The sequence below is a fragment of the Schistocerca piceifrons genome, chromosome 8 (genome assembly GCF_021461385.2).
Source record: "Schistocerca piceifrons isolate TAMUIC-IGC-003096 chromosome 8, iqSchPice1.1, whole genome shotgun sequence".
NCBI classification, from domain to species: domain Eukaryota; kingdom Metazoa; phylum Arthropoda; class Insecta; order Orthoptera; family Acrididae; genus Schistocerca; species Schistocerca piceifrons.
This window is the reverse complement of record NC_060145.1, coordinates 316,875,620-317,141,232: the sequence shown is the minus strand read 5'-3', so window position 1 is coordinate 317,141,232 and position 265,613 is coordinate 316,875,620. Positions and strand designations below refer to the sequence as shown.

The 265,613-nt window shown below is 43.5% G+C and overlaps 1 protein-coding gene and 1 pseudogene across 1 annotated transcript; both read right to left on the bottom strand.

Moving 5' to 3' along the window:
• Positions 1 to 27,754: 27,754 nt before the first annotated feature.
• On the bottom strand, positions 27,755 to 27,872 carry LOC124712599 (annotated as a pseudogene).
• A 48,063-nt stretch (positions 27,873 to 75,935) lies between these two features.
• LOC124712314 (phospholipase A2 hemilipin-like) lies at positions 75,936 to 231,381 on the bottom strand. Its single transcript, XM_047242607.1, has 6 exons — positions 231,261 to 231,381; positions 213,910 to 213,973; positions 201,656 to 201,789; positions 114,635 to 114,794; positions 102,169 to 102,315; positions 75,936 to 76,032 (listed from the first exon to the last, which is right to left on the bottom strand). Exons 1-6 carry the CDS (start codon positions 231,379 to 231,381, stop codon positions 75,936 to 75,938), a joined length of 723 nt encoding a protein of 240 aa, XP_047098563.1.
• Positions 231,382 to 265,613: the final 34,232 nt, after the last annotated feature.

Here is a 265,613-nt window from a genome sequence, read left to right as displayed (position 1 = left end):
TTCTAGCACTGAAGATGGTCACTCAGTGACAGAAAATCGATTTTGCAATAGTAAAAAATATACGACCAATGCTGTCTCTTTTTTCAAGTATACCTGTTATCTAGTCGTAGTGCACAAGACAACATGGAGTCGCCAATCAACTGTAAACTTACGACCATAAAGGTAACATCTAAAATAATTAATTCCAAAAAGAAGGGCAAGCAATTCCTTTTCTGTAGTACTGTAATTAGTTTCTGCTTTATTCAGTTGACGAGAGGCATACCCAACGGGTTTTTCCTCACCATCTTGCACTTGGCTTAGGACACATCCTACAGCAAAATCAGATGCATCACAAGATAAAATAAAAGGTTGAGCGAAGTCTGGGTAAACAAGTAGAGGTGAACTAGTTAAAATAGTTTTCACTGTTTGAAAGGCAGTCGAACATTCATCTATCCACACAAAAGGAGTATCCCTTTTCAACAATTTAGTAAGAGGTTTGGTAATAGTAGCATAATCTTTAACAAAATGGCGGTAATAATTTGCAAGGCCAAGGAAGGATTGTAATTCCTTTAAATTTGTTGGAATGGGAAAAGTGTCTACTGCTTCAGTTAATCGTGGATCTGGCTTGACTCCGCTGGAACTGATGACATGACCTAAATACTGCACTTGTGATTGAGCAAAAGAACATTTTTCTAATTTTAAGCTTAAATTAGCATTTTGCAATTGCAACAGTACGCTGTGTAGATGTTCAGCATGTTCAGCTTGTGTCTGTATGTGTGGATGGATATGTGCGTGTGTGCGAGTGTATACCTGTCCTTTTTTCCCCCTAAGGTAAGTCTTTCCGCTCCCGGGATTGGAATGACTCCTTACCCTCTCCCTTAAAACCCACTTCCTTTCGTCTTCCCCTCTCCTTCCCTCTTTCCTGATGAGGCAACAGTTTGTTGCGAAAGCTTGAATTTTGTGTGTATGTTTGTGTTTGTTTGTGTGTCTATCGACCTGCCAGCGCTTTCGTTCGGTAAGTCACCTCATCTTTGTTTTTATATATAATTTTTCCCACGTGGAATGTTTCCTTCTATTATATAATTATATCATCAAGAACACAAGGCACATAGTAGGTTTCAACCCATGTAATAGCAGATCTGCAAATCGCTGAAAGGTTGCTGGCGTGTTGCGAAGCCCAAAAGGCATCCTTAAGAATTCATATAAGCCACCAGGAACTACAAAAGCTGTCTTAGCTTGATCTTGAGGAGCAATTGGAATTTGATGATACCCACTGCACATGTGTAATGTTGTAAAGTACCGGCAGTTGCCCAGACGATCAAGTGTTTCATGGATCCGGAGGAATGGATAATGATCTGGGGTAGTAACCTTGTTTACAGCTCGCATGTCTACACAGGGGCAATAGGGTTTTTCTCCGTCTATAGATTTCTTTGGAACGACTACAATCGGGCTAGACGATGCAATAGAAGAGGGTTGTATTATTCCTGCTTCTAGTTGCTGTTGTCTAGTTTCCTCTACCGCTGACTGAAAAGGGTAGGGAATTCAGTACCCTTTCTGAGCTATTGGCCTAGCATTTCCAGTTGGAATCTCATGTTGGATTAGATCTGTTGCTGGTAAATATTTCCTGTCATCAAACAACCATGAATACTCATTCAATACTTCATTTATTAGCTTTTGTTCATGCGATGGCAGGTGACTAAGCTTAGCTTTAAACTTATCTGTCAGGTGTGACGTGATTGTCAAAAGGTGTTGAGAGATGGCAGCAGTCTTTTTCTTTTTCAGAGAAGGGGTTTTCATTGGCAGCTCATCTTCTGTGATAACTTGTAAGCTGGCTAATAATGTACCACGCGGTATGAAAGCTTGCTTGTGACTAAAATTGTCTAAACACATGGGTACGCAGTTTTCTTTCTGTACTTGCTGCACTTTGCACAGGCTATGTTTTACATGGACCAGCATCTGGTCAAGAGTTTCATTTTGGCAGAGTGGATCTACCAAGAAATGAAGCTCTTCAGATTCACGTATCCCGACAGGCACCCAAAGGATCTTTCCTGTGCCTTCTGGTATCTCCACAGGATTATTGGCTTTTAGCATCGTTATGGGAGACTTTGAAACTAGGGAAACGGATCCCTTTTTCCCAGCTTCGCTCGCCTACAAAGTGCAGTCACGTCCAAAACAGTGCACGTTGTCGCCGAATTGGACAGTATTTAACCTATAGTCAGTAACCCCCTGGAAATGAAGCAGAAAGTTACTTCCCAGGATGATGTCGTAATCCATGCACCTGTTCTGTACAACCTCCATCGTAAAGGCATATTCTGTGGAGTCCAACATGAACTCAACGCAACAGCTGCCATCAGGTTTCACTATGCTGGGACCAATACCACTGATATGGTACCGTGGCAGTTGCAATGTTCTTTTATCTCTCTTCGATAAAAATGCCAAGCTGATCTGTGCGCCTGGCATATTGGTTTGTGGTCTCTAACACCATCGACAACCATGCTTGCCACCTGCGTGATTCCCTTATAAGCTAGTGGGGTCACTATTTTTAACGGGGGCTGGGAGGGGTGGCACTTCCTGCCCCACGGCCGTTTCCCAAATTCTGTGGTTGGTTTGCATTTCGCCTGGAATTTGCAGGCAGTTGTGGCCTACTATTTGGACAATGTACGCTTTGGTGACCCATGTTCCTGCACCGATGACAATATGGCATGCGACATTGCTCTGCCACATGTCCTTGTCTATTACAATGCCCACACTTAGTGTCGTTCGAAAAGACACGTCGGGGCTCGCATTGCCGCGAGGAGACAGCCACAAATCGGCTCACCTCCTCTCTCAAGAGTGCTAATCGCATGGCTTCGTGTAACATGCAGGGGGAAGCTACCTTGATTTCACCCCCTATTTGAGGGTTTATGCCATGAATAAACACGTCTATCACATGACATTCTGATTCTTCCAACAGAATCTCATTATGAGCAGAATTGGCACTTAGTGCATATGTGTGGCATGCGACGCTTCTAATCTTGTCCACGAATGCTTCTAAATTCTCACCTGTTTTTTGCGTAAGGGTGGAAAGCAAGTTGCGATAGTGACTAGTACCACATTTGTCTGTATACCTTTCAATCAACCCTGTTGCAAGGGACTGGAAGGTAGGGGCATTTTTCAAGCTCTCGACCAACTGCATGTAGTTCCGCGCTTCGCTGGTACATTTCATTTTCATCACGTTTAAGAGAAATTCATCTGGCCAACTACAAAGCTTTCAATGTCCTGGATATTCTTGACAAGCATTTGAATATTCTCGTGTGGATATTCTCGTGTGGCTTTCCAGCGAACACCGGAATAAACGCTACTGCTGGAAAGTTCTGCACCAAAGTAGAGGTGGCTACTGCCACAGGTGATTCTGTACCAGTGAGTGGTGGAGTCACCTGCTTTGGCTGTTCCTTCATTAGCACTTGCTTAGCAACATTAGATTGCGGATAAGCCATTTGAAGATCATCTATCTGTTACTTAAGCTCCGTGTTAGCTAAAATTAATTGGTTTATCTGGGTCTGCAGCACCGAGAGGGAATCTTTAACCTCTTCAGCTGCTCCTGCCTCCAATTGCTGCCTGGTGGTCGGCATGTTACAATAGTGTGGGCATCTACACCACCGTAGTTTCGCTAGCGACTTACATTATTTGGTGGCGTGCAGACGATGGACGGCGGCAGTGTCGACGAGCGGTGGCAGGCGTGTTGATCACGCGCTTGGGCAGCAGGTGGCGGGCGACTGCATGGACAGCTGCGACCGCAGGGCGGCGTGAGGGCTGCACCCCGGACCCTGGTGCAGGCGGTGACCCATGGCAGCTACGGACAGCGGCGGTGGCGGTGAGCATGACTGCATCGTGGACCCTCCTCGGCACGCGTCTGGCAGCAAACTGCATCGCGCTTGTGGCATGCTAGTGCGCTGCCATGCTCATTTGGCAACACAGGCGACTGGCTGGCACACGCATTGAGTGTTGCAGCCTCCCCACGTTCGGTATAGTTTCCTTTACTTGCTCAGCCTCGCCCCCTTTGTCGTACTCATACTCAACCGATGAGTTTAATTTACAACTGTAAGGTCGGTCGTATCCCGCTTCTGACACCACTTGTTCATCAGGATAGATATCAAGAGCAGAAAATTGTGGGCGTTGCAATAATTAAAAGTAATTATGCTGGAATGGACCCTATTTACTCATGTAAAGATGGTACATGAGTGCCTACGTAGGGCTTAGCAGCCCCAAGAGAGGTTGCCATCTGTTCATCAGGAGGTTTGAGGAGAGAGGCAGAGGCTAGAGGAGCGACTACTCAGGGCTGAGGTCTGATGCTAAGAGAGCGTGGAGCTGTTTCCAAGCCACCCTCACCGCTCCCGGCCGCGTCCCCATGTGATCACATGACTAGTTTTTGATTGGAGGGTTGACTCCGCCAACACACCTTGCTAGTGGCGTACCCTCGTCAGCGAAACCAACCCGTGGGACTAGAGATTGACTGAGGAGCACATGGCAGGAATGTGCTGACCACGGTCTTCCAGCCAGCACCTTCCACCACAGTATGCCCAAGCCAGCTACGCCGTACATTATGAATGGAAAAAATTATTTAATAAAATTTTATCAGCAGTGATCCCTCTTGGGGGGTCTCTTCCCTGCACAACTGTGAAAACATGGACATTAATGAAAACTGATGAGAAGGAACTTGGCTTATTTGAAAATAAGATACTGAGACAAATTCTTGGGCCAATGGAAGAAATTTGTGTACAGAGAAGGAGATTCAACTATGAATATACATAATCTATGTAATGAACCAGCTACTTTAAGATTAAAAGGATGGAATGAGCAGGCCATGTACTCGGAGCTAATGACAGAATTATTAAAAAAGGTTTTACACAGTGCATGGAGGAACCAGAGAGTTGGAAGACCAAAGTTGTGGCAGAAGGAAGGTGTCAGAGTGGACATTAGGAAAACTGGAATTCAGAACTGATCAAGTTTGTCAATAAACAGGAAAGAGTGGAATAATCATCTACATCTAAGAGCTTCCACACCACTATGATGATGATGATAAGGAGGATATCGCTAAGGACTGTGTGATTTAAGCCTCCCCCTGAACCAGAGGTGTGAAAGAACAAAAAAGCTTGAATTTTTACTGAAAAACATGTTGAGTATCATACTAGACTTACCAGCTAAAATTTGCTGAGTCTGTATGAACAAAGCAGCAAAATAAGTGGGACTATTTTGGAATGGCATGTGACATCCATGTGCTTTTATGGAACTAAAAGACTTTCTGAATGGAAGTTTGGAAGTACACAGTCATGTAGTATTGATAGTAATCAGCAGCAGTTCTGGACGCAAATAAGATAAATCCTAAACTTATGAGAAATTGTACAAAATACAGTAATGTAACATGTATAGTCACAGAAAGACAAACAACAGAGTTAAATATGGTAATGTGGAGTATACATACTGGAAGGAATAACGGTAAGGACTCACCCAATAGTTGGGGCACAGAATAGCCAATGTGCACATAAAGAAGATTGAGCTTTATTAGTTTTCAGATGAATCTTTCTCGAGAGCTATAGAGTATACATATACTGTCATGGTTCTACTATTCCAGTTGACTACAGTGAAAGTCCTATTTTATGTTTTAGTTTGGTCCAGACTTAAAAAATGCAAAATTGAGGAAAAATGTTAAAACACTCCCCAAAGTATGAGCAAAACACATGTAATTGGCATATATGATTAAAAATCAGTCCTTTCCGATACTTTGTATAAAATCTGTCTAAGTGAAGGAAATTAAATGTGTGATACAATGTTTATACAATAATTTGTGGCAATAAATTTCATCAGTTCTTAAAAAATCACAAATGTGTAACAGCAAGTAAAAACTCATAAAAAATTGAAATTGGTATCTGGTTACAATGGTATCAAGCTGTTTTCTGACATGCTATGACTACAAATCATATGTCAAACCACATATTTTCGAGAAATCATCCTTTGTGCTCACCAGTAAAAAAGCAAAAATTGCTGAAAATATTGAATTAAACCATAAGCATAAATGCAGACATCTGCTTAATGACATACTTTGTCACCATTGCTGTTACTGTATAACACTTTTCTTATGAGCTGCACTTCATACGCTCACCACTGTTAAAATATTATTTTAGTCTTGATAAGGGAAACAGAAACATGAAAAAATGAGTTTACTTCCCCAGTTGACATTACAAGTTTTTTAGGAGTCATCACAGTAAATTTCTGTACTCTGTGTAAAACATAATTCAAAAGAAAGCTCAGGTGCTACAATTTCGCTTCATGCACTCTATCACTGCTGCCAATCTTTATGATCCACAGTGTGTGGTGCGAAGTATATATGTGAGTAGTGTATTAAGTTGTTGCAACTGTATCATGTCAGATTTGAACACGAAAGTCTTTAAAACGTGCTATCGCAAAACCCTTGTTCTATTTCCATGTGACATCTCTGTCTTAGCACATTATCTGCATGAAAAGTACATTTTCAACACTTCACAAAATGCTTTCATCCCTACCTGCACTCCAATTACTGAAGGGCCACTCCTCCTCTCCACAGCTCCGGTAGGTGAGCTCATTTTATGTGCGTCAGTGTGGTGTGGTGTCGCCAGCCAATAAGAGTTCATGTGCTGGAAATGGGTGATGTTTCCTTGGTAATGACCGAGCATGTTCTTCAAGACTCAGTATCTGAATTTAAAATATTGGCAATTGATGTTGTTACTGAATACGGTACATCAGAAATACATGCAAAAAGATGAGACTGAGTTACAAGTGGCACAATAAAGGTGGTGGCCGGGCCCTTTTATCATGTATTGGCTCAGTCCGGAACACATCATGTTGACCGTCTTGTTTTTCCATTACCACTGTAACCTAGCAGTAATCGCATCATTATTGTGCAGTGAAGCTAAATGTTGCAAGTTGTGCTGGCAACTCCTATCATGGATTACATCAGCGTTTCCTCTCTCACATCTCCCCTCTCCACAATGGCCTAAAATATTCCCTTAATTCTGCCACCACCTATGGTGTGAACCACCGTCTTTTGAGACACTTATAATTTGTTCAGTCACATCAAATGTCAATAGGAAGAAAATGGGACATTGAGTAAGAACTTAAAATCGAGATAAACCTTACTAGGAAGAAATGTAAAATCTGGGAATTTCTAGCATTGATCTTATGCGTTTTTCACAAGGGCTACAAACTTAGAGTGTACAATCATGAAAATGTAAAATCAGAGAATTTAAAATTACAGTTTCAGTGTACAAAGTGCCAGCAGTGGAGCTCAACTGACTTGAAAGGTTGTGATACAAGGGGTGTTACTTGTAAGTAATATGCAGGGACCAATCGACATGGGGCAGTGGTTAGCAAACTTGACTTGCTTTCAAGAGAATGATGGTTCACATCTGCATCCAACCATCCAGATTTATACTTTTGTCATTTCCCTAAATCACTGAAGGTGAAATATGGCCAATGGTTTCTTTGAAATCAAATAGCCATTTGCCTTCCTCCTCCTTGAAAAAATCCAAGCTGATGGTCCATCTCTAATGACCTCTATGCTGACAGGACATTGAAACCTTTCCTTCCTTTCTTCCTTCCTTATTTACTTCAGACAGGAAATTTAGTCTTTAAGTGGAGGAAATACAGGCTTAGAATTACTTCTGACTGACAAGGCGTGGATTAAAATGAGTTTAGAGTATAATGTCTCATCACATCAGTTTCTTTAGAGGAAAGTGTGATAAAAATGATGAAAGAGACCAGTTATGGCCTGACTGAGAATGATACTATCTAGCCAGGGGAACTGTAAAATGTGGAGGCTGAGTGTTGCTCAGGGATTTGAGCTTTGCTCCTCAATGGAGCATTTGTACTATGTTTCAAAGGCAATGACACACTATGCCAATGTGATCTTATTCCATGGAAATACTGACAGCATAAGCAGTGAAATCTGCCAGTATAAGCTGCCCCTCTTGGTGGTTAGGAAATTCATGTATTTCTGATCAAAAGATCTTATTATCCATTGTTTGTATTGGGTGGAAACCATGCTGATAAAACGCTCTAGGAAAACTGCAGAAAATACACCAACAATATAAATACAGTCGTATGTATCACAATGAAAAAGTATAAAATCACAAGAACATAGAGTGGCTGACGAGCATTTAACTTTCAGGAGGCAGATGCACACAGATTCTTCTGTATGGGTCCATTGTTCCAGCTGAGGAATGTGTATTCTGTAGTTAAATCAGAGTGACATTATCAATCTTGTTTATATGCCTAGGTTGATTCAGCACCTCAGCACCTTATGCGGTAAGTAGTTATATTCCTGAAAAGACATCTTCAGTTTAAACAGGCATTTAAGCATAGTAAATAGTGATTTTCTAATTTGCAAAAAGTTATCTTTATGTGTGTTGCTTCAGCTCAGATAACTGACTGGCTCTTGATACAAGGTACTCAGAGGTAACCACTGTCTTTGAAAGTAGATTGATCAGGTTGTACTACACAAAAACATGATATTGGTAGCCCAAGCTACTCCAAGCTGCTTGGGTAATCTCAGATATGATTATATTAGGAGGTATCACAATCAAAGTAATATCTTCTCTTTCTAGAGATTCTTGGAGCTACATTTCCACTGAAATAAGTATGGAATTTTGTTGAGTGAGGTAGTACACATTTGTGATGCTCAGCTAATAGTCAATACAAGTAATGTTTAAATTCAAGTAGAATCTACCAGGAGTATAATTTCACAGACAATAATTCAAACTTAACATCAAAATAGGGGGCTATGAAGTAGATGAACTGAAGAAATTTTGATACCTTGGCAGCAAAATAATACATGGCAGACATAGCAAGGAAACTACAAAAAGCAAACTAGCACAGGGGCATTCCTGGTGAAAAGACGTCTACTATTTTCAAAAATTGGGTTTAATTTGAGGAAGAAATTTCTGAGAAATGTATACTTGTAGATTTATGGCACAGCATTGTATTAAAGTGAATCATGGGCTGGAGGAAAACTGGAAAAGAAGAGAATTGAAGCATTTAATATGTGTTGTAGAAAGATATTGAAAATTACGTGAGCTGGTAAGATAAGAAATGAGAATGTGTTGCAAAGAACAGACAATGAGTGGAACATATGGAAAACAATGACAGGAAGAAAGGACAGGATGATCAGATACATATTGGGACATCGTGGAATAATTTACATGGTATTTGATTGAAGGATGTGGAAAGACAGAGATTGTAATTTACCAGATAAATATGTGGAGTGCAAATGCCAGTTTTGGCACAGGACAGGAATTTGCGGTGAGTCACATCAGTCCACTCAGAAAACTGAAGAGACAAAAAAGTATTGTGACACATTTTACAGAATGTGCTTCATCCTTGTGTGGTGATGTATAAATTATAGAATTTCATTACAGGTTTCTTTTGGTCCACTTTCTATCAGCATGATCAATCTGTGTGTGTGTGTTTTTTTTCTGATGAACACACATCATAATTCATATTCATATTTGACACCAGATATAAATGCAACATTTGTAATTTGTGAAATCTCATTTTGGCCATGTGAAATTTATTACTACTGTGTACATACAGTTAATACTTTTAAAGAGAAAAGTTCATAGGTTGACAAATTTTTCTCATTACTGATGATTATGCCATGTTTTTCTAGTTTTTTACAAACAATAATGTAATTAAGTTGCAGTTAATGTATGAAGGTGATATATTTTTTTATTTATAAAGGCTGTCTCTGGTTGCATGGTGAAGAAGGAATGGAAATAGAAGATTAGGAGGCACAAAAAATTGGTGCATGCAAATGGTAACTTATGTACCTTGAAAAACACTGAAGAAACCATCAGATCTGACACCTGCTTTTCATGTGCATATCCATGTCAACAGTATCATGCCCTCACTACTTGAAGTATTGATTTAGTTCTTAACATGGACAGTGGACTACACTCTGTCATTTAGAAGCTGTAGAAGATCCATCCTGCTCTAAGAGTCCAATGATTAAAATTCTTTCTGTTTTCATTCATTTACACATCCTATTCTGTAAGTCCCAACATGAAGGAGAGTCTTGAGGAATGTGGAACAAGTCAAGATACACAACCAAAGGCAGAAGAAGCCACTGTTGGCTGCTTCCGTAAACTATACTAATAACAAATTAAGATTAATAATAACTCGATCACATTGAAAATTATGGGATCACTTCTAGATTGCTACATTGTAAATGTGTGTTTTGAGAACACTAGAAATCTGTGGATGGAGTAATATGAGAAAGACAACACACACACACACACACACACACACACACACATACACACACACACAAATGCAGACTTCCATGGACACATGTATGTGATACACATCAGTCAGTCATAGAGGAGTGGTCACCTTTACTTTTTTTTGTGTGTTATGAGAACAATGCTTCTGCGAAATATTTATGTAGCAATTTTACACAGTATTTGTACTGGACACATAAGGTAAAATAATTTGCTTGTAGAGTACACATTTCTGTCTAGAGCTCAGCATGAAGTTTTAATTTCTGGTGCAAAAATATTTAATAGATAGCTTTTACTCATTGAGTCCACATGGACACTTTGCAAAAACTAAAGTGTGCCAAAAAGTCCAAATGCCCAGAAATTTGACAGACAACATCAATCTGTTGTAAGATATGCCCTTACATATGTTGCCAAGGTTGTTTTGACTACATAGCTGCAGTTTTCCTGGGATGCCCTTATGCATTCTCCACACAGTCCCAATCTCTCCCCATGCAGTTTCCATATTTTTGGAGCCCTGAAGAAAGACACTCATGACTGTATGTTTGCTTCAGGTGAAGAGATGCATGAGCACAATAATGACTCTGTAGGCAATCACAAACATTTTTCCATGAAGGTATTGGCTGTCTTGCCTCACAGTGAGGGAAACATATCAACAGTCCTGACAGTCACTTTTGAGATAATAAACAGTTTACTTACTCTTTTCCACCTGTCTTGTTTTAATTTGACTGCTTCTTATATAAACATCTGTGAGTATGCTACGCTCTCACCATAGATGCTCGTACTCCATGACAACAGATGACAGCATTAAAGTTAGAGAAATGAGAAGTGAACACAGAAGCACTGGCTGATGGGGATGGTCAATCAGCAAATTTGCAGATGTCCTCCAAGTTCTCCATGCAAGTCTCTGAGATAAACTTTAATCCTTGGAGCTGCATGGCATGGCCATCTGATAGGGGCAACTGTCACCTTGGCTTAAACATGGAACCTCCACTGGTCATGTCGAATGTTCTGGTGACACATTTGTATCAGGTCTTCCAATCAGCACAGGTGAGCTAGCCTTTTTGGCGTGAGAATGCTAAGCAAAGGCATATGAGCTGGGAGTCCCCATTCCCTCAAAGGAAAAATAACAATAATTCACTCTACAGCTTCCAAGGGCCATACAGGCGACAAACGTTAATACTGTTTACACCATTAAAAGGCAAAGGGCTTGCTCTGTTCCGAACATCTAAAGAAGACAAGCACACTTCCTATAGTTCTGTGGTGTATTAGGAAAGGCATGAAACACAAATGGTCACCTGACCCCACATTGGGGGGGGGGGGGGGGGGGGAGTCAGAAGAAAGAAAATAGCCCATAGAACCTCATCTTTTTCTGAAAAGGACGTTCCATTTGGCATCAGAATATGAGAATGGTTTGGTAAGTCTGCTAAAGAAGCAAGAAAAAATGATTATTTTGTAAACAGCTCAAGTTACTTCTCAACACAATTCCTTTGAGGCATATGCAGTTGTTCGAGCGATCTTTCAGCTTTCCATCCCATCAGAAAAATAGGTTCTGTCTAACTTTGCAAAATACTCGTTGACTGCAACAATCACTTCCTCATTTGATGAAAATTTCTTCCAACAAGCCGAAGTTTCAGGTTAGGAAATGGGAAGAAGTCATTTAGCGCTATGTAGCCTATGGTACACATGATGAATGAGGAACGATTTCAAAGCCCAATTCATGCAGTGTCGCCATTGTGACGCTGATATGTGGGATGGTGCATTATCTTGATGAAAGGACACTTTTCTGCATACCAACCATGGTATTTTTTCAGCCAACTCAAGTTCCAAACAATCTAACAATGAAGTGTCATAGAGTCTAGTTCTACACTTTTCCAACTAACCAGCTGACAAAATGGTCTTTTCTGTCTTCATTGCACTTTCATCAGCCTTTGTCCTTTGTTTTGACTGCCGTTTTGGCTCTGGTGTTTAATGATGGCTCCAGATTTCATCAACAGTCACAGATCAGCACAAAACATCTTGCAGATTGCGATTAAACATCGCCACACGTTGTGATGAAATATTGCGATGCATGCCCTTTTGGTTAACTGTTAGAGATCATGGCACCCACCTTGCACACAGATTTTTCCTAGCCAATTCTCCATGCAGGATCTTATGCAGTCCTTTAATTGAGATACTTAGGGGAGAGTGGGGCACTCTGAACCACGGGGCACAATATATCAGGTAGCATAATTTCAGTATAAAGTGGTAAATTATTTTTTCCTCTGTGCATGTGTTGTCAGTACTGTACTACCGACTGCCATTTGTTTCCTGCAGGATATAGTTCCTGCCATTAGTGTTATATTGGCGATATGTTAGTTTTGCGATAGTGAAGTAATTTTTGGAGACATAGATAGACTGAATTTTGTTCAATCCTTTGTTACCAAATTTTAGAGAAAGTAAGTCGTTATAACAATATCAATACTGTATTTTAATTATATGGATCTTCAAATATTAACAATGTTAATACATAACCTCACATGAGCTTTGTTTGAAACATGTACTGTTGGGGCACATTGAACCAAGTTCTCCCGGGGCACAATGAGCCATGGTTCATTGGCTTTGTCCTCTTACGAATGATGAAGTTTAATTGGAACTGATATACTGGAGAAAGATTTGTTGCAAACCACGAAACATCCCAATGAAAAGGTCAACCAGAAGCTTTATGAGCAGGAATCAGATGACGACATTAGTGAGGTGCATTATGAAGAGACCGATGCCAACGTGGATGTGTCTGGTGAATCTGAGTACAACTTTGAAGACTTCACACATTACCAGAAACAGATGATTTCGTTTTGACCAAAACACCGGTTTACTATGTGGGGAAGATTTTGAAACTGAAGGATGATGCAGGAGACTATCAGGTATCATTTTTGAGAAAAAGGGAAAAACTGGAAGGGAAGTTTTATTTTCCTTAGGTATAGGATGAAGCTTTTGTTCCGGCTAGTAACATACTTTAAGTGCTCCCACGACCTGCTAATGATGGTGTGACAAAAATCATATTTCAAATTTGGAATCAGCTTCGAGTCCATTGATGTTTGGTAATTCCAAAATAAGTTACATGCTTGTGTGCCTACAGATTTAATTATATGATTCACATGTGGAATATATGTAAACATTATGTTTAAAGTACATTTACACTTACTTTGTATGCTAAATAGGTTTTTTCAGTGAACGTGTTTAAAGTGGTTCACTGTACCCCACATGTGGGGCACAATGAACCATTTACCAAATTTTCTTCAAAGGCGTGCAGCTAAAAAACAATTAATGACAATGTAATCATATATAGCCATTTGACACTTGAATGATTAAACTGTAACATCTGTAAATCACAACTCTGTAATAAAATTATTGGATGAGTAACACGGAGAAATATTTTTTATTGTTCAATGTGCCCCACTCTCCCCTACAGTCTCAGAAATCTCAAGAATTTGTATTCGGCAGTCTTGCATTACCATGCCATGGATTTTGTCAATGGTTTCCTTTGTTGTGACCTCAACTGGATGGCTGGAGCGAGCTTCGTCTTTGGTGCTTGACCAACAACGTTTACATTCATTAATACAAAAGTAAATGGACTTCAACGATGGTGCAGAGCCCACATGAACTTCACCCAATTCCGTTTTGGTATGTGCAGCAGTCCAACCCTTCAAATGAAAATGTTTAATAACAGCAGAAAACATGGTTTTCTCCATTTTCAGTTGCAGCCGTCATGGTGACCAATTCAGACAATTGTCAACAATGAACAGTAAAACATACATTGCTGAAGTTATTTATACGATCCTTGGAGTAAAGGAGCTCACCAACCATCAAGACCCAACGAAAATGTTCCATTCTTTCATGTAAATTTACCAGACTTATCAAACCACCCGTGACGGTCGACTGCCGACCATTATCATGTAGACTTTGTACTTCATATCCTGCCTCCTCTCGTCCTTCACAGCCCCTCCGTACAATCTACACATGTATTGCATTGCTGTCTGTAATTAATTACGGTAAATCTTTAATTGTTTGACTATAGTGTTCGTTCCTTAAAATTTTCTTTTCAAAATTTCTTCGAGTAGCAGTGATCGCTGCAGGTTGTAAGTTGCTCTGTCGCTTAACGACTTTATAAACTGTTCATTGGCTCAATAAGACTTTTGACATGTTGTTTGCTGTAGTCAGGGCTCGTTTAAAGGGCCCTGTAAACGATCAAACGTGTCTGCTAGATTCGCTCTTTTCAAAAAAATGGTTCAAATGGCTCTGAGCTCTATGGGACCTAACTGCTGAGGTCATCAGTCCCCTAGGACTTAGAACTACGTAAACCTAACTAACCTAAGGACAACACACACATCCATGCCCGAGGCAGGATTCGAACCTGCGACCGCAGCGGTCGCGCGGCTCCAGACTGTAGTGCCTAGAACCGCTCGGCCACTCCGACCGGCTCGCTCTTTCCTATCCTAGAGTTTGTCAAACAAGCCTGTATGTGCACCAACAAAGTTCTCCAGTTTACCCTCAATTTTGAAACAGATGCTGTTTGTGTCGCGAAGAATTTTGACGCTAGTGTAAATGGTTGTCAATGCACACAAAGCGTTTCTTGTATTGACCTTTAGACTGTGTGTAAAGAAGAAAAAGAAAACAGGACGTTGGCCCAGGGACTGGTTAAAACTGAGAAAGAAATACGTCCATGAAAGTATTCTAAAGGACAAACTTTTCCAAGGTGTCAATCCGTTTTATATCGGGTTGGAAATAGCTGGTGATGAACCTGCAAAGAATGATGTTGTACAGAGTGAGGTTAAATATGTTACATTTGTAGTTCGCAACAGAGTGTATATGACTTTCTGTAGATTGGGTCTGTTGTACACTACTGGTAGCATTTTCATAGTCTCTTCTTGTGTATCCCAATGCGGTACGCAGGTTGTTCGCCATCCTGAAATGTCCAAAACGTAATAGAGCCTAGCCAATGACTGCCATCTAAAATGTAAACAATAATCATACTGATATTTGCAATGCCACCTTTCTCTTTCTTTGTCCAACTTGCGACAAGCCTATATTTTTTGCTACCCTGACTTGGAGAACTCACTGGACGTGAGGCCATTTTCTAGGATGGCCTACGGCTGTGTGTCTGAGAAGGACTGTGTGATTACTATTGAGGCTCTAATAATTGTACCACAGAGGTCTGTATCTACCCTGCCTAAAATCGTAGTAACGATGGGCACATCTTACACCATTTGGCATAAATACAAATTCTCTGTATGCTTCTCTAAATTGCTCTATCAATTCTTCCAAATTAGGTTTATAAAACCAAAGCTCCTCCAACACAATAACAGCAGCAGAATAATTAATTTTATTTCCATAAAATGTTAATGCCAATTCGTCGATTCGTTGCTGCGTAGTAGGAACAAGGAAGGCGAGGCGAAGATCGTCTGGATAGTTCCTGATATGGTCCCAGTTGCCATAAAAAAATTCCAACGCAGACATTAGCTGTAAATAATAAACTTTATTTAGAACGTAACTGTACCTTTCCTTTTACAGAAAGTCATATACACTCTGTTGCGAACTACAAATGTAACATATTTAACCTCACTCTGTACAACATCATTCTTTGCAGGTTCATCACCAGCTATTTCCAACCCGATATAAAACGGATTGACACCTTGGAAAAGTTTGTTCTTACATTTACAAAGATTTTCTAAATCAGGCCATCCTTTTGCTTTACTGATATCAGCACTTGTCTCTGGTTTGCAATACGTAATAAATTTAAAACGATTACGTCTACTATATTTCCTCCAAGGAACACCGGCTGATTTATCAGGCCTTAAACTAAATGGACCTAACTTATTACTACATGCCAAACGAACTTTCTCCAATGCACCCGGATCTTCAAATATTTTTTTGTTTGCTCTGTCATCTAGTGTTAATCGCTCTACCCTAACATTAATTCTATAGACATACGTTACAATCTTGTTAATAATTACAGAGTCATATTTATTTGCAAAGAACTTAAATTCATCAGTAATGTCATAGTGTTTCAAAGTACTAAAATTATGTGCATTTTAGTCGTATTTCTCAGTAGCTCCCATTTTTCCGTTTCAAAACGAACACCATCTGACTGGGTATAATCTGTATGCCACTTGCACATTCGACCGAAATATGGCCTAGTCTGAATGGTCCGACGGCGTATCCAACGCCTCGGTTGTGCACGGCGAAACCGGGTCATCATCTTCCTCCGACGAAATGGATATACACTCCTGGAAATGGAAAAAACAACACATTGACACCGGTGTGTCAGACCCACCATACTTGCTCCGGACACTGCGAGAGGGCTGTACAAGCAATGATCACACGCACGGCACAGCAGACACACCAGGAACCGCCGTGTTGGCCGTCGAATGGCGCTAGCTGCGCAGCATTTGTGCACCGCTGCCGTCAGTGTCAGCCAGTTTGCCGTGGCATACGGAGCTCCATCGCAGTCTTTAACACTGGTAGCATGCCGCGACAGCGTGGACGTGAACCGTATGTGCAGTTGACGGACTTTGAGCGAGGGCGTATAGTGGGCATGCGGGAGGCCGGGTGGACGTACCGCCGAATTGCTCAACACGTGGGGCGTGAGGTCTCCACAGTACATCGATGTTGTCGCCAGTGGTTGGCGGAAGGTGCACGTGCCCGTCGACCAGGGACCGGACCGCAGCGACACACGGATGCACGCCAAGACCGTAGGATCCTACGCAGTGCCGTAGGGGACCACACCGCCACTTCCCAGCAAATTAGGGACACTGTTGCTCCTGAGGTATCGGCGAGGACCATTCGCAACCGTCTCCATGAAGCTGGGCTACGGTCCCGCACACCGTTAGGCCGTCTTCCGCTCACGCCCCAACATCGTGCAGCCCGCCTCCAGTGGTGTCGCGACAGGCGTGAATGGAGGGACGAATGGAGACGTGTCGTCTTCAACGATGAGAGTCGCTTCTGCCTTGGTGCCAATGATGGTCGTATGCGTGTTTGGCGCCGTGCAGGTGAGCGCCACAATCAGGACTGCATACGACCGAGGCACACAGGATCAACACCCGGCATCATGGTGTGGGGAGCGATCTCCTACACTGGCCGTACACCACTGGTGATCGTCGAGGGGACACTGAATAGTGCACGGTACATTCAAACCGTCATCGAACCCATCGTTCTACCATTCCTAGACCGGCAAGGGAACTTGCTGTTCCAACAGGACAATGCACGTCCGCATATATCCCGTGCCACCCAACGTGCTCTAGAAGGTGTAAGTCAACTACCCTGGCCAGCAAGATCTCCGGATCTGTCCCCCATTGAGCATGTTTGGGACTGGATGAAGCGTCGTCTCACGTGGTCTGCACGTCCAGCACGAACACTGGTCCAACTGAGGCGCCAGGTGGAAATGGCATGGCAAGCCGTTCCACAGGACTACATCCAGCATCTCTACGATCGTCTCCATGGGAGAATAGCAGCCTGCATTGCTGCGAAAGGTGGATATACACTGTACTAGTGCCGACATTGTGCATGCTCTGTTGCCTGTGTCTATGTGCCTGTGGTTCTGTCAGTGTGATCATGTGATGTATCTGACCCCAGGAATGTGTCAATAAAGTTTCCCCTTCCTGGGACAATGAATTCACGGTGTTCTTATTTCAATTTCCAGGAGTGTAACTTCCTGCTCGACCTCCACGTCCGACGTGTCCGACGCCATTTCCTCCTTAACATTTAAACAATGAATTATATGGCAGTCGGCATGTATAACTTTAAGGCGTGATATCAAAGCCTCATCGCCAATATTAAAGTCATTAGACACAAATATGACAAGTCCGGTATGCTTTATAACCATTCCCGGTTTATTCTTTACATTCACCGTAACAGGTCGTCCTTCTACAATACGTTTCAAAATAGACGCATATGGACGCCACCGAAGCCAATCAAATTCCTCGAATACTACTACATTATGTAAACGAGGATCATATCCACCAAAACCAAATTCCGAACAAAACGGAAGATATACATGTTGCTTACGCGATACAGTAACTTTCTCCGAATGAAGAACCGAGTTACTTAGCCGGCCGCTGTGACCGAACGGTTCTAGGCGCTTCAGTCCGGAACTGCGCTGCTGCTACGATCGCAGGTTCGAATCCTGCCTCGGACATGGATGTGTATGATGTTCTTAGGTTAGTTAGGTTTATGTAGTTGTAAGTCTAGGGGACTGATGACCTCAGATGTTTAGTCCCATAGTGCTTAGAGCTATTTTTGAACCGAGTTACTTCCCCCTCACATTAAAAATGAAGAAGTAGTATGCGAAAATTTGTTCTCTTGTACTTGGTCCTCTAATGACAGTTCAGGGAAATACTATAACGTCGGGATACCTCGTCCATGGAAACCGGACAGATTCGATTTTTTTCATTTGATTACTCTCCCACTTGTATGTTGTGTGTAGAATATTGATTTTCTTCTCCTCCCGCGTAATACGAGGGTTGGAACTTTAATAGTGGTAACTATTTATTTACAGCTCGTACAAGATAGATACGTTTTTAAAAGTTTTACTGACCTTCAGAGTAGTCACCAGCATTGTGTATAACCCGTTGCCAGCGATGTGGAAGTCGTAGGATACTCTTGGCAGTGCCAGTTGTGTTGACAGTTCGAGCGGCGCGGTCTAATGCCCGACAAATTTGTTGCAGTTCTGAAACGAATGCCGTGTGGTGTTTCCTTCAGTTTAGAAATCGAGTTGAACTCACGAGGGCTTAATCCAGGGGAGTGCAGTAGGTGGTATAGCACTTAACAGCCCCATCATTCAAAAAAATCTGTAACAGCTTGAACTGTACGTGCTTGAGCACTGTCCTGAAAAATGATGGTCAGGTCCTGCAGAAAGTGTCATCACTTCTGTTCAAAAATTTTCAAATGTGTGTGAAATCTTATGGGACTTAACTGCTAAGGTCATCAGTCCTTAAGCTTACACACGACTTAACCTAAAATATCCGAAGGACAAACACACACACCCATGCCCGAGGGAGGACTCGAACCTCCACCAGGACCAGCCGCACAGTCCATGACTGCAGCGCCTTAGACCGCTCGGATCACTTCTGTCTCTAAGCTGGTCGTAGGTTGTGTTCCAAAAATGAACAGCTTAGAGACAGAAGTGATGACACTTTCTGCAGGACCTGACCACCATTTTGCAGGACAATGCACAAGCACGTACAGTGCAAGCTGTTACTGATTTGTTTGACTGATGTGGTTGCTAAGTGCTATACCATCTACTAGCACTCCCCTGACTTAAACCGCCGTGAGTTCAACTCGATTTCTAAACTGAAGGAAACAGTTCACGGCTTCGCTTCAGAACTGCTGCAAATTCGTCGGGTAATAGACCGCACCGCTCCAACTGGTAACACAACTGGCACTGCCAAGAGTATCCTACGACTTCCACATCGCTGGCAACGGGTTATACACAATGCTGGTGACTACTTTGAAGGTCAGTAAAACTTTGAGACGGGTATCTATTTTGTACGAGCTGTAAATAAATAGTTGCCACTATTAAAGTTCCAGGCCTCGTATTATCAGTTTGCCTTGAAGTACTGTCTCTTGTAACTTCAAATTCTTGAGTAACCGCTTTTGTTTTCTTTCTACTGCATTATAAATTTTCACATTTTTCTTTTGTTGCATTAAATTAAGAAACAGATTTCAAACCCTTTTAGTGTTCAGCAATATAAAATTAAGAACCGTAGCGCTTTAAACAATATCAAATTAAAATTTCACCAGTATGGAATTTAATGCCTTTGTAATAAATACAAATTATCCAAAAATGTTTGCTTAACACAATAAAAATACCATACTTGTTGTTACCAATCCATAAATCGAAAATCCAGGTTACATGGACATGAAAACCACAAATTAAAAAAAAATATATACTTTATATTTCATCCTTTTGATAAATCACATGAGACGTTTTCGGACCTTCTTTTCACTCTATATAAATCGCACTAATGGTCCTTGTTACTGCCTGTGTTTAAATCCTCCCCCTCGCTGTGATCCCAGTTAATCATGAGACTGAGGGAATGGCACACGGATACAACTCTAATTAAAAGAGATCAGTATTAAACAATAAGATACGTTCTGTAGTATGTAGAAACATGTAGCCGAGAACAATCTTCATTGACAACATAAACTACTGGCATACAGCGATAATAATCAGTGTAGCAGGGGCCAACATACATAGTAATGTCTTTAGTTTGAAGTGCAGGACAGAGTTCAATTCATGTGAGAATCCTAACTTATTACAGAGAGAGATGAACCCATGAGGTAGAGTCGGAGATGACAGATGGGCGACGGTTGGGATGACGGCTTATGACATGGAGGAGTGTGTTTTCTCACTGCAAGAGCGCGACATGGTCGTGCTCGCCGACTGCAAACAGTGGCGCTTACACGCGATCGGCATCCGTAAGGGGAAGCAAACGTTAGACTCAAGGTGATAAGTGCTGAGGATATATCGTGTGCACGTCAGACTCGTTTTGCTGCAGCCATAGGTCCGAAGAGAAGCTAACAAACAGACTGGGCCGGCTGCTCTTTGAAGTTTTAAGACGTCTGAACGTCCGCACAATGTTGTGCTTCCGACCTCAAAATATAAGAGTAGGCTACCGACTCCTGGAAGCAGCAGTTGTCAAGGATTTCCCGTTCGGACTGCGGGAACAGACACGTCATTCCACCATTGAAGTTTCCCCTTCTGCCTTGACCCTAACCGTTGCAGTACAGTTGCCTTTATAGCACTGCAAATTCTCTAGGGAGAAGAAGATGAATTTAAAGTTTTGTCTGAATTTAATGGTTGCCGAAATCTTGGTCAGACAATGAAATCTGAAAATGACCGCAGCTGAATTTAGATTCCAGCATTCTGCTCTTCCCTAAGTCATTAATCCTTGCTGCAGTTTCTCTTCTCTCTAAATTTTTAATCAGCTGCAAACTACGTTTAATGTTTTCAGAGCTTCGAAGCAAAATGGATAACGTGATAATAAAATCATGACTCTACACATACGTAAAACCTGCAAATGACTTAAGTGTGCGGCTTAGGGTGCATCGCACTGCTCCAGTTTTAGGGATCTTCCCTGTTATATTCGCATGTGCTTCGCAAGAATAATGTTTCAGTTGCTGTGTGGGCGCTGTGATTAATCTAATTTATGATCCCCATGGAAGGGACACGTATGGGATTCTAGTATATTCTTAGAGTCATCATTTCAAACCAGTTCTTGCGAATAGTGAATAAGTTGTTAAAAATGTGGTCGGAACCTACAGTGATACGTATTCATGTTTAATTGATCGGGATTTCTTTCCTTGTTAACGACCTGTCTCAATGCACACGTGGGTTGAAAACGTTCTTGTCGACAAAAGACTAATTTTAGGAGAAATTGCAGAGTTCCTGCGACATAAACTGTCCAGACGGCAAGGAAAGTAACGAGTAATTAAGGACTGACCATCGTACTTCTCTATGATAAAGGTTAACAGGCGTTAGCATCCTCCCCACTTTCCACCAAAACCAGATCTGAATTATTTTATTCAAGTTTTTCTTTTCATGTGGATCTGAAATGTTTATATAAAGGTGTTGGTGAGTCTACGGCAATACAATACTAACGAGACACACAGGTTAAAAATAATTACAACGTGCAACCTAATAAAAATAAGAGCGTGTTCTGGATGTTTCATCGTCTGTATTACTGCAAATTACACACACCTGTTCATAATTATACTGTGACTGCCGAACATGCGAAGGGGTCTAGTTACATAAACGCTAATCAAACCAGCAATTCAGTGAAATACCCTGGTTTAGTTTTGTTAGCCAACTGTACCTCGTGTTAACGTTCCACATCAGGTCGTTATTCCAGCAGAAGCCAAATCATTACCCGATTGACGTGTTCTTGCTGAATCAGATGCGCAATACACGCAGATTCCGCCGTGGTGCACGCAACAATGGAAGACAGTTGACGGTCGGTAAGTTCATTTCCGAGGAAACGATATTTGTCAGTTGGTTCATGATGGCCAGCCTCCACTGGAAGAAGTACGCTAAGGTAAGCCTCATTTCCATTGCAACTCAGAATATGTGCGTCTGTACATTGAGTTATGCGAGTACGACATTTGATACTGTAACGAATGACATGACAACGTATTTCGAGTAGTTGTCTAGCAATAGCTCGGCATTTAACAGATGGCATGTTTTTTGCTTAATATCCAACGATATGACACGTTTTCCAGAGACATACAGCGATTCACTGCCTTTATTTATTTTTTTTCATTTGGCACTAGTAACTTGGGACGGTTGTTGCTCTGCTTTTACAGGTGATTGTGGCACCTAAAACGAAGACGTTGATGTTCTGAATGTACGCCTCATGAAGCGAAGTGCAAAACATCGTTAACAATTTAATGAGAGGTAAGAATTTTCATTTAATTCTATGTTGATTTAGATGGATGTGAACACTCACGAAGACCGATAGTGTCTTAAAATAGCTGCACTCGGTATGAGTTACCAACATATATAGGGTGGTGTTATGTGAGTAGTTGTATCGTCAAGTGGCTAAAGTCGTGTAAAGAAATATGAGTGAACATGAATGTATGTATGTAGATACATAAATTACATGCCCACATCCTATCCCTTTATTTTTCTTTATGTCTATTACCTCTCTATAAACGTTCTCAGCGTTTACTTATAGTATTTCTAACTATTCTTGATTCAGTTAATGTGTTTTTTTTAATTTTCTGCAGTAACCATGTTTGGTAAGATATGAGTTTTATTGATTCACATTACAGTGGTCTGTATGCAAATATGACAGTTGCTGGGATGCTAGTTCCAAATCCACTATCTTCGTACATATGCAGGTAATCAGCTTGAACGTGTGAGTACAGCCTTTAAAATTCAATCATCAATATCTTTGTTGTCGCCTGAATAATGTTCTGCTATTCCATGTGCATGCACATTGGAAATAGTATTACAGGAGAATATTTCTAGACATGAAAATAATTTTACTGTTGTACAAACGTAATTGAAGTTAGTTTATGGATAAATTATTGTATTGAATCTGAATATTGTTTTATTGTTTCGTAGACAGGAGGTGGACTGGAAAAGTGGTCCTCTGCACTGCTGGCACACTCTTACTCCAGTGATGAGCTGGAGGCATTTCTCACCTCAGTTCACTGCTCACCATCCCTGGGATGGTGACTGCCAGGTTTGCCACAATATTACTGTAAGTAGCCACAGCTCCATAAGAGTACAACTTTTATGCTAAACTGAATTGCAATGGTGTAAAGTAACTGAAAACTGTGGAACGTTATTTAATATTTCGTGCTTCATGAAGATTTTAGAATTTTTAGTATCACTGTAAATGTTGTTATTGTGGTCTTCAGTCCTGAGACTGGTTTGATGTAGCTCTCCATGCTACTGTATCTTGTGCAAGCTTCTTCATCTCCCAGTGCTTACTGCAACCTACATCCTTCTGAATCTGCTTAGTGTATTCATCTCTTGGTCTCCCTCTACGATTTTTACCCTCCACACTGCCCTCCAATGCTAAATTTATGATCCCTTGATGCCTCAAAACATGTCCTACCAACCGGTCCCTTCTTCTTGTCAAGTTGTGCCACAAACTCCTCTTCTCCCCAATTCTATTCAATACCTCCTCATTAGTTATGTGGTCTACCCATCTAATCTTCAGCATTCTTCTGTAGCACCACATTTCAAAAGCTTCTATTCTCTTCTTGGCCAAACTATTTATCGTCCATGTTTCACTTCCATACATGGCTACACTCCATACAAATTTTTTTAGAAACGACTTCCTGACACTTAAATCTATACTAGATATTAACAAATTTCTCTTCTTCAGAAACGCTTTCCTTGCCAGTAAACTTAAGTTGTGATATATTCATAGACGTATTTGAATAGCGAAAGCGAATGAAGCCATTACGTTGTTTCTGGAGGGATATTATCTCTACACCAGGTAGGCGATTTTAAAGGATGGAGAATATTGAATATTTAGAATATGGACTAAGAAGACATGTTCGTAATTGTGGTGTATCTCAACACTTTTTTTCTTCGTCTCCATTCTCAGAATAGTACTAAACCACTATTCCTTCATTTCTAAGATAACGGATTATATATGTTGTTTAAAGTGAGCTGAACGATTGAAGTAGAAATGATGCAGGGTATTAAGTTGTGTAGTGACATCAGGTCGCTACAAAGCTGCCTTATTGTTGGTGATATATCTGTCAAAGGGCTAATTGCCATTAGGTACGTGTCACAAGACACTGTAATTATGTGAGACTCATATGGCAGAGGATATTGGCACTGTTGTAGAATTGATCTAGTTAATTATATCATGAGTACCTGCAATTCTAACAGCAATAAATTGTCATATCTCTGTGTACATTTTATTCTTGAGTGTGGGAAATATACTGTGTGTGAGATATACACTCCTGGAAATGGAAAAAAGAACACATTGACACCGGTGTGTCAGACCCACCATACTTGCTCCGGACACTGCGAGAGGGCTGTACAAGCAATGATCACACGCACGGCACAGCGGACACACCAGGAACCGCGGTGTTGGCCGTCGAATGGCGCTAGCTGCGCAGCATTTGTGCACCGCCGCCGTCAGTGTCAGCCAGTTTGCCGTGGCATACGGAGCTCCATCGCAGTCTTTAACACTGGTAGCATGCCGCGACAGCGTGGACGTGAACCGTATGTGCAGTTGACGGACTTTGAGCGAGGGCGTATAGTGGGCATGCGGGAGGCCGGGTGGACGTACCGCCGAATTGCTCAACACGTGGGGCGTGAGGTCTCCACAGTACATCGATGTTGTCGCCAGTGGTCGGCGGAAGGTGCACGTGCCCGTCGACCTGGGACCGGACCGCAGCGACGCACGGATGCACGCCAAGACCGTAGGATCCTACGCAGTGCCGTAGGGGACCGCACCGCCACTTCCCAGCAAATTAGGGACACTGTTGCTCCTGGGGTATCGGCGAGGACCATTCGCAACCGTCCCCATGAAGCTGGGCTACGGTCCCGCACACCGTTAGGCCGTCTTCCGCTCACGACCCAACATCGTGCAGCCCGCCTCCAGTGGTGTCGCGACAGGCGTGAATGGAGGGACGAATAGAGACGTGTCGTCTTCAGCGATGAGAGTCGCTTCTGCCTTGGTGCCAATGATGGTCGTATGCGTGTTTGGCGCCGTGCAGGTGAGCGCCACAATCAGGACTGCATACGACCGAGGCACACAGGGCCAACACCCAGCATCATGGTGTGGGGAGCGATCTCCTACACTGGCCGTACACCACTGGTGATCGTCGAGGGGACACTGAATAGTGCACGGTACATCCAAACCGTCATCGAACCCATCGTTCTACCATTCCTAGACCGGCAAGGGAACTTGCTGTTCCAACAGGACAATGCACGTCCGCATGTATCCCGTGCCACCCAACGTGTTCTAGAAGGTGTAAGTCAACTACCCTGGCCAGCAAGATCTCCGGATCTGTCCCCCATTGAGCATGTTTGGGACTGGATGAAGCGTCGTCTCACGCGGTCTGCACGTCCAGCACGAACACTGGTCCAACTGAGGCGCCAGGTGGAAATGGCATGGCAAGCCATTCCACAGGACTACATCCAGCATCTCTACGATCGTCTCCATGGGAGAATAGCAGCCTGCATTGCTGCGAAAGGTGGATATACACTGTACTAGTGCCGACATTGTGCATGCTCTGTTGCCTGTGTCTATGTGCCTGTGGTTCTGTCAGTGTGATCATGTGATGTATCTGACCCCAGGAATGTGTCAATAAAGTTTCCCCTTCCTGGGACAATGAATTCACGGTGTTCTTATTTCAGTTTCCAGGAGTGTACATTGTAATAAAAAGTAAGTGAGAATGATATATAGTAGCATGTCCATGAGTAGTGGGACAAAGGGGGCATCAACCCACTCTGCATCATTGCCAGATTTATTCAAGATGTCGGATCCAATATGGCGGCTATAGATATGGCAATGTTGCAGTGACAGATTCAAATTTTGGTGGGAAAATAGATCAACTGGGCTATCTCCACTAACCTAATTTCACCTGCCCTTCCCTCCCACTCCCCATTCCCTCTTCTCCACTCCCCTCGCCCATCTAGTAATTTGTGGGAAAATTACTGTCTATAGCACAATGCTTGGAAAGTAATGATATTTTGTGAATGTATGAACAAGATGATTACTTACTTACTCCTTGGTGTTACAGTCCATATAGAGTCTTGGCCTCCTGGACAATCTCTGCCCACTCTTCTCTACTGGCTGCCTTGCCTTCTCAGTCTTCTAAATTCTGTTCTTCTCAAGTCCTCCCCCACATTGTCTAGCCATCTGGTCCTTGGTCTGCCCCTTATGCAGCGTCCACCTGATTTTTCTTTAAAAATTCACTTGATTGTGCTGCCCTCCATCATTCTTTCTACATGTCCCAACCAACGTAGTCTATTGCTCTTAATTTCTGTTATGATAGTTGGTTTGTTGTACAACTTTCTGATCTTATTATTTCTGATTCACCAAAACCCCCTATCATTCACTGGCCCAAAGATTTTTGTAAGTATCTTTCTTTCCAATCTCTGCAACAATTCCTCATCACTTTGCATCATTGTCCAAGTCTTTGAACCATACATCACCACAGGTCTCACTACTGTATGACACTGTCTCAGCTTCAGATCCCTACTAAGGCTTCCTGCTTCAAATACTTTAATCAATGCAAAGTAGGTCATGTTACCAAGTGTAATCCTTGTATGTATTTCTTCTCTCATATTATTATTCTCAGTTACCAGTGACCCAAGATATTTAAAGCTCTCACAATGTTGATATCCTTTCCGATCAAAAGTTGTGCTTCTTTCTCCTTCACTGTACCTTTTCCTAGATGTTAATATATAATTGTCTTTGAGTGATTAATTGACAGCCCCATCTCCACTCCATATCTTTCTAATTTTTCAATCTTTCTTCCAGGTCCTGTTTCCTCCTGGCTCATAAAATCAATATCATCTGCATATGTAAGAACCTGCATCACTCTATTAAACGGTGTTCCCCCAGGCATCACCCTCTCCAAGGTGACATTAAACAGAATAGTGGAGAGACAATGACCCTGTCGCAATCCTTGGTTATCTTCAAATGCCTTTGATGAAGTGCCCTCAACCTTTTTTTTACATACTGTTTTTCTCAGAGTCATTTGAACCAGTCTTATTAGTTTGTTGGTACCCTGCATCTTGCATTACCTTTTGATACTACCATAACTCTGCCTGAACAGGCCATTAGGGCCCAACGATATCGACCGGCTGCCGTGTCATCCTTAGCCCAGCGGCATCACTGGATGCAGATATGGAGGGGCACGAGGTCAGCACACCGCTCTCCCGGCCGTATGCCAGTTTACGAGACCAGTTCCGCTACTTGACAGTCAAGTAGCTACTGAGTTTGCCTGACAACGGCTGAGTGGACCCCTCTTGCCAACAGCGCTCGGCAGTCCGGATGGTCACCCATCCAAGTGCTAGCCTAGCCCGACAGCGCTTGACTTCAGTGATCTGACGGGAACCGGTGTTACCACTGCAGCAAGGCCATTGGCATACTATCATAAACTCGTTTTAAATCAATGAGCAGCTGCAAGGATCTGTCTGAATGTAAAAATCTCATCTTTAGTGAGTCAGTTTTGAACGACACTGGTCAGCTTTGTCATGTTAATTACATATAGGACAGAGTATACCTATATTCCATTGTTCCCACATATTTTCTTTCTGCCATATTTCCGCTATAATCTCATGCAAAACCCTTCTTAGTTTTTCTCCACCATATTTTATCATTTCTACTGTAATATTGTCTTCTCCTAGAGCTTTATTGTTTTTAAGAGTCTTGATATTAGCGTTAACGTCTTCCAGCGTAGGTTCCTCAACAGTTTCTTGGTTCTCTTCTTCTCTGTTTACTTCCTGCTCCACCTCTTCTGTCATATCAGCATCTACTTCACCTTCGTTTCCCGATTCTTGTTCAATAGTTCACTGAAATACTCCACCCATCTGTCTAAAATCTGATTTTTTCCTCCAGTCAGATTTCCCTCCCTATTTTTGCAGAAAACTGCTCTGAGTTGGAATCCTTTCTTGATATCTTTCACCTGCATATAGAATTTCCTTGTTTTCTGAGGAATCTTTCTCTCTTCCAATTCATCAATCCATCGTTTTTCAAATTCTCTCTTTTTCGTCCTACTTTCCTTATCTGCTTCCTTTCTCTTCTCCTGGTATTCTTTTACAGTACTTATTTTTCTCCCCAGCAGCATTCTTTTTTTTTTGCCTCACTCCTTTCTTCTCTATTCCTCTTACAATCTTCATCAAACCAGACCTGGGTTCTCAATTGCTCCTTTCCACCCAGTACAGTTTCAGCTGTCTCCTGTATCATACCTTTGACCGTTTCCAATCTTTCTTCAGTACCCTCTCCTGCCCGATCTTTGGCTTCATTAAGTCTATTTGTCAAAATAGTTTTATACTGTTGTACTGTAATTTCATCATTTCATAACTTAGTATCATCGAATCTTGACACAATAGTTTTATTGGTCTGTCTGTAATCGGCTACCCTCTGCCTGTATTTGATCCTTATCAAATAGTGATCACTATCTCCATCTGCACCGGCAACTATCCACTTCTAATATATCTGAAGCATGTTGTCTATCTATGAATACTTGATCAATCTGATTTTTTATGATCTCATCTGGAGAGCACCATGTAACTTTGCTTATATCCTTCCTTTGCATCCATGTGCTTTCGGTAATCATGTTATTGCCCATGGCAAAATCAATTAGTCTGGTACACTGTCATTAGAAGCCTCATGCAGACTCTCCTTACCAGCTGCTTGCCTATATTCAATTTCTCGTGCTACTAGAGCGCTGAAGTCCCCCACAACCAGCTCATCATCACGCTTTGCCACCTTTGCTATTTCCTGTTCCAGTTGCTCATAGAATATACCTTTTTCCACCGGCTCTGCATTTTCTGTTGGAGCATACATACACATGAAGGATATATTGAAGAAGCGGGCTTTCATTCATAATACAAATTTATGAACAAGACAAATACGCTTAAGCAAATAACGAAGATGCACCAGGATGGGGCTAAGTTACACTTCAGAACTCATGCTGATAAATGCGTATGCTGTAACTGTAGCTCACTGGATAAAAGTCCAATCAGTCTTCTGAAGCGCAAGAGGCACGCTGCCTGCCCCAGAGTCTCTGCACCTGCTAGAAGAGGGCCCACGCCAGGCTCACAGCACCGGGCATGCCGCAGCCGCAGGGTCAGCCATGCTGAGCAAGTCTGATCGCGTTGGAAATACAGCCTTCGTCCTTCCCAACTCCGGCGCACGGACACACTTTGTCGTTGAACATGAACTGTTTCAGGAGTTATTACATCTAGTGTTGAAGCAACGTGCGGAATACTGTCACATACATAGCTTGAAGATATCACAGGAACTAAGTGTACCACTGTAGAAAAAGAGAGAGCTTTGCAGATGACGCAAGAATATTTAAATAATTTGCGACGTAACTATATGTTTTATTCCGAGGAATACCACCGCCGCACTTGAACACGGACTCTAAATAAAAGATCGCGGCACGCTTGTGAACATTTCGCGTGCTTGTCTTTGAGTACGAGCTCCTTCAGGAGTTGCAAAATACGGTTTGAGCACAAAGTCTTGCCCAGATTATAACAATTTATTACAGAATAACCGTTTGACACAATAATTTACATTTGATGCCTTCACATAGGTTAGTGTTACTAGTTTTTTTAAGACTACTTACGTCAGTAAACCTCAACGTATGCTCCCTTCGTATCTCGGAGAACGTCGAGGCGGTATTCCAGTTCCCGCCAGGTGTTTCGTAACATGTGTTCTGTCACAGTATCCACAGCAGCTTGTATCCTAGCCTTCAGTTCGTCGACGTCAGCAGCTGGTGTGACGAAGACTCTGTCCTTGATATAGCCCCAGGAAAAAAAGTCAAGGGGCATAATGTCCGGAGAACGGGGTGGCCAGGGTGTTGGACCGTTCCTTTCAATCCACCGATCCGGATATTACTCCCGTCTCCAGACATTACGCCCCTTGTCTTTTTTTCTGGGACTATAACAAGGACAGAGTCTTAAAAAAAAACCAGTAACACTAACCTATGTAACGTCATCAAATGTAACTTATTATGCCAAACGGTTATTCTGTAATAAATTGTTGTAATCAGGGCAAGACTTTGTGCTCATCCTGTATAATTGAATATGTCTCTAAATAAACTTTCAAAAAGATCGCTCCACAGTAGTTTGCTGTAATTTTGTGATGTATACCGCCACACTTAAACACAGACTCTAAAAAGATCTCGGCACATCTGAGACGCCTTCCATCTTCATCCCTGAGGCACTTCAAATGCTTTTGTGGGAAACAGATCCCAAAACCGAAATCAACTGAAATATTTGATTTTACATGCCAAAACGATGATATTTGAAAGTCGAAATCAATAGCTCTGTAACTCTACTTTTCGAGTTTTAGCTGGTTGTTTGAAGGCACTGCCAGAGAGAGGAAAATTTTTGAAGGCACGCTGCCTTCATACCTGAAGCATCCACGACACATGCACAGACACACAGACATACAGGAAACAGAGCAAACGCACTGCAACTATAAAATATGTGGTTGGATGCGTTCTAGTACTGTGCTGTACTATATCGTCTGACCAGAAAAATAGTGCATTTGCGCTAGGTGCTGACGAATATACTACATTTACAAGCAATTTTAGAACACATGGCGAGAAGTGATGCTGTGATGGTATGCACAGAAGTGACATAAAATCGATAAAATTACGAAAATTGACGGAAAATACGTATAAACTGGGGAAAAAATACGCCGAGATGCGGGGAAATTGAGGGAATATTTACATATTTTCTGCTTGGTGCAGGACAAATCTTCTATATGGGAATGAGTGTGCAAGCGTAAGAAGAATACGAGAAATAGTTGACATGGAAGCACTGGGAACCACGGAAATAGTCATTTTTTCTTCGACAGCGATAAGATAGATGGCTGAAATAGAACGTTTGACTTGGATGATCACCAAATGTAGAATTATAAATTTGTATATATGTCAGATGACAAGCTCAGGTGTGATACCTAAGTTACCAGCAGTCATCTTATAGATTTTTTTTTATAAAGTGTCCTTAGGTAAAGAGCATTGTATTTCCAGCTGTGGGGCTGCATTATACGACTACAGAATGGATCACGTGTTTGGCCTTGTGCAGAACTTTTTAGGTGTTTTAAACCCTAACAAACAGTATTTACAATGTATTCTCTGTATTCTCCACCAGTCACAACCTTACGGTATCAGCTAACAAATACGTAACAAAAAGTTGCTGTGTGCTTTTTTTAACAACATTCTACTGTATGTCTTTTGAGGTAATAGTGATACATGCGAGTTGACTGCTGTCTTTTATGCTTTCCTGGGAAAGAGAACCACCTGCCTCTAAACTGACTTTCAACTGCATTAAAGGATGACAGAAAGTGGATGGACTGATTGGTTGAGATTAGGTCGTAACGAGGTATGATTTTAATGGTAGACTGATAATGCATTCTAGAGTGAGGAAGATGTTGCTGCAAGTCATTTATCACGGATTTAACCTTTTTTCCATTGTTCTATCGTGTGTATCAATTGTGTGATATAACCTGCGTTCGACTGGTATACAATTGCTTGTTCTGTGTGTGAATTAGAGCACTATCAACCTGCGAATGTTAACGGCAAAACTCTCAGTTATCAGAGGACTTCCGCCTCACGTGAAATGACGAAACATTTCCATCCGGTTTTGGCACCATACTCTAGATGAACGAAGATTTATGCGACATTCTCCATTCCACTGCCGCATCTCGGGCGTAAAATCGAGTCTTCAGTTTCATAACTACGGTAATTCGAAGTTAGTGGCAGGTGTTTGTGAGAAACAGCAAACCCTGTGTATGCATCTGCTTGACAGAAGTCCTGTTTACAGAGTGAATGGCAGTAGGGTGTGTAGTTTCACATGTTAAACACCGCTGCTATGCATTTGTCTGTTTCCTTGTAAGAGGCATTCTCCATTGCTGATGATCATTTTATAGGACTGATGCAAGCAAAGTACCTCATTTCTGAACCGTAACTGGATGTGAACAGGATGCGCCATACACCTCCGGAAAGCGATATTGTGCATGTATGACAAAGACGCTATATGTTTTTTCTTTACTGTAGAAGGAAGTAGCTTTATCTTCTTCAAGTTTGTCACTGTAGTGGGTGGAAAGACTTTAAGAGTGGATGTATGTCATATGTTGGACATTTATGTCCTGCATCAGAGTGCATATGTTTGTGTTCTATTATCATTTCTCTCTTACCAGTACCTTCTTGGTACTGACCCCAGAAACTAGAGCAGTACTTTAGAATTGATAGCACAGTTTGATTTACGTATAACGCTTCAAACTCTATCTGTCTGGAGCTCCATGATGTATAAACCACACGTATCTTCTTCATACCATTGTTATATGAGCACAACGCGCTCATATCTACTATTCACCGACTAGAGGTGCTAACCTTCTTGACATGCGCGCTCCTGGAGAGATCTGTTGCACTTGGATCGGTGCTGTGAGTAAGACTGGTGTGGAACAGTCTTCACTGATCAGCACTTAAGGACTCAGCTTGCTCTGCTCCTTCACGTGGCATGGAATATAGTGGTCTACTTCTGGTCAGCTGCAAATTAAATCGCTGACAGTGTTGCAGGAAAGGTCGGTCAAAGACAGTGCGACGGGATGTTTCAGCCTCTGATGTTATCCTAAGAAAGCGAGAATGCTCTGTGACTCCCATCCACACAGGGAAAGATGGGCAACCATGATCGCAAATTACGCACTATGATCGAAGCGCTAGAAATATGTAGATCGGTAAAGGATGCTGTTTGTTATACTTTGGTATGTATATATAGATATATATATATATATATACACTCCTGGAAATGGAAAAAAGAACACATTGACACCGGTGTGTCAGACCCACCATACTTGCTCCGGACACTGCGAGAGGGCTGTACAAGCAATGATCACACGCACGGCACAGCGGACACACCAGGAACCGCGGTGTTGGCCGTCGAATGGCGCTAGCTGCGCAGCATTTGTGCACCGCCACCGTCAGTGTCAGCCAGTTTGCCGTGGCATACGGAGCTCCATCGCAGTCTTTAACACTGGTAGCATGCCGCGACAGCGTGGACGTGAACCGTATGTGCAGTTGACGGACTTTGAGCGAGGGCGTATAGTGGGCATGCGGGAGGCCGGGTGGACGTACCGCCGAATTGCTCAACACGTGGGGCGTGAGGTCTCCACAGTACATCGATGTTGTCGCCAGTGGTCGGCGGAAGGTGCACGTGCCCGTCGACCTGGGACCGGACCGCAGCGACGCACGGATGCACGCCAAGACCTTAGGATCCTACGCAGTGCCATAGGGGACCGCACCGCCACTTCCCAGCAAATTAGGGACACTGTTGCTCCTGTGGTATCGGCGAGGACCATTCGCAACCGTCTCCATGAAGCTGGGCTACGGTCCCACACACCGTTAGGCCGTCTTCCGCTCACGCCCCAACATCGTGCAGCCCGCCTCCAGTGGTGTCGTGACAGGCGTGAATGGAGGGACGAATGGAGACGTGTCGTCTTCAGCGATGAGAGTCGCTTCTGCCTTGGTGCCAATGATGGTCGTATGCGTGTTCGGCGCCGTGCAGGTGAGCGCCACAATCAGGACTGCATACGACTGAGGCACACAGGGCCAACACCCGGCATCATGGTGTGGGGAGCGATCTCCTACACTGGCCGTACACCACTGGTGATCGTCGAGGGGACACTGAATAGTGCACGGTACATCCAAACCGTCATCGAACCCATCGTTCTACCATTCCTAGACCGGCAAGGGAACTTGCTGTTCCAACAGGACAATGCACGTCCGCATGTATCCCGTGCCACCCAACGTGCTCTAGAAGGTGTAAGTCAACTATCCTGGCCAGCAAGATCTCCGGATCTGTCCCCCATTGAGCATGTTTGGGACTGGATGAAGCGTCGTCTCACGCGGTCTGCACGTCCAGCATGAACGCTGGTCCAACTGGGGCGCCAGGTGGAAATGGCATGGCAAGCCGTTCCACAGGACTACATCCAGCATCTCTACGATCGTCTCCATGGGAGAATAGCAGCCTGCATTGCTGCGAAAGGTGGATATACACTGTACTAGTGCCGACATTGTGCATGCTCTGTTGCCTGTGTCTATGTGCCTGTGGTTCTGTCAGTGTGATCATGTGATGTATCTGACCCCAGGAATGTGTCAATAAAGTTTCCCCTTCCTGGGACAATGAATTCACGGTGTTCTTATTTCAATTTCCAGGAGTGTATATATATATATATATATATATATATATATGTTCAAGAATTAACAATGAATGGACGTGTTGAACTACGTTTCCAACCTAGTATATGGTACTCACGAAGTATTGGAGGGGTGGTTTAGCGATGATACAGAAATTTGAAAGCATGCTCCCATGTCGTTGGTCAGCTTTGAAATTACTGAAAAAAACTAGTAAAATTCCTAAAATTGATTGGACTATCAAGTGTGATGTTTATTGCAGTATGTTGATTGTGTCTTTTCCATCCCATCCATCCACTGGTATGCTGTTGATTACCACATAATGGCAGGCCGCTGTGGCTGAGTGGTTCTAGGCGCTTCAGTTTGGAACCGTGCGACCTTTACGGTCGCAAATTCGAATCCTGCCTAGGGCATGGATGTGTGTGATGTCCTTAGGTTAGTTAGGTTTAAGTAGTTCTAAGTTCTAGGGGACTGATGACCTCAGATGGTAAGTCCCATAGTGCTCAGAGCCATTTGAACCATTTGAATCACATAATGATTGACTGACATCACTTGCTTGAGATGGGGAGAGGGTCTAGAGTCTTGGTGGGGGGGACATCTTCCAGGGGTGGCCCGTACGGAAACAGTGGCCGCATACATAACTGTGATATGAGGAATCAGTTGAAACAGAACAGTGAGACGTCTGTTACACTGTCACTGTAAAAGATGAGTTTAAATGTAGAGGTCATCACTTACCTTCAGACAGCTGTTTGCAAATGTTCAAATGTGAAATCTTATAGGACTTAACTGCTAAAGTCATCAGTCCCTAAGCTTACACACTATTTAACCTAAATTATCCTAAGGACAAACACACACACCCATGCCCAAGGGAGGACTCGAACCTCCGCCGGGACCAGCCGCACAGTCCTTGACTGCAGCGCTGAGACCGCTCGGCTAATCCCGCGCGGCAGCTGTTTGCAAATGCTCCACAATGGCGCCAAATTCTTCCAGTGTCCATATGTTGTGATGTCTTGTGCATTTTTTTTTTTGTAATGAGAAACACAGCCTTGCCTTTTGATTGAAATAATCATCCTGTGTGTGTTGTGAGAGCAGCAACTTAATTTACGCTGTGTAGTGTCAGGTTTTCTGTGAGAGACAATGGGTCGAAATGTGTTAATGTCAGTTTAGAACCTGACATAGACCTCGAAGTCTTCTCAGAAGAAACAAAACATATGGCGGAGTACAAAACTGTAGTCATACACTGCTTGAATGTGTTAAAGCCGAAAAATCAATGTTCGTACAAAACACAGGGATCCTCTCTTGTGACTGATAGTCTGTGGGATATAGTCCTTCTGCAGTACAGGTGATGAAACTTTACACTGGTCTGTGCAAGTGACTTCGATCATTGAGTGGATCAATACCTGTATATTTAATGGACCACTGCATATGCTTGATGCTAACACACAGATGGTGTTCGTTATCAATCTATATATTGGAAGAGAGAGATGTGTAAAATTTTATCGAGTCCTCTACTGGGTGATGTTAGTGGAGTTTTTATAGTTTGGTACAAAATAACAGTGATGGAGACAATGTTTGGGTGACAGATGTGAATGCACCCTGAGGAACACAGATCTTCTTCAGAGTGCAGTACCTGTATGTAGTTTGGAAACACATCACACTGCAATAGCAAAATCTTCATCCTTCTCCCCGCTCCCATAACTGCTCATACTGTCATTTATACTATCTCGTCTTGCATGAGAATCCTTCATTTGGCGTTGGTCGTACACATTATACACTCCTGGAAATGGAAAAAAGAACACATTGACACCGGTGTGTCAGACCCACCATACTTGCTCCGGACACTGCGAGAGGGCTGTACAAGCAATGATCACACGCACGGCACAGCGGACACACCAGGAACCGCGGTGTTGGCCGTCGAATGGCGCTAGGTGCGCAGCATTTGTGCACCGCCGCCGTCAGTGTCAGCCAGTTTGCCGTGGCATACGGAGCTCCATCGCAGTCTTTAACACTGGTAGCATGCCGCGACAGCGTGGACGTGAACCGTATGTGCAGTTGACGGACTTTGAGCGAGGGCGTATAGTGGGCATGCGGGAGGCCGGGTGGACGTACCGCCGAATTGCTCAACACGTGGGGCGTGAGGTCTCCACAGTACATCGATGTTGTCGCCAGTGGTCGGCGGAAGGTGCACGTGCCCGTCGACCTGAGACCGGACCGCAGCGACGCACGGATGCACGCCAAGACCGTAGGATCCTACGCAGTGCCGTAGGGGACCGCACCGCCACTTCCCAGCAAATTAGGGACACTGTTGCTCCTGGGGTATCGGCGAGGACCATTCGCAACCGTCTCCATGAAGCTGGGCTACGGTCCCGCACACCGTTAGGCCGTCTTCCGCTCACGCCCCAACATCGTGCACCCCGCCTTCAGTGGTGTCGCGACAGGCGTGAATGGAGGGACGAATGGAGACGTGTCGTCTTCAGCGATGAGAGTCGCTTCTGCCTTGGTGCCAATGATGGTCGTATGCGTGTTTGGCGCCGTGCAGGTGAGCGCCACAATCAGGACTGCATACGACCGAGGCACACAGGGCCAACACCCGGCATCATGGTGTGGGGAGCGATCTCCTACACTGGCCGTACACCACTGGTGATCGTCGAGGGGACACTGAATAGTGCACGGTACATCCAAACCGTCATCGAACCCATCGTTCTACCATTCCTAGACCGGCAAGGGAACTTGCTGTTCCAACAGGACAATGCACGTCCGCATGTATCCCGTGCCACCCAACGTGCTCTAGAAGGTGTAAGTCAACTACCCCGGCCAGCAAGATCTCCGGATCTGTCCCCCATTGAGCATGTTTGGGACTGGATGAAGCGTCGTCTCACGCGGTCTGCACGTCCAGCACGAACGCTGGTCCAACTGAGGCGCCAGGTGGAAATGGCATGGCAAGCCGTTCCACAGGACTACATCCAGCATCTCTACGATCGTCTCCATGGGAGAATAGCAGCCTGCATTGCTGCGAAAGGTGGATATACACTGTACTAGTGCCGACATTGTGCATGCTCTGTTGCCTGTGTCTATGTGCCTGTGGTTCTGTCAGTGTGATCATGTGATGTATCTGACCCCAGGAATGTGTCAATAAAGTTTCCCCTTCCTGGGACAATGAATTCACGGTGTTCTTATTTCAATTTCCAGGAGTGTATAAGACTGGCGGAGCCACGACAATATGATCCCATTTCCATCGAGTGGTCAAAACAGGATCGTGTCACATTCTCAGCTCACCCTGTTTCTGCATGGATCGCATAAGGTGGTAGTCACAGCACTCTCTGATTTCTACTCAGTCCCGACAAACTGAGACGATAACATGGACAAAGCTGCAGGGAGGGCGTGGCAGAGAGTGAGGAAGAGTTACAAGGTGCAGGGTCCTTAGCAGATGGGTTCGAAAAATGTGACTCTCGAGATATGAGAGTGCCACGAATATTGATTCACTAGAGCTCTGTAATCATCAAAAGATATCACCATAGGATCCAGCGCAGGTCTGTGGCTGAATGGAAAGACTTGATTCCAAATCAAAGACAACATTTCTACCATAAATCATAACACTTTAGATCTGAAAAGCCAATATATTGGTCATAGGTTTTTGTATATTTCTTTTGACCTCAATCTGCTGTGGACATTTTAAGTGATTGGCTCAAATGGTTCAAATGGCTCTGAGCACTATGGGACTTAACATTTATGGTCATCAGTCCCCTAGAACTTAGAACTACTTAAACCTAACTAATCTAAGGACATCACATAACACCCAGTCATCACGAGGCAGATTTTAAGTGATTCACCACATAGCTCACCACATACTTTATGTGATCATTCTCAATCAACTATCATCCTCTCTCGCCTATAACCCAGTGGATATAACGCAGAACCTCTGAGATGGCATCGAGATAGAATGCGTTAAAAATACTGTTTGTCGGCGTGAGAAATACCTAGCGGTGGCAGGAGGGAATTGCAAGTATCGGCTTAATAGCATGTTCCTTAGCCGAACAACTTTCTAAATTGGCTGATTTTATTAAGAGCTTACACCGGCCGGCGATGTGGAACCGCGCTTTCGGTCTGTTAATACACACCCCTGCCATCACCATCTGTATTCAATGTCGTGATATTTATGTGGAGGACCACTTCATTTGGAAGCAATACCATACCTCGATTTATAAAGCTTGTATAGTCTTCAACATTTATACCGTTAATAATAGTTGTGCGCGCCTGTAGAACCAAGACAGCTTTTTATGCAGGGCGACAGTAACATAGTGGTTGCAATCGTGTTTTTAATAGCTTATCGCTTATAAGACGATTACGTGTCTCTTCCTAAGACATACTGGTACCACTTGCAAAAAAAACTGTTGAGACATTACCATACATCTCGGACCTTCGCTCAGTGTTGTTTGGTATCATAAGCATTCGGTTATTGGCGAACTATGCTTAGGATGGGATACGAGATAGATTCACTGTGATCAGCAGGCTTATAAAGTATGTGTTGGGATGTAAAGTTACTATGGCAATTGTTCCTACATCTGCAAAGAAAATGGCTTTGTCCTATCAGAATGAAGATATGAATTTGTCATGGAAAACTGTGATTTCATGGTATCAACAGCTATAACGGGACTGAAAGACTTTTTATGTCCATTTATAGGAATGGTACAAATTTTTATATTTTCAGAGCCACAGACGTCAAGAGAGAACATTTCCTATACTTCACTTGTTGTTGAATGACATCAGATTGAGGTTGAAATCGTAATATTTAATTGTAAGTACAGTGATAAATATGTGGTTGGCTTCCTAGGAGGATTCTGCCTCATATGCAGGAGCGCGTTTGGCGAGAACAATTAGCCTACCAGTGAAAAAAGATAAGTGACGGAGAAAGTTTGTACGTGTGGTCAATTATGGTGTTGGGATTTGAACTTGTGATAGATTTTTGTTATGGATGTAAGGAAAATGGCTTTCTTGCCGAGAAAATCGGACATCTTGAATAAATAATAAATGATAATAATAAATAGAAGTACAGTTTTCGAGACATTATCGTGTTGGAATTTGAATTTCGCGCAATTCTTTTTTAAAAAATAGGAACCCCCATTTTTTAATTACATATTCGTGTAGTACGTAAAGAAATATGAATGTTTCAGTTGGACCACTTTTTTCGCTTTGTGATAGATGGCGCTGTAATAGTCACAAACGTATAAGTACGTGGTATCACGTAACATTCCGCCAGTGCGGACGGTATTTTCTTCGTGATACATTACCCGGGGTAAAATGGACTGTTTACCAATTGGAGAAAAGGTCGATACCGTGTTGATGTATGGTATTGTGATCAAAATGCGCAACGGGCTTGTGCTGCGTATGCTGCTCGGTATCCTGGACGACATCATCCAAGTGTCCGGAACGTTCGCCGGATAGTTACGTTATTTAAGGAAACAGGAAGTGTTCAGCCACATGTGAAACGTCAACCACGACCTGCAACAAATGATGATGCCCAAGTAGGTGTTTTAGCTGCTGTCGCGGCTAATCAGAAGACTATGTCCGTCGCGTGTATGGAGGGTGTGTGACGTAAGCGGGGCGGTGGCGCAGCGATTGTACAGTTATTACACGCGCGCGAGAGCGAGTCAATTAGCGAGCGTTCTAGTGTGGTCCAAACGTGCTGTTATATAGTCATGGCGGATTCTACTGTCGAGCAAACTTTGCTGCCAAAAGTGTCTCGCTCGCACAGGGACACGTGGTGGACGGTGAGCGGTTGGCATCGACAGGTTTGAACGTGCCCAGGAAAACAACTTTGGCGCCAAAAGTGTGGCAGGAAACAGTCGACCGTTGTGTGATTCAGCTCCGAGGCAAACAATTTTGGCGGTAAACGTGCGGAGGCGACGAATACACATGGTGAGCGGACAAGAGACCGCTGTGACGTCAAACTCGGCAAGTTCCAGCGTGTCCAGCGAAAACATGTTTCCGACGTGGGAGCGATCGCTGGGCTCGCCCCCAGCGCGAGTGGCCGGCCGCCTCACTTGATAGGCGTCGGCAGTGTCTCCGCGCGCTGGCCCGGGGGTGGCGAGGATTTGGACTAATTCAGTTGGAGCGCGGACGTCGTGGTGACTGCACTGCGATATCAAATATGTGTGTGCTGACTGTGTTGGAGAACAAGTGATGACCGCACTCCTTGAAATAAAGTCTTCAGTCCTTTCCCCCTGCCAAATCAAAGGATATGACTTACGTTACTATAAGAGCAGTTTATTATTTGAAGCGATTATGATAGGCTACCAGTGAAAAAAGATAAGTGATGGAGAAAGTTTCGTACGTGTGATCAGTTATGGTGTTGGGAATTGAACTTGTGATAGATTTTTGTTATGGATGTAAGGAAAATGGCTTTCTTGCTGAGAAAATCGGACATCTTGAATAAATAATAAATGATAATAATAAATCGAAGTACAGTTTTCGAGACATTATCGTGTTGGAATTTGAATTTGGCGCAATTTTCTAGTGGAGGTAGGCATATAATAATAAATAATAATAATAAATGATAATGAATTATAATAAATGACAATGAATGATAATGAATGTTAATAAATGATAATGAATAATAATGAATAATAATAAACAAATGTAAGGTTTTGCAGCCATTATCGTGCTGGAATTTGATTTTGGAGGTAATTTTCTAGTGGAGGCAGGTCAATAATAATAAATAATAATAAATGATAATAAATAATAATAAATGATAATAAATAACAATAAATGATAATGAATGTTAATGAATGATAATCAATAATAATAATAAAGGTAAGTACGGTTTTTGCATGCATTATCCTGTTGGAATTCAAACTTCCCGCCATTTTTTCTTCTGGAGGCTTAGGTTAGTGGACATAGCACAATGGGCCTATTTTCCCGCCAAAATTCCCGCCATTTTTTCTTGAGGTTAGATTAGTGGACGTAGCACAATTGGCCTATGCTCCCGCCAAAAGCCGCCATCTTGGATGATGTCATGCTATGTTGCCAAGTCTACATGCCGCCATCTTGGATGACGTCATCGCGGCCATCTTGAATAAATTTGGCAACAGTGTAGTTTTTCTTGGCACGAACCTTATCCCATTGCACACTAGTAGCAGACAAATTGAGGGAGAATCGGGAATCTCAAAAACGTCGGTGTTGAGAATGCTACATCAATATCAGTTGCACCCTTACCATATTTCTAAGCATCAGGGATTGCATGGAGACGACTTTGGACGTCGTGTGCCGTTCTGCCACTGGGCACAAGAGAAATTACGGAACGATGACATATTTTTTGCACACGTTCTATTTAGCGATGATGCGTCATTCACCAACAGCAGTAACGTAAACCGGCATAATATGCACTATTGGGCAACGGAAAATCCACGATGGCTGCGACAAGTGGAACATCAATGACCTTGGCAGGTTAATGTATGGTGCGGCGTTATGGGAGGAAGGGTAATTGGCCCCCATTTTATTGATGACAATCTAAATGGTGTAATGTATGCTGATTTCCTACGAAATGTTCTACCGATGTTATTACAAGATGTTTCAAGGAATGACAGAATGGCGATGTACTTCCAACATGATGGATAACAGGCACATAGCTCGCGTGCGGTATAAGCGGTATTGAATAGCATATTTCATGACAGGCGGACTGGTCGTCGAAGCACCATATCATGGCCCGCACGTTCACCGGATCTGACGTCCTCGGATTTCTTTCTGTGGGGAAAGTTGAAGTATATTTGCTATCGTGATCCACCGACATCGCCTGACAACAAGCATCAATGCATGTGCGAACATTACTGAAGGTGAACTACTCGCTGTTGAGAGGAATGTCGTTACATGTATTGCCAAATGCATTGAGATTGACGGACATCGTTTTGAGCATTTATTACATTAATGTGGTATTAACAGGTAATCATGCTGTAACAGCATGCGTTCTGAGAAATAAGTTCACAAAGGTACATTTATCACATTGGAACAACCGAAATAAAATGTTCAAACGTACGTACGTTCTGTATTTTAATTTAAAAAACCTACCTGTTGCCAACTGTTCGTCTAAAATTGTGAGTCATATGTTTGTGACTATTACAGCGCCATCTATCACAAAGCGAAAAAAGTGATCCAACTAAAACATTCATATTTCTTTAAGTACTACACGAATATGTAATAAAAATGGGAGTCCCTATTAAAAAAAACGCAGTTGATATCCGTTTGCCCTATGGCAGCGCCATCTAGCGAGCCAACCATAGCGCCATCTGGTTTTCCCCTTCAAGCTAGACAAGTTTCGTCTTTGTAGTTTTTTCGTTTGACGCTTATTTCGCCCGGTCACAATCAGTGGACCTCCCTGTATATTCTTCCAAATGTCTATTTTTCACCCGTGCTACGCAGATGTTTATTCTGCTGGGTTACTTTGTTTTGGTCATACCTTGTTTCTTTGTTGTCAGTATAACGAAACTTGGTCATCTTAACCTTGATAGTGAAGAATGTTAAAGAAGACAAATATAGAACTTTTACCATTATGGATGAGGAAGACGGCGACTTTTCCCCTGTTAGTAGTTGTTGTGGCAGTATTTCCGTGGTAGAATGCGGCAATTCATTCATAATTCTCTCAAATGCCTCCACGTAATTTACCCACTCGTTTTCTAGAGCTGTATGCTTTAAAGAGCCCATTGAGTTTTTTCATAACTCTTTCACTCATATTTGATTGATGCTGGTTTTTAGATATGTGTATAGGTTTTATGTCAAGTTCTCTCAAGATATTTTTCCAATACTATGATATAAATTGTGGTTCATTGTCACAGATGATCCTGTCTGGCTTACCATTCTTCATTATGCAGTCATTCTTGATTTTATTTGAGACCAACTTCCCTGTAGCCTTTGTTAGTGCATATAGTTTTACATGCTTCGAGAACACGTCCAGTGCAATGAACGGGGATTTTTGCTCTCTTTGCGAGGTTGACACGACCCATAGAGGTCAATACATACCTTTTACAGTTTTTTTTTTTTTTTGGGATAGTGCTATGCCCCGATCGGGGCACTCATTTTCATCTTTCCCGTTGACGTATGTCAACGCCTGTAAGCAGCTAAGGGTGTTCATTTCATTGTAATTTCATTCTAACGAGCTGCATGGTCACCGATGGTATCTGTTCTTTCGGTCATCTCCGAAAGAACAGATACCATCTTAGTATATACTTTAGTTTTCTGACATTCATCACTTGATTTTAGAATTTCCTCTACCCTTTTTTGGCAAGCTTTGAAATAGCAATTTCCTTACTTTTGTCCGCACATTTCTTGGCACTAAAAAAAAATGTTCAAATGTGTGTGAAATCTTATGGGACTTATCTGCTAAGGTCATCAGTCGCTAAGCTTACACACTACTTAACCTAAATTATCCTAAGGACAAACACACACACCCATGCCCGAGGGAGGACTCGAACGTCCGCCGTGATCAGCCGCACAGTCCACGACTGCAGCGCCTTAGACCGCTCGGCTTGGCACTAAAATGAGCATATTTTATGTTCTGGCCAATAGACCCTCCGCTGCTGTTTTTCTAGGTTTGTTCTACGATACAACACACCTTTTCGTATGACACAGTGCTTCGTCACCTTGTCATTCGCTTTCCTATGCCAATCAGCTTTTATCATTTTAATGGCAGCATCCCTATTCTGTTCCTTTCTCGTATTTTTAATATGTTCTTTATTTTTTGTGTTTTACTTTTGTTAGGTATAACATGAAGACTTCTTTCTGTTCCGAATCATTAAAATCGGCTTTATCCATACCCACAGGCAATCAAGATAATGCACCAGCCACTGTATTGCTTTCATGTGGCAATTATTCTATTGTGAAACCATACTCCTGAAGCGCTAAAGTCCATCTCGTTAATCTGTTATGACTTAGCCTACAATCCATCCGGAATGATAGTGCCTTGTGGTCTGTAAGCACTTTTACTTTCCTCCCGATGACATAGTATTTGAATTTCTTAAACACCGACACTACTGCTTGCGTTTCCGTTTCTGTTACTGAATATCTTCTCTCCCATCTGTTTAGGCCTCGACTGGCAAAAGCAATAGATTTTATTTCCAATGTATCTCCGTTTTCTATGAATTGACAAAGGTGAGCTCCCAACCTGTGTTCTGAGCTGTCAGTAAAAATGTAAAATGGCACATTTCAGTCTGGATGTGACAAGGCATTACTATTACATAATTCATCTTTTATTTTTTTAAATTCTAGTACGCACTCCTGCGTGAAGATCCATGTGACGTTCTCCTTCATTAATTGAAGACATGTTGTCTGCCGCGGTCGGTGTCATTTCAGACTTTATTGGCAATTTCTGGTTATGTGGACATGTACGAGGATAATCCCAAAAGTAAGGTCTCCTATTTTCTTATAAGTCAGAACTCTGTTTGTGTGGCAGTTGGTCGCTGAAGAGTGTTTCACGCGCTGTGTGTAAACATGCGCACGCCGCGCGGAGGCGCTGTCTCTTGGCTCGGCAGCCGTTGAGTATGGAGCTCCCGTTGAATGTTACCAAGTGCGAATTGCGCGCAGTTATTTGGTTTTTGAACGCAAGGGGCACTGCTCCGATTGAAATCCATGTCCAATTGACGGAAGTGTATGGTGAGTCGTGCATGGATGTCAAAAATGTTCGTACGTGGTGTAGAGAGTTTGCAGCTGGTCGGACCAAAATTCACGACGAACAAAGGGAGACCGTCAATTTCTGAGGAGACAGCGTTGAAGGTTGAGCAAAGCACGCGTGAAGATCGGCGGATCACCCTCGGATGATCTCTGACAGGTACTATGAGACTCTCAAGAAACTCAAACGGGCAATTCAGAATCGGAGGAGAGGATTGTTGAGCAAGGGTGTACACATTCTCCATGACAACGCTCGCCCACACATCGCTCGGCAAACCGTTGCTCTCCTGCAGCAGTTTCAGTGGAACATAATCGCTCACTCACCCTATAGTCCTGACCTGGCACCCAGTGACTATCACCTGTTCCCTGGATTGAAAGAACATTTGGCCGGAAAAGTGATTCAGCTCCGACGACGAGGAGAAAGAAGAGGTTCACAACTTTCTGAACAGCATGGCGGTGGGCTGGTATGATATGGGCATACAAAAACTGCCACAGCGTCTACAAAAATGCATCAACAGAAATGGTGATTATGTCGAAAAATAGCTAAATGTCCAAGCTGTAAACTTATGTAAAGAATTGTAGAAATAAACAGGTCTATGTACTTATAAAAAAATAGGAGACCTCACTTTTGGGATTACCCTCGTAGCTGAGAACAGTGTAATAGTAATTATAGAAATATGCAGTTCATTATCATCAGAATGTAAATTATTTATGACTCCAAAGTGGAATGTAATTGTGCAGTTTCTCGTCTTCTGTTAATAAGTAGAGTGTGACATATTGTATAAACTAATTGGAAATTTAATTATTTATAAAAAAAAATTATTCCTCGCTAAGAGTTTATTACAGCCTCAAGATAACGAATTCACGACCTACGTGCTGTTTTCTGCGCAGGGGACAACAACTGTAGAAGGCTGCAGGTTGGTGAACGTTTATTAGAACTTAGCATTCCACTCAGGGCGGTGGAAGCATATAGGCACCTCGCGTGTACTGCAATCTTAGTACAAATAAAATCTGTGTCAAGTCATCTGTGGTAACACAGAGGAGGCTTGAAGAAGAGAAATTTTCCAGGGAAGGGGTTTATCATACGCACATATCTCTCTCTCTCTCTCTCTCTCTCTCTCTCTCTCTCTCTCTCTCTGTGTGTGTGTGTGTGTGTGTGTGTGTGTGTGTGTGTGTGTGTGTGTGTGTGTCTCTTTCTCTCTCCCTCTCTCCTACCCCTTCAACTCGGGGTGATGTGAATGAGTAAATGTGTAGAGTTATAGCGTTATTCTTCTACTGTTGCATGTTATATTATTCTGGAAGCTGATGTTTCACTTATGGATTGCGGATATTTGTCTCTGTCTGGATTTGTGCACCTTCTGCTTAAGGTATTCATTCGTTTGCCTACGGGCGGCGTTGGGGCGCAGCAGCCAATGTCGTGACGTAAGAGCAAATGTAGAGAGACATCATCACCAACTGCAGCTCCAAGGAATTCTCCAGACAGAAGATTCCTTGAACCCTAGTAAACAATATTGTGGAAGAGATCATTGGGCTTGGATATAAATTTTTAAGTAGTCTGAAATCTGTAGATTAGATGTGCCCAACCTTTTAGTTGACCTGGGCCACACTGGCCGCACATAATATGCTTAACATTACTCACAGCTGCTGAGATAAAAAGCGCCATGGACCAATGAGAGAACAGCGTAGTGTAGCAGGAGTTTCAGGTTGTAAATATTCAGTTTATCATAACTTTACACATACGAAATTGTATGGAATTTTTTTTTCCACAGTATTGTGATACATGCTTCTTGGGGTACATTGATCCTTGCTTTCGGCCGCGGATTGGATACCCCTGGTAAAATAAAATAACCACAGTCTTTACTTGCACAGCAAACACACAACATTAAATACAATTTATTTTCATTTCACAGGTACATAGTGAGGAGAACAGTGCACAAGAATACAGCGAGGTTTCCCATTCTGTCCCAACCTTTCGCTATTAGATACCAGTCTAGTATTACTTTTCCATTAAAAGTACCACTCGTACTAAAATACCATTGGAAATACTCTCACATATGAGAGACAAGCAAACATGTATGCATATTTATATGTATCACAGATAGAATTCTCTTAAGACTAATGCATAGGTTATAGGATATCTCGGTGTGCTGAGGAACAGCATTACACAATTTTTTTAATATCTAGAAAGCCATACACATAATAGAGAGGTTCTCCAGGGAAAATATGGGAGGCCATTAATATGCTACCAAGGTAAGCACCACTAGTTTCTGAGGAACATTTTTTGTCACTTAGGCCTGGCACTGCCACGAATTAGCCTTCAACATCGGGTGCTGAAGATCGGTGACTGATCCGTGCAAGACGGTGGTCACGAAGGAGGGAAGAGCGGAATAACTTCCTCGCCTTCCGTGACCACAGAAAACAGCAAAAACATAGAATGAGAAAAAGTTTCTTCTTCACCTCTTTCCGTTATCCCCTACAATCTATCGTCCGTATTACGCTCATAAATAATTTCCAGGTCTGCACATTATTCCCCTCATGCCTTCGTATCTGAGTACAGTATAATAAATAATATAATACATATTATATAATAAATGTATAATAAATAATGTATAATCACAAACAATATAAATTCCAAGACTGTCTCCGCTGTTGGATAGCTTCCATTTAGGTATCTAGTGCACATTCGTGTTCAATTTGACAACAGAAAACATGCTATCAACAAATGTGATAATAATTTTACAATTATTTGTAGAGATTTCTTTACATCCAACATAACTTAAAAATCAAAGATAATCGAGAAAATAACTTACATTTTAAGTTAAATTTGCTGTGTATTCTACATGAAAGCTTAGAAAATTCAAAATACCCAACAACTTCTTGTTAAAACATAAATTTCAAAGATTGGGTCTGGTGAATGCAAACTTCATGTTGATTAAAGTTGGTCATATGCAACCGTAGTAAAATCTGATACGTGTCTGGATTATTTAGATCTTCTCATGACAAATGAATGTAGTAGCAAAAGGAAAATGACACCTGTATTTTAAATCAAACGATGGAAAAAACACAAAAAGATCAGGAGTGCTAACACTATTTGTAGCTAACACGTTGCATGGTTTTGGTTAACAATTACTTATTTTTGCTACTGAATTAAGTAGGAAATATGTAACTCTGAAGTTTATGAATAACTTAAAAATGATAGTAAATTTCGCTTGGAAACCGAGAAACGAACTTTGGAGAAACACACAAGGAAAATCTCTGCTGCAAACTGTACAAATGAAGCTGTTGACCTGCGAAGACCAATCACTTACGTGGCTCGCCTCTGTTTCCTATACTAAAACTAAGCTTGAGTATACATATTTCTCAAACAGCTACATACTATTTACACACGCAGCTGGAAATGTATCGTGCATCTTCACATGACACCGTGGCAACTACAGCAGACCAAAGCCTTACCCTGGTCTCTGATTACGAAACAAAACGACCTCTAAGCTGCGACTACTCTCGACGCTGTCATATTCGACGGAAATTTGTTTAGTGTATAGGTAGCGCATCTATGGGCACTGCTCCATGTTAAGTGTATACACAAATCCGAACTTCTCCACAGTAGACTCTAGCGAAGTGAAACACCACACAAGCGATCAGATTTTACCGAGAACGCTGATGTCTCAGAGAAATGCAGACACTGCAGTGGTTTTACAGAAGCGACAGGGGCAAACAGCATCTTAGTATGAGTGTCGATAATCAAGTTAGTACACAGTGGACGAAGTACTGAAGAACAACGCTTGATACTGGTACAATAATGAATGGAGTCACTTTTTTCACTGCTGTATTTTGTATTATCTTCACCAAGTCACGCGTAATAAAAACTATTTGTAAAATAACAAAAGTAATAAAGATAAACATTGAAAATGGGAGTATTAGGTTGGTACTAACTAGAAATCTAGTAAACACTGAGTCTATTATAAAGCTCAGTACCCACTCGTACACGCACTGCTCGATTTTGGTCTCTGAGACCTGTTTGCGACGCATGTCCATAGACGAATTCCATTTTCGTATTCCACTAGACCAAACTTTGCAGCTCTATGGCTACCCGCTTGAACAGGAAATGAGTTGCAACACTGAAATAAGACACCAGTTTCTCTCTCGCTCCCGAAAGCATCCTTCGTGCATTCGACTTTTTTGACGGTTTTGAATTCATTATTTTCAACTGAAAACGAAAAAATGATATAAATTATTGAAGATTCATTCAGGAGTTCGACTCTGCAACGTGATGTGTTGTGGTTATAAAAACAGCATTAAAGGAAAGTCACACTCGAATCACTGGATACGAAGCACGGTTGACACTGACAGATACTGAGAAAAAAATAGCTCTGGATGCTGACCGATTCCTGGAGACGCCCTATGTTCACAGAATAATAATGAAGCATGCTAAATGCTAGTGAACACTGATTAAATGTATGAACGGAGGTAATGGCAGTGGAAAGATGCCAATTGGATTTTAAACCCCAATACAGCAAAGACTGCTTCGTGAAGCAATCTCCAGTGGCCATCAGCATGCTGTAACTTGGAAAGTGTAAACTTCTGCATGACTCGTCTGAAGACAAGCCTTAAACGGCTCGAAATGTAGTTCATCACAATAAAGAACTATTTCATAAGTGGCTGATTGTAGCTATCTGTAGTTAGATTTATTTTCATCTTCATTTACGGGATTCAACAACATCCCTAGTAATGGCTTAACTTAAAAATTTTATTTAACTGGGAACAAACGGAAATAGCTGGCGAGATTGATTTGCGAATGATGATTTCCGCTTCCTGCTACAAGCTAAAGAACAGAAGGACATGTGGACCACATATTTCGATTGTCAGGCCACAGTTTCTGTTTATTTAAATACAGAGAATAGATCAGCGGTCTCAAGTTCCCAGGAAACGAAGTGTGCCTGTCAGCGGAAGTGAAGCTGTGATGGTGTCCCTTAATGTTATATCTTGAGTCGCGATCCGTCCCCTCTCCATCGGAAGAGAGACTTCAGAACGAGTGGCTGTCAGGCGGGTGAAATTCCAAATACATTTGGGAGCACATTCTAGTTGACATTGTATCCGCGTACTACATACTTATGAGAACAGCTCGTGCGTCCACCAGTATATGCGTTTTCGCCTTCTTTCAATCAAAATTAGTACCGAGAAATGCACTCATTACGCACGCAACGACAGCCATCCTGAAGAAACAAATGTGAGTGGGGACACTCGACTTCGATCGTGTCAGTACACTTTCTATAGATAGTGTCTATCAAGAAACAAACCGGATACTGCGTTTGCCAGTGTGTACTGTTCTTAGCGCTTGCAGGATACAAACTTGCGGCACCACATATAATTTGAGAGCAGAAAAAGATCTTTGGTGCTTGTCGAGAATGGCGTATGAAGCCTAAGGTAAATGTTTTGTTTGTTAGGGTGTTTGATTTCGGATGCCAAACCTAGCCGTCAGTTCCAAATTCATGCCAACTATTTCGTCGGCTAACACAATCGTTGCGAGCAACAATCGCTGCTAGACTATGAAGTATTGTGGCGATGCGACGATGCTAAGGCCCGAGTTCGACTTCCGGCGCCTGTTGCACTCTTGTTTACAAACGCCCGCGTCGGCATTCCTAATACCGAAATCCTCTCGGCATTCTGAATTCTCATAAGCGAGACAGCTGGCGAGAGCTTAGCAACTTGAAGATTCCCGAGTTTCATTTAAATGGAAACCAGCGCTGCTGGTCATTTCGTGACGAATAAAAGTAGAATCGTTAACTCAGATGGTACACTTATAAATTATACGTCTGAAAAATGTCATAAATCTTATTTTATCCCCTCTCCTACACCGGTTTTAAGGCGGTAGTTCTCTACAAGAAGGAGAAATGCAAAAATGTACACATTTGGAACAAAATGAAATGTTGTATAACATTTCTGATACTTCTTCCCACTTAAATCTAGAATAAAACTAAAGCGTTCGACTTTTCCAGCCATCACATCCGTCAGGAACAACTGACTATTGCAACTGCTACTGTGAAAGTCTCAGATCATAGATAATATAATATCGCATCAACGTCTTATTTTTATCCTAACTGTAATATTTTATTACAATGATGAAATCTTGCATAGCATTTGACCGCACCGAAAGATGTGAGAAAGCAAGTAATGTTTCGTTCCACAAGTAAATCTGTTTTACGAATACAAAAAAGAACTGCAAATACCTTTTTAAAAGTTAGGTCTAAATCGCGATGGATGACTAAGATTCTCAGTGAGTAGAATGACAATATCTAATTGACTGCAATAGTTTTCTGTTTAAGCAACGTTTATTGATACATTATACTTTTTATCTTGATGTTACTTCGGTTGATGTATTAGATTAAGCATTTGTCGTAAACAGAAACGCTTATTTCGTGTAAAAACCGGAGGTTGTGGATAGAAATGGATGTCATATTTCATGAAAGCACTATTGCTGGAGAATCGTTAGCAAAATATTCTTCTTACCAGACTGATATTTCATCTTCTGCTCCTGTGGAAGCAGCGAACTGAATTACTCAAAGCACAACCTAAACAGGAGTTCATCGGAGAACTATAATTCTATCGTTTCAATAAGAAACCTGGCCAGATTTAAAAACTATCACTATCGCATTAATATTGATAATTTCGGACAAATTAGGTTAGCGGCACTGCTACATGTGTATACTACTGCAAAGTTGGTTTAATTGCTAAAGTCACGGTTGGTTGCACTTATAACCGATGGCTCAAATTCACCTAGTGTTCAACAACAGACTCAGTTGTTTGTTGGTTTCACGCGTTAACACAACTGAGATAGGGACGTAAGCGGTCTCACAACACATTGACCTACTGGGATTCTGTAATCAAAAGAGCTTGTTGTCCGACAGTAATAGTTAAAGTTAGCGGCTATTTTCTTCGTTGTACATGGAAACGAGGTCTCAAAGTTGAGAAACAGCAGAAAATTTGTGGAACTATTTACGTTACAATGGAAGTGGCGGCGCTACTGAAAAAAATCTAGGAGTTGGGGTCGACTATTACTAACCATCAATGTTTAGACGTCGATACTGAAATCGAAATCAGCCAAACTAAGTCCAACACACTAGGCAGTGTACATTGGCATTGTTGGCGCCATTTTGTGTTTTCTATACTGTTCTGACTTTTGTTTCGAGTGTCGTTAATCCCACGTATCAGTCTACTTTCGTGTACAAAAGCAGAAAGTATGCTAAACTCGGTCTGTCTTCTAGCTGTCGAATGCCTTCGACTTGTATCGATAAGACACACCATGCCAGCCACCGTCGTAAGTGTCTTCAAGGAGTGAGCCAATAACGAGACAGGCAGTTGTTCTTGACGGAGGCAATGAATGAAAGTTATCGACAAAAATTCTAGTTTTTTACCCTTTATTGATGCAGGACGAACATTGAGAAAAATATACGAGGATGCAGTCGCAAGAACAAAATAGGCTTCTTTTTCTGACAGTAGATAGCTACTCCTCCTCTCAAAATTACAGGTTTCGTGCAATGTCACCCTTCTTCAGATCTGTTAAGCAATAAAACAAATGACGAGTTTTCATCCTATGTTTAAGAAATTTAAAACATTTTATAATCTAATTACAATAGAAAAGTCGTGTAACATACCATATGTCGTAGTTACATAGTAATCTGCATAACAAAAATAATTGCTTTGTGTATAAGATTAAATGTACAGAATGTGTTAAATGTTATATAGGCCACACGAGGCGAAACATTAAGATCCGGCAAACTAATCAAAGAGCGTTTGCAGCACATGTGAAAAGTAGCAAACATGGACTTAACTCTATAGATGGCCAAACTGAGATATTACACAGAGCTCCAAAAATTTCTTCATCTCAGTATGCTGAATGAACTTTAGATTTATGCCCTCCCCCCGCCCTCCCCCGACAGAAACTGCTAAACGTACAAAGTGATTTTGCGCATTAACGTGGCTCTGCTTTCGGCACTGCTCTTACGAAGCGCCCTCTACGGTCGTCCAAAGAGAAGATACATTTTTAAAAGTTTCTTCAAATTTATTTAAGTTCTCTCGATGGTAAAAATAAGTTTGTAAAATCAAGGAAATCTGATTAAGGTATTGCGTATGATGTCTTGGAATGTTTTATGTATTAATATTTTCAGTGTGGTATTTTAACCCGTGTACAGGACGTTCTTTAGTGCTTCAAGCGTTATACACCAACATTTTTTAAAACTTTTGATATAGACTTTTTTTAAAGTCTGTGCTTTATGTGTAATGTTTAGGAACACTTCTTTGAATTGAATTATTTCAATATTATATTTTAAATTCGTTAGTACGAACAGAGGGTATTCTTTAACGGCGCAATCGTTTGCACTATTCAAATTTCTTTTAATATCTGAACATAAAGCGTCAGCATGCGAGATTGGTTTTAGTATATGGCAGTCAATTGAGAGTTCCATTACGACTGGTTACTCCGTAACAGCGACATATAGTATGTTATGCACCTGTTGTACTGTGATTACATTACAAATTTCTTTAAGCTGTGTAAACATAGGATTAGAAGCCAATTGTAGTTTATTTTGTGGTTTAACCGATCTGATGATGGACGACATTGTATGAAACCGGTAATTTTGAAATAAAATACAGCGGCCCACAAATAGAAAAATAGGCCTATTTTGAATAAGTAAGGATCGTGGATTACTCCCTTGAGGAATATGTCCAATTTCGGTAAGCTAGAGACTTCGTTACTGTGAAATAAAATGCTACAATTCTTGCACGATGGTTCCATAATATTCTCTCAGCCGACCGAAAAAGTGCATGAAATTTGTCTGAAACGAGTTTTTTCCTGTGAGTATAGCAAAGCTGTGTTCAAGAGGTGCTGAACACACGAGCGCATAAGAATATATAAGCACAGTGGCAGAATAAGTTTGAAAGTCACCCAACAACACACTGCGCACACCAGTAATAAATTGGGAGCCGACGCTCCAGCTTTATTTGAGCAAATGCAAGAAAGCGGGTGCCCAACAACAGTAACTAGTACGTTTGATAGTGTCAGGTCGGTGCAACGCCTTATATGCAAAACAACTGTGATTGAGCGTGCGTACTGAAATGGAATAATTCGATCAAACGTACGGGTAACTGATAAGGACGGGAGGTGGATGAGTATTTTGCAGAAATACTGCACGCCATGAATATGGAAGACCCAGTTCGAAGGTTTTAATACTTGATTCTCGAGAATGAAAGCTTGTCAAGGAAGGTTGCCTCGTATGATAAGGCACATTCAAGTGCACAAAAAGTGTGTGTATGTCACTACACAGTTTTATTGCTCCCTTCCTCTATAAAGGAACCGTCACTGGTGGCTTGTATCTTCTTATGCTCCAACTGTTTATCTTTCGTGCCATCCTAGATCTGTTTCAAGATGAGTGATTGTACCTACACGGTGGTGTTCCAGCTCACGAGTTTTTAGAGAGAATGTGAACGAACTTCTACATATATCGTCGTGTAATCGAAGAGATGCTGTTGAGCGCTCAGTACAGCCGTAGAGAGGTTGATCGATAATGTTTACCGACAAAGGGCAGTTACGCTGAAGGCACTACGAAAAACCACCTAATCGTGGCGTGCTGCCGTCGTAACGTGCATACTAGGAGACATAGTTTTCTCAGTAGTTCAGGGCCATAGCCACTGTTTGATTGTTATAATGACGTAATTGTAACTGATTCCATTCTGTTCCAAAGTTATTGACTATGAAAGAAAGAGTATACTACTTTGGATCTCATATTTCTTGTCAAGTAGGAGACCATAACAGAGGCAAGATGTAGGTCACGGGGTTCCCAAAAGGACGAGATTCCACATTGTGAGGATCGCAGATTTGGCCAAGTTACGAGACTACAGAAAAAAGAAGCTTCTGAGACAAATATACTCATTTTATAGGCCTAGTACCACCTCTGTTCGTAAAATACAAGTCTACAACACACATTATAGAAACGGATGGGGCAGGAGGAGGAGTGAAGATCAAGATTAACGAGATCTGGACAACGGGAAAAGATACGAATGACAACATACGAGTGAAAATGACGTAATCGTCTGCCAGCAGACATCTGAAGATGGTTGGATACAAATTCAAAAAGATGTATTGAAAATTGTGACCTATGAAGCTGCGTTTTGGCAGTGCTTGAAACTCTCCAGTCCCAGGGGGGGAGAGCAATGCAGGAATATCTTCAAGGCAAAATGTGCAACTCGTTGAGAAAAGCTGGTGGTGTGGCTAAGTAGGTAATGAGGAAACATACACGCATTTGTACTCTTAAGGAACGGAAACAAAGGGGAGAGCAGTAGTTTTCCGCCGTTGAAGCTCTCGCAGCACCTCGGCAGGGGCAGGACAGAAAATGAGGATGAAATATTCAGATGAATTGCACGATAAGCAAGCATAGCATAACGAATTAGTAGTTGTGAACTGCTGCCCTTATATCGCTTTGGATTATAGTATTTCTCATCAGTCTAACAGGATAAGCATAGGAAGAAGGGTTTGTCTTTTTACGAAATTGTTGGTATTAAAGTGACTTTTGTTTTGTAGATACAGCCAAGAAATGCGTAGCAGCTGCTGAGGTTTATTCCTACAGGTTGTGCCAAAGCAGACTAGATGATCGCTTCTGCAGATCGACCAGCGGGAGTCCTGGGTGCTCAGTGGCGCTTCGGGGTTCCTCTAGGAGAAGCGATGTTGGCCGGTGAGGTGCTGCAAGAACTGTGTGAAGGCGTAGGCGTGGGACCTGGAGAGTGGGGCAGTGGCCTTCACCACCCCCGCCTCCGGAGACTCGGGGGCGGTGCCGAAGGGCGGTACCGGGCCAGGGCCAGGTCCACTCCTCTTCTACGGCCTGTAGTGCTCCGTCGGCTGGAAGACCCACTGCATGCAGTTGCCCCTACAACAGGAAAACGGCAGTTGCATTAGTGGACACAACCTGCGCGTTACTCTGTCAAGGTCCATGTACATGACTGTTGTGCGGTCCAGTCACTTTAATGCGATCACCACATCTGTTCGACGTTAATGTACAATAACCACTCATAGGCGACAGGTGGTAGCACTAGCAGTGGAGGGCATATAAAACTTGACAGGGTACACGAATAACAGTGCAGTCGTTGTTGTAATGCTGGAACGGAAGTATTCATCTGACATCCAAAATGGCATGATGATTAGCTTTGCGTCCAAGAGTGGAAGCATTTCCGAAACGGCTAGTTTATAAATTATTAGGAAACTAAAGTGATTAAAATATACCGTGCCTAAGCCGTGCTCACTCCCAATTCTGCGTTTTCGTGAACTTTCCTGTCTATCTGTGTTTGGTTTCCCGCCCTTGTTGCGGTTACGCCGTGGTTCTTCTTCCTTCTACGTGTGGCAGCAGCGATGTGTATGGATATTTGCACCTTGTACCATCTTTGGTATTGCGCATGTAGTTTCTGGCTAGGGGGTCTGCAGGCGCCGGTCGGTGTGGCCGAGCGGTTCTAGGCGCTTCAGTCTGGAACCGCGCGACCGCTACGGTCGCAGGTTCGAATCCTGCCTCGGGCATGGAAGTGTGTGATGTCCTTAGGTTAGTTAGGTTTAAGTAGTTCTAAGTTCTAGGGGACTGATGACCTCAGATGTTAAGTCCCATAGTGCTCAGAGCCATTTGAACCATTTTTTTTTTATCTGCAGGCAGTCGGTCGGTTGCAGCAGACCAGGGAAGATATCTCCGCGCGGTGCAGTCGGCTGGGTCCGCTGGCGGTCCCTGCGCAGTGTCAGAGCGTGTGCTGAGCTGTCCGATCGGTACGATCTTCGTGGTTCACCGACCCAGGACGACAAAGTTGAGTAGTGGTTTCAAGTATCCAAGCCACCTCCATTCATGTTGTGTGGTTAGTTTCGGTGGCTCGCTGGGGAGGTTTTCCTGTGGGCAACACCGAGTGTTTGTATTGCTGAAAATTAGCCGCCATGCAGTGGAATTAACTACACTCCTGGAAATGGAAAAAAGAACACATTGACACCGGTGTGTCAGACCCACCATACTTGCTCCGGACACTGCGAGAGGGCTGTACAAGCAATGATCACACGCACGGCACAGCGGACACACCAGGAACCGCGGTGTTGGCCGTCGAATGGCGCTAGCTGCGCAGCATTTGTGCACCGCCGCCGTCAGTGTCAGCCAGTTTGCCGTGGCATACGGAGCTCCATCGCAGTCTTTAACACTGGTAGCATGCCGCGACAGCGTGGACGTGAACCGTATGTGCAGTTGACGGACTTTGAGCGAGGGCGTATAGTGGGCATGCGGGAGGCCGGGTGGACGTACCGCCGAATTGCTCAACACGTGGGGCGTGAGGTCTCCACAGTACATCGATGTTGTCGCCAGTGGTCGGCGGAAGGTGCACGTGCCCGTCGACCTGGGACCGGACCGCAGCGACGCACGGATGCACGCCAAGACCGTAGGATCCTACGCAGTGCCGTAGGGGACCGCACCGCCACTTCCCAGCAAATTAGGGACACTGTTGCTCCTGGGGTATCGGCGAGGACCATTCGCAACCGTCTCCATGAAGCTGGGCTACGGTCCCGCACACCGTTAGGCCGTCTTCCGCTCACGCCCCAACATCGCGCAGCCCGCCTCCAGTGGTGTCGCGACGGGCGTGAATGGAGGGACGAATGGAGACGTGTCGTCTTCAGCGATGAGATTCGCTTCTGCCTTGGTGCCAATGATGGTCGTATGCGTGTTTGGCGCCGTGCAGGTGAGCGCCACAATCAGGACTGCATACGACCGAGGCACACAGGGCCAACACCCGGCATCATGGTGTGGGGAGCGATCTCCTACACTGGCCGTACACCACTGGTGATCGTCGAGGGGACACTGAATAGTGCACGGTACATCCAAACCGTCATCGAACCCATCGTTCTACCATTCCTAGACCGGCAAGGGAACTTGCTGTTCCAACAGGACAATGCACGTCCGCATGTATCCCGTGCCACCCAACGTGCTCTAGAAGGTGTAAGTCAACTACCCTGGCCAGCAAGATCTCCGGATCTGTCCCCCATTGAGCATGTTTGGGACTGGATGAAGCGTCGTCTCACGCGGTCTGCACGTCCAGCACGAACGCTGGTCCAACTGAGGCGCCAGGTGGAAATGGCATGGCAAGCCATTCCACAGGACTACATCCAGCATCTCTACGATCGTCTCCATGGGAGAATAGCAGCCTGCATTGCTGCGAAAGGTGGATATACACTGTACTAGTGCCGACATTGTGCATGCTCTGTTGCCTGTGTTTATGTGCCTGTGGTTCTGTCAGTGTGATCATGTGATGTATCTGACCCCAGGAATGTGTCAATAAAGTTTCCCCTTCCTGGGACAATGAATTCACGGTGTTCTTATTTCAATTTCCAGGAGTGTATATTGGTTGGCTACAATGCAAGTGCACCAGCGGAATTTTTTGCCTTGTGGCCTTGTGTTCCGGTTACCTGCCCTGGCCACTAACGTAATTTCAGGCAGTGTCCTTTCCTCACCTGTTGACGCTGTCCAACACGGTGTGTAGTTTTGGCAGCTTAATACATATACATATTTGATTGTGGATAATCATACCCGTAACATTTTGTATTTGCATTCTCATGGTGACAAGCAAGTCATTTGTCGGTCGGTCCGTGGCTGTCCCTTGGTTGGGTTCCGACGGATCAAGTGTAGTTGGGCTCACCACCTGTCTCACCTAAGTGAACGAGGGCAGACCTACCCCCTGGAGGCTTCTGAGTGCGGTTGTTTTTACTGTCTTTCTCACCGGTGTTTAATTGACTGTTTATAATCTATCATAACCAATGGTAAAAGAACAATTCTTGATTTTACTTTATTTTATGCAAGTAAGTTTGAATTCCGGCAAGTGGACATTTGCTGAAAGATTTTTGCCGTTGTGTTGTCTTTTCTTTTATTCCGGTTTCGGGTACTTAAAACTTAAGGCTTATGGTTATATTTTTTTAAATTTTGGAAATTGTGGGCCTTCAGCCTTGGAACCTTATTCTTAAAATTATCTTTCAAGCTTAAACATTGCGGCCTCTGTCTTTGCAAGGTTATGGTAATTTATTTTAAAATCTTGAAAATTTTATTGTGGGCCTTCAGCTGTTTGTATTGCATCTTGTTTATGTTTATCTATCCACCCTTGCCTTGAGGTTTTCAGCCTAGCTGTGATATATACATATATATTAATTATTTTATTTGTAATTGTAACTGCATGTTTTCAGTCACTTGAAATTTACCATGTTGATTTTTAAGATTTCTTGTTTGGAGGCCTTCAGCCGTGAAAGATTTGGAGTTTGAAACTCGTAGTTGAAGTTCGGCTATGTGTCGCTTTGGTTGTAAATGTGTTTTTAAATTACAATTTTAAGGTGAAATTGACTCCAACCTTATTTGGCCCTTTCCACAATTCTAATCACCTGTTCTGCCCAGCGGGTTTAGCGGACGTCTCAGTGCATGTCAAAACGGCGCTGTCCAAAACAGGAGCCAAGGCAGCAGTAATGTACGACGAGCCATAGACGGCATGGGTGGGCGACAGCTGCGGAGATGTGTGGCGGCAAACAGACGTGCGACTGTTGAGCAACTGACGATCCGGATGAAACAAGTGGCTACCAACAGTGTCTCCTCAATCACCGCTGAGCGAACACTGCTGGCTATGGACCTCTGCAGCAGGTATCTGTTTCATGCACCCATGTTGATGGTGATCATCAGTGACGAAGGTGGAATTTGCACGCCAATGCCGCAACTGGATGTCCACTGAGTGGCGATAAGTGGTCTTTTCAAATGAATTACATTTTATGTTCTATCAGACAGATGGCCGTTGGCGAGTACGGCCATGCAACAGTCGTTAGAAGTGTCCAGGCTGGAGCAGAGAGCGTTATAGTCTGGGTGATCTCGTCACAAGGCACAAAGAACCAACACAAGTACGCATCTATCCTTGGGGACCGCGTCTACCCCTACATGCACTTTGTTTTCGCCTTGGCGCGTCTACGTCTACGTGATTACTCTGCTATTCACAATAAAGTGCCTGGCAGAGGGTTCAATGAACCACCTTCATGCTGTCTCTCTACCGTTCCACTCTCGAACGGCAAGCGGGAAAAACGAGCACTTAAATTTTTCAGTGCGAGCCCTGATTTCTCTCATTTTATCGTGATGATTATTTCTCCCTATGTAGGTGGGTGCCAACAGGAAGTTTTCGCAATCGGAGGAGAAAAATGGTGATTGAAATTTCACGAGAAGATCCCGTCGCAATGAAAAACGCCTTTGTTTTAATGATTGCCACTCCAATTCACGTATCAAGACTGTGACACTATCTTCCGTATTTCGCGATAATACAAAACGAGCTGCCCTTCTTTGTACTTTTTCGATTTCATCCGTCAGTCCCACCAGATGCGGATCCCACATCGCACAGCAGTACTCCAGAATAGGGCGGACAAGCGTAATGTAAGCAGTCTCTTTGGTAGACCTGTTGCACCTCCTAAGTGTTCTGCCAATCAATCGCAGTCTTTGGTTTGCTCTCCCCACAATATTATCTATATGATCGTTCCAATTTAGGTTATTTGTTATTGTAATCCCTAAGTATTTAGTTGAATTTACAGCCCTCAGATTTGTGTGACTTATCGCGTAATCGAAATTTAGATGATTTCTTTTAGTACTCATGTGAATAACTTCGCACTTTTTTTTATTCAGGGTCAATTGCCACTTTTCGCACCATACAGATATCTTATCTAAATCATTTTGCAAATCGTTTTGATCATCTGATGACTTTACAAGACGGTAAATGACAGCATTATCTGCAAACAATCTAAGACGGCTACTCAGATTGTCTCCTATGTCGTTAATATTGATCAGAAACAATAGAGGGCCTACAACACTTGCTTGGGGAACGCCGGATATCACTTCTGTTTTACTCGATGGCTTTCCATCTATTACTACAAACTGTGACCTTTGTGACAGGAAATCACGAATCCAGTCGCACAACTGAGGCGATACTCCCTAGGCACGTAGTTTGATTAGAAGACGCTTATGAGGAACGGTGTCAAAAGCGTTCTGGAAATCTAATGCACCATGGCATCTACCAGCGGAATAATTCAGCATGTCACACAGCCAGCAGTCTAAGAGCGTGGTTCTAAAGGCATAAGGATGCGTTTACCGTGCTCCCCTGGTTACAAACTCCCCGATTTTAAATCCAATCACGAATCTATGGGACCAGTTCGATCGGGCTGTTTACGTCATGGATCCTCAACCGAGACACCTAGCACTGGAGTCGGCATGGCTCCACATCCATGTCAGAACTTCCAGAACCTCACTGTCTCTCTTCCTGCACGTCGGCCCTGCAAAAGGTGTACCGCAAGTCTCTAGAGGAACGGAAGGTTCCAAATGATTGGAAAAGAGCACAGGTAGTCCCAGTCTTCAAGAAGGGTCGTCGAGCAGATGCGCAAAACTATAGACCTATATCTCTGACGTCGATCTGTTGTAGAATTTTAGAACATGTTTTTTGCTCGAGTATCATGTCGTTTTTGGAAACCCAGAATCTACTATGTAGGAATCAACATGGATTCCGGAAACAGCGATCGTGTGAGATCCAACTCGCTTTATTTGTTCATGAGACCCAGAAAATATTAGATACAGGCTCCCAGGTAGATGCTATTTTTCTTCACTTTCGGAAGGCGTTCGATACAGTTCCGCACTGTCGCCTGATAAACAAAGTAAGAGCCTACGGAATATCAGAACAGCTGTGTGGCTGGGTTGAAGAGTTTTTAGCAAACAGAACACAGCATGTTGTTATCAATGGAGAGACGTCTACAGACGTTAAAGTAACCTCTGGCGTGCCACAGGGGAGTGTTATGGGACCATTGATTTTCACAATATATATAAATGACCTAGTAGATAGTGTCGGAAGTTCCATGCGGCTTTTCGCGGATGATGCTGTAGTATACAGAGAAGTTGCAGCATTAGAAAATTGTAGCGAAATGCAGGAAGATCTGCAGCGGATAGGCACTTGGTGCAGGGAGTGGCAACTGACCCTTAACGTAGACAAATGTAATGTATTGCGAATACATAGAAAGAAGGATCCTTTATTGTATGATTATATGATAGCGGAACAAACACTGGTAGCAGTTCCTTCTGTAAAATATCTGGGAGTATGCGTGCGGAACGATTTGAAGTGGAATGATCATATAAAATTAATTGTTGGTAAGGCGGGTACCAGGTTGAGATTGGGAGAGTGCTTAGAAAATGTAGTCCATCAACAAAGGAGGTGGCCTACAAAACACTCGTTCGACCTATACTTGAGTATTGGTCATCAGTGTGGGATCCGTACCAGATCGAGTTGACGGAGGAGATAGAGAAGATCCAAAGAAGAGCGGCGCGTTTCGTCACAGGGTTATTTGGTAACCGTGATAGCGTTACGGAGATGTTTAATAAACTCAAGTGGCAGACTCTGCAAGAGAGGCGCTCGGCATCGCGGTGTAGCTTGCTCGCCAGGTTTCGAGAGGGTGCGTTTCTGGATGAGGTATCGAATATATTGCTTCCCCCTACTTATACCTCCCGAGGAGATCACGAATGTAAAATTAGAGAGATTAGAGCGCGCACGGAGGCCTTCAGACAGTCGTTCTTCCCGCGAACCATACGCGACTGGAACAGGAGAGGGAGGTAATGACAGTGCCCTCCGCCACACACCGTTGGGTGGCTTGCGGAGTATAAATTTAGATGTAGATGTAAATGTAGAATCAGGCTTTTGAAGTTGGTTACATAAGGTGCCTGGATCGTGTAGCAGAACACTGATGACATGCGCTCCTCCACTCTGGGAATATGCAACAACAACACATCTGCGACGCATGTAGGTCATTCAGAGCAACGTTTTACGAATCATAAGTAAGGCTCCGCAATACACACACACACACACACACACACACATACACACACACACCGTGGACATTCATAATGAATTTTGCCTCGAGACTATCCTAGGGGTACTTAACAAAAGAATAAACGTGCGAGTGAATGGGTAAAATACTTTGGTTCTGGATTATTTAGAGTCTGCAAAAAATACGTCTGTGGGTGGCGATGAGCCGAGAAGTCCTTGCGGAGATTTTTATTTAAATATCAGTTTTTTCTGCGGACATTTAGTCTACATTTGTATAATACGAGGGTTGTCCAGAAAGTAAGTTCCGATCGGTCGCTAAACGGAAACCACGATGAAAATCAGAAACATTTTATTTGAAAAAGTTAGTTATACCTTCCTGGTGCTTCTCTACATTGCGCCGCTCCGACTCCGACATTTGTCGGAGCGTTATACCAAATTTCCAGCACCATCGTCACAGAAGGCAGCCGCCTGTGCTTTCCAATAATTCTCTACGCTGGTCTGTAGCGCATAGCGCCCAAGTGTTGTCTTCGTATCCAGCGTTTCATGTGAACAGAGATGATACTCAGGACGAGCCAATTAGGACTGTGTTGTGGGTGATCGAACACTTCCCATCGAAAAGGCTGCAGGAACGTCTTCACTGCCCCTGCAGAGTGCAGCTGAGAATTGCCATGAAGAAGGAAGTGCGTGGCAGTTGTGTTAGGTGGGCTGCATTCATTAAGGCGGAGCTTCTCAGCGGTCCCTCCTACGTGGTGGGAGACATTGTTATTCTAGGCACCTTCACTCTCTCACAGTGCGCTCGCAACTGAAAAGAGCGTCTTGAAGCGATCGACGGTCATACTAGAGACACTACCCATCACATATTTGCAAAGCTTCATCGGGTTTTCACTGTGGTGTCCATTTCGCGACCGATCGGAACTTACTTTCTGGACAACCCTCTATAAACTTTTTATAATATTTTTAGAGATTATTCCATGGTATAATAGATAAAAAGTTGTGTTTCTGCATTGGGATATTAGCAACAATCGTAGAATAATAATATAATAATAATTATTATTTTTATTATCTAAGCAATAACACTAATAAAATTATAGTAAAAATGTCATATGTTAGTAATACTAGAAACAGAGAAGTAGGTATGTATTGAATGGAGAACTGAGCGTAATGAATTCGCCATCGTGCGGAGTCAAAGTGGCAAAAATTACTAATGCCTGTAAGAGCTTGTTACTGCTAACATAAATATTCAAAATTGTGAACAGGTATAACAAAATGGAACTCATTGAGAATAGGAGAACTGTCAGTTTTGCAGGAAAATGTATACCGCCTCGTGACGATTTCTTATATTTAGGAACCGATGTCTTGTTTGGATGCTGTTAGGCACAATATCACACAGTGATAAGGGATTAATCCGATTGACAGAGAGGTGGTGGTGGACGGGAAATGCGGAGGGGGAAGACGTTATGGCTCATCGCTCTCACCTCGTTTCCCGAATAGCCATTCTAGTACTTATTCGTTTTGTACTTTAGCTACAGCTGTAATTTTCGGTATCATTCTACAACATTACATTTCACATGCTTCAAGCACCTTTTTTGCGGTATCTTCACGTTCCTCGTTTCAGTTTCACAAAATACACGATGTGCCATTTCAGTACCTGACAGTAGTGTATCTTCTTCCCCTCACCCAAAAAATGTCTTCGCCCGCGTCAGTCTGCTTTTGAAATTTTATTTTTGTCTTCATGTGAGGAATTGCTACATATAATTATTCAAACTTCTTTTACAGTATTTTCTCCAATTCTGATGTTTTGTAGGCTTCTGTTGTCCTTTTTAATACTCTGTATATCACTTACGCCTTTTATTTAGTTATATTGAAACGTCACAGGTTTACGCTTCATTTAACAGACTGATTAATTTCTACATGTTTAATAATTCATTTTACGCCGAGAGCGTCCTTTCGATGTTTCGTCTAGCTAATTAACCTCTGGATTCAAGAATGCTTCCGTATATATTTTTTCTTCTGTTGGTGTCACACCTCCTCTCTCATCCTTTGATCCCGTGATGTATGTGGATGGATAACGTAATTATGCATGGAATATATAATAATCTGGGTTAGTCAAAGATGGTAGCAGTAGGGTAGTTTAGCACCAACATAACAACGTGAACAGATTCGGCAGAGAGTTCGTGATTACAAAGATAGTGGGGATGAGCAGGGCAGAGTTTGTGAGGTTGGTTCTCACTGAGGTCCTACCCCCACCATCTGTTTTTTTGAACGGTTGGCGGTTGGTCCTGGAACGCGCCATGTTAGGACTCTCTAGGGCTGCCGATTGAACGAGACGGACGCAGGGGTGCGGCGCTCGTCATGGATGGTGAGAAAAGTTATTCATAATGTAGGTTTTTTGGGGAAACATTCATTATGAAACATGTTCGGGTGTGAATTAATACCGAGAAACGTTCGGCGATATTTTATTTGTAGAAATTTTTCAGATTAATGTGTTTCAACTAGCGGATTTGGGCGCGAGGTGATGGAGGGCATGAACCGACGGTTCTTGTTCTTAGGTCAGTAGCGGATAGGCTCATTAATGTTTCATTTGTTGCATAGTTTAGTTCAGGATACAAAAAATATAAGTTTTTCATGATTCAGTGGTTTATTTTACTCGTTTCTTTGTTGTCGAACTTGGCCACGTGTTGCCAGCATTCATATCGGTAGTCACTGGATTTGCCTTTCGATAATCATAGCATGAATAATGTGGAGTCATGAAGCCTGGGATGGTTTGCTCACGTTGCATTGCGGTTGCATAATACGCGGTTTCAACATGAACTTATCCGCATGGTACTGCATGTGTAGTAACCCAAGTAATGTTTGAGAGAGTGAAGGGTAATATCCTTCCCTACTCCGCGCGTTAAATAGGTGTGACAATAACTAAATGGTGTTAAGAGGCCACCATTCAATACCATTCATTTTTACCCATTTTAATCAGTAATAGATGTAACTGGTGACGAAGTGTTGTCTATGTTTCTGGTATGACGAGATGCAAGAGATTGTGAGTGCTTCATGAAGGTTTTGTCACTGAGAGTGGTCGTTTTCTTAAATATAATAGATTTCATGTATGTTTTGTCACAGAGGGTAATAGTTTTCTTAAATATTATCGAAATAAATCAGAATGAAAATTGAAATTCTCTCTTAGCGTTATTCAGTATCCTTCAACCATACCACTGAGATAATGACTATATTCTATGAATTCATAGTATCAAAAAAAAAAAAAAAAAGAAAGTCTTACAGTCCCTAATGTGTACGTATTGTTCCATGGCCATTCACCGATGTTGCGTTATCCGTTGCTTCATTTTTAAATTAGGATACTATCTTTTCTAGCGGGTTTGGTTACCCATATCTCAATTTATCGGGCCTAATTGAAAGAATTAGACACATAGCGGTAGAAATGGGAACCATGGAGCACTGCGTCCGCTTATATTAAAGGGAGATACTTCGTACATGAAAAATAATCAGCATAACAAACAAGGGGTAGACTTTCAATATTTCATACGCGTACTCCGCTATGTAGGCTGTTCATTGCATTTTACAGCTTTTATGAGTCGTATTTTTCGGAAGAGGCCTCCACTGTCTACGATTTTACGAGTACAGTTTTAAAATTCTCTTTAATTTTCTCCAATGTATACAAGTAACAGAAAAAGCAGCGACGCTGGTAGACTGTGGATGATTATCACATACTTTTTGAACAAACTTTTCTTTTATGATCTATTTTTATTCAACACACTTGTTTTTGTGCAGGATTTTGAGCATCTTCTTCCATCTGAAATCTTCTAACATTCCTTTGTCTACATAACTAATATGAATGCATATTAAACCATTAACGTGTAAAAAGAATGGCTTCGCTGGTATTAGAATGTATGAAATTGCCGAAAAATATTCTAAGTGCCACTCTATCGAGTGGTCTCACATCTATTCACCGGTTATATTTTTGTTAACTGAGAGTTTAAACAATACGAAGTATGTGAATATGCTTTCATCACGTACTGTATTAAAAGGTCGTAGTCATCATTTGTTTCAGAGTTTAGATCAGTGCATACATAGTAAAAGGAAGTATGGGAAATACAGCTTTCTACCGTGTATAATGTGTTTTCACTGACGCCCTCATATGTTTCCCTGTTATGCTTGTAGTGCGTCAGGTGGGAAAAGTTGGTGCAGACGAAGCCTTGTCTGTATGAAAAGAGAGAGAAGACTGAATAATTGTATGCAATTATGGGGTACGGGGAGGCAATGCACTGATGGTTCACGGTAAGGAGGGCGAGCCATATGAAAGGTTTGTGGTTAGAAAGTAACGCAAACTGTGGGCTGGTATTCTTAGGTGAAATTCTAACTTTTTATAGAAAGGTTGGCAAAGAAACGCAAGAAAGGAGTGTCCTAATGTGTAAAAGCGTGTGGGTGCGAAGAAAGGCTGCCCAGAGGATTTCATGGTCCGGGATTGGAAGTCAACTAGAATTACACTGCAAGAGGATATTCTAGAACAGCTGGTATACAATGGTATATTTCGTAGTGATATCGGGACTGTAGATAAGGAATGGAAGTACGACATGTTATTAACAGCATGCCATGTATGAAAAGAGGTTGAATAATAATTTGGTTTTAGGTCGAAGTTACATGTTGACGTGGAAGTGGGCGTGGTTCCCATCTTAGTGTTACCCTTTGTCGCCGTTCCATGCCTACTAAAGTAGCTGCAGTTTTTATTCTTTTTTTCGTGGTGAGGCATAGTAGACCCTTTCGACGTATTCACAACGGCTCTGGACACTGACGTCAGTATCCAGTGGCGAACAGAACTGATCGTGTTGAAGGTGACTGGAAAGAGGAGATAGAGGTGAGGCCTACGGCGTCCTAGGATTTGGAGGGGCTACTCTCCAAGAAAAAAAAAGACACACCACAAAGGAACTATCCGAATGGGAGGGAAATCTATGAATTTGATGCACATACAAATAAATGATTACAATTTCTGGACATTGAGATGAATCATTCAAGAGAAATAGCTTCACAAATGGGGCAAGTTAATAATGCGTTGATCCAAATCTGGTCTTTAAGGAAGCAGTTATTTTGCTTGGCATTGATTCGTGGGGTTTTTGGATAATATCCTGAGGAAAGTCGTAACAAATTCTGTCCAACTGGCGCCTTAGATCGTCAAAATACCGAGATGTTTGGAGGGCTCTGCTTATAATGTTCCAAACGTTCTCAGTCGGGAAGAGATCCGGCGACCTGCTTGGCCAAGGTAGGTTTTGGCAAGCACCAAAAATAAGCAGTAGAAACTGCCGTCGTCTGTCTGTGGACATTACTTGCTGAAATGTAAGCCCAGGATGGCTTACCAAGAAGGGCAACTAAACTGGTTGTAGAATATCGTCGACCTACCGCTGTGCTGCAAGGTTGCCGGAAATGGGATCCCAGATCATCACTTCTGCTTGTCGGGCCTTATGGCTGGCAATAGTAAATTTGATACCTCACCATCGTCCGGGGCATCTTCAGACAGGTCTTCGACCTGGAATCTTATGGAGTGGTGTAGATTTATCTTGAACGATGAGTTTCGCTTCGAACTGAGCCCCAATGACCAGCGGAAACGTGTCTGGAGACGCCCCAAACAGCGGCGGGATACCAACCTGACTGTATCCCGCCATACGATCCGAGAACAAGGAATTAAAATCTGGAGTCTCGTTTCTTTTCATAGCAAGACTCCTCTGGTTGTCTTCCGTGGCACCCTGACAATACAATAACACGTCGACAATAATCTACACCTCATTTGGTTGCCCTTCATAGCAAGCTGTCAAGTCTTACATTTAACAACCCACCTGCACACTTCGAGAATTTCTACTGCTTGCTTCGTGTTTGCCGAACACTACTTTGGCCAGCAAGGTCGCCGGATCTTTCCCCAGCTGAGAAAATCTGAAACATTACGGGCAGGGCATCCAGTCACCTCGGGATTTTGACGATATAACACACCAATTGGACAGAATCTGGCACTGTATTCCTCAGGATGACATCCAAAAACTTAGTCTGTCAAAGACAAGCCGAATAAATGCTTGTTTAAAGAGCAGAGGTTATTGCTTCCTCAATTTGTAAAAACTCTTTCTCTTGAATAAATCATCCCATTTTTGTGAAATTGTAATCATTAGTTTGTCTGTACATGTAAATCACAACTACCTATTTGGACCCCATTCGGATAATTCTTTTCGTGGTGAGCTGTCTATCTTCCCCCCCCCCCCCCCCCGCCCCCTACGGTGTATTTACACAACTGGCCATTAAAATTGTTACACCAAGAAAAGAAATGCAGATGATAAACGGGTATTCATTGAACAAATATATTATACTAGAACTGACATGTGATTACATTTTCACGCAATTTGAGTGCATAGATCCTGAGAAATCAGTACCCAGAACAACCACCTCCGGCCGTAATAACGGCCTTGATACGCTTGGGCATTGAGTCAAACAGAGCTTGGACGGCGTGTACAGGTACAGCTGAGCATGTAGCTTCAACACGATACCATAGGTTCACCAAGAGTACTGACTGGCGTATTGTGGCGAGCCAGCTGCTCGGCCACCATTGACTAGACGTTTTCAATTGGTGGGAGAATTGGAGAATGTGCTGGCTAGGGCAGCAGTCGAACATTTTCTGTATCCAGAAAGACCCGTAAAGGACCTGCAACATGCGGTCGTGCATTATCCTGCTGAAATGTAGGGTTTCGCAGGGATCCAATGAAGGGTAGAGCCACGGGTCGTAACACATCTGAAATGTAACGTCCACTGTTCAAAGTGCCGTCAGTGCGAACAAGAGGTGACCGAGACGTGTAACCAATGGCACCTCATACCATCGCGCCGGGTGATATGCCAGTATGGCGATGACGAATACACGCTTCCAATGTGCGTTCATCGCGATGTCGCCAAACAAGGATGCGACCATCATGATGCCGTAAACAGAACCTGGAAGGTCCCGAGTTCGAGTCTCGGTCCGGCACACAGTGTTAATCTGCCAGGAAGTTTCATATCAGCGCACGCTCCGCTGCAGAGTGAAAATCTCATTCTAGAACCCGGATTCATCCGAAAAAATGACGTTTTGCCATTCGTCCCCCAGGTTCGTCGTTGAGTACACCATCGCAGGCGTTGCTGTCTGTGATGCACCGTCAAGCCTAACCGCAGCCATGGTCTCCGAGCCGATAGTCCATGCTGCTGCAAACGTCGTCGATCTGTTCGTCCAGATGGTTGTTGTCTTGCAAACGTCCCCATCTGTTGACTCAGGGATCGAGACGTGGCTGCACGATCCGTTACAGCCATGCGGATAAAACGCCTGTCATCTCGACTGCTAATGATACGAGGCCGTTGGGGTCCAGCACGGCCTTCCGTATTACCCTCCTGAAATCACCGATTCCATAATCTGCGAACAGTCATTGGATCTCGACCAACGCGAGCAGCAATGTCGCGATACGATAAACCACAATTGCGATAGGCTACAATCCGACCTGTATCAAAGTCGGAAACGTGATGGTACGCATTTCTCCTCCTTACACGAGGCATCACAACAACGTTTCACCAGGCAAGGCCGGTCAACTGCTGTTTGTGTATGAGAAATCGGTTGGAAACTTTCCTCATGTCCGCAAGTTGTAGGTGTCGGCACCGGCGCCAACCTTGTGTGAATGCTCTGAAAAGCCAATCATTTGCATATCACAGCATCTTCTTCCTGTCGGTTAAATTTCGCGTCTGTAGCACGTCATCTTCGTGGTGCAGCAATTTTAATGGCCAGTAGTGTATTGTGAGCGCGAACCTTGTGGTGGCAACTTCACTGGAAGACAGCCTTCCCTCTAGCAACGCTAGCTGTGCGGGTCAGCCCACACGCCAGGCGGAGCGATATCGCTAGGAATTGGAGCGGCCTACAACAGAGGTCGTCAGCCTCACAGTAGTTACGTTGGACGTCAGCAGTCACATGGAAAAAGCAGCGCACAGTTTGATATCACAGCGCAAATGAACGCAACTTAACGACGAGTTGCAGATCCATCGGGCACAGCAGTTGAATCGCAGGTGGCCTGCTGTGGAGTATCGGCGTGTCCGCTGAAGAAATCGCCACGCTCACCAACGAAGCGTGATGCCAGATCAATACCCCATCGACAACTCAAGACATCGTGATAGAGCAGCATCTATAGCAAAAAGGAGATTTTTGCCTATTTGGACTTAGCTTCTGAACAGAATACTGATACTGGTTAGGATTGGTTGCACAATTATCGGATAAAAGTTAAATTTTTGTACTTAACGAAAGAAATTTTCGACTGCTGCTATAATGGGACATTGAAATAACTCAGTGGTGACAGTTCAAAATTTGTACCGGACCAGGATTCGAAAGTGTTTTGTGTAACTGAATAAATCAGTGTTTTTGACACATACGCGGTGGTCAGAAACAATATGAAAGGTTTTTAAACGTTTTGCGGTTTAAGTGCTGAGAAATAATCTTTAAGAAAAAAATTCGATACGTTGCACCGTTTCCAAGTTAATTAGCGCTAAATGTAGCCAATCAGACGGTTGCGCGAGCGAATTCAAGCGGCCTGTCAGAGACTGTGTCGCCAAATGCGTTCTTCGTTTGGTTTCCTGAAACTGAAAAAGACGACGATGCAAAAATCAGACATGGGTCGGTAGTAAGGATCAAGCTCGAGCCAAAGACTGGGCAGTCCCCTGCCCTCTCATCTACACTGTGACAACAGACACTAAGTATATCTGGCGAGCCACTTGAGTTTGCGCGCACAACGTCCTAATTGGTTAACTTCAATGCTAATTAACCCATAAACAGCGCAACGTATCGATTTTTTTTTCTTAACAATAATTTTTTAGCACAGCCTACCCTGCAATACCCTTACAAGCTTTGCGGACTTTTTCTGTTGATCTGTAGAGCTATAGATACGTAGTTATTCATTAACTGTAATATTTATATGCATTCATGCCTGATACTGTGTGTGGGGAGCAGAGTCCTTGTTGACACTGACTTATCAGCAGCACCCTGCAGGCTAGTGTCAACGTTACAGTAGCCACCTTGACTGGTGACGAAGTGAAGTTGCAACACTAGTTCAGTGGAATGCAAGAGCTGAAATGAAGTGACATGTGGCTAGGGCCTCCCGTCGGATAGACCTGTCGCCTGGTGCAATCCTTTAGAGTTAAAGCCACTTCGACGACTTGCATGTCAATGGGTATGAGATGATGATGATAAATACAATACAATACCCAGTCCCTGAGGGGAGGAAAATCTCCAACACAGCCGGGAATCGTTCGCGGACCACATAACCTGCCTGATTGGATGTGAGGAAGATGTAGGAAATGTGGAAGATGATGTGTAGCAGAAAGTAGAGTAACAACTTGCTTGATACCAAATTTGCTAACGATACAGTCGCGGAGCAAGTGAAGGAATTTTCACATCTAGGAAGCACGATTACACCATTACGCTCGGAGGATGGGAGGTATATGAAGCAGAGTGGGACAGACGAAGAGAATTTTCCTCAATGCAAAATCTCTAGTGGTACCAAAGAATAGATAGCGAAGTGAGGGAGAAATTTCTGAAAGTGTTTGGAGCACAGCCTTACGTGGAAGTGAAACGTGGAATGTTAGATATCCAGAATAAGTAGAGACTGGAAGCATTTGAAATGCAGTATAAACAAATAATGTTAAATATTAAGTAAACAGACGAAGTACAGAATAAGGAAGTAAAAGAAGTACTAATGAGAATAGATGAGGAAAGAATGCGGAAGGCGCTTAGCAGAAGAATGTACAAGTTGCTGGGATATATGGTACAACAAATCGAAGTAGCTAACTTGGTATTGTAAGGAAGAATTTAGGGGCAAAATAGTAGGGGCATACGTGGGCTTGAAAAATGAAAGTAGTTTGCTGCTACACACATTTCGTGCCACGTGTTTGGGCGCATATCAAAAGACTCTTGTCAGCCTAAAAATGTGTAGTTTTCTAGCAATCTCCAGGGGTAATATTTCGTTGAGTGGGAACTGCGAGTGTATGTTCTCAAATCGCATGACCTTTGATTTGAGCCAGACAGCATGAAAGTCTTGGCGGTTGAATCAGTTCACGAGGCCTGGTCGCCATCAGGCAAAGACGCACACTATCCTTCTGACGACTACAGCGGCGACGTGCTGATCTGTTTAGTATAGATGCTTTCTTTTGTGATAATGAAATGGGTACGTTGAGCTGACTTCATTCTGGATGACGGCAAGATGGTTGCTCGCTGGCATGCTTGGACTGCATTTACGTGACTGTACGTTACGTGAGTTTTGAGATTACAGTTCCGCGTTCTGACCCTAGACGAGCCAATAGTATCCTACCGACCGCCGTGTCAATCTCAGCCAATGGCGTCACTAGATGCAGTGTGGAGGAGCACATGGTCAGCACACCTCTGTCCCGGTATCTGTCGGGTTTCTTGGCCTTGGAGCCGCTACTATGCGGTTAAACAGCTCCTCAATTGATCTCACGAGGCTGAATGCACTCTGTTACAGTGCTTCCGCCAAGGAAAAATTCCTGGCAGTAGCGGAAATCGAACCCGGGTGTCAAGCATGGCAGTCAAACAGATGGACTCATATTCACTCTCTCCTGTCTTCGTTAAAATTTGCTTCCATGTTTTCCATTACTTAAGATGTGTTCACTTAAGAACTTGTTTCTTGAATGTAGTACATTCATTTTAATTGCATTTCAAGCCGGGAAGAAACGAACAGTCCTCAGTAGTGATTGAATTTCATTGAAACAAAACTTTCACCAATAGAGATACGTTCGTGCCGCTGTTGGACTTTGAAGACACGTGCTAGCGGTGACGACGACTTCGCGTTAAATATCACACAATTTCAGATCTATTTGATTTATTAGGTGCTATATAAAAAACAGAGAAAAAGGATTTACATGACATGAATTATATCTGTGAGGTATAATTCTTACACTTGTACAGTTAGTAGCGACATGGGGTGTATTGTGTGGACTACAGTTTCAGTTTAATCTTGGTTTACCTAATGTTGAACCACCGCCTAGTTATTCCCCTGCGCTCTGCAGAAGTTCTCACCAAACGTGCAAGCTTGACAACAAAATTAAGGCTTATTGCATTCATTCAACTATGGGTTAAATTTCATATCAAGGGTGTAAGGGGTTCACCACCCTGCTGGAGCACATGTAATCTCGATGTATTCCTCACTTGCTAGAACGACAATTCAAGGCGCTGCCTGAGACACAAAATATCTTTGCCCCTGTCAAAAAGAGAGCTGCAGTAGAGTCGCAGGTCACAGCAGTCTCTGCCGCAGTTGCAGTCGCTCGCTGCTACAGGGCAGTTGTACTCCGTCGCTGGTACACCGCAGTTTACAGTTAGTAGTTGTTAAATTGCGAAATTTTATTATATGGAAATGAATAATAATTGTGATCAGCCGCAGAGCTAAATGATACCATGGAATGAGATGATGATGAACAAATGAATAATTGTTAATATAATGAAAAATCAACAGTGTAATTAAGTCAACCATCTATTGTAAGGTAAATTTTATTATTTTTATTGGCATGCGCGTAGTTAAGTCACTTGTCTGTTAATATGAATTTGTTTAAATCGTTTCTTTTGTGATTCGTCAGCACCAGTTGACCCAGATTTGTAATACATTCAATTTTCCCATGTACTTGATTGTAGATCTTTATCAATAATGTAAAAAATTTTCAAAACATAATTGTTTTTACTGGTCAACTATAAAAGTATAACTTCCCCGTAAGCCATTTCCAGTCCCGAGCCAGTCATTGATCTAAATTAAAATATTCTAGAATTTTTGTCAGATCATAGTGATGCGTTCTTTAGTAATCAGACGACCAGCTGTGTCACTAGGTAAAGTCAGTTTTTCTCGTAATTCAGATCTCAGACAAATGTTATCCAGTATTAGTAGACAGGCCAGCAATGCACTAAGCTGTGCCATTTACGAGCAGATATATAGACAGCGCTATCCGGCGACACCATCACGAGGTAAGAATTTTTCAGTTTATTTCTCACGGACAGATTCAGATTGATTTCACAGGGCCATGGCGTAGCGCTGCTCACGTCAAAATTTATCAGTCTTCATACGTCAGAATTTAATTATCCAAATTTAATTATTATTTTTTATTTTTTTGTTCAGGAAGGTTACACATCTTTAGTTTATATTTTTTTATTTATACGGGAAGGTTACAAGGTGTAATTTTATAATGCCTAAAATCTGGGGTCATAGTCTGATGTGAACTGAAAGAGCTAAAGTAAGTATTGTGGAAAGCTTTCAATGTGCACAGCATATTACATACGATTTTGGCTGTAGTCGTTATGTAGAGATGACGAAATTATCGCAAAACAGTAAAAGACGGATGTCAGCGTCGGGTGGTGAGTGGAAAAAGAAATATTTCATAAAAATGCGAGTTGTTTGGGTAGTGTAGTCTGGTAGGATAATGGAGGTGATACGATCTCCAAAGATTCACTCTTTCGCTGCTAAGACCTTGTAGCATCACTGCTAAAATGCGTGATTCGCCGTAAGCATATTTGAATAGCAGCTGTCGAAATGATCCCAAAGCCGCCACCGCTTTGTTATTGAAGCAGGCACCAGACCAGGGTTAGCACCTCCCGTGTCCCACAACCAGCGAGCCGTGCGTGAGAACCTGGTAAGACGTGTGAATGCGACGGCGTCCCTTACGAACGCCCCGGTCGGGTCAGAAGCGTGTGGCAGTACAGGCGTCGTCGGCTCAGCGCTGCAGCAGGTTGAGCAGCCGCGACACCAGAGCCGTCCCCGGGGGCGGCAGCGGGTACGGTCCCACCGCCGCCATCCTCGCAGAGCACCGCCTGCTAAAGGCACACAGTTGCAGTCCTCAGACCTCACACAAGCAGTGTACGTACTGTTACAACACACCAAGCTGTACGTAGACTTCAGTGCCACACTCAGATATCCGCGTTTCTGAAATAAAGAGCACAGGGCGTGGACTGTTCGATGGTAATAAAAAAGCTGCTATTCTGAATCACGAATAAGGGTGAGGCGTTTCATATTAAAGTACATATACGTCTACGTACTTACATCGCAAACCACTGTACGGTGCGGGGCGGATTGTATAGTGCGCGCAAAATGTAGTGGCTGCTAGAAGTGCAGTCGGGTGGGGAAGCCGGGGGAGAGCGGCAGTGGTGGGGGTCGCACAGAGCGCTGTAGGGGAAATTCCGAGAACTGGAGGGGAAGTGCCGTTCTAAACAGAAGCCAACACTCACATTTTTGGTAAATATTAAGCTGGGCCCCTCCCCACCCACACTTGCACGGTGACCATTCAAAAGTATCTAAAAAGAATTCTGTCGAGAATGCAGCTATTTATTTCGCCTGGTTTGTTAACCATTTGTAACTTTCAGGGAAGAGTCACGAGGGGTATTTTGAGTAAATCCTAAACATTTCTCTCGTTGCCATGATAAAATTTGCTTCTTTTGCCAAAACTCAGCGGATTTTACACAGCCTCACCTCAGTAACATGTTGTGCAGACACAATTGCGATAGAATTCTGAAATGGTGATTTATAAAGTGAGGAAATGAGGAAAAGTAAGGTCAGTATTTTACGAAAAAGCACATCCTCGTTACAAAATAAACATGTAATGACTTCAGTTATCTTGTTACAAAAACCATAGCATTTCTCGTTTCAACAGTTATCGATGACCCTTAAAAATTACATTCTTTTATCAGAAAAGTGTGTAGTTAGTGGAATAACACGGCGGATAACGAAGTTTTGCACAATAACCATATGGCAAAATACTCTCCTCTTTGTGTGCTGTCATTGGCGAAACTCATATTTCGATATCTCAAACCGTTTCTGAAATATGAGAAATATTGTGCGTATTTCACTCTGACTTCATCGCTGGCGCGGCGCGATCGTAAATGGGTGTGCTACGTCAGATCAATTTTCTCGTGATTGGTGACAGATAGAGACCTCCAACCATATCTAAAGAAAAGTTCAATACGTTAGCTAAATTTCAGATGCAGCAATATATTATGTAATACGCACCAGACGCAAAATCATGTCGTCCCCTATTATTCATTGCAAACTTTTCGAATTTCACGCAGCGTCTCACTTACACGTAAATATCCCAGTAACTGTGACCATTAATGAAATGATTGTCACATCATAATGAACTTGACATATAAAGCTACAAGTAAAGCAAAAATGAAATTTCTTTATCGAATAGTTTATGTAAAATCGTTTGAGACAGGTTGCAGGGCGAGGGTGTCGATTCTGTCATTTACGAACGGCTGAAAGATAACAAGCGCTTTTCGGCCCCTTCTGAACAAACAAATGAAGTCGCCCAGCTTTTTGGTAGGAAACTAGTCACTGCGCTTCGGCCACCGTATCCTGTGCGACCTATACCCTGCTCCACTGCCAGTAATTTCCTTTCCTGTTCCACTTGCAAATAGAGCGAGGGAAAACCGACTGTCTTTATACTTCTGTACGAGCCCTAATTTTTCTTATCTTCGTAATCCTTACGTGAAACGTTCGTTGATAGCAGTAGGATCGTTCTGCAGTCAGCTTTAAATGCTGGTTCCCTAAATTTTCTCAATAGCGTTCCCTGGAAAGAACGTTGCCTTCTTTCTAGGGATTCCCATTTGTGTTCCCGAAGCATCTCCATAATTATTGCATGTTGCGCGAACTCACTGATAACAAATCTAGCACCCTCTGACTTGCTTCGATGTCTTCATTCAATACCACCTCAAAAACTCGAGCAGTACTCAAGGCTGGATGGCACAAGCGTCCTATATGGTGTCTGACTTAGATATCAACCACACTTTCCTAAGATGTTTCCAATAAACCGAAGACTATTTGTCTTCCCTAGAATACTTCTTACATTGCTTTACATCGTTGCTGCAAGCTATATGCTCCACATGACAGCGCACTACTAATGCTGTATTCCAACATTACATGTTTGTTTTTCTTACTCATCTGCATTAACTTAGATTTTTCTACATTTAGAGCTAGCTGCCACTCATCACGACAACTAGAAATTTTGTCCAAGTTATCATGTATCCTCCTACAGTCACTCAACGAAGACACCTTTCCGTACGCCACAGCATCACCAGCAAGTAGTCGCAGATTGCTGCATCCCCTGTCCTTCAGTTCATTTATGTATATAGAACATAATACCGGTCCTATCACAATTTCCAGGGGAACACTTCCCACCCCAATCCTTACCCCTAATATCTGCAAGTTGGCTGAAGACATCGGAACAAGGCTTTTGGGAAATAATATTCTACCAAAAACCTGAACACCATTGGCATACTGAATGTTTCTCAGCCTCACACAGAGGTGGTGTTGATATCGACGAAATTTTGTATTTGTACCGATGAGACATGTTCTGCAATAATAAAAGTTAGGCCTTCCAAAAAGGTTTTTTTTTTTGCGGTAATGCTGTGTTGGTCCCATTCAGGCAGAATCGCTAATTTACCATACCATCATAAGAGAGTGTTTTTCAGACGTTTTATCATCATTGTGAAGTTATTCGAAACTGGTGAAGATTTATAAGGAGTGTTCATTTTCCATGTTCATGCAGGTGGGTTCCAAGACTCTCTTCTCTCCCCCCCCCCCCCCCCTCTCTCTCTCCCTCGATCTATCCATCTATCTATGTCTATCTCCACTCTTGTATATCCTCAAGGCTGTTCGTATACCTAACCGTTATCCTCCTAAGCTCCCCCCCCCCCTCCTCCCTCCAATACCCTGATGACCCCACCCTACTAATTCTATACTCTACCTCCAAAAAATCTCAAAAATCTTGCCAACTCTGTCTTAATCTACTTACCTCTTGGTGCAACCAATGGCTCTTCAGGATTAAGCCTTACATGACATAGACAATAACAGAGGACGAACATTGCACAGCTTCAACCATCACAACTTTTATTTCCCCTTTTAGAACCGTCTTATTCGTTTGACTAATAGTCTGTAATACCTTACATTAATCCTTGGCCACACAGTAATATGTAAATTCCACCTACTGACCATACGACGGAAATATCACAGTAGACTAAAACTGGTAACCTACCAAACATTGGGAATGCATCCCTCTATCTTTCACATGTACAAAGATTTCAACCAACCTACCCTCTCTTATCCGATGCCACCTTGTTTTCCTCTCCAACAAAATCCTGTCACTTTCCTCAAATCAACGAACACCACGCGCTATGAACTGATTTTTGCGTTCTGCTATCATCTCACAACCGAATATTTTAACTTATTAATTTCCCCCCACCCCCATTTGTTCTCTCATTCTGAACATCTTCGAATTTCTAATACTTCCTGAAGACTTGACAGCAACCACCCATCCGTTTGATCCATGATTTCCAACCTTCGTATTCCGTCGGGCTTAAACAACATATACCTCTAATCGTACACATACACATCTGTCCCTTCGAAACTTTAATCACGTTCCCAATCTTACCTATCAGTTCTATCCATCTATTTTCCCAAAATATTCTCCAACAAAAATCCATATAGCCTAACGCTCACTCTATACTCAACATCAACAAATCCACCTACAAATCTGCCCTTACCCCTGATTGTCTCAAATCGTGCATTACCAGCATCTTCAACAATGTAAACCATCAGTGGTAGACATGAGGTTTTATCGTGGAATTGCGAGGAATCGGATTTTATTGCTCTAATCTATAAGAAAATCATCGTTATTTAAGTTTACAAACTAAACATCATTTAACACTGTTTTAATGTTTTAAACCACTTTCCACATTTTATATCGCTCTGGGTGAGGCGCAGATAAAGGTGTTGTCTCTGACAGTCCAAACTGTGCCTGCTCTACGGGAGGAGAGGGAAATGTCAATGGAGGAGAAAAAAATATTTTCAGCACATCACGGCCCGTTTGCATTCGCCCTTTTATTGCCACGCAAAGCATTAATTCAAAACGTAAAACTAGAATGATGTGTTGAAAACGTTTGCTGAGTGATTAGAGGAAGGTAGAGAGTGGAAATAAAAGCGTTTATTAATCATTGTGCGGAAATTTGTTACATTTTCTCGACGATTAAGGGATACCGAGCCAGCACCCAGCTGCACGCTTACTGACTAACCTTTATTTTATTTGTGCCAGGCCGCGATAATCGAAGTTAATGCTGAGATACGCAAAATTTATTTGTTCAATTATTTCAGCGATTCTTTTTTTACATACTGAGAGGATATGTGTGACTGTGTGATGTTTAGTTTTAATTGTTTGCAGATCAGTTTTTTTTTTAAATTTATTACTTGCTGTGTGAAGTTCGGGGAACTGTTGATTCTTAGATTTGTTGTGGAATATTCTGTTATACAAGGGTGAGTCAAATGAAAACCTTAAATATTTTTTAGAATATTATTTATTGTGCAGAAGTGGTAAAAAGCTGTATCACATTTCAACATAACCTCCTCCACGCTCAATGCAAGTCCTCCAGCGCTTACAAAGTGCATAATTCCTTTAGAAAAAATTCTTTTGGCAGTCCGCGCAACCACTCATGCACCGCGTGGCGTACCTCTTCATCAGAACGTAACTTCTTTCCTCCCATTGCGTCTTTGAGTGGTCCAAACATATGGAAATCACTTGGGGCAAGGTCTGGTGAGTATGATGGATGAGGAAGACACTCAAAATGCAGGTCTGTGATTGTTGCAGCTGTTGTACGTGTGGGGCCTTGCATTGTCATGTTGCAAAAGGACACCTGCTAACAGCAATCCACGTCGCTTTGATTTGATTGCAGGCCGCAGATGATTTTTTAGGAGATCTGTATATGATGCACTGGTGACAGTGGTCCCTCTAGGCATGTAATGCTCCAAAATGACGCCTTTTTCGTCCCAAACGAGTGTCAGCATAACCTTCCCTGCTGATGGTTCTGTTCGAAACTTCTTTGGTTTTGGTGATGAGGAATGGCGCCAATCCTTGCTCACTCTCTTAGTTTCCGGTTGGTGGAAGTAAATCCAGGTTTCGTCCCCAGTAACGATTCTTCCAAGGAAGCCCCCATCTTCTCGTTCAAAGCGCCGAAGAAGTTCTTCAAAAGCACCAACACGTCGTTCTCCCATTTCAGGAGTCAGCTGCCGTGGCACCCATCTTGCAGACACTTTGTGAATCTGGAGCACATCATGCACAATGTGGTGTGCTGACCCATGACTAATCTGTAAACATGCTGCAATGTCATTCAGTGTCACTCGGCGGTTTTCCTTCACTATGGCTTCAACTGCTGCAGTGTTCTGTGGAGTCACAAATCGTTGTGTCTGACCTGGACGAGGAGAATCTTCCACTGAGGTCACACCATTTGCGAACTTCCTACTCCATTCGTAGACTTGCTGCTGTGACAAACATGGATCACCATACTAAATTTCAATAGGTTTCACACCTTCACTACGCAAAATCCGAATAATAGAACGCTGTTCTTCCCTGGTGCAAGTCGCAAGTGGGGCGGCCATCTTTATACTGATACTGCGACGGTATGTATGCATCTGCACTATGCTGCCACCTACAGGCTATTCTGCACGCTGTTTGTAGCACGCTTATCAACTTACAGAATAACGGCGCGAAATTTCGATTTGTTATTACAAATTTAAGGTTTTCATTTGACTCACCCTCGTACCTGTTAGATGCCCGGAGCAGCCGAACTTAACTGCCGAAGGAACTTTTACCACGCAGTCAGATCGCATCATATACAGAATGATGTTTATGCTGGAACACTGCGGAATTTATCTTAGATCCATAACACGTTACTTCACCCGAGAAGCACCTTTTAAATTTACGATTCGCTCGGTAACTGACGGATTGGATTCTTTCAATTAAATTCATTCAGTGCTCATTTCCTATATGAAGACACAGCCAACATTGTCGAAAATGACCCTTTTGATGGCCGAGGTGTTATGGTGTAGGGTGGCATAATGTTGCATGGGCGTAGTGGCCTCTAAATCTTAGAACACAGTACATTCATTGGTCAAAATTATTATGACACTACACTTCTTCTCTATGGGCGTCTGTTGGGAGGCGCATTCGGCTCTGGCTTGATTTTTATGGACGACAATGTGCGACCGCGTTGAACAGCGTAGGTGGAGAAATATTTGGAACGGGAGAATATTCGGCAAATGCACTGGTCTGCGCGTTCCCCGACTAAAATCCTATCGAGCTCGTGTCGAATACGTTGGTGAGTCGTATTGCAGGACGTCCGCAAGCACCAACGACCATCCAGCAACTGCCAATCACGCTGGTGGAGGAATGGAACGTTCTGCCACAAAAACTACTCAGTAACCTTGTGGGTAGCATGGGACCACGTTGCAGAGTATGCATCACCGTCGGTGGTGATCACGCACCCTGTTAAGAACCACGTTTCGCATTTTGTAATGTCCAGAAGCCACCATGAATCGCTGTGACTTCAGCGCAATTATTATTTTCGAATAAAAGCGTGATCTCTGTTCGTCTCATTGGGGATTTACATCTACATCTACATGGTTACTCTGCAATTCACACTTAAGTACTTGGCAGAGGGTTCATCCAACCATTTTCGTACTACTTTTCTACCATTCCGCTATCGAATGGCGCGTGGGAAAAAGGAAAACATAAATCTTTCCGTTCTATTTCTCTTATTTTATTATGATGATCTTTTCTTCCTACGTAGATGGGTGTCAACAAAATATTTTCGCCTTCGGAAGAGAAAGTTGGTGATTGAAATTTCGTAAAGAGATCTCGCAGCAAAGAAAACCGCCTTTGTTTCAGTGACTGCCACCCCAACTCGGGTATCATATCAGTGACACTCTCACCCCCAATGCGCGATAACACGAAACGAGGTGCCCTTCTTTGCACCCTTTCGATGTGCTACGTCAATCCTACCTGGTAAGGATCCCACACTGCGCAGCATTATTCCAGCAGAGGACGGACACGTGTAATGTAGGCTGTCTCTGTAGTGGGTTTGTCGCATCTTCCAAGTGTTCTGCCAATAAAGCGCAGTCTTTGTTTCGCCTTCCCCACAATATTATCTATGTGGTCTTTCCAATTTAAGTTGCTCGTAATTGTAATTCCTAGGTATTTAGTCGAATTGACAGCCCTTAGATTTGTGCGATTTATCGTATACCCAAAATTTATCGGATTTCTTTTAGTACCCTTGTGGATGACCTCGCACTTTTCTTTGTTTAGTGCCAGTTACCACTTTTCGCACCATACAGAAATTCTCTCTAGCATTTTGTAATTAGGATTGATCGTCTGATTATTTTACTAGACTGTAAATTACAGGGTCGTCTGCAAACAATCTAAGGGTGCTGCTCAGATTATCACCTAGATCATTTATGTAAATCAGGAACAGCAGAGGGCCTATGACACTACCTTGCGGAACGCCAGATATCACTTCTGTTCTACTCGTTGATTTACCGTCTTTCACTACGAACTGTGACCTCTCTGAGAGGAAATCACGAATCCAGTCACACAACTAAGACGATACTCCATATACACGCAATCTGATTAATAGTCGCTTGTGAGGAACGGTATCAAAAGCCTTCTGTAAATCGCTCTGAGATCCCTTGTCGACAGCATTCATTACTTCATGGGAATAAAGAGCTAGCTTCGTTGCACAAGAACGATATTTACTGACTCCGTGTTCGTTATGTATCAATAAGTAATTTTCTTCAAGGTGATTCATAATGTTCGAGTACAGTATATGGTCCAGAATCCTACTGCAAATTGAGGTCAGTGATATGGGTGTGTAATTCAATGGGTTACTCCTATTTACTTTCTTGAATATTGGTGTGACCTGTGCTACTTTCCAGTCTTTAGGAACAGACCTTTCGTCAAGTGAGCGGTTGTATATGATTGCTAAGAAAGGCGCTATTGTCTGCATACTCTGAAAGGAACCTGATTGGTATACCACCTGGATCGGAAGACTTGCCTTTCTTAAGTGATTTGAGTTGTTTCGCAACACCTAAGATATCTACTTTTATCTCACTTGTGCTAACAGCTGTTCTGGTTTCGAATTCTGGAATATTTACTTCGTCTTCTTTCGTGAAAGAATTACGGAAAACTGTATTTCTCTCATTTATCTTTTTCACAGTGCTTTGTGTATATGGTTCAAGTTTCATCGAGCTATGTTACTTGGCACTGACTGCACAGCAGTATGCTATGTGAACAACAACCAAGAGAGAACAAGAAGGGTCGAAGACCAAGAACTAAGTGCTGGAATTAAAATGACATATGACAGTGATGTATTCTTACGATCCTACTGTTCAATCTACACATCGGACAAGCAGTGAGATAAACAGAAGTAAGTTTCATGAATGATAACACAACTGAAGAAATTCGTTGATGACATAGCTCTCCTTAGTGAAAATGAAGAGGAATTACACGATCTTTTAAATGGAATGAGTACAAAATATGGATTAAGAGCAAACCGATGAACCAAGAAATTAGAGGAGCAGTAGAAATGAGATTAGCGGTAAACTTATCACTGAAATTGGGGATCACGAAATATATGTGGTTAATGTATTTTGCTACCTTGGAAGCAAATGACGAACGAAGTAAGGAAAACATAAAAATCAGTTCAGCATAAGCAAAGACGGCATTCTTAGTCGAAAGAATTCTATCACTATTAGAAATCTCCCTTGATTTAAGGAAGAAATTTCTGAGATTGTATGTTTGAAACACAGCATTGTAGGCTAGTGAATCATGATCTATGAGAAAACTGGAAAGAAGAGAATCGAGGCTTTCGAGATGTGGTACAACAGAAAGAGTTGAAAATTATAAGAAATGAGGAGATTCTTTGCGGAATGGGCGAAGAAAGGAATAAATGGGAAACATTGACGAGACGAAGAAGAGGATGATAGGACATATGTTAAGACGTCAGGGCATTTCTTCCACGCTACTAGATGGTGCTAAAGATGGTGAAAACTGTAGAGGAAGACAAAGATCGGAATAGTCAAACAAATGATTGAGGACTTGGGCTGCAATTACTAGTCTGAGATGTAAAGGTTGGCTGCACAATAAATGTACGTTACCGTGAGACTTTTCGTTCAGTCAATTTACATAGTTTAACATATAGCGTATTCACTAGGTTTCGCGCTTTCTTACTTCTGCCTATTTCCACATCTCAATAAACTAATGACCAGGAAACTTTTCAGTGATGGCAGCTGCAGATAGGAAGAATTTTAAAGGTGTATGACTTCTTGTTGTTGTTGTGGTCTTCAGTTCGAAGCCTGGTTTAATGCAGCTCTCGACGCTAGTGTAGCCTGGCCTGTGTAAGACTCTCAGACTTTGCTTAACTGCTGCAACCTACGCCATTTGAACCGGCTCATCGTTCTCAAGCCTTGATTTCACCTCGTTTCTTCCTGTAATGTACTGACTCCACCTCATTGCCACAGACTGGATCCTGGCAAGTAATTCCTTCTTTCAGTCAAATTGTGCCAGAAATTTCTCCTCAGTTCGACTCAGCGCTTTCTCATTAATAATCTGATCTACCCACCAAATATTCAGTTTTATTCTGCAGCAGCACCTTCAGGAACGATTTCCTAACATTTACATTTATATTCGGTGTTAAGAAATTTCTATTTTTCAGAAAACCTTTTTATACTCATCATTTTAAAAACCTGTTTACTTCCGTCATCGTCAATTAATTTGCCACTCAAATAGAAAAAGTCATCAATTTACTAACCTAATTCCCACAGCAAGGCCTGATTTAATTCGACTATATTCCATTATCCTTATTCTACTTTTATTGATATTCAACTAATAATCTTTTTTCAAGACTATCTTTATTCCGTTCAATTGGCCTTCCAAGTCCTTTGCCGTCGCTGACAAAATTACAACGTTTTGACTACAGTGAAAATAAAGCAGTCTTTCAGTATTAGCAAGCGTATTTTTCACCTTTCCCTTGTATTTAGTTGCGTGGTTAATGGACGCAACTTCTTTGTCCTGATGTTGAAGGAACGTCGGTTGTTCTTTAGGGAACTATACTGATAAGACAGAATATTATGACCACTGACGTACTATCGATATAAACCAATCCAGGTAATAGCAGCGTTACCCGACGAGGATTGACCGCTAGTCAGACACACGCACGATGCATGTAGTATAGATGAGCGTGCTGTCCGTCTCTACAATAGGGAAGGCGCGCGATCTATCTGAGTTTGAAGAGGGCAGATAGTGATGACCCGGAGGCTCCGCACGAGCATTTCGGAAACTGCACGACTTGTCGGCTGTTCGAGGATGGCTGTGCTGAGTGTCTTCAACACGTGGCGAAACCAAGGTGAAACCGCGTCCAGACGTCGTGGGGTTGGGCGGTCTCTCATCATTACCGATGTCGTAGGCTGGGCAGGTTGGTAAAAAATAGGACATGCGGTGAACTGTTGCGGAACTAACATCAGACTTTAACGCTGGGCAGAGTATAAATGTGTCAGAGCGCCGAACACTCCCAACGTCTTCCAGAGGAACAGCTCCTTGACGCCTGTAGTGTGGGACAGAGAGAAGCTGGTTGTGGCTCCTATATGCTCTGGGGAACATTCACGTGGGCATACAAAGGTACAACGGAGCTCGTGCAAGGCACCGCGACGGCCAAGGAGTATCGTACACTGGTTGCAGCCTACGTACACCCCTTCATGATGATCATGTTCCCGACGGCAGTGGCATTTTTCAACAAGGTAACGCGCCAAGTCACAAGAGCAGGAATGTGATGGAGTGATTTGAGGAACACAGTGGCGAGTTCCAATTGATGTGCTCCCCTCCCACTTGCCCTCCCCCCTCCTCCAACTCGCCAGATCTGAACCGGATCGATCACACCTGGAATATGGTCACAATGTTCTGGTTGATAAGTGTCTGTACCTTCTTCGTAGTGTCCAAAAATTGTAGATAATATCAGTATTCTGATATGATGCTATGATTTAAAATAAACCTTTCGTTAAGAAAGACAGTGAACGCCCCGTGTGTGAAACTGGAATTCGCAGGTGCAAGATGTTTACGTGGATGTGTAAAAAGAGGGTTTGTTCAGTGGTTTATGCAATTTAAAACCCATGTTCCATGGTTGCTGTATCTGTAATTTCACTGCTCTCAATTCCCACTTTGCCTGATACGGAACAGATACAACGCTGCCTGTCATTGCAATAGGAGAAAGGCTACGTGGATGCTTTGGACTCACTCTTCCATCGGTTTTATGTTGGTGTTAGGTGCTTTGCGAAGTGTGCAGGTTTCTCAGCTGTTGAATTTTTGTACGTGGTCATTTCTCATCCGCTGTTGTTTGTTTCAGCATTAAACACTTGTATCGTGGCAGTCTTAACCTGACAATGCAGTTGAGGAAAATGGTCCAGCAACCATCCGTGTCATCCTGTTTCGACTCATCTGCGCAGCCTACGGTTTTGCGTTACTTAAAATATTGTTAAATTTAATCTTAAAAGTATTGCTTGGAATAAAAGACTTCCTGCACACAGTGAAATCTAAAATAAAACTGGGCCTTATCAGCAGTCAAGGCGGAGTATATCGTCCTGAGACTATCATGTCTTGCCAGCTTCAGAGCCGCCGGACACTGTGTGAGGTAACGGGCGAGTTGCGGCGTCCTGGAAATTATCTAAGTTCAGAGTTGGCGGGCACCGCTCGGGCCGCGCGGCAGGGCCCAACTCGTTAGCATCCGCGTGGTGCCTCACAACGGCCGGAGCACGTGGTCCATCGAGCACGTGGCTGGGTATCCCTTGGTGACGCTTTGCGTTGGGAGGGCCAAAGATGGCGGACTTTGTGAAACCTTAATGGCAGACATTTCACAGTTCGTATAGAAATTAATAGTAGCCAGTTGAATCATGAAACCTCAAAAAGAAACATGTACATTAACATTATCTGCACGACGATTCTGATGGTTTAATCAGATTTTCAATATCTTTATTAGTTTAAAGTTTAGTATCTGAGGGTTATACAAGCAACGAATTTCCAAAATATAAACGCTTCATCCGATTTTGTCGATCGCCGTGTCTTTAGAGAGCTATTCGCGTAAACCTAAATTGGAATGAATTACAGGCATGTAACTTGAATAATACATGAGTTATTGTAGGTCAAAGTGGCCTATCACTATCGATCGCGTCAGGCCATAAGTTCTCCACAGTGACACGAAAAAACGGTAGCAGCATGCTTATATTTTTTCATCTACATCTTTGTTTATGTCCGATATATACTATTCATGAAGAAATAATTAGTTAAATACTTCTGTGTTATAGAAAGCACAGAGACATTAGGGTACTGGCCTACCTTTTGTTGTATTCCTTTGATATATGTTTATTTAATTTGTTTATGTATCTAATAATGTGTGTTAGAGCGTGTTTATGGTCCAGCCGTAGGAATATTTATATAATTTCAAGTTATTTAAATGAAAATCCAATATTTAGAAAGTGTTTTACGTTTGTGAGTGTACGTTAGCTTGGAGACGTGGAGGGAACGAGTCTAGCCAATCACAGCGCTCGTTACTAAGGGAGGCGGCTATCGAAGTGAATGGAAGGGAGTTTGGGGAGTACGGGACAGGATAGGGGAGTGCTGGACGTGACGACGCGACGGACGCACGGTCGCGGCAGAGACTTTGAGAGTGTGGAGCGGTTTGCGAGTGGTCGCGGCAGATAGAAATCCTTTGGATTGCCGACTTGTGCACTTCTGAGATTTCCTTGGCTTCTACAGTGAAGACGTAGTGTGCGTTTAGAAGTGAATATGTCGCGTGCTATGTTGTTGTTCATAGCTAGTTACGTGCAGTAGGAATCTATTTTTTCCCTGTTATTCAGCTTATATTTTATTTAATTGTTGGACCATCGATAGCAAATAAATGTTTTGCAGAAATATACCGCATTCTCAAAAGGACTTCTACTATCGTACTCATCATTTAAAGTCGTTAATATAGTACCTGCAGATTTTATTTAATTGCAATCTTTCATTTATAAATTTATACGTTGCTTGCATATTGTAGACTCAGCAGTATTTGACTTTTAATGTGGCAACTAAGTATCCCAGCCCCTAGACAATGAAACCAGCCAAAACTTTTGATATTGCAACTTTGAGTCAGTCAGAGGATACATAGCTGAGGGCCACCTCATTTCATTCACCATTTTGTATGAAAGCCCGCACACTGATTCATTCTGACTTGATGTAGGTGTTTTACACAGTGCAGCTATGCTCCACGCGATCACAGTCAGCGTCAGAGAAAGTGGATGACTGCGGATATGACATTATCTAGCAGGCGTTTGCAGCATGGATACCCATTGGCGGCTAGTGGGGACGACCGAGTCTAGTGGCTAAGTTGGACATAGGGCTGATCCTATAGCCCACCGTAGCTAACGTGTCGTCCTCACGGTGCACTGGGTCGAGCAGTTCAGTTATTGAAGTCACATTTACCCTATATTACGCACACATAATCCAGGACTGCACCAAATGTAGCTAATGCTAAATTGCAAAAGGTCTTTATCTGAGGTTTGAGAATATTCAGTGGCTTCCAGTGCTCTTATATTCCTACTACGAGGGGACCTCAAAGAGTACGTTACACAGTATTGTGGCAGACCAAGTAACCTTTTATTGAACGCAGCAGTACATTTCACACACACGTGACACAATTTATTAACACGATCACAAAGACTCTGTTAACAATGGTAGGAACGCTCTACCAATAATTCAATTCCTCGACGATAAAAATTCACTCCTTGAACACGGAGCCATTGGAAAACTGCTGTGTGGACGTCTTCATCATCGGAAAATCTGCGATTTTGCGAATCACTTTCTAGAAATTTTTGTCTGTGATCGAAGTCGATGGTCTTACTTTTCGATCAGCATCACACATGTCTGTGTGGCCTTGGTCGATTTGTTGGCACCGTTTCACTGCGGCTGGACGGAACATTGCATTTTGTGTATACACTGCCAGAACTTCACGGTGAATTTGTGTGCGATTTAGACTTGCCCGCAACAATCGTACTGTCCCATGTACTTCAGTTTTGGAGTATCCTTCCAGTACTCGCATCATTTCACTTCCACACTGCGACGTACATGTTATCCGTACTTCGATAGAAGTGTGTCTCTTCTGATGACTTACCACTCTTGTTTGGGACAGCACTGCCATGGAACAGCATTTGAAATTTACCGTTTGAAGCCTCTCGTAGGCAAATCGGCCACGTAAGTTCCTCATCGAAGGTAAGGCCCTTAAAATGTCAATGAATTTTTGAAATCAAGGATGATATCCCGTAGTCGTAACTGTGTAAGATTAAAATCAGGGCGACAAATGTAAAACTAAATGCATACGATTTTTTCTTCGACGTGTTTTAAGCGTTCATTACGGTTGAAACCTGTAGATGCCACTCTACAAGATGCACAAAAATGCGGATAGCCGGCTACAGACAGAAATGATTAACTGGAGAGACGGGAGATTAGCGTTTAAATCCTATCGACAGATCACGAGCTGTGACTGGAGAAGTGCGGGAAAGAAAGGTGGTCCTAATATATGAAACGGACCCATTCCGGTCGTCTCCTGAAGTGATTTACGGAACTCAAGGGAAATCCAAGTATGGGTGGCCGGGCAGATATTTTTCTGAAAGATACACTTTTAAATGGAATAAAGATAATGCCACGATATTCAGCATTTGATTTAAAAACTATATTACTAAAAAAATAAAAAGCAAGTACAAACGACAATACCCGCTGACTGCGCTACGCCATATTACGTAAAGACCATGAATCACGACGAAGATGTCGATTTACTGCTGTTTATGTTTCACTGTCAGAGGATGCTGGCAAGTGGGAGGCTAAGACCGTGAGTAAACCATCAACCTTCTTTTGTTCCCCTGACCTAAGCATGTTACTTCTTTCAGAACCGAAATTTTCGCTCTGCAACAAAGTGTTTGTTGATATGAAATTTACCGGTGGAATAAAACTGTGTATCCTACCGTGTATCGAACTCGGGACCTTTGCATTTCGCGTGCAAGCTACACTCTGCCAGGAAGTTTCATATCAGCACATACTGAGTTGTAGACTGAAAATTTCATTCTGGAAACATCCCCCAGGATAAGCCTTTTTTCGAGAAGAGACAATCCTGCATCTTTTTCCAGGAGAGCATCTGTAAAGGTTGAAAGGTAGGAGATGAGATACTGGCGAAAGCGAAGCAGTGAGTACGGGTCACGAGTCGTGTCTGAGTAGCTCAGTCAGTAGAGCACGAAAGCCAATGTTCCCGAACTCGATTCTCAGCTTGGCACACAGTTTTAATCTGCCAGGAAGTTTCATGTTAGCTCTTTGCCAGACGTGAATGTCACGCGGATGAGAACCGTATAAAGTGAGTGTACAATAGTTTTTAGTTAATTTCATATCAAATTTAATACTTTAAGGTACGAAACGCTACATTTAACTACAAGATAAATTGTTAGATAAAACGTTTGTGCTATAATAAACGACTTCCCATTCCATCACTGCTTTACACAGGGTAAAATGGAACAGACACTTTATGTAAATCACCGCTGCTCCAATCCCATGGAATTATCCTACCACAAAACAGTATATGTTAAATCTCTTCAAAAGCTAACGCCAGAAATTATGGAAAGCTATGATATCCCAGACCTATACAAAGGTATTTTAGCTGAAGAATTAAATTAACAACAACTGAAAGAGCTAGTATTGCTGCTTGCTCAACACAAGATATTCAAGCACATGTGCAACCTAGTTCTAGTGATAATGAAAATTATGGATGTAGTGAAACTACTACTGAAAAGATCCTTCGGACTCATTGACTGAACTGATTAAGCAAACAACAGTAGCAAGATTAAATTAAACTATTGTCTTCCTTGATGAGCCCCTGATTAAACAGCAAAAGTTTTCACGGAAAAAATATGGTAAATCAAAGCTAGAAAAATAACAGCTCCATTACAAGCTAAAGTTCTTCAGACACAGATGAAACATAAATATCTGAACTCAATAAATCTATAAAAAGCATTCTCCACAGATTAGAAACACTGAAATTCAGGTCCTCACTCTCCTTCTGCTAAAATGGTAATTCCAAATATTCAAAATCTTTTTTATGCAACAAAACGCATGATTTCAGTGGCAAAAGACTTAGTATCAATGAGATTATTAATGTGTACACTGAAAAGAAAGACGGAGCATCCCCTTCTGGAAGAAACAATGTATTTATAATAGTTACTGAATTTAACCAGTTGAAAGAAGATAGCCGAAAACCAACTGAAAAAAAAAGATTAGAAAACACGAAAAGAGGAACGTGTATATAAGAAACTAACACTATGTAATATAGAGACACTTTATCGAGATTTCAAGGACAAGTAGGTTAACAGTAATATAGATTTCTCATAATTCGCTCAACTTCGACCTCAACATTGTGTTTTAAGGAATCTGGTGGCACCCACGCTTTGTGTGTGTGTGTGTGTGTGAGAGAGAGAGAGAGAGAGAGAGAGAGAGAGAGAGAGAGAGAGAAATGGTTCAAATGGCTCTGAGCACTATTGGACTCAACATCTGTGGTCATAAGTCCCCTAGAACTTAGAACTACTTAAACCTAACTAACCTAAGGACATCACACACATCCATGCCCGAGGCAGGATTCGAACCTGCGACCGTAGCAGTCGCGCGGTTCCTGACTGAGCGCCTAGAGAGAGAGAGAGAGAGAGAGAGAGAGAGAGAGAGAGAGAATGAATCATGGAAACGATAAGTTTATGATGGATGGCGCAGCATTCTACATTTTTTAATAAATTTAATATGTGCCTGGGTCCTTCTGGTTTGGTAAAATATGCTGAATCTGTTTTCCAGTCTGCTTTCGTGGATACAATATTCAATAAACACTGGATTACGATTGAAAGAGAAAAGTTATAGATTCTTTCGAGAATCTTAGGGATGAATTTATTGCTGTCTTATTGGAGAAGCACAGGGTTATGTCTAGACAGCGACAGAGGGCAGTACAAATGCTACTGGCACCTCCCAAAGATGTTCGATCAGGGGAAACCACGTACCGGGCCGTTCGTTTAAGGCGTGCAGCCAAGAGTCGGGCAAAGATTTTCGTGTCGCTGTTGGGCAACGTCAAGGTCGGTAATCACATATCTGAGATGTGTCGCGAGGGTTGTGTATGGGGATGAGGAGACAGTGGAGGAAACCGTCTCGGATCTGCACGATATTAGGTTCCGCAAATTTCCGTCCACACCGGTGCCATTAGGGGACTATATCTGAGGATTGTGTATGAGGATGAGGAGACAGTGGAGGAAACCGTCTCGGATCTGCACGATATTAGGTTCCGCAAATTTCCGTCCACACCGGTGCCATTAGGGGACTGTATCTGCGATAAAACTCTAGTGCGAGGTAGTGATGGCTGGGCGACTTATTCGTAGAACTAGCCTGGATAGCATCGTGCAGCTCGACCTCCGTGATGTTGGCAGGCAGATCCATCATTGCATCCCCAGGACCTGAGCCAAAGGAGAGTCTGGAGACCATCGCAATGCTGGCAGGATGGTGACGTTGTTCAGAGTACAGCTTCACATAATGTGCATGGAGGCAAACCCCTTATCGCGCTGGGTATCTAAGCACTTCCCACCAACAGCCGCAAAAACATTAATGAAATTCCTCTTACGGTGGCGCCGTTTCGCTATAACGTGATACACAGACGGATGCTGTTGTGTGAACACGTCGTGTGTGCATGCACTCACCACAGCTCCTTCAAGATGACGTCGAGAGAGGGCAGTGAGCTGTGCCTTGGCACACTCTGCCATCGCTTGACGCTCTGGCTATTCAAGCATCGTAGTACATTCCCACAGGATTTTCTTTCTTTCTTTCTTTGGACCTTTATCCCGCTGCCACGTGGGGTCGGCCGTGTTAGTATGTATTTGACAGTGTTAGTTGCAGAGGGTAGCCAGATGCCCTTCCTGCTGCCACTCCGAATCCCCCCATCCCCCCCCCCCCCCCCCCCCCGTTATGTAAGTCGTGCACCCCGTCTGTCTGCGTTTAGTGTAAGCCATAAAATAGTGTCTGTGAGTCGTGTAATGAGGTGGAACGTGGGGACCAGACCGGTATTCACCTAGTGGGATGTGGAAAACTGCCTAAAATCCCCATCCAGGCTGGCGGCATACCGGCCCTGTTAATCAGCCAGGTGGATTAGATCTGGGGCCGGCGCGCCTACCGGAGTCCAGGAAGTTGCGCTTTAGCGCTCTCGGCTACCCTGGTGGCTGTACATTCCCGCAGAACGGTGAAGTATAAATCCGTGATTCCTCTAAATCGCTCCAGGCAAATGCCAGGATGGTTCCTTTGAAAGGGCAAGGCCGACTTCCTTCCCCATCCTTCTCTAATCTGATGAGACCGATGACCTCGCTGTTTGGTCTCCTCCACCCAACAACCCAACCCAACCCAACTCTTCTCGAATTCAGAGTAGTGCTGCATCATTTGAGGACTCTACACTGGTTTCTAGCTACCGCGGACACAGCGGTACAAAACATGTTTTCGTCTATTTTATTTGTATGCCAGAATGTATTTCAAGAAAACCATTGTAATTACAGGGCAATTTCCATCTCGCATGGGAAGAGAAATGGAATAATTTTTGTGAGATATTCACAACGTGCTGTAGCACATTAGCACATGAAAACAAATCGCCACTGTCTGCTGAACAAATTTAGTTTTTGTTATTAAAATTTTGTACAGCAGTTCCATTTTACCGTCTATTTGAAGTCTGCTTGTGTGTTAAATTGTCACATTCGAAATTTCCATTGTCGCGTTGTATTCTGTGAGCTATTCTTTCCGTCTGCTGTTTATAAGAACTTTATTTGCGGATGATGATTCTGGACGGTCAAAGAATTTTCTCTCACTTAACGCCAAGATCATAAAGTAGACTTTCTACTGGACTCTCGTTTTCCGAGTATTTTTCATCCAATTCATATGGATCATTTCAGTCTCTCACCCTCACAATTTAATCTTTGTCAAGTTTTCTCTTCGAATGGAATTTGTTTAGTAAATAACGAGAATATGCTGAAATGGCAAGTAATAAATGCTGCTACTGCACGTACATCATCGGATATTTCATCATAGCAGTAAATCTTAGGGAATGTATACACTATTATTTCTAATCGACAATGAATAACACTTCGAGTGATCAGGCAGCTGCTAATAGCGAGCAGCGACAATGCGGTTCATCTCGCTATCTCCCTAAACTCGTCTGTTTAAGACAACGTGCGTGAGGCGGCAGGCGTAAAAACACGTAGAATAAGTTTCGTGTGAATGGTGGTCGCACAGTAAAGAGAAATACTGCACTATTGCGTTACTCAGAAATGCTATCAGCGATTCATAAACATAATTTCTCTAGGGACGCACTAGCGTCGCTGCGAAGCAGAATTCCGTGTAAAGCTAATTAAGGAACAAACACACATGTGTGCTCCATCCCAGTGGGAGGATATGATGACACGCTGAAAGGTGCACTCAACACACACAACGTTCCGCTTCGGCGAAACAATTTGACTTCCAAAGGGACAATGTCGGTCGGAATAATTCACGAGAAAATGTAGCGCAAATAGTGATCGGTAGCGGGCGGAAAGTTCGTTTGCATATACCATGGGCTTCGCACAGGGGTGCTGTGAATCTAAAAAGGTTTTAAGTAGTTTCCGAATAGCTCTTACTTGAACCGCGATCGATGTAGTCTAAATGCGACATTATAATTATACCGATTGTTCATCATTAAGCTGCAAAAAGTATGTTGACAATTTTTCGAGTTGTTTCCAGTTGGTAGTGATATAAATATTATGAACCTAAGATTTTTTTATTTATGTTTTTTTTATTTATGAATTTCGCCAGCTATGGACCGCATAAAACTTAAAACTTATGTTTCTTTTTCTTCCTAACTTCCCAGTACTTCATTTTCTCTCCAACTGCTCGTCTCTGGTCACCTATCCACATTCTCTTGGGTCGAGGTTTTGGCTCATCTTCTTCATAGTTTGCGTCTTCTATCAGTAGCCTGAAGTGATACCTGTCACGTATTATTTCTTCTGTAACACCTATTTTGTTGGCATCTTTCTTTGCTGCTTCTATCCATCTTACAGTTTCTTCGTAATTAAAAATTTTCTTTCTAATCCGTGTTTCTTCAATTCTTTTTAAATGTCCATAAATTTTTGAGCGTCTTTGAATGCGATTATTTGAGCTTCGAATTTCAGCTAAGACGTCAGTCGCTGTGGATCTTAAGACATATTTTACGTTTCCCACAATGTCTCGTTAAGGAATAAAGTCATCGGAACACATTTGTCCCCAGTTTCAAGCACTCAAGAATTTGCGTCTGCAGACGAAAGTAGAGAACCTTATTAATCCTGGTTTGCATGTAATACGATATGGAAGTCGGCAAATTAAACTCGCTTCAAACTGACACAACTGCGTTAAGCACGTTTCTGAAAGCCACAATGATAGTACTTACTGAGGTGCCACACGTTAGATAGGGCGCTGCAACGAGGGAGTGCGGGGTTTGAGAGGCATGTACTGTCATATCCGCTTAATGGCGAGCGTTGTTAATTCGCATCAGACCAACGTGACGCCAATAAATGGAAGGGTAGCCGTTTCTGAGCGTCATTGGCGGCAGGTGTAGACACACACACAGACACACAAAGTTTTCGTCATTGTTTCGAGAATTATTGTTTGATACAGAGGTAAGTTCACTTCTGAAAATGTTTTGTTGTGATATTAAGTATTATGAGAAGTAAATCATATTTGGAAGTGATGAATTAGTTGCACGTGCAAGTGACTTCGAAAATACTGTTTGTGTGAAATGCCCATCATTAGGCGTTTGTGTACTTTTATCAGCGCCAGCGAGACATGCAATCAAGTGAAATGAAAGCAAATATTTCCGTTGAATTTTACCACCAGAACACTTCAGCGACCAGATGTATATATATGCCAGGCCGTGCTAAAATGTACTACCTCCGAATTTCTGATGGGAAAATTCTTAATACTTTTCAGTTAAAAAAAATAGTTATTGACATTTTACATCTTTATTTTTCATGTGTACATATTTGTAACCGTCTGCCATTAGAGGGCTCCTAATTGCAGCGTGTAACATGGCGATGTGTAACGTAACAATGTCGCTGCACGAAAAACAGCGGTCGGCCGGAGTGGCCGTGCGGTTCTAGGCGCTACAGTCTGGAACCGAGCGACCGCTCCGGTCGCAGGTTCGAATCCTGCCTCGGGCATGGATGTGTGTGATGTCCTTAGGTTAGTTAGGTTTAATTAGTTCTAAGTTCTAGGCGACTGATGACCTCAGAAGTTAAGTCGCATAGTGCTCAGAGCCATTTGAACCATTTTTTGAAAAACAGCGTGCTTTAATCGAACTTCGAATTCCAAGCGTTCTCCCACGCGTGGAGTACCGTCTCCTTTAGCATGACAATGCCAAACCACACCCGAACGTTGCGATATCTGCAACAATCCGACGCCTTGGGTTCACTGTCATCGATCACCTTCATATGGTCCTGGCGTGGCCCCATCCGATTTTCCTCCGTTCCAAAAACTTAAAAAAACACTTTGGAAGACTTCTCTTTGATAGTTATGGAGCGCTGCAAGCAGAGGTGAAGTTGAGGCTCCGTCAACGAAGTCAAGTATTCTGCAGTGACGGTATCAACAGACTGGTCTCTCGTTTGGAGAAATTTGTTCGTCGCCAGGGTGACTGTTGAGAAACAAGTAAGTAGACATGAAGAATAAAGATGTAGAATGTTAACAACGTTTGTCTTATTTAAAAAGCGTGAAGTACTTTCGCATAAAAAAAGATTGGGAGGCTATACTTTTCAGCATACACTCGTACTTTATTACAAATTTCCGATAATTCATATAAACATCCAACTGGACTCATTACATTTCACTGTTACAGCGATGTGGAAATGCTAATGAACTTCTGAGGCTTCCGTTCATGGATCCCCAAGGTTTTTCGCTCCACGAAATGAAAACGGATATTACAAAGTTCGTGCATCGCCTGCGCAGAGTAACTGACAGTTTAATAATATCCGTGGCAAACGAAATCATCTACTAGAATTCAGATGAAGAATAGTGGATACACTCTGCAAGCACGGGAAAGACAAAAAATATACGAAGGCCTCGAGCCATATTAAGGAATGATTATTGTCTCAGTATACAGAGAAATGCAAAGGTATAACTAACTAGATTGTGAAGGACAGACAGTATTCACGCATCGTATGTGTGATGTTCATTTGTGTCTGAAAAAAGAGAATAAACCATTTCCGACAGTTTCACGAGTAAGGCTATTTAGTGTTATACATAATAATTTAAAGTGTATGCCACCATGTATTTTTTCATTTTTAATCATGTAAATCCTATCAATGCAACATCACATTTATAAATAAAAATCTTTTACTGTATGGGGTGCTGTAAGAGTTCAATTTTTAAATGTCTGTGGAAGTATCCCACATACCCGATTATGCCTGACAGATATAACATATCTACTCATATATGTAGCACTTTATTAACCGTTACGAAGTATGAGTTTTCATATTTTCTTTCAACTGGAAGTCTGCTGAGGTAATAAGGGGTTAATTCTTATAAGTCGCCTACTATAAAATTCGGCTGGATAAGAGGTCCTTCACCACAATATTAAAACAAAGGGATTTTTTATAAAAACTTTTTGTGGTTCGGACGCCTTTATAGTGCGAGACCCTAGGCGTAAATAGGTAGAGCATAAGTGAGACTTGCTATACAGGATGTTTTTTTTTTAAAGTGTCAGATATTCATAAAGAAGGTAGTACTGATCGGAAACAGTGGAAAAGTTACTACACCGTTCAAAAGAATGAGGGGAACACGTACGTATATCAACGGCCGGTATGTTGAATCTGTTTCGATACCGGCGGTGCCTGCCGTTTTATTGTATTCGCTTTCAGTGTAGGTAACAATCTACATCCACATCTACGTGATTACTCTGCTATTCACAGTTAAATGCCTGGCAGAGGGTTCAATGAACCACCTTCAAGTCGTCTCTCTACCGTTCCACTCTCGAACGGCGTGCGGGAAAAACGAGCACTTAAATTTTTCTGTGCTAGCCGTGATTTCTCTTATTTTATCGTGACGATCATTTCTCCCTATGTAGGTGGGTGCCAACAGAATGTTTTCGCAATCGGATGAGAAAACTGGCGATTGAAATTTCAAGAGAAGATGCCGTTGCAACGAAAAACGCCTTTGTTTTAATGATTGCCACTCCAATTCACGTATCGTGTCTGTAACACTGTCTCCCCTATTTCGCGATAATACAAAACGAGCTACCCGTCTCTGAACTTTTTCAATATCATCCATCAGTACCACCTGATACGGATCCCACACCGCACAGCAGTACTTCAGAAAAGGGCGGACAAGTGTGGTGTAAGCAGTCTCTTTAGTAGATCTGTTGCATCTTCTAAGTGTTCTGCCAATGAATTGCATTGGTTTGCTCTACCCACAACATTATCTATGTGATCGTTCCAATTTAGGTTATTTGTAATTGTAATGCCTAAGTATTTAGTTGAATTTACAGCCCTCAGATTTGTTTGACTTATCGCGTAATCGAAATTTAGCGGATTTCTTTTAGTACTCATGTGAATAACTTTACACTTTCCTTTATTTATTCGCCATCTGTTCTGTGTTATGCATTACAGTGTCAGGTGAACCCTCACAATGAAGTGAGTACCTGTGACCCAGTGTTCTCTTGTGAGTTACACAGATGGCAGTTTGCATTTGTGGACATTTTATTCTACCAAGAACAGGCAATGCGACATCTTCAAAAAACGCGAGTTGCAAGGACGGCCTGTTTGATCCAAAACAGATGGGCTTTCTGTCATTTTGTTACAGACGACAATGCCTCTCTGCGTTTGATTCAAAGGTAGTGGACATGCTACAGAGAGACAGGTCAGTACAGAAGGCGAGTTGGATAAGTTCGCCGACGCATTACAGCCTCACGTGAAGACCGATATGTGGCCATCTCTGCATTGCAGTGTCGTACAGATACCGCCAGGGCGCTGAAAGGCGATCTCAGAAGGGCAACTGGAGCCGCTGCGTCCGAAATCACACAGTAATGAACAGGTTACGGAAAAGGGCCTTACGATTCAGACGTCCTATTCGAGTACCCCTCTTGTCGAGACAACATCTTGCAGCTCGCCTTCAGTTCTGCCGTACTCGTCTCAACTGGCAACTTTGTTACTGGTGAAACGTGTTGTTCACACACGAGTCCAGATGTCCTTTGATGGTGATGCCTATATTCGTGTGCGGAGACCAAATGTTGTGCAGGAAACTGACAGATTTTCAAACTTCTGTGATGTCATGGGGAGGATTCAGTTTTGACAGCTATACGGATCTTGTCGTTATCCATGTCCGCCTTACCGCCGGGCAGTACATCGAACTCATCCTGTTGCATACGGTGGTGGCCCGGAATTCCTTCAAACGCAGGGGCCCATTTGACAGGCGTCAGCAGGGATGTCTTGTGAAGCCTGAGCGTTGAAGTAATGGAATGGCTAGTGGTGAGCCCCGACGTAAACCCCATCGTGCACATATGGGACCTGCTTGACAGACGTGGTCGTCGTGTTCCACCACAGACTCTCCAAGAACTCTCATGGGCTCTGTGTAATGGAAACGGAAACAACGGGTGACCTCTGTAGACTTATACGGAGCATGCCACGTAGGTGTAAGCATATGATAAACGCTCACACGTTTCTGAATCTCTCAGAGCCCAATGAAAAGCAGGCGGGGTGACAGGCTGAATCATTTTTTCCACTTTGTATTCGACACCTGCCCAACATTTCAGTTATTTTTATGTGACCATTTGAGGATGTAGGGATGTTTCGTTGGGTACATAATTCGTGAAAGATAATGTATAATTTGATAACATACATACTCCTCAACTATTGCTCAGCGGAACAGAGCAGACGCTCAAAAATCATATTGCCTTACTTCTTTTGAGCAGTGTATAATTATATGTCCGGAAACCAATTCTTGTTGAGGGCCGTCCGCAGTGGCCGAGCGGTTCTAGACGCTACAGTCTGGAACCGCGCGGCCGCTACGGTCGCAGGTTCGAATCCTGCCACGGGCATGGATGTGTGTAATGTCATTAGGGTAGTTAGGTTTAAGTAGTTCTAAGTTCTAGGGGACTGATGACCTCAGAAGTTAAGTCCCATAGTGCTCAGAGCCATTTGAACCATTTTGAACTTGTTGAGGTATGGGCCGTTTACTTGTGACGAGTAATGTGTAGGATCCGATAAACTAGGAAGGATTCATAAGAGATGGTATACTAAATTACCACAATGCGACCTTGTGGGCAGATGCAAATCCTCGCGCTATCGTGGAGGCGAGGCAACAGGACCGCTTCCGTGTCACTGTATGGGCAGCAATTGTCGCTGACAGACTGGCAGGACCAGACGCGTTACCAAACAGATTAACAGGTGCCATGTATCACCGATATCTAAGCGACTTTTGAAGAATGTTAGTTACCTTTACAGAAAGACGGTGACTGTAGTTTACGCAAAGCAGGCCACAACCCCATGACCTGTAGATCCTGTGACAGTACCTCAACACAACGTTTCACGAGTGACGGGTTGGTTGAGGTATTCCGGTAGCACGGCTTCCCGGTTCAACGGGCCTGAATCCATTTGATTTCTGCCATGGTGGCAGTTGAAGGCATAGGTGTACGCCCGACCCATCGACAATGTGCAGACGTTTCAGGAAAGCGTGGACATATAACACAATCCAAAAACAGCAAGGTATTTCAAAAAGTGCGTGATTCACTACGAAAAAGCGCTGAAGGCTGTGTGAGGATGGGTGGCTACCACGTGCAGCACTGCCTATAGTGTCTACTTGCGCGTAACAGACAGATGGGAACGATGGGGCACACTGGCCCATATCTCAGCAGGTGTTGGTTTCCATACGTACCGTGATAGAAACCGTTCTTCTAGTTTTGACCAGTACCTCCTGCAGGACTACGCGACACTTTTTCTAAACACTTTGAATGTACATAAGGCCTAAGCAGACAGTAGGAGAGGCAGAAGAGGGAGAGACCCACCGTGCGTCCCGGCGCCTGCAGGGCCGCTGGTCCCGGAAGCACATGACCTGCGCCACGTTGAAGAAGACGGCGCCCAGCGTGTGCGCCGCGGGGGTGTCCAGCATCTGCAGGCAGCGCTTGAAGCGGTGGTCGCAGTCACAGTGGGACCTGCACAACACCAGGCACCAGACTCAGGCAGCGCACACACCTGAACGTGATCGCTGTTTACGGAGCAAGCATTACTTACTGATTTTTACTAGTATAAATCACTCGGGTTTGCAGCCAAATGAGCTCGTGGAAATGGCAGCATTTCGACGCACTCACTCGGCTCGAAATCCGAGAGCTCTATATTAATTTAATTCCCCGAGAAAGAAAATGAGATCGTGTTTCTTTTTATTTATTTATTACTAACTTTAAATTTAATATCTGTGTTGTAATGTACATATACAGAGTGTTACAAAAAGGTACGGCCAAACTTTCAGGAAACATTCCTCACACACAAATAAAGAAAAGATGTTATGTGGACATGTGTCCGGAAACGTTTAATTTCCATGTTAGAGCTCATTTTAGTTTCGTCAGTATGTAGTGTACTTCCTCGATTCACCGCCATGATTTCATACGGGATACTCTACCTGTGCTGCTAGAACATGTGCCTTTACAAGTACGACACAACATGTGGTTCATGCACGATGGAGCTCCTGCACATTTCAGTCGAAGTGTTCGTACGCTTCTCAACAACAGATTCGGTGACCGATGGATTGGTAGAGGTGGACCAATTCCATGGCCTCCACGCTTTCCTGACCTCAACCCTCTTGACTTTCATTTATGGGGGCATTTGAAAGCTCTTGTCTACGCAACCCCGGTACCAAATGTAGATACTCTTCGTGCTCGTATTGTGGACAATACGCCATTCTCCAGGGCTGCATCAGCGCATCAGGGATTCCATGCGACGGAGGGTGGATGCATGTATCCTCGCTAACGGAGGACATTTTGAACATTTCCTGTAACAAAGTGTTTGAAGTTACGCTGGTACGTTCTGCTGCTGTGTGTTTACATTCTATGATTAATGTGATTTGAAGAGAAGTAATAAAATGAGCTCTAACATGGAAAGTAAGCGTTTCCGGACACATGTCCGCATAACATATTTTCTTTCTTTGCGTGTGAGGAATGTTTCCTGAAAGTTTGGCCGTACCTTTTTGTAACACCCTGTATATTGTAGCAGTGTGTGTATGTACACTGATTAGCCTAGGCATTATAACCACCTGCCTACCATCGATACAAACCCGCCCTGGCGATAACAGCATCGTCTGCTAGTCAGATGGATGATGCATGCAGTATCGGTGAGCGGTCTGTCTGTGTGTAGAATGGGGAAGGGCGCGCGATCTATCTTTGACCGCAGGCAGACAGCGATAGCCTGGAGACTTGGCACGTGCATTTCGGAAACTGCGCGACTTATCGAGTGTTCGAGGAGTGCTGTGGTGACTGTCTTCAGCACGTGCCGAAACCAAGGCGAAACCACGTCCAAACGTTGGGGGGTTGGGCGGCCAGCCCACATTACAGATGTGGGGCATTGTAGGCTGGGTAGACTGGCAAAAAAGGACAGGCGACGATCTGTGACGGAACTAACATCAGACTTTAATGCTGGGCAGAGGGCAAGTGTGGCTGATCACACAGTGCGCTGAACTCTCCTAACAATGGGCCTCCACAGCCGATGTAAACACCACCACAACATCGGCAGCTACGACTGAAGTGGTCACATCACCATCGGCACTTGACGTTGGCGCAGTGGCAGGGCGATGCATGGTCTGATGGATCCCGATACCCTCTTCATCATGCCGATAGGAGGGAGAGAATCCGTCGTCTTCCAGGGGAACAGCTCCTTGGCACCTGTACTGCGGGACGGAGACAAGCTGGCGGCTGCACCATTACACTCCAGGGAACCTTCATGTGAGCCCATGTGTCCAGTGTCGAAGGCGCCATGACGGCCAAGGAGTATCGCGCACTAGTTGCAGACCACGTACAGCCGTTCATGCCGATGATGTTCCCGAAGGCAGTGGCATTTTTCATCAACATAATGCGCCATGTCACGAGGCTAGGAGCGTGATGGAGTGGTTCGAGGAACACAGCGGCGAGTTCCAGTTGTTGTGCTGGACTCACAACTCGTCATAGCTGAACCCGATCAAACACATCTGAGATGTGATTCAATGTGACCTCACAGCTCCTCGCCTCCTTCTCCGGAATTCAAGAAAATTAGATGAGTTGTGTGTGCAGATGTGGTGCCAACTCCCTCCAGCGACCTACCAAGTTCCACTTGATCAGTGTGTGTGTGTGTGTGTATTTATCTGTGTTCCGCATCTCTTTTGAAACCATTGGACTGATTTCAACCAAACTTGGTACATATATTCCTCAATGTCAGGTAACAGGCGCTGTGGGTGTAAGAACCACCAACCTATCATAGTTCAGAAGATGACGTCAGAAACAATGAGATGTGTGAAAAACTGTCACCTCATGTATGACGTTTCTGTTTTATAACTTCTGTATTACTAACTCTATTCAGAATAAATTTCGCAGACGGTTTCCACATATGCCGCTAAATGCACCAACAAATTTATATTGTGGTACCACCTCATAAACACTAAGACGCGCGAAAAAGTGCCGAATTGTTCATGACATTTAAATTTAGTACTTATTTGCTACTCACTCTATTCGCAACACGTTTTGCAGACGATATGTCATATACTGCTGAATGTGTATTCAAAATTATATCATTGTATAACAGATTAGAAAATATGACGTCATAAATACTGAGATGTGTGAAAAACTGACGCATCACGCATGTCTTTTACATTTATTACTTCTTTGTTAACAACTCCATTCGCAACGCATTTCGCAGACAGTATCCGCGTAAGCAAGTGAATGGACATACATACATATATCATTCTACGACAAATATATCATTGTACAACATATGGTTTAGGAGATCTGAAATTATGAACACCGAGATGCACGAAAAAGTGCAGCATCATGTTTCGAGCCCTCATGTATTTATTATTTGAGACACTCCTGCAGTCGAGTTAGCTTAAGGAAGTTGCTGACACCTGGCACTGCTTCCAGCAGTTTTCACATGTGAAGTACAAACGGCTGCAGCGAAAACAAAAGCCGTGTATAGAGCTATGAAGAGGCATTGCTTTAGAGACGTTTACAAAATCGTACTCTAGACAAGCAGAGCAGCTGTTCCCACCGTACAGAAACTGAACAAAATCGTCTCACACCTAGTTTTGCTGCATGAGTACAAATAAGATTCTGTTTCTAACAGAAAATTTACAAAATTAATACTGGGACAATGCCGGGTTTGTCAGTAATTTGATGAACGAGCCAGAGTTTATATTAAGTGCGTTTCATTTTTAACAGCTAAGACGTATTTATAACAACAGCACAACGTTGCTGATTGCTTCCTGTTTGCCGGCCGCGGTGGTCTAGCGGTTCTAGGCGCGCAGTCCGGCACCGCGCGACTGCTACGGTCGCAGTTCGAATCCTGCCTCGGGCATGGATGTGTGTGATGTCCTTAGGTTAGTTAGGTTTAAGTAGTTCTAAGTTCTAGGGGACTGATGACCACAGGTGTTAAGTCCCATAGTGCGCAGAGCCATTTGAACCATTTTTTGCTTCCTGTTTCCATAGACAGTGAAACTTTCATGCATTTTGTTTGTAACTGATAGTGTTGTGGAACATGTATACAATACACTCCAAAATATATTGAATGTGTAAACGATAAACCCTTTTAAGTTAACACTAATATAAAACAGTGCCAGCCTTCAGGCATTCAATTCTATTACTGATTATATGTTTTTGCTAAGTTTTTGTAGCCCTTAAACTGGTAGGCAGAATGTTGTTTATGTTTTAGAGAGACGTCAAACCGTTAGTATTTTAAATATCTGTGAATGCTTTTCAAATGTAATTTGGTCACAGTGTAAAACATGTCTCGTATCTGTTGTTACTGTGAAGTTATTTTCTGAGTTGTCTTTACGTAATAAATATTGTGCTAGGAAGAGCTTTCTTGACTTATTAGTATTTACATCGCTAATAATGAGAAAAACCTGATAACGCAAGTGATCTTTGGAACCAGAAACCTGCAGTTTGACTGCAGCAATTGAAATTCAACACACACATTGATAAAATTCTCAAAGTTGCATTTGTGGGACATTTGAGTGTGTGCTCAAAATCTATTTTTATCGACAGCAAGCACAGAAGAAGTCACAATGTCTGTGTAATACATTAGATTCGAGCAGTCCTCCAGTCCTTTTACACCTAGGTCAAAACACCTCCTTTCTCTAGAAACACCAAACACGGGCTAAAATTGCCCTTCCTTTTTTATTTTTTAGAAATACATGGCAAATATCCTTCTGTGTTTTTGGGTCTTTTTCTATTTGTCTGTTACCTTATAATACACTATGCTGTACGTTTCTATGGTTAAATTTTTATAATTGCAAGTACAAAATAGGAATTTTACGCTCAAGGGCGCATTTTGCCCGAAGTTGGTACTCCACGCTACCATAATTCTTATTATCTTCCCTACAACCACCAAGCATGGGCAAAATTTGTCCGTATGTTTTTCTTTCTTTTATTCAGTTGGCAACCTCGAACATGAGTTTTACAGTGGTTTGTTGAGCGTCTAATTGTTGAGTTTCACTATCATTGTTGATTTTAGAATTTCCATTATTACTGTTAGCAGTTTGTCACAGTAGAGCGACGCCTTTATTGTAAAGTAGATTTTGTAAGATGAGTTATAGAGGCTTGAACGACGCAGAAGTTCTTGCAGAACTGTTACTAGACGACGAGTTATCAGATTTAAGCGGTTTTGAGTCAGATTATACAGAAGTAGAAAAGGATTCCAGTGAAGAAACGGAGGACAATGAAGAAGAAACAAACCATGCAGGTAACGCTCCAAATAAATATGTTACAAGTTCTGGCAGAGTGTATCTTGCAGAAGCTCCGAGACATAGTAAAAACGATTTTGGTAACAGAGTCCATGAACGTCAAGGAATAACCAGTGCTGGGAAAGCAACAAGCATATGTGAATCATTTTAAAAAAATTTCACTCCTCAATTAGTACGGAAAATACTTGGCCATACAAATGAAGAAGCTGAAAGAGAAAACTTATCTCTCTCTAGCGATTCTGAAATATATGCATTGATGGGAATTTTAATTGTAATGGGAGTTTACCAGGACACCAATATTTCTTTATCTGATTTATGGTCAAATTTATCGGGAAGAGCGATTTATAGAGGAGCTATGGGTAAGACAAGAGCATATCAGCTATTGAAAATTCTTCGCTTTGATGATACAGGCACCAGGTCAAAAAGACGTGTACGTGACAAATTTGCGCCGCTGTGTGAAGTATTGAATGGAATATTCCCACGGTACTTCAGAAGTGGACCTGACAATACAATTGATGAAATGTTGTGTCTTTTCAGAGGTCGTTGTCCTTTCAGAGTTTTCCTCAAAGACAAACCTGGAAAATATGGAATATTAGTCAGAATGCTTTGAAGTGCAACTGAACGATACATAATAAAAATGGAAGCGTATGCTCGAAAAGACAGTAGACCTGCCAGTGAACGAGGTCCTCTTGAGATGGTGAAGAGACTGGTGGAGCCAATAAACAATATAGGCTACAATGTCACAACTGACCGCTTCTACACTTCTATGGAGCTGGCGGACATTCTCTATCTAGACTACAAACTTACATTGGTTGGGACACTCAAATCAAACAGAAAACATGTACCGCAGGAATTTAAGACGACAGCAGGCAGAGAGCTGTATTCTTCCAAATTCGCATTCACAGACTCATCTTCTAAGAAGCCGTCCGTAACAATTGTCTCTTACATAACAAAGGAAAAACCAAAGAAAAATCTGTTGATGTTGTCGACACAACATCGTAATGCAGAAGTTGATACACCAAGAAAGAAAACACACATAAACCTGTACTATAATTCCACTAAGGGAGGAGTGGATGCCGTAGTTAGGACATACTCTATAAAAAGGGGTACGAGAAGATGGTCACTGTCAATGATCTACAGCCTACTTGATATGGCTGCAGTTAACTCATACACACTGTTCAAGATGAATGCGCCTAATTGGAATGAAGGGAAACCAAACGCCAGAAAACTGTATCTCCATGAATTAGGCAACGAACTTTTGAAACCATACGTAGATGAGCGAGCCATGGATTTGAAAGGACTCCAGTTGCCTATTATTTGCGCGATGGGAGAGATCCTAGGAAAGAAACTAGAGGTAAACAAAATTCCTGCAGATGAAGAACCAACTAGGAAAGCAAGGTGCTACTTATGCTTGAAGAATGCAAGTAACCAGAGAGCAAGAGACAACACCACAAAAACCAAGTTAACATGTGGAAGCTGTGGGCGACATCGGTGTAAGACTCATTCAGAATCAACCATTTTGTGTGCAGGAGGTAAATGTCGTCTGTAAGTGAAAATATTCTCTCCAAGTGAAAAGTGTTTTCCTAGAGTTTTGAATGCACAATAACATTTATTTTAGTAAGAATTTTAATTTCTGTTTTTGAAACTTTCTCTCAATGACAAAGCTGTATTATTCAGTTAATAGACCAAAGAGTGCATAGAAACTTTAGACAGCCATTGCATTCAATTACAAGCCTCCTTATCTTGTTCACACAAACTTTCATTGGCCAAGATTTGACCATTCTTGGTTGTTATATTCACCCTTTGAGTGTTAAAAAATTAAGCTTTCAATTATGTTGTCACTATTTCCAGTTAAACTAATATCTCAATGGAAACATATAAATACATATCACGACAAATTACAAGATTTACAACTTATTGTAACACCGGCAAAATTTGCCCTTTGTTGGTGCTCCGTGTAACCTAAAATACCTTGGCGTTTCTAGGGTTACGTTATCTTGCGTCAGATGTAGGGAATTATGCTTCGAAAGGCGTATTCCGCAATCCTTCATTAGGACACTGTGCTGGTTTCATTTTACTGCCGTTTTGACTGAGATCAAGTGTCTACAGTTGTCAGACGCAGTAAGAAGAAGAAGAATTTGTATGGATAAAATTAATGTTCAAAGACTATTTACGTTGGAAAATAATTTTGCTATCGAGTTTTGAGAAGACTTTGAAGTGTCATTTATAAATCCGTGCTACGCGTAACTTTTTGAGGGCACTTTCATTCTGGATTCCGTTCAAAGGAAATGGATTGCTCGCATAAAGCTGAAAACTGAAAAATTTCCATTGTGGAAGAGGGATAAAAAGACGTGCCCGAAACGTTCCATGTGCATGTGTATGTTTAAGACAGTTATCCTACAATACTTATGCAGTATGGATCATCAACTAGACAACTGTGCCACCTAGAACAATAAAGGCAAACAGAGACGATAAATTCAGATAAACAGAAAAACTTATTACTTATCTGAATGAAAGTAGTTAATCTACTGTAATATGTTATTGCATATAATCACAGAAGAATCTCGTGACAATCGCTGATTGTGTTAGATATGAATTATTCGAGGTCAGAACGTACGGGAAATTCACAAATAAACAATGAAACAGTGAAACAAAGCAATACAGTACTGGCACCAGTGCTCTTCATCAGCTTTAAAGCTGGGATACCAATAAAAGAAATATTCGTTTCTTCAATTGTACAGAGTCGCCTAGGGTACAAGGGCTTCACGAATACTAAGTGTGTTCTCTTTACGAACTTTTTAGATGTTCTTAAAAGACGTACTTAACAGTTAAGTTATGTTCCAGGGCTGTGTTAATAGTAATTTCAATAACAAAAATACAATATATAACTGAAGCAGCAACGAATATATGATAGCCGCAGGAGCTGTGGCGATCAGAAGTAGACAGTATCACGCATTACATCTGATTGTAAAACCCTGACACCCACAGAACATTTACGAAGGAGTGATGAGGTCACCAAAGTAATTCACCAGAAATTGAAACAGTACCGTTAATTAATGCAAGACTTTGCTCCATACTACAGATATGATCCTGTCATTCTTGTAAAAAATAAAAAATGCTGGAACTGCAGCACAATCAACGCAAAAACAGTTCGATGCAATCGACCTGATACAACAATAACCGAAAAGTAAAAAAAAATAACAAATAAAAATGCCTGAACCGCAGCACAGTTATCGCGAAGACAGTTCGGTGCAATCTACCTGATACAACAATAATAACAAAAAAACTGAGGGAAGTCACTTTCCCCACAGACGTCGTTGCACCCAACATCCACAGTTTGCAAACCAACTACACTGAGACGATGGCCAACTGCAGGGTACTGACAGGCGAGGTGAAAGATGAAAGCGTAGTGGTCATGGAAGTCTGTGCACATCGCCCCTGTACTAATATGGGACACATGCGTTGTTCGGAAACGGGGCTTGAAGAGAGCCTTTAGGACGAAAATTCCACCCTTCGCTCATTGGCATCCGGAGAAGACATATGTGTCGTAGACCTGCCAGAATAGTTTGCAGGGTCTCGGAGAACTTGGCTAGCTTAGTGATAAATTGTTGTTTCAACCGTTATCATTGTATCGTTGTTAACACTTGGTTTAAAAAAAACATGAAACGAAGAGAACTACTCCACCTGGTGTGCAATATAAACGAGACACATGAAATAACCCAGACTTCAAGAAGAATGTAATAATTTCGATTTTAAAAAAAGGTGCTGGTTTGTTTTAATATTACTGAACTATCGGTTTCATAAGCTATGGTTGCAAAATATTGGCATGAATGAATTATAGAAGAGTGGAAAAACTAGTAGAGACTATTTGGTGGAAGATCAGTTTGGGTTCTGAAGAAATGTTGGGCTACGTTAGTCAATACTAACTCTACGATGTATCTTTGAAGATAGAGTGAAGAAATGCAAATCTACGTTTACAGAATTTATAGACTATATAAATCTTTTCACAATGGTTACTGGACAAACTGGCGCATCCTTAGGGGTGACAGTTGCTCAGTTGAATCAGAGGAGTGTGTGGTGGAAGGAAACCGCACCAACACCTAACAGTCTTACTTCTTCAGCCGCAAGAAAGGAATTCTTGTTAGCGTTGAGCCCAAGTCGAAAGAAAACAGTATCTTGTCAGTGGAAAAAGGTTTCCATCCATAGAACTTGACTTTTAAGAGCATCACATACTAGCGACGGATTGCAACAATTTGTCGCGCGATCCATCAGTCGATCGCACATGTATGCGCAAATCACAGCGAAGAATTGCAATTCCTATGCAGTCCAATGAACTGCGGACAACGAATCCCGCTCGCGTCTCAGTCTGGCGGCTGAGTGCGATAATTTTATGTAGCTAGTAAGTTTGGGTCTGGACTCTTTTCGTTTCGTTATTGCGACGTGGAGTAAGGACTTCACGTTAGCTTTTATACTTATTCAGGAAGCAAAAACCACTCAGAAAAATGAAATCGAAGAAAGCAAAGGAAGCACATTGACAGCATCACGGCACATTGAGAGTTACGGGGTTGTATCACATTAAAAATATTGTAGAACTCTCGGCAAAATCTTCAGAGACTAAAAATGAATGTATTTTAAATAAAAAATCCTCCTGCAACAACATAGGAACTATTTGGTTCAGAGTGAATAGTGAGATAAGCAAAAGGAATCAAGAACAGAGAAATTTCTTTAAAAGTAAATAATGAACTGATCGAAGATAGCCCCAAAACTGTAGATAATTTCAAAAAGTTTTTTAAATGTAAGGAGCAGATAATTTAGTGTGAAAACTTCCTCAGTGGCTAGCCTAGTGTTCTTAGGGAAAACGTTCCAGAACATGTAAAAAAAATTTCAATTCCCGTTTTACGATTATTAGTCGAGACACGGAGATAAGATGCCACTGCCAATGCAAAACATAGCACTTCATTTTCCACTCGAGACCTCACGACAGAGGGACGTTCGAATACTGGTTAAAATGCTTGGCAAATGACATCGGAGAGGGTAACGAATTGTGGGTGATATTACTGCCATTTACACGAAACAAAATGTGTGTTATTGTAAGTTAAATGTAATTTAATGCCTCATCACTATTGCTCAGGTTGTCCATAAAGAAGGTGGAAGTAAGCCTCTCTGGTGAAGGATGAGTGGTTGCAGTGTAGAACAAAAGGGAAAGTATGGTGACGTGGTGGGCAGCACGCACCTGCCCAGCGAAAGTCGCGTGGTTGGAGTGTAGATTAGAAGGGCAGGTGTTGTGTCCTGCCTGAGAGCAGGCACCATGACTAGGCCCGCCTGATCAAGAGCAAATGGTTGCAGTATTGAATCAAAGGAGATGTGTAATGATGTGGTGGGCAGCAAGTGCCCACCAGGTGAAGGGGAAGTAATTGACGTGCAGGTTAGGAAGATGGGTATAGCGTCCTGGTTGACAGCAGGTGGCAGGATAGGGTCAAATGGTCAAGATGGGATGTTTTATGAAATGCATAACATACAACTGTTTAAGTGTCTTATACTATTACTATAATTTTTGCGTCAAACCATCATCACAGAATCTGTATACATCAAAACAAAACACGAAACAACCAGGAATGCGTCAAGTCCGCCAATACATGAGGTGGTATAAGCTAATACTTACAAAATATCAAATACCAAAATAGCAACCCATACAAAAACTGCCCCATGTGAAATGATGAATATGTAAAGAACCAAACAGATATCCATACACAATACGAGTTGATGGTATGTTCAATATTCATCAGGTGTACAAAAATCAAAGGTTATGAAGAACAACCGAAGCAGAGGATATAGCTTTCAAAAATGCTACAACATGTGGCATAAAAATTGGCTCTAGACATAAAAACAGAACAAAAATTTATTATAAACTTACAAGGTGTATGTAAAAAATAGGCACAATGTAAAGGCATATGAAAGAACAGTCTTTACTATTTTTAGGAGAGAATGATTGCAATTTTGTAGAACAAAATGAGAAATATGGGGACAAAATGTAGCGCGTGTGCATACCTTTTGAAGGGTGAGTGGTGGAACGTATATAAGGAGGAAAGTTTTAGTGTCTTGGATCACAACAAGTACCATGAGTAGAACTCTCAGGTGTAGAAGGAAAAGTTAAATTTGTTGATATCGTGGGCAGCGGGCGCGTACGGTGTGAAATGCGAGTTGTAGCAGTGTATAATAGGAGCACCACCCTACTGCAAGCGTTATGAGTCAGCCTACCCGGTGAAGGACAGCGTAGAACAAAAGGAAAAGAGTTGTGACATGACCGACAGTGGTTATCTAGGTTCTGAAGGAAGAATAGTTGCAAGACAGATTAGCAGTACAGGTATGGTGTCCCAGGTTCCATCAAGTGAGTCTACCAGATGAAAAGAGGATTGGAAATGTGTGAGCAGCTGACACTTCACAGGTGAAGGATGACTGATTGGAGTGTAGGTTAAGTAGGCATGTAGAGTCCTGGGTAACAGCAGGTGCCTGAAGATGGTTTATGTGGTGCAATGAATATGCCTACCTGATCATGGACGAACGGTTGCAGTGTATGACAAAAGGGGACATGGGGGGCAGCAGGTGCCTTCCTGATGTAACGTGAATAGATACTGTAGAGATGAGGAGGACTGGTGTACCGTCCTGGCAGACAACAGGTGGTAGTAGAAGGACTGTGGTGATGAGTCATTGGATACAGTGTAGAATAAGATAAATGTGATGACCTGGTAGGCAGCAGTCATCTACCCTGTGATATTCAAACGGTTATAGTGTAGTTGGCAACGGGACTAGCGTCCTCACTAAAAGCTGTCGACAGGTGTAGATCTACTAGGTAAACAGAGAATGGTTACAGAGTGCAGGAAAAGAATATGTATGGTGACATAGTGAAAGATGAACGTTTGCAGTGTAGATTAGAAGGACACGAGTAGTGTTTAGGCTCACAGCAGGAACCAGGAATAGGCATAAATGGCGAAAGACAAACTATTGCAGTATAGAAGAAAATGTGATGTATTGAAATGTGGTAGTCCAATCTGATAACGAGCGAATGGTAAGTATGTCGGCTGGCAGTCGGAACCAGAAGTGGGCTACCTGGTCGTAAGGATGAGGCAATTCTGTGGAACAAAATGAAAAGTGTAGTGACATTGGGATCAGCTGGCGCCTACCTGGTGAACTGTGTGTGGATCCCGTGTAGATTTGGACACTACCTGTGTCCCGGCTGACAGCAGAGCCAGTAGTTGGTATACCAGCCAAAGGGCTAGTGGTTACAGTGTAGATTAGGGAGTCAGCTGTAGTATCCTGGCTGACTGGGAGAGAGTGGGCCTGCCCAATGAAAGGAGAGTGGTTTCTTTGTAGATAAGTAGGACACCAAACTCCAGATGTAGGGCTACCTGGTGAAGGGCGAGTGTTTGGAGTTTGTAACAACGGGAGAAGCGTGGTGATGAGAAGAGTTGCAGTCACTGATCTGGTGGGGTCAAGTGGTTGCAGCGTAGAACAAATGGAGAAGTACGGTGAGATGTCCGCCTGTGGGCGTCTACCTGGTAAATGGCGAGTGGTTGCAAAGCCCAGAGCGGCACTCTCCGGGCGCCAGCGTGGCGGGACAGTGGTCGTGCTCGCGGCAGCAGCGATCCTCCGCCTCTCTTGGTCCCAGGTCGTGGTAGGAGCGCGCCACACTACCAGGGCCGCACCACTTGGTACCTGCAACACCAGATCCCAAACCCTGTTAACATGCCACACTGGTAACAATCCGACGTAAGCCTAGCAAACGTTTTGTATCTGTTCGTGACGGAACCGTGTACTGAAATAAGGTACAATTGCTGTACTAAAACAATAACTACAGCCCAAGAATTCAGTGTCTTTATGGGAAGATCAGAGTCATATCTGGTCCATACCATATTTTCAAATGTTTGTAACCATTATGTCTGAAACTTGTTTACACGTATTCTGCAGCAAAATTAAACTCTTTCTTGAATGTTGTGACTGTCTTTTAACGATTTCTCAGAGATAGCACTCGAAATTCAGTCATAGAAACACTTTTTAAATGAAATTCGTAACACAAAATAGTCAAAATTAGAGGTGAGTGCAGGTTTGTAATTTTTAGTTGGAGGGAACAACAAATTATGGCACGAAAAATTACATTCGCCATTCCAAAAAAGGGCATGTACTATTTTGGACAATATAATTACTATGTAAATGAAAACTTAGAATTAATGTCTTATCTCAATTTATAATACACACTCACAGAAAATTTCCAATGTTGTGAAAACATCTTGATACAAAGATTAAGTATTTGTCTTTGTTTCAGCAATGAGAAGAAACTCTTTGAATTTCCACCTTATAATAATAGATATTGTCTGAATCTACTGGTTGAATATTTAATATCTGCTTTAAACATTCAAGTGAAATACTGAATTTATAAAAAAATGAACAGTGGTCGTAGCTAACACTCAAGTATACGCGTTTAAAGTTCAAAGAAGGATTTAGAAACGGAACGTATCCCAGGTAGTGATTCACTGTCCACAAAACATTTAATACAGTATACTGAATCGAAGAAAGATATTTAAAGACTCTCCCGTACATTACAGTATCAGATCAGTACCTTCCTTGGAGGCGATTGAGTTAAGAGATGGTTTGTTGTTGTCGGCAACACAGAGCACTGACTTCCGGTACTTAAATTTTCACTCTTCACAGCATGGCAGTAAGATTAAGTCGCCTTTTCCCAGAGATCAAACCATTCATTATCTGAGGTCTCTTGCACAACTTTTAGCAACCACACTGCCCCTTTCTGCCAAGACGTGCTCATGCCTTGGTGGTTCCCGTATGGCTCCTGGAATGTACTCGAATGGCGGGCACTCTTACCGTGCGCGCTCCACCTTCTTCTGTCGTATCCTTACGCCTCCGTAACACAGACGAACCTTCGATTTGTATTCTAACACTTACGCTACTGAGTTCTGTACGTGGATCAACAACATCCCAATTCAGGGCACAGCCGATTTCATTCCATCTTTTCGCAATCCGAGCTTTCGTTTCCCGTCTGTACTGACCGCGCTGTCGATGGGACGTTTAACATTACTTTGCTTCTTTCTTTTCGTTCATGATGTATCTTTAGTGTTACTGAACCACCACTAAAGAAACAGCTCCCTTTTTCACTGAGAAGACGAACCAGAATGACAAATTCCACTATTATTTTGAAATCCGTACCATTTTCTACACAGAACTTATAAACGTAAAAATCAAGACCTATTTTCTTTTCTGAACCACGGCGAGACACTTGCACTGCGCCTGTCACAGATACCACTCACAGCGTGGTATGTGGTACTCAAATACGCAGCGTTAATATCAACTACGCTCTTGGTATAATTTGTTGTCTTTATCTTTATCACATCTACTTCCTCCGCTAACCACAAACAGCAAAACAATGTTTTTTTTTGTTTTTTATGGAAGACGTCGCATCAATCAGCAAAAGACGTCTACTACAAGACACTGCACAGAACAGGCTGAACTAAAAACGAAAACCGCAACCTTCTGTACTAAATGGTTTCTGAAATGTGTACAGTAAGTGGTTCGGATTGTAATTGGTGGAAGGGAAGTTGACAATGCACGTCTGAAAAAAATGATTTTAATCAAACAAAAAATCTATTTCTTTTTCATTTTCTGCTCCACCTACCCTTACGCATGATTTTCTTTCAAATAACTGAAAGGAAAAGTTGACAGAATTTAATCAAATGCACACATCAAAAACAGTTTTGCATCATCTCGGTTCGGAGAGTTCCGGAACCTGTACGCAAAATTGGAATGGAGATCAACATAAACATCATTTCTGCCCTTTTTATTGCTCATGAAAACCACACATTTCATGTTCTACCACCATACAACGAGACCTTCAGAGGTGGTGGGCTAGACTGCTGTACACATCGGTACCTCTAATACCCAGTAGCACGTCCTCTTGGATTGATGCATGCCTATATTTATCGTGGCAAACTATCCACAAGTTCATCAAGGCACTGTTGGTCCAGATTGTCCTACTCCTCAACGGCGAATCAGTGCAGAGTGGTTGGTGGGTCACGTCGTCCATAAACAGCCCTTTTCAATCTATCCCAGACTTGTTCGATAGGGTTCATGTCTGGAGAAACTGCTGGCCACTCTAGTCGAGCGATGTCGTTATCCTGAAGGAAGTCATTCACAAGATGTGCACGATGGGGGCAAAACTGTCGTCCATGAAGACGAATGCCTCGCCAATATGCTGCCGATATGGTTGCACTATCAGTTGGAGGATGGCATTCACGTATCGTACAGCCGTTATGGTGCCTTCCATGACCACCAGCGACATATGTCGGCCCACATAATGCCACCTCGAAGCAGCAGGGAACCTCCACACTGTTACACTCGCTGGACAGTGTGTCTAGGGCGTTTAGCCTGACGGGGTTGCCTCCAAGCACATCTCCGACCATATATGACGCTCGTCAGTGAAGAGAACGTGATGCCAATCTTGAGCGGTCCATTCGGGATGTTGTTGGCCCCATCTGTACGGCGCTGCATGGTATCATGGTTGCAAAGATGGACCTCGCCATGTACGTTGGGAGTGAAGTTGCGCATCATGCAGCCTATTGTGCACAGTTTCAGTGATAACACGACGTCTTTGGCTGCACTAAAAGCATTATTCAACATGGTGGCGTTGCTGTCAGGGTTCCTCCTAGCCATTATCTGTAGGTAGCTGTCATCCACTGCAGTGGTAGCCCTTGGGCGGACTGAACGAGGCATGTCATTGACAATTCCTGTCTCTCTGTATCTCCTCCATGTCCGAACAATATCGCTTTGGTTCACTCCGAGGTGCCTGGACATTTCCCTGGCACAAAGTAACAATGCAGACACAATCAAACCGCAATGTTGACCGTCTAGGCATGGTTGAACTGCAGGCAACACGAGCTGTGTACATCCTTCCTGGTGGAATGACTGGAACTGATCGGTTGTCGATCCCCCTCTGTCTAATAGGCGCTGCTCATGCATGGTTGTTTACATCTTTGGGCGCGTTTAGTGACATCTCTGAGTCAAAGGGACTGTGTCTGTGACACAATATCCACAGTCGCCGTCTATCTTCAGGAGTTCTGGGAACTGGGGTGATGAAAAACCTTTTTTGATGTGTGTAGTAAACATTAATGAATTAAAAGAAAAGAAAGAGGTTCGAAGACACAAATATACGCATGACTATATACACGTTAATGAAGAATTTAACGACACTGAGTGGGAAATTGTCTTAATACTGTAAGAGAAAAAAAGTAGTGAAGTACTACAAAATAACTGCGAATCAACCTTGGAGATGTGTGTGTTAACCAATACGTTGAGGAAGAAGTAGTTGTAGGCAGAATAACAGACGAAGATTCAAAGAAAACGTTCAAATATAGTAAAAATAGAAAATTTCCGGGGCGGGCTCACATGGATGTTAAATTAATATAGTATCCACAACTTGGAGCTGGGTATATTGAATATGTTTTGGGGAACATTTAGAGCACCAAACGAATGGGTAGCGGGTGTAAAACACTCCAGATTTAGAAAAAAAGGCAATAAACACGATTACCAAAAGTAATGGTGAATGCAGCAACCGAGCGCAACATGTTACGTATTGACGAAATACGTAAATCTCGAGTGAACAGCCTGGTGTAATTGTACAAAGGGCACAATATTTCAGCAATCGACCTTGTTGCCATCATCAGGTGTGCTGTACATCATGTTGCCGAAATATTGTGTCCTTTGTACATTCAAACCAGGCTGTTCACACGAGATTTCTTTCGTCATGAAATATGCCTGGAGAAATTGAAGAATCACATGTTACATATTCTTAAAAAATTGAGAAGTGTAATTAGTGAAGCTCTTCTGTCAGAAGAATTATGTGGTTATAATAGAGGCTGTTCTTGCTACGATTGTATATTACCGTTAGAACAGTTGATTAAAAAAAGGAAGTGTACGGAGTACGGTTTTAATGAAGTAATTAGAACAGCACTTGTATTTTAATTGCGGTAAGAGATCGAGTACAAGTTTTTATTAATCGCCTGTATTGAATGCTAAAGGGGTAGTGGGCAGCCAGAACACGGCACACTGTTTTTACTGAGAAACCACAGGAAGACTCCGACTGATTATCGAGTAGATGTACCAGCGCATCTCTGTGAGCTGTATTTCCGTCACCCTGTAAGCAGAGCGGGGAAATGGGAAATTAAGAAGCTCTGAGATGAGCTGGACATTAGACGTGCTCTTTATTCTGGCGTACTTGTAGTAAGATGTTGTCTTTGTCTGGCCAGTGGGATAGCTGCTGATCTCGCTCACACACAGACTGCAGCAGAGCAGTTCGCAGAGACGAGTGTTAGGGACAGTATTAGTCGCAGTGAGTGAGCAGGTTTCGGAGCTGCAGCAAACGTCTACCGACGGCGCGAGAGCCGCCATCAGACAGACAGCAGCAGTCACTTTCACTGTCGTTTCAGGTATAGGGAATCCGCAGCTCGGCAGAATATAGGGCATTAATTCAATAAATGTGTTGAGTTAGATGCCATGGTGCTGTATTTAGAAGCTGACAGATTCATTTGGGAGTTGGTTACTTTCCTTGCTATAACTCGACGATATCCTTTTTGTCATTATTTAGTCAGATCACGTTGCGCAATTTAAGAGAGCGACAAGTTCAATGCGAATTAATACTAAGCCGAACTCAGAGAGATAGTTAAGGATAGAGGATATTCTTGTCAATCGAAACTTTTAATTAAAAATGATTTTGACAGTAAAATTTGCGCATATTCATATATAAACTGCTTTATTCTCTCTTTATAATTTCTGACCACCCCTTCCAAAAGGAATATAACCAGTCAACATTATTGTTATTCATAGATTATGAAAATACATCTTATCTGTGATCAGGTATAAATTGTAGGAAATAATGAAGTTAAAAGTTATCCGAAATGCTTACTTGAAATAATTTAAAGCTTATGTAGCAATACGGTAGTAAAAGTTGAAACTCTGAAGACTAATAACATGATCAAAATGGTTGTAGATCAGGGACTAAGACAGAGATGCCCTGTATCACCGGTACTATTCAATGCGCATATACAAGCAGTCACGTGGTAGTGGTAAATATTATGGCAAATAATTATAAAGTGGCAGTGTGACAATATCATTTCCAGACGACAAGAACATTTTAGCTAATCAGAGAACTAACTGCAATTATCTTCAAATAAGCTGCGGAATAAACCAGAAATTACCTGAAGACATCTGTAATGAAACAATGGCGACGGGCTTCCAAAAGAAACAACGTTTGATTGCTAAAATAGCTATTAATAATGAAATGATGGAAAAACTATCCATTTTGAATTACTTTCGGTATAACGTATCTCACTGTAAGCGAATGGAGATTAACAATAAAATGAATACTTTCAGATAATGTTTGGTACAGGTTGATTTACCCAGAAATTAACACAATCTAGTTTTTTTAAGTGATGACAGTTCACCCATCAATATAGGACATCCGTCATTGGCAATGTCGGAAATAAAAATACAAGCAAGTCCCATAAGAGGAAATGAGAGATTTTTAAGTAACATATCGTATCATATTAGTTCTCTCTTTTAGTATGAGTGTATATTGTGTACATCAAAAAACGGTACTGTGGAACTTTTTTAGTAACCATATCGTGAAAAACGCTTCAGATAAATAGTAAAACTTGTACCAAGTTTTCTGTAGTCGTAATAGATACCTCGTTTTTGGCTAATTACTTAAATTCCAAAACTTTATTGATAATGTTTGTAGTATATCAAATTAAAAGAGAACCATCTATCTTAGTATAAAGTTATTTGTTTATTATTCTGTAAAATACCGCACCAACCAGGCATAAATTGTTTACTATACTGTAAAATATAGCACCACCCGTGTGGCAGCCCCACTGTGTTTCCTGTACTCAGGGGACGAGTTGGCTGCTATTCGTAAACAACTGGAAATCTCCCTGACTACAGTCAAGTGATTGGAAGCTGGTGTGAATGGGTGTGTTGGGTGGGCTGCCAAAGGTGATTCCTTGAACAAGAAACTATGTCCAGTTGTTGGAAGAAACCACAGGTCACACCTCTCTCAAAGACTCCCGCCAATATCCTTGTCATCCACTTATTGTAGAATATTAGAACGTGCTCTGAGCTCATACATAATGAGGTATCTCAGAAGACCTTCTCCACGCCAACCAGTACGAATCTCGAAAATATAGATCATGTGAAACACAACTTGTACTTTTCTCACATCACCTCCAGGAAGCCACTTACCAAGGCAGGCAGATAGCTGCAGTATTAGCGTTTGAGTCAGTACCACACCTACGCTATTTATCAACAGTACGGTCATATGGAGTATCAGGCGAAATATGTGACTGGATTGAGAATTTCTTGGTAGGGAGGACGCAACATGGTATCTTGGATGGTGAGTCGTTGATGGATGTAGAAGTAACTTCGGGTGTACCCCAGGGAAGTGTGTTTGGTTCCTTGCTGTTCATGTTGCAAATCAACGATCTAATTTGGATGATTTAATTCGTCAATTTAGGGACGCTTATAGAGAATATGTATTTATGCCAAACGGTATGAGGTGTGCAAACAGATACTTCGATTTTAGGCAAGGTCGTTATAGGCCACTGTGGTACAATTACTAGAACCTCAACTAGAACTACCAAACATAAATTCGAGGCCAGATCGAACATCTTCTAAAAACATCTTAACTTTCACCTTAACATAACAATGCAAATGAGTCAAATTACCTTGCGCAGGCGATGCAGCAATTGTCTACAAAAATGTTCAGTGTGAACGAAGCTGTACAAATATTCAGTCAGCCCTTGATAAGATTTCAAAGAGGGGTAATGATTCGTAGCTTGGTTTAAATGTGCAAAAACGTAAATTGTGTACTTCACAAAACGAAAAAATATAATACGCTATGAGTACAATATTAGTGGGTCATAGTTTGAATTTGTAAACTTATATAAATACTTGGGTGTGACATTTAGTAGGGACCTGAAGTGGAACGATCACATAAAGCAAGTAGCAGACTTCGGTTTATTGGTAGAAAACGAGGGGAAACGCAATAAAACTACAAAGGGGATTACTTACAAATCCAGTGTGTGGCGCCCTTACCAGATAAGCCTAGCAGGAGACATTGAACGTATACAGAGAAAGGCAGCACGAACGGTCACAAGCATGTTTGACCCGCAGGAGAGTGTCACTGAGAAGTAGAAAGACCTGACTCGGCAGGCTCTTGAAGATAGACGGAAACTATCCCGAGGAAGTCTACTGGCTTTAAATAATGACTCTAAGAATATACTACAGTCCTCTACACATCGCTCCCATAAGGATTGCGAAGATAACATTAAATTACTAACAACACTCACAGAGGCATTTAAAGAATAATTCTTCCCGGGCTTCATACATGAACGAAACGGCAAAAAAGCCCTGATAATTCGTATAGTGAGACAAACCCTCTGCCATGCACTTCACAGTGGTTCGCAGTATATAGATGTACATAAGATGTTAACGTAGATCTATGACAACTTGTGTACCTCTGGGTTCAGAGGAAGTAAAAACATACAGAATGAACTGAACAGAAGTATGAGATGTCATTCTCCTGGCTCTTATAGTCCGTGGGAATAGGGTAATGACGCAGCAGATAAAGCAACTCAAGATGCCCGGTTCAAAAATACGGTTTCCCAACGCGCTGCCCCCATACACGCAGTTAACTCACTGTTGAGGCACAGGAAGGTACGTCTGTTGAAGAGGGAAGAGCGGTTAGGGCTGAGGAACAATAAGCTGCAATTGGCAACACAAACGACACGGCTATGCCATTCGTCTTTCCGGCCGCTGAGGCGGGAAGAAATACGTAACGCGCCTCCAGGTAGGGCACTGTCGTCTTGACGCTTGGATACCTACTCCGGCGAAAAGGCACAATATTGTGCAGTACTTGCAGTGTACGGGTATGTCTACCCTACACATTAATAGATTGCGTTTAATGTCGAGATATGATGACCGCAGCTAGCTTACCAGCTGATACGCTCTGTGTTTTAGGAGACTATGAACTGAAGGTGGCCTGCATTTTAAGATTCTATATGATATGTGATCTCCTCCGTAGTTTCTCGGGCAGAAGATTTTAAAGTGTTCCCAGGATGATTCGTTCATACATTATTTTCTCACTGACCAGCCGCGCATAGTTTCCTGTTACATTATTTTAGCTGTGGTGTTTCTGTATTTGAACAATAGATTTTACAAAATGGCCTGAGGCAGAGACACTATGTGATCAAAAGTATACGGACACCTGGCTGAAAATGACTTACAAGTTCGTGGCACCCTCCATCGGTAATTCTGAAATTCAGTATGGTGTTGGCCCAACCTTAGCCTTGATGACAGCTTCCACTCTCGCAGGTATACGTTCAATCAGGTGCTGGAAGGTTTCTTTGGGAATGACATCCCATTCTTCACGGAGTGCTCCACTGAGGAGAGGTATCGATGTCGGTCGTTGAGGCCTGGCACGAAGTCGGCGTTCCCAAACATCCCAAAGGTGTTCTATAGGATTCAGATCAGGGCTCTGTGCAGGCCAGTCGATTACAGGGGTGTTATTGTCGTGTAACCACTCCGCCACAGGCCGTGCATTATGAACAGGTGCTCGATCGTGTTGAAAGATGCAAGCGCCATTCACGAATTGCTCTTCAATAGTGAGAAGTAAGAAGGTGCTTAAAACATCAATGTCGGCCTGCGCTGTGATAGTGCCACGCAAAACAACAAGGGGTGCAACCCCTTCCATGAAAAACTCGACCACACCATAACACCGCTGCCTCCGAATTTTACTGTTGGCACTACACACGCTCGCAGATGACGTTCACCGGGCATTTCCCATACCCACACCCTGCCATCTGATCGCCACATCGTCTACCGTGATTCGTTACTCTACACAAAGTTTATTCACTGTTCAATCGTCCAATGTTTACGCTCCTTACACCAAGCGAGGCGACGTTTGGCGTTTACTGGCTTGATGTGTGGCTTATGAGCAGCCGCTCAACCATAAAATACAAGTTCTGTCAGCTCCTGCCTAACTGTCATAGTACTTGCAGTGGATCCTGATGCAGTTTGGAATTCCTGTGTGACGGTCTAAATAGATGTCTGCCTATTACACATTACGACTCTCCTCAACTGTCGGCGGTCTCTATCAGTCAACCGACGAGGTCGGCCTGTACGCTTTTGTGCTGTACGTGTCCCTTCACGTTTCCACTTTACTATCGCATCGGAAACTGTGGACCTAGGGATGTTTAGGAGTGTAGAAATCTCGCGTACAGACGTATAACACAAGTGATACCCAATCACCTGACCACGTTCGAAGTCCGCGAGTTCCGCGGAGCGCCGCATTCTGCTCTCTCACGATGTCTAATGACTACTGAGGTCGCTGATATGGAGTATCTGGCAGTAGGTGGCAGCACAATGCTCCTAATATTAAAACCTTTTGATCACATAGTATTTTCTGCGTGAAAGTATGTGAGTGAGAAAGGACGTAGCAGGGTGGCTTAATTTTATATTTTGCCTTTGATGCATAAATTAAAAAAAAACTGCAACCGTCTACAATTAGTGACCGCAGCTCGTGGTCTCGCGGTCGCGTTATCTTTCTCGAGCTCGGGGTCCCGTGTTCGATTCCCGGCGGGGTCAGAGATTTTCACCTGCCTCGAAATGACTAGGTGTTTGTGTTGTCCTCATCATTTCATCATCATTCATGAAAGTGGCGAGACTGGACTGAGCAAAGGTTGGGAAGGGCGCTGATGACCTCGCTGTTGATTGTCCTATGCATAGCCACCACCACTACCATCACCAGCACCAGCGGGTGTGGGTCGTCAGCTTGAACCACTGCTGGATAGATTGTAACAGCAGATTATTAGGAATTATAGCGTACGCTAACGACTTGTTACTATTAGTAAATGTAAAGAAGTCGAGAAAAAATGTGACAAACCTCTCGAAATTAAACAAGAATCGTGCACGCAGGTGCGAATCCAGATAACAACAAACAACATAAAATAAATCACGCGATAATTTCAAAGCATATGGTCAAAAATTATTCAGATTTAAAGTAAGAATTATAAAGGAACCTTCGATTAAAAAATAAACCATCGATAATTCAGTGGTGCAGAAACCTTGATAACTGGTACAATGGGACGTACGCTCTGTCTAAGCTTCACTGTACTTTGCAGAGTTCAGGTACAGATGCAGGTATATGGTCAAGAGCTATGTAGATGACGTGTACGTGGATGAACACTGTCATTCCAAGACCACAGAGAATATGTACGAAAGAAAAGTAGTGGAATCATTAATGACATTATTCATACAGGAAAAAGGAGGTTTCGTTTTGTCCTTGAATATAACTGGAGTATACCACGCGTCCATATTTACAGCAGATATAGGCAGTGGAGACTGTTTAAGGGCACAGCTTGCGGCTGGTAAACTCGTGGCTGGCGTGAGGAGACCGCAGTCAGCTGCAACTTACTGCTACGCATGGAACCTTTTTTTTTTTTTAAAAAAAAAAACTCCCCTTTTACAGATCTCTTGCCTATGTCCCTTGGAATTACAAATAACAAAATTGGCCGTCATCTATTGGAAACGGAAATAACGTGACAGGAAAGTGCAATAAAGATCTTTGGGATTCAGCAAGATACCAATTAAAAATGTGTACAGGGAATAAATGAGAGTAGTGATACATGAAAATAAATTATTTAACTTTGATCTAAAGGCCAGATTCGATGCTGTAGTACAATGAAGGTGGTGGCAGTTGTAGTAATAGTGCCTACTGAAATTTTTAATAACTGTTGTTTGCCGGCCGGGGTGGCCGAGCGGTTCTAGGCGCTACAGTCTGGAACCCCGTGACCGCTACGGTCGCAGGTTCGAATCCTGCCTCGGGCATGAATGTGAGTGATGTCCTTAGGTTGGTTAGGTTTAAGTAGTTCTAAGTTCTTGGGGGACTGATGACCTCAGAAATTAAGTGCCATAGTGCTCAGAGACAGTTGAACCAATAACTGTTGTTTTCTGTTTTAGTATATGTATTTGTGTCACCATTGCTATAAGACGCCTAATGGAAACAGGCGACATATATAACAGTAAAGTTAGCTAAAACAGGTTGAACATATCGGAAACCCACTGCTCTTACTCTGCGACAAGGGAGATATACCCGACTAAGAGTGCTAACAGATAGTATGAGAAAATTGGTTTCCATCGTAAGGATTGAGTGGTGGTAATGGGAATCAACAGAAAGAAAAAAAATAATGTGATAAATATAAAATATAAGAAACTGCATACTAAAAACGACTGTCGTAGTGATTTACATAAACGTAAATGTGATCTGTAACGTTGCATAGATGTTATCGACAGTGGACTGCAATGAATAAGTAAATAGCTAAATAAACAAATATGTTGGATTTAGGCCGACATTTGGACTGATTCACTTTTAAGAACGGCAGAGGTAAACGAAGGGACTTAGGTTGCGTAAATGAACTTCGAGTTGAAGATATATGGCCTCGAAGTACGTAACGATTTATCATTTGATGTAAAGAATTGCCACCAGAGTGAAGTCAGCTTGATTGTGAATTAAAAAGACGATCTCATATTAAAGAACATCGTGCGAATTTTAGAAGATTGTACCACTGCAACCTTTCACAGCAAATGTGTTAAACTATATTTGTAGCGTAAAATTTTCTGTGTCTCCTTCAACTTCTTCTGTAATATTACTGAGGCGTAATTTGACCAACGTGCATGGTCTTCTATCGTTTCAGCCCAAACGGTATAACAGGGGAACTGTTGCGTTATGAAGAGGTGCTTAAAGCAAGCGGCGATCGTATAAAATGGTGTAAAATGTTGTCTCCTAGAACTTTGGCCGTTAAGTTAGCCGTTCACTTGGGTGGCTGCGCATGAATAGACCATGAGGCAGGGCCTCGTTAAATAACTTGGAAGCTTACCCCAGGATGGCACCCCGTACTGCAGTCTCCGTTCACAGAAAGCATCGCTGCAGCTGATGGCTCTGCAGAACTTCGCATCGTTAATTACCTCGCCTTGGGAGTTTTGAAAACTGCTTTTAGTGCAGTCTGGCCTTGCCCCTTCATACCGGCCCGTCTGGGGAATAACTTTCCTACGTTTATGGTTGCCGACTGTGGGGAAGAGAAGTATTTTCACGCAGTTTAACGACTGGGGTGTTAGTTCTATTGAGAGAGGGCTTGTCATTCCAATTTAACATTTAATAAATTCTCTATGACAATTTAAATAAATTGTTGACTTGCCCACAATACCTCTCCAAACGTGTATATGAAAGCCCCAGACGAATGAAAAGTCGTCCTGCAACCATACTCTCTCAGAACTCTCAGGGGTCACTCCTGGGTCCACTATTGTTCTCCTTGTATCTCAATGATTGGTTCTTTCCTCCTGTACGTATAATTTCTATGTCGGCCCCCTCCATCTTTAGCTAAGTACCACTTCTGAAGATATTAATATTGTGGTACTTCGGACTAATATTCATGTGTCTTCAGTGCTAAGATAGCTCATAGTTTAAACCTTTGTGCCTTAATTTGGCTTTTTTGTTGTACTTCTCATGAGTAAATGCGAACTATTTTCTCTAACCTATAATGAACACTGAATGTTGAATTCAGCATTCGATGGAACTTATAACGTGCTTAACATAAACGCTACTGACGTGCTGCCCGACGCCCAAGGAATACAGCAGACTATGGCTGTTGACCCGGGTACCAAGAAGGTGGATCCAGTAGCGGAAACAACCACAGACAAATTGAATGCACCAAAATAAATGAAGGAACAGGGAACAAATTCTAGTGTTTGTAGTAAATTAGTACCTGGGTAATCGGTTAAGGGTTTTAATGCAGTTTTGTAGTACTAGAAGTAGTTGTAATTTTTTTCTTTTGTAAGCTCTCTTCTTTTTTTGATAAAAAGATAATAAATATCAGAAATAAATAATTAATACATAATTTCTATTCAAGGAAATGTGAGGTGTATGAACTATTTTAGCTCTTTAAATAAAAGGCTGTAATCACGAAGAATAAATAAATAAAATAGATAAACTCCGCTATACCGGCCCCAAATCTGGGGCCTCTAAGTGCAAGAGTGGGGAAGGAGAAGCGGGAGGAGTAACAACCTCGTAAAAAAACTAGGGTCCAGCTGGCCCGACTGGTAGCTCCCTGTAAGGGCCCATGCCTAGGGCACAGGTGAAAACTGGTCAACTGCTTCGGAGGCAGACGAAGATGGTTGACATCATCTCAACGGCAAAGAAGGCGGAAGAACCACTGTGGGAAAATTGGTCTTCTCAGCCTGGGAAGGCAACCAGTCTACGGGAGGAAATCCTAAATAAACCTACCGGAGCTCACAACCTCGGTAGTAACCTGATCAGAGGATCAAACCTCTGGTCCCCCAAGACAACCTTAAAAGAGGACAAACTCAGGTGGTATAAAATCCACCTCCACCTTTGGCGGTATCAGTGGGCCTTTGGATTCTGGGAAGCCCACACCAATATGCTTTGAGGACGGGTCGGAGCGTCCTGGAACCACCAACAAGAAAATCACACATAAGTAACCGAATTACTTTGCCACATTGAACATCATCTCGCTATTCAGAATAGGCAAACTGAAATATTTAACAGACACATTGACTCGACACGAGATACTGCTCACAGCAATGCAGGAAACCAGGTATACAGATGAACATGCCTTTGATTCAGAGGGCTATCGCATTTTTAAAGGAAAGGTAGGACGCAAGAAAATGAAGAATGTTCCACAACTGGGGACCGGGCTCATTGTAAGAGAGAAGATTTTCGATTTAGTAACTGACTTCAGCTCGCCCAGTAGTCGAGTGTCTCTACTAACGTTCCGGTGCACAAACAAGATCTACACTATAGTAAATGTTCACGCACCCATCAATTTGGAATAAGCTTAACCCGGAAAATACTGACAATTTTTGGGAAGAACTAGTGGACATTGTCAGCAAGGTCTCAGAACGTCACACAGTCACCCTAGTTGGCGATTTCAACCCGCACTTGTGGAAAGAGAGCAAATTTAGAGACATCATAGGAGAATACTCAGTCCACAAACGGACCAACAGGAATGGAGAGCGTCTTGTGGCACTCTGTAAAGCTATCAGCTTTGTAATGAAGTCAACGGCCTTCAAGAGCCTACCAAAGAAGTAGATGACCTGGACATCAACCAACAACCTCTTGGGAGAATTTCAGATTGATCATGTTGTCACCTCATGGAAATCTCATAGTGAGATCCACAATGTAAAAGTGTTGAGAGGAGCAAATTTGGACACTGACCACTACCTCTCCAAAATAAAGCTGAGATTTCTGTCTAGGAACACTCACTCAAGCTTACTAAGTTTGATACAGAAAAACTTTCAACTTGCAACCAATTCGCAGAGAAATTGGAATCACTGAAAAGTAGAGATTGGGATGAAAAGAGGAAGAATATAAAAAGCCACCACATAGACTGCACCATTAGTGAAACAAAGGAATCATGCCTGGTGGAGAACTACGTGTGAGGAAGTAGTGATGCTGAGACAGATGGCCTGGCTGAAGTGGAACTCGCAGAAGACACAAGAGAACAGAGACAAATTCATAGAACAACGAAAGTTAACTGCCAGAAACATCAGACAAGTAAAACGGCAGTTCATAAAAGACCAATTGACACAACTGGATGACGAATTCAAGAAAAACAGCAACAGGAATTTCTACAGAAGCTTTAAACGGAACCTAAGCCGATACAGTCCACCTACCCTCCACTTCAGAGGACCAGATGGGAAGCTAGCCTACAACGACACAGACAACTGCCATCTTCTGGTCATGTACTTCGAGAATCTCCTGAACTGTGAATCACTTGATACATTCTTTGATTACCAGGATAGCTCCAAGCATCCAAACTCGCAATCACCGACATAAGAAGAAGTAATAGAAATCGTCCAGTCCTTGAAAAACAACAAAGCATCAGGAGAAGACTCAATGGTGGCCGAATTATGGAAGCAGGCAGGGAACAAGTCTGTAAGCCAAGTTGACAGAAACCCTAAAAAACATTTGGGTGACTGAAACATTACCTAGTGACTGGACCTCTGCCTTGATTCATCCCTTACACAAGAAAGGGGACTTGACTGACATCAATAATTATCGAGGAATCTCATCGGTACCTATCACATACAAGATTTTCTCCAAGTCCTTACTAAACAGAGCCAAACCTCAACTGGACCCACAGCTAGTGGAATACCAGGCAGGATTTAGGAAAGGACTCTCGTGTACTGAACGGATACTGAACATGAAGTCAGTGCTACGACAGGTAAGAATGGCTGGTAAGAAGTATATCGTCATCTATGTTGATTTGAAGAAAGCATATGACTCAGTTGATAGGCCTACTCTCATGAAGATCCTGCAAGAACTAGGGCTAGACGGGAAGACCCACAGAATTATCCAACAGACGTTAAGCAACACCAGGTCACGAGTAAAGTTCAGAGGAGCCTTCTCAGAAAGTTTTGAAATTAAATCAGGAGTAAGATGGTATGTCCCCTCTCCTCTTCAACTCTACCCTGGAAAAGGTAATAAGAAGGTGACGGAAGGAGTTAGCTCGAGAGGGAATTCCGAATGGTATCTCTCTGGGACATAAGTGCAATGGGCTTAATGTTGATTGCCTGGCATTTGCCGACGACCTAGCATTTCTATCAGATTCAATAGAAACTTCAGTGAAACAACTCAACGTTCGCAGACAGCAAGCGGCAAAGGTTGGGCTTCATGCATCGCTTGAAAAAACGCAGTACATCACGAACATAGGTGAATCTCCTAGTACACTGCATCTAGACCAGGGAGAGATCAAGAAAATCAGGTTTAAGTACTTGGGGGAATGGCTGGGACGTAATCTATCTGAAGGAGAAACACTATTACATCTACATCTACATCTACATCCATACTCCGCAAGCCACCCGACGGTGTGTGGCGGAGGGTACCCTGAGTACCTCTATCGGTTCTCCCTTCTATTCCAGTCTCGTATTGTTCGTGGAAAGAAGGATTGTCGGTATGCTTCTGTGTGGGCTCTAATCTCTCTGATTTTATACTCACGGTCTCTTCGCGAGATATACGTAGGAGGGAGCAATATACTGCTTGACTCTTCGGTGAAGGTATGTTCTCGAAACTTTAACAAAAGCCCGTACCGAGCTACTGAGTGTCTCTCCTGCAGAGTCTTCCACTGGAGTTTATCTATCATCTCCGTAACGCTTTCGCGATTACTAAATGATCCTGTAACGAAGCGCGCTGCTCTCCGTTGGATCTTCTCTATCTCTTCTATCAATCCTATCTGGTAGGGATCCCACACCGCTGAGCAGTATTCAAGCAGTGGGCGAACAAGCGTACTGTAACCTACTTCCTTTGTTTTCGGATTGCATTTCCTTAGGATTCTTCCGATGAATCTCAGTCTGGCATCTGCTTTACCGACGATCAACTTTATGTGATCATTCCATTTTAAATCACTCCTAATGCGTACTCCCAGATAATTTATGGAATTAACTGCTTCCAGTTGCTGACCTGCTATTTTGTAGCTAAATGATAAGGGATCTATCTTTCTACATTGAGATTCAGTTGCCATTCCCTGCACCATGCGTCAATTCGCTGCAGATCCTCCTGCATTTCAGTACAATTTTCCATTGTTACAACCTCTTGATACACCACAGCATCATCTGCAAAAAGCCTCAGTGAACTTCCGATGTTATCCACCAGGTCATTTATGTATATTGTGAACAGCAACGGTCCCATGACACTCCCCTGTGGCACACCTGAAATCACTCTTACTTCGGAAAACTTCTCTCCATTGAGGATGACATGCTGCGTTCTGTTATCTAGGAACTCCTCAATACAATCACACAATTGGTCTGATAGTCCATATACTCTTACTTTGTTCATTAAACGACTGTGGGGAACTGTATCGAACACCTTGCGGAAGTCAAGAATCACGGCATCTACCTGTGAACCCATGTCTATGGCCCTCTGAGTCTCGTGGACGAATAGCGCGAGCTGGGTTTCACACGACCGTCTTTTTCGAAACCCATGCTGATTCCTACAGAGTAGATTTCTAGTCTCCAGGAAAGTCATTATACTCGAACGTAATACGTGTTCCAAAATTCTACAACTGATCGACGTTAGAGATATAGGTCTATAGTTCTGCACATCTGTTCGACGTCCCTTCTTGAAAACGGGGATGACCTGTGCCCTTTTCCAATCCTTTGTAACGCTGCGCTCTTCTAGAGACCTACAGTACACCGCTGCAAGAAGGGCGGCAAGTTCCTTCGCGTACTCTGTGTAAAACAGAACTGGTATCCCATCAGGTCCAACGGCCTTTCCTCTTTTGAGCGATTTTAATTGTTTCTCTATCCATCTGTCGTCTATTTCGATATCTACCATTTTGTCATCTGTGCGACAATCTAGAGAAGGAACTACAGTGCAGTCTTCCTCTGTGAAACATCTTTGGAAAAAGACATTTAGTATTTCGGCCTTTAGTCTGTCATCCTCTGTTTCAGTACCATTTTGGCCACAGAGTTAACAAGCTAGAGCTGGCATACCAGCTGGCCAAGAATATTTAAATAAAAAATGTCTCTCCCGTAACAGTCACAATAGGAAGGGACTTACTGAAAAACTCGAAATCCAGGAGAAGAAGATAATGAGGAAGATATTGGGGCCAGTCAAGGAAGGCGACAATTATAAAAGACGACCCAACCGAGAGCTCTATGAGTACTGTGAAAGAATCACAGATGTAGCTAGGAATAGACGTCTAGCATTTTATGGACACATTTACAGGATGCATCGTGACAGATTGACCAACCAGCTTCTCTGTCACCAGCAAAAGAGGAAGACCAAGTCACCATGGTTGATGGAAGTGGAGCAAGATCTTCAGAAGCTGAGAATAACGGACGGAAACTTGAAGGATCAGCCAATACTCAGCAAGAAGCTTACGTTAGACAAAAGAGATTCCAGAACAGACTACCAAGAAAGAAGACTGGTGCCCTCTGGACACAGGAGAGGAAGGAACAAACAGCCAGAGGATGTGTAACTACTGATCAAACAACAAAGCCCACTCCAAACGCAATAGTGGAATGTCGTAGTCCTTAGTTGGCCTATACGAAATAAGAAGAAAAAAATAAAACAAATTGTTCTTAAGATACGTATTTTAGAGCTCATGTTTACTTGACATTTTTCCTTGTTTTGGAGTAAGGAACCTGTCACCAGATATCTGTAAAAGTATTTTTGAAACACCCTGTATAGCAGGGCCCTTCATAAAAAGAGTCCACAATATCAACTAAAGAAAGGCAACGCTATGTTTGTGACTGCATAAAACTGCAACGACTCACTTCTTTAAAATAGTTATGTATTCATTCCATGAGCCGGTTTTCGAACCTTTTCAGGTTTATCTCCAGATGGTTTTCTGGAAAATCATCTCAAGATGAGCCGGGAAAGATTCGAAAACCAGTTCATGGAATGAATGAATAACTATTTCTTAAAAGTGACTGTCTGAAAGTTTGTGTATTTAAATTGAATAAACAGTCACGGGTTCTAAAGCACCCTTAATGGATAAGTTTAGTACATTTAGAGCGATAGTTGACTTCAACATACTGACCGAATTTCTGAAGGTAGCAAGAAGAAAATACAGAAAGGGAAAGGTTACTACACTTTGTACAGAAACCAGACGGCTGTTATACAACTCGAAGGACTTGAAAATGAAACATTTGTCGAGAACAGAGTGAAATAGGCTACTAGACTATCCGCAATGTTATTTAATCTGTACATTGAACAGTCTGTTATGGAGTTAAAGGGGCAATTTGGAAAATAATAAACTTTGAAAAAAAAACTTTTACTTTTGATGATGGCATTGTAATTCTGTCAGAGCCGACAAAGTGTTTGGAAGACCAGCTGAACATAACAGGCAGAGTGTTGAAAAGAAGTTATAACTTCAAAAAATGGCTCTGAGCACTATGGGACTTACCTTCTGAGGTCATCAGTCTCCTATAACTTAGAGCTACTTAAACCTAACTAGCCTAAGGACAGCACACACATCCATGCCAGAGGCAGGATTCGAACCTGCGACCGTAGCGGTCGCGCGGTTCCAGACTGTAGCGCCTAGAACCGCTTAGCCATCCCGGCCGGCAGTTATAAGTTTTAATTTATATATCTTATGGCACTCATCGATATTCTTAAATACTTTATACACAATTTAATTACAAAGTGATATCCAGACATTGAATGTAACCACATAGCCTTCTCTGTTGCAGCTAGGAGGTCGATCAAGGTTACCTTGTAAGCTAGAACTGGGCTTTCTTCCACCATGTGCTGGATTTGTTTGTTTTTCACCACCGCAGTCGCAATTTGAGTTGGTATATTTTCCCATTTGTAGAGGGTGTCAGTACTTCTTCCATGGTCAGTGCGTATGCGGTTTAAAGTTATCCACACTTAGCATGACTGATTGAAGCCTGGTAGTTTCTCATTTATCATGAAGCTTTGGCATTTTGGTGGGCAGTGTTCTCGCCAGTGTTGTTTCCAGAGATCGTGGATGACAAAGTTGGAGGCTGTCATCTCTTTAGCAGTGAGTAGTGGTGGTCTTTTCGATTTAAGTCTTCTGCGCTCAAAGTCAATTGTATCTTTCTCCGTACTTGTGGTGGTGGTATATGACTCAGGGTTGGCAGCTATACATACTGTAGGGGTAAATTTTATTGTGACGCTGATGATGCGCATGGTCTCCTTTAACGCCACTTCAATCCTGTTTGTGTACGAGCTATTAACCCTTACTGCAGTATTCTGAGTAGACAAGCCCAACTGCTGCTGTGCGCAGTGTGTCTGCTACGGAGCCCCAAGTGGTGCTGCACAGTTTATGGATTATGATGTTTCTTGTCCTCATTTTGCCTGCAGTATTTGTCAGATGCTCCTTGTAAGAAAGCGTCCTGCTCAGTGTAACTCCTAGATATTGGGTGTAGTTGCTATGGTTAAGGCCTTTCCCTTTAAAGATAATATTGATCTCTCTTCTTGCTGATGGTTGCAAAGGGGGAAGCATACTTCAGTCTTGTTCGGATTCGGCCAAAGTCTCGATTTGCGAAAGCAGCCACTCAGCAACTTGAAATCAGAGCGCAGGATGTCTTCAGTGGCCTCAAATGATCCGTGTTATGCCGCTAGGGTCTTTCGTCCGCGTAGCCAAACTTCCTAGCTTTTATGTTTGGGATGTCGGAAAGTAAAGTCTGAAGAGCAGTAGGGCAAGGCCTCTGGCAGCCCGTTGTTGAGTACCTTGGTGGAGCTGTTTCTTTCTCCAGTGAACGCTTTAAAATCTCTCCCAGAAAAAAATGTTATCGACCAGTCTGATAGTATTGCTGCATGGAATTATTTGAATTACTTTGTGTAACAGCCCTTGTCTCCAGACAGTGTCATAGGCTGCCCTCTGATCTATGAATGCGGTTGATGTTTTTTGCTTCTTCTGACAGCCTGTCTCTATATAGGTTGTCAGCGAAAGCAGCTGGCCAGCGCAACTCATATCAGGTGGGCATCCTGTTTATTCGTCTTAGATTTACTCCAGTGGTTTTGGACTCAGTCTGTTATATAGTTGTAAGTTGAACATATAGTTACAAATTGAATATCAACAACAGTAAAACAAATGTAATAGAATGTAGCCGAATTAACTCAGGTGATGAAGGGAGGTTCAGTTTAGGAAAAGACACTAAAATCGGATGACTTTTGTGATTGGTGCAGCAAAATAAAGTGCCATGTCCGAAGTAGATAGGATGTAAAATTAAGACCACCAATAGCAAAAATGTGTTTCTGCAAAAGAGAAATATTTTAACGTCTGATTTGTATGTTCAAAATCAAATCTTTCTGTACCGCTACAGAAGAATGCTGAATATTAGCTGGGTAGATCGGATAAATAATGAAGAAGTTCTGAATCGAATCGGCACAACTTCATTAAAATGGTATGAGATGAAATGACGCAACAGATTATAAACCAAAGATTTTTCAAGGCACCTCCCACGCACGAAGAGGGGCACTAGCTGCCGTTATGTCCAGTTCATAGAAAGAGAAGATATAGATTTAATCAATTAAATTGAAATTCGATTGCATATCCAAACATAAGGGGAAATTACGTGTCCAGTGACCACAATCATGGAGTTATCGTGTGCATACTATATGGCTTAAAAACTTAATACGCAAAATTCTCCTTTTAAATCATTTTGCTCAAGATGTTAGACACGCCGGTATGTATTCGAACATAGGATGATAAGGCCAAAATAAATCTCTTATACTTCCAAAGCATGTTTTTAAAAAGATCGCAAGAAGACGTGGATCGTTAAAAGAGAAGCCGTCTGGTTCAGATTTGATTTGTGATCAATCTGTCGAGGAAGAATACTTCTTATCGATGCCCTCGAGTCGGCGCCACAGTGGAACAGGCAGCCTAAGAGCTTGGAAGAAACCACCGCCCCACCGCAGAGAAGCCGTGGGAAAGATTAGGTCAGCCCTCCCTGTAAGTTTGACTCTTCAGACCACGTTTCGGCGGTGGAGGAATTGCAAATTGCAGGTAAAAACACTCTCGAGCCCACGCTTGAGCAGTCATTGCTCTCGTCCTCTTGGTGTTTATCACTCGTCAAGATTAGCGCATAAGTCTACAGTCGTCTTAACTTACAGCATGTTTCAGATCCCCTCTACCTTGGAATCAGAGCCGGTCGGAGTAGCCGTGCGGTTCTAGGCGCTTCAGTCTGGAACCGCGTGACGCTACGGTCGCAGGTTCGAATCCTGCCTCGGGCATGGATGTGTGTGCTGTCCTTAGGTTAGTTAGGTTTAAGTAGTTCTAAGTTCTAGGGGACTGATGACCTAAGAAGTTGTCCCATAATGCTCAGAGCCATTTGAACCTTGGAATCAGACACGCTGAGTTTATTCGCGATAGCAGTTCGGTCGCATCGCGAAAAGGCGTACTCCATTACTGTGGTTGCCGCAATCGCTCGCCCCCGCAGTCTGCTTTGGGTGCTGGCTGCAAGCAGGGGGAGGAGCAGGTTGGTGTTCAACGTCCCATCGACAACGAGCTCATTAGAAACGGAGCACTAGCTCGAATTGGGGAAGGATATAAAAGTAAATCGGCTGTGCCCTTTGTCCAAGGGACATCCCGGCATTTTCCTGAAGTGATTTAGGGAAATCACGGAAAACGTAAATCAGAATGGCCGGACGCCACTTTGAACTGTCGTCCTCCCGAATGCGAGTCTAGCGTGCTAACCACTGCTCCACCTCGCTCGGTGACTGCGAGCAGCTCTCTGAGAAGATTCCGATAAGCTTACAGGACACGTCACAACTGTAATGAGTCTCCATTACACTAGTTGTCCACCCTTGGTAACTGAGTGGTCAGCGCGACGGAATGTCATACCTAACGGTCCAGATTCGATTCTGGCCTTGGCCGGAGATTTTCTCCGCTCAGGGACTGGGCGTTGTGTTGTCCTTATCATTTCATCCCCATCGACACGCAAGTCGCCGAAGTGGCGTCAACTCGAAAGACTTGCACCCGGCGAACGGTCTACCCCACGGGAGGCCCTAGCCACATGGCATTTCCATTTCCTGTTTACGGCTTCAGTTATTGTGATCGCTTCTCAGTCTTTGTTATTGATAACTTGATTCCAGTGTCTGAGTTTAATTTGTACAGCACTGAAGATGATCACCATGTGATCGAAAACCGATTCTGCTATCAATAAAACATCAATATTACGGCCAACGCTGACCTTCCTTTTAATTTAATATTCAATGTACCTATTTCAGCTCCGTGATTTCTTGTTAGATCTACAAAGGGCTATGTCGCTAACTTTGTCCCATCGGGATATGCTATCCTGGCGGTAAAAAATAGCATCGGTTTATTTTTTCAAATAAACGGAATCTTTTGTCTAGCTCATTAATTAAGTCGCGAGAACGCTTATCTCTTTGTTTCGTGGGTCCCTGGTCGCTGTTCGTCTAAGTGAAACCAGATTGTAAATTTCAGTAACGGGTCAAAAGTAATTTCAGGTGAAAAATTAGGCGCAACAACTGTTATAAACACTGCATTACATTCAGAAGCCGAGAAATACTGAAAGAAAATGACTTAAACAAATTTTAATCAACAACTTAAAGCACTAAAAATAAAGATTCATTTCTGTTATCAACACGTTAGAGACGAGACCACATATTGTAAAGGGTGATTGGCCATTGGCTGGTAAGCCACGGACAATAGGTTCAGCCGCCGAATTAGGAAGGGTTTCCTTCCTCTGAGTACAATCGCCCCTTTCCAAGCGGTGTGTAAAGCTGTCGGCACACGGACCGTGCTGTCTAACGTCAACGTTGAGCGTGCTGCGTTCAACGTGCTGCTGAACGCCCAGGAACGATGCGACTTGTGCATACGGTACGTGGTCCCCAACGTGGTATACGCGATCACAACACACTCCAGCAGCAGTTGCGGGATGTTTCTGGTTCGTAAATCATACTGTTTACTAAACACGCGAGCGTAAAATTCCCAGTTTAGCTCTATTAAAACGCACATTTCCTCCATTGTCCAAATGCTAGTCACATTGTTCTATATGTAATACACACAAATAAAAACTTCAATATCCATGTACATATTTTAAGACGAAAAGGAAAGTACGATCTCCAATCAATAATGACACAGACTTATAAACGTTCCATTACAAACAGTGCGATTCAAATTTGCAATAGTTCTCCACATAAGAGAAACCTTATTTCATCATTCGCACATTTTAGTAAAACCCCAAAGTCATTCTTACTTGATCACTGTTCGTACCTAGTAGGAACATGTGAATTACGAAACGTAAAAGTAAAAGGAACAAACTTTCTTTATACAAGTAGCGTAATCTGTTTTGCAGATGAAGCCAATTGAACAAACTCACTCCTCGAAAATAGGTGAACTTATATTTACATAACATCAAATATTATAGTATATGCTTTTATTAAACTAATAATAAAGCATCAGAACCTATTAAAAACGTGAATGTTAGGGGGAAAAAATGTTAAACGAGGGTAGACGCGAACCACCGCCCATCTCTTTCAGGAATCAGGAACGCTTCTCACTACGCTGATCCACCGACGCATGTTGCCACTTGCTAAAAGCTTTATTCGTAGCTACGTCACGAAGTGAAATTTAATTATAACAAATTGTACCAAGAAAAATGCGTTTTTGGTGGATCCTCAGTTGGCCGCTGTCTTCAAATGGCATAATCTCATAATACGCAAGTTACAATAATTCTTTTGCCACGAATATGATGTTTCTCATTATTTTATTGCAGTTAACAAGGTGTTTTCGAGTGATTCTCAATTTGCTGGTGCTAAGAAACGGCATATATACGTATAGGCTTAAAATGAATGTCAGTATGGCGTCTCTCAACTCTGTGCTGAAGGGAGATGACGTGCGTGTGACGTATGTGGCGTTGTGCCGTCTCATTCGTCAACGCTCAGACGCACGCTCAGAATATCTGACATTCTAGATATTGCTCTGCACGCTCGGAAAGACTCCCCAACGTGCTATTCTACGATATGACGTCGCAAACCCGACACACTCAACGCTCAGCGTTCGGATGCACGGTCCGCGTGCCGACGGCTTAAGAGTTGTAACTTAAGCGGTCTGTTGCGGGTAGGTGACTGTAATGGGTGTGTGTATATTGTGTCGCTTGAAGATTGTGTAGTATAATGTTGAGAGATGAAAGAGGCTGAAAACTGGGCGGGCACATAAACTACTGGTCTCCAGTACCATCAGTGGCGCTGCCGAACTTGACGTCCCCACCTGCCGGACGAATCACTGCCAACAGTAATAATACGGTAATAATTCTGTGTAGCTCAACGGCAAGTTTTTTAAGTGGAAGCCCGTCGGCGACTTGCGTATCACCAACCTTCTCTAAAAATCCTACAAGAGAAAGGGGACCTACAGTTTAACGTGGAATCTGAACCACGTGTCATTCTAATTGAGCGGTGAAGGCTAGGTTAAAAGTGGACGGAAATATTCCGTGATCCGACCGCTATATGATCCCGCGGCCTTTCGAGCACCACTCACGCGCTTTAATACTTTATTGAAGGACTTCCTGCTTGCCCTTCAGCCCTGCTTTTCGTTCTCCTTTTATGTCATCCCCGGCTAGCTTCATCTCTACAACAGGTGGTGCATTTCTTTCTCTGTTTACAGTATCTCCATTCGCATTGCATACTGCAATATTTTGATAAAACAAGGAATCTGTTCTTAGTGAGAGTCAATATTCTTTGCAATGTATTAATTTGTGTAGGGAAAACTCAAGAGTTCTTACTTCGCGAAATAAAGTTATGTTTGTTCATAATTAGATGTAAGGTTCAAAATTAAAAATTATGAAACATTCTTTAGGACCAAATACACGATTTTACCATCGTGTTAATATGCAGTGAGCTGACAAAAGTTGTAGGATATCTTCCAGTATCAGTGGGATCCCTTTTTGCCCATTGTAGTGCAGCAGCTCGACGTGGCATGGATTCAACAAGTCGTTGGAGGTCGCCTGCATGTTGCCACGTTGCCTCTATAGTCGTCCATAATTGCGAAAGTGTCGCCGGCGCAGGAATTTGTACACGAACTAACATCTCGATTACGTTCCTTAAATCTTCCCTGGGAGTCATGTCGGGCGACCTGGGTGACCAAATAATTAGCTCAATTTGTCCAGAATGTCCATTAAAACAATCGCGAACAATTGTGGCCATCTGAGGTGGCACATTGTCATGCACAAATTTCCATCGTTGTTTGGGAAAATGGAGGCTATGAATGGCAGCAAATGGTCTCTAAGTAGCCAAACACAGCTATTTTCACTCAATAATCGGTTCAGTTGGACCAGAGGACTCAGTGCATTCCATGTCAATATAGCTATACCATTATGGAGCCACCACCAGCCTGCACAGCGCTTGTTGACAACCTGTGTCCATCGCGTCATGGGGTCTGTGCCACACTCGATCACCTGGTATTACCAACTGAAATCGGGAATCATCTGATCAGGCCACGGTTTTCCAGACGTTTAGGGTCCAGCCGATACCATCACGAGCCTAGGAGTGGGCTGCAGTCGATGTCGCGCTGTTAGCAAAGGCACTCGCGTACGTCGCCTGCTGCCATAGCCCATTAACACCAAATTTCGCCACGCTGCCGTAGCGAATACGTCCGTCGTACGTCCCACATTGATTTCTTCAGTTATTTCGCGCAGAGCTGCTTGTCTGTTAGAACTGACATTACTATACAAATGCTGCTGTTTTCAAATGCTGCTGTTTTCGATCGTTAAGTGAAGACCGTCGGCCCCTGCGTTTGCAATGGTGAGAGGTAATGACTGAAATTTGGTATTTTTAGCACGCTGTAGACTGGATCTCAGAACGTTGAATTCGCTATCGATTTCCGAAATGGAGTGACACATACGTCTAGCTCCAACTGTCATTCCGCGTTCAAATTTTGTTAATTTCCTTCTTGCGGCCATAATCACAGACACATTTTCATGTGAATCACATCTGAGTACAAATGACAGCTACGCCAATCTGTCGCCATTTTATACATTGTATACGCGATACTACTGCCATCTGTATATGTGCCTATCGCTATCCCAACACTTTTCTCACCTCGATGTACTTTTTCTCTGAAGAGAACGTTGGTTTTTATGAAATAAACTCTTTTTTTTTTGAGGAAAAGACATTAACATTTTAAAATTGTTTTAGGGAGGAAAGTGTAACACCACTTCTTATATTTTCGTTTATTCTGTAGAATTCTGTGTTCTCCCTTGGCATAATACACTGGCGTCCAAAAATAAAGCAACAAAGTGAAATTTAGCAGGGTTGCTTTTATTTTGCCACATAAAAGTATAAACAGGCGAAATTAAAGCAGAAACAATGTAAAGAATACAGAACGTAAATAACTGCAATACGTATGACGGTAGACAAAAATGTTTCTTCTTTTTTCCAACTTAACGGATTTGCACACCCACTGAGACAAGTTGTTAATTTGCTCAGTATGGGGTGTAATCACATTTGGCAGCAATACAGGCGTAGCAATGACGAGCCAGGCTGTGAATGATGCCATCAGACTCATGTTGAGGCAACAGCGCCCATTCTTCCAGCAGAGCTACTAGCAGGTCTTGGAGAGTAATTAGTGGCTGCTGACTTGATGCAGTCCTAGTGCATCCTAGACGTCTTCTAAGCGATTCAAATCCGGAGAGCGAGCAGGCCACGCGATGCGTGCAGTACGGTTTCCAAGAAAACATCAACCACTCGTGCTCTAAACGTTCGAGCATTATCGTACTTCAGTACGAAGTCTGTGCCCACAGCACCTCGCAACAACCCCACATGAGGTCCCAAGACCTCACGATACATGACAGCAGTTAAACCTTGCCGATTCATCCGTGCGATTTCGTGAAGAGGTGTTCCAGTGTCAACATAATCTCTACCGACCATTAGGGATCCTCCTCGATATCGGTCTCTTTCCGTAATGTTTGGGTCGCGAAATCGTGTTCCACGTTCCTACCAGATGCGACTCCGTCGAGAATCACTCTCCAGACCAAATCGGAACATTGACCCACTGTTTGACTGCTCATGTGGCATGTTGACGATTCCGCACTAGACGTTCCCTTCTGTGAAAAGGCGTCCGAGGCACACACACGCACAGCAGGTCGACAATAAAGGCCAATCTGTCGAAGCCTTCTCTACACCGTTTGGCTCGATATAGCACTCCCAGTAGATGCTGCGAGGTCAGATGCCAGTCGCTGCGCAGCACTAATGCTGTACCCTCGTGCCCTTAAAGCAAATAACGGTTCTCTCTTTCTGATGCTGCACGTGGTCGTCCCCGCCTGGTCTTCGGGATACAGTTTCGATCTCTATAAACTGTCGCCACATCCGAGAATGCGGTAGCGTTCTCGCTTCCCACGCCCGGGTTCCCGGGTTCGATTCCCGGCGGGGCAGGGATTTTCTCTGCCTCGTGATGACTGGGTGTTGTGTGATGTCCTTAGGTTAGTTAGGTTTAAGTAGTTCTAAGTTCTAGGGGACTGATGACCATAGCTGTTAAGTTCCATAGTGCTCAGAGCCATTTGAACCATCCGAGAAACAACAGAACGATTCACATCAAGCCATCGGGCCACAACAGTTTGCAACTGTCCTGCTTCCATTGTTCCTATGGCCCTGCACCTCAGAGTCTGGTACGTATCTTCTCTGTACCATACTGTAGCGTCTACGACTGTGTACACAGCGATGCTGGATGTAGGTCTACTCGTCAAAAATTACCCCGTTTGATAGGTGCCATGATGTCATCGCTGGCGTGATTGTCCGTTGAGCGGGATGACATCTTCCGTACAGAACACAATCTGAAGGACGTCTGTTGACTGTTTGTATGATTATATCGTAAATTACACACAGGACGGGGAAATATCGGTTTGTTGCTTTAATTTTGGAGACCAGTGTATATGCAGCCTTCTAATGACTGGTATTTCGTTATTGGTGATGACTCACATGCAGTTGTTTTTCGTCTCAGGGAAGAGTCTCCAATACTGTTTTCTGATTCGTTGCATTTTTTCTCTATTATACCGTTCTCCCTGATACTGTTGATAATTACTAGTTTTCGTCTAGATCATGTTCAGGTCTGAGTCTAGTCCCGGCAAGTAAAGATATGTGACAAGGTTTGGATTTAGTTGCCATTTCATACCACTAGACCATCAGACGCAACACTAACAACAGAGTCATGTAGCAGTGCCATATGCCCCCACATATGCTGTAAGATTTATAATTGAATGAAGACATTGTTAAAAAAAATCTGATGATCAGGAACTACGTCATCATCTCTCCTTCCTTGCCGGTCAAAGCTGGTGATGAAAGTTTCTTCCACCACCAAGTATCGAGCCGGCTATTTCCAAGTTGGTTGCCAAAGCGAAGGTTTGCGTTTGCGATCTCGGCTACTTTTATACATCTTTTTATTCTTATAGTCTCCGTCAACCCTGTCAGCCATACAAAGGACTTAATCGGCTCAAGCGTGTAGCTTGTAATAAAACATTCAGCACGGAATTTGTTCTGTGTTGTCTTTCACACTGCTCAATAAAGTAATCTTAAAATTAAACCGTCGTCTTGTGAAAATATAAGCCTCTTCATTAAAAACAAATAAATAGCTTCTTCATGTAAACAAATAACATTACCTCTTCTTGGGAACAAAAATAACTCAACTATTCATGAAATACTAATAAATATCATCACATGCGGGAAAAAATAAGCGCTCTGGAAGAAAAACACACTCTTTTTTTTTTTAAAAAAAATATTTTCTTCCTGAAAAATAGTATAACATCTTGAAAAAATACGCAGAAACTCTTCAGGAGGCGCTAACTTTTTCTCGAAAAACCATGACTCTGCTCGAAGAGCAATAAAATCATCTGCATGAGAACCTCAGTCTGCTTACTGAGAGATATTGCTACATAGCTGCAGAGGAAATCCTTATATTTTTGTTATATAAACCAGTTTTGCTTAATGAAACAGTTTCTGATGTTAAAGTCATAAGCACGTAAGAGATTAAGTGAGCCACGAACCGTACACGACTGTTCTTCTTTACAGCCGGGTAGAAGTGTCTCTCCAGTCGTGTTGTGTTATCTAGTGGTATTGCTGAACGCGCTCATGTCAATGATTTGTTATGAAGTCTGCAGAGGCGAGTACCACATGTTGTAACAATGGAGTCTACAGACCATTACACTCGGTTTTAATCTTCTATGGACATCAACGTCACAGGCTGCCAGACTGTAATCACTACGATAGTGACTAACACGTTTAGAGGAGACTGATGTGCGAATCGTGCGAAAACGACACGTTCAACCATACAGCACGTCATCCATGGCGATTAAGTTACGTTTGTGGATTCTTGGACAATGGAAGGCGACAAAATGATAAGTGTGTCACAAGCTGAATAGCGGTTAGTCGACGCAGATAGGTCCACACCCATTGCACTGCTGTAGTGTTTGAGGTTGCATGGCAGTAGAGGGCATCGTGAAAAAGGAGGACACATTTAAATAAGTGGGAGGATGCATGACAGGGAGAAACAAGAGAAATGAGAGAACAACAAACGATGAGGAAGATGGAGTCAACCTTAAGAAAATAATGTTTACACACGCAAAGATCAGATACTACAAGGTAACGGTGAGGAATGTGGTCCTACAAAAGGCTGAGACGATAACGGTGGGGAAATACGATACAGAACAACTAGAGAAAGATGAGAGAAAAATGCTGAGGAAGATATCGGGGATTAAAAGAGGTGGTGAGAGATAGATTCGAAGACCTGGGGGAGAACTGTACTGGAGCATGAGGACAATATCAGGAGAAATGTGACGAAAAGGGAAAGATTTGTGAAACATCTCATCAGGATGTATATAGACAGAATGATGAAAGCTGTGGGAAACAACGAGGAGAACAAGAGGAAAAGTAGCAACCATCTATGTTGTTGAATTCGAGAAGCATTGGTCAAAATTTGGTATCAAGGTGGAAGGGAAGTAATATTGGAGAAGCAAGTAGATACCGTCCAATATGCCAGAGATCAAGACAGAGGTTAATACAGGAAAAGAAAATAGAGTCACTAGTGTTGCAGAAAAAACCAGAGAACACTTAAGGTCTCGGAAGAAGAGTGGTAGAGAAGAGAGAAAAGTCTGAAGATGTGCTGGGACGAGAAGAAGAAAATGCAGTCCATAAAGAGACTAGACGTGATCCAATATAGGCCACAGCAGAAGAAGAAGTGATAGTAGTAGTAGGCTGTACGGTCCATTATGCCCATGCATACAAAATGGCTGTGGCGCCGTGCTGTGTTTACGTTGCGTCGTCCAGGAGTCGTTTTTCGCGACTCAAAGCCTCTTCTGCCAACCGGTTCTTCACACACTTTATTGACGCAGCTGCATGCCCTCTAAAGGCCAAAATTGCCGAATGACAAACCTTTTATCCGGAAGCGGATCACGCTGTCTCGTTTTAACCCACTCACAGGCTGATTTGGCGCCCTTTATGTCCAAGAGCCAAAATGTCACATCCCTTTACATTTCAGCTCCGCGTGGCGGCTCTTCGGTGACTAACCTTAGTGACCCTGACCTTTCTAGTAAGAAGAGAGAGAGAGAGAGAGAGAGAGAGAGAGAGAGAGAGAGAGAGGAGGGGGGGGGGGGGCACGGCTGAACTTGACCGGATGCTGTCCATGCTTCTCTTTGGTGTGACGTCACGTGTGCTGCACTGCTGTTGAAATAGCTTGTTAATATTTTATAAATTTTAGACTTCATTTACTTATTTTAAAGTTTATTTGTTTTAATATTTGCCGTAAAAGTAACTTATTAGTGGTTTAATCTCAGTCTTTCTTCCTGTGTTATTGACTCGAGTGGTTTGTTATTTGTGAGTTTGCTTTCGTTGTTCGTCTAAGCCTCGCGCCTCAGTAGTGTGTTTACCTTTTGCGGCGTGCACTGCAGCTGTAGCGGTTATAAGCTAAGTACTGACAAACTTATTTGTGCTCTGTAATACAGTTATTAAATTTAATAGATTTCAGCGGTGTTGCGTGCCGTTTGTGGCGAAATAACGACTTAATAAACTTTTGTAATCGTTCGCTCGCTGTGTTTTAGAGAGTTTTCAGTGTGTTGAAGTAGTTGGTAATTTTCGTGCTTTAGTTTTCAACTGACGTTTATTATTCTTTCTAGTGAAATATTTCGGGACTAGTGTAGCAGGGGATACAACCCGTCGGCTTTGGACAATGACGTCACAAGTCGCCAAACGAGAAGCGATTCTTCTTAGTGTTGTAGCTTCCTTCAGTAGCTGATAAGTGTTTTTTGGCTTTTAAAAAAAATCTCACGAGATAGAATAAACAGATCCACTTTATTAAGCAATCAGTAAAAAAACGAAACTGAAACATAACAGCAAAAGCGAAAATGGTAAACTGCTCTCTGGCGACTTGTGACGTCATTGTCCAAAGCCGACGGTTTGTATCCCCTGCTACACTAGACCCATTGAATGTTGGTAACATAGACGTATAGTTTTTCAGTAACTGTAAAATTTACCATGAGTGAAAAGTGTGGGCTCTGTCGTAGGTTTGTGAGTAGTGGATTACGGTGTGGGATTTGTTCAAAGTATTTTCATTGGGGGGAGTGCAGTGGGGAAGCCAGTGGTCATTTTAGGGAGATCCTCTCCTGGGAATGTAGAATCTGTAGTAGAAACAAGTTAATAGAGGAGCAGGAGCGTAAGATCTGTGCCCTTCAGGTGCAGTTACAATGCGCAAAGGAGGAACTAGATAGGTTGAGGAGGGTAAAGGGTGGTGGGGAATGGGAACTGGCAGTTGGCAAGAAGGTAGCTAGGAAGAGGAGGTACTCAGACAGTTTTACTTTCCATACATGCAATAGATACGACCAACTGTCAGAGTTGAGTGGAGAGGAGCCTCGTGTAGCCGTAGATATAGGTAACTTGCAGCAGTCCTCAGCAATTAAGAGGCCTAGGTTAGTTACAAAGTCTAGCAGAAAGAAGGTTCTGCTGCTAGGTAGTTCCCACGATAGAGGTGTGGGCCAGCAGTTGCAGGAAGTGTTGGGGATTGAGTACCAGGTCACCAGCATTGTGAAGCCTAGTGCAGGGTTGGCTCAGGTGACTGAAAGCATAGGGGAGTTATGTAAGAATTTTACGAAAGAGGATCAGGTAGTGATAGTGGGTGGAGCAGGGAAGTCTCGATGGGGACGGGAATATGTCAGTGGTGACTTGGTTAAGATAGCTACTCAAACTGGTGATACTAATGTGCATTTCGTGCATGTGTTTCAGCGTCATGATCGGCCTCACCTTATGCGGCTGTTAGGCGTGTTAATGTGGGGCTGGGGAGGGCACTGATGGCGGAGGGCATGGATCACATCTCAGTGGTGCCAGTTGGGTCTATCAGTAGATGGGGTTTCACTAGGCGTGGCCTGCACCTCAATAGGTATGGGAAGGGGAGACTGGCTAAGCTTATAGGTGACAGTGTAGTGGGTGGTGGGGGTGGTGGTAGTGGTATCACTCATGGAAAAATTCCTGTAGTAGTTGGTGTTAGAGCTGCACCTTTTTTGGACTGAAGTCAGTTGATAGGTATACCTGCTTAAAGGAAGTGCCTGCAACTAAGGGCTCACCTCCAGAGGATGTAATGTTTCCAAGTAGAGAAGGAATTAGCATATTTCATCAAAATATAAGAGGTGTTAGAGATAAAGTTAGTGAACTGCTAATAGATGCTAACTCAGAGATTATTGGTATATCTGAGCACCACTTAAATAATTTCATAATTCAGAGGCTTCCTTTACCAGGCTACAGATTACCTGGCTGTTTCTCAAGGAGTTCCTTGCGGGGTGGGGGAGTGGCTCTGTACGTAAAAAAACAGTATTTCATTTGAGACCATAGACGTATCACGACACTGCACTGAACAGATATTTGAAAGTTGTGCAGCATTAGTTGAATTTAGTGAAACTAAACTTCGAATTGCTGTTGTTTATAGGTCCCCTAACTCCGACTTCAGAGCAGTTTTGCTTAAGCTAGAGAGGGTTCTTGATTCACTTTGTAGGAAGTACCAGAAGGTAGTTCTATGTGGTGACTTCAATATTAATTTTGTACATGATTGTGCAAGAAAAAGGATGTTGGTAGATCTCCTAAATTCATATGATCTGATGCAAACTGTGTTTTTTCTAACCAGGGTGCAGGGGCACAGTAGCACAGTCATAGACAATATTTTTATTCACTCTTCATTACTAGATGGGCATTCTGTTAGTAAAAGGGTGAATGGCCTTTCAGACCATGATGCACAAATTTTAACACTAAAAGTTTTTTGTACTCTAACCAATGTCATATTTAATTGCAAACTACGTAGGAAAGTTAATCCAACAGCAATAGAGTTTTTCAAAACTTGTCAAGGAACAAGAGTGGCAAGATGTTTATAGTGCCGATAATATAGATGATAAATACAATGCTTTCCATAACACATTTCTCATGCTCTTTGAGAGTTGCTTTCCATTAGAACATTCTAAACGGTGTACTAGCAGTAATGGACAGCCCGGTTGGCTGACTAGTGGGATAAGGATATCATGTAGAACAAAGCGGGGATTATATCAAAATTTTAGAAGTAGTCACAATCAAGTTACAGTAGCCCATTACAAACAGTATTGTAAGGTGCTTAAAAATGTTATTACCAGGGCAAAAAGTATGTGGTATGCAAATAGAATAGCTAATTCACAGGATAAAATTAAAGCCATATGGTCAGTTGTGAAGGAAGTGTCTGGTCAGCAGCACAAGGTTGACGATATAAAGTCAGTTTGCAGTAATAATATTTCTGTTACTGATAAATCAGATATATGTACAGTATTTAACAACCATTTTCTGAGCATTGTTGGTGAATTAAATAAAAATTTAGTATCTACAGGAAATCACATAAATTTCTTAGCAAATGCCTTTCCGAGATTGACGTCTGAAATACACCTCTGTGATACAGACAAGAGGGAGATTGAGACAACAATCAAATAACTGAAGACTAAGGACTCTCATAGTTATGATGGAGTGTCTAGTAGAATATTAAAGTACTGTGCTGCACATGTTAGCCCTGTATTTAGCCATATTTGTAATTTTTCCTTTAGGAATGGTCAGTTTCCTGAGCAATTAAAGTACTCAGTAGTAAAGCCGCTTTATAAAAAGGGAGAAAGGGATAATGTAGATAATTTTAGACCTATTTCTGTGCCATCAGTGTTTGCAAAAGTTATCGAAAAGGATGTGTATGTGAGGTTAATTGATCATTTTATATCACACGATTTGCTATCAAATGTACAGTTCGGCTTTAGAAGTCGTTTGACAACTGAAAATGCTATATTCTCTTTTCTCTGTGAGGTGCTGGATGGGCTAAACAAAAAGTTTCGAACGCTTGGCTTATTTTTTGATTTAACAACGGCATTTGACTGTGTTGATCACACAATATTGCTCCAGAAGTTGGACCATTACGGAATAAGGGGAGTAGCTCACAATTGGTTCACCTCTTACTTTAGCAACAGGCAGCAAAAGGTCATTATTCACAATGTTGATAACGGCTGTGATGTGGGACCTCAGTGGGGTACTGTCAAGAGGGGGTGCCCCAGGGATCAGTACCGGGGCCGCTCCTGAGTAATGCAAAAAAAAAAACCAAAATACGGGAGAAACGCAAGTGTGGGAGAAACGCAAATATGGGAGAAACGCAAATATGGGAGAAACGCAAATATGGGAAAAACGCAAATATGGGAAAAACGCAAATATGGGAAAAACGCAAATATGGGAAAAACGCAAATATGGGAAAAACGCAAATATGGGAAAAACGCAAATATGGGAAAAACGCAAATATGGGAAAAACACAAATATATAGCGTTGCCGTCCCATTTCGGTTATGATATCTGTGACACTCTCTTCTCTATTCCTCGATAATACAAAACGAGCTGCCCTTCCTCGATGTTTTTCGATGTCCTCCATCAATCCTATTCGGTAAGGAGCCTATACAGCACAACAGTGCTTAAGCACAAATATGGGAGAAGAGAATTTTGTGGCACACCTTGACTAGAACAATGTAATGGTTGGTAGCAAGAGTTCATGAGTAATAGGAAAACCGCATATACGGGGAAGACGCAAATATACGGGGAAGACGCAAATATACGGGGAAGACGCAAATATACGGGGAAGACGCAAATATACGGGGAAGACGCAAATATACGGGGAAGACGCAAATATACGGGGAAGACGCAAATATACGGGGAAGACGCAAATATACGGGGAAGACGCAAATATACGGGGAAGACGCAAATATACGGGGAAGACGCAAATATACGGGGAAGACGCAAATATACGGGGAAGACGCAAATATACGGGGAAAACGCAAATATATGGGAAAAACGCAAATATATGGGAAAAACGCAAATATATGGGAAAAACGCAAATATATGGGAAATATACGGGGAAGACGCAAATATACGGGGAAAACGCAAATATACGGGGAAAACGCAAATATACGGGAAAAACGCAAATATATGGGAAAAACGCAAATATATGGGAAAAACGCAAATATATGGGAAAACGCAAATATATGGGAAAACGCAAATATATGGGAAAACGCATATATGGGGAAAACGCATATATGGGGAAAACGCATATATGGGGAAAACGCATATATGGGGAAAACGCATATATGGGGAAAATTGCAAAATTCGGAAAACTGCAAATATCAGAAAATCGCAAATATGGGAGAAGAGACATTTTCCATCTGCCCCATACTTGCGTCTTCCCCATACTTGCGTCTTCCCCATACTTGCGTCTTCCCCATACTTGCGTCTTCCCCATACTTGCGTCTTCCCCATACTTGCGTCTTCCCCATACTTGCGTCTTCCCCATACTTGCGTCTTCCCCATACTTGCGTCTTCCCCATACTTGCGTCTTCCCCATACTTGCGTCTTCCCCATACTTGCGTCTTCCCCATACTTGCGTCTTCCCCATACTTGCGTCTTCCCCATACTTGCGTCTTCCCCATACTTGCGGTTTTCGCATTAGACATGAACCCATCCTACCAACTGATTACCTCTTCTAGTAAAGTTGTGCCACAAAATACTATTCTCCCACATTTGCACTTTCCCACATTTGCGTTTTCCCATACCTTCGTTTTTCCCATAACTTCGTTTTCCCCATAACTTCGTTTTCCCCATAACTTCGTTTTCCCCATAACTTCGTTTTCCCCATAACTTCGTTTTCCCCATAATTTTCGTTTTCCCCATAACTTCGTTTTCCCCATAACTTCGTTTTCCCCATTTTTTCGTATTTTTCCCTTATTTGCGTTTCCTCCATATTTGCGTTTCCCCCATATTTGCATTTCCCCCATATTTGCGATTCTCCCTTATTTGCGTTTTTCCCATATTTTGGTTTTTTTTTGCATTACTCATGAACCCACCCTACCAAACGAGTCCTTCGTCTACTCAAGAGGTCCCAAAAAATTCTCTTCTCCGATATTTGCAATTTTCCGATATCTCCAATTTTCACATATACGCGGTTCTCCCACACTTGCGCTTCTCCCACACTTGCGCTTCTCCCACACTTGCGCTTCTCCCACACTTGCGCTTCTCCCACACTTGCGCTTCTCCCACACTTGCGCTTCTCCCACACTTGCGCTTCTCCCACACTTGCGCTTCTCCCACACTTGCGCTTCTCCCACACTTGCGCTTCTCCCACACTTGCGCTTCTCCCACACTTGCGCTTCTCCCACACTTGCGCTTCTCCCACACTTGCGCTTCTCCCACACTTGCGCTTCTCCCACACTTGCGCTTCTCCCACACTTGCGCTTCTCCCACACTTGCGCTTCTCCCACACTTGCGCTTCTCCCACACTTGCGTTTCTCCCGTATTTTGGTTTTTTTTTTTGCATTACTCAGGAGCGGCCCCGGTACTGATCCCTGGGGCACCCCCTCTTGACAGTACCCCACTGAGGTCCCACATCACAGCCGTTATCAACATTGTGAATAATGACCTTTTGCTGCCTGTTGCTAAAGTAAGAGGTGAACCAATTGTGAGCTACTCCCCTTATTCCGTAATGGTCCAACTTCTGGAGCAATATTGTGTGATCAACACAGTCAAATGCCGTTGTTAAATCAAAAAATAAGCCAAGCGTTGGAAACTTTTTGTTTAGCCCATCCAGCACCTCACAGAGAAAAGACGTATTTGCGTTTTTCCCACATTTGCGTTTTTCCCACATTTGCGTTTTTCCCATATTTGCGTTTTTCACATATTTGCGTTTTTCCCATATTTGCGTTTTTCCCATATTTGCGTTTTTCCCATATTTGCGTTTTTCCCATATTTGCGTTTTTCCCATATTTGCGTTTTTCCCATATTTGTGCTTCTCCTATTACTCATGAACTCTTGCTACCAACCATTACATTATTCTAGTCAAGGTGTGCCACAAAATTCTCTTCCCCCATATTTCTGGTTTAGGCTCCTTACCGAATAGGATTGATGGAGGACATCGAAAAACTTCGAAGAAGGGCAGCTCGTTTTGTATTATCGTGGAATAGAGAAGAGAGTGTCACAGATATCATAACGGAAATGGTACGGCAACGCTATATATTTGTGTTTTTCCCATATTTGCGTTTTTCCCATATTCGCGTTTTTCCCATATTCGCGTTTTTCCCATATTCGCGTTTTTCCCATATTCGCGTTTTTCCCATATTCGCGTTTTTCCCATATTCGCGTTTTTCCCTTATTCGCGTTTTTCCCTTATTCGCGTTTTTCCCATTTTCGCGTTTTTCCCATTTTCGCGTTTTTCCCATTTTCGCGTTTTTCCCATTTTCGCGTTTTTCCCATTTTCGCGTTTTTCCCATTTTCGCGTTTTTCCCATTTTCGCGTTTTTCCCATTTTCGCGTTTTTCCCATTTTCGCGTTTTTCCCATTTTCGCGTTTTTCCCATTTTCGCGTTTTTCCCATTTTCGCGTTTTTCCCATTTTCGCGTTTTTCCCATTTTCGCGTTTTTCCCATTTTCGCGTTTTTCCCATTTTCGCGTTTTTCCCATTTTCGCGTTTTTCCCATTTTCGCGTTTTTCCCATTTTCGCGTTTTTCCCATTTTCGCGTTTTTCCCATTTTCGCGTTTTTCCCATTTTCGCGTTTTTCCCATATTCGCGTTTTTCCCATATTCGCGTTTTTCCCATATTCGCGTTTTTCCCATATTCGCGTTTTTCCCATATTCGCGTTTTTCCCATTTTCGCGTTTTTCCCATTTTCGCGTTTTTCCCATATTCGCGTTTTTCCCATATTCGCGTTTTTCCCATTTTCGCGTTTTTCCCATATTCGCGTTTTTCCCATATTCGCGTTTTTCCCATATTCGCGTTTTTCCCATATTCGCGTTTTTCCCATATTCGAGTTTTTCCCATATTCGCGTTTTTCCCATATTCGCGTTTTTCCCATATTCGCGTTTTTCCCATATTCGCGTTTTTCCCATATTCGCGTTTTTCCCATATTCGCGTTTTCCCCATATTCGCGTTTTCCCCATATTCGCGTTTTCCCCATATTCGCGCTTTCCCCATATTCGCGCTTTCCCCATATTCGCGCTTTCCCCATATTCGCGCTTTCCCCATATTCGCGCTTTCCCCATATTCGCGCTTTCCCCATATTCGCGCTTTCCCCATATTCGCGCTTTCCCCATATTCGCGCTTTCCCCATATTCGCGCTTTCCCCATATTCGCGCTTTCCCCATATTCGCGCTTTCCCCATATTCGCGCTTTCCCCATATTCGCGCTTTCCCCATATTCGCGCTTTCCCCATATTCGCGCTATCCCCATATTCGCGCTTTCCCCATATTCGCGCTTTCCCCATAATCGCGCTGGTCCCATAATCGCGCTGGTCCCATAATCGCGCTGGTCCCATAATCGCGCTGGTCCCATAATCGCGCTGGTCCCACATTCGCGCTGGTCCCACATTCGCGCTGGTCCCACATTCGCGCTGGTCCCACATTCGCGCTGGTCCCACATTCGCGCTGGTCCCACATTCGCGCTGGTCCCACATTCGCGCTGGTCCCACATTCGCGCTGGTCCCACATTCGCGCTGGTCCCACATTCGCGCTGGTCCCACTTTCGCGCTGGTCCCCCATTCGCGCTGGTCCCACATTTGCGTTTTTCCCATATTAGCGCTATTCCTATTACTCATGAACTCTTGCTACCAACCATTATATTGTTCTAGTCAAGGTGTGCCACAAAATTCTCTTCTCTCATATTTGTGCTTAAGCGCTGTTGTGCTGTATAGTCTCCTGACCAAATAGGATTGATGGAGGACATCGAAAATCTTCGAAGAAGGGCAGCTGGTTTTGTATTATCGTGGAATAGAGAAGAGAGTGTCACAGATAACATAACCGAACTGGGATGGCAATGCTATATATTTGCGTTTTTCCCGTATTTGCGTTTTTCCCGTATTTGCGTTTTTCCCGTATTTGCGTTTTTCCCGTATTTGCGTTTTTCCCGTATTTGCGTTTTTCCCGCATTTGCGTTTTTCCCATATTTGCGTTTTTCCCATATTTGCGTTTTTCCCATATTTGCGTTTTTCCCATATTTGCGTTTTTGCCATATTTGCGTTTTTCCCGTATTTGCGTTATTCCCGTATTTGCGTTTTTCCCGTATTTGCGATTTTCCCGTATTTGCGTTTTTCCCGTATTTGCGTTTTTCCCGTATTTGCGTTTTTCCCATATTTGCGTTTTTCCCATATTTGCGTTTTTCCCATATTTGCGTTTTTCCCATATTTGCGTTTTTCCCATATTTGCGTTTTTCCCATATTTGCGTTTTTCCCATATTTGCGTTTTTCCCATATTTGCGTTTTTCCCATATTTGCGTTTTTCCCATATTTGCGTTTTTCCCATATTTGCGTTTTTCCCATATTTGCGTTTTTCCCATATTTGCGTTTTTCCCATATTTGCGTTTTTCCCATATTTGCGTTTTTCCCATATTTGCGTTTTTCCCATATTTGCGTTTTTCCCATATTTGCGTTTTTCCCATATTTGCGTTTTTCCCATATTTGCGTTTTTCCCATATTTGCGTTTTTCCCATATTAGCGCTTTTCCTATTACTCATGAACTCTTGCTACCAACCATTATATTGTTCTAGTCAAGGTGTGCCACAAATATCTCTTCTCCCGTATTTTTGCTGAAGCACTGTTGTGCTGTATAGGCTCCTTACCGAATAGGATTGATGGAGGAAATCGAAAAACTTCTAAGATGGGCAGCTCGTTTTGTATTATCATTGAATAGAGAAGAGAGCGTTACAGATATCATAACCGAACTGGGACGGCAACGCTATATATTTGCGTTTTTCCCATATCTGCGTTTTTCCCATATTTGCGTTTTTCCCATATTTGCGTTTTTCCCATATTTGCGTTTTTCCCATATTTGCGTTTTTCCCATATGTGCGTTTTTCCCATATGTGCGTTTTTCCCATATTTGCGTTTTTCCCATATTTGCGTTTTTCCCATATGTGCGTTTTTCCCATTATTGCGTTTTTCCCATTATTGCGTTTTTCCCATTATTGCGTTTTTCCCATTATTGCGTTTTTCCCATATTTGCGTTTTTCCCATATTTGCGTTTTTCCCATATTTGCGTTTTTCCCATATTTGCGTTTTTCCCATATTTGCGTTTTTCCCATATTTGCGTTTTTCCCATATTTGCGTTTTTCCCATATTTGCGATTTTCCCATTATTGCGTTTTTCCCATTATTGCGTTTTGCCCATATTTGCGTTTTTCCCATATTTGCGTTTTTCCCATATTTGCGTTTTTCCCATGTTTGCGTTTTTCCCATGTTTGCGTTTTTCCCATGTTTGCGTTTTTCCCATTATTGCGTTTTTCCCATTATTGCGTTTTTCCCATTATTGCGTTTTTCCCATTATTGCGTTTTTCCCATTATTGCGTTTTTCCCATATTTGCGTTTTTCCCATATTTGCGTTTTTCCCATATTTGCGTTTTTCCCATATTTGCGTTTTTCCCATATTTGCGTTTTTCCCATATTTGCGTTTTTCCCATATTTGCGTTTTTCCCATATTTGCGTTTTTCCCATATTTGCGTTTTTCCCATATTTGCGTTTTTCCCATTATTGCGTTTTGCCCATATTCGCGCTTTCCCCATATTCGCGCTTTCCCCATATTCGCGCTTTCCCCATATTCGCGCTTTCCCCATATTCGCGCTTTCCCCATATTCGCGCTTTCCCCATATTCGCGCTTTCCCCATATTCGCGCTTTCCCCATATTCGCGCTTTCCCCATATTCGCGCTTTCCCCATATTCGCGCTTTCCCCATATTCGCGCTATCCCCATATTCGCGCTTTCCCCATATTCGCGCTTTCCCCATATTCGCGCTTTCCCCATAATCGCGCTGGTCCCATAATCGCGCTGGTCCCATAATCGCGCTGGTCCCATAATCGCGCTGGTCCCATAATCGCGCTGGTCCCACATTCGCGCTGGTCCCACATTCGCGCTGGTCCCACATTCGCGCTGGTCCCACATTCGCGCTGGTCCCACATTCGCGCTGGTCCCACATTCGCGCTGGTCCCACATTCGCGCTGGTCCCACTTTCGCGCTGGTCCCACTTTCGCGCTGGTCCCCCATTCGCGCTGGTCCCACATTTGCGTTTTTCCCATATTAGCGCTATTCCTATTACTCATGAACTCTTGCTACCAACCATTATATTGTTCTAGTCAAGGTGTGCCACAAAATTCTCTTCTCTCATATTTGTGCTTAAGCGCTGTTGTGCTGTATAGTCTCCTGACCAAATAGGATTGATGGAGGACATCGAAAATCTTCGAAGAAGGGCAGCTGGTTTTGTATTATCGTGGAATAGAGAAGAGAGTGTCACAGATAACATAACCGAACTGGGATGGCAATGCTATATATTTGCGTTTTTCCCGTATTTGCGTTTTTCCCGTATTTGCGTTTTTCCCGTATTTGCGTTTTTCCCGTATTTGCGTTTTTCCCGTATTTGCGTTTTTCCCGCATTTGCGTTTTTCCCGCATTTGCGTTTTTCCCATATTTGCGTTTTTCCCATATTTGCGTTTTTCCCATATTTGCGTTTTTGCCATATTTGCGTTTTTCCCGTATTTGCGTTTTTCCCGTATTTGCGTTATTCCCGTATTTGCGTTTTTCCCGTATTTGCGTTTTTCCCGTATTTGCGTTTTTCCCGTATTTGCGTTTTTCCCGTATTTGCGTTTTTCCCGTATTTGCGTTTTTCCCGTATTTGCGTTTTTCCCGTATTTGCGTTTTTCCCGTATTTGCGTTTTTCCCGTATTTGCGTTTTTCCCGTATTTGCGTTTTTCCCATATTTGCGTTTTTCCCATATTTGCGTTTTTCCCATATTTGCGTTTTTCCCATATTTGCGTTTTTCCCATATTTGCGTTTTTCCCATATTTGCGTTTTTCCCATATTTGCGTTTTTCCCATATTTGCGTTTTTCCCATATTTGCGTTTTTCCCATATTTGCGTTTTTCCCATATTTGCGTTTTTCCCATATTTGCGTTTTTCCCATATTTGCGTTTTTCCCATATTTGCGTTTTTCCCATATTTGCGTTTTTCCCATATTTGCGTTTTTCCCATATTTGCGTTTTTCCCATATTTGCGTTTTTCCCATATTTGCGTTTTTCCCATATTTGCGTTTTTCCCATATTTGCGTTTTTCCCATATTAGCGCTTTTCCTATTACTCATGAACTCTTGCTACCAACCATTATATTGTTCTAGTCAAGGTGTGCCACAAATATCTCTTCTCCCGTATTTTTGCTGAAGCACTGTTGTGCTGTATAGGCTCCTTACCGAATAGGATTGATGGAGGAAATCGAAAAACTTCTAAGATGGGCAGCTCGTTTTGTATTATCATTGAATAGAGAAGAGAGCGTTACAGATATCATAACCGAACTGGGACGGCAACGCTATATATTTGCGTTTTTCCCATATCTGCGTTTTTCCCATATTTGCGTTTTTCCCATATTTGCGTTTTTCCCATATTTGCGTTTTTCCCATATGTGCGTTTTTCCCATATGTGCGTTTTTCCCATATTTGCGTTTTTCCGATATGTGCGTTTTTCCCATTATTGCGTTTTTCCCATTATTGCGTTTTTCCCATTATTGCGTTTTTCCCATTATTGCGTTTTTCCCATTATTGCGTTTTTCCCATATTTGCGTTTTTCCCATATTTGCGTTTTTCCCATATTTGCGTTTTTCCCATATTTGCGTTTTTCCCATTATTGCGTTTTTCCCATTATTGCGTTTTTCCCATATTTGCGTTTTGCCCATATTTGCGTTTTGCCCATATTTGCGTTTTGCCCATATTTGCGTAGGCCCCGTATTTGCGTTGGCCCCGTATTTGCGTTGGCCCCGTATTTGCGTTGGCCCCGTATTTGCGTTGGCCCCGTATTTGCGTTGGCCCCGTATTTGCGTTGGCCCCGTATTTGCGTTTGCCCCGTATTTGCGTTGGCCCCGTATTTGCGTTGGCCCCGTATTTGCGTTGGCCCCGTATTTGCGTTGGCCCCGTATTTGCGTTGGCCCCGTATTTGCGTTGGCCCCGTATTTGCGTTGGCCCCGTATTTGCGTTGGCCCCGTATTTGCGTTGGCCCCGTATTTGCGTTGGCCCCGTATTTGCGTTGGCCCCGTATTTGCGTTGGCCCCGTATTTGCGTTGGCCCCGTATTTGCGTTGGCCCCGTATTTGCGTTGGCCCCGTATTTGCGTTGGCCCCGTATTTGCGTTGGCCCCGTATTTGCGTTGGCCCCGTATTTGCGTTGGCCCCGTATTTGCGTTGGCCCCGTATTTGCGTTGGCCCCGTATTTGCGTTGGCCCCGTATTTGCGTTGGCCCCGTATTTGCGTTGGCCCCGTATTTGCGTTGGCCCCGTATTTGCGTTGGCCCCGTATTTGCGTTGGCCCCGTATTTGCGTTGGCCCCGTATTTGCGTTGGCCCCGTATTTGCGTTGGCCCCGTATTTGCGTTGGCCCCGTATTTGCGTTGGCCCCGTATTTGCGTTGGCCCCGTATTTGCGTTGGCCCCGTATTTGCGTTGGCCCCGTATTTGCGTTGGCCCCGTATTTGCGTTGGCCCCGTATTTGCGTTGGCCCCGTATTTGCGTTGGCCCCGTATTTGCGTTGGCCCCGTATTTGCGTTGGCCCCGTATTTGCGTTGGCCCCGTATTTGCGTTGGCCCCGTATTTGCGTTGGCCCCGTATTTGCGTTGGCCCCGTATTTGCGTTGGCCCCGTATTTGCGTTGGCCCCGTATTTGCGTTGGCCCCGTATTTGCGTTGGCCCCGTATTTGCGTTGGCCCCGTATTTGCGTTGGCCCCGTATTTGCGTTGGCCCCGTATTTGCGTTGGCCCCGTATTTGCGTTGGGCCCCGTATTTGCGTTGGGCCCCGTATTTGCGTTCGGCCCCGTATTTGCGCTTTTCCTATTACTCATGAACTCTTGCTACCAACCATTATATTGTTCTAGTCAAGGTGTGCCACAAAATTCTCTTCTCCCGTATTTGTGCTTAAGCACTGTTGTGCTGTATAGGCTCCTAACCGAATAGGATTGATGGAGGAAATCGAAAAACTTCGAAGAAGGGCAGCTCGTTTTGTATTATCGTTGAATAGAGAAGAGAGTGTTACAGATATCATAACCGAACTGGGATGGCAACGCTATATATTTGCGTTTTTCCCATATTTGCGTTTTTCCCATATTTGCGTTTTTCCCATATTTGCGTTTTTCCCATATTTGCGTTTTTCCCATATTTGCGTTTTTCCCATATTTGCGTTTTTCCCATACTTGCGTTTTTCCCATACTTGCCTTTTTCCCATGTATGCCTTTTTCCCATGTATGCCTTTTTCCCATGTATGCGTTTTTCCGATGTATGCGTTTTTCCGATGTATGCGTTTTTCCCATGTATGCGTTTTTCCCATGTATGCGTTTTTCCCATGTATGCGTTTTTCCCATGTATGCGTTTTTCCCATGTATGCGTTTTTCCCATGTATGCGTTTTTCCCATGTATGCGTTTTTCCCATGTATGCGTTTTTCCCATGTATGCGTTTTTCCCATGTATGCGTTTTTCCCATGTATGCGTTTTTCCCATGTATGCGTTTTTCCCATGTATGCGTTTTTCCCATGTATGCGTTTTTCCCATGTATGCGTTTTTCCCATGTATGCGTTTTTCCCATGTATGCGTTTTTCCCATGTATGCGTTTTTCCCATGTATGCGTTTTTCCCATGTATGCGTTTTTCCCATGTATGCGTTTTCCCCATGTATGCGTTTTTCCCATGTATGCGTTTTTCCCATATATGCCATTTTCCTATACTTGCGTTTTTCCCATTACTCATGAACTCTTGCTACCAACCATTATATTGTTCTAGTCAAGGTGTGCCACAAAATTCTCTTCTCCCATATTTGTGCTTAAGCACTGTTGTGCTGTATAGTCTCCTGACCGAATAGGATTGATGGAGGACATCGAAAATCTTCGAAGAAGGGCAGCTGGTTTTGTATTATCGTGGAATAGAAAAGAGAGTGTCACAGATATCATAACCGAACTGGGATGGCAATGCTATATATTTGCGTTTTTCCCATATTTGCCTTTATCCCGTATTTGCGTTTATCCCGTATTTGCGTTTATCCCGTATTTGCGTTTTTCCCGTATTTGCGTTTTTCCCGTATTTGCGTTTTTCCCGTATTTGCGTTTTTCCCGTATTTGCGCTTTTCCTATTACTCATGAACTTTTGCTACCAACCATTACATTGTTCTAGTCAAGGAGTGCCACAAAATTCTCTTCTCCCATATTTGTGCTTAAGCACTGTTGTGCTGTATAGGCTGCTTACCGAATAGGATTGATGGCGGACATCGAAAAACTTCGAAGAAGGGCACCTGGTTTTGTATTATCGTGGAATAGAGAGGAGAGTGTAACAGATATCATAACCGAAATGGTACGGCTACGCTATGTATTTGTGTTTTTCCCATATTTGCGTTTTTCCCATATTTGCGTTTTTCCCATATTTGCGTTTCTCCCATATTTGCGTTTTTCCCATATTTGCGTTTTTCCCATATTTGCGTTTTTCCCATATTTGCGTTTTTCCCATATTTGCGTTTTTCCCATTTATGCGTTTTTCCCATTTTTGCGTTTCTCCCATTTTTGCGTTTTTCCCATATTTGCGTTTTTCCCATATTTGCGTTTTTCCCATATTTGCGTTTTTCCCATATTTGCGTTTTTCCCATATTTGCGTTTCTCCCATATTTGCGTTTTTCCCATATTTGCGTTTTTCCCATATTTGCGTTTTTCCCATATTTGCGTTTTTCCCATTTTTGCGTTTTTCCCATTTTTGCGTTTTTCCCATTTTTGCGTTTTTCCCATTTTTGCGTTTTTCCCATTTTTGCGTTTTTCCCATTTTTGCGTTTTTCCCATTTTTGCGTTTTTCCCATTTTTGCGTTTTTCCCATATTTGCGTTTTTCCCATATTTGCGTTTTTCCCATATTTGCGTTTTTCCCATATTTGCGTTTTTCCCATATTTGCGTTTTTCCCATATTTGCGTTTTTCCCATATTTGCGTTTTTCCCATATTTGCGTTTTTCCCATTTTTGCGTTTTTCCCATTTTTGCGTTTTTCCCATTTTTGCGTTTTTCCCATTTTTGCGTTTTTCCCATTTTTGCGTTTTTCCCATATTTGCGTTTTTCCCATATTTGCGTTTTTCCCATTTTTGCGTTTTTCCCATTTTTGCGTTTTTCCCATTTTTGCGTTTTTCCCATTTTTGCGTTTTTCCCACATTTGCGCTTTTCCTATTACTCATGAACTCTTGCTACCAACCATTATATTGTTCTAGTCAAGGTGTGCCACAAAATTCTCTTCTCCCGTATTTGTGCTTAAGCACTGTTGTGCTGTATAGGCTCCTTACCAAATAGGATTGATGGAGGAAATCGAAAAACTTCGAAGAAGGGCAGCTCGTTTTGTATTATCGTTGAATAGAGAAGAGAGTGTTACAGATATCATAAGCGATCTGGGATGGCAACGCTATATATTTGCGTTTTTCCCATATTTGCGTTTTTCCCATATTTGCGTTTTTCCCATATTTGCGTTTTTCCCATATTTGCGTTTTTCCCATATTTGCGTTGGTCCCATATTTGCGTTGGTCCCACATTTGCGTTGGTCCCACATTTGCGTTGGTCCCACATTTGCGTTGGTCCCACATTTGCGTTGGTCCCACATTTGCGTTGGTCCCACATTTGCGTTGGTCCCACATTTGCGTTGGTCCCACATTTGCGTTGGTCCCACATTTGCGTTGGTCCCACATTTGCGTTGGTCCCACATTTGCGTTGGTCCCACATTTGCGTTGGTCCCATATTTGCGTTGGTCCCATATTTGCGCTTTTCCTATTACTCATGAACTCCTGCTACCAACCATTATATTGTTCTAGTCAAGGTGTGCCACAAAATTCTCTTCTCCCGTATTTGTGCTTAAGCACTGTTGTGCTGTATAGGCTCCTTACCAAATAGGATTGATGGAGGAAATCGAAAAACTTCGCAGAAGGGCAGCTCGTTTTGTATTATCGTTGAATAGAGAAGAGAGTGTTACAGATATCATTACCGAACTGGGACGGCAACGCTATATATTTGCGTTTTTCCCATATTTGCGTTTTTCCCATATCTGCGTTTTTCCCATATCTGCGTTTTTCCCATATTTGCGTTTTTCCCGTATCATCGTTTTTCCCATATTATCGTTTTTCCCATATTATCGTTTTTCCCATATTATCGTTTTTCCCATATTATCGTTTTTCCCATATTATCGTTTTTCCCATATTTGCGTTTTTCCCATATTTGCGTTTTTCCCATATTATCGTTTTTCCCATATTTGCGTTTTACCCAATTTTGCGTTTTACCCGTATTTGCGTCTTTCCCGTATTTGCGTCTTTCCCGTATTTGCGTCTTTCCCGTATTTGCGTCTTTCCCGTATTTGCGTCTTTCCCGTATTTGCGTCTTTCCCGTATTTGCGTCTTTCCCGTATTTGCGTCCTTCCCGTATTTGCGTCCTTCCCGTATTTGCGTCCTTCCCGTATTTGCGTCTTTCCCGTATTTGCATATTTCCCATATTCGGGTTTTTCCCATATTCGGGTTTTTCCCATATTCGGGTTTTTCCCATATTCGGGTTTTTCCCATATTCGGGTTTTTCCCATATTCGGGTTTTTCCCATATTCGGGTTTTTCCCATATTCGGGTTTTTCCCATATTCGGGTTTTTCCCATATTCGCGTTTTTCCCATATTCGCGTTTTTCCTATATTCGCGTTTTTCCCATATTCGCGTTTTTCCCATATTCGCGTTTTTCCCATATTCGCGTTTTTCCCATATTCGCGTTTTTCCCATATTCGCGTTTTTCCCATATTCGCGTTTTTCCCATATTCGCGTTTTTCCCATATTCGCGTTTTTTTCATATTCGCGTTTTTCCATATTTGCGTTTTTCCCATATTTGCGTTTTTCCCATATTTGCGTTTTTCCCATATTTGCGTTTTTCCCATATTTGCGTTTTTCCCATATTTGCGTTTTTCCCATATTTGCGTTTTTCCCATATTTGCGTTTTTCCCATATTTGCGTTTTTCCCATTTTTGCGTTTTTCCCATTTTTGCGTTTTTCCCATTTTTGCGTTTTTCCCATTTTTGCGTTTTTCCCATTTTTCGTTTTTCCCATTTTTGCGTTTTTCCCATTTTTGCGTTTTTCCCATTTTTGCGTTTTTCCCATATTTGCGTTTTTCCCATATTTGCGTTTTTCCCATATTTGCGTTTTTCCCATATTTGCGTTTTTCCCATATTTGCGTTTTTCCCATATTTGCGTTTTTCCCATATTTGCGTTTTTCCCATATTTGTGTTTTTCCCATATTTGCGTTTTTCCCATATTAGCGCTTTTCCTATTACTCATGAACTCTTGCTACCAACCATTATATTGTTCTAGTCAAGGTGTGCCACAAAATTCACTTCTCCCGTATTTGTGCTTAAGCACTGTTGTGCTGTATAGGCTCCGTACCAAATAGGATTGATGGAGGAAATCGAAAAACTTCGAAGAAGGGCAGCTCGTTTTGTATTATCGTTGAATAGAGAAGAGAGTGTTACAAATATCATAAGCGATCTGGGATGGCAACGCTATATATTTGCGTTTTTCCCATATTTGCGTTTTTCCCATATTTGCGTTTTTCCCATATTTGCGTTTTTCCCATATTTGCGTTTTTCCCGTATTTGCGTTTTTCCCATATTTGCGTTTTTCCCATGTATGTGTTTTTCCCATATATGAGTTTTACCCAATTTTGCGTCTTTCCCGTATTTGCGTCTTTCCCGTATTTGCGTCTTTCCCGTATTTGCGTATTTCCCATATTCGGGTTTTTCCCATATTCGGGTTTTTCCCATATTCGGGTTTTTCCCAAATTCGGGTTTTTCCCATATTCGGGTTTTTCCCATATTCGGGTTTTTCCCATATTCGCGTTTTTCCCATATTCGCGTTTTTCCCATATTCGCGTTTTTCCCATATTCGCGTTTTTCCCATATTCGCGTTTTTCCCATATTCGCGTTTTTCCCATATTCGCGTTTTTCCCATATTCGCGTTTTTCCCATATTCGCGTTTTTCCCATATTCGCGTATTTCCCATATTCGCGTTTTTCCCATGTTCGCGTTTTTCCCATGTTCGCGTTTTTCCCATGTTCGCGTTTTTCCCATGTTCGCGTTTTTCCCATGTTCGCGTTTTTCCCATGTTCGCGTTTTTCCCATATTCGCGTTTTTCCCATATTCGCGTTTTTCCCATATTCGCGTTTTTCCCATATTCGCGTTTTTCCCATATTCGCGTTTTTCCCATATTCGCGTTTTTCCCATATTCGCGTTTTTCCCATATTCGCGTTTTTCCCATATCTGCGTTTTTCCCATATCTGCGTTTTTCCCATATTTGCGTTGGTCCCATATTTGCGTTGGTCCCATATTTACGTTGGTCCCATATCTGCGCTTTTTCTATTACTCATGAACTCTTGCTACCAACCATTATATTGTTCTAGTCAAGGTGTGAAACAAAATTCTCTTCTCCCGTATTTGTGCTTAAGCACTGTTGTGCTGTATAGGCTCCTTACCAAATAGGATTGATGGAGGAAATCGAAAAACTTCGCAGAAGGGCAGCTCGTTTTGTATTATCGTTGAATAGAGAAGAGAGTGTTACAGATATCATAACCGAACTGGGACGGCAACGCTATATATTTGCGTTTTTCCCATATCTGCGTTTTTCCCATATCTGCGTTTTTCCCATATCTGCGTTTTTCCCATATCTGCGTTTTTCCCATATCTGCGTTTTTCCCATATTTGCGTTTTTCCCATATTTGCGTTTTTCCCATATTATCGTTTTTCCCATATTATCGTTTTTCCCATATTATCGTTTTTCCCATATTATCGTTTTTCCCATATTATCGTTTTTCCCATATTATCGTTTTTCCCATATTTGCGTTTTTCCCATGTATGTGTTTTTCCCATATATGCGTTTTACCCAATTTTGCGTTTTACCCAATTTTGCGTTTTACCAGTATTTGCGTCTTTCCCGTATTTGCGTCTTTCCCGTATTTGCGTCTTTCCCGTATTTGCGTCTTTCCCGTATTTGCGTCTTTCCCGTATTTGCGTCTTTCCCGTATTTGCGTCTTTCCCGTATTTGCGTCTTTCCCGTATTTGCGTCTTTCCCGTATTTGCGTCTTTCCCGTATTTGCGTCTTTCCCGTATTTGCGTCTTTCCCGTATTTGCGTCTTTCCCGTATTTGCGTCTTTCCCGTATTTTCGTCTTTCCCGTATTTTCGTCTTTCCCGTATTTTCGTCTTTCCCGTATTTTCGTCTTTCCCGTATTTTCGTCTTTCCCGTATTTGCGTCTTTCCCGTATTTGCGTATTTCCGGTATTTGCGTATTTCCGGTATTTGCGTCTTTCCCGTATTTGCGTCTTTCCCGTATTTGCGTCTTTCCCGTATTTGCATATTTCCCATATTCGGGTTTTTCCCATATTCGGGTTTTTCCCATATTCGGGTTTTTCCCATATTCGGGTTTTTCCCATATTCGGGTTTTTCCCATATTCGGGTTTTTCCCATATTCGGGTTTTTCCCATATTCGGGTTTTTCCCATATTCGGGTTTTTCCCATATTCGGGTTTTTCCCATATTCGGGTTTTTCCCATATTCGGGTTTTTCCCATATTCGGGTTTTTCCCATATTCGGGTTTTTCCCATATTCGGGTTTTTCCCATATTCGGGTTTTTCCCATATTCGGGTTTTTCCCATATTCGGGTTTTTCCCATATCGGGTTTTTCCCATATCGGGTTTTTCCCATATTCGGTTTTTTCCCATATTCGGTTTTTTCCCATATTCGGTTTTTTCCCATATTCGGTTTTTTCCCATATTCGGTTTTTTCCCATATTCGGTTTTTTCCCATATTCGGTTTTTTCCCATATTCGGTTTTTTCCCATATTCGGTTTTTTCCCATATTCGGGTTTTTCCCATATTCGGGTTTTTCCCATATTCGGGTTTTTCCCATATTCGGGTTTTTCCCATATTCGGGTTTTTCCCATATTCGGGTTTTTCCCATATTCGCGTTTTTCCCATATTCGCGTTTTTCCCATTTTCGCGTTTTTCCCATATTCGCGTTTTTCCCATATTCGCGTTTTTCCCATATTCGCGTTTTTCCCATATTCGCGTTTTTCCCATATTCGCGTTTTTCCCATATTCGCGTTTTTCCCATGTTTGCGTTTTTCCCATGTTTGCGTTTTTCCCATATTCGCGTTTTTCCCATGTTTGCGTTTTTCCCATGTTTGCGTTTTTCCCATGTTTGCGTTTTTCCCATGTTTGCGTTTTTCCCATGTTTGCGTTTTTCCCATGTTTGCGTTTTTCCCATCTTTGCGTTTTTCCCATGTTTGCGTTTTTCCCATGTTTGCGTTTTTCCCATATTTGCGTTTTTCCCATATTAGCGCTTTTCCTATTTCTCATGAACTCTTGCTACCAACCATTATATTGTTCTAGTCAAGGTGTGCCACAAAATTCTCTTCTCCCGTATTTTTGCTGAAGCACTGTTGTGCTGTATAGTCTCCTTACCGAATAGGATTGATGGAGGAAATCGAAAAACTTCGAAGAAGGGCAGCTCGTTTTGTATTATCGTTGAATAGAGAAGAGAGTGTTACAGATATCATAACCGAACTGGGACGGCAACGCTATATATTTGCGTTTTTCCCATATCTGCGTTTTTCCCATATTTGCGTTTTTCCCATATTTGCGTTTTTCCCATATTTGCGTTTTTCCCCATATTTGCGTTTTCCCCATATTTGCGTTTTCCCCATATTTGCGTTTTCCCCATATTTGCGTTTTCCCCATATTTGCGTTTTCCCCATATTTGCGTTTTCCCCATATTTGCGTTTTCCCCATATTTGCGTTTTCCCCATATTTGCGTTTTCCCCATATTTGCGTTTTCCCCATATTTGCGTTTTCCCCATATTTGCGTTTTCCCCATATTTGCGTTTTCCCCATATTTGCGTTTTCCCCATATTTGCGTTTTCCCCATATTTGCGTTTTCCCCATATTTGCGTTTTCCCCATATTTGCGTTTTCCCCATATTTGCGTTTTCCCCATATTTGCGTTTTCCCCATATTTGCGTTTTCCCCATATTTGCGTTTTCCCCATATTTGCGTTTTCCCCATATTTGCGTTTTCCCCATATTTGCGTTTTCCCCATATTTGCGTTTTCCCCATATTTGCGTTTTCCCCATATTTGCGTTTTCCCCATATTTGCGTTTTCCCCATATTTGCGTTTTCCCCATATTTGCGTTTTCCCCATATTTGCGTTTTCCCCATATTTGCGTTTTCCCCATATTTGCGTTTTCCCCATATTTGCGTTTTCCCCATATTTGCGTTTTCCCCATATTTGCGTTTTCCCCATATTTGCGTTTTCCCCATATTTGCGTTTTCCCCATATTTGCGTTTTCCCCATATTTGCGTTTTCCCCATATTTGCGTTTTCCCCATATTTGCGTTTTCCCCATATTTGCGTTTTCCCCATATTTGCGTTTTCCCCATATTTGCGTTTTCCCCATATTTGCGTTTTCCCCATATTTGCGTTTTCCCCATATTTGCGTTTTCCCCATATTTGCGTTTTCCCCATGTTTGCGTTTTCCCCATGTTTGCGTTTTCCCCATGTTTGCGTTTTCCCCATATTTGCGTTTTCCCCATATTTGCGTTTTCCCCATATTTGCGTTTTCCCCATATTTGCGTTTTCCCCATATTTGCGTTTTTCCCATATTAGCGCTTTTCCTATTACTCATGAACTCTTGCTACCAACCATTATATTGTTCTAGTCAAGGTGTGCCACAAAATTCTCTTCTCCCGTATGTGTGCTTAAGCACTGTTGTGCTGTATAGGCTCCTTACCGAATAGGATTGATGGAGGAAATCGAAAAACTTCGAAGAAGGGCAGCTCGTTTTGTATTATCGTTGAATAGAGAAGAGAGTGTTACAGATATCATAACCGAACTGGGATGGCAACGCTATATATTTGCCTTTTTCCCATATTTGCGTTTTTCCCATATTTGCGTTCTTCCCATATTTGCGTTCTTCCCATATTTGCGTTTTTCCCATATTTGCGTTTTTCCCATACTTGCGTTTTTCCCATACTTGCGTTTTTCCCATACTTGCGTTTTTCCCATACTTGCGTTTTTCCCATACTTGCGTTTTTCCCATACTTGCGTTTTTCCCATACTTGCGTTTTTCCCTAACTTGCGTTTTTCCCATACTTGCGTTTTTCCCATGTATGCGTTTTTCCCGTATTTGCGTTTTTCCCGTATTTGCGTTTTTCCCGTATTTGCGTTTTTCCCGTATTTGCGTTTTTCCCGTATTTGCGTTTTTCCCGTATTTGCGTTTTTCCCGTATTTGCGTTTTTCCTATTACTCATGAACTCTTGCTACCAACCATTACATTGTTCTAGTCAAGGAGTGCCACAAAATTCTCTTCTCCCATATTTGTGCTTAAGCACTGTTGTGCTGTATAGGCTCCTTACCGAATAGGATTGATGGAGGACATCGAAAAACTTCGAAGAAGGGCACCTGGTTTTGTATTATCGTGGAATAGAGAAGAGAGTGTAACAGATATCATAACCGATATGGTACGGCAACGCTATGTATTTGTGTTTTTCCCATATTTGCGTTTTTCCCATATTTGCGTTTTTCCCATATTTGCGTTTTTCCCATATTTGCGTTTTTCCCATACATGCGTTTTTCCCATATATGCGTTTTTCCCATGTATGCGTTTTTCCCATGTATGCGTTTTTCCCATGTATGCGTTTTTCCCATGTATGCGTTTTTCCCATGTATGCGTTTTTCCCATGTATGCGTTTTTCCCATGTATGCGCTTTTCCCATGTATGCGCTTTTCCCATGTATGCGCTTTTCCCATGTATGCGCTTTTCCCATGTATGCGCTTTTCCCATGTATGCGCTTTTCCCATGTATGCGCTTTTCCCATGTATGCGCTTTTCCCATGTATGCGCTTTTCCCATGTATGCGCTTTTCCCATGTATGCGCTTTTCCCATGTATGCGCTTTTCCCATGTATGCGCTTTTCCCATGCATGCGCTTTTCCCATGCATGCGCTTTTCCCATGTATGCGCTTTTCCCATGTATGCGCTTTTCCCATGTATGCGCTTTTCCCATGTATGCGCTTTTCCCATGTATGCGCTTTTCCCATGTATGCGCTTTTCCCATGTATGCGTTTTCCCCATGTATGCGTTTTTCCCATGTATGCGTTTTTCCCATGTATGCGTTTTTCCCATATATGCGTTTTTCCCATACTTGCGTTTTTCCCATTACTCATGAACATTATATTGTTCTAGTCAAGGTGTGCCACAAAATTCTCTTCTCCCATATTTGTGCTTAAGCACTGTTGTGCTGTATAGTCTCCTGACCGAATAGGATTGATGGAGGCCATCGAAAATCTTCGAAGAAGGGCAGCTTGTTTTGTATTATCGTGGAATAGAGAAAAGAGTGTTACAGATATCATAACCGAACTGGGATGGCAATGCTATATATTTGCGTTTTTCCCATATTTGCGTTTTTCCCGTATTTGCGTTTTTCCCGTATTTGCGTTTTTCCCGTATTTGCGTTTTTCCCGTATTTGCGTTTTTCCCGTATTTGCGTTTTTCCCGTATTTGCGTTTTTCCCGTATTTGCGTTTTTCCCATATTTGCGTTTTTCCCATATTTTCGTTTTTCCCATATTTTCGTTTTTCCCATATTTGCGTTTTTCCCATATTTGCGTTTTTCCCATATTTGCGTTTTCCCCATATTTGCGTTTTCCCCATATTTGCGTTTTCCCCATATTTGCGTTTTCCCCATATTTGCGTTTTCCCCATATTTGCGTTTTCCCCATATTTGCGTTTTCCCCATATTTGCGTTTTCCCCATATTTGCGTTTTCCCCATATTTGCGTTTTCCCCATATTTGCGTTTTCCCCATATTTGCGTTTTCCCCATATTTGCGTTTTCCCCATATTTGCGTTTTCCCCATATTTGCGTTTTCCCCATATTTGCGTTTTCCCCATATTTGCGTTTTCCCCATATTTGCGTTTTCCCCATATTTGCGTTTTCCCCATATTTGCGTTTTCCCCATATTTGCGTTTTCCCCATATTTGCGTTTTTCCCATATTTGCGTTTTTCCCATATTAGCGCTTTTCCTATTACTCATGAACTCTTGCTACCAACCATTATATTGTTCTAGTCAAGGTGTGCCACAAAATTCTCTTCTCCCGTATGTGTGCTTAAGCACTGTTGTGCTGTATAGGCTCCTTACCGAATAGGATTGATGGAGGAAATCGAAAAACTTCGAAGAAGGGCAGCTCGTTTTGTATTATCGTTGAATAGAGAAGAGAGTGTTACAGATATCATAACCGACTGGGATGGCAACGCTATATATTTGCCTTTTTCCCATATTTGCGTTCTTCCCATATTTGCGTTCTTCCCATATTTGCGTTCTTCCCATATTTGCGTTCTTCCCATATTTGCGTTCTTCCCATATTTGCGTTTTTCCCATACTTGCGTTTTTCCCGTATTTGCGTTTTTCCCATGTATGCATTTTTCCCATGTATGCGTTTTTCCCATGTATGCGTTTTTCCCATGTATGCGTTTTTCCCATGTATGCGTTTTTCCCGTATTTGCGTTTTTCCCGTATTTGCGTTTTTCCCGTATTTGCGTTTTTCCCGTATTTGCGTTTTTCCCATATTTGCGTTTTTCCCATATTTGCGTTTTTCCTATTACTCATGAACTCTTGCTACCAACCATTATATTGTTCTAGTCAAGGTGTGCCACAAAATTCTCTTCTCCCGTATTTGTGCTTAAGCACTGTTGTGCTGTATAGGCTCCTTACCGAATAGGGTTGATGGAGGAAATCGAAAAACTTCGAAGAAGGGCAGCTCGTTTTGTATTATCGTTGAATAGAGAAGAGAGTGTTACAGATATCATAACCGAACTGGGATGGCAACGCTATATATTTGCGTTTTTCCCATATTTGCATTTTTCCCATATTTGCCTTTTTCCCATATTTGCGTTTTTCCCATATTTGCGTTTTTTTCATATTTGCCTTTTTCCCATGTATGCCTTTTTCCCATGTATGCCTTTTTCCCATGTATGCCTTTTTCCCATGTATGCCTTTTTCCCATGTATGCCTTTTTCCCATGTATGCCTTTTTCCCATGTATGCCTTTTTCCCATGTATGCCTTTTTCCCATGTATGCCTTTTTCCCATGTATGCCTTTTTCCCATGTATGAGTTTTTCCCATGTATGCCTTTTTCCCATGTATGCCTTTTTCCCATGTATGCCTTTTTCCCATGTATGCCCTTTTCCCATGTATGCCCTTTTCCCATGTATGCCCTTTTCCCATGTATGCCCTTTTCCCATGTATGCCCTTTTCCCATGTATGCCCTTTTCCCATGTATGCCCTTTTCCCATGTATGCCATTTTCCCATGTATGCCCTTTTCCCATGTATGCCCTTTTCCCATGTGTGCGTTTTTCCCATGTGTCCGTTTTTCCCATGTGTGCGTTTTTCCCATGTGTGCGTTTTTCCCATGTGTGCGTTTTTCCCATGTGTGCGTTTTTCCCATGTGTGCGTTTTTCCCATGTGTGCGTTTTTCCCATGTATGCGTTTTTCCCATGTATGCGATTTTCCCATGTATGCGTTTTTCCCATGTATGCGTTTTTCCCATGTATGCCTTATTCCCATGTATGCCTTATTCCCATGTATGCCTTATTCCCATGTATGCCTTATTCCCATGTATGCCTTATTCCCATGTATGCCTTATTCCCATGTATGCCTTATTCCCATGTATGCCTTATTCCCATGTATGCCTTATTCCCATGTATGCCTTATTCCCATGTATGCCTTATTCCCATGTATGCCTTATTCCCATGTATGCCTTATTCCCATGTATGCCTTATTCCCATGTATGCCTTATTCCCATGTATGCCTTATTCCCATGTATGCCTTATTCCCATGTATGCCTTATTCCCATGTATGCCTTATTCCCATGTATGCCTTATTCCCATGTATGCCTTATTCCCATGTATGCCTTATTCCCATGTATGCCTTTTTCCCATGTATGCCTTTTTCCCATGTATGCCTTTTTCCCATGTATGCCTTTTTCCCATGTATGCCTTTTTCCCATGTATGCCTTTTTCCCATGTATGCCTTTTTCCCATGTATGCCTTTATCCCATGTATGCCTTTATCCCATGTATGCCTTTATCCCATGTATGCCTTTTTCCCATGTATGCCTTTTTCCCATACTTGCGTTTTTCCCATTACTCATGAACTCTTGCTACCAACCATTATATTGTTCTAGTCAAGGTGTGCCACAAAATTCTCTTCTCCCATATTTGTGCTTAAGCACTGTTGTGCTGTATAGTCTCCTGACCGAATAGGATTGATGGAGGACATCGAAAATCTTCGAAGAAGGGCAGCTGGTTTTGTATTATCGTGGAATAGAAAAGAGAGTGTAACAGATATCATAACCGAAATGGTACGGCAACGCTATATATTTTTGTTTTTCCCATATGGGAAAAACGCGAATATGGGAAAAACGCGAATATGGGAAAAACGCGAATATGGGAAAAACGAGAATATGGGAAAAACGAGAATATGGGAAAAACCCGAATATGGGAAAAACCCGAATATGGGAAAAACCCGAATATGGGAAAAACCCGAATATGGGAAAAACCCGAATATGGGAAAAACCCGAATATGGGAAAAACCCGAATATGGGAAATACCAGAATATGGGAAAAACCAGAATATGGGAAAAACCAGAATATGGGAAAAACCCGAATATGGGAAAAACCCGAATATGGGAAAAACCCGAATATGGGAAAAACCCAAATATGGGAAATATGCAAATATGGGAAAAACGCAAATATGGGAAAAACGCAAATATGGGAAAAACGTAAATATGGGAAAAACGCAAATATATAGCGTTGCCGTCCCAGTTCGGTTATGATATCTGTAACACTCTCTTCTCTATTCAACGATAATATAAAACGAGCTGCCCTTCTGCGAAGTTTTTCGATTTCCTCCATCAATCCTATTTGGTAAGGAGCCTATACAGCACAACAGTGCTTAACCACAAATACGGGAGAAGAGAATTTTGTGGCACACCTTGACTAGAACAATATAATGGTTGGTAGCAAGAGTTCATGAGTAATGGGAAAAGCGCAAATATGGGAAAAGCGCAAATATGGGAAAAGCGCAAATATGGGAAAAGAGCAAATATGGGAAAAGAGCAAATATGGGAAAAGCGCAAATACGGGAAAAGCACAAATACGGGACCAGCGCAAATACGGGACCAGCGCAAATACGGGACCAGCGCAAATACGGGACCAGCGCAAATACGGGACCAGCGCAAATAGGGGACCAACGCGAATACGGGACCAACGCGAATACGGGACCAACGCGAATACGGGACCAACGCGAATACGGGACCAACGCGAATACGGGACCAACGCGAATACGGGAAAAACGCGAATACGGGAAAAACGCGAATACGGGAAAAACGCGAATACGGGAAAAACGCGAATACGGGAAAAACGCGAATACGGGAAAAACGCGAATACGGGAAAAACGCAAATACGGGAAAAACGCAAATACGGGAAAAACGCGAATACGGGAAAAACGCGAATACGGGAAAAACGCGAATACGGGAAAAACGCAAGTATGGGAAAAACGCGAATATGGGAAAAACGCAAATATGGGAAAAACGCAAATATGGGAAAAACGCAAATATGGGAAAAACGCATATATGGGAAAAACGCAAATATGGGAAAAACAAAAATTTATAGCGTTGCCGTACCATTTCGGTTATGATATCTGTTACATATTTGCGTTGGCCCCATATTTGCGTTGGCCCCATATTTGCGTTGGCCCCATATTTGCGTTGGCCCCATATTTGCGTTGGCCCCATATTTGCGTTGGCCCCATATTTGCGTTGGCCCCATATTTGCGTTGGCCCCATATTTGCGTTGGCCCCATATTTGCGTTGGCCCCATATTTGCGTTGGCCCCATATTTGCGTTGGCCCCATATTTGCGTTGGCCCCATATTTGCGTTGGCCCCATATTTGCGTTGGCCCCATATTTGCGTTGGCCCCATATTTGCGTTGGCCCCATATTTGCGTTGGCCCCATATTTGCGTTGGCCCCATATTTGCGTTGGCCCCATATTTGCGTTGGCCCCATATTTGCGTTGGCCCCATATTTGCGTTGGCCCCATATTTGCGTTGGCCCCATATTTGCGTTGGCCCCATATTTGCGTTGGCCCCATATTCGCGCTTTTCCCATATTCGCGTTTTTCCCATATTCGCGTTTTTCCCATATTTGCGTTTTTCCCATATTTGCGTTTTTCCCATATTAGCGCTTTTCCTATTACTCATGAACTCTTGCTACCAACCATTATATTGTTCTAGTCAAGGTGTGCCACAAAATTCTCTTCTCCCGTATTTTTGCTGAAGCACTGTTGTGCTGTATAGGCTCCTTACCGAATAGGATTGATGGAGGAAATCGAAAAACTTCGAAGAAGGGCAGCTCGTTTTGTATTATCGTTGAATAGAGAAGAGAGCGTTACAGATATCATAACCGAACTGGGACGGCAACGCTATATATTTGCGTTTTTCCCATATTTGCGTTTTTCCAATATTTGCGTTTTTCCCATATCTGCGTTTATCCCATATTTGCGTTTATCCCATATTTGCGTTTTTCCCATATTTGCGTTTTTCCCATATTTGCGTTTTTCCCATATTTGCGTTTTTCCCATATTTGCGTTGGTGCCATATTTGCGTTGGTGCCATATTTGCGTTGGTGCCATATTTGCGTAGGTGCCATATTTGCGTAGGTGCCATATTTGCGTAGGTGCCATATTTGCGTAGGTGCCATATTTGCGTTGGTCCCATATTTGCGTTGGTCCCATATTTGCGTTGGCCCCATATTTGCGTTGGCCCCATATTTGCGCTTTTCCCATATTTGCGCTTTTCCCATATTTGCGCTTTTCCCATATTTGCGCTTTTCCCATATTTGCGCTTTTCCCATATTTGCGCTTTTCCCATTACTCATGAACTCTTGCTACCAACCATTATATTGTTCTAGTCAAGGTGTGCCACAAAATCCTCTTCTCCCGTATTTGTGGTTAAGCAGTGTTGTGCTGTATAGGCTCCTTACCAAATAGGATTGATGGAGGAAATCGAAAAACTTCGCAGAAGGGCAGCTCGTTTTATATTATCGTTGAATAGAGAAGAGAGTGTTACAGATATCATAACCGAACTGGGACGGCAACGCTATATATTTGCGTTTTTCCCATATTTGCGTTTTTCCCATATTTGCGTTTTTCCCATATTTGCGTTTTTCCCATATTTGCGTTTTTCCCATATTTGCGTTTTTCCCATATTTGCGTTTTTCCCACGTATGTGTTTTTCCCATGTATGCGTTTTACCCAATTTTACGTTTTACCCGTATTTGCGTCTTTCCGGTATTTGCGTCTTTCCCGTATTTGCGTCTTTCCCGTATTTGCGACTTTCCCGTATTTGCGACTTTCCCGTATTTGCGTCTTTCCCGTATTTGCATATTTCCCATATTTGGGTTTTTCCCATATTCGGGTTTTTCCCATATTCGGGGTTTCCCATATTCGGGTTTTTCCCATATTCGGGTTTTTCCCATATTCGGGTTTTTCCCATATTCGGGTTTTTCCCATATTCGGGTTTTCCCATATTGGGGTTTTTCCCATATTCGGGTTTTTCCCATATTCGGGTTTTTCCCATATTCGGGTTTTTCCCATATTCGCGTTTTTCCCATATTCGCGTGTTTCCCATATTCGCGCTTTTCCCATATTCGCGTTTTTCCCATATTCGCGTTTTTCCCATATTCGCGTTTTTCCCATATTCGGGTTTTTCCCATATTCGGGTTTTTCCCATATTCGCGTTTTTCCCATATTCGCGTTTTTCCCATATTCGCGTTTTTCCCATATTCGCGTTTTTCCCACATTCGCGTTTTTCCCACATTCGCGTTTTTCCCACATTCGCGTTTTTCCCACATTCGCGTTTTTCCCACATTCGCGTTTTTCCCACATTCGCGTTTTTCCCACATTCGCGTTTTTCCCACATTCGCGTTTTTCCCACATTCGCGTTTTTCCCACATTCGCGTTTTTCCCACATTCGCGTTTTTCCCACATTCGCGTTTTTCCCACATTCGCGTTTTTCCCACATTCGCGTTTTTCCCACATTCGCGTTTTTCCCACATTCGCGTTTTTCCCACATTCGCGTTTTTCCCACATTCGCGTTTTTCCCACATTCGCGTTTTTCCCACATTCGCGTTTTTCCCACATTCGCGTTTTTCCCATATTCGCGTTTTTCCCATATTCGCGTTTTTCCCATATTCGCGTTTTTCCCATATTCGCGTTTTTCCCATATTCGCGTTTTTCCCATATTCGCGTTTTTCCCATATTCGCGTTTTTCCCATATTAGCGCTTTTCCTATTACTCATGAACTCTTGCTACCAACCATTATATTGTTCTAGTCAAGGTGTGCCACAAAATTCTCTTCTCCCGTATTTTTGCTGAAGCACTGTTGTGCTGTATAGGCTCCTTACCGAATAGGATTGATGGAGGAAATCGAAAAACTTCGAAGATGGGCAGCTCGTTTTGTATTATCGTTGAATAGAGAAGAGAGCGTTACAGATATCATAACCGAACTGGGACGGCAACGCTATATATTTGCGTTTTTCCCATATTTGCGTTTTTCCAATATTTGCGTTTTTCCCATATCTGCGTTTTTCCCATATTTGCGTTTTTCCCATATTTGCGTTTATCCCATATTTGCGTTTATCCCATATTTGCGTTTATCCCATATTTGCGTTTTTCCCATATTTGCGTTTCTCCCATATTTGCGTTTTTCCCATATTTGCGTTTTTCCCATATTTGCATTTTTCCCATATTTGCGTTTTTCCCATATTTGCGTTTTTCCCATATTTGCGTTTTTCCCATATTTGCGTTTCTCCCATATTTGCGTTTTTCCCATATTTGCGTTTTTCCCATATTTGCGTTTTTCCCATATTTGCGTTTTTCCCATATTTGCGTTTATCCCATATTTGCGTTTTTCCCATATTTGCGTTTTTCCCATATTTGCGTTGGTCCCATATTTCCGTTGGTCCCATATTTCCGTTGGTCCCATATTTCCGTTGGTCCCATATTTGCGTCGGTCCCATATTTGCGTCGGTCCCATATTTGCGTCGGTCCCATATTTGCGTCGGTCCCATATTTGCGTCGGTCCCATATTTGCGTCGGTCCCATATTTGCGTCGGTCCCATATTTGCGTCGGTGCCATATTTGCGTCGGTGCCATATTTGCGTCGGTGCCATATTTGCGTCGGTGCCATATTTGCGTCGGTGCCATATTTGCGTCGGTGCCATATTTGCGTCGGTGCCATATTTGCGTCGGTGCCATATTTGCGTCGGTGCCATATTTGCGTCGGTGCCATATTTGCGTTGGTGCCATATTTGCGTAGGTGCCATATTTGCGTAGGTGCCATATTTGCGTAGGTGCCATATTTGCGTAGGTGCCATATTTGCGTAGGTGCCATATTTGCGTAGGTGCCATATTTGCGTAGGTGCCATATTTGCGTAGGTGCCATATTTGCGTAGGTGCCATATTTGCGTAGGTGCCATATTTGCGTTGGTGCCATATTTGCGTTGGTGCCATATTTGCGTTTTTCCCATATTTGCGCTTTTCCTATTACTCATGAACTCTTGCTGCCAACCATTATATTGTTCTAGTCAAGGTGTGCCACAAAATTCTCTTCTCCCATATTTTTGCTGAAGCACTGTTGTGCTGTATAGGCTCCTTCCCGAATAGGATTGATGGAGGAAATCGAAAAACTTCGAAGGTGGGCAGCTCGTTTTGTATTATCGTTGAATAGAGAAGAGAGCGTTACAGATATCATAACCGAACTGGGTCGGCAACGCTATATATTTGCGTTTTTCCCATATTTGCGTTTTTCCCATATTTGCGTTTTTCCCATATTTGCGTTTTTCCCATATTTGCGTTTTTCCCATATTTGCGTTTTTCCCATATTTGCGTCTTTTCCATATTTGCGTTTTTCCCATATTTGCGTTTTTCCCATATTTGCGTTTTTCCCATATTTGCGTTTTTCCCATATTTGCGTTTTTCCCATATTTGCGTTTTTCCCATATTTGCGTTTTTCCCATATTTGCGTTTTTCCCATATTTGCGTTGGTCCCATATTTGCGTTGGTCCAATATTTGCGTTGGTCCCATATTTGCGTTGGTCCCATATTTGCGTTGGTCCCATATTTGCGTTGGTCCCATATTTGCGTTGGTCCCATATTTGCGTTGGTCCCGTATTTGCGTTGGTCCCGTATTTGCGTTGGTCCCGTATTTGCGTTGGTCCCGTATTTGCGTTGGTCCCGTGTTTGCGTTGGTCCCGTGTTTGCGTTGGTCCCGTGTTTGCGTTGGTCCCGTGTTTGCGTTGGTCCCGTGTTTGCGTTGGTCCCGTGTTTGCGTTGGTCCCGTGTTTGCGTTGGTCCCGTGTTTGCGTTGGTCCCGTGTTTGCGTTGGTCCCGTGTTTGCGTTGGTCCCGTGTTTGCGTTGGTCCCGTGTTAGCGTTGGTCCCGTGTTTGCGTTGGTCCCGTGTTTGCGTTGGTCCCGTGTTTGCGTTGGTCCCGTGTTTGCGTTGGTCCCGTGTTTGCGTTGGTCCCGTGTTTGCGTTGGTCCCGTGTTTGCGTTGGTCCCGTGTTTGCGTTGGTCCCGTGTTTGCGTTGGTCCCGTGTTTGCGTTGGTCCCGTGTTTGCGTTGGTCCCGTGTTTGCGTTGGTCCCGTGTTTGCGTTGGTCCCGTGTTTGCGTTGGTCCCGTGTTTGCGTTGGTCCCGTGTTTGCGTTGGTCCCGTGTTTGCGTTGGTCCCGTGTTTGCGTTGGTCCCGTGTTTGCGTTGGTCCCGTGTTTGCGTTGGTCCCGTGTTTGCGTTGGTCCCGTGTTTGCGTTGGTCCCGTGTTTGCGTTGGTCCCGTGTTTGCGTTGGTCCCGTGTTTGCGTTGGTCCCGTGTTTGCGTTGGTCCCGTGTTTGCGTTGGTCCCGTGTTTGCGTTGGTCCCGTGTTTGCGTTGGTCCCGTGTTTGCGTTGGTCCCGTGTTTGCGTTGGTCCCGTGTTTGCGTTGGTCCCGTGTTTGCGTTGGTCCCGTGTTTGCGTTGGTCCCGTGTTTGCGTTGGTCCCGTGTTTGCGTTGGTCCCGTGTTTGCGTTGGTCCCGTGTTTGCGTTGGTCCCGTGTTTGCGTTGGTCCCGTGTTTGCGTTGGTCCCGTGTTTGCGTTGGTCCCGTGTTGGCGTTGGTCCCGTGTTGGCGTTGGTCCCGTGTTGGCGTTGGTCCCGTGTTGGCGTTGGTCCCGTGTTGGCGTTGGTCCCGTGTTGGCGTTGGTCCCGTGTTGGCGTTGGTCCCGTGTTGGCGTTGGTCCCGTGTTGGCGTTGGTCCCGTGTTGGCGTTGGTCCCGTGTTGGCGTTGGTCCCGTGTTGGCGTTGGTCCCGTGTTGGCGTTGGTCCCGTGTTGGCGTTGGTCCCGTGTTGGCGTTGGTCCCGTGTTGGCGTTGGTCCCGTGTTGGCGTTGGTCCCGTGTTGGCGTTGGTCCCGCGTTCGCGTTGGTCCCGCGTTCGCGTTGGTCCCGCGTCTGCGTTGGTTTTTCAGATATTAGCGCTTTTCCTATTACTCATGAACTCTTGCTACCAACCATTATATTGTTCTAGTCAAGGTGTGCCACAAAATTCTCTTCTCCCGTATTTTTGCTGAAGCACTGTTGTGCTGTATAGGCTCCTTACCGAATAGGATTGATGGAGGAAATCGAAAAACTTCGAAGATGGGCAGCTCGTTTTGTATTATCGTTGAATAGAGAAGAGAGCGTTTCAGATATCATAACCGAACTGGGACGGCAATGCTACATATTTGCGTTTTTCCCATATTTGCGTTTTTCCCATATTTGCGTTTTTCCCATATTTGCGTTGGTCCCATATTTGCGTTGGTCCCATATTTGCGTTGGTCCCATATTTGCGTTGGTCCCATATTTGCGTTGGTCCCATATTTGCGTTGGTCACATATTTGCGTTGGTCACATATTTGCGTTGGTCACATATTTGCGTTGGTCACATATTTGCGTTGGTCACATATTTGCGTTGGTCACATATTTGCGTTGGTCCCATATTTGCGTTGGTCCCATATTTGCGTTGGTCCCATATTTGCGTTGGTATCATATTTGCGTTGGTCCCATATTTGCGTTGGCCCCATATTTGCGTTGGCCCCATATTTGCGTTGGCCCCATATTTGACTCGGCCCCATATTTGACTCGGCCCCATATTTGACTCGGCCCCATATTTGACTCGGCCCCATATTTGACTCGGCCCCATATTTGACTCGGCCCCATATTTGACTCGGCCCCATATTTGCCTCGGCCCCATATTTGCCTCGGCCCCATATTTGCGCTTATCCTATTACTCATGAACTCTTGCTACCAACCATTACATTGTTCTAGTCAAGGAGTGCCACAAAATTCTCTTCTCCCATATTTGTGCTTAAGCATTGTTGTGCTGAATAGGCTCCTTACCGAATAGGATTGATGGAGGACATCGAAAAACTTCGAAGAAGGGCACCTGGTTTTGTATTATCGTGGAATAGAGAAGAGAGTGTAACAGATATCATAACCGAAATGGTACGGCAACGCTATATATTTGTGTTTTTCCCATATTTGCGTTTTTCCCATATTTGCGTTTTTCCCATATTTGCGTTTTTCCCATATTTGCGTTTTTCCCATATTTGCGTCGGTCCCATATTTGCGTCGGTCCCATATTTGCGTCGGTCCCATATTTGCGTCGGTCCCATATTTGCGTCGGTCCCATATTTGCGTCGGTCCCATATTTGCGTCGGTCCCATATTTGCGTCGGTCCCATATTTGCGTCGGTCCCATATTTGCGTCGGTCCCATATTTGCGTCGGTCCCATATTCGCGTCGGTCCCATATTCGCGTCGGTCCCATATTCGCGTCGGTCCCATATTCGCGTCGGTCCCACATTCGCGTCGGTCCCACATTCGCGTCGGTCCCACATTCGCGTCGGTCCCACATTCGCGTCGGTCCCACATTCGCGTCGGTCCCACATTCGCGTCGGTCCCACATTCGCGTCGGTCCCACATTCGCGTCGGTCCCACATTCGCGTCGGTCCCACATTCGCGTCGGTCCCGTATTCGCGTCGGTCCCGTATTCGCGTCGGTCCCGTATTCGCGTCGGTCCCGTATTCGCGTCGGTCCCGTATTCGCGTCGGTCCCGTATTCGCGTCGGTCCCGTATTCGCGTCGGTCCCGTATTCGCGTCGGTCCCGTATTCGCGTCGGTCCCGTATTCGCGTCGGTCCCGTATTCGCGTCGGTCCCGTATTCGCGTCGGTCCCGTATTCGCGTCGGTCCCGTATTCGCGTCGGTCCCGTATTCGCGTCGGTCCCGTATTCGCGTCGGTCCCGTATTCGCGTCGGTCCCGTATTCGCGTCGGTCCCGTATTCGCGTCGGTCCCGTATTCGCGTCGGTCCCGTATTCGCGTCGGTCCCGTATTCGCGTCGGTCCCGTATTCGCGTCGGTCCCGTATTTGCGTTTTTTCCATATTTGCGGTTTTCCTATTACTCATGAACTCTTGCTACCAACCATTACATTGTTCTAGTCAAGGTGTGCCACAAAATTCTCTTCTCCCATATTTGTGCTTAAGCACTGTTGTGCTGTATAGGCTCCTTACCGAATAGGATTGATGGAGGTCATCGAAAAACTTCGAAGAAGTGCTGCTCGTTTTGTATTATCGAGGAATAGAGAAGAGAGTGTCACAGATATCATAACCGAAATGGGACGGCAACGCTATATATTTGTGTTTTTCCCATATTTGCATATTTCCCATATTTGCATATTTCCCATATTCGGATTTTTCCCATATTCGGATTTTTCCCATACTCGGGTTTTTCCCATACTCGGGTTTTTCCCATACTCGGGTTTTTCCCATACTCGGGTTTTTCCCATACTCGGGTTTTTCCCATACTCGGGTTTTTCCCATACTCGGGTTTTTCCCATACTCGGGTTTTTCCCATACTCGGGTTTTTCCCATACTCGGGTTTTTCCCATACTCGGGTTTTTCCCATACTCGGGTTTTTCCCATACTCGGGTTTTTCCCATACTCGGGTTTTTCCCATACTCGGGTTTTTCCCATATTCGGGTTTTTCCCATATTCGGGTTTTTCCCATATTCGGGTTTTTCCCATATTCGGGTTTTTCCCATATTCGGGTTTTTCCCATATTCGGGTTTTCCCCATATTCGGGTTTTCCCCATATTCGGGTTTTCCCATATTCGGGTTTTTCCCATATTCGGGTTTTTCCCATATTCGGGTTTTTCCCATATTCGGGTTTTTCCCATATTCGGGTTTTTCCCATATTCGGGTTTTTCCCATATTAGCGTTTTTCCCATATTAGCGTTTTTCCCATATTAGCGTTTTTCCCATATTAGCGTTTTTGCCATATTTGCCTATTTCCCATATCTGAGTATTTCCCATATCTGAGTATTTCCCATATCTGAGTATTTCCCATATCTGAGTATTTCCCATATCTGAGTATTTCCCATATCTGCGTATTTCCCATATGTGCGTATTTCCCCTATGTGCGTATTTCCCCTATGTGCGTATTTCCCCTATGTGCGTATTTCCCATATGTGCGTATTTCCCATATGTGCGTATTTCCCATATGTGCGTATTTCCCATATGTGCGTATTTCCCATATGTGCGTATTTCCCATATGTGCGTATTTCCCATATTTGCGTTTTTCCCATATTTGCGTTTTTCCCATATTTGCGTTTTTCCCATATTTGCGTTTTTCCCATATTTGCGTTTTTCCCATATTTGCGTTTTTTCCCTTATTCGGGTTTTTCCCATATTCGGGTTTTTCCCATATTCGGGTTTTTCCCATATTTGCGTTGGTCCCGTATTTGCGTCGGTCCCGTATTTGCGTCGGTCCCGTATTCGCGTCGGTCCCGTATTCGCGTCGGTCCCGTATTCGCGTCGGTCCCGTATTCGCGTCGGTCCCGTATTCGCGTCGGTCCCGTATTCGCGTCGGTCCCGTATTCGCGTCGGTCCCGTATTCGCGTCGGTCCCGTATTCGCGTCGGTCCCGTATTCGCGTCGGTCCCGTATTCGCGTCGGTCCCGTATTCGCGTCGGTCCCGTATTCGCGTCGGTCCCGTATTCGCGTCGGTCCCGTATTCGCGTCGGTCCCGTATTCGCGTCGGTCCCGTATTCGCGTCGGTCCCGTATTCGCGTCGGTCCCGTATTCGCGTCGGTCCCGTATTCGCGTCGGTCCCGTATTCGCGTCGGTCCCGTATTCGCGTCGGTCCCGTATTCGCGTCGGTCCCGTATTTGCGTCGGTCCCGTATTTGCGTCGGTCCCGTATTTGCGTCGGTCCCGTATTTGCGTCTTTCCCGTATTTGCGTCTTTCCCGTATTTGCGTCTTTCCCGTATTTGCGTCTTTCCCGTATTTGCGTCTTTCCCGTATTTGCGTCTTTCCCGTATTTGCGTCTTTCCCGTATTTGCGTCTTTCCCGTATTTGCGTCTTTCCCGTATTTGCGTCTTTCCCGTATTTGCGTCTCTCCCGTATTTGCGTCTCTCCCGTATTTGCGTCTCTCCCGTATTTGCGTCTCTCCCGTATTTGCGTCTCTCCCGTATTTGCGTCTTTCCCGTATTTGCGTCTTTCCCGTATTTGTTTGCGTCTTTCCCGTATTTGTTTGCGTCTTTCCCGTATTTGTTTGCGTCTTTCCCGTATTTGTTTGCGTCTTTCCCGTATTTGTTTGCGTCTTTCCCGTATTTGTTTGCGTCTTTCCCGTATTTGTTTGCGTCTTTCCCGTATTTGTTTGCGTCTTTCCCGTATTTGTTTGCGTCTTTCCCGTATTTGTTTGCGTCTTTCCCGTATTTGTTTGCGTCTTTCCCGTATTTGTTTGCGTCTTTCCCGTATTTGTTTGCGTCTTTCCCGTATTTGTTTGCGTCTTTCCCGTATTTGTTTGCGTCTTTCCCGTATTTGTTTGCGTCTTTCCCGTATTTGTTTGCGTCTTTCCCGTATTTGTTTGCGTCTTTCCCGTATTTGTTTGCGTCTTTCCCGTATTTGTTTGCGTCTTTCCCGTATTTGTTTGCGTCTTTCCCGTATTTGTTTGCGTCTTTCCCGTATTTGTTTGCGTCTTTCCCGTATTTGTTTGCGTCTTTCCCGTATTTGTTTGCGTCTTTCCCGTATTTGTTTGCGTCTTTCCCGTATTTGTTTGCGTCTTTTCCGTATTTGCGTCTTTTCCGTATTTGCGTCTTTTCCGTATTTGCGTCTTTTCCGTATTTGCGTCTTTTCCGTATTTGCGTCTTTTCCGTATTTGCGTCTTTTCCGTATTTGCGTCTTTTCCGTATTTGCGTTTTTCCAATATTTGCGCTTTTCCTATTACTCATGAACTCTTGCTACCAACCATTACATTGTTCTAGTCAAGGTGTGCCACAAAATTCTCTTCTCCCATATTTGTGCTTAAGCACTGTTGTGCTGTATAGTCTCCTCACCGAATAGGATTGATGGAGGACATCGAAAATCTTCGAAGAAGGTCAGCTCGTTTTGTATTATCGCGGAATAGAGAAGAGAGTGTCACAGATATCATAACCGAACTGGGATGGCAACGCTATGTATTTTCGTTTTTCCCATATTTTCGTTTTTCCCATATTTGCGTTTTTCCCATATTTGCGTTTTTCCCATATTTGCGTTTTTCCCATATTTGCGTTTTTCCCATATTTGCGTTTTTCCCATATTTGCGTTTTTCCCATATTTGCGTTTTTCCCATATTTGCGTTTTTCCCATATTTGCGTTTTTCCCATATTTGCGTTTTTCCCATATTTGCGTTTTTCCCATATTTGCGTTTTTCCCATATTTGCGTTTTTCCCATATTTGCGTTTTTCCCATATTTGCGTTTTTCCCATATTTGCGTTTTTCCCATATTTGCGTTTTTCCCATATTTGCGTTTTTCCCATATTTGCGTTTTTCCCATATTTGCGTTTTTCCCATATTTGCGTTTTTCCCATATTTGCGTTTTTCCCATATTTGCGTTTTTCCCATATTTGCGTTTTTCCCATATTAGCGTTTTTCCCATTACTCATGAACTCTTGCTACCAACCATTACATTGTTCTAGTCAAGGTGTGCCACAAAATTCTCTTCTCCCATATTTGTGGTTAAGCACTGTTGTGCTGTATAGGCTCCTTACCGAATAGGATTGATGGAGGACATCGAAAAACTTCGAAGAAGGGCAGCTCGTTTTGTATTATTGTGGAATAGAGAAGAGAGTGTCACAGATATCATAACCGAAATGGTACGGCAACGCTATATATTTGTGTTTTTCCCATATTTGTTTATATCCCATATTTGCGTTTTTCCCATATTCGGGTTTTTCCCATATTCGCGTTTTTCCCATATTCGCGTTTTTCCCATATTCGCGTTTTTCCCATATTCGCGTTTTTCCCATATTCGCGTTTTTCCCATTTCTCATGAACCCTTGCTACCAACCATTATATTGTTCTAGTCAAGGTGTGCCACAAAATTCTCTTCTCCCGTATTTGTGCTTAAGCACTGTTGTGCTGTATAGGCTCCTTACCGAATAGGATTGATGGAGGAAATCGAAAAACTTCGAAGAAGGGCAGCTCGTTTTGTATTATCGTTGAATAGAGAAGAGAGTGTTACAGATATCATAACCGAACTGGGACGGCAACGCTATATATTTGCGTTTATCCCATATTTGCGTTTTTCCCATATTTGCGTATTTCCCGTATTTCCCGTATTTGCGTATTTCCCGTAATTGCGTTTTTGTCGTATTTGCGTTTTTCCCGTATTTGCGTTTTTCCCGTTTTTGCGTTTTTCCCGTTTTTGCGTTTTTCCCGTTTTTGCGTTTTTCCCGTTTTTGCGTTTTTCCCGTATTTGCGGTTTTCCCGTATTTGCGGTTTTCCCACATTACCGTCCTTCCCGTAGTTGCGTCCTTCCCGTAGTTGCGTCCTTCCCGTAGTTGCGTCCTTCCCGTAGTTGCGTCCTTCCCGTAGTTGCGTCCTTCCCATGCTTGCGTCCTTCCCATGCTTGCGTCCTTCCCATGCTTGCGTCCTTCCCATGCTTGCGTCCTTCCCATGCTTGCGTCCTTCCCATGCTTGCGTTTCTCACCTAAGAGACTGGCAGAGGGTTCTTCGAACCACCTTCAGACTATTTCTCTGTCGTTCCACTATCGAACAGCCCCTGGGAAAAATGAACACTTAATTCTTTCTGTACAAATTCTGATTTCCCCTATTTTATTAAGACGATTATTTGGCGAGAATAAAATATTTTCATATTCAGAGGAGAAAGCTGGTGACAAATTTCGTAAAGAATATCGCTGCAACGAAAACAGCGTTTGTTGTAAAGTTACAGTCCCAGTTCGGTTATGATATCCGTGACACTCTCTTCTCTATTCCGCCATAATACACAACGAGCTCCCCTTCTTCGTACTTTTTCGATGTCCTCCATCAATCCTATTCGGTAAGGAGCCTATACAGCACAACAGTGCTTAAGCAGAGGATGGACAAGCGTAGTGTAGGCAGTCTCTATAGTAGACCTGTTACATCTTCTAAGTGTTCTGCTGATTAAATGTGGTCTTTGATTTTCCCTCCTCACAACAGTATCTATGTGATTGTTCCAATTTTAGTTTTTCGTTATTATAATTCCTAGGCATTTAGCTAAATTAAGAACTGTAAATTAGTGTGATTTACCGTGTAATCGAAACTGAACGAACTTATCATTGTACTCATGTGGATGACCTCACACTTTTCCTGGTTGAGAGAGAACTGCCATTTTTGGCAGATGGCAGAACTGAAGAGGATATAAAATTTAGAGTGGCTGTTGCAATAAAATCATTTCTGAAAAAAAAAAGATAAATAACTGAACATCGAATGTAAATTTGGGTATTACGCAGTGTTTCTGAAAGTGTTTAGGGTATTCCCTTGTATGAAAAAGAAACTTTGATAAACGTTATAGACAATAGGAGACTACAAGCATTTGAAATGTGGTGTTAGAGACGAAAACTGAAGATTAGGTGAGTGAGGCAGCTAATGAAGAGGTACTGACTGGAATTGGAAACCAAAACGCCTTGTGTCAGAATTAGATGAAAACCAGTGATAGACTAACAGGACAGATTATGATAACTCAAGGAATAGTTGATTTGGTACTGGGGAATAAAAAAGTGTAGAGGCTAACCAAGATTTGATTAGAGTAAGCAGGGTCAAGTGAATGTAGGTTGCAGTAGTTCTGCAAAGATAAAGAGGTTCCACCGGGTAGGTTAGAATTGAGAATTCCATGAAACCAATCTTCGGACTGAATACCACAGCTACATCATTTGAGAATCAGCAGCACAGTTTAAAGGTGGTGAACCATGCCCTCTGATAAGTACTTGAGTGGTAATTGCACAGTGATCTACGTGTATCATATACTCAAGTGACAAAAGTCATGGGATACGTCCTAATATCGTATCGCAGCTCCTTTTGCCAGCGTACTTCAGTAACTCGACATGGCATGGACTCAACAAGTCGTTGGAATACCCCTGCAGAAATACTGAGTCATGCGCTCTTTATAGCCGTCCGTAATTGCGAAAGTGTTGCCGCTGCAGGATTTTGTGCGCGAACTGACTTCTCGATTGTGTCCCATAAATGTTCGACATGAATTCCCATAAATGATCGACGGGATTCATGTTGGGCGATCTGCGTGGCCAGATCATTAGCTGTTATTATCCATAATATTTTTCAAACCAATCGTGAACAATTGTGGTTCGGTGAGATGCCGCATTGTCATCCAGAAACATTCCATCCTTAAATGCCTGCAAACGGTCTCCAAGTATTCGAATTTAACCGTTTCCAGTCAATGGTCTGTTCAGCTGGGCCAGAGAGCCCAGTCCAGTCCATCTAAGCGCAGCCCGCACATGTTATAAATCAACGTCTCATTTCCGGTAATGATGCGGCTTAGGAAATCGTTGCCTTCCACCAAGTACCGCTCAAGGACGTCCAGAGACACGGTAAATCCTGGGCCGTTGGGTGCAGGTAACGGTGGTCGCAGAACCCACAGTGATCTCAGTTCTCAACACTGAAGACGACTCTGGACGATGGAATGTGCACTGTGCCTATTCGAGATACACATCTGCCGAGCAATGTTCACAACAGTCTCTCCCAAATGCCGTGAATTAGTTTCTCGATTGCCTGGACATTGATGTCGATGTCGATTGCCCTCCTTCCCGATCAACATCACCAAAGTGTTTACGCCCTTAGCCATTTTGTTGGCAGCATTTCACTACAGCTGGACGCTGCATTGCATTTGGTCCGCATACCTTCAGAACGTCACTGTGAGTCTGTGTGCAGTTGAGACGTATTGTCCACAGTATTAGTACTGTCCCGCATACTTAATGTTTGGAGTAAGTTTCCAGGAAGATGGCCTCCTTCTGACAATGTGCCACTTTTGCTGCGCAAAGGTCTTAGCGTGATACAACATGGGTGACTTACAAAGTGTGTCCAGAAAGTAAGTACCCTTTTGGAAACTTTTTTCGAACAAAAATTGATTTTTACACGAAAGAGTATTTCTTGAAATATTTTTTCTGCAGACGATACGATAAGATACTGCAGTGCTTATGTTATTCCGAATGGCGATGTAAAGTTCCTTTGAACAATCATGCATGTCCGAAGGAACAATAACTGTGGCGACAACAGCCATTATGAAGTACATGAAATGTATTCACAGTTGCGAATATGGATCAGCATCAGGTGTGTAATGGAATGACGATGATAAAAATTTGTGCCAGACTGGGAATCGAACCCGAATTTCCAACTTATCGGGACATGAATGCATGTCCAAAGGGACACTGAATCTTAATTCAGAATAACACAGGCACTGCAGTATCGTATTTATCCGGCTACACCGGGCAAGCGACTTTCAAGTAAAATGTCTCCCTCGTACGGGAACACGTAGGGTGAGAATTGTTGAACTATATGAAAAAAAGGAAATTATATACCACAGATTTTCGAATTCAGGTTGTGACATGTTCGATGTACTTGCCATCATTTGTGATGATGTGGCGCAGACTAATAATGAAATTCTGCACTACTCGCTGAAGTGACGGAACATCGATACTGTCGATAACCTCCTGAATGGCTGGTTTCAGCTCAGAAATGGTTTTGGGTTTATTGCTGTGCACCTTGTCTTTAATATAGTTCCACAGAAGGGAGTTGCATGTGTTCGGATGCGGCGAATATGGCGACCAATCGAGGCCCATACCAGCGGCCTCTGGGTTCCCCAACGCCAGAATGTGGTCCGCAAAGTGCTCCTCCAGTACACCAAACACTGTTTCGTTGGAATAGAGCTCCGTCTTGCATGAACCACATCTTGACGAAATGAGGGTTACTTTGGATAATGGGGACGATCTTCCAAAACCTTCATGCACTGTTTAGTAGTCACCGTGCTATCACGGAGTATTGCACTGATTATTCAGTGACTGGACACTGCACGACAGACAGTTACCCATTAAGGATTCTCAGCTCCCAAAATGCGCCAATTTTGCTTATTGACGAATCCATCCAAATGAAAGTGGGCTTCGTTCAAAAAAATGTTCAAATGTGTGTGAAATCTTATGGGACTTAACTGCTAAGGTCATTAGTCCCTAAGCATACACACTGCCTAACCTAAATTATCCTAAGGACAAACACACACACACACCCATGCCCGAGGGAGGACTCGAACCTCCGCCGGGACCAGCCGCACAGTCCATGACTGCAGCGCCCGAGACCGCTCGGCTAATCCCGCGCGGCATAGTGTGCTTCGTCGCTAAACCAAACTATACAGCACACACTAATTCCCATCATGCCCCGCGGCCAGCAGTGTAGTTTGAACGTCCTAACGCAAACCGTTCAGAAGTTATGGCGATTTTATTTCATATAGTTTAATAATTGTCACCATGTACATAATGGATGTACGTGTGCGAGTCGTAGGCACATGCTTGATCACATATGGAACTTCATGACGGCACGTCAGTCGTGCTTCGATAGTCAAAGGTTTAGGCCACCGCTCGTCGTATATAGGAAATCCATCTTCGAGACCTTGAGCTGTTTCTTGAATATAGCTACAGGCCTCCACGTCACCGACGGCCAAGTTAGGGTATGCCTCACTGCAGTCGTGGCTTCCGCGGAATCTGATTGAAGAAAAAGCCGGCCGCTGTGACCGAGCGGTTCTAGCGCTTCAGTTCGGAACCACGCTGCTGCTACGGTCGCAGCTTCGAATCCTGCTTCATTGATATGTATGATGTCCTTAGGTTACTAGGTTTATGTAGTTCTAATAATAGGGGACTTATGACCTCAGATATTAAGTCCCATAGTGCTTAGAGCCATTTGAGCCATCTTCTAGTCCGGTGTAGTGCAGTGTGGCTGGCAGTGCACGACGCTACTCTTGCATTGGACGTCCACCTGACGCTATCACCATTATGTATGGCGTGTGGCGTGCAAGACGACGATGGCCATCGACTTGTGTGTGGCGAGTCGAGTAATGTTTGGCTTCTGGTCCGCCAGATGCTGGCGCTCATCATACGACTCCTGGCTACATCACCCCACAATTGATTCTCTTTCTGGACGTGGACTATTTTCCACATGCGAAGACTTACTCGACGATTTCCCCCCTGCGGGTCCGGGGTAAGAATAGGCGCGAGGTATTCCTGCCTGTCGTAAGAGGCGACTAAAAGGAGTTTCAACAGTTTCGGCCTTCCATGTGATGGTCCCCCTTGGGGTTTGACCTCCACTTTTCAAAATTCTATAGAAGTAAGAGCCTTTTGGGGAAGGACGCCTTACGTGGTGTATCACTGGTCCTCAGTGCACTAAGACCTTGGCACTCAGCATTGTAACGGCGTTGTAACCACACCCACTATTCCTCAAATTGGGCCTAAACGCCTGATGGGTTGCACAAGTTACGCCCATAGTGTATCCCCATCTGCACCTATGATCATGATGGACTTTCCATGGCACCCGAAATCCAGCACAGTAGCCAGCCCGTTGTGGTGGGGTCGTCATGTATCCTCTAGGTTGTAGCCCCCTGACTACACAGGGATCGTACTGCCGATACCTGAGCTGTACCCTCCCCACGTCGGCCAAGGAGTAGATGCCCGTCTCCTTGGGGCATGAGGACTCCCGGCAACGGTCATCCTGCCAGGTGGCCCTTGCTGAGGCTGGGTGGCGTCCGTGGGGAGAGCCCCTGGTCGGAGTGGGTGGTATCGGAGCGGACGTTTCGCAGATGAAACGTCAACATGTATCGGGCCGCTCTGCGGCCGAGTCTTTTAAAAAGAAAGGTACTGTCTCTGGTTCTGGTTCTCCTGCCTTTTCCCCCTTGGCCACTCCCTGGGAGGAAGGACAAGCCCGCCGGCTTGGGGCGAAGTACTTCCCCCGCTATTTAGTCTGTTCTCGGACCGATGGGGGGACGTTCGCCACCTCCAAGCCCATGTTCTTTGTCCAGCACATCGAGGACATCTTCAGGGAAATCGAGGCTCTCAGTAAAATGCGTTCGGGGTCCGTTCTTATAAAGACCACCTCCGCCACACAGTCGGCGGCGTTCCAGGCATGCGAACGACTAGGGAACATCCCAGTGTCCATTGTCCCGCATCTGGCACTGAATAGGACGCAGGGGGTTATTTTTCATCGGGACCTCCTGCTGCAATCTGATGAGGAGCTCAGAGCCAACCAGGAGCGCCGAGGCGTGCATTTCGTCCGGCGAGTCCAGCGCGGCCCCAAGGACCGTTGCGTCGACACTGGGGCCTTTATCCTCGCCTTCAAGGGGGACGTTCTCCCAGAGAAGGTAAAGGTGATATGCTACCGGTGCGACGTGCTTCCTATGCACTGCTTTCGGTGTTTGCGCTTTGGGCACATGTCGTCACGGTGCGAGGCTGAGCCCCTTTGTGGTGATTGTGGATGTCCCCTTCATGAGGAACATACATGCACCCCACCACCTCGGTGCGTCAATTGTCCTGGCATCCACTTGCCTAGATCTTTAGACTGCCCCGCGTATCAGATGGAGAAGAAGATTCAAGAATTAAAAACTTTGGATCGCCTCCATCCCGTGACGTTGACAACTTTGTTTGCCTCAGTTGTGGCCACTCCTTCCACAGTATCCTCACCCCTATCCTGTCCTCCCTCCACCTCCTCACCCCATCTGAGGTCTATGCCTCCGCCTCCCAAATCCCTCCCTTCCAAATCCACCTCCCTCGCGGCCCCTGCCCCCTCTGCCCCAGGGGCCACCCTTCCTCCTCCTCCCACTCCGCCGCCTGAGAAGCGATCCTCTTCTCAGGCGTCCATCAGGGAAACGATCCGGACCCCGGCTTCCGAGGTCCAGCGTTCCAAAACGGACCCCGCGCGTGAGGACCTTCTTCGGGTCCAGCCCACCATCCCCGTGCCTCATCGGACTTCCAAGAAGGCCTCCAAGAAGAAGTGTTTATCCCCCTCTCCACCCCAGCGCATTTCGTCTGACGCTCCATCCGCGAGTCGCTGCTCCCGCGAGTCCTCAGTTTCGCCGGGACGCTCTGCTGCCAGGCGCTCAGCTGGCCTCTCGTCGGCGAATGATGCTGCCCCTCCTACGCAACCCGGGAAAGCGGCCGTAGCTGGCGACAACTCGATGGAACAGGATCCGCCTCCCGCGGGTTGTAGCATTGTTCCCTCGAAACCTGGCCCTCCGCGGCCGTCGAGGTGACCCGCTCTACACCCGTTTCGTTCCCCCTTTTTTCTGACTAGTGATGGCTTTGTTACATTGGAACATAAGAGGTATTCGATCTAATCGGGAGGAATTACAACTGCTCCTCCGCCTGCACTGTCCACTCGTCCTTGGTCTCCAGGAAACCAAGTTGCGCCCAACTGACCGTATATACCTCAGAGCAGTCTGACCTCAACCCTGCGGACGGTATTCCAGCTCATGGTGCGGTCATGTTGCTCGTTCGGGACGATGTCTATTACCATCCCATCCCATTGACCACCCCACTCCAAGCAATAGCTGTCCATATTACTCTTTCTGCCTTTACTTTTTCTGTTTGTACCATCTACACTCCATCGTCATCCGCAGTTAGTTGGGCTGACATGATGCACCTGATTGTTCAGCTTCCTCCGCCGTTTATATTGTTTGGCGACTTCAATGCCCATCATCCCCTTTGGGGCTCTTCTGCATCCTGTCAGAGAGGCTCCCTCTTGGTGGATGTCTTCAACCATCTCAATATCGTCTGCCTCAATACTGGCGCCCCGACTTTCCTCTCAGACTCTACTCATACCTACTCCCACTTGGACCTCTCGATCTGTTCTACCACTCTTGCCCGTCGGTTCGAGTGGTATGTCCTTTCTGACACCTATTCGAGCGACCATTTCCCCTGTGTCGTTCGTCTCCTGCACCACACCCCATCCCCACGTCCTTCGTCTCCTGCACCACATCCCATCCCCACGTCCTTCGAGCTGGAACATACCGAAAGCTGACTGGGGAATTTACTCCTCCCTGGCGACCTTTCCGGACCACGATTTTCTCAGTTGTGACAGTCAGGGCGAATACCTCACGGCTGCCGAACGTTCCATTCCTCGTACTACCTCTTCTTCACGTCGCGTTTCCGTCCCCTGGTGGAATGAGGCTTGTAGAGACGCTATCCGTTCTCGACGACGTGCTTTACGCACCTTTCGCCGCCATCCTACGTTGGCGAATTGTATTGGATACAAACGTCTCCGAGCGCAATGCCGTAGAGTCATCAAAGACAGCAAAAAAGCTTGTTGGGCCTCTTTCACCAGCTCCTTTAACAGTTTTACTCCCTCTTCTGTCGTCTGGGGTGGCCTGCGCCGGCTGTCGGGCATTAAGGCCCACTCCTCGGTACCTGGCCTGACTTCAGGTAATGAGGTCCTTGTTGATCCTGTGGATGTCTCCAACGCCTTTTCGTGGAGGTTTCAAGCTCCGCCCATTACTGCCCTGCCTTCCTTCCCAGGAGAGAGGCAGAAGAGGCTCGGCGACCTTCCTTCCACTCGCTGAATCTGGAAACTTATAATGCCCCCTTTACTATGCGGGAACTCGAACGTGCACTTGCACTGTCCCGGTCCTCTGCTCCGGGGCCAGATGCCATTCACGTTCAGATCCTGGCACACCTTTCTCCAGCAGGCAAAAGCTTCCTTCTTCGTACCTACAATCGCATCTGGACCGAAGGTCAAGTCCCCATGCGTTGGCGTGATGCCGTCGTTGTTCCTATACCCAAACCCGGAAAGGATAGACACCTTCCTTCTAGTTACCGCCCCATTTCTCTTACAAGCTGTGTCTGTAAGGTGATGGAGCGCATGGTTAACGCTCGGTTAGTTTGGATTCTTGAATCTCGACGGCTACTTACCAATGTTCAATGCGGTTTTCGTCGCCGCCGCTCCGCTGTTGACCACCTTATGACCTTGTCGACATTCATCATGAACAACTTTTTGCGGAAGCGCCAAACGATAGTCGTGTTCTTCGATTTGGAGAAGGCTTATGATACCTGTTGGAGAGGAGGTATCCTCCGCACTATGCACAGGTGGGGTCTACGCGGTCGCCGGCCCCTTTTTATTGATTCCTTTTTAACAGATCGAAAGTTTAGGGTACGTGTGGGTTCCGTATTGTCCGACGTCTTCCTCCAGGAGAACGGAGTGCCTCAGGGCTCCGTCTTGAGCGTAGCCCTTTTTGCCATAGCGATCAATCCAATTATGGATTACATTCCACCTAATGTCTCGGGCTCTCTTTTTGTCGATGACTTCGCGATCTAGTGCAGTGTCCAGAGAACATGCCTCCTGGAGCGCTGCCTTCAGCGTTGTCTTGACAGCCTATACTCATGGGGTGTGGCAAATGGCTTCCGGTTCTCTGAAGAGAAGACGGTTTGCATCAACTTTTGGCGATATAAAGCGTTCCTTCCGCCATCCTTACATCTCGGTCCCATTGTTCTCCCCTTCGTGGAAACAACTAAGTTTCTAGGGCTCACACTGGACAGGAAACTTTGTTGGTCTCCGCACGTCTCTTATTTGGCTGCCCGTTGTACACGTTCCCTTAATGTCCTCTGAGTGCTTAGTGGTTCATCGTGGGGAGCGGATCGCACTGTCCTGCTTCGCTTGTATCGGTCCATAGTCCGATCAAAGCTGGATTATGGGAGCCTCGTCTATTCGTCTGCTCAGCCATCCCTCTTACGCCATCTCAACTCCATCCACCATAGGGGGTTACGACTTGCGACCGGAGCATTCTACACTAGTCCCGTCGAGAGTCTTTATGCTGAAGCTGCCGAATTACCATTGACCTACCGGCGCGACATACTGCTTTGTCGGTATGCCTGCCGGCTGTTGTCAATGCCCGACCACCCCTCTTATCAGTCCTTCTTTGCCGATTCTCTCGACCGTCAGTATGGGTTGTATGTGTCTGCCCTGCTGCCCCCTGGAGTCCGATTTCGTCGCCTGCTTCGACAATTGGATTTTGCCCTCCCTACCACCTTCAGAGAGGGTGAGTGCCCGACACCACCTTGGCTCCAGGCTCCGGTCCATATTTATCTCGACCTCAGCTCGCTCTCGAAGGAGGGTACTCCGGCTGCAGTGTATTGCTCACGGTTTGTCGAACTTCGTGCGCGGATTGCCAGTCACACCTATATTTACACTGATGGCTCCAAAACTGACGATGGTGTCGGCTGTGCCTTTGTCGTCAGGGCGGTCGCCTTTAAATACCGGCTCCTCGACCAATGTTCCAGCTTTACGCCCGAGCTTTTTGCTCTACATCAGGCCGTTCAGTATGCCCGCCGCCACTGCCATTCATCGTATGCACTCTGCTCTGATTCACTCAGTGCTCTTCAGAGCCTTGGAGCTCCATATCCGGTCCATCCCTTGGTGCAACGGATCCAGCAGTCCCTCCATTCTTTTGCTGCAGATGGCTCTCCTGTCAGCTTTCTGTGGGTTCCCGGCCATGTAGGAGTGCCTGGGAATGAGGCTGCTGATGCTGCAGCCAAGGCTGCAGTCCTCCTGCCTCGGCCAGCCTCCCATTGTGTCCCGTCATCTGACGTTAGTGGGGTTGTTTGTAAGAGGCTTGTGTCGTTGTGGTGGGATACTTGGTCATCACTTCAAGGAAACAAGCTCCGGGCAGTAAAACCGTTCCCAACGGCTTGGACAACCACCTCCCGACCATCTCGGCGAGAAGAGGTCCTTCTGACCAGGTTGCGGATTGAGCATTCCCGGTTTAGCCACCGCTACCTGCTCTCCGGTGACCCAGCCCCGCAGTGCCCTTGTGGTCATGCATTAACAGTGCGCCATGTTTTATTGTCGTGTCCACGTTTTAGTCAATCTCGTATTGTCCTGTCTCTGCCATCTACTTTACAGGATATTTTAGCTGATGACGTTCGAGCAGCTGTTCGTGTTCTTCGTTTCATTACTTTGACTGGATTGTCCAAAGACATCTAACTCTTTCACTTATTTTATCTGCATCTTTGTAAGAACTTTCTGGTGTCCCCCCCCCCCCCCTTGAGTTTTACTAGATTCTATGTGCTCTAACAATTGTGACTGGGCGCTGATGACCTCAGTAGTTGAGCGCCCTTAACCCCCCCCCCCCAAAAAAAAATACTCGACGATTTGGATTGGGGGGGGGGGGGGCACATAGTGCACTGGTGCACTGCCTGTTTTGTTGTAGTGACAAATCAGCCCCCAATTTCTGGCAGGACCTTAACAGTCGATATTGTGAAGTTGTTAGGAACCCCAAGTACCAACAATATTTCTCGAACTTCCTCCGGAGCGCTTTCCATAACTCTCCTCGTAGCTGGATCATCCATGCAAGGAGCAGCTGACATACTTCCTTCTACTATTTTACAGATTCTGTCCCCTCAACGGTTATTCATACACACTTCCGAGAAGACGTGCATCGATGATCTGCTGACATGCCACCACAACGCCTATTTTCTTTCCCGCTGATGTCGAAGGCGAACGCCAGTCTTTGCGAGAACGTACTGGTGCATTTTTTAAATGAAGTTATTGTGGTCTTTCTTGATAGGGGCCAACACCTGAAGTGGTGGAGCTTTTCTTTTGAGGCATCTTCTTAAAAATTTAGGGTGTAAGTGACGGTGGCATTAGCTTCCCTTTCCTTGTAGTTTTAGGTAATTTCAGGAATGTGAGAGTAATGAAAAGAAAAGTCCCGGTCCAGCACAAATTTTCATTGTCTTTATTCCGTTATGCAACCGACGATTGTCCACATTCGCAATTGCGAATACATTTCATGTATTTTCCTACGTAGTTGCTACCATTGTTCAGACATTTCACATAACGGGAAACGAACTTTTACATGCCCTCTTCATAGAAAAATGCCGCTAGCGAAGCCATCCATTGCTGACCACTCTTTTTTGCATCGGCATCGCTTTCAAGTTCCAGAACGAGCGGCAGTCTGAAAGAGCGGGATCGGGGCTGCGCGGCGGATGAATGAACTGCTCCAAACCGAAATGCTGAATATGGTTTTGAGTGACTCCAGTAGAATGGAAACGTTGTTTTCACAGGAATATAGTGCCGTGACTGGACATTCCACGCGTTTGGTTTCGACTTTCTCCAAATTCGCACCATGTGACTACGACTCTTTCTTGAATTTGAAGCGTGATTTTGGAGGAAGTAGCTTTGACAGCGATGACGACGCAAAAAACGGGATTCAGCGGTGACTGTTTTCACTGGCCGTATTTCTCTATGAAGAACGTATAGGAAAGTTGGTTTCCCGCTGTGAGAAATGTCTGAACAACGGTGGAAAATATGTCGGAACATAGTTTAAGAAATGCTCTTTCTTGTAAAGATAAATTTTAGTCTGAAAAGCTGTTTTTATGAGTTTTTTCGAAAACGATACTAACTTTCCAGATACGCCACGTGCTTTCTGAAGTCCCCTGACATTAACATGGATCAAATAAATCAAAATAACTAACGCAGGTTTTTGGAAGGGGCAAAACATTTATATGATAGTAAAGGGGGCGAGTAGTTGGTACGCTACAGATGCATCTACGGAACATTATAGTTAAAGAAGGTTAACTCAGACGCGAGTTCTATATAGTATCGGAAAGGGATTCCATCAGATCCTTATCATGTGAAAGTACGAGGTCTGCCTAAAAAGCATCCGACCTCTGATTTTCCCGCGCAAAACAGAGACGATAGCGCTGCGCCACTGTACACAGTAAAGGAAGAGGCCTTTATGCGCATGGGTGAATTTTGTCCCCGCCTTCCAACGCGTCAGTCGCTGCCTGTTAGTCGCTGAGACAACGTGATCGTCGGATTACCGACTCTCTCAAGACGACTGAACACGTTGAGCAAAGATACTGCATCGAATTTTGTCAAAAGCTTGGTGATTCTCAAAGCGAAACAATTCGTAAGATTCGGCAGGTGTTTGGAGAAGGTGCAATGGGAGTAACACAAATTAAGGAGTTGTTCAACCGATTCAAAATTGGCCGCACATCAGTGGAGAGTGACCAGCGTTCTGGCAGGCCCCAAACTGCTCGGAATTCAGCTGTTGTTGAGAGGGTACAAAATTTGATGATGGCAGGTCGTCGTTTGACAAAGAGGTTAGAGTGAGTAAAGATTCTGCACATGCAATTTTGCTTGATGATGTGAACATGCACCGAGTGGCTGCGAAATTGATCCCACTTGATCAAAAATTTGGCGAAACATGGAATTACAGCCGTTCGCCACCCTACTCTCCAGACTCGGCTGCTTGCGACTTCTGGCTATTTCCAAAATTGAAGACGCCACTGAAAGGATCCCGTTTTGAAAGTAGAGAAGAGATAATGAGGAACACGACGACGGAGTTGAACAACATTCCAAAAGAAGACTTCTAGAGGTATTTCTGGCTGTGGAAGGATCAGTGGGCTAAGTTCGTGCAGGCACAAGGGGCCTACTTTGAAGGGGATTAGGGTCCCAACCCAGTCAGGTATTGGAATTATTTTTTTGGCCAAATGTCGGATACTTTTAAGACAGGCCTCGTACAATGAGGTGACAAGTCATAGGATAGTGACATGCACATATACGGACGGTGGTAGTATTTCGTACAGAAAGTATAAAAGCGCAGTGCATTGGCGACTGGAATTAAGACTTGGAGTAACGCGAATTTGTGTTGGAGCTAGACGCTCGGGACATTCCATCTCGGAAGCCGTTAGGGAATTCAATATACCGCGATCCATATTTTCAAGAGTGTGCCAAGGATACTGTACTTGAGGAAGTACCTCTCACCGCGGCCAACGCAGTGGCCGACGGCCTTCAGTTAACCACCGAGAACAGCTGCGTTTGCTTAGAGCTGTCAGTGTTGGCGTACAAGCAACACTGCGGGAAATAACCTCACAAGTCAATGAAGGACGTACAACGAACGTATCCGTTACGAAAATTTGGCGTTAATGGGCTATGGCAACAGAAGACCTACATGAATGCCTTTGGCAACAACACATTACCTGCTGCGGTTCTATTGCGTTCGTGACCATATCGGTCGAATCCTAGAAGACTGTAAAACCGTGGCCTGGTTAGATGAGTCCCAATTTCAGTTTGTAAGAGGTGACGGTAGGGTTCGAGTGTGGTGCAGACCCTCGAGGCCATTGACCCAAGTTGTTTACAAGGCACTGTGCAAGCTGGTGGCGGCTCCATAAAGGCATGGGCTGGAATGGACTGGGTCGTTCGACTCGAAATGGCTATGCGCGGCTACTTGGAGACCACTTCCAGCCATTCCAGGACTCCATGGTCCCAAACAACGATGGAAACTTTATTGATGACAATGCGCCCTATCTCTGGGCTACAATTGTTCACAATTAGTTTGAAGAACATTCTGGACAATTCGAGCGAATTATTTGGCCCCCTTGATCGCCTGCCATGAGTCCAATAGCAAATTTATGAGACAAGATCAAGAAGTCGATTCGTGCACAATATCCTGCGCCAGGAACGTCTTCGCATTTACGGACGGCTGTAGATATAGCCTGGCTCAATATTTCAGCAGGGGACTTAGAAGGACTTGTCGAGGCCGTTGTACGACGTGTTGCTGCACTAATCCGGGCAACAGGAGGTCCGACGCGATGTTAGGAGGTATCCCGTGACTTTTCTCACCTCAATGTAAATATTGAAGTCCCATGATTCTTCACAGAGCGTAGAGGAACGATGCAGGAGATCCTCACCACTGTACCAGGCGGGGTCCTAATGGGGGTGGTTTGCCGGTGCCTTGCTCTGACCGTGATGGGGATGAATGATGATGGTGATACAACACCCAGTCATCTCGGGACAGGTAAATATCGCTGACCTCGCCGGGAATCGAACCCGGGACCCCGCGCCGGAGGCGAGAACGCTACCGAGACCACGAGCGGCGGACAATGTAAATATAAAAGAGGTAAAGAAAGCGTTAGTTAGGATTTATTAAAGTTGAGCGACGTGTTCCATTGTAGTTATACAGAGTGCGGAGTGCTTGAGCTTACCTGGGAAGATGAAGCCGGAGGTGCTTGAAGGCCCCTGCTGCCGGCACGCCTGCATCAGCGCGTCCACGTCCACGGCGGGCATCTCGCGCACGTGCTTGCTCGGCGACTCCAGCACTGCGCGCCGGATGTCCGCCCTGCACACACAGGAGACGAGGCAAGTCACCGACAGTGCAGGAGTTCCTGGAAGCTATCAACTACCAGACTGATGATCTACATCTATGCCGTCAGTGTGTGGCCGAGCGTACTTTTGCGATCGGTGGTCGTACAACAAAGGTATTGAGGCTTTCGTGGCCACACGTTTTCGTATTGCCTATTGTCTTATGTGTCCGGTTGTTCAGCCGACGTTTGTTTAATGGGGGACGAGTGACATAGAAACTCACAAACGTGGCATTTCTTTTACCAAGAAAGAAGAAAGTCTGAAGGTAAACCAATCCTGGATTCCTTTGCTAGATTCGCAGGTAACAAGAGGGGAACCACAGTGGTAAGACCAGGGAAAATCCCTCAGACATCGATGCGACGGGTTCGTGCAGTGACTGACAAAAAATAATGAGAAACCCAGACGGGGAGAAGGAACCGAGACAGTGTGAGAGGATACGTGATGTGACTTCAGTGCTAACAAAATCGTGTCAGATTTAGATATAACTTGATAGTATGAGCCTACTTATCAGTATGACGTTGACCCCCTCTGATCTGCATGGCTTCACTGATTCACTTCGTCATCAAGAGATTGTATCTTCCCCTCCCTGAAGCAAACTAGCCCACGACTGTTATAACTGTCCTTGGTATCCTCAACACCTGCGCTGGGATGAGGTTGACGTCCGAGCTGGTCGCACACTTGCTCTAGCGGAGAACAGATCTGGAGATCTTCCTCGCCACAGTACTAGCTTTGTATCGTACTCACAAGATTTTAACCAACAGGGATGGGAGTGTTAGCAATCTTACTTGTCGTAATTACTTATGAAGAAACTGCCACGATCCCTATCATTTATTTACAAAGGCCGCTTTTGGCACATATTATAGGCCAACTTCAGATTGATTGGACCATTTGCTGGAGCTGGCGAAGTGCTGGACAGTTGTGTATTGTGAAGACGATAACTGCATGACAACACGCAGGTGCCCAGCACGTCGCCAGCTCCACCACATTGTGTAATCCGTCCGAAAATGACCTACTCTACCTGCCGAAAGAGGTCATTTTAAATACACTGAACAGCCAAAGAAACTGGTACACGTAGCTAATATCGTGTAGGCCAACCACGAGCAGGCAGAAGTGCCCGCAACATGATGTGGCATGGACTGGACTAATGTCTGAATGGTGCTGGAGGGAAGTGACACCATGAAACCTACCGAGCAAGGTGGCGCAGTGGTTAGCACATTGGACTCGCATTCCGAAGGACGACGGTTCAATACCGCGTCCGGTCATCCTGAATTAGGTTTTCCGTGATTTCCCTAAATCACTCCAGGTAAATGCCTGGATGGTTCCTTTGAAAGGGCACGGCCAACTTCCTTCCCCATTCTTCCCTAATCTGATGAGACCGATGACAGCACTCTTTCCCCCAAACAAGTCAACCCCAACCATCAACTATGCAGGGCTGTCCATGAATCCGTAAGAGCACGAGGGGGTGGAAATCTCTTGTGAACAGCACGTCGCAAAGCACCACAGATATGCTCAATAATGTTCATGTTTGGGGAGTTTGGTGGCCAGCGGAAGTGCATAAACTCAGAGGAGTGCTGTTGGAGCATTTCTGATGGTGTGGAGTGTCACATTGTCACTCCCCAGATCGACGATCATCTGGGTAGTACAGAACTGCCATGCAATGCTGAACATCATGCGACGCCACTCATGAGGAGCCCATAGCACGCTGATCACGGCACCGTTCCAGATGCCAGCCATACGTATTGTGATGATAACGGCAGCGTACGCACGGAATAGTAATTCCCTAATCAAGGTCCTGCTACTCTCCGATGCGGGATGAGACAGGATTTGCAGGCAGATCATTGCTTGCTCTCGGGTGACGGACGTAGTTGTAAAGAGTTTACAACGTGATTGTTCATCTACATCTAGATATCTACTCTGGAAGCCGCCGTTTTGTGCGTGGTGGAGTGTACCCTGTACCACGATTATGCAAGTCAGGGAAGGAAAACGTCACAGTATGAATCGTCGACTGACAGCTTATTCCATGAGGTTACTTCGACGGACACACGCACACACGCACACACGCACACACGCACACACGCACACACGCACACACGCACACACGCACACACGCACCAGTGAAGGTTGCACTACTCGAATATAACGATCCACTCAACTGGGGAGAGGTCCCATCCTTCCAATCTTTTGGATTTGGAAAGGCACAGTGGTGTTACTTCTGGCGTCATGGTGTGTGGAGCCATCGAGTACGACTTCAGGCCAAAAGTCACAAATTACGGAAAAATAGAATGAAATAAGAAAAATGTGTGCACATTGTGTAGATTGAGTGCTAGAGAGATTGAGGATATTTAGAAACTTTCTTCTGGATCCTTATACTAAGGCTTCTGTTGCTATAAAACGATTTTTGCAGTTATAAGCCCACGCATAATACTCTCAACTGCCGAATCCTTGGATTCTTGCAGGCACACTGCAAGGCATCGGTAGAGAACTGGCGCTATTCGCGCAGTGAACAAACTCAGTGATGCACTTACCGAGTCCGATCAATACCACGGAAACGGATAGGACACGTGACAAGCAGAAACCATGTCTGGTGGACGCAGCAGTCCAAAAGAAAGGAGTCGTCTTCAAGATAAACCACCAAAACGCTCAGATAACATGGGTCGTATAATGCTAAGCCGCTGAAGCGGATAGCCATGCACCGAGGTTGCTCGACGGCTTGCTCAGTTTTGAGTGGGATAGGTACAACTATTCATCCTCGGCACATTGTAGAGAGTGTCACTAAACTTCCCGAGTGCGAAAGGTGAGTGCAAAATTGAGTATTTCACTTGTTCTGTTTACATTTGGCCGATTCTCCTTTATGTGCGAGCGAAATGAAATGCCGCCGCCGGTCGGGTATACCAGTCACCTGGTGAGAGTGTTTGTAGTTGAAGCCACCTAGGCGACTTGGCAGTCGATGAGTATGAAATGATGTTGGAGACAACACAACACCCAGCCCCGACCGGAGAAAATCTCCGATCCGGCCGGGAATCGAACCCGGAGCCCTCGCATGGTCTTCTGCTTCGCTGAAAACCTTTCTAAATACCTTATATACACTTATTTGATCATCAATCACATCTCACGATGTTCCGCCTCAAAGGAGGACGTTCTTGTTACCAAAGTATTATCAGAGACAGCGAAAAAACAGCGAATGGAAAAAAAAGAAAAAAGCCACGACCAAGAAGTGAACACAGACCGGCAGTCCAATGCGTTAACATCTCTTTTTCCCTCTTTCTTTCTAAATGACGAATAAAAAACACAACTAAGAATCAAACATGGGTCAGCAGTTCGGTAACCTAACGCATCGACCGACTTTTCCTTAACAAGACTATCAGGGCTAAAAAATGAAATAAACTGTCAAATAATATACCTGAAAAGCGGCCATTTTTAAAAAACCACGAGGACCGGCTAATTCAACCGATACCTTGACAACCAAATATAAAATTTATCGTATTTGCATGCAAGTCGCGATATCATGGCAGGGGCAAACGCTTCCGTTATCAGTGGGCATATACTGGTGGAAGGCAAGTGTGTCAGTATCATCGCCTCCATCTACAACGTAATGAAATGAACGTAGTGGCCCAACAGCCATGGAATTGCATTTGACTTTGTTCTCGGAAAGCAGGAGGAGTCTGTATGGAACAGGCCGAAAAGGCAGTCTCAACTGTCCGTGATAGAAACGCTAATCCGTGACACTAAGTCCAATATGAAATAGGCGCTTTTTGGTGGAAAACAAGTTGTGGACCACTTGATACCACGCCATCGGTAGAAAGGGAAGCGTAAGACGAAACCACACCGTCTTCCAAGAAGTCTGCGACGATACTTGTTGAACAGGAGCCGTACAGTCAATCCCTCTCCCGGGCATTAACAAATGTTTGGTAGATGGACGTGTTGTATAAAATCAAAAATATAAAATCCGCGGTCATGTTTTAACCGAAAATTCAATCTGCCGACTTCGACAGGCGGTTCAAGACTGCCCGGCCACAGACAGTAAAACTGCCGAGACATCAATGTGTGCACTGCGCGAGTGTAGTCAACGCGGTGCGCCGAACAAAAAACACAGACGCTTATGTTTGAATGGCGGAAAGTCCCAAGCTCCCCAAGGGGACGCACACGAGCACCCACCTCGTACCGTAATCGAAGAATGTGATGCTTCAATAAAAAACGGCTAGACGTCTGTTTCAGTTTCCAGCCACCATCGCGGGCAGGCGAAACGCTTTGCACAAGACGTAGGTATCCAGGACTCGAATTTTCTGAAGCAGGTTAAGAGAACGCCGTTTATGTTCCAGGATTTTTCCTTGTATCTTGCTTGTAATCGACTACCAATTAAATGTAGCCATTTTAATTGGAGCCACCATCAGTCATGGCACCCAAAGACTTACGTCGATTCACCACTGCCGCCAACACATTGTCCGCGTATGCGCGCACCGAGATCGTCTCGCCCAAGAGCGACTATCTTTGTGAATTAGGGGCGATCCTTCGAAGAAGGAGTTCAAGTGATAGAACAAACAAAGACAATGACAGCGAACTTCCCTGAAGGAAACCCCTACCGACGCTCATCAGGGGCGTCAGGTGTCCATTGACAGTCACCGAAGCTTGGATAACCGTAAACAAATTAGATAAGAACCTCCGCGCGTCAGTATTGAACCCACGCTTTCCGGTACCGGCACCAGGAAGAAATGACTGACTAGGTCGAACGCTTTGTCAAAATCCGTAAAAGCCAGGGTACAAAGAGCAGGAATGACAGCGGACTCTGATACATCACGACATCCAGCTACCAGGGTCAGAGTAGTTCGACCACGAATACAAATATGATGGTCAGCAACAATATTCTCAAGTAACGCAGACACCAGCTACTCAGCGCTCGCCACAGCCTTATAATCAGAATTTGGTAAGGTAATCGGGCGAAATACGTCTGTTTCTGCCTGACAAGAGGCTTTAGGAAATAACACAATTTTGGGTTAGATAGAGCAGCAATCAGTCGTAGAATTAAGTTGCTTTAATATGACATTTATAGTCACAACGCAGATCAGATTTCGACCTGTGTCAGGTCATTATCAATGCAGTGCGGAATTGTAGCAGTTGCTCGTGCTCAAGTGAATGCTTACACAGTTCAGCCATTACCAGTAATGGTTGAACTGTGTAAGCATTCACTTGAGCACGAGCAACTGCTACAATTCCGCACTGCATTGATAATGACCTGACACAGGTCGAAATCTGATCTGCGTTGTGACTATAAATGTCATATTAAAGCAACTTAATTCTACGACTGATTTCTGCTCTATCTAACCCAATATAACCACAGTCGTTGCGTGCACCCACCCCATGGAGCTCAACCTGATAACACAATTTTGCCAACCTTAGATGAGTCTGGTACCAACCCCCCTCCCGCCCTCCTTTCAAAAGCAACGTAAGAGTAGGAGCCAACAAAGAACAAAAACGCACATAAAATTCTTTTGGTAGACCATCCACCATCAGCGATTTACGAGGTGATCTGACAATTAGATCACATACATCGTCACATTGAAAAGCATCTAAAAACGTAGCGTTATGTGCAGTTGTAAGTCTACGGTCCAGAGTTCGAATAAGAGGATTGGAGGACATGAACGAGTACCTCATACATACCGACATAGAAATGATGGAAGGCATGCAATATGTCCTTCAGTGCGGTCCCAATATTACGTCCTCCGTCTTGAGAGACGTAATACACGCACGTCTACGATGAGTCTGATACAGAAAAGTCAGTTCATCCGCATCCAAGGAACGTGGTTTGAATTGCTTGGTTAACCATGAGCCGTGGCGGGTTTCTCTTAGCGTATCGATAACGCTATTCTTATTATCTTTGACTGACATGTTGCTGCTGGGGCGCAGTGCCCTCTGGTGTGGCGGGTCCGTGCGTGGTGGCCGGTTTGGTGGGCAGTATGAGCTGAGGAACGAAGCTGTACCGAGCTTACCGTAGGGCCTCTTCGCCGAGGTCGTAGCTGTTGGAGGGCGACCAATATTGTGATCATGTTGCCCTTCGAGTAAGTTTTTGAATACCGACAGGGCTTGTACCGTGATTTATCAGAAGGACGCCGAGCTGTCAGGTCAGTGTTTACTGTCATTGTGGTCTGTCTTCCTTCTGTTTGTTGGGTGCGGACGCCCATGGCTCCACGGTATTCGAAGGGCAATGTGAATCCAAAATCTGGTAGATCTGATTCATGGGGTAACTTATTGTAATTTGCTTTATGCGTTAACTTTATGAATCCGTGGTGCTCGTTCACCTTTAGCCTGTGGAAAGCGCTGTGTTCCAGAAAAAAGCTTATTTGGAAAGTTGTTAGTGTGCATTAGTGTATGGATTACTTGTTCTTGTCCACATCGCATCAGTTCCTCTGATTTTTAAAGTAAATGATTGGTCATGTAATTTTCAGTTAGAGGCGCAGTCAAATGTTTAGTATTACCAGTTGCCACGAATGCTTAATTGTTCGTGTTAGAATGTGTGTCGGTTTTGCTATTTTATTGGCCTATTTATGATTTGCTTTTGTTGTTCTGGCTTCCCTGAAGATAATGCTAAAGGCGTGTACTGTTGAGAAATTATATAGTGCGTCTGTTCTATTCAAGCCGTTCAAATAAATTTTAGTCTATTCCAGGACGCATTTGTTCTCTCCGAATCGCTATGGACTAATGTGTGTAGAAATGATCTTTGAATGTCATGCGAGTGTCCTTGTGGCTGCTTCAATAGTTCGCTAAAAAAACTGATATTACTACTCTATTGCTGAAATATTTTTAGCTGGTTTCCTAAATCTTTTGACTAACTTATTAAAAAAGCAGTGAAATTGTCATTGTCACTGGTAAGAGATGAGATTAATTAATTCTACCCAAAGAGTTATTTATTTGATGCGCGGCTGAATGTTGGAATTTTGTCTGATTAAAATTATTTGTGCTGCAGGAAACTGTCGTTAATAATCTCTCGTGACTCCATTGCTGGTACGTGCTACCCAGGATCGGGCGCCACTTACGTCCCGTCGGCTTGCTTAGCCGGCTGTTTACATCATTTGAAGTGCATACACTCGGCAACTCTCGCCGCTACCTATCTTTCGCGCTGTTTCCTCCAACTGCAGCCGCACCTTAATGTTCCTGTTCAAGCTAAGTTCATACTTGGAATAATTATGAATTTGTATCTGTTAGCTTGAGAGCTTCACCTTAAGCAAATTTTGATGTGCCTTGGGATCTCAACAAATACCTTAATCTGTTGTAACTTAATTATTCTTGTGTTATTGGAAAATTTATTAAATCTTTAATTGATGTGTGTTTCTGGGTTTAAAATTATCTTGTCTGGATGTTGGTGTTCAATTGTTTTTCATTGTTTTATGGATGGTTTTAAGTTTTTTAATTAGTCAAGATTAAATCATGTTTTATTCTCACTATCCGGTAATGAAGGGCCTTCTTATCTGTTCTGATACGGTTGTTTAAATTTACGTCTCCCTTTATTACGACTTTACTTGGGTTAAAATTAACTTTAAATTTTCTGTAGATTATTTAAATTGGCATTGACTCTTAAATGGGTCTCATTGCTTGGCCTTTTAATTAATTAAGAAGGTAAGCTTAATTGGCTGCTATGTGATTGAAATGGTGTAAAATAAGTTTGCGTTTTACCAGTGAATGAAGTGTGTAAAATACCCATTGGTCCAGCCCTTTCCGGTTTTTCTACCAGCCTGAATTAAGAGACCATAATTATCACCGTTTGACGCTGTTTCAGTTGTAACAATCGCACCTTTACACGCCTGACGTCTGCGGTCCACAGAGGAACGTGATGACCGCCGTCATAGAGGTCACGTTGGAGAGAGCAGTAGAATTCTTGGTCCTCCGAAATTCCAGTGATCTATCTATTGTCGTAGCGTCGGCTTTGCGAGTTAAATCCACCATTCCAAACCGGAACGGAGACTACGGTCCCACGCTTCTCTGATCACCCCATCTAGTAAGGGATCTTCAAAGTGCACTACATTCAGCCTCCTAGGTGATCTAAACACCTTCACCTGCTGTCGCCTGCAATTTAAAGTAACAGTCACTCCTCATTGGCCCTTGATGATGGCTGGGATCACATCAAAAGGCAAAATCCTATTGCGCTTCCAATAAAATAAATAACATCTGGTAAGCCTACTGCTAGAAGTAGCAATAAGTATCTTTGACAAGAGTCGGATATTTACAGATCCAAACGTCTTGTACTTTCGAGGAATGAATTAAATCTTGCAATTCCCGACATAAATTAAAACTTGGGGACTGATCCACAGGATGCAAGGCACTGTTAAAATCACAACCTATCAAAATACTCCGCGGTATTTTTGGTAACAAATAAACCACCTCATAAAATCCGCAACGGTCCAAAGTTCGTCCGGAACTGGGCGGTGTATAAAGGAGAATCAAGATCAGGTGAAGAAGAGCACATCCTATTCCTCTACCACTATCAAGAACTTAAACACCTACGGTGGAAATACCTACCATAAAAAACGAGGCCGGTCACGGGGGACATTCGGGAGCCACGTTTAAACACAATACTAAAACTAGGAAGAGGTAAACGAGTGAACTGAATTTCTTGTAAAAATACTACATCCTCACAGGGATCATAGATAAAATGACGCAACGAAGCGCGCCGCAGTTCCGATTCCACCCGATTAACATTCAGAGAAAGAAATGTTTACGGCTGCATACTGTAACAAGAAACAAATTCGAGCTGCTGTTCTACTTAATTACGTCATCAGTGTTGGTCAAGGACCATTGTGAGGTCCATTGAAGGGTGTGCGACTTGCATCCTCGCTTCTGGAATCTTTAGGTTTCATGTTTTACGAGCCACCGCGCGCTCAGATTGGACGATTGTTTACAACATCTGCAGTCGGGGACGTAGGCGGTTCTCAAATGTTACCCATAGTAAGTGATAAACAGAGCCTCAGAAGTCCACTCCGCAGAACGAGATCCTTCAATTTAGATCGACGCACAAGAGTGGTCAGGCAACACAACAGCTCGGTCGACAGGTAGTGGGCCGGCTTCCTGGCTACCTATCGCCTTTACAGAAGTAACAACAGCAGTCAGTTCCGATCTCACCTGAATGGGTTACATGAAGGAGTAGGTGGGTTTAGGTGGGCCTCAGAGTGATGCTGTTGAATCTTTGATACACGAGGAGGCCTCTCGACCTCCCAAACCCAGGGTGGTTCCAGAGGATTTACTTCAACCACAGGAGGGATACAGAGAGAAAAACCAGAGACATCAACAAAAGTATTCGCACGACCGACCAGTCGGTAATGGAGTTCTCAGTACTGGAAGATACATCAACCGACACAATTATTTCAGGGAGCGGTCGTTGAGCAGAAGAGGCATCCAACTCTTCAAATGCTTCAAATGGCTCTGAGCACTATCGTACTTAACATCGTAGGTCATCAGTCCCCTAGAACTTAGAATCACTTAAACCTAACTAACCTATGGACATCACACACATCCATGCCCGAGACAGGATTCGAGCCTGCGACCGTATTGGTGCGCGGTTCCAGACTGAAACGCCTAGAACCGTTCGGCCACACCGACCGGCCATCCGACTCTTCATCCTGCGTACGACATTTCTTACGTTGCACCGCGGACACTGTTGTCTTGGCAACAACAATTAGAGCTGTACTGTCAGGGTAATGACGGAAATTCGGGAGCTGTAAGCTGCGCTTCGCTCTGTTGTTCCGTTTCACCCAGGGCGGCCGTGGCACGAATCTAGTGAGCAAGAGAAATGAGATCAACTAACGTCAGTTTTCGACGCCGTTTAAATGAGGAATTCAGTACAAGTACCCGCCGTGTGCAATTAGATCTACTGTGACCACTTTCATTGCAAAGAAATCGTCCCCACCTGTCCACAAAACATTTCATGAATGTGATAACCACAGACCTGTAGATGGGAAGGAATGTTACATTTGATTACCATCTCCGCTAAACGGATACCGCTAAAACATAGCTACCCGTGCTGAATGAACCAGCGTTTGTATCATATACACTCCCGGAAATGGAAAAAAGAACACATTGACACCGGTGTGTCAGACCCACCATACTTGCTCCGGACACTGCGAGAGGGCTGTACAAGCAATGATCACACGCACGGCACAGCGGACACACCAGGAACCGCGGTGTTGGCCGTCGAATGGCGCTAGCTGCGCAGCATTTGTGCACCGCCGCCGTCAGTGACAGCCAGTTTGCCGTGGCATACGGAGCTCCATCGCAGTCTTTAACACTGGTAGCATGCCGCGACAGCGTGGACGTGAACCGTATGTGCAGTTGACGGACTTTGAGCGAGGGCGTATAGGGGGAATGCGGGAGGCCGGGTGGACGTACCGCCGAATTGCTCAACACGTGGGGCGTGAGGTCTCCACAGTACATCGATGTTGTCCCCAGTGGTCGGCGGAAGGTGCACGTGCCCGTCGACCTGGGACCGGACCGCAGCGACGCACGGATGCACGCCAAGACCGTAAGATCCTACGCAGTGCCGTAGGGGACCGCACCGCCACTTCCCAGCAAATTAGGGACACTGTTGCTCCTGGGGTATCGGCGAGGACCATTCGCAACCGTCTCCATGAAGCTGGGCTACGGTCCCGCACACCATTAGGCCGTCTTCCGCTCACGCCCCAACATCGTGCAGCCCGCCTCCAGTGGTGTCGCGACAGGCGTGAATGGAGGGACGAATGGAGACGTGTCGTCTTCAGCGATGAGAGTCGCTTCTGCCTTGGTGCCAATGATGGTCGTATGCGTGTTTGGCGCCGTGCAGGTGAGCGCCACAATCAGGACTGCATACGACCGAGGCACACAGGGCCAACACCCGGCATCATGGTGTGGGGAGCGATCTCCTACACTGGCCGTACACCACTGGTGATCGTCGAGGGGACACTGAATAGTGCACGGTACATCCAAACCGTCATCGAACCCATCGTTCTACCATTCCTAGACCGGCAAGGGAACTTGCTGTTCCAACAGGACAATGCACGTCCGCATGTATCCCGTGCCACCCAACGTGCTCTAGAAGGTGTAAGTCAACTACCCTGGCCAGCAAGATCTCCGGATCTGTCCCCCATTGAGCATGTTTGGGACTGGATGAAGCGTCGTCTCACGCGGTCTGCACGTCCAGCACGAACGCTGGTCCAACTGAGGCGCCAGGTGGAAATGGCATGGCAAGCCGTTCCACAGGACTACATCCAGCATCTCTACGATCGTCTCCATGGGAGAATAGCAGCCGGCATTGCTGCGAAAGGTGGATATACACTGTACTAGTGCCGACATTGTGCATGCTCTGTTGCCTGTGTCTATGTGCCTGTGGTTCTGTCAGTGTGATCATGTGATGTATCTGACCCCAGGAATGTGTCAATAAAGTTTCCCCTTCCTGGGACAATGAATTCACGGTGTTCTTATTTCAATTTCCAGGAGTGTATCTCTCACATCACGATAAAGGAACAAAATCTCCTGAAGTGAGTTGTCAACCTCTGGCAGGAGATTGAAGACTGACATTTATGTAACCCAGCTCTACGTTAGAAGTGCCACACTTATGGTAAATGGAAAATGTCGTGTGGCTAAGGCCTTCCGGCGGGTAGACCGTTCGCCTGGTGCAAGTCTCTCCAGTTGACGCCACTTGCGTGTCGATGGGGATGAAATGATGATGAGGACAACACAACACCCAGTCCCTGAGCGGAGAAAATCTCCGACCTAGCCGGGAATCGAACCCGAGCCATTAGGTATGACATTCCGTCGCGCTGACCACTCAGCTACCAGGGGCGGACCACACTTATGGTACCACCGTGATACTTAAAGCGAACTTCAGAACCATGAGGCATAAGCAACCCCTCTATTTGTATCCAAAAACTTAACGAAAGAGACATAGCTATCAGAGTGAAAATAGGCAGTATGAGCCCGATGAGACGTTACATGAATGGTATCGACGAGCCATTGATGAAGCTTCAAAGACCCGGGCTGCACAGAACGTGTGGATTTGTCCAAACTAAAGCTTACTGTGCCTTTTCTCGAAACACGCTTGGAAGCAGTGGTCGACATTATGGACGCATGGTGCACTCACCGCTCACCACTCAGCTTTGGAGGTGGACTACGTGGGAGTATTCCGAGAACACCGCTCACAAATTCTACAACCAGCATCACACGTGCAAACAAAAATTACTGCCCGTGATTTTTCCTTGCTGCTATTCGCTGGCTGCATGCAAATGTAGTGAGTACTAGCTCAGCACCCGCTGCTTCTCCCGCATAGGCTGTATGGACTGCACATCTTATTTTTTTTTTTATGTTGCTCACAATGTCCAACACCTTCTAAACTTTTCATGCTGATTAAGGTCATAGAAGCATGGCGTTTTTCGAAAGTACTTCTGACCTAAAAGCGATCGTAGTAGCTGGAGGTTTTCGTTACTCATGCCTTTTGCATTCTTGTGGTGACATTTCCATAGAAACTTTCATCCCCTAGCACATATTCCTTTACATCTGACCGAGAAGTGAAACACCCGTTTTCATAGATTTAGGTTTAAAATATTTTTAATGTAACGACATTTTTCCAATTTTCCATCCCCTATTTCACCACCTTAGGGACTGAACCTCCTAAAACAATGAAAAACATTTTTTTTATTCCTCACAGAAAAGCCAAATACAGCTTTTATAGATTTAATTTTCCCCTATTCCACTCCATTAAACGGATGAATTTCCAAAAACGATGAAACACGTATTTTTTTAAATTTCTAACGGGGAACTCAAATATTTAGTTTTCACACACGTAGCTTTAAAATTTCATCCACTCTTTTACCGCCTTAGTGGCTGAGTTTCCAAAATGGTGAAATACCTTTGTTTTAATTTCTGATTGAGGAACCAAATAACGATTATCGTAGTTCTACTTTCAAAATTACCTTAACTGCGACGTATTTTCAAAAATCCTTTCATTCCCTTTTCCTCTCCCTTAAGAGTGAAATTTTGCACACTCCCATGTTAAACGATGCCTACAGTACAAGATCCCCACCCTCCCCATATTTCAAGTTTGTATCCTCAGAAATTTGGACTAGGTGATGATGAGTCTGTTAGTCAGGATATTGCCTTATAAATACACTGCAGATCGTGACAGAATGTGAGCTCTTCGTACAGCGTAACGCTCTGCCCACTAGCTTTTCATCTGCATTTAAGTGGTGTAACGATGGTCTGGGGAGTGGCGATTATTTTCAAGTGACTTTTCCGAGATTACATGACTAAGAAGGAGATATTCGGATATTGTATATTATCCTGTACTCTGCTCATTGTGGACCCAATGTGGACTCTTATTTGATTTAACATTTCGTGGTATGTACTTGAGTTTACCCCTTGGCTTTTGCGTTCCCTTGCGATCTATATGGAACAGTTTACGTCTGGTTTGGTTGAGCACTATTGGATACTAAAACCCAAGTGACGTAATCTAATAATATTTTTGCGCGAGTTGCTATAACGGCTCTACTGTTATCTTCATTCCATAGATACTCCCCAGAAATATGTTAGGAATTTTCTGTCCAAATAACTGATATGTGTTCCATCTTCCAAATAATGTTCATATAAATAGAAACATAAAAACCTTGTGCTATTGTTGAAAAAGGTGTGCTTTTTGAAAAGGTAGCTTACGTAATATCCACTTCCTATTGTGGTATCCGTGGTCTTATCACATGGGTAGACATATGTTTACTTTTTATTTTTTACCTTTTTTGTTTCGTATTTTTATTTTTACTTCCTACAGTCATCATCCTAGAGTGTTCTTCAAGGAGGAATCCTTTTTTAATATAACCATCGAGTACAGCTATGGTGTTTCCATAGGTGTAATGCCTTTTTAAGGTATCGTTCTTTTATGTATACCTACCATAAATAGTGCCGTTGGTTATAGTATACCCCCTTTACTTTACGTGATATAAAGTCCTATTACCTACTTTACATATGATTAGTCGGTCACGTTACCCGTCTTTTAGACAAAACCTGTAAAGTCTGCCACGTATAACGATACATTTTTACAGACAACGAATATACTGGACTGGTGGCAGAATTGCTGTGACACTTCTGTTTTATAAATACTTCCATCAGGTTGCTGAGGACTTCACAATATGCATGAATAACTAATTAATCTCTGATAGTACATATTACGGTATATCATTTAGATTTAATTAAGACTGAGTTCTTTTAATTATGTAAATTAATATGTAACCCTTGCATCTTTTAGACAATTCACTCTGTATTTTAGTATGTACTTATTGCTCTGGTATAGCTTTCACTGTATATATTTTAATTACGTCAATTAATATGCAACACTTGCACCTTTTAGACAATACGCTCTGTATTTTAATTTTAATATGTACTTATTGTTCTGGTATAACCTTCACTGTAAGTTAAGTAAAAAAATAATACTTGCCAAATCCTGGAAAAGAAGACCACATACTAGACGGGAGAAAAACTAGGAAAAGGAAAGAATTTGTTAAAATTTTCGGAAGTTTAAGAATGCCACATAGAATTCGTGCGTAACTGGTAGTTGCATCCAGCATTCGAGTACACTACAAATTTTGACAGTGGGCGTCTGGTTTCGGATAATCATTTCTATCTAAAAGCAGAATAATAAGTGATACTTTTGAGAAGTCTGTATGTGTTATGAGTGACGTGGTTAAAATATTTCGTAATAAATCGAATTCTCTGACCTGCATTTATGTAGTTCATTAACCTCTACCGTGGTGTATTGCTCCTAAGTTCAAAATGTTCAAATGTGTGTGAAATCTTACGGGACTTAACTGCTAAGGTCATCAGTCCCTAACCTTACACACTATTTAACCTAAATTATCATAAGGACAAACACAGACACCCATGCCCGAGGGAGGACTCGAACCTCTGCCGGGACCAGCCAGCTCCTAAGTCCCCGTATCTATAAATCCGTTACGTTAGTGCATAAGTTCGTTGCATTTTCGTTTTCCTTGTTTTTTATTTGTAGTTCACTATTGGTATTTCAGATTAAATACTGTTATTTTATTATTTGGAGATAGTGAGTGGAGCAGCAGACGGTAGAAAATGAAGTGCTGAGTGGAGAAATCGAAACGTTTCCCACATATCCTTCAATTTGATTTTAATAGGCTGGTGACAGCAGCGGAGACAGTCAAGAAGATCTGCTCCGTGTATCGGTATAACGCCGTTGGACAGAGCACGGCAAGAAAATGGTTTTCTCGTTTTAAGGAGGAACTTTTTGAGATTAGTGACTCTTCGCGTTCAACAAGATTTCGGGGTTTGATGAGTATCGTTTAAACGCATTAATCCGCAGTGATTCACGTCAGTGCACTCAACTGGCAGATATGATGAACTGTGATCATTCCACCATCGTGCGACATTTGCATACAAGGGGAAGATTCAGAAATAGGGTGTATTGGTACCACATACTCTAAGCCAAAGTCACAAAAATCAGAGGGTGGCCATGGGTGCATCTCTGCTTGCTCGTCATGAATTGGCTCGTGAACAGTACCGACCATTCCTATCCTGTATCGTTACTGGTGACGAGAAATGGTGTCTTCATGCTAAGGAAAAGAAAGCAATGGTTGATTGAAAACAAAGCAGTCACTCCCTGTATAAAGGCCTGCTCGCATCCACACAGATAATGTTATGCAGGTAATGGAACAGCGACGGTGTTTTGTTCTGCTGACGTTCATTATCAACCACTGAGACGCCTTGCAGACGCAGTCGAAGAACAACGACCAGGAAGACTGCGTGAAGTGATGCTACTCCACGACAATGACCGCCCACATTCTACTAGACTGACAAATACATTACACAGAAGCTGGAGATGGAATGTCATTCCGCACCCGCCTTATTCATTTAATCTTGCACTCTCAAATTTTCGCGTTTTCGTCTGTCTATCGAACAACCTTCAAGGAACTCCGTTTCTGGATGAAAATGCGCTTCGAACACGGTTCGACGAGTTCTTTGCCTCAAAATCACGTGATTTCGCAGAAACGAAAATCCACCCCGGCGTTGGCAGACTGTTGTAAAGGGGAATATATTATTGATGACTGAAGTCTCTATTGTGTGTCTCTATAGTGTTTATTAAACTTATGGAAATACGCTACGAACTTGTGGACCAAACGAGTATTTGTAGCATTATCCCTGTACAGAACAAAGCCGAGATCAGCCGACAAAATTTCGGAAGTTTTTCAGCGACATTTTTTTGAGTTTTTTGGCACAAGGGACCCGTCATCTCCTGTGGTTCGCTACAGAGTAGTAGCAGCTACTCTGATTTCTCACTGCCATTTGATTTCTATGTGTATGACACTGTACATATCTGCACAACAGCGCAAATATCGACGACACGCATGTGTGCCTTGTTTGGAAACAAACTTCCATTCGCTCACAATATTTGCTGCTAACAACAGTAAAGTCAACATTACTCTTCACCCTCAAGCTTTCACTGATTACTATGTGGTTCTGCCTCGGTTTGGTGTACCGGCTGTATTAGTTGTTCGTTAACAGTGATACAAAGTGTTATGCATAGGTTTACTGATGAGCTGTCGATTTGCACCTCGTGTATTCGTTCACTGAATGCTACGCAAGAACAACACAACGACGCTATTCCCACAGCGACGGCATCACGTCAAAGTGTTTTTATACCCGTGCTCTTCTCCGTGTTTTGTGATGTGCGTTTTGTGACTGCATATTACGTCTTTCCCTCTATTGCGGAGATATTTATACAAAAAGAACGGTAGTTGTGGTAACAAACCGAAAAATTAAAATTATACACTGAAACTCCATAGAAACTGGTATAGGCACGAGTATTCAAATACAGAGATATCTAAACAGGCAGAATATGGCGCTGCGGTCGGCATCGCGCATATAAGACAGCAAATGTCTCTCGCAGATGTTAAATCGGTTATTGCTGCTATAACGGCAAGTTATCAACAGTTAAATGAGTGAATGTGGTATATACTGCTCACGAGCGATGGGCACAGCACCTTAGAGGTAGGGATTTACCCACACGATCATTTCATGAGTGTACCGCGAATATCAGGAATCCGGTAAAACATCAAATCTCTCACATAGCTGCGGCCGGAAAAAGATCCTGCAAGAATGGGACCAACGACGACTGAAGAGAATCTTTCAACGTGACAGAAATGCAACCCTCCCGCAAATTGCTGCAGATTTCATTTCAATGCTGGGCCATCAACAAGTGTCAGCGTGGGAACCATTCAACGAAACATCATCGATATGGGCTTTCGGAGCCGAATTCCCACTCGTATACCCATGATGATGACTGCACGACACAATGCTTCACGTCTCATCCTGGACCCGTCAACACCAATATTGGACTTTTGATCATTGGAGACGTGTTGCCTGGTCGGACGAGTCTCGTTTCGAATTGTATCGGGCGGATGGACGTGTACGGGTATGGAGACAATCTCATTAATACATGAATCTACATGTCAGCAGGGGACTGTTCGTGCTGTAGGGCTCTGTACTGGTGTGGTAAAAAGCGCCTAGAACCACTCGGCCACACCGGCCGGCGGGTCGTGTGCAGTTGGAGTGATGTGGGACCCCTGATAGATCTAGATACGACTCTGACAGGTCATCCTGTCTGATCAAACGCATCCATTCATGTCGATTGTGCATTCCGACGGACTTGTGCAATCCCAGCAGCACAATGCGACACCCCCACACGTCCAGAACTGCTACAGACTCTTCTAAGTTTAAACACTTACGCTGGCCACCAAACTCCCCAGAAATGAACCTTATTGAGCATATCTGGGATGCCTTGAATCGTTCTGTTTAGAAGAGATCTCCATCCCCTCGTACTCCCACGGATTTATGGATAGCCCTGCAGGATTCATGGCGTCAGTTCCCTTCAGCACTATTTCAGATATTTAAAATTAGTAATCGGTTTCTGCTCCGCCGCCATGACCATATCCAAAAATTACAAGAGCGGTATGTTGGCGTGTAGTCAGAACATGTGCTGAATTAATGTGCCCTTCATAAACTTTCCAATGAAATACTCGTTGCGCTTGCAGAAGCATACCGTCGTCATTAAAATGTTCCGAGCCAGATTGTGTTATGAGGGAATCATACCTGAAAACTGGTTGAATATCAGGCTAAAATGTGTTTCAAAATTTTAATTGGACATTTCACATAATTTTTCAAGACTACGTTAGGCTTTCAAGCATCAGTCATAGGAGACTCAATTCGTGCTCTTCAGATAAGATACGTCCAGTGTCATGGAGAGATGAATTGATTAGTTGTTGCTAGACTTTCGAAATATGATTTAGTATCAAATCGACGCCCTTTAAATAAAATACCATCCTACGGCATATCTAACCGGCTTTGCAACTGCAACTTACGTTTCCCCACAAACCGAACACAGTTCTCTATCCTGGATGGACATTCATCTACAGCAACTGGAGTACTGTCTGCTTCAACGGAGTGCAATAGTACTGTCGCTTTTAACACACTACGTTAATGACGTAAACCAGCTTTACGCGAGTGACTTTCTGGCCAAAATCGACTCTCGTGCCTGCGTGTAAATCAGCAGCCAACACATCGCGAGTGTGTCTGTGACGTCAGTGATGTATAGATTGCGGCCGGTGTGGAGTTCTGTAATCCCGAGTATGCAGCACGCTGCGTGACTGGGGCTCTGCTAAAATCGTAAGTTAACTTATTCTGGCTGAACTTACTCGTACTATGGAAATAGATTTTGTGCTTTCGTGTCTTCATCTTTATTATTTTGTTTGCCTTGTTTTCGTGACACATTGACAAGATTGCACGAGGACTTGGAATTTTTTCTTCTAGTGTTAGCCTACAAGAGACGAAATACCTGAAAGCAGAAAGGTAATTACGTTTCACAAAGAAAAAGCCTACACCATACATAAATAAGAACGTATATAGAGTAAACGTGTTTTAGTGAAAATTACGTCATTTTTAATTTTCGATGTATTGGACACGTAAGAGGCGAACTTGGCAAGTGTCATAACTCGATTTCCCAGGAACTTCACTCAGGGTAAGAGGAGTCAAAACCAGCGAACACGTGTCTCGGCTTATCCATAGATAATCGACCGTTTTTGAGGAAACTACGGTCAAAATTTTCAAGTTACTTCACGAGTCTTTTAGCGGCTAATAAGTCCAGCCGAAGCGGTGGCACAGTGGATAGTGTCTCGGATTTCCACTTCTGCGATCCGTGTTCGGAACCTGGCTGTTGTTTTTATTTTTGTTTTTGTTCGTCATTTATCTATTTGTGTCCGTAGAAGATTACTGCGGAATGTTTTCCGATGCGTATTGAAATAGCGGTGTCCTTATTTGTCTAGTAATGGTCTCTCTGTTGAATGAATTAAAAAAAATTAATAAAAAAATTATTTGAAATTGTTTGAAATTGTTTAGGGTGAAAGTCCTGTAGTGTTTTTTGATTCATAATCAACTGCAAGCGCTAGTTTTCGGAAAAATGATCCTTGGTTTGCCGCAACTTTGTTGTCAACATGTAAAATCTCCAGCAATGTCAACGACGTTTCTTTCCCAACTGAGATTCATAGAAGAAATGTCACTGTGACAGACTTGGCTTTGTGCAATGCTCGTGGTGTTCGGAATTTCTATGTTGTGAATGTTTTAACGATTGGTATCATACAGAAAATGTACCAAATCTTCCTGAATATAAAAATAAGAATAAACTGTATTTTACAGTTAATATAACGTTCTCGTCTCTCATAACTTGATGAGAAACATTCGCCTAGTTTCAGTCTATGGACAAGGGTAGATAGATGAAAAAAATAAATAAATAGAAACAATAATCTTGCTTTCAACTCGAGGAACAGAACTGTGATGCTGCCACTACTTACGATGAACTTATCGCGCCCTGAAAGGCATCTACTGTATGCAGAAAATTTTGATCGGCATTTTCTCAAACGGTTGAGTATCTACGGATAAACCGAAACACGAATTGAATTTAAATTTGTGGTAAGGTCTTATGGGACCAAACTGCCGAGGTCATCGGTCCCTAAGCCCAAACACTACTTAACGTAACTTACACGCTATGCACAACACACACACGCATGCCCGAGGGAGGACTCGAATCTCCGACGGGGGCAGACGCAAAACCGAAATACGTGTTCGCATCTTTTGACTCCTCTTCCACTGAGCGAAGATACTGGGAAATCGGGTTATACTACTTCCCGTTTTCTTCTCACTAGTACAGGAATAAAACGCCAGGGACGCTGCCGTAGGTTCATTTGTTTCGAGGAGTCGACTGAGACAGTCTATAATGTAAAAGTGGCTTTAGCAAAAATCTTTATTTGCAATCTCAGAGTTTTCGTAATTACAGTGTTTCCTCTGGGGAGATTTTATCAGATAAAAGTTGCAGCGACAACGAGTTGAATATTGACAACATTTTAGCCTGCGACAGAGACTGAAAATTAACTCTTTATGTAATTGAATGCAAAGTTATACTGTCCCGAAGTGTAAAGACGTTCCGTCATTCGACTATAAGATTGTAGAATAACACCTCAGCTGTGTAACTGAATCCATGTTTTCCTTTCGTAGTAATTCAGGGGAACTCATCTAGTGAAGTTGGAGTGGTACTTGAGATTCCAAACGGAAGTGATGAAGGCCTTCTGTTGCTCTGAAACTACATAAACGATTCAAGAGACAATTTGAGCAGTCCTCTTAGATTGCAGATGATGTAATCGTTTATCTCCTAGTAAATTCATCAGAACATTGAAGCGAGTTGAAAATGGCAAGATATCTATAAGATATGAAACGTACGAAATGAACCTAAACAAAATTTTGGTGAAGAGACCATGAGGATAAAATCAGAGAGATTAGAGCCCACACAGAGGCATAACGACAATCTTTCTTTCCACGAACAATACGAGACTGGAATAGAAGGGAGAAACGATAGAGGTACTCAAGGTACCCTCCGCCACAAACCATCAGGTGGCTTGCGGAGTATGGATGTAGATGTAAACAATAAAAAGTGTGATGTTTTTCACAGTACTGGAATAATTCTCTTAAATTTCAGTACATAATAAATTACACAATTTAAAGTTTGATTCAACGGAATACTTAGGGATTATAATTACGAACAACTAAAATTGGAAAACGCGGGGAAGGCAAACCAAGGATTTCGTTTTAATGGCAGAACACTTAGAAGATGCAACAGATCTGCTAAAGTAACTGTCTACACTAAGTTGTCCTCCCTCTTCTGTACTACTGCTGCGCAGTGTGGGACCCTTACCAGATGGGACTGACGAATGACAGAAAAAATTCAGAGAATGGTAGCTCGTTTTGTATTATCTCTAACACCTTTAGTTTAATTTTACAAAGGAGAGACAGAAAACACCAAAAATTAAACCCAACTGTAATAAGACTCCGTAACAACACAAACAGTCGACTTGCATATGCAGACAATGTTGTGCTAATAAGTGATAACAAAGAGAACTTGCAGCTCATAAAAAGTTTTTATAGAAATATCGCAAGGAAAGGAGAGTGGCAAATGATTAATTAGGACAAAATTGAGTACATATTCGTGAACAAGGCACCCGGTAAGGGTACCCCAAATGACAGTTGAAGTTACTTTTAAAAAAATGTACTGAGATGGCTAAAGTCGTGAAATACCTCCTACTATCGTGTCGGACCTCCTTTTGCCCGCAACAGTGCAGCAACTCGACGTGGCGTGGTATCAACAAGTCGTTGGAAGTCACCTGCAGAAATACTTAGTCATGCTGCCTGTAGGGACGTCCATAGTTAAGGATGTGTTGCCAGCGCAGGATTTTGTTCGCCAACTAACCTCTCGATTATGTCCCAAACATGTTCGATGGGACTTGTGTCGGACGATCTGGGTGGGTAAATCATTCGCTCGAACTGCGCAGAATGTTCTTCAAACCAGTCGGGACCAATTGTGGCCCGGTGACATGACGCATTGACATCCATATAAATTCCATCGTTGTTCGGGAAAGTGAAGTGCATTAATGGCTGCAAATGGCGTCCAAGTAGACTGATATAACTGTTTCCAGTCAAAGATCGGTTCAATTGGACCAGAGGACCCAGTACATTCCATGTAAACACAGGCCACACTATTATGGAGCCATCACCAGCTTGCACAGCATCTTGTTGACGGCTCGGGTCCATGGCTTCGTGTGGGTCTACGGCACACTCGAACCCTACCATCAGCTCTTACCAACTGAAATCTGGACTCCTCAGGCCAGGCCTCGGTTCGCCAGTCGTCTGAATCCAACCGATATTGCTACGGGCCCAGGAGAGGTTCTGCAGGCTATGTCGTGCTGTTAGCAAAGGTACTCGCTGCCATAGTCCATTAATGCCAAATTTCGCCGCACTGTACTGATACGTTGGTCGTACGTCCTACATTCATTACCACGGCTTTTTCACTATGCATTGCTTCTCTCTTAGCACTGCAAACTCTACCCAAATGCCGCTGCTCTCGGTCCTTAGGTGAATGCCGTCGGCCACTATGTTCTCCGTGGTGAGAAGTAATGCCTGAAATTTGGTGTTCTCGGCACACTCTTGACAGTGTGGGTGTCGGAATATTGAATTCCCTAACGATTTCCGGAATGAAATGTCTCATGTGTCTAGCTCCAACTACCATTCCGCGTTCAAAATCCTTAGTTCCCGTCGTGCGGCCACAATCATGTTGGAAAACTTTACACACGAGTCGCATGAGTACATATGTTAGCTCTACCAGTGCACTGTCGTTTTATACATTGTGTGCGATACTACAACTGCCTGTATATGTGCATAACGCTATCCCACGATTTTTCTCACCTCAGTGTACACCCATTTAGATACATTAGAAGCATTTTTAGCGAGCACAAAAGATTGGAAATTGAGATTAAGGGAAGGAACGCAGTGGCAAATAGAGCATATTTTGGTTTACGGGACGTGCTGTGCAGTGGAACTTTCGAGACGTTTTAGAATCACGTGAAAGATAACTACCAATTTTCGTCAGAAAGATATTGAGGAAAATGTTTGGCCCCAAGTGGGGCAACCCGTCACAGGAATGGAGGATATTAAATAACCAGGAACAGGCAGATCAATACTCACAAACTGATACTGGCAGAAGGATGAAGAGAAGAAAACGGATGTGAGCATGACATTTAATTAGGATTGGAGGTGAGAGACTACCGCGAGTAACATTCTCAGGATCCGCGAAGAGCAGAAAGGGCCGAGGAAGGCCACGCAAAAGATGGAAGGATGATATTGACAAGGATATGGAGGCGATAAGCCCGAGAAAACGAGAATGTACCCCGAAAGCTAGGAAGAGATATGATTAGTGGAGCAATGTAGAGAACCTACATGATCATCCAGACCAAACCGATAATTAAGAATAAGAAACTGAGAGAGTCACGGACATGATATGCAAGTTGGGGTGGTAATCATTAAAACAAGACTGTTTTCCGGCGAGATCTTTTCACGAAATTAGAATCACCAAATTTCTCTCTCGGTGTGAAAATATTTTGTTGACTACATAGGGAGAAATGATGATGGTAATAAGACATGAAAAAATCATAGATCGCATGGAAACACTTAGATATTCATTTTTGACAAGTGCTATTCGAGAGTGGAACAGTAGAGAAATAGCGTGAAAGTAGCTCCATGAATCCTCTACCAAACACTTTAGTTTGACTCGAAATAATATCGCTGAATGCGAACGTTAGACTTGCAAGTATTTAAGTTTGAACCGCAAAGTAGTCATGATGATGTAGATGCGAAATACATTCTTTTTCCGTACTCTACGAACTATCATGAAGTGCATGCAAACTCCCCTTTCCATTGTATAACATATTAAAGTTACTTCTCATACAATTCGCGCACGGAGTGTGTATAGAATGACTGCTTCAACCTCTTTGTGGTCTGAGGTTAGCATTAATATTGCCTTCCAAGTCTGTAATATAAAGAATATGTTCTACGATTCTACAAAAAATGCATGTCAGTGATTATGGACAGCAGATTTGTATAACACTTCTGCTGCCATGCTCGTAGACTACTGTGACCTGTGCTTTGTTCCAACACCACAGAGCATAATTTTTTCTTCAGGGCTATGTAAGACGGGCTAAATCAGCAGCGCAACTGGAGTCTTGAACAATTTTAACGATTTCAGTTGTTTCTCAACGCCACTGAGACTCTGTCCTCTCACACAAATATTTGAGAGTAAAAATGTCTAGAGATATGAAATGGCACGACCACTGCTGAACACAGTGTATCATAAAAACGATTTCGAGCATATGTGAAAGAATAAATAACAGAACCAAAGTCGTTACAATAAACATGTGTCCCCAAACGAGCCATTCGCAAAGTTACTATGAATTTGTGGTGTAATGTAACAGACTGAGAAGCATTTATTGAAGTATCCAATACCACGCCAAGTATGCTACGCGAGCCACGTTCCTAGACACTCACCCATGACTTTATTTTCTCATCTATAGCAACTGCTGAAATGTTATTCTTGAACACTGTCATTATTATATTATGCAAAAGTCGTGACTGAAATGTCTTGGCAGATTAAAACTGTTTGCCGGACGAGATTCGAACTCGGGACATTTGCCTTTCGTGGAGAAGCTGCCCGCCAACTGAACTACCAAAGTACGACTCGCGACCTGTTCTCACAATTTACTTCCCCCAGTTCTTCATCTCCTAAAAGTTGTAATTGTTTGCTTTGTAAACAGTACCATGTTTATCAATATTTATGTAGCTTCTAACAAAAGTAAGAATAAAATGAAAAAGGAAACCCTGCAATCACGCTCTGAAGACGATGTGATAGCCGACCGGCCGCCGTGCCATCCTCAGTCATTCATCACCAGATGAGGTATTGTGGGGTATGTGGTCAGTTTACTGCACTCCCTGCCGTTGTCGACGGTCCGGCCATGGAGCCACTATCTCTGACAGGTGGAACCTCGACTGGCATTACGAGGCTGAGTGCACTCTAGTCCAGTACTTCCACTAAGAAAATTCCCCTGGCGCTATCAGGAATGGAATCCAGGTTCCTCGCATGAGATTCAGTAGCAGTGGCCACTTTTTTCCGCGAACGGTCACCTTGACCGCCTTCTCTTTTTTACCTCTCCCACTTCAGGCGTTGGTCTCTAACACCCACACTACCCTCAAAAACCTATCTCACAAACAAAAACAATATCTCGTGCCACTGCCACTTTCACTCTGAAAGCTAACTATGACGGATGTCCCTTTGCTCGATTTGTAAAAAAGATATAAAAGAAAGGGTACAATACTTTTATATTATTTTATTTCTTTCATTTCGTTTTTATTTTTATTTTTATTTTTTTTTAAATTATTTTTAATCTTCTTTCGAGGGTGTCCACAGCAGCCAGACGGTGAGATGTTCACGTCGTCATCTCTACCAGCGAGAGTTGAACACCCCACAATTAATGTCTCTCATCAGTCCATCCTGTGCCATATCTTCAATCTCTTCTCACAGCCGGTACACCCCAATAGTCCGGATTGTGCGTAAACAACGATCCCAAGTAATTTACAAAGAGTGAACCATATGACCCCTTACGCCGTAAAACCGGGTAATTGCTCGTTAGACAGAGCCAAAACTCTAATAACCCGACAACGCTCTTACTGAAAAAGTATGACGACTCCATACCTTTAACCCACACCGTGGCGTAATGACGAGTAACAGGATACCAAGTGACGTCAGGATGGATTATTTCGATGGGCTCTGTGGACTGAGGCGTCCGCCGCAGCAACGATGCCAACATGCGACGTGTGACGAGTCAGCAGTCGGCCACCGTGTCAAAAACAAAACGGTGCAGGTCGGGGTCGACAGCGGCGCAGCTGGGACAGAGAGGGTCCTCGGCAAGATATAGTGTATAAACTTTGTCGTGTGGGGGGATTTTCCAGTCGTTATTACATATCACAGTGCCTCCCCGTGGTGGGAAGGAAAGGCGAGTCTATGTTACTCCATATCTGCCGTATGCCAACGTTCAGTCACATTTGCAGGCAGTGTCCGTTGAAAGTAGCGGTAGAAGTCCTTGGTTCTAGGCTCCCGCGTGGTCGGTAGTGTTACGGCGTAAAGTCAAGCGCCGCGCCGGCACGCCAGTCGTGAACGATGGAGAAGAGATGGCTGTGAGAAGACGTCAGCCAATTGCACGCTGACCGACCCATCTCCAGGTCGACAACGAGGCAGCAGCGGCCTCTATGCGAAGAGGACATAAGCGCCGCACCTGGGTGGTCTCGGCCAGGTCTACAGCAGCTTCAGGCTAGCAACTTGGGTACGAGCGTCAACTCTAATCACTTGCTTGTATTGTCATGTAACACGGACTTAGCATGGTTATACTGAAGAGATTTCGTATTTTATCTGTCGCCCTTTGCTTGCGACACATCTCTGAAACACAAAGTATTGCTTTTTTATTTTGTAATAAAACTTATTAACACAACTTGTTTGAATGTTGTGATCCGAAAATGCAGGTTTCCTAGACACCCCATATTTGACTACAAGGCTGGATTTAATAGGTAGGACATCCAACAGATAACTCATGCCGACCAGATAGATGCGAATATGACACAGTGGTGGAGAGATATATCCAACAGGAATCGGCGGCCGCAGGGAGCGTCAACTCTAATCAATTGTTTGTACTGTCCATGTAACACGGAATTAGGAGATGCACATACAGTAGCCAACCCCTTAATCAGTGAACCAGTGAAGATGTCCTTGTTCGAAGCACGTAGGCATCAGTGAGCAACGTCAGTGTCTTGTAACAAGTTTTGAACATCCTACCATCGCTGACGAAATGACCAAAAGTGGCTTGTAACCTGGCAGCCACCGTAGCGCGCATTGGGGGAACGTGTGTGAAATGTTTAATTTTCGGGGCAAGGTAGACGTTGTCAAAATATATCCGCATGATCAAGTGTTCGAAAGGTATGGAGACGCGTGCGAATCGTACTAAGTAGTCTGTGATGCTTATCTGCTGCTGTACGCTGCACATTCCCACGGAAGATCTTTGGTAAACATTTCATCGCCGGGACTTTGGTAATGGGCACCGGCGTTCCGGTATTCAATCCTCCGCCCGCAACCATGTAGTGGGATTTCCGCAGGTTATACAGCTCCTGGCCAACCCGCCGCAGCGCTGAAGCCACGCAATCTCCGTACGTATATCCTCTGGCGATCTCGCCAAGAAAACTACATCGTCCACGTAGCCATAACATTTGAAATGCACATTACTGAGGCGAATGCCCTCTAAACGCTGACGTGGACGACGGAGTGCAGGCTCAAGGGCGGCGGCGAAGAGAGAGGGCAGCCTTGTCGTAGTCAGCGCTCAATAGTGGCGAGCGATAGCCATTGACCCGGACAGTGGAAGGGGCCCTGTGAATGAAACGGAGAAGTATAGTAGCCGATATTGGGGGCAGACATCTTCTCTAAGACAGCCTGCAAGAAATCGTGCTCAACTCAGTCAAACGGATGGTGTAGGTCAACCGCAGCGAGGGCACCCAGCGACATGCCGACATGAGCGCCGCCACACCTTTACAAAAGATTAATGCCGCGTGTATATTCCTGCCACGTCTCAGACATCTTTGGTCGGCGTGAATGACATCCTTGACAGTAGCGAGGAGGCAAGCACGAAGTGTGCGTGCGAACAGCTTGTAATCCGAGGTAACCAAACTCAACGGTCGAAAATGTTGCGGTCTGCTGCACCCCCTTTGGTTTTGGCACATGTACAACCATGTCCACTAAAAATTCGAGGGGGGGGGGAGGGAGGGGACGTGAAAGCCTGGATTCAGGAGTTCGCAGCACATTTACCGTCAAACTTCCCCCATAAAGTAAGAAAATGTTCTATAAAATTCAGGCAGAAGACCATCAGGTCCAGGGCTGCTGTATGTGCATTTCTTCCAGAGCGACAGCCTCCAAAAATGTGTCGTCTCTTTGCACTCTAACCGAAGGCGGCAGGTCGCGCAGGACGTCCTCGGCGTCATTGTCAGGCCATTGACCTGCCAGAGAGAACGCGGTAATAATCTGTGAGGACACGGGAGAGGGCGGTGTGTGGCTCTGTACATTCCCCGTCCGCCGCAATAACTGCCGTGATAGTCGCCTTTTACGATGCCTCCGTTCTCTGACCATATGATGAAGAAGAAGCGCATTCTTCTGGGACGGAATCTTGTAGTCTCGCTCGAACCCCGCGTCCCTTCCAATCTGGCAGCCGTGATCCGTAGAAGCTATGCCTATGCCCCATAGATGGCCATTTGGCGCTCTGGCGAAGGTTGTTGCGACGCTAATTTCCTCAAGACCGTGTAGTAAAATTCAGTGGTCGATCGATGCCAAGGCGCCCTGTCTCGTCCACACGCCATGAGCGTGCGTTGGTGCAGTGTGTCCACCTTCATATAGCGAAATCGTAGGTATGGCGTCGTCGTTCACATTTGAGCCAGGTATCACTGACGGCAAGCATCTTCCAGGAGAATGTTGACGTTAAGAGGCCAAAGTCATCTACTACGGCTCGTATGTTGTCGTGGCGGAGTCATGGAGCCTTGAAACAATGGAGTTGCCGCGTTGGAGTAATAGGGTGTTCGTTCTCGGCTCTTCGCAATCCCAGACACATGGGCACACAGGTTAAGGCGGACCGCGCCGATGGTGAACGCAACGCATCGCGCTGATGGCAAATACTGAATATCCGTTGCTCCTGTGGCATCGCCGGTAGTTGGGTTGACGTAAGACGTGCATCCATAAGCATCCAGCCGCAGATCAGGCCGTACCTCCTGAACAAGCACGATATCAATGTTCGCCGCCCGAATCACGTTATCTAACGGCTGGGTTTTGATTGTGGAACTAGTGCCGTTGACATTGACTGTACCTATCCGATACACCTGGATAGCATGATGACTTATCCTACGGTCGTTTAAGCCAGTAAGAGCCACGTCGCTAGTCTAACCGTCCCTGCCGCGCGCAACATATATATAAAACTGATCGGCAGGAACAAGATGTCCATCCGACGATCCGCCGGCCGCTGGCGTCAGGTGGTCGCTCGAGTCTGACGTCATTCTTTCCATCACAATCTCAGATGCCCAACCACCAAGCTGGAGCTGTGGTACGTTAGGCGGCGGATGACGTTCATCTGGTGTCTTAGCCCCAAAATCGCCAGAGGCACGTCAGTCGGATGGGCAACGTCAAAATATCTTTGTCCTTAGGAGGACGTTGCCAGTAGCGAAACAGTAATCATTGGAGTGGGGCCCACGGTGTAGACCGTAGATTGACTGTCCTTGTTTTCCTGCAAAGTGTCACCATCCTGGCCGGCCGCTGTGACGGAGCGGTCCTAGGCGAACGGTCGCAGGTTCGAATCCTGCCTCGGGCATTGATGTGTGTGATGTCCTTAGGTTAGTTAGGTTTAAGTAGTTCCAAGTCTAGGGGACTGATGACCTTAGAGCCATTTGGCTTAGAGCCATTTGAACCATTTTTGTCACCATCTTGTGAAGCGTTTCCTGCAGGCAGTCTCCTCGTCTTTCGTCGTTTGGGCGACTGCTGCTCGCCGGAACGCATGTCTGCGTCCTGTGGATAATGACGAACAGCAGGCACCTCCCGCATCTCCGTGTCCGAGCTTGAATCGATCTTCAGGTGCTCTCGTTCCTCACGCGGATGAAGTACAGACGTAGTTGCTGCTGTCGAGCAGGTCGACGGTTTCGATGCAGACCGCGCCGTCGCAGGCCAGGAAACCGGGCCCGCAGGTGTCGGTAACTGGAACGGAACAACGTCCGCATCCGTCATGTTCCTCGCTGTCTTAACTTACGTAGCAGGCAGCATCGTCGGTTGCGATGTAGGCGTGTGTCTGCACGTGGTATCTGGACGAGGCATCTCTGCAGACATTCAGACCGAACAAGCCCTACCTCCCAGCACCACGAACTGTCATAAATGACGATCGCTTGACAGCCACCAACTGTCACCAAAGACGGGATGTGTATGCGCAGATCGAATCACACCGACGTACTCCGTTCGGTACAGGATACGTCTCGAACGTTTGCCACTTTTCTTCCACGTGACTTAGCACTTCCCCGTAAGACCGCAGCGCGTCCTCGACAAGCGTTACTTCAAACGGCAGCTCAGAGATTCGTATGGTCCTGCATAGTCAACAGCCACTACTCCCACATTGCCGCCCGAGTAGTGGAAACGATATCCATCGGTGAAATAAGCCGTTCGCAACCTGCTACATCGACAAATTTCACGTAAACTGTGCTGCAGAAGATCGAACGATGAATACCGAGGAGTTGCTGTGGCTCGACGTTCATTACTGCACGCAGAAAACACTCTGCTTCGTATGCCAGGTCGTGCGTACTGGGCATGGAACGTTAATTTTGTCGTGGCCTTTATGTTCGAAAGCGCCACCGTCGTTCGATGTGGTCTGTTTACTCTGCAATACCACTGCCCGAGCGAGTAAACAATGGCCTGCTCGCGCATCGCCGCACGGAGCCCCGCGCACGTCTGCTTCGCAACGCGGCTGAGAGCCGACTGAATCCTAAAATTTCTGATTGTTTGCTGTGTAAACAGTACCACGTTTTTCAATATTTATGTAGCTTCCATCAAAAGAAAGAATAAAACGAAAAAGGAAACCCCGCGATCATGCTCTGAAGGCCACGTGATAGTCGACGGGTCGCAGTCATTCATCATCGGATGGGATATGGATTGCTATGTGGTCAGTGTGCTGCCCTCCCTACCATTGTCGACGTTCCGACCTTGAAACCGCTACCTACTCCTCAGTTGGCATCACGAGGCTGAGTGCACCCCAGTCGAGTCCTCACACCAAGAAAACATACCTGGCAGTACCAGGAATCGAACCCATGTTCCCCGTATGAGGGCCTTAGCATTGACCACTCGGCTACGAAGCGGATAAAAGTAAGAATATGTTGTTGTTGTGGTCTTCAGTCCAGAGACTGGTTTGATGCAGCTCTCCATACTACTCTATCCTGTGCAAGCTGCTTCATCTCCCAGTTCCTACTGCAACCTACATCCTTCTGAGCCTGTTTAATGTATTCATTTCTTGGTCCCCCTCTACGATTTATACCCTCCACGCTGTCCTCCAGTACTAAATTTGTGATCCCTTGATGCCTCAGAATATGTCCTACCAACCGATCCCTTCTTCTAGTCAAGTTGTGCCACAAATTTCTCTACTCCCCAATTCTGTTCAATATCTCCTCATTAGTTACGTGATCTGCCCATCTAATGTTCAGCATTCTTCTATTGCACCACATTTCGAAAGCTTCTATCCCCTTCTGGTCTTAACTATTTATCGTCCACGTTTCACTTCCATACATGGCTACACTCCATACAAATACTTTCAGAAACCACTTACTGACACTTAAATCTATACTCGATGTTAACAAATTTCTCTTCTTCAGAAACACTTTCGCAGGCCGTTGTGGCCGAGTGGTTTTAGGCGCTTCAGTCTGGAACCGCGAGACCGCTACTGTCTTAGATTCGAATCCTGCCTCGGGTATGGATGTGTGTGATGTCCTTAGGTTAGTTAGGTTTAAGTAGTTCTAAGTTGTAGGGGACTGATGACCTCAGATGTCAAGTCCCATAGTATTCAGAGCCATTTGAACCATTTGAAACGCTTCCTTGCCATTGCGTCTACATTTTATATCCTCTCTACTTCGGCCATCATCAGTTATTTTGCTCCCCAAATAGCAAAACTCATTTACTACTTTAAGCGTCTCATTTCCTAATCTAGTTCAATATCGAATTGTTCCATAAATGTTAGCAAGCAACTTAATTGAAGGATTATTTACATACTAAGTTAAAAATTGATTGTTGCAAGCAATTATTTTGAAAAAATTGAAATTAAGATGTTACTAATTTCGTATTTCGAAGTTTTAAATTTGTTTTGCGTTGTATTATGTAAGCTATAGTGCGTCCCAATTGTATTGCAGTTAATATTAGCGAGTTAATTTAATTAAAATCGTAACATCGACACTGACTTATTTTGATTGTTAGAATAATACTTATAGATCGACAACTACGTCCGCCAAAACAGTTCGTGTCGTTTCTAGTGTAGCCAAGTTCATGGAAGTTTAAGCACAGGGTAGGATAATTATAGCAAAAGTATTAAATTTCATTAAACTTCAATTAAAATTGAAAGCTATGTATACGTCAATTTTATTAGATTGTCACACTTATGTACCATGAAATTAAACGCAGACTGACGGAGGATGCTGCGAATAGATTTGGACAGGTTAATTATCAAGCTACATTTTCGTAACATCCAACTATTGCTTTCGTGAACTTTGTTTTACGCTCTTCTTCCTTACTTCATAGAGACAACATACAAATAAACTTTAAAAAAATTATTATTTACAAAGTTTTATTGGTAGTTGGGTAGTTACAGTGCTCACGAGCCGCCATTCAGTCCAGTGTGAAATTTTGTCCTAGTTAATGTATTTGAAATGTAAACTATTCCATTAAGGCCATATCTAACTGGACTCAGATTTCACCAAAGCCCCTGTTACGGAGTATGATAGAGGGATGATGGGGCACCGACACACTTTGCTGCTGGTGCCATCTGATGCGTCAACATGGCCGAAGATGGATAGGCCGAACAATGACTGTAACTTGGTCTGCACAAAACCTCAATCATTTCGAGTTTTATGTCTGCGATCATCTCAAAAATGAATTAGCACTCTTGCTGTGGTTGAAGAACTGAACTGTGAATTGTACGCAAGATGATCCGAGGGTGTTTTAAATAATTGGTAAGTAACTGCACAGACGAGTTCCGTACTGCATCCAAATGAAGGGATAACGTGTGGAACACTTCCTTTAACAAGTACGAGCGCATAAAAATTGTGAGCTGCGCTGAAACAGTATTGTATCTACAATATATCTATCTCAACATATTATAAGAATGTATGTGTGTTTGTATGTATCAACATATATATATGTTCAACCTCTCCTCCTAAACCAGTGGACCGTTTTCAACAGTGCAAAGCAATGCGCTCACGAATGTGACATCTGTGTCCTCCCAAACCGAACGCCATCACCAAGGAACGCAACAACGGGCACGAGGAACATCCAAAGACGGTCAACAGAGCAGTGCGTACTGCAGCGGTCGTCAGAGGTGAAAGGTAGCTGAAACGCTTCTAAGATGCGAAAGCGAGAAAAGGTGATGGAAGTAAAGGGACAATAGCAGCATTTCTGGTCACGGTTTTCGGAGACTTTCTCTGGCTGAACTATCCCAATAATCCAGTTTAAATAGCTGCCCACTTGGGAGATAGTCATCCAACCATAAGTTCAAAAATGGCTCTGAGCACTATGGGACTCAACTGCTGTGGTCATAAGTCCCCTAGAACTTAGAACTACTTAAACCTAACTAACCTAAGGACATCACACACATCCATGCCCGAGGCAGGATTCGAACCTGCGACCGTAGCGGTCGTGCGGTTCCAGACTGTAGCGCCTTTAACCGCTCGGCCACTTCGGCCGGCGCAACCATAAGTCGTCCACCCCCCTCAATATCAACACTGAGGCATCAACTGAAACCAAAATATGGATACAGAACAGAACAGCATCTCTACCAAAGGCTGAAAAGGGCGGACACGCTCTCGAACAGCGCACCTTCGTAAGAGGAAGGAGTGGAATTAACAAAAAAATCTCTGTGGTGTATTCGCTTCCCTATATTCTCGTTGTGGTAAAATACCATTCGTTCTTGGCCTCCGTTTTCGCTAGGTCACAGGTTTCCTCTCTCGGGTTACTCTTTGGACTTCTCTTACCTGTAGCACCATTTCCACTTCGTTGTCTGTTCTCACTCGCCAGCTTGACGTTGATCTCTCCTGAACAGTAGGACCAGCCTCTTCTGGGTTCTCGCGAATCGTTTTCAACATTCGGTCGAATCTCGGTTGCAATATCGTAGCTGTATATTGTGTAACTAAGTCAGTGATACACACATCAAAAAAAGTTTTGCACACCCCGGTTCCCAAAACTTCTGAAGATAAACGTTGACTGTGGGTATTGTATCACAGACACAGTCCCTTTGACTGTTCACAGATGTCACTAAACCCGCCAGCCGCTGTGGCCGAGGGGTTCTAGGCGCTACAGTCTGGCACCGCGCGACCGCTACGGTCGCAGGTTAGAATCCTGCCTCGGGCATGGATGTGGGTCATGTTAGTTAGGTTTAAGTAGTTCTAAGTTCTAGGGGACTGATGACCTCAGAAGTAAGTCTCATAGTGCTCAGAGCCATTTCAACCATTTGAACTAAACCCGCCCAAAGGTAAACAACCATGCATGAGCAGCGCCTATTAGACGTAGGGGGGTCCGACAGCCGATCAGTTCCAGTCATTCCACCAGGAAGGATGTACACGGCTCGCGTTGTCTGTAGTTCAACCATACCTAGACGGCCAGTACTGCGGTTCGATCGCGTCCGCATTGTTACTTTGTGCCAAGAAGGGCTCTCAACAAGGGAAGTGTCCACGCGTCTCGGGATGAACCAAAGCGATGTTGTTCGAACATGGAGGAGATACAGAGCACAGGAACTGTCGATGACATGCCTCGCTAAGGCCACCCAAGGGCTAATACTGCACCGGATGACCGCTACCTACGGATTATCGTCGGAACAATCCTGACAGCAACGCCACCATGTTGAATAATGCTTTTCGTGCACCCACAGGGCGTCGTGTTACGACTCAAACTGTGTGCAATAGGTTGCATGAGTGGCAAGTTCACTCCCAACGTCCACAGCAAGGTCCATCTTTGCAACCACGATACGATGCTGCGCGGTACAGATGGGCCCAAAAACATACCAAATGAACCGCTCACGATTGGCATCACGTTCTCTTCACCGATGAGTATCGCATATGCTTTCAATCAGACAATCGTCGGAGACGTGTTTGGAGGCAACCCGTTCAGGCTGAACGCCTTAGACACACTGTCCAGCGAATGCAGCAAGGGGTAGGTTCCCTGCTGTTTTGGGGTGGCGTTATGTGGGGCCGACGTACGCCGCTGGTGGTCATGGAAGGCGCCGTAACGGCTGTACAATAAGTGAATGCCATCCTCCGACCGATAGTGCAACCATGTCTGTAGCATATTGGCGAGGCATTCGTCTTCATGGACGACAGTTTGCGCCCCCATCGTTCACATCTTGTGAATGACTTCCTTCAGATAACGACATTGCTTGACTAGAGTGTCCAGCATGTTCTCCAGACATGAACCCTATCGAACATGACTGGGATAGATTGAAAAGTGTTGTTTATGGACGACGTGACCCACCAACCACTCTGAGGGATCTAAGCCGAATCGCTGTTAAGGTGTGGGACAATCTGGACCAACAGTGCCTTGATGAACTTGTGGATAGTATGCCACGACGAATACAGGCATGCATCAATGAAAGAGGACGTGCTGCTAGGCATTATAGGTACCAGTGTGTACAGCAATCTGGACCACCAGCTCTCAAGGCCTCGCTGTATAGTGGTACAACATGTAATGTGTGGTTTTCTTGAGCAATAAAAAAAATGTTTGTTGATCTCTATTCCAATTTTCTGTACAGGTTCCGGAACTCTCGGAGCCGAGGTGATGGAAAACTTTTTTTGATGTGTGTATTATATGTTAGCATGGGCGGACTCACCTGTCGGTGTAGTAGTCGCAGCGGTCGCCAGTTAGCGCCACCATGCGCGTCATGGTGGGGTCGGTGACCAGCAGCGCGGTCACGGCGCACCACCACCAGGACCAGCACCAGCACGCTAGCAGCGCTCGCTGCAACACACAAACTCGTCTAAATACACCATCACGACCTCTGTCAGACACTGAAGATTAACAAAGGAAATAATACAGGGCTTTGATTAAAGTATGGAAACACTACGACAAATGTAACTCGAACATAAATGCAGATGCTGTCCAAGCATGCCGGTTGCGCTGTTCTATTTGACCGCGAGCAGCACCTGCGGAATGCCTTCAATATGTAGCATGTCTCAGAACACAGTGATGTGTAGTTCTGAGCGCATTATGTTGAAGTTAGGTGAATTCGAACACTGAAAAATTGTTGCTACTCCTATGGTGGGGGCGTGCGTAACCAAGTGAGTTGAAGTGTTTGGTATTTCAAGAGGCACCGTATCGTAGATTTATACCGTGAAAAAGAAAGACGGGATAACAACGTCTGCTAAGGGCCTATGATTATTTTGAAAATGTGAATTACTTCTATATAATAACTTTGTGTGCCCAACGTACCGGTGAAAATTTTCCAATTCGACTCCACTTCAGTGACTGACGCGACCCCATCCTACCCCAGTAATCGTAGTGCGGGAGGGGACCAACAGTTCAAAGTAGTACGCTAACAACGTATTGCTCCTGGGGAAACTTCATATGTAAGCTTCAGATGTGAGATAGTTTACAGGCAGAATGTAATATTTCCTTAGTTCGTACGGGAATTGACCCCACGGCTTGTCGGTTGTTTTGCATGTGTCTCTCCACTTTTTTCTTCAACTTTTTCTACTTCCTCTTATTTCTTTTATCCCCAGAATTAAATGTTTTCCGTGTCTGAAATGGAAAATAGAAAATGAGCTTTTCGGGACTAGGTAACTCCGCCTCATTGATTCCCAACTTGTAGTTCTCGTCAGTGTAAACCAAGAGAGACGAATAAGAACTTTCGGACCCCCTGACCGTATTTTCTGCCACACCTTTGTCTCATTATGATACGTTCCTGTTGCAGGAAACATTGAAAGCCCTATATGACCGTAGAGGCTGTGATTATCTAGTAGTGAGCGACGTAGCAGGTATACGATCAGTGTTTGGTTCCTTGAGACATGTACCAGTTCGGCTGGAAAATGATAGTGAAATGTATGGTGATAGGGCTAGTTCAGATAATTAAAGCCAGTTTCTTCCTTGACTACGAACAATTTGCGTTTTGGTCACTACAGGTGTAGCTATGTGTGAGAGTAACCTGTAGCTGATACTTTATGCGGAATTGATCTTGTGCTAAATTGATGGAATTTTTCTTTAGTTGGAACCTTCCCTTAGATGCATCCATCCAAGTTCATTCGATATCTGGCTGCAGGATTTTAAAATGAACATTTCGCTAAACTAGATCACTAAGTACATTCTCTACTGACAAATAAACAGCACGTATTTAGAAGCACCGTATTTATGAAACACAACTGTCTCTGTATTCACACGAAGCAATGAGTGCTGTCAACATGGGATGCTAAGTTGCTTCCATATCTGTAGAAATCCAGAAAACTTTTGACTTTCTTCCTTAACAAAAACATGATGTCTTATGGGATAAGAGCAATCAGTGATTTTATAATGTTACTTAAAATCCGTCTTGATTGCAAATTTTTTATTCATATGACCGGTTTCGGTTCATTCAGAACCATCTTCAGATCTGTAAAAATAATGATACTAATTTACTATTTCACGGAAGTAAATCTTTTTCATCCTATCTAATCAACATCAAATGTACCAGAACGTACCTGATATTTCAGTTACAGGAGTAACCCGTCCAAATCCAGCAACTTTCACATGCTACGTCACATAAAATTGGTTGGCAGAGTGCACATCATTTACATTAATTATAACACTATTACCGACAGGTGGCGTCTGGTACATTTGTTACATTCCATTTGCACATACTGTATTCAGTAGATCTTTTTTTATATTAAAAATACTTAATTAAAAAATAAAATAAAATAAAGATCCGGATTTAATTCTCAACGAGCAAAGTGAATTCAATCATAACGCCTATTTTGGCATTTATGACGACCTACTAAGATGACAACTGTTGCGTGTGGAGATCCAAGCCGAGGGATGAGAGATGGTGCGCGGTGGAGAAGCCGGAAGACGCGTGCAGCGCCTGGCGTCGTTGACGGGGCCCTCCCGTGCGGCCCTCTTGTCCGCGGCGATGGACAGCAGACGACTGAGCGGACCGCGGCACAACACCGAAATGGCGGGAACCACGGAAGCAGACCGCAGAGGAAAAAAAGTTCACACCAGCACCATAGATATATAAATCGCCCTATGCTCTTTAGATAGTATAAAAATGATAATTTTACTGTTTTTTAATTCTGACAAGTACAGATTTTAACCTTGACATCTACATATTTTAATTAAGTATTTTTAATATAAAAAAGATCTACTGAATACAGTATGTGCAAATGGAATGTAACAAATGTACCAGACGCCACCTGTCGGTAATAGTGTTATAATTAATATAAATGATGTGTACTCTGCCAACCAATTTTATGTGACGTAGCATGTGAAAGTTGCTGGATTTGGACGGGTTACTCCTGTAACTGAAATATCAGGTACGTTCTGGTACATTTGATGTTGATTAGATAGGATGAAAAAGATTTGCTTCCGTGAAATAGTAAATTAGTATCATTATTTTTACAGATCTGAAGATGGTTCTGAATGAACCGAAACCGGTCATATGAATAAAAAATTTGTAATCAAGACGGATTTTGAGTAACATTATTTCTTCCTTAAAATCACCGTTTAATCAAATTGCGTCTCTATGGAGTATCGTCAATTATGAGACTGGATTTGTAATTTCCTGCCAGAAAGCTCACAGTTCGAAGTAATTCACGAGAATTCAATCAATGTGGGGTTCCTCAAGGAAGTACTGTAGGCTATCTGATGTACTAATCTACATGAACGATTGAGAAGGCAGCAACTTTCTTAGATTGTTTGCAGATGTTGTTGTTGTTGTTTACCGTCTAGTAAAGTCATATAGAAGGCGATGATGACAATGATGATGTTGGTTTCTGGGGCGCTCAACATCATGGTCATCACCAACAGTAAAAGTTCGCAATCTTTCCAGTTCCAGTCTCCCCACTTCCCGAATGATGATGATGATATGATAATACAGACACCTAGTCCCCGGGCGGAGAAAATCCTCGACCCGGCCGTGAATCGAAACCGGGACCCCGTGATCCAGAGATAGCAACTCTAGCCACTAGACCACGAGCTGGGTACATATGGAAGGTGAGAACCAATGCAAAATGACTGAGACAAGGTATGGTGCGAAAAGTGGCAATACTGTGTTGGTTGTGTGTACTGTCAACTTTGAAAAAGAAGTCGGAGAATAAACACTGTGCTTTATAAATAGAATCGAAATGCATCTGGTGAAAAATAGCCTTTAATTGCTGAAAGCTTAAATCGGAAAAACCAAAAAAATTGAAAAGTAAGTTTATTTAAAATTTCTGTATAGCTTAAGTATAATACAAGATATAAAATAAAATCCTTTACACATTCATTATAATTTAATTAAAAGCAAGATTTACGTCCAGGAGCAACAACAAAGAATGTCTTGAATTAAGCCAGGACCCCCCTTTGACGTGATTGACAATCGTAACTGAAAATGCAACTCGTGAATAAAGGGCTGCTTCTCTTTTGATGCTTACAAACCTGAGCTGAAGCAGAAAAATTACAAATGCGGGGAAAGAAAAACTGAGTTCATACAAGGGAAAAACGTACGAAAAGTGAATGTGCAACCACGTTTTATTCGATTTCAACCTCCGCTAACAATGAAGGTAAAATAACACGACTTCAGAAATGTAACGGGGCAAAAACGCAGTAAAGAAATCGTGCCAAAATTTTTTAAACAAACACCGTTTTTAATCTATATACAAAAGAGTAGAGACATATTGTGTACACGGTGCCAGATTTCCATGCTGAAAACAAAATATGCTTTATAAATAGAATCGAAATGCTTCTGGTGAAAAATAGCCTTTAATTGCTGAAAGCTTAAATCGGAAAAACCAAAAAAATTGAAAAGTAAGTTTATTTAAAATTTCTGTATAGCTTAAGTATAATACAAGATATAAAATAAAATCCTTTACACATTCATTATAATTTAATTAAAAGCAAGATTTACGTCCAGGAGCAACAACAAAGAATGTCTTGAATTAAGCCAGGACCCCCCTTTGACGTGATTGACAATCGTAACTGAAAATGCAACTCACAACCCAAATTGGACTTTCTTAAAGTTATATTTATAGATTCGTTGGAATGAGTGGTATCCGTAGGATACGAGCTGTTAAGCTCCTCCCTTTCCTGCTGAGACAGCCACTTCCCTATTTGTCCAGCACTTTCTGTACATAGCTCTCTGCCATTGGATGGTCGAATTTCCCTGATACACTAATCGAGATATCGCATTAACTAAAAGACTATAATTGCGTCAGATGAGCAGGACTATGCACTTATAGTTTTTATAGGTGGTGCTTATAGATGGTGGGCAAAATAAAATGGGGCCACGAAACATTTTGTGCCCTCTAAAATAGGCTTGGGTGTGGATATGTAAGCTAGGTTGCCTATCAGGCACCCTAAGACAGGCAACGCAACTTACATCATGCGCCCTGGGTGCAGGTGTGTAAGTTGGGTTGCCAGTCTTAATGTGCATCGTAGGCAACCTGACGTACGTCATGCTCCCTGGGTGCCACTGTCAAACCTTAGTAAAAGATCTGACAGAGAACTCGAGAAAATTCTGGTCCTCTGTAAAATTGGTAAGTATGTCTAAGGTTTCCATTCAGTCACTTGTGGACCAATCTGATGTGACAGTTCAAGACAGCAAAACGAAAGCAGAAGTTTTAAATTTCATGTTCAACAAATCGTGAACATATGAGAATCACATAAACATAACGTCGTCTGATTATCAAGCAGACTTCCGTTTGGATGTCATAGTAACAAGCATTCATGTCATAGAGAAATAACTCAAGGAGTTGAAAACACACAAATCGCCAGGTCCGGATGGAATCCGAATTCGGTTTTTTTTAAAGTGTACTCTATATCATTGTCCCCTCATTGGGTTGTATGTATCGCGGACCTCTCGCCCAGCATCATGTCCCAAGCGACTTGCAAAAAAGCGTAGGTGACTCCTGTATATGAGAGGGGCAAAATAACGGACTCGCAAAATTACAGATAAATTTCCCTAGCATCAGTCTGCTGCACTATCTTTGAACGTATTCTCACTTGGAATACAATAAATTTTCTTGAGACCGAGAAGCTTATGTCCACGAATCAGCATGGTTTTAGAAAGCATTGCTAGTGCGCAACTCAGCTTGTCCTTTTCTCACATGATACATTGCGAAGTATGACTGAAGGGCGACAGGCAAATTCAATATTTCAATATTTCTAGATTTCCGGAAAGCGTTTGACACGGTACCCCATGGTAGGGTGTTAAAGAAGGTACGAACATATGGAATAGGTTCACATATATGTGAGTGGCTGGAAGACTCCTTAAGTTGTAGAACCCAAGGTGTTGTCCGCGGCGGCGAGTACTCATGAGAGACAAGAGCGTCCTCAAGAGTGCCCCAGTGAAGTGTGATAGGACCGCTATTATTCTCTATAAACACAAATAATGTGGCAGTAATCTGCAATTGTTTGCTGTTGATGCTGTGATGTACGGTAAGGTGTAGAAGTTGAATGACTGTAGGAAGATACAAGAGAGCTTAGACAAAAGTTCGAGTTGGTGTGACGAATGGCAGCTTGCTGTAAATGTAGAAAAATGTAAGTTAATGAGAATGAGTAAGAAAAACAAGTTCATAATGTTCGGATACAGCATTAGTGTAGTCCTGCTTGACACAGTCATGTCATTTGAATATCTAGGCGTAACGTTGCAAAGCGATATGAAATGGAACGAGCATGTGAAGATTGTGCTAGGAAACTCGAATGGTCATCGATTTATGGGGAGAATTCTTGGAAAGTGCGATGTATCTATAAAGAAGACCGCATATAGGACGCTAGTGCGACCTATTCTTGGGTACTGCTAGCGTGTTTGGGATCCGTATCAGAAAGGAAGACATCGAAGCAATTCAGAGGCGAACTGCTATATTTGTTACTGGTAGGTTCGAATAACACGCAGACGTTGTAGAGATGCTTCGGGATATCAGATGGGAATCGCTGGAGGGAATGCGACGTTATTTCAGAGGAATACTACTGAGAAAGTTTAGAGAACCGGCATTTAAAGCTGGCTGCAGAATGATTCTGTTGCTTCCAACGTACATTGCTCGTAAAGACCACGAAGATAATATACGACAAAGTAATGCTCACACGAAGGTCTATAGACTGTCGTTTTTCCCTCGTTCTCTTAACGGGTGGAACAGGAAAGGAAATGACTAGCAGTGGTACGGGGTACCCTCCGCCATGCGCTGTAGGGTGGATTTCGGAGTATTGATGTAGAAACAGATATGTAAGCTGCGTTGTCAATCTTGAGATGCACGATAGGCAACCCGGCTTACATATCCGCTCCCAGGATGTATGAAGTAAGCCGCATCGCCTATCTTAGGATGGACGAAATTTTTCCTTGGTCAGTTTCATTTTGCCCAACATGTAGTTCGACCTTGACGGCCCATGTACGCCTGTTCTACTGCATGGGAGCAAATGTTGTGTGATGACGGTGGTAAAACTCGCCGGCGCTCAAAAACACTAAGAACACGTTTATATGGTGAAACTTTTTTTAAGTGCACTAGGAAATATACGTTCTACGGTTTCTGAGATTACGGTATATTTCTGTCTACACTGCGTGTTAGGGAATCAAATTGATCGTGTACTACTTTTTCTCACATCGTACTGTACTTCTTTCTTTAAATATTTCATTAATCTGCGTACTGTTACCATGCTTTCATTTTCAAGAAATACTTGAAATTTCTACAGACAACTGTTTGATGTATTCGACTGAACTTGGGACAGCCCCCAGTCAGACTAGTGAACCGCAGATTACGGCGTCGACAGCAGTGAAAGTCATTCTCAATTATTTTTCCACAGTTAACTCCACATCTCCACGTGCTGCTTTGAACTAAGCTACTTCAAGATACATATAGACAGTCTCCAGCTACAATACTTGACTTACTGTGTTAAACATGTAACTCAGAATTGTGCCTGTTAATGAGCAAATTATGATAGCATTTAAAATTTTAAATTCGATCAGCAGCTCTATAAAATACTAAAAACCAAGTGTTTTTGTCCCTTAAAGCCGTTAGGCAGGCAACCCGGAACTGTGTCTGTATGACCATTTCAGTCGTTTAGTAATATAGGTGTGTCCACCTTCCTACTCCTACAACTTGTCAGCCTTAGTTGGAACCGATGGATTTAACGCTGATATCGGTCGATTGCGACAGTTGTTACATATCACCACCTCGCCAACCCGTACACATACCCCTAGGGTTGACGTCAGATTTTTTGCACGGTATGTGGAAATTATTCCAGATACTGCACGTTTAACAATTTACACACACTGACCAAACATTCTCATGACGAAAAGCTGGCCGTTGGTGGTCGAGCGGTTCTAGGCGCTTCAGTTTGAAACCGCGCGACCGCTACGGTCGTAGGTTCGAATCCTGCCTCGGGCATGGATGTGTGTGAAGTCCTTAGGTTAGTTAGGTTTAAGTCGTTCTAAGTTCTAGGGGACTGATGGCCTGAGATGTTGTCCCATAGTGCTCAGAGCCATTTGAACCATGACGAAAAAATGGAGGATAAGAACCAGCATCCAGAAATATTAAACAATGAAGCAGAGCCCTTGCACCTAGCCTACCCCTCGCCAGTAAACGTGATATTCTACGCTCTACAGTCTTTCCTATCCTCATTTTGTCCCTCAAGAAACGCGCTGCAACCCCTTCAAGTTATATAGTTCAAGGAGTTGCATCGGAATAACATAAGCTGTCATAGACAAGCATTTTAAGTATCGGTACACATCAACAGTAGCGTAATTACGAGATATCCCAAAAATGTCAAATGTCTGTGAATTCCTAAGGGACAAAATTGAGGTCATCGGTCCCTAGACTTACACACTACTTAAAGTAACTTACGATAAGAACAACACACACCCATGCCCGAGGAAAGACTGAACCTCCGGTGGGAGGGACCGCTAGATGTCCCAGTGATAGCAAAACATGGTAAACTCTTTTTACTGTACGTATCTGTCAAAGTGTGATCACTAACATTGCCTCGTAATGCGAAATATTGTTATTCTAATAGCGAGGATAGATCTTGCAGAGTCCTCTAGGAAGAACTATGGACAATTTTAAGTGCCATACTGATGAAGAAATGGAGGAAATAGATTTTTTTAACAGTAGATATGCGACTTTCAGTTATACGGGACGACACGGGTATAAGTGCAGATATTTCTATTGGTGGCTGAGGATGGTGTACTGAACAACATTACATCAGCTTTTACATAATTATCAGACTAATAATTATAGCCATTACAAGTCGTACGTTTTTTATGTTGGGTAGTACCTCCACGTACATGTGGCATAAGCAAGTCATTAGTTTATTGATATTGCTGGGTAACAGGTCAGGTGAAGAAGTGTGGACACGTGGACGCAAAACGGTTAGTTTATACTGACAGGCGTAGTCCACTTAGAGGTTCAGAAAACGTCAGGGTGTAAAGTTTGTGAGCGGCCGCTGTGACCGAGTGGTTCTAGGCGCTTTAGTCTGGAACCGCGCGACCGCTACGGTCGCACGTTCGAATCATGCCTCGGGCATGGATGTGTGTGATGTCCTTAGGTTAGTTAGGTTTAAGTAGTTCTAACTTCTAGTGGACTGATGACCTCAGCTGTCAAGCCCCATAGTGCTCAGAGCCATTTGAACCATTTTTTTTGTACAGTTTGTGACGTGTTTGTGAGATGACAGTTCGATGCGGAGCAAAAACAACCAGCACAATGATATGTGTACATACTAGGGTACCACATTCAGAACTATCCCCACTTCTAAACGTTACAAAAAAATGGTTCAAATGGCTCTGTGCACTATGGGACTTAACATGTGAGGTCTTCAGTCCCCTAGAACTTAGAACTACTTAAACCTAACTAACCTAAGGACATCACACACGTCCATGCTGAGGCAGGATTCGAACCTGTGACCGTAGCGGTCGCGCGATTCCAGACTGTAGCGCCTAGAACCGCTCGGCCACCACGTAGCCGTTACACTTTGTATAATGCGTGGTATTTCATTTTATCACAATTAACAAACATGTGACATTTCTAAACGAACTGAACATTTAATAGTTGTTGTTTAGCACTGTTCATACATTTTACAAACAATTTACTGTATTTTAGTCAATATCCTGTTACGATTAACATTGCAGTATTATAACTGTAATCACGGCAAAGAGCTCGCTTTGCTCTATTTCGTATTTTATCAGTAATTGGACACTTCCCAAGCACCTAGGACTGTATGATGTATCGGCAGATAATTCCTGCAGGTCCCAGTGAAGTGGCTTTTTCTAGTTGGCAGATGGATATTTTATCAACACCAATGAGATGTGGCATTCCTTCTAGTGTGCCGAGAACTGCTGGGACTGATTGCACTAGTTTACACCAGAGTCGCTGTAGTTCGATTGAGCACGTAAACATAGAAACTCAGTTCTTGGAGAGGCCACGTCATTTAATGATATAAACGGCTGTTAAGTTAAAATCTTCTGGGTTATTAGGCCGCGTCGTGTTTCTTCTAAAACGTTCGACGTTTCGACCCCTCTGCTGGGATCTTCCTCAGGATCTTTTGGTGTCCAATACTGCTAGAACACTGTCAGAGACGAGTGTCGCGTCCACTTATAAAGGGGAATTTTCTGGCGTTCGTGCTGGAGGAGTGATAGTATTGGTTAAAATACATGTGGCTACCATTGTTGGGCCATAGTCATAGGCTAATACAGAAGAAGGGGCGTTGGTAGCTCATCTCCTGTGGATACCATTGGTGGTCATCGTCATTGGATAGAAAGGCACTGTTCCACACTTATGCTGGAGAAGGGTTATTGGTTGAAATGCCTGCTACCGCTATTGGATGGTCGTCATCAGTGGCTAGATTCGAAGCGGACAGAGCAAGAGAGGGAGAATGCTTACCCAAAATATTATTGTCCGCCGAGGTGACTTGCAGCTCGTTGTTCATGCCACTCACACACCGCAGCTGCGTATTTACTTCCTTGATGGCGGGGAGCCACGATGCCGGAAGCCTATAGCCGTCCTCTCTATTGAAATTAGATTAATTCTCAGAAATTTCAACTACTTCTCGGACCTTCCTTCTATAAATGTTTGTTTCTTTAGCCAGTACACGTACTTAATTAAAATCGATGTCAGAGCCACAGTTCTCGTGATGTTCCGCTACTGCCGATTTTGCACTTTGATTTAGCCGCATGTGCCGTTCGTGTTCCTTAATGCGTTCTTTAACAGTTCTCCCCGTTTCGCCTATATACACTTTGCCGCAGCCACGACACTTGATAGACGCCTGCATTGTGGAAGTAATCAGGTGCATCCGTTTTCCGTCCTTTATTTTGTTTTGACTAAAGAAATATGTCTGAATACCATTTTTCTTTAAAATTCTGCATATGCGGTCAGTGACCCCAAAAACGAACGGTAACCTGACGGAGTGAGAAGGCGGTTCCTCGTCATTCTTATTAGCGGTATAAGTATTCCGCCTAAAAGCCCTGTAGATTGAATAACTATCATACCCCTTTGCCTTCAATGTCCTCTTTAAAAAATTCACCTCAGATTCTAAGTTGTCGTCATCGCTGATACGGAAGGCACGTGAAGACAGAGTGTTCTGCTTGCTTCTGGGCTGGGTGGTGGTGCGAAGTGGCATCTAAATACCTGTTTGTGTTAGTCGGCTTTCTGTACACTGTGACCTAGAGTGTTATCAGATCTTCTGTGTATCAACACATCTAGGAACGGGAGACCGACCTCACTCTCAACCTCCAAGGTGAATTTTATTTTGGGGTGAATTCCACTTAAGAAATTGTGGAACGCATGAAGTTCTTCTTCGCCGCGTGTCCATATAACAAATGTATCGTCCACGTAGTGGAGCCAGCAAGAAGGCTTCAAAGGAGCACTACCTTACGCCTGTTGCTCAAAACGTTCCATAAAAACGTCAGCTGCAACTGGCGAAATAGGTGAACCCATAGCAAGGCCGTCAGCCTGTTCATAGAATTCACCATTGTACTTAAAATAGCTCGAGCGTAAACGTAATTCAACTAAGTCACAAACATCTGGAGCAACATTCTCTTTTATGATCTCCATTGTATCTGATACTGGGACGTTAGTAAATAACGATGTCACATCGAAGCTAACAAGAATGTCACCTCGGCGGACAATAATATTTTGGGTAAACATTCTCTCTCTCTTGCTCTGTCCGTTTCGAATCTAACCACTGATTACGACCATCCAATAGCGGTAGCAGGCATTTCAACCAATAACCCTTCTCCAGCATAAGTGTGGAACAGTGCTTTTCAATCCAATGACGATGACCACCAATGGTATCCACAGGAGATGAGCTACCAGCGCCCCTTCTTGTGTATTAGCCTATGACTATGGCCCAACAATGGTAGCCACATGTATTTTAACCAATACTACCACTTCTCCAGCACGAACGCCAGAAAATTCCCCTTTATAAGTGGACGCAACACTCGTCTCTGACAGTGTTCTAGCAGTATTGGACACCAAAAGATCCTGAGGAAGGTCCCATCAGAGGGGTCGAAACGTCGAACATTTTAGAAGAAACATGACGCGGCCTAATAACCCAGAAGATTTTAACTTCAGTGACAACGGCCACGAAAGTCTGCAGACTTATATAAACGGCTGTTGCTGCTGCTACTGCTCCTGATGATGATGATGATGATGATGATGAAATGTAGAAACCTGGAATTACGTGTCTTTCATCATAAAGAATACGAGTAAAGTAAGCTTAGAATGCTAAGTTGGACTTGGTTCTCTTACCAGAGACTAAGAGAATACGCGATCTGCTAAATTATACTTGAATTTATAGTGCTGTACCTGTTGAAAATAATGAGCAAAAATAGGCCCGTCAATTTCCTTCTTTAGGGAATCTGAAGCGCTGATTTTTGCTGCACCGGATCAAGCCATCGCAACTAACGCCGCCAAAGCCAGAATTGAGGAATCAGTATAAGACGCAAAGTGCAGACTCTGTTAATAGTTGATCACGTCTTGAAGTCTTGCACAAAAAGAAACACTCAGACTGACTACAAGGAATTATTATTATTATTATTATTATTATTATTATTAATATTATTCTCTTTACATTCATAATATTTAAACATAACTTTGATGCAGTAATTTTTTTTAATCTTCATAGGGTGAGTAAGTAGCATACTGTCGTGCGTCCCAACCCAAATGGTAAAAACTGAATCTTATTGGTGAAAAGTAAATAATGACAGGATAACATCAATAATTTAAACGGAGGACCTGTGTTGGCAGTAGAAATTCTTATTTTAAAACAACCATCAGTTAATTTTTTATTAATAAAATACTTGCTCGTTGCTTACTGGTGAACTAACAGAGACTACTGATGCAGTAGTTTTTGTACTCCAGCTCCAGCACGCACATCCCTTGTAGTGGGCATGTCTAATACAAATAACATGAGGAAGTGTAAGGACAGAAAATTCCCTAAATTCTTTGACGGGTGTTCCGTCTCAGGCACATTGTAGAAGCCATTTGTTGTAAAGAAAATTAGTCTCTCGAAATGAAGAGCTTCCACTGCATCCTTCTTCTTGATCTTCTTTTCCTTCTGTGCCTTGCTTGTTTCGGCTGGTCTCACGCAGTTCTCCACTTTTTCCCGCTCTCTTCGATCTCTCGATCCGTGTTAGATCCCGTATCGGCAACAACCGATACCTCATATTCCTTTTCGCCACTGTTCTTGCTTCTACAGCTTCGTCTATCGCAAACTATAGTGCTTTTCTTTAAACATCCAACAGCTTCTACCTTTTCTCTGGTGAGGTGCAAACAAAGACATGCATTATCGTCTTTTCCACCAAATCTCTATTTTAGTTATCGTTCTGACTTTGAACGTTCCGCTAAAACAATAAATGCTATTAGTGTCGTCTCCTCCAGTCTTTTCGATATCTACAGTGCACTCATACATAGTGCAATCTCCAACAGATAAGTTTTGGAAGTTTCTTTTAAAATTCTGCCACACTTTGGGATCAACTGAGCCCTTCCGCTGCAAAAAGTCTTACTGGCCTGTTATGCAGAGTGTATTTCCTCGCTGTTTCAATTATTTTGCAAAACTTTGCTTCTTAGATTCCTTCGCTTCTTCCGCAACATTCCGCATCACACGCCCTCCCGCACCCCAGCCCACCCCAACCACGCACTACCCCCTCCATTCCACCGAGCGCGCCGGCCGCGGTGGCCGAGCGGTTCTAGGCGCTTCTGTCCGGAACCGCGCGACTGCTACGGTCGCAGGCTCGGATCCTACCTCGGGCATCGATGTGTGTGATGTCCTTAGGTTAGTTAGGTTTAAGTAGTTACAAGATCTAGGGGACTGATGACCTCAGATGTCAAGTCCCATAGTGCTCAGAGCCATTTGAACCATTTTTGAACCACCGAGCGCACTGGTTAGCACTCTGGGTTCGAATTCGGGAGGACGACGGTTCAAATCCGCCTCCGGCGCCCCTGATTTAGGTTTTCGAAGATTTCCCCAAATCGTTGCAAGCAAATAGTTCCTTTCAAAGCGCACGGCCGATTTCCTTCCTCATCCTTGAAACAATCCGAGGTTGTGCTTCATCTCTAATGCTCTCGACGTCGATGGGACGCTGAACTCCAATCTTCCTCCTTTCCTTCTTCTCCCCCATCCCAAACATTCATCATTCTGGATTCTTATATTTACTGACTCAACAGTCGCACTTGCAGCAAAGTTTCTGCGCGGTTTAATTCGGTCTTTAGGCCTCTTTCGAGCGGTTACAACTGACTGTAAAATCCAGACAATAAATAGCTTACTTATGAAAGCAAGGCACTGACACACACACCTGAGTTACAAATACCGTTGCATAATAACCTGTTAAATACACAGGGTTCTTCACCTAATACGTGCGCTGCAAATCATGGGCCCGTATTGTAGGGTAATCAAGAGAGAGTAATGCACTCTGTCTGCAGGCCACAAGTGGCCCATCGGGACCATCCGACCGCCGTGTCATCCTCAGATAAGGATGCGGATAGGAGGGGCGTGTGGTGAGCACACCGCTCTCCCTGTCGTTATGATGGTTTTCTTTGACCGGAGCCGCTACTATTCGGTCGAGTAGCTCCTCAATTGGCATCACGAGGCTAAGTGCAACCCGGAAAATGGCAACAGTGCACGGCGGCCTGGATGGTCACATCCAAGTGCTGGCCACGCCCGACAGCGCTTAACTTCGGTGATCTCACGGGAACCGGTGTATCCACTGCGGCAAGGGCCTTGCCAACAGAGTGTCATAACACTCAGAAATTGTATTTTTGAGCAAACATACACTTTTTAAATGTAAAAATGCCTGTTGACATTAACAAACTCAAAGTAAAGTAACTTAGAATGTTAATGGTGTTTGTTGCAGGACTCTAGTGCGAGCATTTACAAGATGTTACATTTTGTAAAGTTCCCACAACAACACTTGTACAATACCTGCGGTAGCACACACTAAGGTACAACTAAAGTGCACACACTAGTTATGTGGATTCTGACCAGTAACGAGACAACTGACCATGACAGGCTGTGTTCAAAATGACCACCAGCAGCGGAAATACACGCTTCCGCTCTGATATGGAAGAACTGCTGCACACGTGCTAGCATTTCAGTGGAGATATCCGAGCAGTCTGCAGTAATCTGTTGTTTCATATCCTCTACTTGGTATGTCAGTGCAGACAACGTCTTTCAGCTTTCCCCACAGAAAAGAAGTCAACAGGAGTCAAATCCGGGGAACTGACCGGCCAAGGTACAGGTCCTCTGCGTCTAATACAATTATTTGGAAACAATTCGTCAAGACATGCTGTCGTATTTCGTGCACTATGGTCTGGACAGCCATCATGTCGGTATCACAGGTTCCTCCTAGTCTGCAGAGGAACTTCTAGCATCTATAGACGATGGTCTGTTAGGAGACTGCGGCATTTGTGCGCGTTCAGTGTTCCTTATACAGAAACGGGCCTATTAGCGGATGGTTCACTTTCCCACACCACACGTTTGCACACTATGGAGCAGCGCGGAGTGGCCGCGGGGTTTGAGGCGCCTTGTCACGGATTGCGCGGCCCCTCCCACCGGAGGTTCGAGTCCTCCCTCGGACATGGGTGCGTGTGTGTTGTTCTTAGCATAAGTTAGTTTAAGTAATGTGTAAGTCTAGGGACCGAAGACCTCAGTAGGAGGAATTCACACACATTTGAACATTTTGAACACACCGTGGACGCTGACGTTCCACCTGACGAAGCCAACGGGCACTGTCAACATACTAATAGTGGATCTTTCGGCATATTACTTGACAATGTGGCTTCATCACTAAACAAGATACACGATACATCCGGGTATCCTATCTTCATGCCCATGTACAGAAGTCAACATGATTCTCAGCATCGTTTCCATGCAGCTCTTGATGGAGAGAGATGTGATAGGGATGGAACCTATGTAGATTGAGAATGCGTAGGACACTTGCCTGAGTCATGCCACTTCCTCGTGTGGATCGACAGGAAAGCAGCAAGAACATTAATTTCTCCCTCTTCTATTACGTTGTCTAGGTGTTGCACTGCCAATTTCGCGTTAGTGGTCGAAGAGGTTGATAAATAATCGCCGTGATGGTTGACATCTACTGGCATATATTGCACAGACACCATAAAAGAACGAACTGCATTCTTCCTACACTCGTCATACACCGTAAGCATGACCGTTTTTTTCTGTATTGCTAAATCCCATCGTCACACACCGACTAGCAAATCGCCGTACACTCAAAGAACGCACAAGAGCGCTGCAAGGAATCAGAACATTATACGTAGCATCTAAGCAAGTGTCGGTGTGGAAATTTTGCATAATGCGGTACCTCGTAAATGACTCGCACTACAATCCTCCAACAAACACTACTGAAGATCTAATTAACGCTAGTTTTAGTCTGATAATGTCAATAGGCATTGTTCCATTTAAAATAGTATACGTTTGCACAAAAATACATTTTCTAAGTAATATTACAATCTGTTTACTCCCTAACAATATGAGGCCCTGGCCACCAATCGATTCTGTGAAACCACACAACAGCAGCACTTTACACTTCCGTAGTATTTGTGGTGCAAGTTTTAGGTTATTCACCCTGAATATTCACATCGTAAGTATCACATAAGCTGACAAATTTATAAAAGACAAAGATCTCCCTCTGTCACTTGGAGAAAATCACATTGGTGGAACTGGAGAAGCTATTGCGGTTACAAGGTTAGAGGGAATACGATAGGGGGCAAGTAGAGGGCGGGAAGGATGGGCTAAACAGCAGTTTGGGTCCAAAAAATCGTAAAATCTCCGTTTCAGAAACAAATGATGACAGAGTAATAAAGATACAAATGAGCAGTATTTGAAATTAACAAAGGAACAAAGGCATAAAATAATATAGTAGTAAACCTACACGATAAAATTAACATGATCCGTATCACATGCAATTGGGTTGTTTCAAACACTTTATTTTTTTAGCTATATTACTGTATAATCATTTCGTTTTAAAATGTATTGTTTAACATTTACTTGTAGCCAACAGCCGTTTAATCTCTTCTGGTCCCCGAGCATATTCCCTTTAGTACTTCTAACTGCAAGTGCTTCTCCTGTTACATCAAAGTGTCTGCGTAGCACTCCAACTGACAGAGAGGTCTCCTGCTGTGTAAGATTTATTAGTTTTTCAGCGATTATTTTACTTATCACGAGCTGTATATATATATTTTTTTCTAACACTGTCATGAACATCTCCGTGCAAATCTGCTTAAGCACGATGACGACTGTCGATTAATCCGCGCCTCATTACAACGTTCCTGGCATACGGTGTTTAACTCTTTTAAGTTATTCTAGAATTTATTCAAATGGTTTAAATGGTTCTGAGAACTATGGGACTTAACATCTGAGGTCATCAGTCCTCTAGCCTTAGATCTACTTAAACCTAACCAACCTAAGGACATCACACACATCCATGCCCGAGGAAGGATTCGAACCTGCGACCGAAGCAGCAACTCGGTTCCGGACTGAAGCGCCTAGAATCGCTCGTCCACAACGGCCGGCTAGAATTTGTAGTTAATACTCAGTTGCCTAATGTTTTCTCTGAATTTTACTCATACCTGTCCACAGTGTTCCGTAGACAGCATGATTGCTACGCCAGACAAGTCGTTTTGTTATACGTGCTTTGTGCTACCCTTGCACAGTAGGTGGTGGGTGAGGAGATGGGGGACGCTAGTTACATTTTGTATAACTGCCAGTGCCTTATTTTAAGTTGCTACTTGTCTGTCTTTTACAGTCAGTTGTGAGATCTTGAAAATGGGCTGAGGATCGATTCTATCGAGGGGGATATTTCGTGCGACTGCGGTGAGATTCAATAAAAGTGTTACTGACAATTGCGGATGCCCTTTGGTGCAAAGAAAGAGTTGGACAAAATAAAATTATATTTCTGTTCTTTGAGATTTGGAAGATTGCGGCCACATACCGTAAGATGACCTACGAAGCGTACCGTAAAGATATAGTTGTAGTTCTCTAGACTGACCGTAAAGAGGACAACAGGGTAGCCGATTCGCACTGTCGTCCTAGTGTGTGGTCTGCGTGTGTTGAGAGGTCGTTTGCGTCATACATGCTTTTGCAGGACATTTGCGTGTGGTTCTTCCCAGGCTTCTACGTAAGACGTAAGACTTTCCGTAGAATCAGATTTCCGGAGGACATGCAATTTCACAATAGTGCCCTCATTTGTTACCAGCGCATGATGTGTACCGGGGCCTATCTGCGCCCATTAAAATGAGCCCCCAGCGTTCCGCGTTAATTTACAGCGGGCTATTTTTGTGACGGGCCTAAATTAAGAAATAAATTCCGCTGCGCAACGAGAACTAAGTGACTGATAATGCTCCGCTATCTGGCACGAAACGCCGTGCAGTTTTTCACAGCAAGTGCTTAAGACGCTGCAACACGGAACTAGGGGCCGATTCCTTGAACGAGCACTTCGTTATGAGAATGGATATCTTGATGCACCGCTCGCTCCAAACGTATTTTCCCCTCAAGTAAACTCTCATATGCTTCCGCGGAAATCAGACAGTAGTTTCTTGGAAGCTATTCTTTCAGGAATACAGTCGCTTAAAGAATTCAGTTTGTTCTGCTCTATCAGCATGTTAACTATCAGTATGTTCCTCTATCAACCTTATCGGTATACAACGTCTATAACAACTGCCAATCTGATGTAATATTTTCCATATACGCTGAGATGACAAAAATAGTTGAATGCCTCCTAATATCGTGTGGAACCTCCTTATGTCCAATGTAGTGCACCAACTAGACGTGGTATGGACGCAACAAGTCGTTGGAAGTCCCCTGCAGGAACAGTGAGCCATGCTACCTCTATACCCGTCCATAATTTCGCAAGTGTTCCTGGTGCAAGATTTTGTGCACCAACTGACCTCTCGATTGTGTCCCATAAATTTTCGACGGGATTGATGTTGGGCTACCTGGATGGGCAAATCATTCGTAACTTGTGGTTTCATATATCAATACCATCCCCCCTACATCATAGCAACGAAAGTGCAAGTTTCTACGAGACGCCGGTAGTGGTTGTGCAGGATCCAGCGGATGCCACACTTCCAGCAGTTTCTGCCTCCACAAACAGGAGGGCCGGTGGCACCAGCTCAACCCACTCATGCTTGGAGGCACTTCTCTACGGGACGCCACGCAGAAGCCGCCTATCACTGAACGAACATCATTGTTGTTGTTATTGTATGAGCTGGACTCTATTTGTTGTTGCATCATTTGTAACGAATCTTCGTGCATTTACAGAAATACAAGTTAAGTAAATCTTCTGTTTGCTGTGTTACTTGTTCACTTATCATTTCTGATCCTCTCCAGCTTTCCATTGACGATTGTTGCCCTACCATTCTCTAGTCCTCCTTTCCTTGTCGTCGTATATGAAGCCATACGCAATATAACTGAGGCACTTTAATATTGCAAATGTGTCTATTTATTTTGAACGAAGACGTTCGCCATGTTAAGCTTTTCTCCTGCGTGTAGATCTTTGTAAAATAAATGTGTTGTAATCGAATTCTTCTTGTTACCATTTCGGTAGTTAACTGATCCTGTGTCGTTTGGATATAGATTAACCAAGGCTATCAGCCATGCTTATATGTGACGAATAGTGTTTGCTATTACAATTCCGTGGTGCAAATAATCTTTTAAGCAAGAGATAAGTTCTGATCAGCCTACAGGCCATAGGTTATATTCCTTTACTCTTTATTAGTCATTGACTCACAGGCGTACGGCGACTCCTGTATTGACTTATTTGCAGAGCGTAACAGCAATAGGATACTTAGTACTCCTCCCTCCCCCACATATCGGATAATTGCAGAGATCTTTCGTTTAGCTCACCCTGCTAGGATATCCACATCCCGTAGTTACCCCGTAGCAGGTGTCTTTCTCTTAGCTCACCCTGCCAGGAATTTTATTCAATTTTAGTAGGTATCTTTCAAAGGGAAAGTAGTGTCTTGACTTATTGTGATATATATGATCGCTATTTTTATTAACGTGCATTTTCTCAAACTATATTGTCTAGTAACAATGAGGAACAACCAGACAGGCAAGGAACCTGTGCCGGTCGCGGTGGCCGAGCGGTTCTAGGTGCTTCAGTCCGGAACCGCGCGACTGCTACGGTCGTAGGTTCGAATCCTGCCTCGGGCATCGATGTGTGTGATGTCCTTAGGTTAGTTAGGTTTAAGTAGTTCTAAGTTCTAGAGGACTGATGACCTCAGATGTTAAGTCCCATAGTGCTCAAGGACATTGAACCATTTTTGAAAGGAACCTGCGTTGTTCTGAACTCAAGGCCCATGTAACGGCCCGTTCGATATTCCTATTTCTTTGAACAGAATGGCTGTAACATCTGTCTTGTCTACCACACCGTTCTTCTTTCCCTTCTCACTGATTACTAGGAGGCATAATATACAATATATGCCTAGCTGTTAAGATTAGTAAAGTCATGCTATATCGATGCTGTGCGGCGTCCTGAAAGAACTTGCCGTCGGAACAGTTGAATTTAGTGAATGACGCGAAGTCCTCTGGTGGCATCTGTGGCAGAGCGACAGCGAGCTCTGGAGAGATTGGACATCGAGGTGGCGCACTGGCAAGAGGTTTAAAAAAAGTGTGTCGTCCTCCACCGAAACATGAGTGGCTCGCAGCATGCTGTGTGTGGTCAACTAAAAACATTGTCAATTTGATACCACACCTTCGAGTTGTCTTAGCGTAATCTCCCTGTTCTCTTCGCATTGGCCGATAGCTGCCCAGATGCTGCACATGAGTTGCCCACATGCCACCCGCGAATTCCACACGAATTCACCACGAACTGCCCACGAGTTGCACATGAGTTCACCACGAGTTCTCCACGATCTCCGTACGAGTTCCTCAAGAGTTCTCCACTAGTTGCCAACAAGCTACCCACGAGTTCTATGCGAGTTGCCCACGAGTTTCCCACGGGTTGCTCACGGGCTGCCCACGAGTGGCACAGAGAACTCCACAATGGTCTACGAGTGTCTGCTTCCTGTACGATGCCCTAAAGGCCAACGTCACTCAAACGATCTTGGAACCTGGGGAGAGTTAACTACTTTCTTTGGCATTTTGTAAGAATATGATCATTAGTGGACATGTGTTTTACTTTGACACCATTCATAAGAGTGAGAACAGTGTTTACCGTACTGGTAATAAATGTGATTTTGATTCTGTCCTGTCAGTGTGTAGCTGTGTAGCCATCTTCATAAAATGAGTCAATAACTTTGCGTACAATAGGCACATGGCGGCGACAATCACACCAAAAGTGTACCAGAAATGCTCGGAAAATTTAAACTGGAATATTTGGAGGAGACGTGAGGTAGTTCTAGTGTAACCCTGTGGGTACATTTAGAGTAGCAGTAGCCAAGAAATCCTGTGCGATTATTCTGCTTCCTCCGTCTTATATCTCACGTAGAGAACATGAGTATAAGGCAAGGGAGCTTAGGTCGCTTACAGAGGCATGAAGACAGCCATTTTGCCGTATTTATTACGCGAATAGACTGCGACAGAAATCTACTAGTCTTAGTACGAAGTGCTCTACACCAAATACTTTTCAGTGGCTTGAGAAATGCACACCACATCAGTCGGAAGAGTTACAAGACTGGATTAACAGAGAAGAGAAACGTTAGATAAGAGATTTTTAAGGTTCAGGACTTCCACATACACTACTATCAATTTAGCACAACGCACAGAATATCCATACTGCCATATGAAACTGTCAGAAAAGTCCTTCATCGAGATTTTGTCCAACTTACGTGTCACATTAGCGTGAATGTCGGTTATGTCATCAGAGTGTTGACCCTTGATATGAATTTCAGCACTTTGTCCTTATGTGGTTAGTTCGTACTGACAACACCATGTCTCATTGTCCGTCACGATTTTTTCCCGAAAACAGTTTTCTGCGACTTGCTTGTCAATCACGTCGCGGCAGGTGTCCATGCATCGTTGTTTATGTTCAGGAGTGCAGATGTGCGGGAAAACCTAGCACACACTTTTCTCTTCTTCGAAAATTCTGTTGAATGCGTGCAACATTGCGATTTGTCACACAACAACGCTGACATACTACATTTAACACTGCCCGCTCGCAATTGACTGGTCGAATGCACATCTGTTGTTTACATAGTCAAAGTTTCCAACGTAGTTACAGCTTCAGCGTCGCTCATAGGCTATGAATAAAATCAGTTTCGTAACATTTTGGACGGACAGTAACACTTGCTTCTTCTATCCACCTCACTTACTTGGAAACTTGCAGTGAATGTCAACCTTTCATCTCTTTTACTTTGTGATTAGATTTAAATCATTTTCCTTTAAATGTGAACATTTTGCATTAGAGATAACTGAGAGTATTATGAACATCAACTGAAATACACAAACAACTATCAATTCTCTTTTATGTATCTTTCTCGTTCGCCTTTCGGATGGCTGTACAAAGGATTTATCTAAAATAACCAAACATAAACTGAACAGCCAAAGAAATTGGTACACCTGCCTAAAATTGTGTAGGGCCCCCGCGGGCACGCAGAAGCGCCGCAACGTGACGTGGCATGGACTCGACTAATGTCTGAAGTAGTGCTGGAAGGAAATGACACCATGATTCTTGCAAGGCTGTCCACAAACCGTAAGACTACGAGGGGATGGACATCTCTTCTGAATAGCAAGTTGCAAGACATCCCCGATATGCTCAATAATGTTCATGTCTCGGGAGTCTGGTGGCCAGCGGAACTGCTTAAACTCAGAAAAGTGTTCCCGGAGCCACTCTACAGAAATTATGGAAGGGTGGGGGTGTCGCACTGTTCTGCTGGAATTGCCCAAGTCCTTCGGAATACACAATGGACATGAATGGGTGCAGGTGATCAGACAGGGTGCTTACGTATGTTCCACCTGTCAGAGTCGTATCTAGACATATCAGGGGTCCCATATCACTCCTACTGCACAGACCCCATACCATTACAGCCTCCACCAGTTTGAACAGTCCCCTGCTTACATGCAGGATTCGTGTATTAATGATATTGTCTCCATACCCGTACGCGTCCATCTGCTCGATACAATTCGAAACGAGACTCGTCCGACCAGGCAACACGTTTCCAGTTATCATCAGTCCAATATTGGTGTTGACGGGTGCAGGCAAGGCGTACACGAGTGGGCCTTCGACTCCGAGAGCCCATATCGATGATGTTTCGTTGAATGGTCTGCCCGCTGACACTTGTTGATGGCCCAGCATTGAAATCTGCAGCATCTTGCGTAAGGCCTGCACTTCTGTCACGCTGAACGACTCTCTTCAGTCGTCGTTGGTGCCGTTCTTGCAGGTTCTTTTTCCGGCCGCAGCGATGTCGCAGATTTGATATTTCACCAGATTTCTGATATTCACGGCACACTCGTGAAATAGTCGTACGGGAAAATTCCCACTACATCGGTACCTCGGAGATGCTATGTCCCATCACTCGAGCGCCGACTATAATCTTGATAATCTGCCATTGTAGCAGCAGTAACCGATCTAACAACTGCGCCAGATACTTGTCTTATATAGGCGTTTCCGACCGCAGCGCCGTATTATGCCTGTTTCCATATCTCCACATTTGAATACTCTTGCTTACACCAGTTTCTTTGGCGCTTCAGTGTAGAACTCTTTATATTTTCTGTGGCCCCGTCCGACAACAGAGAATGAAAATCGAATTTTACACATGCCTCTAAGTTATGTAGGCGAACACTAATTTCCCTCAGCTATCTATCCATCTGCAAATTCGTCACCTACCCTACAATAATTAAACAGCCTCTCCACAACTTCCATCCTTCTCTCTCTCTCTCTCTCTCTCTCTCTCTCTCTCTCTCTCTCTCTCTCTCTCTCTCTCACACTCACACTCACACTCACACTCACTCTCTCTCTCTCTCTCTCTCTCTCTCTCTCTCTCTCTCTCTCTCTCTCTCTCTCTCTCTCTCACACACACACACACACACACACACACACACACACACACGCACAAGTGCGCACGCTCGCACGATCTACCACACACAAAAACAAACATACACAGTAATTTATAATCTCTGCCGGTTTCAGTCCAAGAGTGTATAAATGGAAAACGACATACTGAAGCTGTGACCAATAAACGGTATTTGCTCCAGTTCCATTACGTTTGCTAACGGTGAGGATCAGCTAAGCACTAGGCGTTTATCATCTCCGATTCTTCTAGTATTTTACAAAAATTTTGTAACACCGTGACGTACTTGTGGCGTCCCCTCGGATCGCTGTTAGTATGTGAGCGGGACACCACTGCCCCTATCACAGCCGCCGCCGATGTCATAGCGTTGCCTCGTCAGATGGAACCTTGCCTATTGCCTCGCCGGTCCCGACAGCCTCGCTGTGTTCAAAGCCACTCCGATGCGCACAGTAGGCGTTCGCCGCAGCCCTTTAGAAATTCCGCGTACAGGCTCTTCCGATCTGCATACAATGGCAGCCCGCGTTCAGATCTGTGTGTCGTGGTCCCTGGTGGCCTTCACCACGGGCCTCTTCTGTTCTGGCGGTCACAGAAAGTGGTCAGAGTGCTACGGCCGCCAAAGGGCATTCAGCGCGTTCTGTGTGCGCTAAGCTTTTGTACTGCAGAACTTGTCTCGATCGAGGGACGTTTGCTTCACCTTCATCAGCGTGCACCCGCGTTCTACACTCACGTGCTGAGCGGTATTTGTTTACAAAGCAGGAAAGAACAGGCACATTACATTACGTTTGTGAACCTCGAAAATATGTTTGGCACAGAGATACAATAAATCCAGTTATAAACCAGTAGAAAAGTGGTTCCGTTTCTTTAAAAGATACCAGCTGCCCCATTCTACCTTCCTCAGCACCTTTAAAAATTTTTCCAAAAATTTTGTCTTGTGAACATATTCGCGCCTTTTTTAGCATGCAGCTCACCTCAAACTTGTACAAGTGCCCCTAACTGTAACTCATTCGCACCCGCTAATCCATCGCTGTAAGTCGCTTGTATCCATCCACTCCCAGCTGCTTTTCTCACTCACTCATTCGGCCTAACTTACTATATCTTTGTATATCTCTGTCGCTGTCTCTTGTGTCATAGCTTCAGCCCCATTCGTTCTGTCCTACTACTACAGTCTCCTCTCACTTTTACGGTCTCCCTCTTTCTCTCTCTTACTGCTAACATCTCATTCCTTGCTTCCTACTTCTGCTGTCTGTTCTATCTCTCTCTTCCTCGTTGTTATTATCATACACTGTCTCTCAGTTCTCACCCACTTCCACTTTCTCTTTATTCCCCCTCTCCCCCCCCCCCCCCGCCACTGTCTCCTTCACTTTCCTAGCTCTATTCTCTCACTGTCAACTATATTCCACTGCCACTGCGTTCCTCACTTTCTCTCACAATATCGTCTCTTTCGCTCTTTCTATAACACAACCATTGTCTACTATCTTGTAGTATTTCTTTTCAGTCTCTTTGCATTGCCACTGTCTCCTCTCTAACCCGAATCCTACCTCGGGCATGGATGTGTGTGATGTCCTTACGTTAGTCAGGTTTAAGTAGTTCTAAGTTCTAGGGGACTGATGATCTCAGATGTTAAGTCCCATAGTGCTCAGAGCCATTTGAACCATTTTTTTCTTCTCTCTCAGCAACATCGGATTCCAAAATTTATCGGAAAATTTCAAAGGTGCTGAGGAAGGTAGAATGAGGCTGCTGGTGCCCCCCTTTTCAGTCACAGTGTTTTAAAAAAAACGGGAACATATTCGCATTTTGTGTGCTCCGATATGAGCATTTTTCCGCTGGTTCCTTTCTATTTGCTGCTATAGCAGAGCATGTCACTCATATGAAATTAAAAAAAACGCAAAATGAATTTTACATCTCAGACCGGATTTTAGACACAAAAAAATTGCATTTGCTTCAGTACTGCAACAAGAAGTTCCCAGGTGATAACGGGGACACTTTACAACATATTTCTCCATGCTACTTCTGTGGTGTCACCGCCAGACACCACACTTGCTAGGTGGCAGCCTTTAAATCGGCCTCGGTACGTTAGTATACGTCGGACCCGCGTGTCGCCACTATCAGTGATGGCAGACCGAGCGCCGCCACACGGCAGGTCTAGAGAGACTTCCTAGCATTCGCCCAGTTGTACAACCGACTTTGCTAGCGATAGTTCACTGACAAAATACGCTCTCATTTGCCGAGACGATAGTTAGCATAGCCTCCAGCTACGACATTTGCTACGCCTAGCAAGGCGCCAGTACCAGTTACTGTTGATACTGTAATCATGTACCGTCAAGAGCGACGCTCATCATTAATGGATTAAAGTTAAGTATTCCACCAGCTACGTCCGTTTTTCTAAAGTCTAAATTCCTTGTCCTGTTCCAGACCTCACGCCAGCCTGCGTGAGCTAAAACGCGTGCCTTTCGGCTTCCTCTAGTACCCGGTGTTGGCTCTCCTGCCAACCCACAACTACTTCACTTTACAAACTACGTTTCGCCTCTCACCGGATTTTACTTGTACATGTAGGATAATTCTGCACCTCTATATCTCGTAAAGGATAAAGACATGAAAAACATTTTCAAGGTTGTTCGATATCGGAACCTTAGGAATATATCGTAAAAATTACAGCCATTTCCTGTGCACAGCCATCTCAAAATCCGCGGCTTGGTTTTCGTACCCAAAAAACAAGTTTCTTGGGTCTTTCTCGATAAGAGATAGAGTTCTTGAAAAAAGTCTAGAGAATATGCCATTAAAATTTGAGCAATTTGCTCCGGTTATTTATTATTTAGATTTCGCCTCTTACCGGATTTTACTTGTAGAAGTAGGATAACTTTGAACCTGTGTCTTGGAGTGAAGTATCAAGAAAATTTTCAAGGTTGTCAGAGATCGGGCTGTTAGAACTACATCGTAAGAATTTCAGGCTTTGGCTGGTCACAGCCGCCTTGGAATAGTCTGCTGGGTTTCGGTCCACTGTTAACGCTGAAAATATAACAAAAACCCTTTCTATGGATTTTTGCGTGGAAATGCCCATGAACAAATGGTGCTGTGATAAGTCCTACCAAGCTCACCATTGACCACATTAACTGAAAAAAGAACCTCTAACCGATTTGCTCCATTTGTCTAAACAGGAGGAAGTGTGTAACCACTTTGATCCTGTACTGTAGAATCGTGACAATAAGACAAATGGTCCAAGGGCTATCCAAAACACTTGACCCTGACTTTGCATCACCAGTGGAACCTGAGGTATGAGCTGTTCTACTGCATACCAACAAATACGTTTATTACATTTTTTCTTATTGTCGAGAATTCAAGGCTGACAGAAAACAAAAAAATTATCATTTCTGTCTAAATTCTTTTTCACTGGACCCTCAAACGGTAGTTCGGCTATTGATGTACACATCTGTAACCCCTAGATCGCAAACTTGCTGGAATTGTACTTACTGGCTTCTTCCTCAAGTACAGGCCTTGTTGACCTGGAAAAAGCGTTCCACAGTGTAAAATGGTGCAAGATGTCCGAAATTCTAAGAAAAACAGGAGCAAGCTCTACGGAAACACGAGAATATACGAGTAAAATATGTACAAGAATCGAGAAGGAACAAAAAGATAGGAAGTGGTCGGATTAAGAAGGATGTAAACCAGCGATGCAGCCTTTCGCCTCTTCTGTTTATACACTGAAGAAGGAATCACGGAAATAAAAAAGAGGTTCAAGAGTAGGATTAAAATTCAAGGGGTAAAGATAACAATGGCAAGATTCGCTGATGACATTGCTACTCTCGGTGAAGGTGAACAAAAATTACAAAAAGCGTTGAATGGAATGAACAGACTAATAGGTACAGAGTGTGGACCTAGAGTAAACAGAGGAAAGACTAAAGTAATGAGCATAACGATAAACTTAACATCAAAGCTACTGATCACAAAGTAGACGAAGTTAAGGAATTATATTATCTTGCAAGAAAAATAACCCATGGCGGACGAGGCAAGGAAGACATAAAAATCAGATTATCTCAGGCACAGACGACGTGGGGGGCAAAAGAAATCTACTAGGATCAAACATAGGCCTTACTTTGAGGATGAAATTTCTCAGAAACAGCATTTGGAGCACAGCATTGTACGAGGGAAGAATGAAAAATAATACCTCCACCTTCGTTAATTGGTTTTGGCTGGGAATGTTTTAATAAATCAAACACAGAAATAATCCTTAGAATGTGATCTTTAATTACCAATATTAGCCGGCCGCGGTGGTCTCGCGATTAAGGCGCTCAGTCCGGAACCGCGCTGCTGCTACGGTCGCAGGTTCGAATCCTGCCTCGGGCATGGATGTGTGTGATGTCCTTAGGTTAGTTAGGTTTAAGTAGTTCTAAGTTCTAGGGGACTGATGACCACAGATGTTAAGTCCCATGGTGC

Bases quoted from the DNA above. Each gene is read 5' to 3' on its own strand.
- LOC124712314 (XM_047242607.1), bottom strand. From the start codon at position 231,381: ATGCGGGAGGTGCCTGCTGTTCGTCATTATCCACAGGACGCAGACATG. The intron at 114,795-201,655 runs GTAAGCTCAAGC...CTGGTGTTGCAG, and splicing joins CTCCGGCTTCATCTTCCCAG to GTACCAAGTGGTGCGGCCCT. The intron at 102,316-114,634 runs GTAGACGCCCAC...GGTGTTGTGCAG, and splicing joins AACCACTCGCCATTTACCAG to GTCCCACTGTGACTGCGACC.